Source organism: Oncorhynchus gorbuscha, linkage group LG16 (assembly GCF_021184085.1).
Source record: "Oncorhynchus gorbuscha isolate QuinsamMale2020 ecotype Even-year linkage group LG16, OgorEven_v1.0, whole genome shotgun sequence".
Lineage (NCBI taxonomy): Eukaryota > Metazoa > Chordata > Actinopteri > Salmoniformes > Salmonidae > Oncorhynchus > Oncorhynchus gorbuscha.
In genome coordinates, this window is record NC_060188.1 from 52,385,417 (window position 1) to 52,634,875 (window position 249,459).

Sequence of the window (249,459 nt, forward strand, 5' to 3'; positions counted from 1 at the left end):
ATGCTGAAACATGAGGTGATGGCGGTGGATGAATGGCATGACAATGGGCCTCCGGATCTCGTCACGGTATCTCTGTGCATTCAAATTGCCATCGATAAAATTCAGTTGTGTTCAGTGTCCTTAACTTATGCCTGCCCTTACCATAACCCCACCGCCACCATGGGGCACTCTGTTCACAACGTTGACATCAGCAAACCGCTTTACCACACGACACCATACAGGCTGTCTGCCATCTGCTCCTCATTCATGGAACCGACTACAATTGGACACTCTGATTCTCCACGGGCAATTAAAAATATTGATTGGGGAACTATTTTCTGGGGAATGTGGCTATTTTTCTTAATTTATTTTTTGTACATTTGTTTTTCTACTATTTGATTTTGATTTGATTTTGTCTATCAATTGTATGTACAGGGCTCCCTTGCGAAAGAGACCCTGGTCTCAATGGTGACTCCCTGTTAGAACAGGTAAAATAAACACAAAATATTGCCCAAGCCTAGTACATAGTATACACTTTTTGTCATTCAGGTGATGGAATATGCAGGAGTATGTAATACATGCAGTATTTGTATGACTGGTATTGAGGTAACTCCCTTTGAATTGAATCACTTTTTCACACCATCCCTTTTGATTTAAACAACACTTTCCTAGAAAGTTACTTTCTGGACCTCAATGCCAAAATCCATTTGAAATACCATACCATGAGACATCCATGTCTTCACCACTTGAAAAGGTAAATATTTGAGTTTGATATGATTTCAACCAGGGACAAGCCACTAGATTCAGCCGCAGGACGATTTTTGTTAGTGGGCCGGAACATTATGAACCGCCGGTTGCCGACCCCTGATTTTAAATGCTTACAAACAGGGTTCTCAAACGATTTCATAACTTCTTGAAAAATATGTTATTAAATAAAAATTATGCATTTTTTTCACCTTAATTCCAATTAGCAAAAAAAAAAAACATGTAAACTCAGATTTGATTTCATATTTACATTTGTTGTAGCTTAGGCCCTACTTTACATCATCTGATGTGTTTGTGTTGTGCCCACAATCGGTTGAGACACAACATGCTCTTGAATACAGGGCGGATGTCATTTCAATCATATAAATATAATTCAAAAAATGGACCTATCCATTCAGACCACTGCAATTTAGCTGGTACAACATTGACATTTAAATTGATTTCATTTAAATTCTAATTACTACTACAATGATAGCCACCGGTCCACCGACCATCAAAGGCCAGCTTAAATGCCCACACCAGTAGAAATTCACTTTTTTGAGCTAGAAGATGATGGCCAGAGCTTACCCATGATGTCGCACAAGGATTTAAGTCAATAAGTCATCATTTAAGTCAAACTATGATATATTTGAGCTTGAAGTGATAAGTGCAAATCCGTGTCAAAGCTGTGTCTTTTCCTATGACATGAATGAAATTCTTTGTAGCTATCATTTCAGGGTTGGGTTTTATTTGAATGTTACCTCCCACCAACATGGCATTGTTTATTAATCAGAAACACCTGCAAAGTTGTTCTTCTTCACTAGTCGCGACTGAGCCAAACAGTATGCTAGATAGCTAGCATGCTAGCTAGCTACACTGAAAGCTGGCAGTTCCCTATTTGTTGATGTTTCTTTCGTCAGCAGGATATTATTTTCCACCAACAATTTGTGAATATATAAGTAGCCTGCATCATTATTCGGAGGTGGAACCTATAGAAGTATTTCTGCTCGAGGGCAGGAATTGCATCAAAGTAGGGATGGCATTGCCCCTTTAAGTGGTCATGTTTATTCTATTACCTATATTTCTATGATTTCAATAGGTTTCCTATGGAGTAGTGACAGTATCATTTAAAACAACAGATATTCCCATTCAAGGTACCATTTGAAAGTTGACATTTCTATTTTATTCCCATTTTAGTTCATTTATCAGCCACAACATAACACTCACCCTGTATTCAAGAGCATGTTGTGACTCAACCGATGTTGGGCACAACACAAAAACCTCAGATTATGTAAAATAGTGTATATGCACTGTATATGTGAATATGATACATGGTTTTAGATCATTTACATTTCTTTTCAAGAAATTATTAAATAGTTTGACTACCCTGTCTAAGCCTTTCAATGATATCAATCTAAACCGTTTATCTTTTCTGTTAATGAAGACATGCAAGTCTCATGGTATGGTGGGGTATGAAAAATGGGTGAACTTTGACCACCTTTATCTCTTGAATATTTTGCATTCAGGTCCAAAAAGTCACCATCTGAGCACTTCAATAATGGATCGATATGTATGGGAGGTTTCTTTCAAATCAAAAGGGTTACTGTCAAAAAGAGATTGAATTCAAATGGCTTTACACATTGGTACATTTTTTGCAGTCAAAGCTGGTGGGGATATAGTGTATCCAAACCCCTGCCAAGTCTGATCTGATGAATTATTACACAACCAACCAACACTCCCAGTAAGAAGTAGCACCAAATGATTTATGGTGACAATGTTCAGCTGCAGTTGCAAAGACAAAAGAGAAATTATTCTATTTCCATGCTCATGAGAGATAAAGACCCAATTTTCACATTGTGAAACATTCTCAACATAAATAGGGCAAATAATGAGATAGTGAAGGAGACATCATTCCACACACGCGTGGTGTGAATTGTATAGCGAGTGCCTCGACTAGTGTCTGCATTCTAATTCTATGGTACTTGGGAGAGGAGAGAGCATGCCACTCCAGCCATTTGTGAGAGCTGTCTCATGGGGAATCTAATGTGTTTGGAGAGGATCTCTATTATCTCCAGGGGGGTGGGAGGCTGAAGTGGCCTATAGAGCAGTGCTCTGAATGGGACTACCATCCTCTGTCGCTCCCCCTCTCAGCATTTCCTCGTACATCATTACAGGTGCTCCTTACAAAAGCCTCTCATCCATCCCTGAGTGGAAGCCAACCTGCACACTGAATGGAGATGGCCATTTTAATACATCAAAGCAATTTGGACCTAAATAGTTCCTCATCATCATCCTATGGTACATGTAACTGGAATTGTCCTATACAGTAGTAGGTACTAGCCAGCGGTGGAAAACAACGTTTTAATAAGCAGTACATCATATTAATTAACATTTTTATTGGCTGAAAACAGCTGGGGAAAAAACTATTTCCCTCAGTCAAATCAAGTCAGTTTTATCTGGTGGTGCTTGTTTTGCATTTGAATGACCGTTTGACTGAGGTAGATGTGGAAAATAAATAGGGAGGGCATAGTAATCATGGTGGTTCACCTAAATTCCCCCAGAGGCTGTGCTCAGGTCTGCCACAGCTGGACTGCTACCATCCCTCCAATCTGATGCTCTCTGAAGGTAAAAAAAATCTCTCAATCTCCATTTGTGGGAATGGCAGTGTGTTACACAAGAGTCTTTGCAAAAGGTCAGATAACTAGAATTGCTTGAGGTACACCTGAGCATCCGTGGAGGGATTAGAGATACCTTAGCCTACAGTTTAGTACTGAGAAAAAAGCCTCAAATCATCCAGAGGAATTTATTGAAACACTGACATGAAAATGACATGTAGTGAAAAGGTAATGTTTATTTTATTGCCAGGTAGAGAAACCTTCTCTCCCACTCAGTAATCAATCAGTGAAATGCCATACATGTGTATTGAGTTGAAATAGCAGCTTTAGCTAAATTAAATGCACTTTACCAGTCAATCTATCTATCTATCTATCTATCTATCTATCTATCTATCTATCTATCTATCTATCTATCTATCTATCTATCTATCTATCTGTCTATCTATCTGTCTGTCTGTCTGTCTGTCTGTCTGTCTGTCTGTCTGTCTGTCTGTCTGTCTGTCTGTCTGTCTGTCTGTCTGTCTGTCTGTCTGTCTGTCTGGCTGTCTGGCTGTCTGGCTGTCTGGCTGTCTGTCTGGCTGTGCTGGCTGGCTCTATTCTTACAGAGGCTACCTCACCATTAGTCTGAGTGCCTGAAGGCACATCACAGCTCAGTTGATCCACAGCAAATCCACAGATGTCCTCTACTTTTTCCCACTGGTCTCTCTATTTAGAGCTCTCCTCTCCTCGCAATAACCTGTCTCCCTCCCTTTCCCCTCATGTAGCACACTTTCTCCTTCCTCATATCCCTTCTCATATTCTATCCATCTGTTTCCTATGTCTGGCAGGCTGCCCACCTCCACATCCTCTCCCTCCCAGTTGCACTTCCTGGCACATGCTCTCCTTTTGTCTACCTCCCCATTCCGCCTGTTCTCTACCTGTTGGACTAGCTCCTAACTCCTCCCACCCTCCAAGCAGCTTCAATTAAACCATCAGGAGCCACAGGTCTGACTCACCGCTAGCATCACAGTTATGGTCACAAAGTCACATCGCCACCCTTTCAAATCCCCTTGTTTTCAAGCAGATTAAGGCAGTGAGAGGTCTGCTCAATGTGGATTTGGGGATTAGTTTAAATGGAGTATGTGGATTGCTCCTGCCACGGTGAGCTCACTGACTGTGGCCCATGCCTATTTGTGATGTCCCCTTATTGAACTGTATCTGAAATGATTCTGTTGTTCACGTGCCACTTTTTATGGAAGTGTGAACGAGTTCTCTTTTTCTCTCTCTCTCTCTCCGTAACTTTGTCTTACAAACAAAACACACATATAGTCACACACACATTATGTTTTAAAAGGATGAATGAGTCAATTAGCACCCCTTATCCATATTAATGAACTGTTTTAAGCCCTTATGTTGTTGAAATGAATAATTATGTGCTGGCATGATGTGCAGATATGTTTTTGTAATTGACAGTACACCTGTCTGAGGATCAGATGATGCAGTTTGCTACTGTATAGTTGTGGTAAAAAGAGCTCAAGTAAGTTGTGCAGGTTGAACGCATAGCTCTTTAAATGAGAATCTTTATTTAGTGCTTTTCATCTTGATAATTGCTACAGTACCTGTACTGCACGTACATCTACCTTTGATGTTTTCGTTTGGCTCTAACTACTACTCCTTAATGCTGTTTCATCACTCCATCCACGTCTATCTCTCTAACCCGAGGCTCCACCTCTCTCCTGGCTCTCGATCTGATTATTGACAGTCCAGCATGGATCCTATCATCCTACCAAACACAATCCCATCCCTTCTTACCCATATAAAAAAACAACTATATTTTACTATGGTCTAAATACTGAAGTCTGCAACAACACTACTGTAGTATACAGTGCATTCGGAAAGAATTCAGAACCCTTGACTTTTTCAAAATTTTGTTACATTACAGAATTAAAAAATAATAATCCTCATCAATCTACACACAATACCCCATAATGACAAAGCGAAAACAGGTTTTTAGAAAAGTTTGCAAATGTATATATATATTTTGTTTTTTAAACAGAAACACCTTATTTACATATTATTTACACCTTATTTACATATGCGTGACTAGGGGGTTTTATAGGTTTTATTTTCTATGTTGGAGTGAGTATGGTTCCCAGTTAGGGGCAGCTGATGATCGTTGCCTCTAATTGAGATCATACTTACTGTGTCCCTTTTCCCACCTGCGTCGTGGGATATTGTTTTGTTTAGTGCCTACGTGCACGTTCGTTAATTCTTTGTTGTTTTGAAGTTTCACTGTAATAAATGTGGAACTCTACTCACGCTGCGCCTTGGTCCACGCATTCTTACGACGAACGTGACAACAGCTGTCTGCCCTGCCAAACTGAGCAATCGGGGAAGAAGGGCTCTGGTCAGGGAGGTGACCAAGAACCCGATGGTCACTCTGACAGAGCTCCAGAGTTCCTCTATGGAGATGGGAGAACCTTCCAGAAGGACAACCATCTCTGCAGCACTCCGCCAATCAGGCCTTTATGGTAGAGTGGCCAGACTGAAGCCATTCCTCAGTATAAGGCACATGACAGCCCACTTGGAGTCTGCCAAAAGGCACCTAAAGAACTCTCGGCGCATGAGAAACAAGATTCTCTGGTCTGATGAAACCAAGATTGAACTCTTTGGCCTGAATGCCAAGCATCACATCTGGAGGAAACCTGGCACCATCCCTAGGGTGAAGCATGGTGGTGGCAGCATCGTACTGTGGAGATGTTTTGCGACAGAGATGTCAGCGACAGGGACTGGGAGACTAGTCAGGATTGAGGGAAAGATGAACGGAGCAAAGTACAGAGAGGCACTACAGAGGGTAGTGCGTACAGCCCAGTACATCACTGGGGCTAAGCTGCCTGCCATCCAGGAACTCTACACCAGGCGGTGTCAGAGGAAGGCCCTAAAAATTGTCAAAGACCCCAGCCACCCCAGTCATAGACTGTTCTCTCTACTATCGCATGAAAAGCGGTATCAGAGTGCCAAGTCTAGGACAAAAAGGCTTCTCAACAGTTTTTACCCCCAAGCCATAAGACTCCTGAACAGGTAATCAAATGGCTACTGTTTGCATTGTGTTCCCCCCCCAACCCTTCTTTTTACGCTGCTGCTACTCTCTGTTTATCATATATGCATAGTCACTTTAACTATACATTCATGTACATACTACATCAATTGGGCCGACCAACCAGTGCTTCCGCACATTGGCTAACCGGGCTATCTGCATTGTGTCCCACCCACCACCTGCCAACCCCTCTTTTACACTACTGCTACTCTCTGTTCATCATATATGCATAGTCACTTTAACCATATCTACATGTACATACTACCTCAATCAGCCTGACTAACCGGTGTCTGTATGTAGCCTCACTACTGTATATAGCCTGTCTTTTTACTGTTGTTTTATTTCTTTACTTACCTATTGTTCACCTAATAGCATTTCACTGTTGTATTCAACACACGTGACAAATAAACTTTGATTTGAGATCCTTGATGAAAACCTGCTCCAGAGCACTCAGGACTTCAGGCTGGGGCAAAGTTTCAACGACCCTAAGCACACAGCCAAGACAACGCAGGAGTGGCTTCAGGACAAGTCTCTGAATGTCCCTGAGTGGCCCAGCCAGAGCCAATACTTGAACCTGATCTAACATCTCTGGAGAGACCTGAAAATAGCGTTGCAGTGACGCTCCCCATCCAACCTGACAGAACTTGAGAGGAACTGCAGAGAATAATGGGAGAAACTACCCAAATGCAGGTGTGCCAAGCTTGTGGTATCATACCCAAGAAGACTCAAGGCTGAAATTACTGCCAAAGGTGCTTCAACAAAGTACTGAGTAAAGGGTCTGAATACATATGTAAATGTGTTTCATTGTTTTATTTGTAATAAATTAAAACATTTATTTCTAGAAACCATTTTTTGCTTTGTCATTATGGGGTATTGTGTGTAGATTGACCAAGGGGAAAAAACAGTTTATTTTATTATAAAATGTATTAAATTATGTGGCAAAATGTCGAAAAAGTCAACGGGTCTGAATACTTTCCGAATGCACGATATACTATTATTCTGCCCTTGAATTGCGTTCCCATGCAAAACTAGACAGATAGCTAACAACTAAGTCTTCAATAAAACTCCCAAGGCGTGACTTTTCTTGAATGAATATATTGAAAACCTTTATGTTGTGAAACTGCAAAAATACAGAAAGGAATATGTGAGCCCACACACACACACACACACACACACACACACACACACACACACACACACACACACACACACACACACACACACACACACACACACACACACACACACACACACACACACACACACACACACACACTCTGGGTCACGTTTCACTGGGTGCTCCGTACTGAACGTTGCATATACAAATGCAGTGAATAGATGGGTATACAGGGCAATAGGGCAATATAGATGGGTATATCTCACCTAGCTTTCCCAGAAAATAGACCTAGTTCCCCAAGTGAATTGCACTTGGGGCATAATCCTAACTTTGCTTGTGTCACTCAGACTTTAATGTAAATCACACCCTGATATCAGGTGAGATTTGCATGTAGTGTATCTAGTTAGAATTCGTCCCTTCAGAAGACGGATACATACGTAATCTAGGTTTATGTATACTTTACAGTAAGTATTGTAATCACTCGGTGTGCCTGTGACTGGTCTGTACCAAGGTCCCTCTCTTCCCTTGCCTTCTTTCCCTGCAGGGCAAAAATGCCCCTACTGCAATCGGAGCAGGTACGCTAGTCTCACGTCTGCCACAGCTTTATCATTTATATTACATGTAGGTTCTCCATCTTGTTTGTCCTGATATGCAACTTTGTGCTGTATTCTTCATGCTCCATGCTAAAGCCACTGAGGCATCATTTAGGTGTTCACAAACAGGGCTGTGCTCGCCACGGCAACACGTATACAAAACTGTACGCTTTCCCTGCAAGGGCTCATATTAGAGGTCGACCGATTATGATTTTTCAACGCTGATACCGATTATTGGAGGACAAAAAAAGCCTATGAACACTTTTATTTGAAATATAATAGATATGGGCTTTTAGATGGGTGTTCTTAAGGTGATTCCACAGGTTGGTGGTATTTGTTGATTTAGCCGTTGCTGACCCCATGCTTACATCTTTATCACAAATAAGACACCTTGCTTTTCCTGGTGCCAATTCCATGTAATAGTCCCACACTGGTACTCTGCTTTTCTCTGTCATCTGTAAAACACACACACAGCTCTGAAGTGACAATGATACTGAAGAGTATCAAATCAAATTTTATTTGTCACATACACATGGTTAGCAGATGTTAATGCGAGGGTAGTGAAATGCTTGTGCTTCTAGTTCCGACAATGCAGTCCTGGTCCTGTGTAGCTCAGTTGGTAGAGCATGGCGCTTGTAATGCCAGGGTAGTGGGTTCGATCCCCGGGACCACCCATACGTAGAATGTATGCACGCATGACTGTAAGTCGCTTTGGATAAAAGCGTCTGCTAAATGGCATATATTATTATTATTATTAATATACTTTAGTATTCAATTCACACCGACATACTGTAGCTGTACATTATACATTTGAAGTTGCATAAATACAAAGCACGTGCTAAGGTACCATGCATGTGGCATGATGCCAAACCATATACTGTAGCTAATTGTTACTCATATGGTAATGGGCTAACTCCTTTAATTACGCTAATAATGTACAACCATCTCTGTAGAATAACAAAGCATATTACACTAGAAACAGTAACAAAACTACAGTATTGTATATTTTACATTTAGTTTGCATGACGCACGAGCAAAGTAATACAGCTAATGACATACATGAAAGGCATTGCAATTTGTGTGAGGAAATACAACCAACCAACATTGATATGTAAGCAACTCTATCAATAACAAGATTATCATCACTAGCTAAATGCTTGAATCGAACTTACAAACAAATATTTTCAGAGACTGAAGCGTGACAAGAAATAACTACACTGAAAGACTTCACCGTAGTGTTGTTTTTAGCTGCTTCTTTCTATGCGTGCAGAACTAATTCTCTACTTCCTGTTTGCGTACAGTCTTTCTAAGTACCAGAAATATCCACTAGGGGGCGAATAACACCATGGAACACAATGAAAATCCATCTTAACCATTATTTTATTACAATCTGTTACCTTCCAACAGGATGGCAGCACACTCCCCGCCTGGTAAAAATAAAATCAAATAAAATCAAATTTTATTTGTCACATACACATGGTTAGCAGATGTTAATGCGAGTGTAGCGAAATGCTTGTGCTTCTAGTTCCGACAATGCAGTGATAACCAACAAGTAATCTGACTTACAATTCCAAAACTACTGTCTTATACACAGTGTAAGGGGATAAAGAATATGTACATAAGGATATATGAATGAGTGATGGTACAGAGCAGCATACAGTAGATGGTATCGAGTACAGTATATACATATGAGATGAGTATGTAGACAAAGTAAACAAAGTGGCATAGTTAAAGTGGCTAGTGATACATGTATTACATAAGGATGCAGTCGATGATGTAGAGTACAGTATATACGTATGCATATGAGATTAATAATGTAGGGTAAGTACATTATATAAGGTAGCATTGTTTAAAGTGGCTAGTGATATATTAACATCATTTCCCATCAATTCAAATTATTCAAGTGGCTGGAGTTGGGTCAGTGTCAATGACAGTGTGTTGGCAGCAGCCACTCAATGTTAGTGGTGGCTGTTTAACAGTCTGATGGCTTTGAGATAGAAGCTGTTTTTCAGTCTCTCGGTCCCAGCTTTGATGCACCTGTACTGACCTCGCCTTCTGGATGATAGCGGGGTGAACAGGCAGTGGTTCAGGTGGTTGATGTCCTTGATGATCTTTATGGCCTTCCTGTAACATCGGGTGGTGTAGGTGTCCTGGAGGGCAGGTAGTTTGCCCCCGGTGATGCGTTGTGCAGACCTCACTACCCTCTGGAGAGCCTTACGGTTGAGGGCGGAGCAGTTGCCGTACCAGGCGGTGATACAGCCCGCCAGGATGCTCTCGATTGTGCATCTGTAGAAGTTTGTGAGTGCTTTCTTCAGCCTCCTGAGGTTGAAGAGGCGCTGCTGCGCCTTCTTCACAATGCTGTCTGTGTGGGTGGACCAATTCAGTTTGTCCGTGATGTGTACGCCGAGGAACTTAAAATTTGCTACCCTCTCCACTACTGTTCCATCGATGTGGATAGGGAGGTTTTCCCTCTGCTGTTTCCCGAAGTCCACAATCATCTCCTTAGTTTTGTTGACATTGAGTGTGAGGTTATTTTCCTGACACCACACTCCGAGGGCCCTCACCTCCTCCCTGTAGGCCGTCTCGTCGTTGTTGGTAATCAAGCCTACCACTGTTGTGTCGTCCGCAAACTTGATGATTGAGTTGGAGGCGTGCATGGCCACGCAGTCGTGGGTGAACAGGGAGTACAGGAGAGGGCTCAGAACGCACCCTTGTGGGGCCCCCGTGTTGAGGATCAGCGGGGAGGAGATGTTGTTGCCTACCCTCACCACCTGGCGGCGGCCCTTCAGGAAGTCCAGTACCCAGTTGCACAGGGCGGGGTCGAGACCCAGGGTCTCGAGCTTGATGACGAGTTTGGAGGGTACTATGGTGTTAAATGCTGAGCTGTAGTCGATGAACAGCATTCTCACATAGGTATTCCTCTTGTCCAGGTGGGTTAGGGCAGTGTGCAGTGTGGTTGAGATTGCATCGTCTGTGGACCTATTTGGGCGGTAAGCAAATTGGAGTGGGTCTAGGGTGTCAGGTAGGGTGGAGGTGATATGGTCCTTGACTAGTCTCTCAAAGCACTTCATGATGACGGAAGTGAGTGCTACGGGGCGGTAGTCGTTTAGCTCAGTTACCTTTCTTGGGAACAGGAACAATGGTGGCCCTCTTGAAGCATGTGGGAACAGCAGACTGGTATAGGGATTGATTGAATATGTCCGTAAACACACCGGCCAGCTGGTCTGCGCATGCTCTGAGGGCGCGGCTGGGGATGCCGTCTGGGCCTGCAGCCTTGCGAGGGTTAACACGTTTAAATGTCTTACTCACCTCGGCTGCAGTGAAGGAGAGACCGCATGGTATAATGAAATTGTGCCAGTATGAAATAAAACATTTATCAAGAAACAAATAGTGTCCTTTCTATTTATATCTTTTGTCTCTGGGATGCTTCAGAAAGAAGAACAACAATCTCTGAGATTGGTCTCAGAAACACCTTAGCAGCTCCTTGCTTGACAATTTTTAGTTCTACTTTCCTAACCTTTTTGTCAGTACTGTGAAAGGTTTTGACCACAAGCCGACTAGCCAGACATTTCTGTGTGCCTGACTGACTTTCAATAAGACATCTCCTACTTTTACATTTGGCTTTTCTGCTGTCCATTTTCTTCGTCTCTGCAGCATTGTCAGGTACTCCTGTCTCCACCTTTCCCAAAAGGTGTCAGCGAGACACTGGACTTGCTTCCACTGTTTTCCATGAAGGTCGTTCATGCTGAAGTATCCAGAAGGGGCTGAGGAAGCGCTGGTCTTTTGTGTCAGTAACATTGAGGGTGTGAGAATGGCAGGCATGTCAGGGTCGGTTGACACTGTCCCTAGGGGTCTCGCATTGATTATTGCCATAACTTCAGACATAAGAGTGCTCATGACCTCATGTGTGAGACGAGTGGAACCCGTATGAAACAGCATAGCATCAAGGATATGTCTGACAACCCTATTGAGTCTCTCCCAAGAACCACCCATATGAGACGAGTGTGGATGATTAAATAATATCCAAGTACATCCCTTATCTGAGAGGTATTTAGTCAGTTCTGAGTCATTTGTGTCGATACCCAGTTCCCTGCAGGCACCTATAAAGTTTGTACCTCGACGGATAGCGAAAAAACGCCTCAGCGCGTTGATGAAGCTGGATGTGGACATGGATTCGATGAGCTCGATATGGACTGCTCTAGTAGACATACATGTAAAGAGCACCACCCAGCGCTTGGAGTCTGCACTACCACTTCTAGTGGTTGGTTATGACATTCCATGGTCCAAACACATCAACGCCAACGCTGGTGAATGGTGGTTCAGATGTGAGTCTGTCTGCAAGCAAGTCAGCCATCTTTTGGTCGACTAACCTTCCTCTAACCTTTCGGCAGGTGACACACTTGTGAATGATACCAGAGACCAGACGTTTGCTCCCAATAATCCAGAAGCCTGCTGCTCGTATAGCTCCATCTGAAATATTACGGCCCTGGTGAGCCACTTGCTCGTGATAATGTCTTACCAGCAGAGTGGCGACATGATGTGTCCGTGGGTGTCACGTTCTGACCTTAGTTCTTTTGTTATGTCTTTGTTTTAGTATGATCAGGGCGTGAGTTGGGTGGGTAGTCTATGTTGTATTTTCTATGATTTGGTATTTCTGTGTTTGGCCTGGTATGGTTCTCAATCAGAGGCAGCTGTCAATCGTTGTCCCTGATTGAGAACCATACTTAGGCAGCCTGTTTTCACCCTTGAGTTGTGGGTGATTATACTTTCTGTTTAGTGTGGTTTGCACCTGACGGAGCTGTTTCGGTTGTGCTTTTTTGTTTCTTTGTATGACGTTGGTCAGTTTAAATAAATAACATGAACAAGTACCACGCTGCGCTTCGGTCCTCACCTTCATCCACCGACGACTGTTACAGTGGGATGATGAGAGGATGTTTTTCGTCTTGTGACATGTGGGCAGAGGATAAGCAGCCTCCCACCCTCAGCAACCCATCCTCATCATTCACTGGGTTCAGCTTATTGAGTGTACTTTGTTTTGCGAACTCTTTTCCTTTTTCAAGTCATTTGAATTCCTCTTTGAAGGATTCATGTTGCACGCAGTGAATGATTGCTGTTTTGCTTGTGACAACTCACTTGTACCGCATGGTATATTACAGTCATGCCAGCCTCTGCAGCTGGTGATGTCTGCACCTTCATGGAAGGATCTGGAAACATGAATGGGTCGTGCTGTGACTCAATTGAGAGCTTTCCAGCTTAAGAACCTCTCAAAGCGATGAGAGCCGAGTTGAGCTCCAGAAACCTTAGTGGTGAAGACAGTGACGTCTGGTCGAATCTCTGCATCTGCGTGAGGCTCTACGAGGTCAAAACGTATGTTCTCAGGCTCGCTTGAGTTTGTTTGGGTCAGGAAAGGTGGACCTCAGAACCAACTGGTGTGCTTTAAGAGTGCAGCAAGTATTGGCCTGGTTGCATGGTCTGCTGGATTGCTGTCAGTGTTTACATAACACCACTGATCTGGATGGGTAGACTTCCTGATGCGAGTTACCCTATTGGCAACATACATATAGAATCTTTTGGTGACATTGTGGATGTAACCGAGAACTATCTTACTGTCTGTGTAGAACTTGGCTGCCTTTACGTTAATGTCCATTTCATCTCTGATCAGTTCATACATCTCAACAGCTAGCACAGCCGCACACAGTTCTAGGCGTGGGATGGCCGGACGAGGAGCCAATTTTGTTTTCCACATGACAAATCCATTTGTCATGACCTTCCGAGTCAATAACTCTCAGGTAGGCTACCGCTCCTATGGCTACTGTAGAGGCATCCGAGAAGATGTGTAGCTCTCTTCTTTGAGTGGTAGACAAGGAAACTGGGATGTAGGTTCGCTGAATATACAGATGTTCCAACTCCATCAAAGATTCCTTCCACATTTTCCATTCCTCTTATTTTTCTGTGGGAAGGGGGGCATCCCACTCACTCTGATCAGAAGACAGTTCTCTGATTTAAGGCTTTCCCTTGCATTGTTATTGGAGCCACGAACCCAAGGGGGTCATAAAGACTATTCACTATGGACAGGATGCCTCTCCGCATAAAAGGCTTTTCATTGTGGGACACCTGGAATGAGAAGCTGTCTGTTTCCAGGTTCCAGGAAAGTCTCAGACTCCGTTGAAAGGGGAGAGGATCCACTCCTAGGTCCAGATCTTTTATGTATTTTGCACGGTCCATGGGGAAGGCTTCCATAACTGTTTTGCTATTGGATACAATCTTGTGTAGTTTCATGTTGCACTCCGCTAACATTGCTTGTGTTTTTCTTAGAATGGTAATAGCTTCTTCTGTAGTAGCTACTGATGTCAGGCCATCTTCGACGTAGAAGTTACTCACTACATATTGCTTGGGTTCTGACCCGTGTTCTTTCTCACCCTGTAGAGCTGCTCGTTTCATGCAGTAGATGGCTACGGCTGGTGAGGGGCTGTTCCCAAATACATGGACTTTCATCCTGTACTCAGTTACGTTTCTATCTGGATTGTTGTCTTCATACCAGAGAAACCTTAAGTAATCTCTGTGATCCTCACGTACACCAAAACAGTAAAAAATGAGTTGCACATCTGCCGTTAGCACAATGCAATCCTTGCGGAAACGCACTAGGACACCCAGGAGTGTGTTGTTTAAGTCTGGACCACTGAGCAGAACATTGTTAAGTGACACACCTTGACACTTAGCGCTGGAGTCAAATGCTACTCTTATTTGTTCAGGCTTTTGTGGATGGTAAACACCAAATATGGGCAGATACCAGTGTTCTTTGTCTCCCTCTAGTGGCGGAGAAGGTTCGGCTTGGTCGTTATCCAGCATCTTCTGCATGAAGTCAATAAAATGACGCTTCATGTCAGGCTTTTTGTCTAAAGTCCTGCGAAGTGATGTGAGACGGTTCATGGCCTGCTCCCTGTTATTAGGAAGGCTACTTCTAGTGGGGCGAAAGGGTAGTGGAGCCACCCAGTTGTTTCCATCATCCTGGAAAACCTGTTTGTCCATAATGTCCAAGAAGTCTTTGTCCTCCACTGATGGTGCTGGTTTATCATCGTCTTGTGTTTTGTCGAACACGGAACATCCCAGGCTGTCTGTGTTCACAGTTGTGCTTGAATCTCTTGGGTGCACTGTAGAGGGAGAGATGTGTTTCTGAGCTACACTGTTGTAGTTGTCTTTTACCTGGATGATGTCAGGGCAAGGGCTCAGATAGGATGTGCGGCCATTATGAAGTATGTTTGTCCTGAACACGTTAACATTGGCTGGTCAGTGAGACGTTCACAGACAGACCTCACCCACAATGACCCACCCAAGGTCGAGTCGCTGTGCATAAGGAATGTCGTGGGGCCCATTGATTTGCTCTCGTACCTTGTGTACCCTTAAGATGTCTCGTCCCAAGAGCAGGAGGATGGGAGCGTTTGGTTCCGCAGCTGGAATTTTGTCCGCCACTGGTTGAAGATGGGTATGATGACACGCAATGTCGGGGGAGGGAATCTCCATCCTATCGTCTGGCCTCATGTCACACTCTATCAGAGTAGGGAGAGTGAGCTGCATGTGTCCGTCTATAGACTCCACCATGAAGTTGACGGCTCTCCTGCCTGAAGTCTCTGTTACCCCAGAAAAGGTCTTCATGGTGTATGGAGCAGAGCTGTCATTGATGTTGAAGAGATCTTTGTCCTGGCCAGAGATTTGTTGCTCTGTTCATCAAGCACGATAAGCTTTGACTAGGCATATTTTTGAACATGTTTTTCGATTGACTGCCTCACCACAGATCTCCGTACACTTTGAGGTGACAGATAGAAGAGCATTGTCATCTTGCTCCCTGCCATGCTCTGTCTCTGCTGTAGCGGTGTCTGTATTTGAAGGGGCTGGGCCTGGATGCAGAGCAGCAAGATGTCTGTCGCTCTCGCACTCAGGGCACTTGATTGACACCTTACAGTCTTTAGCTCTATGCTGAGTTGACCCACAACATCGGAAACAAATGCCATTCTCTTTGAGATATGATTTGTGCTCATCTAGAGTTTTGTATCTAAACCCACAACACTTTTTAAGAGGATGAGGCTTGTTATGTATTGGGCAGTGATGGTCAGGGCTTTCAACCCTTGTCTTACTGGGTTTGGTTTGGTGGTCTGAGGGCTCAGATGGCACATCTGTTTTGTATACAGTCACATGTGCCTTGATGCTGGTTAGTTGAGGTGCAGAGGGGGAAACTGGGGTCATTTCTAGTTTTCGCCTGGTTCCTGATAAATCTCGAGAAGAACGAGAATGGTGGGAATGCTACCCGATAGTCCTCCTTGTATTTGGATCCCTGTGCTGTCCATTTTTCTTGTAAACTGAATGGAAGTTTCTATACTGTAGGGTTTACCCCCCCCCCGAGATATGTCCAAATAAGCGAGGTACCCTTCTACTTTAGCACACTCCCGTTCGCGAAGAATGTCACCTAGTTCTCTTAGTTTGTGATTGTCTTTGTTGAAAATCAAAATGTTCTTCAACAGTGGATTCTCGTTCACTTCGGGTGTACCATAGCACTCTTCTAGTCGTTGCCAGACAATGTTAAGCCCTGTTGTTGCGTTGAAAATATGGACAGATCTAATTCTCTTTGCTTGCTCAGACGACTCTGCCCCCAGCGACTTGATAATTAGATCTAACTTCTCTGGCTGATAAATTCAAGTCTCCGGTTGCATTGAGAAAGGAGGCTTTCCATGCCCAATAATGTTCAGGGCGATCATCAAACTTCAGGAGTTCGGAACTCTCCATCTCATTGCGTAGGAGGTACTTGATGAGGTCTGATGCCACTTGTGACTCAGGGAAGTTTTGTGTGTGTGACTGGAAGTGGGCTTGTTTTCCATTTCCACCATGCTGCTGTTCCTTTCTTTTGAACGGAGAGTCTCTGCTCATGCTCTGTTGTTTGCTACTTTCTGGATTATGGCATGTAGCTGGGTCAACACTAAGCTCTTGTTTCTCTACTTCAAATGGATGTTCAGCAAAGTAGGGCCTAGCAGGTTGTTGCACATACTCACAAGTAAGTTGGACTGGACTTAAGGGCTGTGTCCCTGTGTCTAGTTCTTTGCGACGCTCTCTGCGTTCTGATTCTTCAAGGGCTGCAGCTTCAGCCAACGCAGCAGCAGCTGTTCGCTCAAATTGCAAAAAATATAAACTTGCATCGAGGGCAGCTTTTTGCTTCATCACAGAAGCTTCCTTCTCAGCATAGGAGACTTGAGCGTGGTGCTGCGTCCGCCTTGGCACGTGCTTTGATGGCTGCAGAACTCGCCGCTGAGGATCTGTTTGACTGTTTTGATGACCTTGATCTTGTTGACAGACTTGGTCCCAATGTGCTGAAGAGACTCCTCCATCTTTCTGTGTTGAACTCCTGGCTCTGGTTGTTGTACGGTAGACTGCTGGTCTTCCATAGGATCAGAGGCTTTGTTGGCTGATGAACGTAGAAACATATCCACTGTGTGCAGTTATTCCTGTGCTTGAGCCCGGCGTGATGAAGTTTTTTCACTATTCTGCCCTTGAATTGCGTTCCCATGCAAAACTAGACAGATAGCTAACAACTAAGTCTTCAATAAAACTCCCAAGGCATGACTTTCCTTGAATTAATATATTGAAAACGTTTATGTTGTGAAACTGCAAAATACAGAAAATAATATACTTTACTATTCAATTCACACCGACATACTGTAGTTGTACATTATACATTTGAAGTTGCATGAATACAAAGCACAGTAAGGTACCATGCATGTGGCATGATGCCAAACCATATAGCTAATTGTTACTCATATGGTAATTGGCTAACTCCTTTAATTACTCTAATAATGTACAACCATCTCTGTAGAATAACAAAGCATATTACACTAGAAACAGTAACAAAACTACAGTAGTGTATATTTTACGATTTGTTTGCATATCGCACAAGCAAAGTAATACAGCTAACGACATACATGAAAGGCATTGTAATTTGTGTGAGGAAATGCAACCAACCAACATTGATATATGTAAGCAACTCTGTCAATAACAAGATTATCATCACTAGCTAAAGGCTTGAATCAAACTTACAAACAAATATTTTCCGAGGCTGAAGCGTGACAAGAAATAACTAGACTAAAAGCCCTCCGCAACGTTGTTTTTAGCTGCTTTTAGCTGCTATCGTGCAGAACGAATTCTCTACTTCCTGTTTGCGTACAGTCTTTCTAAGTACCAGAAAGCTCCACTAGGGGGCGAATAACACCATGGAACACAATGAAAATACATCTTAACCATTGTAATAAAATAATATGTTACCTTCTAACAGGATGGCAGCACAGCTATAGTACCCTCAAACTCAACTTTGGACCTCGAAGCCAGTTCCACAGCTTTCTTTCATTGTTCCCCTATAATAATAAAAAGTGAAGTGGTTTTGCAGACTGTAGTGTTTTTGCAGACATTACTTCAGTATTTACAATTGTATTCTACAACATTCTATAGTAAGTAAAACACATGATCGGGGGATACTACAGTGTGTAGTTTAGTATTATTGTGTAGTAAACTACAGTTTACTACACAATTAGGACACACTCTCCCACTATAGTAAGTGCTGTAGTATTCTATGGTAAACGGTAGCATTTTTTCATGTGGGTAACCAGTGACCACAAGCAAGGTTGGCCGGGGCCATAGTAGATGAGAGAGATCTACATAAGAGACACTGTCCTGTATGTGTCATCATGACTCACTTCTTGTCTATTGTTGAGTGGGTTAATATTGTCAGTCCAGATGAGTGTCAGCGTTTACCACTTACCATGATGAGGCCTTTGTGTGTGTAAGTACTGCTGGTAATCAATGCCCAGAGTGGAGATTCCTCTTGATATGTAAACACTTCAAATAAAACCTTATTAAAATTATTGATCTGCCCTCAGCTACATGCCCAGTCAGTGGAATTAAAAGTAAATGTTTAAAAGCTTCATATGCAAGCTGTTATCAATCGATTGTTCCTTTGTTTCCTGTAAACATTTTGAAACTACAAAATAGTATACGAGAGAAGCAAAGTGTTCTTTCATATGCTGCTTATCGGTTGTTGAAGTAACAAGGACAAGTGTAACAAGAATCTTTCCACTTTTTATGCCTATGAGGTTATGCCTGTGAGCTTCAAATAGTAGTCATGGTTGTACTATTCTTTTGTGCAGTTCATCTGAACCTGTTGCTGTGTGAACATTGTTAAGATGGATAGCAAAAGTGTTAGTTTTGTTCTAATCAGAGGTCTACTATTCAAAGGGAGATGCATTATACTACCTGCTCTTTGCCGCCATAGTTTCCTGCTTCTCAGCTGCTGATGGTGGTGGTGGTTGTTGTGAGGCCTTGGCTGGGCCTGGCTGGTGTAGCACAGCCTCAGCCTCACAGACAGATGCAGAGTGGGCTGGTGTCACTGAGCGTCTGGACAGAGGCCTCCTCCCTCCAGCAGAGCCTGCTGGCTATGATTCACTGGGGGAGTCAGAACAGAACTAACTCAATAATGAGCCTGAGACACAGTGAAGCTCCCCAGTCCTCATCCCACCTGCAGAGACTGCCTGCTCACTGTGTGAGTGGGAGAGTGTGTCCTGACTGCGTTTTGACAGTGTAGTCAGTCAGGTGTTGATTGTGTTGATGAGTGTATCTCTTTAACCCCAGCAGGAGATTTGGAATGGAACTCCAACAATCCCCATGGGGCTCCCATTCTGTGTTGACTTGATGTCTCCAAAATAGATTTTCACTGTTAAATACTTGTTTGGTATATTTCTTTCCATTTCCACGGAAAGAGCATGACTCTCACAGGCAGTGTAAGGGACTTCATGTCACTGATAGATACTAAAGATAGGTAAGGTACTTAAGACAACACTGTGTGGTGGCCCAATATTTGAACAAGCATAGTTTTCAGTCCAGTTCTTTTTCCTCTGTCTTTGCAGTCCAGTTCAGCGTTCTCTTAGTATTCTAGGAAGTGAACGTGTTACTTTGACGTGTCAGTTTTCATGCATGCTCTGCTCTCTCTCTCTCTCTCTCTCCCTCGCTGTCACCCCTAACAGGTGAGCGCATCAACCTAAGCCAATCCCCTCAGAGCATCTACGCCGGACGCAGTGAAGATGGACACAAAGGAGCGGCGGCACTGCTCCCTGACCCGGGGCCGCTGCAGGAAGGACTTCCACCATGCTATGGCGTCCCGGGAGCCCGAGGAGTGCCGCGTGGCCACCCAGAAGTCCTACAGCTCCAGCGAGACGCTCAAGGCCTACGACCCCGACACGCGCCTGCGCTACGGGGGCTGTGTGGCAGAGCTGGTGCACCACGAACATGAGGAGTACGTCCGTCAAGGTGAGCTCTATGTTCCTGTCTCCACTGACCAGGGATTTATTTCAGTACATTCTCTTCCGTTTTCACAAGATTTCATTTTAGTCCGGTCCGCAGCTTCTTGATAATGTTGTACTCAAGGGAAACTCCCACGGTCTCTGTCACGGTCTCTGTCATCCCTACATACTATATATATATACTAGAGCTGGGCATCCCTACATACTAGAGCTGGGCAAAATGGACAACAATCCATATCACAATAAATTGCCTGAATTAATGCGACCAGGCTAAATAGAACGATAAGTTTATAACATTAATGTGCACCACAGTTTTTCTTATTATGCTTTAAACTATGAGTACTAATTTGATAGTTGATAGTCCTATTAACAATCACCCATATTTGCAAACTAGTATAGGATATCAGTAAAATGCTTGCAATAAGTGATCGGTGTGGTCAGTGTCAATCATTTTTGGTTTATCATACTTCTTACCATTCCTATACCATACCAGGGTATACACTATTACAGGCAGTGCACACAAGAGGTGCTATTTCTTTCCAAACGTTTTTATCCCTACTCACCAAACAGATGTTGTGGCTGTAATTCATTACTATTACCATATTATGCTTAATGATTCTGATGAAAATACCCTCTTTGTCTTTATCAAACTAACGTTTTTGCATATTTTCAGTGTGGAACCCACGTTTAGGGGGGTTATAGCCGAGGCTAACCAATTCTAAATGGCACTAGCAGTTCGCAAAGCAGTTAAGCAGAAATAGACAGGATGCATTTATTCCAAAACTGCAGCTCATTGTTGGAACACATATTTTCCTACTTCAATCAACAAGTCCATTTTACGTTTGTGATAAAACTGTCATCACTTGGCAAGGAATATAGCTTGTGTATCCCATCACTTAGATACGTTTTTCTAGGAATTTATTTATGTAGGCCTAACGGGAGCTTGTGTGTGCACTCAGCATGCGTGTGTGGAGGAAGCGGTCGGAACGCAATTGATTGTATGAGACACGGAGGGAAACGAAAGGAAATTTAGGGTGAAGAACGGTGACGCTTGGCTTGGGGTCTTTTTTGTTGTGCCCCACAAGTGCACATGTACAAATTGAACGCTAGAGTCAAAGCAAATTAACGTTGTCTTCAAGACACATTTTCACTTGCCTGTTTGGGCAGCCACAAAGCATATCCCACCAAATAGTTTTACAGTATTTCAGACAAAAAATATTGCAAAATGGGGCAGTGCTATCTAGATGTATGTTAATTTCCCTTTGCATGCCTGGCTCTTTGAGGTATAGGAATGGGGGGGAGGAGCACTGGGTTTATCACTGATATAATTGGTGCGGGCTTGCTCTCTGTGATTGTCTTACTCTCCCAGCATTGACGGAGGTGGCTTATGGTAGAGAAATGAACATTACATTCTCTGGCAACAGCTTTAGTGGAAATTCCTGCAGTCAGCATGCCAATTGCACACTCCCTCAAAATATGAGACATCTGTGGCATTGTGTTGTGTGACAAAACTGTACATTTCACGGTACCCTTCCTGCAGGCTAATCCTGACATGGCCCTCCAGCATGACAATGCCACCAGCCATACTGCTCGTTCATTCTAACAGGAATGTCGGTGTTCTGCCATGGCCAGTGAAGAACTTGCAGGTGCCTTGGTGGAAGAGTGGGGTAACATCTCGCAGCAAGAACTGGCAAATCTGGTGCAGTCCATGAGGAGGAGATGCACTGCAGTACTAAATGCAGCTGGTGGCCACACCAGATACTGACTGTTACTTTTGATTTTGACCCCCCTTTGTTCAGGGACACATTATTTCATTTATGTTAGTCACATGTCTGTGGAACTTGTTCAGTTGATGTCTCAGTTGTTGAATCTTGTTATGTTCATACAAATATTTACACATGTTAAGTCTGCTGAAAATAAACGCAGTTGACAGTGAGAGGACTTTTTTTTGGAGGGGGTTATATATTTTAAAGATCAAGATTTGACATCCATTCGAGTACTCATGTCCATCCCTACCCCAAATCAATACAGTTTTTTTGGGACCGTCTGTATTTCAAAATACCCTGGTATACAGAATACCACCCAAGCCTATGCGTCTCTCTTTTCAATCACTTGCGCGTCACGCTCTTCAAACCCCAGACTCACCTGGTCATCTGTGGCACTGTAGGATTTCACACTACACAAGGATGTTGCTTTCTATGGAAGAGATTAAGGGGAGTTTCTGGTTATTTTCAGTAAAAAAATGCCAGTCCAAACTCACTTTCCTGGTCCACAGAGTGTGGATTATTCATTCTTCCTTCACGGGGTTGGACAAGCAATGACCCTTAACTTTCTCTCTCTCGGAATATTCAGTAGCTAACTGCGCCCTTTCTAATTCAATTTCACAGGATACTAAACCCATGTGAAAACAATTGCAAAAAAAGCTTTTAACATTCCTGTCAGTTTGTCAATTAAAAACTGGGTGACAGATGTGCTGCTTAGATTGGATCCAGACTAAAGCCCATCAATATTAATGTGAGGATGAAACCGTGATGAGTGACAGGTTGGGCCTGCTCCTACATTGTATTTTGTCTACAAAACGTTATTAGATGCACAATGCTGTAGCTCTCACGTTGATTAATTTGATCAAACACATCTCTGTTGGGCTCATGAAAACACACAGTCAGATGGTGGCCAGGCCTATTAGTGTCTGGGAGGAGAGATAAGCTACACCATACACAGGCTGGGCTGCTCCTGGCCCGGACACTCAGCGGGGAGGAATAGAATGGAATGCTGCTGGCTCCCTGCACCGACAACTTTTACATCTAGAAAGTCATTGAAACATAGCAGAGACCAACCCTGTTGGTCAAAGTCTATCACTCGTTCTCCTCTCTTCCCTAGCGAATCATGGGAATTCATTTCTAAACCTTGCTTAAAGTGAACAAAACGTTTGAATATCGTTCTACTTTATTCAAATGGGTAACAAAAGTAATTCCCCAAACAAAGATAATCAGTTGCATAGCGGTGTCCTAACACTTGTCTGTAATTGTTCAGTATTGTTTGTGGAAATAATCAATTGCATACAGTATATGCCATTTAGCAGGCGCTTTTATCAAAGCGACTTAGTCATGCGTGGACACATTTTACAAATGGTGGTCCGGAGAATCGAACCGACTATCCTGTGGTTTTCAGCCCTCTCTTGACAGACAGACAGACAGACAGACACCGTGGCATACACACTGCTTCCTTTAGATGTATTTTATTATAATGTAAGTAGCACTAATTCAAGTCCAAGCAGAAGGCAGACACTTCCAGATGTTACATAGAACTTCTATCTCACTTTGTTATTCATCTTTAACATGAAAGATGTAGTTCACTACCATTGTATGACCTAGGTTATGCTGTTGCCTTACACCGTACAGTAATTCAATGGGTGCAGGTTTTATTATGACATTTTAATTTGACGTTTTCTCTTTGTAGGTACGGTGACCCATTCTAAGCGGTTGCCTGTGGTTCTCAATATGTGGTTGCTGTGGAATTAACTGCTAAGGCCTCACACAGAACTGCATTACTCTCTCTGTAGCATGGTTCCGTGTTCCCTGGGAGATGAGCTCAGGTAGAGATAAAAGGAAGAACAAAGACAGGTGTCGTGCAGGAAGGAGTCTCTGGGTTGAATATGCAGCTCTGGAGAAACCTACTGAGGATACTAAACAGTCTGCCTACCTCACCCAGAGCCATAGCTCACCTTGTCCTCACCTCACTCTCACTCAAACATCACACAAGCATTTTCCTCCATGGATACACTGTACCATGGAGACCAGGTGCCACCTGATGAATGTGAGAATTGAGGGCAAGAGAGAGAGAGCGGAGACAGAAAATAGACAGTATGCACCAGAACTTTAACACAACTGCTTGACAGACTTCGTGAAGTTTCTGCTGCCATCTGAACCAATTTCATGCAAAAAGGCCTCTTAGGGACACATGCTTGTTCTCACCCTCCACCCTCTGTTCCCTCTATTCACCTATTCCCTGGCAGGTGATGTATCATTTAGTCACCGAGATAAATGAGGACATAAAACTGTCCGCGTCTACAGCTTGAACACTGCAGTCAGGGTTCAGATGTGTGTGTGTGTGTGTGGGCCTGCGTCAGCCACAGCCATATGGTTGGGGATATCAGGTAGAGCAGGAGAGGCTCGTAATGACCCTGGGCTGATGAGAATGCACGCCGTCTCAGCCGCGGAGAGCGGAGCCAATCTCTCCATCAAGAGCAGTTTGGCTCCATGCAACATCTGGTGTCATGCACTTCTGCTCCCCGGTTCAACCATTACCAAACACGGCTCAACCATTACCAAACACGGCTCAACCATTACCAAGCACGGCTCAACCATTACCAAACACTGCTCAACCATTACCAAACACGAATCTACTCAAAACACGGCAATGTCGTTTGTTCTCATTTGCCCGCATTGTTTGTTCTGGCTCTTTGTCTTTGTGCCCTTCGTGTTCCAACGGAATCCTGAACATAATACAGACATTTCACAATAAAGCCTTTATGTTGACACCATAAATACAGGCCTAAATAAACATAACTTTGGTTATGGTAGAGTACAATTCTGAGGGAGGTAGACAACAAAATCTAATCTTGATACCGAAATAGAGCTGGGACAGACTTGAGAGAAAACCGGGCGGAAGATACAGCCATTACCATTGTGTGAATCCATAGTGACGCTTGTGACCACTTGTTAGACGAGTTGTCACAAACAGAGATGATAGATCATTTTCATTGTCGAGGGGAGCGTTTGTCCTTTGGTTTAAGGAGCTGTGTGTGCGAGCTGCACAGACTAAGATTGGGATGTAATATTGATGGGTTTCTGGCTGCTGATGCGCTGTCTCTGTCTGGGAGAGACTGCTGGAATATGAATGAGCCTTTAGGGGGAGGAGGATGGGGTCTGGGGCCAAACAACATGAGTGTGAGGAGATGGCGCGCCAGGACAGGTTTCCCAGAATATCAGATCATGGCCATGCCACTGTGATCTAAAGAAACAGCGGAGTGCAGGAGACATACAGGGCTGTCTATTTGTTCCTGTCTTTCAGTGGGTGTCTCTCCGCCTGTATATCCACCTCAAAGGCTGTTTTGTGCGCATTGTGTAGGTGCAGTAGGCCTAGAATAGGTGGACATAATGAGATTGTCTGCCCACTGATTAATTTCAATACTCATAGTGATAGGAGCATGCCGCAATAGTAGGGGATTGGATGGCGAGATAGTGAGATGACATTTGTAGGTCAGTGCGAGGGCTTAGTGTGCGAGGGCACCGTTTGGTTTTACTACTGAGCCCTCAGAGGCTGTGTGGTGCTATTTTGTTAATTCAATTAGTTTCGTCACAATATACTCTCAGCTCTAGTGCACAGATCGTGATCTTTCACCTTTCTCTCTACATAGAGCGCCAGCTGCATAAGTCACCTCAATAATCAACAACATTTATTCTGTCCTTTCTGCTATTTTTTTGTTGACTATTTCAATACAAATGTGAGAAAGCAACTACTTTTCTGAAACTATTGGATTGGCTGGCTTCAACTAATGGCAGGGCTGTATCTGGCAGGACTGTATTTTTGATATTTTTCTTATGTAACCTTTATTTAACTAGGCAAGTGTCACGTTCTGACCTTAGTTCCTTTGTTTTGTATTAGTATGGCCAGGGCGTGAGTTGGGGTGTGTTGTCTATGTTCTTTTTTCTATAATTTGGGATTTCTGTGTTTGGCCTGGTATGGTTCTCAATCAGAGGCAGCTGTCAATCGTTGTCCCTGATTAAGAACCATACTTAGGTAGCCTGGTTTCACCTTTGAGTTGTGGGTGATTGTTTCCTGTTGTAATGTTTGTTTCATATTTCAGGACTGTTTCGGTTTTCGTTTGTATCATTCACTTTGTTATTTTGTATTCTTTAGTGTTCAGTTTAATAAACTGAAATGGACACTTACCACGCTGCACATTGGTCCGATCTCTCCTACTCCTCCTCAGAGGAGTAAGAAGAAACATGTCACAGAATCACCCACCACCAAAGGACCAAGCAGCATGGTAACGGGCAGCAGCAGCGATCTCAGGACTCCTGGACATGGGAGGAGATCCTGGACGGCAAAGGACCCTGGGCACAGGCTGGGGAATATCGCCGCCCCAAGGCAGAGCTGGAGGCAGCGGTATGAGAGGGCAGCACGGCAGCGCGGCTGGAAGCGCGGCTGTCCCCGGTGCGCGTGCATAGCCTGTTGCGGTACATAGCAGCACCTCGTGTCGGCCGGGCTAGAGTGGGCATCGAGCCAGGTGCCATGAAGCCGGCTTAGCGCATCTGGTCTCCAGTGCGTCTCCTCGGGCCGGGGTACCTGGCACCAGCCTTATGAATGGTGTCCCCGGTTCACCAGCACAGCCCAGTGCGGTCTATTCCACCTCGCCGCACTGGCCTGGCTACGGGGAGCATTCAACCAGGTAAGGTTGGGCAGGCTCGGTGCTCGAGAGCTCCAGTGCGCCTTCACGGTCCGGTCTATCCGGTGCCACCTCCACGCACCAGCCCTCCGGTGGCAGCCCCCCACACCAGGCTGTCTCTCCGTCTCCTCCCTACAGAGTCTCCCGCCTGTGCTGAGCTGCCGGAGTCTCCCGCCTGTCCTGAGCTGCCGGAGTCTCGCGCCTGTCCTGAGCTGCCGGAGTCGCCCTTCACTCCGGAGCTGCAGGAGACTCCCGCCTGTCCAGTGCTGCCGGAATCTCCCGTCCATTCGGGACCCATTGCTAGGGTCCCCAGTCCGAGGTCTGCATCGAGGGTTGCCGCTTTAAAGAGGCCACGGAGGCGGGTTAAAAGGCAGACAAAGACTATGGTGGAGTGGGGTCCACGTCCCGCACCAGAGCCGCCACTGCGGACAGACACCCACCCAGACCCTCCCCTATAGGTTCAGGTTTTGCGGCCGGAGTCTGCACCTTTGTTATTTTGTATTCTTTAGTGTTCAGTTTAATAAACTAAAATGGACACTTAACACGCTGCACATTGGTCCGATCTCTTCTACTCCTCCTCAGAGGAGGAAGAAGAAACCTGTCACAGCAAGTCAGTTAAAAACAAATTCTTATTTACAATGATGGTCTACCGGGGAACAGTGGGTTAACTGCCTTGTTCAGGGACAAAACAACAGATTTTTACATTGTCAGCTCTGGGATTCAGTCCAGCAGTCGTTCGGTTACTGGCCCAACGCTCTAACCACTAGGCTACCTGCCGCCCCCATGGAAAGGCATTTTGAATATAGAAATAGAATGAATAGAGTCCATACAATCACCTATACAATTCCAATCTATCTGACAGTCATATTTGATCTTCACAATACATTTAAATCAAATCAAATGTTATTTGTCACATACACATGGTTAGCAGATGTTAATGCGAGTGTAGCGAAATGCTTGTGCTTCTAGTTCCGACAATGCAGTAATATCCAACGAGTAATCTAGCTAACAATTCCAAAACTACTACCTTATACACATATAAGTGTAAAGGGATAAAGAATATGTACATAAAGATATATGAATGAGTGATGGTACAGAGCGGCATAGGCAAGATGCAGTATATGGTATCGAGCACAGTATATACATATGAGATAAGTATGTAAACAAAGTGGCATAGTTTAAAGTCGCTAGTGATACATGTATTACATAAAGATGCAGTAGATGATATAGAGTACAGTATATACGTATACATATGAGATAAATAATGTAGGGTATGTAAACATTATAATAAGTAGCATTGTTTAAAGTGGCTAGTGATATATTTGACATCAATTCCCATCAATTCCCATTATTATAGTGGCTGGAGTTGAGTCAGTGTGTTGGCAGCAGCCACTCAATTTTAGTGGTGGCTGTTTAACAGTCTGATGGCCTTGAAGCTGTTTTTCAGTCTCTTGGCCCCAGCTTTGATGCACCTGTACTGACCTCGCCTTCTGGACGATAGCGGGGTGAACAGGCAGTGGCTCGGGTGGTTGTTGTCCTTGATGATCTTTATGGCCTTCCTGTGACATCGGGTGGTGTAGGTGTCCTGGAGGGCAGGTAGTTTGCCCCCGGTGATGCGTTGTGCAGACCTCACTACCCTCTGGAGAGCCTTACGGTTGTGGGCGGAGCAGTTGCCGTACCAGGCGGTGATACAGCCCGACAGGATGCTCTCGATTGTGCATCTGTAGAAGTTTGTGAGTGCTTTTGGTGAGAAGCCGAATTTCTTCAGCCTCCTGAGGTTGAAGAGGTGCTTTTGCGCCTTCTTCACGATGCTGTCTGTGTGGGTGGACCAATTCAGTTAGTCTGTGATGTGTACGCTGAGGAACTTAAAACTTACTACCCTCTCCACTACTGTCCCATCGATGTGGATAGGGGGGTGTTCCTTCTGCTGTTTCCTGAAGTCCACAATCATCTCCTTAGTTTTGTTGACGTTGAGTGTGAGGTTATTTTCCTGACACCACGCTCCGAGGGCCCTCACCTCCTCTCTGTAGGCCGTCTCGTCGTTGTTGGTAATCAAGCCTACCACTGTTGTGTCGTCCGCAAACTTGATGATTGAGTTGGAGGCGTGCATGGCCACGCAGTTGTGGGTGAACAGGGAGTACAGGAGAGGGCTCAGAACGCACCCTTGTGGGGCCCCAGTGTTGAGGATCAGCGGGGTGGAGATGTTGTTACCTACCCTCACCACCTGGGGGCGGCCCGTCAGGAAGTCCAGTACCCAGTTGCACAGGGCGGGGTCGAGACCCAGGGTCTCGAGTTTGATGATGAGTTTGGAGGGTACTATGGTGTTAAATGCTGAGCTGTAGTCGATGAACAGCATTCTCACATAGGTATTCCTCTTGTCCAGATGGGTTACGGCAGTGTGCATTGTGGTTGAGATTGCATCGTCTGTGGACCTATTTGGGCGGTAAGCAAATTGGAGTGGGTCTAGGGTGTCAGGTAGGGTGGAGGTGATATGGTCCTTGACTAGTATCTCAAAGCACTTCATGATGACAGAAGTGAGTGCTACGGGGCGGTAGTCGTTTAGCTCAGTTACCTTAGCTTTCTTGGGAACAGGAACAATGGTGGCCCTCTTGAAGCATGTGGGAACAGCAGACTGGGATAGGGATTGATTGAATATGTCGGTAAACACACCAGCCAGCTGGTCTGCGCATGCTCTGAGGGCGCGGCTGGGGATGCCGTCTGGGCCTGCAGCCTTGTGAGGGTTAACACGTTTAAATGTTTTACTCACCTCGGCTGCAGTGAAGGAGAGTCCGCATGTTTTGGTTGCGGGCCGTGTCAGTGGCACTGTATTGTCCTCAAAGCGGGCAAAAAAGTGATTTAGTCTGCCTGGGAGCAAGGCATCCTGGTCCGTGACAGGGCTGGTTTTCTTTTTGTAACCCGTGATTCACTGTAGACCCTGCCACATACCTCTTGTTTCTGAGCCATTGAATTGCGATTCTACTTTGTCTTTATACTGACGCTTAGCTTGTTTGATTGCCTTGCGGAGGGAATAGCTACACTGTTTGTATTCGGTCATGTTTCTGGTCACCTTGCCCTGATTAAAAGCAGTGGTATCTGGACATTTAGTACATTTCCATTCTCCTGAATGGAAATTGTAACAGTGTAACAGTGTTGCTTCTGTCCCTCTCCTCGCCCCAGGGACTCTCTGCACACATCGACAACAGTCACCCTCAAAGCATCGTTACCTATCGCTCCACAAAAACCTCAGCCCTTGCAGAGCAAGGTAAATAACTACTTCAGGGTCTCAGAGCGAGTGATGTCACCAATTTAAACACAATTAGCACGCACCCCGCAAACCATTTCACACCGGTTGCACTCACCACTCTTTTGACCTCCTACTTTTCTGCAGCAACTAGAGATCCGGGTCAACAGCATCAATGAAACAGTTGTGCTTCCGTCCCTCTCCTCGCCCCTACCTGAGCTCGAACCAGGGACCCTTTGCACACATCGACAACAGTCACCCTCAAATAATCATTACCTATCACTCCACAAAAGCCACGGCCTTTGCAGAGCAAGGGAAACCACTACTTCAAGGTCTCAGAGCGATTGACGTCACTGATTGAACCGCTATTAGCGTTGTCATGACATGGCCCTTTCTGTGTCTAGATCGTGGCTTCCCCCTCTCTTTTGCTCTCTCCTTCACTGAGGTTCTGTTATCTCAGGTCGTCTTTCCCCCTGGTCATGCAGTATAGGAAGAGAGAGTTTCACAGCAGAACAAAGGAACTTCTGCTACATCACAGAATTTGAGGACTGAACAATATCCATGTTTTGGAGAATGTGTAAACAGTCGGTGGAGAAGCCAGCTGCGACCCGGTCCGTTTTGTTTCATGTTTGTTACCTCACGAAAGACAATACAGCCATATTACCATAACTCTGTTTATACAGGTGCCACCGTTATGAGGTTTGCATATTGTATAAAATGAATCAGTAAAGATGAAACTATTTGTGAAATGATGTGAGGTTAAACCTTTAATGTGGGAGAATTGTATTCCCTTTCAAGTTTGACAAAGTCATTGGCCCGCCCCCGTGAGCACAGACATAATTCAGCATCATAGAACTGCCTTTTTTATTGTTTCAAATATAAAACCCTCATGAGGAAATCCTCTTTAGAGCACACATACCTCGGTGTAAGCTGAGGTGGCATAGGTTTGAGGACCAAGACTGAGCAAACCCACAGCGTGAGCTGTGATTGTGAATAGTTTAGACTAAGCAAATTCTTAAAAATACCATGTGGAGCATTGGCTACACAGCTGGAAAGGGTTAAACTCTGAGACTATTGATCCCTACAGAATAAGTCTACTAGTCTGCAGCTAGAAATGATGTAAACCTGTGATGCGAATACCGGCAACCGCCGAAGCATTGAGAATATTTCTGAATGGGACTCTGATGTATCAATTCTAACCACAAAAATACTTTTATCTTCAGGGAAAAGAGAGACAGAAAGAGAGAGAGACTTGGATGAACTCTCCAGCAGAAGGACCAGTTTCCAACAGAAAAGATCACGACACATGGGCGTAAATATATGTTGATTGCAATTATTCCCCAATGAGTTAGCGTACATGTGCAAAGGATTAGCATTTCAATTAATATTGTTATCAACTGTGTGTAGTGATCCCTTTTGTCTTTCCCGCTCTTTCTCAGTCCACACCAACTCCCCTTTGTCCACCAAGCCGTCATATTGGCTTGGCCCACTAGGGAATCTTCATTTGTTAGTAACATATATACTGTTTGTTTGTTTATGCATTTCTGTGATTATTTAGTTAGTTAGTAAAGAAATGATTAAGCCAATTGGTGTATGGACGATTCATAGTAAAGGCTGGGTTTGTGCAGATAACCAACAATTTACGACGTTTGGAATGAGACTGATGTGAGGTAAAGAATAATTAATTAATAGAATACTAATTGATCAGATATTAAAATATCTGAAGAGTTATATTCAGGAAAATTATAACATTGTAATCTGAAGTTTTTCTGTGCTTCCCCGACGTTATTTACATTTACATGATTTAGTTTAATCACGTAATAATGATTACAGACAATTGATTTGATAAAATAACAGTCTTCGTTTTTTAATGATGCCAAAGACACAACAGCGCGCACCTCATTAACTAGCTAGCAATTTCACACCGGTTACATACAGATACTTTTGGTCTTTTAGTGTATGTGGACACCTGCTCATCGAACATCTCATTCCAAGATCATGGGTATTAATATGGAGTTGGTCCCCCCTTTGCTGCCATAACAGCCTGCATTCTTCTGGGAAGGTTTTCCACTAGATGTTGGAACTGCGCGGACTTACTTCCATTCATCCATAAGAGCCTTAGTTAGGTTGGGCACAGATGTTGGGTGATTAGGCCTGGCTCACTGTTAGTAATCCAATCCATCCCAAAGGTGTTCGATGGGGTTGAGGTCTGGGCTCTGTGCAGGCCAGTCAAGTTCATCAGCTGCAATCGCAACAAACCATTTCTGTATGGACCTCGCTTTGTGCACAATGTCATTGTCATGCTGAAACATGAAAGGGCCTTCCCCAAACTTCCACAATGTTGGAAGCACAGATTCAATCATCTAGAGCATGGGTGGGCAACTCCAGTCCTCGAGAGCCTGATTGGTGTCACACTTTTTCACCATCCCTAGCAAACACAGATGATTAATCAAATTGTATTCTAAACTGAAGATCATGATTAGGTGATTATTGTAGTCAGGTGTGTTAGCTGGAGCTGGGGAAAAACTTTGACACCAATCAGGCCCTTGAGGACTGGAGTTGCCCACCCCTTGTCTCGAGTGTCATTGTATACTGTAGCGTTAATATTTCTCTTCACTGGAACTAAGGAACCGAACCATGAAAAACAGCCCCAGACCATTATTCCTCCTCCACCAAACTTTACAGTTGGCATTCGGGCAGGTCTCCTAGCATCCGTCAAACTCAGATTCATCCATTGGACTGCCAGATGGTGAAGCATAATTCATCACTCCAGAGAATGCATTTCCACTGCTCTGGAGTCCAATGGCGGAAAGGTTTACACCACTCCAGCATATGCTTGGCATTGTGCATGCTGATTTTAGGCTTGTGTAAGGCTGCTCGGCCATGGAAACCCATTTCATGAAGCTCCCGAGGACCAGTTTTATGCTGCTGTTGCTCCCGGAGGCAACGACAGACAATTTTTACACGCTACGTGCTTCAGCACTCAGCGGTCTCATTCTGTAAGCTTGTGAGACCTACCACTTCGCGACTGAGCCTTTGTTGATCCTAGACATTTCCACTTGCTCCTAGATGTTTCCACTTCACAAGGCAGAATTGTGAGGAAATTACTTGTTGTAAAGGTGGCATTCTATGGAGGTGACATGTTCAAAGTCACTGGGCTCTCCAGTAATGTCATTCTACTGCCAATATTTGTCTATGGAGATTGCATGGCTGTGTGCTCGATTTTATACAAATGTCAGCAGCGGGTGTGGCTGAAATAGCCGAATCCATTCATTTGAAGTGGTGTCCACATACTTTTGTATATATAGTGTAAGTGTAAACAAGTTGACACTCAACTACTGTATGACTCTTTCAACATGCCACTAAAAAGGTTGAAAGCTACAGTTAATTTTATGAAACCTGAAAATACGGCAGAGTGATTCAAAACCAAACAACATGTTGGATGCTTAGCAAAAAGTACTTTGAACCTGTTTCTCCATCTGGTGGTAAGTGTTCTTGTTTCAAACACCCACTATACCATCTTTAAAGGGATAGTTTACTCAGAATACAAGCTAGCATGATTTTCCACCTACCTCAAATAGGCAGTTTTCTAATATTTAGTTTCCTTTCAGCACGTAATAACCATATTTTGTTACTGTTCGCATTCTCAGGAACACTTATCATTAAACTGTTCTTGTGCCTGTAATTTAACTGTAATTACTTTTGGAGCAACATATTACTAACATATATAATACTCTGGTAATTGCAATTTAATTGCATATCAATGAGCTGAGTTATTGTAACTACTGTACACAAGAGGAATAGCACTGTTCCTTTTTTCAAGTATGTAATAACTCCATTATTATGCAATTATAAAGACATTTCCAAAGTCCTATGTCACAATAATGTTGCTATTGTAATAATCACAAAGTTACTACTCATGTAAAATAACTTGATGTCAAGTGTTACTGTATTACATAACGTCGCACTCGGGTTGAATAAAGGGAAGACGATACATTTTTTAAATGTATAATTCTTGTTTATAATTCTTTATATTTATAGATTACACTGAGGTTTTCCTTTCATTATTTTTAGGCTATCTGGCATTAGTGCTTTAGGGTCTAACTTCATCTGCACCAAATAGCTACGTGCCAATCGCCAAACGCTTTTTGGAACATGCAGAAAAAGTTAAGGTCCCGTCCATTAAAGCTAAAAGGACCATGACAGAGTTTTATTCAATAAAATCTGCAGAATGTAGAGATTTAAAGAGAAGGCAGGGCCAGAAAAGTCATGTTTGGGAAAGATTTGGTGAAGTGGTACAGAGGATGATAGCAGTGTCTCTATGTTTTATGTGCTGATTGTGAGGCGTTATAAAATTCAACAGTCACAACACGGGGACTTCAAATAGGCCTATGGCACGTCAAGGGAACTGTAGCCTATTGTTAGGGTTAAATGGAAACTGAAATCTGGACACTGACTGTAGGTCTATAACCTCTCACATAGTGTTAATATTAACTCATGTGGAATGAAGCATTTCTTGCAGTAAAATTATACACCAAATATACATTTTGAAATATGATTTCTTTCTTTCAGCATCTTGAGAGAATGCAAATGCACAGTTAAATAGCAAATAATAACAAATAGCCTACCAGAATGTTGAAAATTCGAAGCAGAACATAAGTCAATTAGGCAAAAAATAATCATGCACCCCCTGTAAAAAGATCTTTCTGCCATCTCTGACTGTAGCCTACAGCTCATTTTCTATAGCGGGTTAGGGTGCAGGTGCACAAACAGTTGGCCCCGCGCACCACTAATTTGAATATCAAAGAAAATAGTTGTCTTTTTGTTATCTCTATATAATCTATATTCGGCTACCTCTAGTATTTGAAAAGTTGGTATTTTAAAATAAATGACAAAATACAAATATGTTCTGCCCGGGTCTGATGTGGGTTGTGATGACTAACAAGGAACTGTGTTCCTGTACCCTGATATTTTTGTCTATGGTCATTTGGACAAATCACAATTTCAGAGTATATTTTCTAACACGAGCATCTGACACAATCACACAAGATTTTAGTTCTGGGTTTCAGATATTATATTTGATAAACTAAATTATTTACACTTGGCATCTTTCTAAACCTTACAAAAATCTGAATTCACTGTATGCAAAGCAGATAATTAAAGGCAGTGCTGGAAACTTCATTGGTGATATGATGACCACATCAGGGCTCCCGAGTGGTGCAACGGTCTAAGGCACTGCATCTCAGTGCTGGAGGTGTCACTACAGACCCTGGTTCAATTCCTTGCTGTATCACAACTGGCTGTGATTAGGAGTCCCATAGGACGGTGCACAATTGGCCCAGTGTTGTCTGGGTTAGAGTTGCCTGACTCACCTAGTTTAATAAAGGTAAAAAATGATATACATTTTTTGAAAATAAGGGAGTAGTTTGGGTATATTGAGGTAAACCTGTGGTAACGGGAATGGAGAATGACCCTCAAGGCTGATGTTATTTAAGCATGAGTAGTCTGGATGACAGTTGCCTAAGTTTCAGAATTAGCATGGCCAGGAGCTCCTAGCCTGCCCTTAGTCATTAGCACACAATTCTTGCTGGGGAACACTATGGTTGACACCATGGGTCTCCGTCGGCGCCCTCCTGAGGAGAGGGCAGGCAGTGCATTTATGTTTCCATGTAGCTTTGGGACTGAGCACGACTGAGCAGGCCAGCCTGTGTCTCAGTATTACTAAGGCCTCTTTCTCTGAGCAACCGTCTCTGGCTGCTTCTGCCTTACATATGGCCATGCTGCAGTGAGATGATTACCTGTTGTAGTAGAGCATTGACAGAGGACTTGGCCTCAGAACACAGCAGCCATGGGCCATTACCTCCTCCCCTTCCTCCCATTCTGGCTCCACTAGCCTTTGTAGTGTGATTTTGTCAACACCATCTAGGATTTAGAACAAAGATTAGAATTGTCCTGTCCTCCTCCAGATCTCTGCTATGAGCTAGCCTCAGTTGTACACCAGTGGTATAGAGGTCTACGATGTGGTGTAGAGGTTTACCGTGTATGTATAGGTCTAGTTGCATTTTGTAAATCTGGGCAATGGTTTGCTTTTTGAGGTTCAGATCTGTCGGTGATGCTTTTAGTGGAGACCTCAGTTTATTGGCAATTAGCTATTGTTAAATCCAAGGGGAGGGAGGCAGTGTAATTCCAGCTACACAGTGTGTTGCAGTTCCTCGCATTTCTAGACACCCTATTAGCTTCCTGGGTCCCAGACAGACCCCACACTAGGGCACTCTTAGCACGTGAGTAGATTATTTTGAATAAGATGAACAATAATGCACTGGAGTGAACCTTGGTTTTTCACCCCCCCTCCAGACCCTAATGGCCTGTAATGTGGAATTGCACGGATGCAGACACTTTGAAAATTTGCCTGGCTTTAAAAATTAGCAAGACGGTGAAAGAGGTAGGATACAGTAGCCCTTAGTGTCTTTGCCAAAACTAAGCCCCCGTTGCTAAGATAATTAGCTTCAAACCAGTAAAGGGTATTACAACAAGTCAAACAGATGTCATTTGGAAATTTTGCACAGAAAATCTTTTCCATTTGTTTTTTTTAATTACAGTTTCTCCGCGGTCCCGAAACGTCTTTGCTCTGCAAAAGAAGCAGAGATGACAGAGAGAACTTTACTGAAGTCAACTAGATTGAAGAATTCATTCAATCATTTATGACATATAGGCTAATGACAGAAGGGAAGCTTAGAGAAGATGACTAATAAATCGCTTACCAGGATGTGGAAAATTATAAGCAGAATCATCTAAATTAGGCAAAAAATTATCATGCACCCCCTGTAAAAAAAAAGAAATTTGTCGATGATCATTTGGAAAAATCACAATTTCGCAGGTGCTTGCGTCTTTCATATTTTGGAAGGGGAGTGGATATTTGAAACATAGACATGCTTGAAACTTGCAGAGAGAGTATATTTTCTATAACAACCCCCCTGAATTTAATCGAGCATCTGATGCAATTACACAAGATTTTAGTTCTGGGTTTCTGACATTATATTTGATAAACTCCATTCTTTACACTTGGTATCTTTCTAAACCTTATCTTTCTCAAATTTGAATTCATTTTATGCAAAGCAAATAATGAAAAGCAGTGCTGGAAACGTCATTGGTGGTATGGTGACCACCTCATTTAGAAAATAAAGGAGTAGTTTGGGTATATTGAGATAAACCTGTGGCAACGGGTATGGATAATGCCCCTGAATGCTGATGTAATTTAAGCATGAGTAGTCTGGATGACAATTGCCTAAGATTCATCATTAGCATGGTCAGGAGAGCTCCTAGCCATCCTAGTCATTAGCACACCATTCCTGCTGGGGAACACTATGGTTGATACCATGGGTCTCCATCTGCACCCTCCCGAGGAGAGGGCAGGCAGTGCATTTCAGTGGCGATTTTTAGCATGTAAATCTTGGTTGTGGTGGTCACATTTTTTTTTAGATGCATGCCTGCAAACCCACTACACAACACTAAACAATACATGAATCGCACTATAATGGTGACAAACGGTACCCACAAACTGTTAGGGCCTATATTAAACTGTCCCAACAGCAGAGCTTTCTTTTCAGCACCATGGAGTGAATCCTTACCAATATTACACCTGGCTATCAGCGGAGCCTTGTCTGGCAGCGAAACAGTTCATTCAGCTTTATTTACTGCCTTTAAAGAAACCTAGCTAATATGGCTGACTTGCTTAAAGAAACATGTGTTCTACTGACAAGTGAGATGTACAAACTATGGCATAAGGGAACGAGGAGCGGATAAGGGGCAATCCGTCATTTCGATTAAGACATTAGTGAACGAGTAGTCAATATAACTATTTGTACACCAAGTCAGAACCGTAGGATAAATAGAGGGGGTATATAAGCAGACAATGAAAGCTCTTACAATATTCAATGATGACATTTCACCAAAACAGGCTATAGGCTACATGTGCACCACCAAGTCAGAACAGTAGGCTAAGTTATGAGGAGGAAGGGACCAAATTATTAGGGTGAGGCACATGGGCTACTAACAGCTTACTACACAAGCTACACTTAGTATTACTTTCTTGGCTACAGTATACATAACTCCCTGACATATTACATTATTTAAACAATACATTTCTGGACTCACCTTGTTGTGCTGTTCTCACATGAACAGGAAGTTGGTGCGGCGGTCGTTCTTGCGGGCAAATTTTGTCATCACATTCTCTGGATTTCATGGTGTTTTCAAGACAACTGGGACCTCGGAGAAAAACATGATGTCAGTTATATTCAGGTCAGAGCTCTAGAAAAAGGGCAGAATTCCTGACTTGGAATTACGATTTGGATGACCGTTTTTCTCCGAGTTCCTAGTTGTTTTCAACTCACTGAAGTCTGAGATTTCCCAGTCCCGAGTTTCCAGTTGCTTTGAATGCGGCAGAAGTAATGCTGGATTGACAGCATGGCCAATGTATTCAACCTTTTCTGACCCATTGTGTTGCATGTGAATGTTTATCCATTTAAGCTTGGAAAAGAGACCCTTAAACCCAAACTTGGACCACACACCCTCTTGCAGTTAGCCAATGATTACTTCCAAACCAATCATTGTTGAATTTGCGATTTCCAACTTGTTGTGTAATGTTTATGTCCAATGGCCGATGAACACCGATATGTTTTATCTATAATTTCTCTTATATGACAGGGATTGAAAATTATTATATATATATATAAAATCTAAAATATATTTTGATTTGTTTAATTCCTTTTTGGTTATTACATGATTCCATATGTGTTATTTTATCGTTTTGTTGTCTTCACTATTATTCTACAATGTAGAGAAAAGTTTTTTTTTTAAATAAAGAAAATCCCTGGAATGAGTAGGTGTGACCAAACGTTTGACTGGTACTATATATATATATATATATATATATATATATATATATATATGTACAGTTAAAGTCAGAAGTTTACATACACCTTAGCCAAATACATTTAAACTCAGCTTTTCACAATTCCTGAAATTTAATGCTAGTAAAAATGCACTGTCTTAGGTCATTTAGGATCACAACTTTATTTTAAGAATGTGAAATGTCAGAATAATAGTAGAGAGAATTACTTATTTAAGCTTTTATTTCTTTCATTACATTCCCAGTGGGTCAGAAGTTTACATACACTCAATTAGTATTTGGTGGCATTGCCTTTAAATTGTTTAACTTGGGTCAAACATTTTGAGTAGCCTTCCACAAGTTTCCCACAATAAATTGGATGAATTTTGGCCCATTCCTCCTGTCAGAGCTGGTATAACTGAGTCAGGTTTGCAGGCCTCCTTGCTCGTACACACTTTTTCAGTTCTGCCCACAAATCTTCTGTAGGTTTGAGGTCAGGGCTTTGTGATAGCCACTCCAATACCTTGACTTTGTTGTCTTTAAGCCATTTGCCCCAACTTTGGAAGTATGCTTGGGGTCATTGTCCATTTGGAATACCCAATTGCGACCAAGCTTTAACTTTCTGACTGATGTCTTGAGATGTTGCTTCAATATATCCATATAATTGTCCTCCCTCGTGATGCAATCTATTTTGTGATGTGCACCAGTCCCTCCTGCAGCAAAGCAGCACCACAACATGATGCTGCCACCCCCGTGCATCACGGTTGGGATGGTGTTCTTTGGCTTGCAAGCCTCCCCCTTTTTCAACCATAGCGATGGTCATTATGGCCAAACAGTTCTATTTTTGTTTCATCAGACCTGAGGACATTTCTCCAAAAAGTACGATCTTTGTCCCCATGTGCAGTTGCAAACCGTAGTCTGGCTTTTTTATGGCGGTTTTGGAGCAGTGGCTTCTTCCTTGCTGAGCTGCCTTTCAGGTTATGTCGATATAGGACTCGTTTTTACTGTGGATATAGATACTTTTGTACCTGTTTCCTCCAGCATCTTCACAAGGTCCTTTGCTGTTGTGCTGAGATTGATTTGCACTTTTTGCACCAAAGTACGTTCATCTGTAGGAGACAGAACGCGTCTCCTTCCTGAGCATTATGATGGCTGCGTAGTCCCATGGTGTTCATAGTTACGTCGTACTATTGTTTGTACAGATGAACGTGGTACCTTCAGGCGTTTGGAAATTGCTCCCAAGGATGAATCAGACTTGTGGAGGTCTACAATTATTTTGCTGAGGTCTTGGCTGATTTCTTTTGATTTTCCTATGATGTCAAGCAAAGAGGGACCGAGTTGCAGGTACACCTTACACCTTACTCAAATGATGTCAATTAGCCTATCAGAAGCTTCTAAAGCCATGACTTAATTTTCTGGAATTTTCAATCTGTTTAAAGGCACAGTCAACTTAGTGTATGTAAACTTCTGACCCCTGGAATTGCGATACAGTGAATTATAAGTGAAATAATCTGTCTGTAAACAATTGTTGGAAAAATGTATTGTGTCATGCACGTAGTAGATGTCCTAACCGACTTGCCAAAACTATAGTTTGTTAACAAGAAATTTGTGGAGTGGAAAAACAAGTTTTAATGACTCCAACCTAAGTGTATGTAATCTTGCGACTTCAACTGTATATATTTGTGTCCATCTCAGTGAACTAATCCATTGCAGTGGCCTAGACTAAAAGCCAATTTATGCTTGACACGAAAATGTGGTCGATGGCTCCATATGGAGGGTGTGATGCAATTACTGAGCCTCGGAGGCATGCAGAGGCCAAATCGAGCTCCGTACCCCATCGCCATGCGCCTCTCAAATGTTGTAGCAATGCGGGGGGCTCGTTTGACGGTAGGTACATCCTGTATAATCATAAACTCACTTCCTTGACAACTTCCTTCACCATAGCTCTGCACTGCTCCACAACGCGTAAGAAGTATGAAAGCCCTGATTTTTGCAGAGGCTATCACCATAAATACTGCGTGGCCAATGCAGATGTCAGATTGACCATACAGCACACAGATGCACAATGCACTTCTCTCTTCAGAATGCGCTCTCTGATGTCAATTTGTGCAAATACATTCTTCATAACTTAATTGTGTGAATTATTTCTGTTTGATTGTTAGTGTATATCACTTCTCCATTACATATATCACCAGTAGTACATTTGCCATTCATTCCTATAATTATTCATCTACAATGTTTGTTTGGTTATGGTAATTTCTGTTAATGCAATAAGTATATTATTATTTGAGTCTTACAGTTGTCATTGTGATCACATTGTTTGCAGAGCGCGCAACCTATGCTACACTTGTGAGAAACAAGTTTTGTAAAATGGCATTCCATTTGACAAGTTTTGTCAATTCAATTTAGTCGTTGTCTTTTGTTTGGAGCGCTCTTGTATATAGGCCTATATGCTACCTGGCCTGTGTGGAAATGTAGGCGTATACATGTGGCCTTTGGGGATCTGATAGTATTTCTGATTGGCTTAACTCATCACCACTAATGAGCTGTTGAACTTCTCAAATTAATGTTTTTTACACCTCAAACAGCAAGCAAACAAATCTGTTGAGAATGACAATAGTTCCTCAACGCACTTGAAAAATCTTTCCAGCTCTCTCCCTTTCGATAACCACTGTGCATTAAAGGGAAAACTGTCATGCTCTGATCCAGTGGAAACATCATAAAATAGGCCTACCTGATTAGTTCTTAACAGTGCTTGACTTGGACTGAAAAAGGTGCAGGAGCGCCACAATACTTTTGAGCTAGGAACAGGAGCTAAAGCAGTAGAACATTTGAGGTGCCAGTATTCCGCTCCGGTGAGCTCCTGCCCAAGTCAAGCACAGCTTCTTATCCCATGCGCAAATACCCTAAAGCTGTGTCTGTCCCGAGCTCATTGGCACTGGAAACTCTGAGGGTCTGAAATATTTTAAGTTCGCTAGCTCGCTAGCTCAAGCTTCCTTTGGCCAGACCCAAGTTAATCGTTGATCCAATATTTCAAGTTCGTTGCAGACCGGCCATGCGTAGCCAATGTGATTTATAGGATATGTTTTTTATCAGGATATTTTCTGACAATGTTTTTATTTGTTGGCTTGATGTTGGATATTTTTACATAGTCGGCAATGACAATATAAGTTACTTTTTAGGTTTGTATCATTTTCATTTAGATTTGGATATAATTTTGATTAACCACATGACAATGATTTTGATATATGACATTATTATTATAAATTATTAAATGAAACTGTTCCACGAAAATGTGTATATATGAAAACCAGCAACTTCAGAAGAGTAATGGCAGAATCTGCGAAAGCCAGCCAGAGCGGGAGGAGAATTGTTGAGTCAGGTTAAGGTTTTGCCTTCTGGTTATCTAGATCTCTGACTCCCACCTGTGTTATTAGTGTCTTATTTAATCAAACAGTAAGATTAAAGCATTAGACAAACTCAATGCATGTAGTTGAATTCATTAAAACACATAAGGTGTGTCTATATATGGCAAAATACACGTTTAAAATGTTGACTAATTGACTTGTCGAAAGACGACTTTCGGGTCAATACGAGATTTATTTTAGTCGTGTACAGCCCTAATATGGTGTGTATATCAATCAAGTTGCATTTCATAAATCTGGGCAAAGGCTTGCTTTTGGATGTTCAGATCTCACTAGTGGTACTTTTAGCGGAGACCTGGGTTGATTGGCAATTAGCTATTGTTAAATCCAAGAGGAGGGAGGCTGTGTAATTCCATCTCCACAGTGTGTTGCAGTTCTTTGCATTTCTATAGGCCCTATTAACTTCCTGGGTCCCAGTCAGACCCCACACCAGGGCACTCTTAGCCCGTAAGTCGTTCCCTCTTTATTTTGCATAAGATTAACAATAATGCACTGGAGTGAACCTTGGTTTTCACCCCCTTCCAAACCAAAATGGCCTGTAATGTGGAATTCCAAGGCTGCAGACAGCTTGAAAATATGCCTGGCTTTGAAAATGAGCCAGCCGGTGAAAGAGGTAGGATACAGTAGCCCTTAATGTCTTCGCCACAACTAAGCCCCCATTGCTAAGATAATTAGCTTCAAGCCAGTAAAGGCTATTACTGGCTTTTTTCTCCCTTAAACCTTTCATATCTTTTCAGTCATTTTAGTTTGTCTGAACTCAATGTACATAATGTAACTACTTCAACTCAACAACAAACAATGTCCATTCTCATGTTTAGATGAAGGCCTTTCAGACCATGTTGATGTTTAAGCCAGAGAGCAATGCATCGTGTTAACCAAGATTTTGAACCCACATGCTATTGTAATCCAATTCATGTGTCCATGAAATACTATACTATGCTCATCCACTTGTGCGCCGAGCAAAGTATAACTACTGTAATAGCTGCTGCCTCATCTGAGAAGATATATAAAGGGAACAGAGCAATATGATAGTGATAGTGGGAGTAGAACCCTGATGCATTGATGGAGGACTCTGAAATATACAAGCAATCCGCAATCAGTCGAGGAGCAGGATAAGACACTCTGAAATGACCCTAATGGGCATTTATAAGGATGGAACTCCAGGACTTGCACATGTCCGTGGCCCACAGTCTGAAAAGCACTGTGCAAAGTGACTGAGGTCAACGAACATGTTAAACGCAGCAATGAGGACACAATGGGGATGATCAATGTCAATGTACGGCGAGAGTTCAGTTGAATAGAGTTCACATACTGTACAGCTGATAGATCAAAGATGTGCCATGCCCATGATCACGGTTTAATAAGAAAGTATTTGCTCTATTTGCCTAGGAAATGCAGCTGCATTTCTCTTCAGATATTGATTAGAACCAGGCATGTCAAGTCTGAATCCTTCTGGATGTTAAGGCATAAATGAAACCCATACATCAGTTATGCCTCCAAACTTCTCTCCCCTTCTGCACCTTCACTTTTATTTTTAAAATGCAGTGAAACGAGAGAGGAACTCTGAAACAGAAAATGAAAGAAACATATTCGATTTCATTACAGTTATGAGCTTTCATTAAGGTCTGTTCTCCTGTGTACCTGAGAACGGGAGTAGTTTCAGAGAAAGCGGCTGGGAGTCCTCTATTTCAGCTCAGCGGGGATTTTTCTTTGGAACAAAATCTCTGGCATCATTATTACTTGTATTAACAGTCCAGACTTGCCTAGGGCTCTCAAGAATTTAGATTTGCACTATGAGGCACAGGTTGGGCTTTGTATCACTCTGAAAAGTAATGGATTTTATCACGGAAATACTTGATGGCTTTTTCAATCAGCGCTACTCAGCTCAGATGTCTTTACTTATAGAAAACCTTTTGGGGAGAAGGGGGAAGGGGGGGGGGGTTGTGCAGAGGAGGGCAAGGATGGGGCGGGAGAGAAAGCTCCAAGACGAATCTGTTTTTCCTCCTGTTTGTCACTGGACACGGCCCGTATCCCTGTAGTTTCAGGCGTGTGCAGGTAGATCTGACAGGCCTGGTCACCTAAGCTACCCACTCATGTTAACTCTTTCAGACCACAAACACTCTGCCAGTCCTGGACATGCAGCTCATTTGGATATGCATAAGACCATCAATCAGGTTGTTTGAGAGGCCTGAAAGAAGACAATTGAAGTGATGTCAGTCTTGAATTGCCACGCCATACCTGCTGGCATGCGAACAATGCTGCGTTGCCATAGAAACAGTTTCCTCGACAAATGACCTTGCCTCCTCCTCTCTCCTATTTCAGCACCTCGTTGAAAAGGGCTTCTGGCTCACAGGGCCTGCGTGTTTGTGGATATGTAAAGTGTGTGGACCAACACTGGGACTTAGGGAAATCCTGAGCCGTGACTAAAATGTGTTTGTTAGGGAAATGACCTTGTCTTTTTCTCCCTCAATCAATGGAAGCTTGATGTTAGAACATCTGGTCTGCATCATCAGTATTGCACGCCTGTCTTTCTATTCTCTTTTGGTTAAACAAAGATCCATAGAGGTTCTCTATTTGAGGGTTTACAAAATAGCTAATCTTTTCAGTTTAGAAACAGAGTTAAAATGTCTTGTTTAAACTGGTGTGATATCATTCACATATATTTATTTTAGTTTAGCGTGTGTGAATAAGAATGACCATACAGTATGTGACCCACTATGTAGCAGCATTTTAAATTGTGTTTCTTACATTGGATATTATTGCAGAGACTCAGAGCTAGGAATGGTATATCATACATTGCAGTTGAGGAACAATAGGAAAGTAATTATGCTTTGAAAGTTGATAAACCTGTAACCCCACTTTGAGAAAATGGCCGTTGAACGTTTTGGTACACCAACTGGGGAGCAACGTTCACACCCTCTTTAAGCCTTAGCCATCTACCAACTCTTTAAGGACTCACATGTGAGGCCATGTGCTAAACAGAGTTAGTAGGGCGGTGTAGTGAACAACCAAAGATTTCAAGACAAAAAGTGGTTAAAGTAGTAGCAAAAGGTAGTAGTAAAAATTTGGTGCAGGTCATGTTTCTCTTCACATTACCTTCTCTGGTAAACACACACTATATCATATACAATCAAAATGTATTTGTCACCTGCACAAGATAGAGAAGGTGTAAACGGTACAATGAAATGTTTAATTGCATAGTGGAGTGTTAGCTAGCAAAATAATTACCCATAATCCCAACCCATACTTCTAGCAATACAAACTAAGTGTCATAGCTAGCCACCATGCATGAATCTGCAGGCAGCTAAAGCTAATAAACGAGGTTCAATGTTAGCTAGCTCGCTAACAGTAGGCTATAACTAGCAATGCAAATGGCTTTCTGAGACACAAATAATATTACTACACAGATCACACAGTATATGTGATGTTAGCTAGCGAGCCAGCAAGCTAACATTAGCTACCTAGCTAACAGTACACTTGAATTTACAATGACATTTGAATTTACCCTTATACATGGTTGAACGCTTATCCCTCTCTGTCATGGATGCCATGTTTTCCCTTAGTTTGAAAATGTAATCCGGAGACAGGTGTTTTATACAACAGCCTTCTGTGTTCTCTTATTGACTCCCTTCGCAATTGCAATCATACTCTGCTTCCATCAGGTATTCCACTGATTTCAAAACTCGGTCAACTTCTTCCATGACAACAAAACTGTTGGTTGCCATTTCTTCCCCATCACTGTCATCTGAAGAGTCTACAATATCTGGTTCAATTAAAATGTTTTTACCTAAATCCGGGATTTCCTCATCGTATGATTCATTTTCAGAGTCTGAGAGAGTAAGCATGACACGATCACCCTCCAGAAAGTAGTCCACCGCAACTTTTTTCCCCCTGATATTTCTTGATAGCCCTGTTAAATTCAGGGCAGCAATGTTGAGAGCAGTAGCAACACTTTTGCAGTTCTCCATGTTATCTTTCAAAAATGACACGGTAGCAAGGATTATCTACACATACTGAGCAGCTCCTGTTATAGACAGAAGCATGCTACATGGCAGACCAATCCAAACTCATCTCTGGGCATGTCCAGCCCATCCATTATCTCAGCCAACCATGACCAGCGGGAAGGTTCCTGTCTTCTTCCGTGACTAAATCAGCTAGGTGTGTAATTTAAAAAATATTTACAGATGGCATACACGTTTGTTATTAAGGCACATTTTGGGGCGGCAGGTAGCCTAGTGGTTAGAGAATTAGGCCAGTAACTGAAAAGTTGTTAGATCGAATCCCCAAGCTGACAAAGTAAAAATCTGTCATTCTGCCCCTGGACAAGGCAGTTAATACTGTTCCTAGGCTGTCATTGTAAATAAGAATTTGTTATTAACTGACTTGCATAGTTAAATATAACAAATAAAAACAAACATGAAAGTTCACATGCTCCAGAAGGAATTTCTGCAAAAAAGTACATTTTGATGGAAAAACCTTTTACGTTCAAATCAAATCAAATGTATTTATACAGCCCTTCTTACATCAGCTGCTATATCTCAAAGTGCTGTACAGAAACCCATCCTAAAACCCCATACAGCAAGCAATGCAGGTGTAGAAGCACTGTGGCTAGGGAAAACTCCCTAGAAAGGCCAAAACCTAGGAAGAAACCTAGAGAGGAACCAGTCCTCTTCTGGCTGTGCCGGGTGGAGATTATAACAGAACATGGCCAAGATGTTCAAATGTTCATAAATGACCAGCATGGTCAAATAATAATAATCACAGTAGTTGTCGAGGGTGCAGTAAGTCAGCACCTCAGGAGTAAATGTCAGGTGGCTTTTCATAGCCGATCATTAGGAGTATCTCTACCGCTCCTGGTTGTCTCTAGAGAGTTGAAAACAGCAGGTCTGGGACAGGTAGCACGTCCAGTGAACAGGTCAGGGTTCCATAGCCGCAGGCAGAACAGTTGATACTGGAGCAGCAGCACGGCCAGGTGGACTGGGGACAACAAGGAGTCATCATGCCAGGTAGTCCTGAGGCATGGTCCTAGGGCTCATGTCCTCTGAGAGAGAGAAAGAATGAGAGAAAGAGAGAATTAGAGAGAGCATACTTAAATTCACACAGGACACCGGATAAGACAGGAGAAGTACTCCAGATATAACAAACTGACCCTAGCCCCCCGACACATAAACTACTGCAGCATAAATACTGGAGGCTGAGACAGGAGGGGTCAGGAGACACTGTGGCCCCATCCAATGATACCCCCGGACAGGGACAAACAGGAAGGATATAACCCCACCCACTTTGCCAAAGCACAGCCCCCACACCACTAGAGGGATATCTTCAACCACCAACTGGCCATCCTGAGACAAGGCTGAGTATAGCCCACAAAGATCTCTGCCACGGCACAACCCAAGGGGGGGCGCCAACCCAGACAGGAAGATCACGTCAGTGACTCAACCCACTCAAGTGACGCACCCCTCCTAGGGACGGCATGAAAGAGCACCAGTAAGCCAGTGACTCAGCCCCTGTAATTGGGTTAGAGGCAGAGATTCCCAGTGGAAAGAGGGGAACTGGCCAGGCAGAGACAGCAAGGGCGGTTCATTGCTCCAGAGCCTTTCCGTTCACCTTCACACTCCTGGGCCAGACTACACTCAATCATATGACCCACTGAAGAGATAAGTCTTCAGTAAAGACTTAAAGGTTGAGACCGAGTCTGTGTCTCTCACATGGGTAGGCAGACCATTCCATAACAATGGAGCTCTATAGGAGAAAGCCCTTCCTCCAGCTGTTTGCTTAGAAATTCTAGGGACAATTAGGAGGCCTGCGTCAAATGCCTCTCCTGTGAAGTAATAACGCCGAGCATCCTGAAATGGATCACATACACATCATGACCAAAAGTATGTGTACACCTGCTCGTCAAACATCTCATTCCAAAATCATGGGAATTAATATGGAGTAAGTCCCCCCTTTGCTGCTATAACAGCCTCCATTATTCTGGGAAGGCTTTCCACTAAATGTTGGAACATTAATGCAGGGACTTGCTTCCATTCAGCCACAAAAGCTTTAGCGAGGTCGGGCACTGATGTTGGGTGATTAGGCCTGGCTCGCAGTCTGCGTTCCATTTAATTCCAATGGTGTTCGATGGGGTTGAGGTCAGGGCTCTGTGCAGCCCAATCAAGTTCTTCCACTCTAATCTCGACAAACTATTTCTGTATGGATGTCGCTTTGTGTAAAGGGGGAATTGTCATGCTGAAATAGAAAAGGGCCTTTCCCAATGTTGAAAGCACAGATTCGATAATCTAGAATGTCATTGTATACCATAGCATTAAGATTTCCCTTCACTTGAACTAAGGGGCCTACCCCAAACCATGAAAAACAGCCACATACCATTATTCCTCCTCCACCAAACTTTACAGTTGGCCCTATGCATTTGGGGAAGGTAGCCTTCTCCTGGCATCCGTCAAACGCTGATTTGTCCATTGGACTGCCAGATGGTGAAGCTTGATTAATAATTTCAGAGAACACATTTCCACTGCTCCGGAGTCCAATGCCAGTGAGCTTTACACCACTCCAGCCGACGCTTGGCATTGCGCATGGTGATCTTAGGCTTGTGTGCAGCTGCTCTGCCATGGAAACCCATTACATGAAGCTCTCGAAAAATAGTTCTTGTGCTGAAGTTGCCTCCTGGGGCAGTTTGAAACTCGGTAGTTAGTATGATAGTTAGTTAGTTAGGACAGATGATTTTTACATGCTAAGCATTTCAGCACCCGGCGGTCACGTTCTGTGAGCTTGTGTTGACTACCACTTTGTTGCTGAGCTGTTGTTGCTCCTAGACATTACAATAACAGCACTTACAGTTGACCGGGGCAGCTCCAGCAGGGCAGGAATGTGGCAAGTTGAAATTTACTGATCTCTTCAGTGTTTGTCTATGAAGATTGCATGGCTGTGTGCTCAATTGTATACACCTGTCAGCAACGGGTGTGGCTGAAATAGCCAAATCCATTAATTTAAATGTGTGCACAAAGTTTTATATACACTGCATTCGGAAAGTATTCAGACTTATTCCACATTTTGTTACGTTACAGCCTTGTTTTAAAATGGATTAAAAAAAAAATAATTATCATCAATCTACACACAATTACAAAGTGAAAACAGGTTTTTAGAAATGTTTGCAATGTACTAAAAATAAAAAACAGTATTCAGACCCTTTGCTATGAGACTGGTGCATCCTGTTTCCATTGATCGTCCTTGACATGTTTCTTCAACTTGATTGAAGTCCATCTGTGGTAAATTCAATTGATAAGGTCCCACAGTTGACAGTGCATGTCAGAGCAAAAACAATGCCATGAGGTTGAAGGATTGAGACAGGATTGTGGCAAGGCAAAGATCTGAGGAAGGGTACCAAAACATTCCTGCAGCATTAAAGGTCCCAAAAAACACTGTGGCCTCCATCATTCTTCAATGGAAGAAGTATGGAACCACCAAAACTCTTCCTAGAGCTGGCTACCCGGCCAAACTGAGCAATCGGAGGAGAAGGGCTTTGGTCAGGGAGGTGACCAAGAACCCGATGGCCACTCTGACAGAGCTCCATAGTTCCTCTGTGGAGATGGGAGAACCTTCCAGAATGACATCCATCTCTATAGCACTCCACCAATCAGGCCTTTATAGTAGAGTGGCCAGACGGAAGCCACTCCTCAGTAAAAAACACATGTCAGCGCGCTTGAAGTCTGCTAAGACCATGAGAAACCAGATTATGTGGTCTGATGACATCAAGATTGAACTATTTGGCCTGAATGCCAAGCGTCATGTCTGGAGGAAATCGTGGCTGCAGCATTATGTTGTTGGAATGTTTTTAGTGGCAGGGACTGGGAGACTAGTCAGGATCGAGGTAAATATGAACGGAGCAAAGTACAGAGAGATCCTTGATGAAAGCCTGCCCCAGAGCGCCCAAGGCCTCAGTCTGGGGCAAAGGTTCACCTTCCAACCCGACAACGGCCCTAGGCACACAGCCAAGTCAATGCAGGGGTAGCTTTGGGACAAGTCTCTGAATTTCCTTGAGTGGCCCAGCCAGAGTCTGGACTTTAACCCAATCTAACATCTCTGTACGAGACCTAAATAATAGCTGTACAGCAATACTCCCCATCCAACCTGACAGCTTGAGAGGATCTGCAGGAAGAATGGGAGAAACTCCACAAATTCAGGTGTGCCAAGCTTGTAGCGCCATACCTAAGAAGACTCAAGGCTGTAATCGCTGCCAAAGATGCTTCAACAAAGTACTCAGTAAAGGTTCTGAATACTTTTGTAAATGTGATATTTCAGTTTTTTATATCTTATAAATCAGCAAAAATGTATAAAAACCTGTTTTTGCTCTGTCATTAAGGTGTATTGTGTGTAAATTGATGAGGGGAAAAAAAGATTTAATCCATTGTAGAATATGGCTATTAGGTAACAAAATGTGGAAAACGTCAAGGGGTCTGAATACTTTCCCACTGTACATGTATAGTGTATTAGAAGAACTTAATCAATAAGCCACAAGAGGCTGTATCATGAACACAGTCACAGGTAAATGGCATTGTTCGGCCCAACGCGATAGTAGAGGGCCAATCAAGCTATTTACCTTTGACTGTATCAAATAACAATAACAAAAAAAAACATCAATTCATACAATTTAATTCCAAATCGGGTTGTTAGTTCTTTTGGTCATGTTGCTACAGATGCGACCCAGTCGTGAATCATTTTTGCATTTTTGCTTTGCAAAAATGACTGGTCACCCGTTCTAAACAAAATAGTTGCTCCGCAGGCTAGACAATGCTCTTGTCATACATTGAATCTGGAATGTCTAGCTGCATTTTTGTTTTTTAAATATTTTTGTCTATTGCCATTTACTTGAACATGTCCATGACAATGACGTTGATGCGTGATTTCGACTGGCTCAGAAAAAGTTGTCTCATCTGGGCACCGTTCACTCGATGCATGGTACTAAAGAGATCAAAAATGAAACATTAACATATATGAATCCCCACTGTACCAAACTAAATGCTAGGCTGGAAGCAAGGTTGAGATACAAGAGATGATTCGGACAGCAACATGAACACGATATTCTTATGGAGGCGCAGTGATCATTTCAGATGGAGCTGTTAGCAGGCATAGGTGTGTCTGTGACGGCCAACATAGCACGGCTTGGAACGCTGCTCGCACAATTAGCATCCAGGCTCCAGACAACCAGTTTTATAAAGTACAGTACAGCACAATACAAAGAATCTTGACTGACGGTAGAGTTGTCCTGTCTTCTTGCCCACCCACTCAGCCTACGTGGAGCTGGCCCCCATCGGCATCAGCTATTTCCTGTCAGGTATGCACTACACAGGTATGCACTACACAGGTATGCACTACACAGGTATGCACTACACAGGTATGTGCCACAGCCATACTGGAACTGTATCCCCTGCACCTGCCTTGGGGCCCTATACAAGTGTATCCTTCCTACTCTACCCCCTCTGTCTTACTCTACCTGTCGTGTACCAGTGAAGATTCCTCCAGTGTCCAGTCCTAAATAACCTAACCAACTCCCCTTACTCCTTCTGTGGGTGGGTTCAGATCATTTTCAAACTGTTTGTTGTTTGCTTATCGATCATTTTAACATTGATGCTTGTGTTCCTGTTTGTGTCATGCCTGTGTTAAACGTTGTAATATTTCATGTGCATCTTACCTCACACCAATATCTAATATTCACAATTATACAGTGTCTTGTGTTGAAATCCCACGGCGTTCAATCTGAGAATATGAGCTGTGCACAGTCATCTCATATTCTGCTTGTCTGTACAGTATTCACAGGTCCACGTGGATCATGATACACTGATCCTTTATGATTGATATTTCCATTGTTATTATTTGATACTGCTAATATCCTCTCATGATATCTTAAAGGCACAGTACAGTACACAAACCATATGCTGTAATTGCTAAACCCTTCCTTTTAATGTTGTTCATTATCAATTCACTGTAGTTATCTAATGAGCTCTTGTTATTAATTGATTTCCTACTTTTCAGCTGATTGCAAGAGATCGCATCCGCAGCGTTGTTTTAATTAGTGCAGCAAAATGTATTGGCTGAGCATGCCTTTTTGCTCAATTTCTTATTCTGGAGCTGAAACCTAATTGGGCCTCTGTTGTTTTATTGACTCACTGTTGTACTTTTAATTTCAGGTAATTGTTTTTGTCCCTACACTATTGTCTACTCTACACAACTTGTGTGGATAACCCATAGGTCTTCCTCTGACTCGCTGTCTCAACCCATAGTTTGAAGAGCCTTATTAAGGGATTGTTGATTAGATGCTATTGTACTCGTTGATTAGCTGCTGCTGTACTTCTACAAGCAGTAGGACTGGGAAAAGTTTTAGTTTTCACATTGACATGCAGCACTGCTGCTGCTATTCTTTCTCCATCCATTACTCAGAACCCCCATCTTTCCCTTCTGCTATGTACACACACACACACACACACACACACAACACACACACACACACTGGTGATGGCTCCTGTGTGATTGTGTCAGATTGTTATTTAGAGCAGAGTTGTATTCCATGTTATTGCTGAAGCATTTCTCTTGCCACAAAGCTTCATATAATGCTACCGCTTTAAAGATACATTTACATTTAAGTCATTTAGCAGACGCTCTTATCCAGAGCGACTTACAAATTGGTGCATTCACCTTATGACATCAAGATGGAATCATTACTAGAAACAATAGCAAAGTGGTCACCTCACCTGTGCTTTCGGGGAAACAAGGGATGGGCCTGGAGAAATGTAACCACTCTCAAATTCAAAGCAAGATCTACAGTGGGGAGAACAAGTATTTGATACACTGCCGAATTAGCAGGTTTTCCTACTTACAAAGCATGTGGAGGTCTGTAATTTTTATCATAGGTACACTTCAACTGTGAGAGACGGAATCTAAAACAAAAATCCAGAAAATCACATTGTATGATTTTTAAGTCATTCATTTGCATTTTATTGCATGACATAAGTATTTGATCACCTACCAACCAGTAAGAATTCCGGCTCTCACAGACCTGTTAGTTTTTCTTTAAGAAGCACTCCTGTTCTCCACTCATTACCTGTATTAACTGCACATGTCTGAACCTGTTACCTGTATAAAAGACACCTGTCCACACACTCATTCAAACAGACTCCAACCTCTCCACAATGGCCAAGACCAGAGAGCTGTGTAAGGACATCAGGGATAAAATTGTAGACCTGCACAAGGCTGGGATGGGCTACTGGACAACAGGCAAGCAGCTTGGTGAGAAGGCAACAACTGTTGGCGCAATTATTAGAAAATGGAAGAAGTTCAAGATGACGGTCAATCACCCTCGGTCTGGGGCTCCATGCAACATCTCACCTTGTGTGCCATCAATGATCTTGAGGAAGGTGAGGGATCAGCCCAGAACTACACGGCAGGACCTGGTCAATGACCTGAAGAGAGCTGGGACCACAGTCTCAAAGAAAACCATTAGTAACACACTACACCGTCATGGATTGAAATCCTGCAGCGCACGCAAGGTCCCCCTGCTCAAGTCAACGCATGTCCAGGCCCATCTGAAGTTTGCCAATGACCATCTGGATGATCCAGAGGAGGAATGGGAGAAGGTCATGTGGTCTAATAAGATAAAAATAGAGCTTTTTGGTCTAAACTCCACTCGCCGTGTTTGGAGGAAGAAGAAGGATGAGTACAACCCCAAGAACACCATGCCAACCATGAAGCATAGAGGTGGAAACATCATTCTTTGGGGATGCTTTCCTGCAAAGGGGGCAGGACGACTGCACCATATTGAGGGGAGGATGGATGGGGCCATGTATCGTGAGATCTTGGCCAACAACCTCCTTCCCTCAGTAAGAGCATTGAAGATGGGTCGTGGCTGGGTCTTCCAGCATGACAACGACCCGAAACACACAGCCAGGGCAACTAAGGAGTGGCTCCGTAAGAAGCATCTCAAGGTCCTGGAGTGGCCTAGCCAGTCTCCAGACCTGAACCCAATAGAAAGTCTTTGGGGGGAGCTGAAAGTCCGTATTGCCCAGCGACAGCCCCGAAACCTGAAGGATCTGGAGAAGGTCTGTATGGAGGAGTGGGCCAAAATCACTGCTGCAGTGTGTGCAAACCTGGCCAAGAACAACAGGAAACATATGATCTCTGTAATTGCAAACGAAGGTTTCTGTACCAAATATTAAGTTCTGCTTTTCTGATGTATCAAATACTTATGTCATGCAATAAAATGCAAAATAATTACTTAAAAATCATACAATGTGATTTTCTGGATTTTTGTTTTAGATTCCATCTTTCACAGTTGAAGTGTACCTATGATAGAAATTACAGACCTCTACATGCTTTGTAAGTAGGAAAACCTGCAAAATCGGCAGTGTATCAAATACTTGTTCTCCCCACTGTATGTATGACTGACCATCAGCTGATATCTCAAAGTGCTGTACAGAAACCCAGCCTAAAACCCCAAACAGCAAGCAATGCAGGTGTAGAAGCACGGTGGCTAGGAAAAACTCCCTGGAAAGGCCAAAACCTAGGAAGAAACCTAGAGAGGAACCAGGCTATGTGGGGTGGCCAGTCCTCTTCTGGCTGTGCCGGGTGGAAATTATAACAGAACATGGCCAAGATGATCAAATGTTCATAAAGACCAGCATGGTCCAATAATAATAAGGCAGAACAGTTGAAACTGGAGTAGGAGCACGGCCAGGTGGACTGGGGACAGCAAGGAGTCATCATGTCAGGTAGTCCTGAGGCATGGTCCTAGGACTCAGGTCCTCCGAGAGAGAGAAAGAAAGAGAGAAAGAGAGAATTAGAGAGAGCACACTTAAACTGACAAACTAACCCTAGCCCCCCGACACATAAACTACTGCAGCATAAATACTGGAGGCTGAGACAGGAGGGGTCAGGAGACACTGTGGCACCCCTGGACAGGGCCAAACAGGAAGGATATAACCCTTTTTGAGGCTATACAGTATTTGTTTACATTTGCATTGTTTAGAAACATTGGAGTAAAACAAGCTAATACTGTATGTTGGGTTCTCGTGGAGTTTGACAGTTGAACTAAGCTCATGAGGCATTTCTAAGTTATATTCTTCAAGAATCGTCATTCATTTAGAAGTCCAGAAATTGATGGATTCTAGCTTTAACATTTTTTTTATTTTTCATTCCTTGTACTCCTCCTCCACACCACGACCTGTCTTCATTCATTCTCATTTTCAATTCATCCTACCCAAGCCACAGGGTCTTTTGGCAATTGTGTCATAATAACCTGGACCATTACTATATCTCTGTTATGTCTCATTTCTCTCTATTACACATTTCTCTGACAATGGAGCAGGAGCATCTACCGGTCAGCCAAACATGTCATCATGAAAATGACATTTCTGGTCTATTTCCCCCCCGTTAATTGAATTGCTTATTTTCAGATCTGCATAGTTGAGCAGTGCTTCCACTGCAGTCATTTGACTGTGGTGCTGCGCCATGGCAAAATCATTGCTGTCATGGCAATAAAATAGGCAAACATGCATTCCGACAAGCAGTCAATGCACAACTATTCTTGCAATTGCTTAGAAAACAGCAGTTGTAATGGCCTTTGTTAAAAAGAAGGGGATCCAAGTTTTCCATTACTACTTTATTTATTTTTCAACTTCGAAATATGCGCAAACTGCACCCTTTTAAACCCAGAGTTTTTAGCAGCGGTTAAGCACCTTACCAATCTGCAATTCACCATGAGTGCATAGGGGAGAGTGGGGCTAAATGTAACATGGGTCAATTGTAGGGTTACTTGGGGTAAAACTTCACCCTTCCTCTAAATGCTTTTTTTGGGAGTGACTTTAAAAAAAATAGTGATGAGACGGATGACATTTTTTTGTTGAGCAAGAGTAGTGGCAACCAGGTGGCTGGTTAACCCAACTTACTCTAACTGGTAGGCCTAGATTATATTCACTGTGTTGATGAATGTTACATACAGTAACATTCATCAACAGGATGCTAACTAGTTAAAAGATCACATTTGCGGTCGAGCTAAAGATTAGACCAATAGGATAAATGCAGATAGGCATCCCTATGCTTCAGCCTATTTATTTATAGCCACTATACTGCATCAGTTGGGATACAGGTGATAATGCTTATTGCTAATAGCATACCTTATAATATGGACCATGCATAGGCTATATGCATGGTCCTATATGTACAAATTATTTGAACAAATCATTTTACCAATATGTTATAGGGCTCATCGGGTGGTGGAAATGATTTTGCCAGCATATTTTATCATTAATTCTGGAGTATCAGGTCCTTTTTTTAAAGTCACCAGAACAGAGCTTCTCAATCCATCTACATAAAACATTTCCTGGAGGACCCCTGGAATTTCTAATACAGCTCTTTGTAGATGTCCACACTGATGTAATGTGGGGAATGAGCTTTCTTATGATGCCCATTATCTGAGATGCTGTTTTTAAAGAAATGCTAACATTTCAGCATTAGCACTAGCACATCTAAATGTCACTTCTCTTTTTACGCCTGCTTCAGCCTGCCTGCCCCACAAAACTCTCAGAATAATATGCATACACATACAGCACCTACCCACCCCTCCTGCCCTGGGTGTAACTGGGTTGTTGCTGTTCTCAGGGAGCTTCACACTGGCGGAGCTGGGAGTGAGTGACCAACAGGCCCAGCACCAGACCCAGCACCAGACCCAGCACCAGCACCAGACCCAGCATCAGCACCAGACCCAGCACCTGCACCAGGCTGCCTACCACTCCTCCCACTCGGAGCTGGGCCTGTTACAGCAGGGCTACTCCCTCAGCACCGGCTCCGACGCAGACTCTGACCCAGAGGGGGTCATGTCGCCGGAGCGTGCCGTTCAGCTGTGGGGGGGTCACGGGATCAAGTCCCGTCGCAGCTCCGGCCTCTCCAGCAGGGAAAACTCAGCCCTCACACTCACCGACTCAGACAACGAACACAAGTCTGACGACGAGTCAGGTAGGACAGACAGAAAGAGAGAGCGAGAGAGAGAGGTGGGGAGGGAGAGATTGGGGCAGTGGAGAAAGAGCGATGGAGAGAGAGGCTGAGAGAGTAAGGGGTAGCTGAGACTGAAACCAACAGAGAAATGTTGTGAGGGTGGGTGTCATGAAAATGAAAAATGTATGGACACAAAAAGACAGAGCTCCTTGGAAGTGCACTTGCAGTTTTTTGATGCATATGTTTTTCTTGACTTATAATGTATGTCTTTGCTACCAAACCAGTCTGGCTGAATGTCACTAAACACAAGTGCTGAGCAATTAAACAAAATGTCTGTTATTTTCTTTGAATAACTACTAAAATAGGGATTTTGCCAGACAACGTAGGCAGCAGCTCTATAGAGATGAGATTATGACTTGGAATGAAATAATAAAGTCATCACTTAGACCTAAAACAAATGTAATATACACAACAACTGAAATATTTTATTAAAGTAAAGTAATGTGAATAAATTAATAAGGGATACATAGTAATGGGCAGTCACTACCATCATGAGACTTGTATTAATTGTTTTATTCTGTGTTGTTACAGCATTCAACCCACATAATGCATAGCGCATTTAATGTAAAAAAATAAATAATCAAAACCGAAATCGAAAAAACCGTGAGAATTTTTTAATAATCGACCCGAAACCAAATTGACCTCAAAAAGCACCAATCGCTCAGCACTAATGAACACAGTCTCAGTAACTAAATTTACCAATTAGAATTGTTTTTGAATGGACCCAGAGCATTAGAGCCACCAACACTGGATCCTGATCAGGACTTTGACCAGATTAAGTCCTGGACACGATTTCTCCCACTGTGTTGAGTCAGTCAGCCATGCTGCTCTGCCTGGCATGGCGCCCTCCTCTGATTGACAGAGTCTCTTAGAGATCAGCTCTTTTGCTTCTTCTCGGTCTCTTCCTCCCTCTATCCCGTTGGCTTCTTCTCCGCTAGCCATCTCTCTGAAACCATCACCACAGACAGAGAGAGCATGCTACTGTAGAGTATACCAGCACCACTCTGGCTCTCATTTCTCACTGTCGTCCTAATAGTATGCATACTAGGATGGCAATGATTTTGGGATTGCTGCCAATGAGAATATACATTTAAGTCAAATTATATTGTTTTCCTCTGGTCCCTTCTCCTGCATCTCTTCCTGTGTTTACTTGGGCATCGGGGGTTTGCGTATGTGAAATGATCTGTCTTTTTCTTGGCCCCTCACCTGTACACTCTGAGCTTGGCAATAATGGCAGGTTTAAGAGGAGAGGTGTTGGAGTTCGATTGTGATTTGTGTTCAACACACGTTTGTCTACCTGATTTATATACCTGGTTGTGTTTGTAATTTCTAGACAATGGAAGGTGATCCCGTTGTTTGATTCTGTTAGAACTCTGTGAGTTTGGGGTCATGAGGACGCATTCTGTGGTCTCCCCCGTAGGTGTCGGGCGTCACTTCACACTAACAATAGTGCCACACGGCTCACGCTGCAAATGACGTGGTGCAGATTTCCACTGGGGAATCATCTGCATTGTTCACAGTACAAATATGCATCAGGGAGCGATCACAGGCCTTTGTGGAGTCTGCTGATGTTTTTTTTTCCATTAAAGGTTTATTTTTCTGTGTGAAAGCCAGAAATTAAATCCCTGCATCCACCAAACACCCTAGCCTAGAAGTTATCTTAGAACAGATCCCCATGCTTATCCTTCAAAAAGGCCACGGCGCTGCATGATCCATTTTAATGTGCCTTTTTTATAGATTGGTTCATAAAGTGTTTGTGTAGATTGAATTAAATGCGCACGCAGCAAGACTCCAGACACTAATGTATTCTCACCATGGGAGCTAATTAATAAGGACAGCGAAGCGAGCGTTCGATTTGATCAAGAGACCACGGGATGAGTAGCGCTAGAGTGCAGGGGACTGTTTGTCCTGTGTGTGAGACGATGCAAGGCGAGGCGAGGGGGGCACTGTCTCTCTCAGTTCTGCTCATTATCACCTTACAGTGTTTCATGGTTGTTCTTGGGTCAAGGGGTCCTCTTGGCGAACACAGCTGAGATTAACTGAACCATAGTGCTGTCGTCACCATGCCCAGCGACTGACTCCAAGTGACTCCCCTTCATCTGGCCTGTCAGAGTGTCACAGACTTCTGTTGGCCCTCTAGCTCCTCCACAGCGCCTGCTGCCTTGCCTCGACTCTCCCCCGCTGCCTTCTGGGAGCTGTGCCTCTGTGCCAGAGACGCAATGAGAGAGGGCCCTGCACGCACTCCACAGTGGAATAAAAACAATTGGCTTATTAGCATCCCGGCCCTCATTAAAACAGCAGGATTTGTCTGTTATTTGTTGTATTGAAAGTCTTTGAAGCTGATATCTGAGTCACAATGCACTGGTGCAGAGGCATTTTCTCCACCGGGTAATGGCAGACTTCATAACACAATAATTGTCAATATAGAATACAACTTGGTAGGAGACAAAGTTTATGAAGAGCTGAAATCATTCTATTAATATAGGAATGCTAATTCACAGCGGGGGAGTATAAGGGGTTGTACAGTGAAACACAACTTACTGCCATGCCTACTGGGATCAGAGAGGAGTGTCAACTACAGTAGCATACAGTTGATGCCGCAAGGTGTATCTTATCAACATACAGTAGACTACAGTTGATGCCACAGGTGTATCTTATCAACATACAGTAGACTACAGTTGATGCCACAGGTGTATCTTATCAACATACAGTAGACTACAGTTGATGCCACAGGTGTATCTTATCAACATACAGTAGACTACAGTTGATGCCACAGGTGTATCTTATCAACATACAGTAGACTACAGTTGATGCCACAGGTATATCTTATCAACATACAGTAGACTACAGTTGATGCCACAGGTATATCTTATCAACATACAGTAGACTACAGTTGATGCCACAGGTGTATCTTATCAACATACAGTAGACTACAGCTTCAGTTGTTGCTTACAGTTTTTGACAATTGCTTCCACATGATTTCTGAAACTATGGCTCCTTTTCTCTAGACTCTACACGCAAAACCCCCAAACACACACACGACATGCAAAACGTCACACATCTCTTGCGAAACAAAACTTAATTCAAATCTATTTGAACTCTTCTGAAAATTGTGTTTTTGCATCAAAACTCTACACACAAACCATCAAATTATTAGCTCTTATACACGTCAACTACACACGGATGTGACAAATGTAGAGCACTACTATCTTGTGTCTTTTGCATGTTCAGTGTGCCGTGGAGTCCACGGCAGTTTATCATAGCACTCACACATGCATGTATGTGCACAAATATATACAGTATGTATGCATATTCAGTATATATTTACACAATAAACAGAAATGCAAGGGGGAAATCATATGTATTTCTTTCTCAAAACATTGTATTTTCATCCAGATTTCGGTAACAGACCAAAGAAATACAGTAGAAGATAAACAAATAGGCTTGTCCTTGGCCTCTTCCTCATTTTCCTCCTTGTCCTTGGCCTCTTCCTCATTTTCCTCCTTGTCCTTGGCCTCTTCCTCATTTTCCTCCTTGTCCTTGTCCTCTTCCTCCTTGTCCTCATCCCCTTCTTACTCTCACTCCTCTTCCTCTAACTCTCTCTCCAAAATTGGCCTCCATTGTTGTCCAAACCAAGAAAGACAACCTGAAGCCTATTTATAGTGCTCAAGCTCTTATTTCTATGTGAAGAAATGCGCTATAAGTGTTTTCACACGTGAGCACTGGGTGTAGGTAATCGGTAAACGAGTGTGGCATTTGGAATGGCAGTGTTTTCCAAACGAAACACAAGACCTGTTAGTTTTGAATGATGTGTCTAACGTCGAGAAGTGTGTTTTTAGTGTTTTTGCAAAAAAGTGTCCTTCACAATTGCAAGCTGAGTGTAAAGCGGATAATGTGCTTGCAGTTTTGCAGACTTGGTCTGAAGATTAGGTACATGAGTTAATGGTTTCACTGAGTGCGCCTCAAGTGCTACTTTTAGTGTGTACGCGATTGTAAAAAAAAAACTGTAATAGAGTCCACGTGTCCGTAGTATTGCATAGATTCCATGGGTTTAGGCACTCAGAAATCACACACGTGTACCTGTATGTTGGTGGATGTAGCCATCATTTCCGATGGAGTGCATGTAGGAGAAGGCTAGTGGGAGACTGACAGGTGGATTCCTATCTATCTAGTTATAACATAATCACACATTTCACTGGCTTCCCACATCTCATTAACAAACATCAATCTAATTATGAAGAGATTTGTTGAATTTAACAACCAGGGCGTGTCTGCCTGTCTCCCTCTTTAAATCTCTACATTGTGTCACTTGGATTGTTAAATGAATGGAAATGAGCATGTCTGTCTGTCAGTAATGGAAAAGGATGGCGCAAGTGGCCAATCATTAGTTCTGAAGTCAAATCTTAGCTATGGTTTCCAGGACAACCATCCTCCTTGAAACAACATTTGGCAGGCCCTTTGGGTCTGGGTGTATTTCAGTGTGTGTGTGTGTGTGTGTGTGTGTCAACATTCATCCTCACTCCTGTGAATGATGTCTCAGGTTGCCATAGGCTTGGTTGTTTTCCAGTGGGATTCCAATAGGAATGAAGGGCTGCTAACAGTAGTACGCTGTTGCTGGACAACCCAGCACGACTGACAAAATAACATTGTGAAAGAGTTGTCATGATGTAGGTTGGCCACACATCCTTTTTTTATAGAATAGTTCTGCCAAATGTCACTAACTTAACAGTCAAAATGTTCTCCATATCACGCGTGTTTCTTTCTGTCTAATTTTGACAAGAGTGGGAGGGTGAGAAGTAAAAGGGGCCCTCATTTCATTTTATTTGTGCTGAAAGTGTTGGGATTGGCAGCCCGCTAGGCTAACGTCAGTGCAGCGCAGCATGACAGGAACAGGGGCCCAGCCAGGCGAGGCATTTCCTGGGCACAGGTGTGACAGGCACTAATGAATCCACTAATGGCAGCCGTTCCCCTCCATGCTTATCTGTCCCACTTCTATCTATACTGTTATTTCACGATTGTTTACAGGCCATTAGCATTTGCTATGTGATAGAATAACACACACTGGGCCTTTACTGCGGTTGCCTGTTGGGAAAATGGTGGTGACAGTGCTGAACGTTTATTTAACGTGTCGACGGCTACAGCAAAGGAGGTAATTGAGAATTGATTTAGCAATAATGACTTTTCATATGTTCCCCTGCACAATGCTGATGCTGTCTGATTAACTTGCGAGACTGCAATTTGCCACTTAATGGGGTCTGCCCTTTCCCTTTGCAAAAGAGGAGCTGACTTTTGGAGTTGTGAAAATTCACTGTTTGAAATAGTCATCGTCTGCTCTGAAAACCGATCCATCTTTGTCTTGTTTTACTTGTTACCATCAAAGACAGCGATAAGAGCTTTGTATTGGCGTCGGATGTGGAACCAGGGATTGGCTTTGTGGTTACCGCAGTCAGACACACTGTCTGTAGTCTCTAGTATCTAAGGGGATGCTGTTATGCAGGGTAGTTAACATAACTTAACCATTTACACACTCCATTTGTAAAAACTTCTCAGATGAAAGATTGCTTGCTGGGGAATGCGCAGCTGTTTGCATTGTTTTGCATTCTTGTGACTATATTATATTTGCACTCATAATGTGCAGGGAGCATTATGATATTCTCAGGCACGTACAGTACACTGATGTGACAAATGATGGCAATGTGGAGCCCGGCAGGAAATGACACATTAGATAACAGTGTGCCACATCTCTTTTACCAAGCACATCTGGTGGCAGATTTAGTCAATGCACTAAAATGTCAAAACCACAATGAGACTCGGGAATAGAGCGAGAAACCCCACTGCTTCTTTCAATTGGATTCCATGTTCGAGCTCGGAAAATGGTCAAGTCTAGGAGTATGTGAGAGCACCCAGTGTATAGATTGTGTGTGTTGAGAGGCATGACTGACAATGTGTTAGTTCTAGATAGGGACCAGACTGCAGATAGAAACTTGGGTTACCAGGATGTTAGTGTTCAATAATAGGGATGTAAAAAATATATATATATATTTTTAAAAAATCTTGTTTGTGTGGGGGGAGGGGGGTCTGTCTACTTGTCTTGTCTTCATATTTACCATTCCTTTGTTCTTATTGTTAAAACGTTTGTGTCTTCCATCTCAAGCATACTTCGATGATGAAGGGGATGATGAGGATGAGGAGGATCTGTACAGTCACCACCGTTTCAGTAAGTGCCAACTCACTTTCACCCCTCTACTGTGTACTGCAGAGGCATCCGTGTTCTTACTACAACGGTGCCTTTTGCAACCTTCATCTGCAGTTGTCACCTTCGATACCACCATCAAACACACTGTTGTGAATTCATCCTTCATGCCATTGTTCCAGTGCTCTGTGGTTGTTTTCATCCTTTTCCGTTGTGTCGGGCCGAGTGTGTTGTTGGGGAAGGCCTTTTGTCAGGGTGTTCAGGCATCCAGGACATCAGGTCCCCTCTGTGAGCGGGAGGAGGATTAGCTGCACTCCTGTGCTGTGGTTGTCAGTCAAGGGAAGAGAACAGGGGACAAACAGGCACGGACACTTAGTGGCAGCAGCCTGTTGTAACTGAACAGTACTGTTTTCCCTGATGAGAAGTTGTCACACAGAGACAGATTGCTTTCTTCATAAACCACTCATTAGGAACTCCATTAATCACAATTCCTTAAACAAACCCAGGGCCAATTAGCTTCTTTCATCTGGAAATACCAGTCATCACTGAATTGCTTTTCAGTCCAGCTATTTCAGGCATTTTACAATTATTTGAGCAATTGCCTCCACAAAGGCAATTCAGTCTGTTTTTTTCCCATTAGTCAAAGCCACAGCCATATGTTGTGCACAGGGTAACTGAGGGATCATCTGTGTTGTTGTATGTTTAAGTAAATTGAAGTATTACAATCATTATTGGAGTTTTAAACATGCTTAATTTAGGCCATCAATGATATCTGTGTCACAGCTTATCTCACAGTTTCTCCTCAGCCACCAGCAACATGTATTTAGCCATTGGGAGGGATAGAAGCAGCGGCCCTATGGTAGGAGTAATGGTGTTATCCAAAGGTAGTAAATACCACTGGTTAGAGTACTGAGTAGTATCCACTGGTGCCATTCATATGGCATGGAGATGAAACTGAATGGGAGTGGATTGTAGGTCGATAACAGCAACCGCTACTTTGTTACCTAATCAATCACCTGTCAAACATTCACGGGTCTCCTTGGTGCTACACCGGCTCATCATGACCCAGTTTGGCTGTACCTACCTCTCCTTCCCCAACCCTGTCCCTCCCTGACCCTGCAGGTTGTGTGTGGGCCTATGTGATTTACTCCCCTCTCCCAGTCTCCTACTGTGTGCTGGGGAGCAGAGTGATGTACAATACAATAGCGCAAACAATCAGAACCTTCATTCTAAGGCACCACAGGAACATGATTTTGCTCCTCAGGGTGACTCAACAAGGGGGTTGAGCCTTTCTTTGTACCTATCATTTTGCTCACAGTGCAGCCAGCTTTCTTCATTTGCAGAATGCTGCCTTTGTCATTTGATATCAGATGCTATCTCACCGTTGTGAGATTGTATATCCTGTTATTTTAACAGGGTATATTGAGTCTCTGCTTCCATTTGTTCAACATGCTAAGTCTACCTTTTTGATTTCTAATGTGTAGTTATTGTGTATGAATCCATATCCAGATTTGGAAACCTTGGTAGATGTATCTAGGTAGGGATCTGCAACAGTTATTTCAAGACCTACAGTACATTGCAATACATTGGACGGATGCATCATTTGATCAGAGCAATTGTGCATGAAAACAGCTACATGATTGGCACATTGTAAACATAGTTACTTACATTATTTCATTAGCACAGTTCTGACAAACACACTGATGCACATCACTGAGCAGCACATTTCTGCTTTCTCACACTGAGCACACTTGTTTGCTTGGGCTAAATTACTATGCTTGGCCCAAACGTTTTCTCCAAGCACATGCATTGAAACTGTGCCAGTATTCCCCTTGAGATCAAAGCTGACTTAGAAAGGACAGTGATCTAAAAGAGTCCAGGAATAATAAATCAAAACTCGTAGGGATTCAGCAGAATAGATATGCAGTAAGGCATGTTGGTTTATTTGTGGCGCCACCTGTGATGGATGGTGAATAGTGATCACTCTAATCAACATCTGTGCCTGGGAAAGAGCGCTCCAAATTGAACATTATCAGTATGTTGAAATCTTTAATCGCACTGTTTCTGGCACCTAATTATCATCACGCTAAACTCATTTGCCCCTCTAGCACAGTCTGACTGTAGGGAAGGATGAACATGTACATATCATTCACACTCATCACTGGATGGATGTTTGCTTTTACACAATAATATTGGTGCAATTGAAACGTTTCTACTACAAACCATCGCTAAAGTTTATTGGGAAGATGTGACATGCTGTAATGCAAGGTCTACTATTGGATTGAATGTTGATTATGAAGACAGACACTACCTACAACCCTTGAATAGAAAGGGATTTTTCCCTTTTAGTTGCTAAGGTACAGTCAATAGAAAATGGATACTTAGAAGAGATTTCCCTTCCCACATCCATGTGTCAGTAATTAACAATCCACGCAAGGAAGCCAAAGCAAAGAATTCCATTCCATGTTTTGAATTCTTGTCTTCAGAGAAGCATATGAATTGCAGCGTATTTTATACCATTGGCATTTGGGATTGAAAAATAACCTGAATAGCTGTTTCAGCCAAGCGGATGTGAACAAGTATTGTTGACTTCCTGGATGTCCCGTTATCCTCTACAGTACAGTAAACACACACACGCACACACACACACACACACACACACACACACACACACACACACACACACACACACACACACACACACACACACACACACACACACACACACACACACACACACACACACACACTGTAACAAGATGTAATGGCAGAGAGGAACTATCCAAGTCAACTGTCCGACACAATCTTGACTGTACATGAATGACGGAAATGCGTGCAAGGCAGGCTATGGATATCCAGTGACTTTCACGCAGTAGCCAGAATCTGTCTGTAACACAATGTGACTGGCTCAGTGATGATTATTTGTTGTTGCATCTGGACAGGGGCCAGCCAGTGTTGTGATGTCATAAAGGTTCTCCAACTGATATCAACATAAACAAGCAGGATATTGACTGGGCTTGCAGGGCCCCCTTGTGTTGAGTTCGTCCCGGATGCATATGGAGATGTATGATATTAAATTCCTGTGCCCCTCAGTATGTTCTTCGGGATCAACAATTCAGTTTTGGGGTATTTCAGGGCCAGTTCCTCATCCTTTTTTTCTCTCTTACTCTTTCTCTCAAGTGCCATGAAAATCTTTTTTTCCAGGTGGATCAACCAAATTACCTAAATATACCTGAAATGTCCACATTTTTCAACCTCTTCTTTGACTCACTTTGTCCCATGCCTCCTGTTTCCCTCTACTTCTAAAAGTGTGAGCCATTTAGTTCCTCAATCACATCAGTGTCTCTAAACATATTTAACACATTCACAAATAGTCAAAAGCTTGAGTTGTCTTAAAAAAAACACAACAACTGTTTTGAAGTGGATGTGCCTGTTACTTAATCATTGATTTACCAGTCAGATCAAAGTTGCTCCAATCCTGCAGGACACTAAGCATTTCATCTGAGAACATATGTCAGCTCTATTCCTCTGTGGCTTCTCTTCAGAGACCGAGGGGAGAAAGATTGTCTGCTCTTTGGGGACCGGATGCTCCTGCTGTTTGATAAGCCAGTAGTCAGCGATGTGGGTGGCTGCCAGCCTTCCTCTGCTTTCTGTTTCTCTCTTTGCTGTCAGATCTTTTGTTCTTGTTTCTTAAAACACCAGTGTCACTGACAGTCTCTCTATTCCTCCCACTTCTTTTCAAATGAAAACAAAACATGAAATGTTTGAAATGAAAGAATTGTCACTTTACCGATGCAGAGAGGAGGCGGATGCTCCTTTCTCGTTGCGCACTCAACGCTGCAAGACCAAAATAAAAGCAGTCGAAAGTCGATTTTCCTGAAACACAAAAAAAAGTATCAGTGAGTTTGTTGATGAAGAGATTGTGTTGTTTTTATGGGAGCCTTGTCTGCGGAGAGGTAGAGCTGAGCCGATGGCTTCACCTGTCACTCGTCGGATTGATCCAATCGGTGTTGGCTATTGATGTGATCTATGCGCCGTTCCATAAGTGAATCCTTTTAGTCCCAGCAGCTCTTTCTCAAACTGCACTTTACATCACTTATTTTCATCAGAAAGCTTTCGTACCTCTGCAGCATGTGACAGAGCCTTCATCTCTCCCCACTGCATGCAGGGAAATGGCACAAACACTTGCCATTCCTGCTGCAACATTGATGCAGTGATTAAACATGTGGATGTCTGAGAGAGAGGGAATGCCGTCCTCAATCTGGGTTTAGGGCCGGCCACAGCACTTTCCTGCTCTGCTGACAACCCTATCATAATACCTCCTCTGTTTGGAAGGGGAATCTAATGAGGGGTTGAAGGAACAAATTGGAAGATTGAGGCCTAATGATCCTGTCTGCAGGGCTGTTTACTGAGCAGGCCATCAGTGGTGGTCCCCAGTGGCAGGCCTAGTGCACAGCACAGCAGCAGCAAAAAGCATCGGTCTCTCTGGATCCATTTCACACATTCACTCTTCCTCTCTGGATCGGCTAACAGGAGCGGTCAACTTTCTCCCCAGACATTAGCATTGTAGAGAACTGGCTCTTGGTAATTGACAGCAATTATTATGGAAATGGAGAGGATTGCGAGAGATTAACCCGCCAAAATTAGTATTGGAATGAGGCTGGCATTGGCAGGCGAGGGGACTTTGTGTGTGCCGCCTGGATAAATTGGAATTTTTGTAGCCCTTTGGTTGTACATTTGCTGGCTGTTCCATCCTCGCCTTGTTCAGCTCTCATTGCCACACACTGTTTATTCCTGGCCATCGCAAAGTGTGGCTCCAATATCATCATCTCCATTTCACCTGATTAATGACTCCTGTACTGGAGCCATGTACATAGCTTACCTTTTTAAAGGTAATATAACCCTCTTCCATTGCAGCTGTCAGATAAGGCTGTAGTGTAGTTTAACCAGGCCTGGCCTATGTGATGCTATTTATTATAGGGAGAGATAAGGGTACTGAGAGGAGCCAAAGAGGAGAGAGGCAGGCGATGCTCAGCAGTCCAGAAAATAGTCAACACACTCCAAGGTGGAGGATCTTATATGGACCCATGCACCATTGATGTGTGTGTGTATTTAACTGTTGTTGTGATATGGGTTTGGTTGAGTGTTACCTCTCGTAAGACACTGACCCACATGCAGGCTGGAAGGAATCATAGTAGTGCAAGTAGTAACGCATTAATGTTATCACACTTGTATTCAAGTGTCTTTAGTACTCCTAGACACAAATTCGGCCATGCATAACATGCATAAAATTGCCTTGTGCAATATCTTTGGAAAGCCCAAGTCTAAATAGGGAGAAATACTGTAGCTTGCCGTTCATTTTTTTCATGCATCATGGCCTCATGAGTTTGAGGGCTGTAACATCAATATTCATCATATTTGTCATACATTTTAGACCCTTATTCAGAATGATGATTTTTGGCCTTGCATCTAGCACATTATCCATTAATCATTATACCAGCTGTAGCACAAAAACAAATGTTAATGTCACTAATTTTCCATGCAGCAGAGGATACAACATCGCCTGTTACCTCCGGTAGCAGTATGCGGGCAACCTGTCTCAAAAAACCCACAGCCACACATCACAACTAAGGTGTGGCTCACACAGGCAGACTATTCAGAAAAGACATTCCCTATTCTTCACACCCAGCATTAGAACCAGCATCCCTCTGGTCAGAAGTCCATTTCCACCAGCCCTCTGTCTCTTAAACTCCCCTGCAGTATCAGGGTATTAAACCCACCACCCTCAGGCCACCTGCGGGTTACAGCTGTACTCCAGTGGCACGTCCAGCCTATACGGTACACATACTGTATAGCTGTGACCTAGCGTTGCCCTGGCAAATCTTCCCTTTAATCAGGTCACAGAGAGAAAAAAATTCACAAAAAAAAAGAGATTGACAAACATTTTTTCCATGATTCTTCGCCCCACTCTGGGGCCGACACAACAGACGACTGGCAGTGTGTACCGTTGAAGATAGAGGGGCTGGCTGAGTTTCAGTGTTGATTACAGCCATTTTCTCTCTCTTTCTGCCTTGCTTTCAATGCCTATGTTCTAACTCCGTTTTGATGTCTGCCTAACACACAACTGTGTCTCTGTCAGAAATCAGAGCGGTTACAGGTGGAAGGGAAGGTCGGAGAGAGAAAGGTATACAACACACAACTGTGTCTCTGTCAGAAATCAGAGCGGTTACAGGTGGAAGGGAAGGTCGGAGAGAGAAAGGTATACAACACACAACTGTGTCTCTGTCAGAAATCAGAGCGGTTACAGGTGGAAGGGAAGGTCGGAGAGAGAAAGGTATACAACACACAACTGTGTCTCTGTCAGAAATCAGAGCGGTTACAGGTGGAAGGGAAGGTCGGAGAGAGAAAGGTATACAACACACAACTGTGTCTCTGTCAGAAATCAGAGCGGTTACAGGTGGAAGGGAAGGTCGGAGAGAGAAAGGTATACAACACACAACTGTGTCTCTGTCAGAAATCAGAGAGGTTACAGGTGGAAGGGAAGGTCGGAGAGAGAAAGGTATACAACACACAACTGTTTCAGCAGCTGTAAGACTCTACCACTGAGCTCAAAGTCAGGCTGAATGAGAGAGGGCAGCAGGCTCGGCAGAAAAGCATTTTTTTCTCCATTCAATCTCATTTTAGCCTTTCTTCTTGCACAAATTGTTGTTGTTTTTCTTTGATGCACAAACTGTCATATTGAATGTAATTTTCCACTGTAGTGTCCTACCACGCCATTACTCATACATCAAAGTATGTATTGAAAATTGTATTGATCTTCAAATGAGCAGTTCCGTCAGAGTAAGTGGCTGAGCCATCGCCTGTTCTCATCGACGTGGTGGAAATATTAGTGTTGTGGTTGATGTGGCTGTCGTTGCTGGCACTCCTGCTGCTTTTGTTAGGCATGAGGATAAACCGGCAGAGGGGTGACTCAATGAGGGCTTGATCTTGTCATTTAATAACAAGAGCTTTAAAGACGCTCCTCCCAAGAGAGGGGAGAGTGCCGAGACAAAAGGTTCTGGCCCAGATGTTGGGCTGTGTGGTCAGCTGTGCGGTCAGAAAGGAAATGTACTCCTGATGGCATTGACATGACTTTCCTTATGTGAACAAACCCCTGATTTGACAGTGACTGCCTAACATGCGTGCCTGCAGCCTGACCCCACATTTGCACCGGAAATTCTCAGGGTATGAGTCAGCTGGTTGCCATGGATACTGGTAAACCAATTTGACTGATTTTTCCCCCGCTGTCTCCCATCCCGGTCCATTGTTAATGTCTGAAGAGCAGAGTGCTAAATATGCCCTCAGCCACAGTTGGGAGAAAATGCTCCCAGCGAACCAGGATGATTTCCAGTCTCATTTTATCACATCACTAAGATTATATATGGGGCCATACATAATGGCAGAAAAACACTTTTCATAGTTTTAACTTCAATATAATTCATGGAACAAACGTACATTTCAAAGAAGTCATAACTTCAAGGGAAATAGTGTGTGTTTCTGTAATTGAGTGCAGTGGACTGACATAAGCACTGTGACAGCCGATCTGCAGGGGAGTTGGAGTGTAGAGGATCTCCGAGCCTCTCCTGCAGACCCATGTGATGGGTCTCAGCACAGGGCCGGGGGGCTCTTAGTGTCATAGACAGAAGACGGCCTGTCACTCATCAGTCTGGGAGAGCAGGCTCACCTCCATGCATCATTAAACACAGAGACGGTTACTACAAACCCAAGCTTTCCCTGACAACCCCCCTGTCTTCTTCCCCTCACCCATCCCTAGCTCCAGCCTCATCCCCAGCCTCATCCCCAGCCTCACACAGCCCCAGCGTCAACCCAATCCTCAGCCTCAGTCTCAGCCCCAGCCTCAGCTAGGCTCTGCCCAGCCTCAGTCTTAGCCCCAGCCCCATCCTCAGCCTCAGCCTCAGCCCCAGCCCCAACCCCAACCACAGCCTCAGCCCACTCTCACCTTGACAAATGGGAGGAAATCAGATCGTCACCTATGCATTATTGATTTTCTGCTCGGTTGGTCTCTATTGGCCATGTTTGTGACTGGCTCCCTTTGGGGTGGGGGGAGTGAAGTTGCTCACTGTAGTCAAAGTCACCGAAGTTCAATGACATGGTTACAGGCACCTGTCACTCAGAGACCAGAGTGAAAGCCAACCGTATAGCACTCATTAATGAGTGAGACGGACAGAAGGACTAGTGGGGGGAATAGTGTGAGATGCTGATTTCCTGCAGATATATTGGAGTTCCTAACTGTTCTCAAGAGAACCTTGAATTTAACCTAAAACAGGATAGAGATGCAATTTATCTCAACTTTCTTTTCATAGGGAGGAAAGAGGGCTTGACTCACAGTGTGTGTCATAATAATCCTCTGAGGAGACAAAAGCATGTGGCCCAGATGTACTGTATGTTTGAAAACTCTGGCCTCAAAACTCAAATACCAAATCCTTACAAAAGAATGCATCAAAGGTTTTACTGTTTGTTCAAATCTATTAACATTATATACAGTGTAGGTCAACTTGGCAGTTAATTAGGGATAGGGGGCAGCATTTTCACTTTGGATGAATTGCGTGCCCATAGTGAGCTGCCTCCTACTCTGTCCCAGATGCTACTATTTGCATATTATTATTAATATTGGATAGAAAACACTCTGTGTTTTCTAAAACTGTTTGAATTATGTCTGTGAGTATAACAGAACTCATAGGGCAGGCAAACTTCCAAACAGGAAGTGGAAATTCTAGGGCTGGTTGATTTTCAACTCATCGCCCATTCACATCCCAATAATATATGGATCTGTTCGCACTTCCTACGCGTTCCACTAGATGTCAATAGTCAGTAGAACGTGGAATGAAGCCTCTAGTGTGATGTGGGACCGGATGGCAGCTATTTGAGTCACTGGTCTGGTAGAATGCCAGTTCCTGGTTATGCGCAGTGTCAATTATATGCCTTGCGTTCTATTACTCTGTAGACAAAAACGAATGCTCTGGTTGGAACGTTATTGGATATATATGATAATAAACTCCTGAAGATTGATTCTCTACTTAGTTTGACCAGTTTATTCAACCTGGAATATAACTTTTTGAAGTTTTCATCCGAGTTCGCCTGGACAAGCGCCAGCTTTTGGACATGTGACCTAAACGTGCTAGCAAAAGTAGCTAATTGGACACTAGTAATGGACATTATTGAACAAAACAACGATTTATTGCGGAACTAGGATTCCTTGCACTGCATTCTTATGAATGATCATCAAAGGTCAGGGAATATTTATGATGTAATTTTGTATTTCTGTTGACTCTGACATGGCGGAGAAATATATTAAATAATATAAGCGCTGTCTCAGAGTATTTCATGGTATGCTTTTTTTGTTTGTTTAAAAAAAAATCTGACACAGCGGTTGCATTAAGAACCAGTGTATCTTTAATTATATGTAAAACATGTATCTTTCGTCAAAGTTTATGATGAGTATTTCTGTTATCTGACGTAGCTCTCTGTAATTACTCCGGATATTTTGGAGGCATTTCTGAATATGGTGCCAATGTAAACTGAGATTTGTGGATATAAATATGCATATTATCGAACAAAACATAAATGTATTATGTAACATGATGTCCTATGAGTGTCATCTGATGAAAGATCATCAAAGGTAAGGGAATATTTATGATGTAATTTCGTATTTCTGTTGTCTCCAACATGGCGGAGAAATATATTTACGTCTGAGAGCCGTCTCAGATTATTGCATGGTATGCTTTTTTCTGAAAGTTTTTAAAAAATCTGACACAGCGGTTGCATTAAGAACCAGTGTGTCTTTAATTATATGTAAAACATGTATCTTTCGTCAAAGTTTATGATGAGTATTTCTGTTATTTGATGTAGCTCTCTGTAATTACTCCGGATATTTTGGAGGCATTTCTGAACATGGCGCCAATGTAAACCGAGATATGTGGATATAAATATGCATATTATCGAACAAAACATAAATGTATTGTGTAACATGATGTCCTATGAATGTCATCTGATGAAGATTATCAAAGGTTAGTCATTCATTTTATCTCTAATTCTGCTTTTGTGACTATCTTTGGCTGGGAAAAATGGCTGTGTGTTTTTTTGGATTTGGTGGTGATCTAACATAAATATATGTTGTGTTTTCATTGTAAAACTTTTTGAAAATCAGACACGATGGGTAGATTAACAAGATGTTTATCTTTCATTTGCTGTATTGGACTTGTTAATGTGTTAAAGTGAAATATTTCAAAACAATATTTTTGAATTTCCCGCGCTGCCTTTTCAGCGGAATGTTCGGGGGGGGGTTCCTAGACAGGTTCACAGTTTATTTGTATCTGATAATATAAATTGTTGTTGGACCGTAAGCACAGTGGCATGTATTCATGAATAACAAGGGAAGCCAGGCTCCCCCGCAAAATTTCTTTTTTTAAATAACATATTAATTAATTTATGTTTAGTCACTTTGTGTTTAATCCTTTTCCTTCAATTCACCAGAGGCTGAATGTATCTCACTGAAGAAGGAATCCGAACAAGCTCCCTCTGTATATGTAGCCCATCTATCTGATGCTGTCTGGTCAAAAACAGTATGATACTATTGCTTTCAATGCAAGGGAAGCCAGTGAGCCCATTATAAAATAATAGCCAATCGGCATTGATCTAAACTGAGTGAGCTCAACTGTGAATGGTCCTAGCACACCCCCAAAAAAGTGTTAAGGGAAGCCAGTTTGAATTTGGCTTCACGCCAATCAAATCACATAAAAAATCAAACGTACATAGGTCGGGGTGCCTTGTAAGGATCCAACGGCGAGTGAGTAATCCCCCTCTACCATCAGTGGTATTAGGCAACGTGCAATCATTGGATAACACAATGGAAGAATTCCAATCAAGACTATCCTACCGACGGGACTTTAAAAACTGTAATATATTATGTTTCACGGAGTCGTGGCTGAACGACGACATGGATAACGTACAGCTGGCTTGGTTTTAGGTCTATCGGCAAGATAGAACAGCTGCCTCATGTAAGACAAGTGCTGGCTGTCTGTGTCTATTTGTAAATAACAGCTGGTGCACGAAACCTAATATTAAGGAAGTCTCGAGGTTTTGCTCACCTAGAGTATCCCATGATAAGCTATAGACAAAACTGTTTACCAAGGGAGTTTTCATCTATATTTGGTGTCTATATACCATCATAAATAGCTGTCTATTTACCATTATAAACCGATGTTGGCACTAAGACGGCACTCAATGAGCTGTATATGGCCATAAGCAAAACATAAATAGTTCATCCAGAGGCGGCGCTCCTAGTGGCCGGGGACTTTAATGCAAGGAAACTTAAATCCGTTTAACCTATCAGCATGTTAAATGTGCAACCAGAGGGGGAAAAAACACTAGACCACCTTAACTCCACACACAGAGACGTGTGCAAAGCTCTCCCTCGCCCTCCATTTAGCAAATCTGACCATAACTCTATCCTCCTGATTCCTGCTTACAAGCAAAACCTAAAGCAGGAAGTACCAGTGACTCGCTCAGTAAGGAAGTTGTCAGATGACGCAGATTCTAAGCTACAGGACTGTTTTGCTAGCACAGACTGGAATATGTTCTGGAATTCTTACGAATGGTATTGAGAAATACACCACAACAGTCACTGGCTTCATCGGTAAATGCATCAATGACGTTGTCCCCACAGTGACCGTACTTACATACCCCAACCAGAAGCCATGGATTACAGGCAACATCGGCACTGAGCAGAAGGGTAGAGTTGCCGCTTTCAAGGACCCGGTCGTTTATAAATTATCCCGCTATGCCCTCCGGCAAACCTTAAAACAGGCAAAGAGTCAATACACGACTAAGATTGAATCGTACTACACCAGCTTCGACACTCATCGGATGTGGCAGGGCTTGCAAACTATTACAGACTACAAAGGGAAGCACAGCCGCAAGCTGCCCAGTGACACGAGCCTACCAGATGAGCAAAATAACTTCTATGCTGGCTTCTAGGTAATTAACACTGAAGAATGTATGAGAGCATCAGCTGCTCTGGACGACTGTGTGATCACGATGTGAGTAAGATCTTTAAACAGGTCAACATTCACAAGGTTGCAGGGCCAGACAGATTACCAGGTACGTGTACTCCGAGCATGAGCTGACCAACTGGCAAGTGTCTTCACTGACATTTTCAACCTGTCCCTGACCAAGTCTGTAATACCAACATGTTTCATGCAGACCACCATAGTCCCTGTTCCCAAGAACACTAAGGTAACCTGCCTAAATGACTACCGACCCGTAGCACTGACGTCCGTAGCCATGAAGGGCTTTGAAGACTGCTCCTGGCTCACATCAACACCATTATCCCAGAAACCCTAGACCCACTCCAATTTGCATACCACCCCAACAGATCCATAGATGATCTATTGCACTCCACACTGCCCTTTCCCACCTGGACAAAAGGAACACCTACGTGAGAATGCTATTCATTGATGACAGCTCAACGTTCAACACCATAGTGCCCTCAAACCTCTTAATTAAGCTAAGGACCCTGGGACTAAACACCTCCCTCTGCAACTGGATCCTGGACTTCCTGACGGGTCGCCACCAGGTGGTAAGGGTAGGTAACAACACATCTGCCACGCTGATCCTTAACACGGAGGCCCCTCAGGGGTGCGTACTCAGTCCCCTCCTGTACTCCCTGTTCACACATGACTGCATGGCCAAGCACAACTCCAACACCATCATTAAGTTTGCCGTGGTATGCCTGATCACCGACAACGATGATACAGCCTATAGGGAGGAGGTCAAAGACCAGGCAGTGTGGTGCCAGGATAACAACCTCTCTCTCAATGTGATCAAGACAAAAGAGATGATTGTGAACTACAGGAAAATGAGGACCGAGCATGCCCCCATTCTCACAAATGGGGCTGTAGTGGAGCAAGTTGAGAGTTTCAAGTTCCATGGTGTCCCAAATCACCAACAAACTATCATGGTCCAAAAACACCAAGACAGTCGTGAAGAGGGCATGACAACGCCTATTCCCCCTCAGGAGATTTGGCATGGGTCCTCAGATCCTCAAAAGGTTCTACAGCTGTACCATTGAGAGCGTTGCATCACTGGTTGCATCACTGCCTGGTATGGCAACTGCTCGGCCTCCAACCGCAAGGCACTACAGAGGGTAGTACATACGGCCCAGTACATTACTGGGGCCAAGCTTCCTGCCATCCAGGACCTCTATACCAGGTGGTGTCAGAGGAAGGCCCAAAAAAACTCCAGCCGCATGTTTACTTTGCTAACGCACGGCAAGCGGTACCGGAGCGCCAAGTCTAGGTCCAAAAGGCTTCTTAACAGCTTTTCTACCCCCAAACCATAAGACTCCTGAACAGCTAGTCAAATGGCTACCTCGACTATTTGCACTGCCCCCCCTCCCCACCCCCATTTTTACTCTGCTGCTACTCTCTTTTTTTACTTTAGTAAATACTTTCTTTACACTTATATTTTAGTATTTCTTCTTCTGTGTATTTTTTCTTATTAACTGTGTTGCTGGTTAAGGGCTTGTAAGTAAGCATTTCACTGTAAGGTGATCCACCTGTTGTATTCAGAGCATGTGACAAATACAATTTGTATTTGATTGGAATAGTGCAGGCAGCTTCTGTTTTATAAACTAAAGAGCAAACAACTCAATTATCACAACACTGTCACGCCTTGGTCATTGTATTATGTGTTTTCGTTATATATTTGTTCAGGCCAGGGTGTGACATGGGTTTATTGTGTTGTCGTATTGGGTTTTTTGTAGGCATTGGGATTGTGGTTGATCAGGGGTGTGTCTAGTATAGGCTTGGCTGCCTGAGGCGGTTCTCAATCAGAGTCAGGTGATTCTCGTTGTCTCTGATTGAGAACCGTATTTAGGTAGCCGGGGTTTCACTGTGTATTTCGTGGGTGATTGTTCCTGTCTCTGTGTAGTGTTCACCAGATAGGCTGTAATTAGGTTTTCACGTTCCGTTTGTTGTTTTGTATTTGTATAAGTTATTTCATGTATCGCGATTCATTCATTAAAGAACATGAGTAACAACCACGCTGCATTTCGGTCCGACTCTCTTTCGACAAACGAAGAACGCCGTCGACAAACGAAGAACGCCGTTACAAACACATACAGTACCGGTCAAAAGTTTTAGAACAGCTACTCATTCAAGGGTGTTTCTTTATTTTTTACTATTTTCTATATTGTAGAATAATAGTGAACAAATCAACACTATGAAATAAAGAAATCATGTAGTAACCAAAAAAAGTGTTAAACAAATTCTTCAAATAGCGACCCTTTGCATTGATGACAGCTTTGCAAACTCTTGGCATTCTCTCAACCAGCTTCATGGGGTAGTCACCTGGAATGCATTTCAACGAACAGGTGTGCCTTCTAAAAAAGTACATTTGTGGAATTTCTTTCCTTAATGCTTTTGATCAGTTGTGTTGTGTTGTGACAAGGTAGGGGGTATACAGAAGTTATTTGGTAATATAACAAGTCCATATTATGGCAAGAGCAGCTAAAATAAGCAAAGATAAATTACTGTCCATCATTATTTTAAGACATGGTCAGTCAATACAGAAAATTTCAAGAACTTTGAAAGTTTGTTCAACTTTTGCCCTGTAGTGTAGGTTTTAATATGGCTATTTTCCCCTGACTTTTCTTCCCCAGTGATTTTACCCACGCACCGCTACTGCGCAAGCAAAACCCGCATGCAACACCTTGTAACTAAGTAACTGTTTCCTTGTAACTAACAAGAAATGTTTTCACTGAATAGCTGTCACTGGAATAGCTGCCACATTCTCAGTGCTGCCATATTCTTAGCTCCTTTCATCAATATGCTTAACAGAGTAACGGAGTCGTCACTGGGAGTGAAATGTGACTTAAAAGCCCGTGTATTGTGTGATTTGATCCTGATCTCAAATGTTACAGCCATATTGCTTTAAACCAGCTGTTTAGCCTTCTGTGGTAGTTGGTCAACAGTCCATTCCTAATGTAGTACACTACCCATTGGAGGAGACACATTTGAATGATGAGATGAATATGATTTGCAGTTCAGTATGGACTTGTGATATGGGCACATGTTCACCATGCTAAATCTCCAGAGTTGGGTGACGAACAGCTTGTCACACTGGCCCTCTTGTTAGGAGTTTGCAGATGGCATGTCATCCATCCTTAGAAGTCCCTTTCCTCTCTCTCTCTCTCTCTCGCACTCCATTCCCTCTAGCCACTTCGCTTTCATTCTGTCTCTCTCTGCCACAGGGCACTTTGACGCTACCATGCACCCATTTTCCTTTGAAGGTGTAGCTAAAGCAATCTGTTCCATGAAGTAAGCTCTTCCATATTCAATGGCTTGCTTTTGATTGCAGTTTGAATAGATGTGAGGGAAGATAATGACGAGTTTGTTTCGTGCTCTTTTTTGCAGGCAGGTAATTCATCTCTTTGTAAAGTATTTACTATTGCATTATTGACACTAACCCTGAAGCGATAATTGCTTTTCAGTGGAATATTACTGGTAGCTAATCAATACCACAGCATTGTCAATGGCTTTGTCAATACCACAGGTAAAGTCTGTCACCGATTGTCTTTGCTACAATTCCAATAAGAGGTTGTACAATGTTGCAATGGGTCCCTATCTGACAGAAATAACCTGAGAATTGGAAATATTGTAATAGGACTATCACGTTTCAGGAGAAGACCCAGATGCAGACATTGTCGAATTTAAAACGTTTATTACTAGACCAGGGGGAAGGCAAAACAAGACAGGTCAAGGGCAGGCAGATGTCAGTAATCCAGGGTGGTGTGACAAGGTACAGAACGGCAGGCAGGTTCAGGGTTAGGGCAGGCAGACTGGTCAAAACTGTGAAAACTAGAAAACAGAAACTAGAAAAAGACAAGAGCAAGGGGAAAAACGCTGGTAGGCTTGCCCAAATAAACAAACTGGCAACAGACAAACAGAGAACACAGGTATAAATACACTGAGGATAATGGGGAAGATGGGCAACACCTGGAGGGGGGTGGAGACAAGGACATTTGTCAATTTGAAATAAAGATAAGACCTTGTGGCCATATTTAAATTAGTGTGAATAATTGTATCTGAGCAAGAATTTAGGGTTAGGGCTACTAAAATGCAATCATATTAATTTCCTGCTTGTTGCAATGTAAAACAAAGAAGAGTCGTCCTATCATTGTCATTCTGTAAGGGGGAGGGGACAGGGTGTACATGCCCCCCTCAATGTCAGAAGCAGGTAAAATGTTGTTGTTCCCTTACCCCCAATAACAAACAAAAAAATACAAAATCTTTGAGAATTACATTTTTTAAAACAAGTCACCTGATTTATTGAGGGACTTATTTTGAAACGTTAGTCACTTCCCCCACTGACTGCTTTGTTCTCACTCTCAGTTGTTACAAGGTGTGTGGCAGTGTGCGAGTGAGGAAAAAGCACTGTGCAGTATCACCGTCATTACTCACCATACTGGGTAAAGTCATTGTTGTTGGCAACAACAAAGTAAGTTTAAGTAAAAAGTGTATGTGAATAAATGTTGATATGTTAGAACCAAGATGGCGTAGCAGTGCAGACGTGGTTTGTTGTCCTCTTGTTTGCTTTCTGTTTTTTTGTATTTTTTGTATATATTCCGATTTATTTTTCTCTTTTTATTTATCTCTTTTTCCATTTTTTAAATTAAATATACCTTCCGGTAACACGCCTCACTCAATGTGACACGGATCTACAATTTTTTTAGACCCTATAGCCAAAACTTTAATCAGAAGGTAGCAGGCTAATTAGCTAAGTTACTACTTTGTCATTGTTAGCCACTGCTAGCAGCCTTTACCCTCTGCTCCGGCACCAGCCGTTTTATTTAGCCTTGATAATACCTGCCAGCCTCTGACTGGTTTTCTCCACTACAACGCCAGATCCCCGCTGTAAACCATAGACAATTGATCATCACAGCAAGCTATCTTCAACTGATTGACCCAGCCCCAAAGCTAGCCCTGAGCCAGGCGCATCTCCCGGCTTGCAAACAAAATTCCCACAACTACAATATCTCTTTCGCCATCTGGCCTGGTCCCTTCGTCGACACAGCACCCCGCCGTACCACCACGACTGGTCCGCAGACATAATTCCATCAGCGGTGCCTTCAACCAGCCTTTGCCGGATGACGGAGCAGACGCTTCTACTTACCCCTGACTGCTAACTTTAAACACTGTGTCTCCCGCGTGCTAGTGTAGTAACGACTACCTAGCAGCTTCCCTGTTTCATCTATTGCTGTACACTGGACCCTATGATTACTTGGCTACATAGCTGATGCCTGCTGGACTGTTAATTTGTCACGGTACTCCACTTTGTTTACTTTTGTTTATCTGTCGGCCCTAGCCCCGAACTCAGGCCCTTTGTGTAGTTAACCGACCCTCTGCCCATTCATTGCCATTTTACCTGTTGTTGTTGACTTAGCTGATTAGCTGTTGTTGTCTAACCCGTTGTTGACTAAGCTAGCTCTCCCAATCAACACCTGTGATTGCATTATGCCTCACTTTATGTCTCTCACGAATGTCAATATTCCTTGTATACTGTGGTTTAGGATAATTATCATTGTTTATCATTGTTTTAGTTTACTGTGGAGACCCTACTCCACATACTCTACTCAGCAAATTGGATGCAGTCTATCACAGTGCCATCCGTTTTGTTACCAAAGCGCCTTATACCACCCACCACCTGTATGCTGTAGTCGGCTGGCCCTCGCTACATATTCGTCGCCAAACCTACTGGCTCCAGGTCATCTACAAGTCTGCCGCCTTATCTCAGCTCACTGGTCACGACAACACCCACCCGTAGCACGCGGTCCAGCAGGTGTATCTCACTGATCATCCCTAAAGCCAATACCTCATTTGGCCGCCTTTCCTTCCAGTTCTCTGCTGCCAGTGACTGGAACGAATTGCAAAAATTGCTGAAGCTGGAGACTTACATTTCCCTCACTAACTTTAAACATCAGCTATCTGAGCAGCTAACCGATCGCTGCAACTGTACATAGTCCATCTGTAAATAGCCCACCCAATCTACCTACCTCATCCCCATATTTTTATTTTATTTACTGTGCTGCTCTTTTGCACACCAGTATCACTACTTACACACCATCATCTGCTCATCATCATCTGCTCATCTATCACTCCAGTGTTAATCTGCTAAATTGTAATTACTTTGCTACTATGGCCTATTTATTGCCATACCTTCTCATGCCATTTGCACACACTGTATATAGACTTTTTTATATTGTGTTATTGACTCTACGCTTGTTTAGTCCAAGTAACTCTTTGTTGTTGTTTCTGTCGCAATGCTTTGCTTTATCTTGGCCAGGTCACAGTTGTAAATGAGAACTTGTTCTCAACTAGCTTACCTGGTTAAATAAAGGTGAAAAAAAATAATTAACATATTTGAGTTGGAGGTGTACCTGTGGATGTATTTCAAAACAATTGTAGGCCTCCACAAGTCTGGTTCATCCTTGGGAGCAATTTCCAAACGCCTGAAGGTACCACGTTCAAACATACAGGTTATATATATATATATATATATATATATATATATATATATATATATATATATATATATATATATATATGGGTTGGGGGAGATTGATCCGAAGGCCTTCAAAAGGGTGAGAGGGGTTAGATTATACAATTTATGCTGTAGATTATACACTTTATGCACTATTACATTCATATATTCCCCAAAACCCCTAAATGAACAGAATGCTGTTCATTGGCTACAGCTCAGCATTCAACGCAATAGTACCCTCCAAGCTCATTATTAAGCTTGAGGCCCTGGGTCTCAACCCACGCCCTGTGCAATTTGGTCCTGGACTTCCTAATGGGCCACACCCAGGTGATGAAGGTAGGAAACAGGCATCTCCACTTCGCTGATCCTCAACACTGGGGCCCCACAAGGGTGTGTGCTCAGCCCCCTCCTGTACTCTCTGCTCACCCATGACTGAGTGGCCATGCATGCCTCCATCTTGATCATCAAGTTTGCAGACGACACAACAGTAGTAGGCTTGATCGCCAACAACACGAGACAGCCTATAGGTAGGAGGTGAGGGCACTCGGAGTGTGGTGTCAGGAAAACAACCTCTCACTCAACGTCAACAAAACAAAGGAGATGACCGTACGGCAACTGCACCGCCCACAACTGCAGGGCTCTCCAGAGGGTGGTGCGGTCTGTACTACGCATTCCCTGGGGCAAACTATCTGCCCTCTGGGACACCTACAGCACTCGATATCACAGGAAGGCCAAAAATGTCATCAAGGACAACAACCACCCGAGCCACTGCCTGTTCACCCTGCTACCATCCAGAATGCGAGGTCAGTACAGGTGGGACCGAGAGACTGAAAAACAGCTTCTATCTCAGGGTCATCAGATTGTTTAACAGTCATCTAACACAGAGAGGCTGCTGCCTACATACAGACTTGAAATCATTGGCTACTCTAACAACTGGATCACTAGTCACTGTTGTTTACATATCTTTCATTACTCATCCTATATGTATATACTGTAATTTATACCATCTATTGCATCTTGCCTATGTCGCTCAGTCATTGCTCATCCATATATTTATATGTACATATTCTTATTCCATCCCTGTACTTAGATGTGTGTGTATTAGGTAGTTGTTGTGGAATTGTTAGATTACTTGTTGACTTTGCTGCACTGTCGGAACTAGAAGAACAAGCATTTCGCTACACTCGCAATAACATCTGCTAACCATGTGTATGTGACCAATAAAATTTGATTTGCTGTCTCATGTTATTTCTGCTACACACCATGTGTTTTGTGTGTATCTGTTTAAGGTTTCTTATATGTACACTTTTTCTGAATAGAAAGGGATAAATGAAAAATAAGACCTCTTGTTCTGTGTTCATGCACTGTATAATGACTTCCCATCACAGAGAAGATGTAGCTAACAGGCTTTGTATCAGAGTTCTGATTTGGGATTTACTGTTCCAGAGCTCCAAATCTTTCGGAGCTGTGACAGCACTTTGGCAGGGTCTGGGCTGGTACAGTCAACCATATCGTCATGCAAATGTTTCCCTTCCTCCCCTCATATGTCAGATGCTAATTAGCAAGTATCTAATTAGTGTTAGAAGATTAATCACTCTTGGGAAAGAGTTGGGGGGGGGGGGGGGGGGGGTTCAGTGGCAGCGTGATGTGACAAAGATGCTGGGAGCTATGCTACTGTGTGAAGGCTGAGGCTCCCCTCAAACAGAAAACATGTGGAAGGAATGGGAAAGCCGATGAGTCACATGGTTCCTGTGTCGCTCTGTGTTAGCCTGAAGCTCATAATGACCATGGTAGCTATTATATAGGGAGCTGTGTGATGACCCCACATTGGTCTGAGGTTGACTGAAGGGCAGGTGCCATATAAAGACATTCAGTGCTATACTGGATGTATGACCGTTCATAACAGAACCTTCTACATTGTGATACAGTCTTATTTGTGGCGGTGAGAGGAATCTAATACTTGTTCAGTGAAAATAGGGTAGGAGAAGTGGTCGGAGGTTAAGCCTCTTAACCTTGGTGTTACTGTTCTTTTTAATGGTCTGCGGTCCCGCACGAGAATCAATTAACATGAAAAGATGAATGATGGATATGAATGGAGTAAATGATAAATGAGGGAATAAATGATGATACCATGAAGTAACACTATTTCGTCTTTACTCAAAGGAGAGTGTTTGATTAAAACCAGTTCCCTTGTTCCCTTCATGGATATAACCATATCTGATTCCACCTATTAGCTCTAGTGCAAAATCAAGGATCTGTTATTATAAAATGAATTCTGCTGCCTTAAATACAATCAAAGTTTGAATTACTATACTAATATATCCTCACATTATGCGTAATTAAACTATGTTTACTGTTGTGGAAAAACAGTATATGGTACATTATTGTTATCTAGAACCTTTTTTTAATTGCACCAGATTATTCAGAACTATGGAGCTGAAAATGTAGTACATCTAACTTAACATTATTCAACTCAATACTACAAACTTTACTTTGGCTTCTCAGAAAGGAATTTAATGTGTGCTCAGAGAGTTAAGAGGGTGGCTTGTGGTGTGGTAGCAGGACATGGCCAAGAGTAGTGATTGTTCATGCAGTTCTACAGACAGCCCGTGGCTACTTAGTAGGCCAAACGGGGGGTGTCTGTTAAGTTTTAAGTTTAATTAGATGAATGCAAAATGAGGCAGCGCTAGGGGCGAGTGAACTGGCATCTAGATGTATGTTAATTTCCATTTGCATGCCTAGCTTTATGAGGTATGGGAGTGGGGGCGGGGGGTGGGAGGGGTGGAGCACTGAGTTTATCACTGATATAATTGGCACAAGCTTGCTCTCGGTGCTCCCGATTTGATTTTTTCTTACTCTCCCAGCATTGACGGAGGTGGCTTATGGTAGAGAAATTAACATTACTTTCTCTGGCAACAGCTCTGGTGGAAATTCCTGCAGTCAGCATGCCAATTGCTCACTCCATCAAAACATGAGACATCTGTGGCATTGTGTTGTGTGATAAAACTGCACATTTTACAGTGGCCTTTTATTGTTCCCAGCACAAGGTGTACCTGTGTACTGATTAAGCTGTATAATCAGCTTCTTGATATGTCACACCTGTCAGGGGGATGGATTATCTTGGCAAAGGAAAAATCCTCACTAACAGGATTTAAACAAATTTCACAATTTGAGAGAAATATTGTGTGTATGGGACATTTCTGGGATCTTTTATTTCAGCTCATGAAACATGGGACCAAAACTTTACATGTTGCATTCATATTTTTGGTCAGTGTATGGCCAGAAGAATGTTGACACCTGTTCGTCGAACATCTCATTCCAAAATCATCAGCATTTATATGGAGTTGGTCCACACTTTACTGCTATAACAGACTCCACTCTTCTGGGGAAGCCTTTCCACTAGATGTTGGAACATTGCTGGGTGGACATTCTTCCATTAAGGCACAAGAGCATTAGTGAGGTCGGGCACTGATGTTGGACGATTAGGCCTGGCTCGCAGTCAGCGTTTCAATTCATCCCAAAGTTGTTTGATGGGGTTGAGGTCAGGGCTCTGTGCAGGCCAGTCATACTCTTCGACACCGATCTCGACAAACCATTTCTGTATGGACCTCGCTTTGTGTCATTGTAAGCTGTAGCGTTAAGATTTCCCTTCACTGGAACTAAGGGGCCTAGTCCAAACAATGAAAAACAGCCCCAGACCATTATTCCTATTCCACCAAACTTTACAGTTGGCACTATGCATTTAGGGAAGGTAGCTTTCTCCTGGCATCAGTTGGACTGCCAGATGATGAAGCGTGATTCATCACTCCACAGAATGCATTTCCACTGCTCCAGAGTCCAATGGCGGCGAGCTTTACACAACTCAAGCCGACATTTGGCATTACGCATGGTGATCTTAGGCTTGTGTGTGGCTGCTGGGCCATGGAAACCCATTTCATGAATCTCCTGACGAACATTTATTGTGCTGACATTACTTCCAGAAGAAATTTAGAACTCAGTAGTGAGTATTGCAACTGAGGACAGACCATTTTTACGCGTTACGTGATTCAGCACTCTCCAGTACTGTTCTGTGAGGTTGTGTGGCCTACCACTTCTCCGCTGAGCCGTTGTTGCTCTTAGACGTTTCCTCTTCACAGTAAAAGCACTTGACTGGGACAAGGCTAGCAGGGCAGAAATTTGACAAACTAACTTATTGGAAAGGTGGCATCCTATGACGGTGCCCAGTTGAAAGTCACTGAGCTTTTCAGGAAGGCCATTCCTTCTACTGCCAATGTTTGTCTATGCAGATTGCATGGCTGTGTGCTTTATTTTATCAGCAATGGGTGTGAATTAAATATACCAATCTACTAATTTGAGGGGGTGTCAGCATACGTTCAGCCATGTAGTGTATATATGGAGTGCATTCAGAAAGTATTCAGACCCCTTGTCTTTTTCCAAATTTTGTTACATTACAACTTTACTCTAAAATGTGTTAAATTGTTCGTTTTTTTCGTCATCAATCTACACACAATTCTCTATGATGACAAAGCAAAAACAGGTTTTGATAAATTTTTGCAAATGTATAAAACTTTATTGAAATAACACATTTACATAAGTATTCAGACTCTTTACTTTGTTGAAGCACCTTTGGCAGCGATTACAGCCTCAAGTCTTCTTGTGTAATACGCTACAAGCTTAGCACACCTGTCAGGTTGGATGGGGAGCGTCACTGGTCAGCTATTTTCAGGTCTCTCCAGAGATGTTCGATCGGGTTCAAGTCCTGGCTCTGGCTGGGCCACTCAAGGACATTCAAAGACTTGTCCCGAAGCCACTCCTGCATTCTATTGGCTGTGTGCTTAGGCACATTGTCCTGTTGGAAGGTAAACTTTCGCCCCAGTCTGAGGTCCTGAGCACTCTGGAGCAGGTTTTCATCAAGGATCTCTCTGTACTTTGCTCTTTTCATTTTGACATTTGATCCTGACTAGTCACCCAGTCCCTGCAGCTGAAAAACATCCCCACAGCCTGATGTTGCCACCACCATACTTCAGCGTGAAGATGTTATTGGCCAGGTGATGAGCAGTGCTTAGTTTTCTCCAAATGTGACACTTGGAATTAAGGCCAAAGAGTTCAATCTAGGTTTCATCAGACCAGCAATTCTTGTCTGTCATGGTCTGAGAGTCCTTTAGGTGCCTTTTGTCAAACTCCGATCTGGCTGTGCCTTTTACTGAGGAGCGGCTTCCGTCCAGCCAGTCTAACATAAAGGCCTGATTGGTGGAGTGCTGCAGAGATGGTAGTCCTTCTGGAAGGTTCCACAGCGGAATTCAGAGGACCTCTGGAGCTGTGTCAGAGTGACCATCGAGTTCTTGGTCACCTCCTTGACCAATGCCCTTCTCCCCCAATTGCTCAGTTTGGCCGGGCGGCCAGCTCTAGGAAGAGTCTTGGTAGTTCCAAAAAATTTCCATTTAAAAATTATGGAGGCCACTGTGTTCTTGAGGACCTTCAATGCTGCAGAAATGTTTTGGTAACCTTCCCCAGAACTGTGCCTCGACACCATCCTGTCTGGGAGCTCTAGAGACAATTCCTATGACCTCATGGCTTGGTTTTAGCTCTGACATGCACTGTGGGACCTTATATAGACAGGTGTGTGCCTTTCCAAATCATCTCCAATCAATTGAATTTACCACAGGCCTTTATGGTAGAATGACCAGACGGAAGCCACTCCTCAGTAAAAGGCACGTGGCAGGGCACTTGGAGTCTCAGAGCTTGAATAATATTATGGACTACAAAGGTAAACACAGCCATGAACTACCAAGTGACGCGAGTTTACCAGATTAGATAAATGCCTTTTATGCTTGCTTTGAGTCAAGCAACACTAAAGCATGCATGAGAGCAACAGCTGTTCCAGGCGACTGTGTGATCACCCTCTCCGTAGCCGATGTGAGCAAGACCTTTAAACAGGTCAACATTCACAAATCCGTGGAGCCAGACCAATTACCAGGATGTATACTCAAAGCATGCGCGGACCAACTGGCAAGTGTCTTCACTGACATTTTCAACCTCTCCCTGATCGAGTCTGTAATACCTACATGTTTCAAACAGACCACCATAGTCCCAGTGCCCAAGAAAGCGAAGGTAACCTGCCTAAATAAATACCGCCCCATAGCACTCAGTAATCATGAAGTGCTTTGAAGGCTGGTCATGGCTCACATCAATAACATCATGCCTGAAACCCTAGACCCACTCTAATTCCATACCGCTCCAACAGATCCACAGATGACGCAATCTGAATCGCACTCCACACTGCCCTTTTCCACCTGGACAAAATGTGATAATGCTGTTCATTGACTACAGCTCAGCGTTCAACACTATAGTGCCCACAATGCTCATCACTAAGCTAAGGACCCTGTGAATTAACACCTCCCTCTGCAACTGGATCCTGAAGTTTCTGACGGGCCGCCCCCAGGTGCTAGGCCGCCCCCACCCCCATTTGTTTTTACACTGCTGCTACTCGCTGTTTATTATTTACGCATAGTCACTTTACAAATGACCTCAACTAACATGTACCCCCGCACATTGACTCTGTACCAGTACCCTTTGTATATAGCCTCATTATTGTTATGTTATTTTTAAAGTATAAAAAAAGTATTAAAACGTATGCACTCACAACTGTAAGTCGCTCTGGACAAGAATGTCTGCTAAATTAATCAAATGTAATTAAGGCATGGGCTCTATTTAGAAATATATATATTTTGTAGAATATTACAGCCGCTATTCAATATGTTCTACATTTGAGCATTTGCGGCTATGCACAGACTAGTAACATAATTCAACTTAAAATATGATATTCTATTATTTTGAAATACAATTCATTCATTTTTTATTCATGTTTGCCTAAATGAAATGATAAATTATGTATTTGTGATGGTGTATAACACTTGAGTTGTTATGTTTTGGGTTTTTCTCATTTTTACATTTAGCCTACACTAACAAACTAATGAAAATATTTTGTTTTTTCGAATTCTAATGGTAGGCCTACCTAAAACCTTCATAAACAACAAATTATACTTTTTTTGCAATAGAATACATATATGAAATGTATTTATTAGACTGTTAGAATGAATTGTCTCAGAAGGGTATTGCTAGATGCTCAGCTTTTCTAGTGTTAATAGTCGGAGTTGAGAAACACCAGGTTTTGTATGACTCCGAGTCAAAATTCTACAAAGATCCAGCAAAAACAAGTACCATATGCATTGCAGTAAACTCAATCAAATCTATCAAATGTATTTATAAAGCCATTTTTTACATCAGCTGATGTCAGAAAGTGCTATTCAGAAACCCAGACTAAAACCCCAAACAGCAAGCAATGCAGATGTAGAAGCACTGTGGCTTGGAAAAACTCCCTAGAAAGGCAGGAACCTAGGAAGAAACCTAGAGAGGAACGAGGCTATGAGGGGTGGCCAGTCCTCTTCTAGCGGTGCTAGGTGTTATAACAGAACATGGCCAAGATGTTCAAATGTTCATAGATGACCAGCCGGGTCAAATAATAATAATCACAGTGGTTGTAGAGGGTGCAACAGGTCAGCACCTCAGGAGTAATCAAACTAACAACCCAATGATCATCTCCCAGTACAAATTAGCTAGCAATAGCAAGCTAGCTAAATGTCCATGAATGTTTAGTGTTTTAACAGGCGCCCAAATGAAAATAGTCGGTTGGTTTTGATATTTTAATCTGTGTGTCATGATCACGTCTGGTGTGGATGGACAAAATCAACATGCGCGCAAGGGCAGACGTGGACACGCATGTGGCTGGTGTAGTCAACATGTTACAAGGAACGGGACAGACATGAATGCATACAAGAAAGCCCGTTACAACCTCAGATGAGGCATCAATCACGGAAAAGGACAATGTGGAATGAAGGTGAATCCTATTACACCAGGTTTCACCATCAATGTAAAGCCCTAGTTATTTTGTTTCTTTGACATATGTAACAGAATAACTTTACGTCCGTCCCCTCGCCCATACCCGGGCGCGAACCAGGGACCCTCTGCACACATCGACAACAGTCACCCTCAAAGCATCGTTACCCATCGCTCCACAAAAGCCACGGCCCTTGCAGAGCAAGGGGAACTACTACTTCAAGGTCTCAGAGCAAGTGACGTAACCGATTGAAACGCTATTTAGCGCACACCGCTAACTAAGCTAGCCGTTTCACATCCGTTACACTCACCCCCCTTTTGACCTTCCTCCTTTTTCCGCAGCAACCAGTAATCCGGGTCAACAAGGGCTCTGCAAGGGCCGCGGCTTTTGTGGAGCGATGGGTAATGTCGATGTGTGCAGAGGGTCCCTGGTTCGCGCCCGGGTATGGGCGAGGGGACGGTTTAAAATTATACTGTTACACATAGTCATTTCTGAAGATTATTATTATTAGACTGTCCCTCATTCTCTCATTTTAATATAGTGAAACTATTGCTTTTTTTTTCAAAAGAAACATTGAACGTCTAATACTCATATCATAGTGTAAAATGCAGATGAGCTAGTTTGACTATTTTTGGCCACTTTCTTGTGTTTTGTGAGGGAAAACTGAGTGGGTTGAGCAAAACACGTCAACCCTGTTACCTATAGATAGACAGCCTAGAAATGTTTTTGCAATTACATTTTTTTGTGATTCAATTGCCCTCCCTATTGCACACAACAAGCTTCCATTCCCCCTGTCAAGAGGGGATTTATGGCAGAGTTTTGAAATGAAATGTTCAACACTGTTACAGTCAACCCTGTTACGGTCAACCCTGTTAGTTTATTTGGCACCCTGTCACTAAGTTAGGTGAAAACACTTTTTCTTTTGGACCAATTTACTCTTCTCAACAGACATCAAATCAGTGTAAGAACCCACATACGTATCTACCTCAAATACCTTGTAAACCGGCACAGCGTTTTTTTTATGACTTCCTCATCTAGGTACCCAACATATACAATTATCCGTAAGGTCAGATTCAACCACAAAGACCAGGGAGGTTTTCCAATGCCTCGCTAAGAAGGGCACCTATTGGTAGATGGGTAAACAGTTAAAAAGCAGACATTGAATATCCCTTTGATCGTGGTGACAGTATCATGTTATGGGTATGCTTGTTATCGGCAAGGACTAGGAAGTTTTTTTTAGAATAAAGCTAAGCACAAGCAAAATGCCAGAAAACCTGGTTCAATCTGCGTTCCAGCAGATACTGGGATATCAATTCACCTTTCATCCGTCTGGTAATACGAGGCTACGAGGCATCCTGACACATACAATGAAGGACAGTAAGTTAAAGCATTTAGATTTGTGTTCACTTTGAGTTAGCAATGAATGTTAACATGGACATTTTGCTCTCCCCTGTGCTCTTTTAATCGCTGTAAAATGCAATTGGAATATTGTGGTGAAGCGGCTATGGTACCTTTGCTCTTATCCATGCAGGGGCACACACGGGATTGCACATTGTGAGGGCTTTTTTTGATGGACAGAAAATGTGTCCCTTACCATATCGTCTTGATAACTCCAGCAGTACATAGTAGGCCTCACTAAATTCAATTTCTCCTCTATTTGAATGTCTTTGGTGCTGAACATCCAGTCACTTTAATCGTTGCCATCCACTGTCAACACAGGAGGGTCTCTGTTAATTCAGATAAATGATACTGTAGCTGAGGCCATTACTTATACAGTATGTGAAACACTACAACATGGGCATGATTATGTTATGATTGGCTTTATAGATATTTGTGAATGTCTGATATTTGTACACTACTGATATTACTTAGTTTTCCACAAACCAATTTTCACAATATACCCAAGATTAGATGATAAACTGCAGTATGGCTCAGATAGGTTGAAGGTATGAAAAACATGCCTGGCTCTCAGATATATTTCCTCCAAATCAACAGTAATAGCAGGCCTACTCTCTGATATATTGTGTGTGTGTATAGTGCAGTATTGTGTAGTGTCCTCAGGGACGGCTGTAAATGAGGACCCAATGGGCCCATGATGAAACAGCTGAGGCCCAACAGAAGTCCATCACACAGTAGAGGAGATGAGCCTTACTGTATTTACCCCTACCAGTCACATTTACTCCTCTTGCTTGGCTTTTATTTCCACCTGTCAGGTGTTTTTTCCCTCCTTGTTCTCTGCCTGTCTATTTTCCTTTTAGTTTCCTGTAAAGGTTAACCAATCTTTGCTTAATCTCTGACAGGAAGACAAACGGCCAGGCTCAATCAGAGCTCAATTCCCCTCTCCCTCCCCTCCTGTTACACGGGCCCTCTGCTTCCATACACACACAGGCATAATTTAACGATGGCGGTTGCCGCAAAATAATGTGAGCCCAAACATTTGAAATAAGCTAAATTGCCATTTCCATAAAATATTGATTCTCATACTTCAGGCATTTGCTTGTGGTGGGTATTTTAGTGTCTGTCTAGTGATTTCCGGTTATGTCTACCTGATCAAAGTTCTGCTGGAGACGGAACTCAGTGGTGGCGTTGGAATAACGCAGTACGAGTATGCATATTTACAGGTCGGGACGAATGAAATTGCAGAGCCTGTGAAGATCAAATTTACACTTGTAACAAACATGTGAATATGAATAACTTGATTCTCTTCCTGTGATATCTTATGTTCTCGCGGCTTAGAATAATATTTGATCTCATTAAAATGACTGGGATATCAAAGCACAGGTGGACAGTTGTCAAGTTGTACTACTTTCTAGATGTGTTACCATAGCGCCAAGCTGACTGATTTTAACTGACGTGGCATAGTAGAAGCCTTGCCTTCACAAGATTGTATGATCCATAGAAAAATGACATACCACTAGTTTACCAGCTCTCTTTAAAATATATGAATCAGGTATCATAAGCATTCCATGTGACCTAAAATAGGCCAACTCACCATGCTGTTAGAAGATGACTAATCCATCCAGACCAGTATTATAAATATAGAAAGCAGGTTGACGTTTATTGTCATGAATATTGCCCTGGGGGCAAAACTGAGCGATTCCCACTAGGTGGGCCAGCTGCAAAGTCAAAATGGACTATGTCATACAAATTCCTGAAAACAAAAATAAGCTTTTTTGTCTTCATTTAAGGTAAGGTGAGACATTATGTTAGCAATGTGGTTAGGGTTAGTTTTAAAACCAGCTAGTGTGCCAGCTAGTGACCACTCTGCAGAGCTGCCTCCAGGGCAAGATTCATGACCATAAATGCCAACCTGCATATAGAACAGAGTTTGGTTGACTCTGTGCTGTTGTGTCCAACACTCCAGATTGGGCATTTAAATTTAGACTAAAGACAACAGGAGTTTTTTCTCACACTCCTACTCAACCAGAACTGCAGCTATGGATCAGTATCCTTTGATCTTTGAGCAGCCTGGGTCCCAGCTCTGCAGCCCTGTTGAACCAGGAAGTCACCCAGGTGGAAGACGATGGAGGGCACGAAGCCAGCATGTCCTCCTGGAACCCAGTTCTCCACTGAGTTTTGGAACGGGTGGCAGCATGAAACTTCACAGGAGCATCGGCTGTTGACAGGACACAGCTTGCTCCAGCACTGGCTACTGTCATAGCTGAGGTGATGAGACCTTGGCCTAGGCTACTCTTCAGGCATAGCCTGCTCAAAGCATAGAATAGTGATGTTAGGATAGTAACGTTTCAGATACAATAGTGTGGTGACCCCACATTGACATTTGTATTAAGCATACTCTGTTATTTCAATGACACATTCATTTGTGGGAATAAATACCACTGGGATTCCTGATTGAAAATTAATGTAGCCTATTTACAATCATTACAATCTCCTCTACGTTGTTTATAATACATTTTCTGACTCACAATCTTCAAAATCAAATTGTCCTCTCTCTCCTGCTTCCTCTCTTCCCCACTCCCTCTCACTCTCCACATCTCCTTATTCCTAGAGAACATGCTTTACCACATTCCACCCCCCTCTGTTCTCTGCTGGTAGCTTCTTCTTTGTGCAGAACAGCGATGAGGCAGCAAGCTCCATGCTCCCTCACTTCAGAGCAGCTCTTTCTTTGAAAAGCGCCCAGCCCTTTTCCCCGTTCTATTCCTCTCACTCCCAGATATATTTTTCTCCACTCATTTACTTCGCAAACTCGTACTACATGTTGTGTAAGGGTGAGTGAGATGCAACACAATATTCCAATAAACTTTACCACAAACTGAAATTGTCCGCGCCTAGTGCCAACACCTTTTGATTTAGAAGTATTATTGAACATTGCGGACCCGCGTTGCTTTGAGACTTTGCTGCAGAATTGAGTTCAAAGCGCGGAGAGAGTGTCCGCGTTTGTGCGGAGATATGCGGGGAGCGACGCACCAGTCTGGCATGCACAGAACGAAAGGGCTGTTACAAGACCCAGGTAAGGATACCCTTTTAACTTGCACGCTTTCTTTCATAGGCAGGAAGTGCGTGCGGTCACTGCGTGAGTGTACCTGTTAGATTGACAACAGACAACAGAACTGTTAAACTTGTAAGGGTTGTTATTTGAGTCAAACCATAGACCGTAGTCTCAATAGAGATGGAGTAATTGAGAAATTAGAAATTAACCTGGACAATAACTTGCTATAACATGCATCAAAATCTCTCTGTATGTTTGCTACAGAACCGTTAATCTCATTAGTCTATTATGAGTCGCCTTTCCGCCTATTTTTAGCTGTCTGAAATATCAACGGAGATGTGCATCATCTTCACATAATCGAATGACAGACGGAACGCTTGAGGAAGACCTATGCCTCTTCATGTGTTGTGATTAGTTGCACCCATGCCGAATGCATATATTAAGAAATATCTTATTCTGTTGATGGTAAACTCATTTTAATACATTATTTGTAAGCCTGTGATTATAATTCCTATATAAAGCAGTAGGCCTATGACTACATGTTGAAGTGTTTTGGCATCATTGTATTGGTTTTTGAGATACCATTAATGGTTGTAATATGTGTATTGTCGTGTTATTAAATGTATAATTCACCAAAGTTACACATATATATTTTTTAATTGGGGAAAATAGCCTACTCTACCTCGAGATTTAGCAACCCAAGATTGAGCTGATTGTTTACATAGCAACATTATTGCATTAGCATTATGAGAGCAAAACAATGTGAGTGACAGGACCCCTGTTAGCATCCTCCAAATAGCATGCCTGAAAATCCTCAAAGTAACTTCAAATGTTGTAACATAATTTCTTGGGGAGGTTGAATATAATATCAAATGTCAGATATTAACTTTGAATAAACACTTTAAAAAATAGTCTACTACACTGTTATAGGCCTATGTGGTATTCACCATAATACTGAGATTTAATTAGATTTATTACAGTACAATTATTAATTTCTCGCTGGTGATTTTTGGTCTGTTTTATAATTGGTTGAAAGGGAGAGATGCAATTTAGATATATAATAAAACTGACTTGAATGGAGCATCACCAATTCATAGCACACACACACACCTCACACACTCCCACTCCTACACATACAGTGCCTTCAGAAATTATTCGTACTCCTTAACTTATTACTGGTTACATGTGGTCTGGTTACACGTGGTGTAAGGCCGGTTGGGCATACTGCCACATTATCTAAAATTACATTAGAGGTGGCTTTTGGTAGAGAAATTAATATTAAATTCTCTGGCAACAGCTCTGGTGGACATTCCTGCAGTCAGCATGCCAATAGCATGCTCCCTCAAAACTTGAGACATCTGTGGCATTGTGTTGTCTGACAAAACTGTACATTCTTATTGCCGGGACAAAAAATGTCCCCGGCACAAGGTGCATCTGTGTAATGATCATGCCGTTTAATCAGCTTCTTGATATGCCACATCTGTCAGGTGGATGGATTATCTTGGCAAATGAGAAATGCTCATCAATAGAGAGAAAATTTGTGCACAAGATTTTAGAGAAATAAACTTTTTGTGCGTGTGGAAAATATAAACATTTTTTTTGTTTCAGCTCATGAAACATGGGACCAACACTTTACATATTGCAGTTATATTTTTGTTCAGTGTAGTATGTACAGTCTTTTCACTTTGACATTAAGGTATATTGAAAACAAAATCTCTATTTAATTAATTTTAAATTCAGGCTGTAACACACCAAAATGTGGAAAAATACTTTCTGAAGGCACTTTACATATGAACCGAACAGTTGTAAACAAACAAGACCATGCAGTGGCATCGCGCAGTTTCACAGGCCGAAAAACTGAGAGGCTATGTCATTAACCTTCAAAGTTCCAGAATGGAGTGAAAATGGCATCCATATTGGTCAGGGAAAAATCCAAACCAGTCTAATTGGAATTAATGGCAGTAGAGGCATAATCCAGGTTTTTCTTATGCAGGAATGAAAAAGTAAGGCATGTGATATATCAGAAATTGTATAATCGAATAAATACAAATATAAATACAGTTTATACGGGTTTTATACAAATGTTGTTTATAAATAGCCTGTAAATATATGTAAACAGACCATAAATGTCTTCATTTTCTTTGAAAGCTGTGATATGATACTATATCAGTACTTGTTGCATTGCAAGTCCTATCATCAACTGATTTCGGCCAATGTATGGCTGTAGATTGACTGCATTGTTTGAATGGAATATTGGCATTTAGAAAAATGTATGGAATTATTCATCTAAAACTATCTGGCTAGCTAGCTAACAAACATAGTAGGCCTATAGTGCAGATAAATTCTTACAAAGCATTATTTTACGCTATCTTATCACAACACTGGCAAACTGTGGTTTGCAAACTCCCTGACCAAAATGGCTGACATTTAGGCCATCAAAACGCGGCTCATGTCCATTCTATTATTCTAATTCTTAAATCTGTAGTTTTATAGCTACTCTCATGCTATTTTACACATTTTTGCCATGAGGCAAAGAGAAAATGTTGCAGTTTTAAAGCTAATTTCCTGTAATATACATATTATTACATTTATGACATGTTCATATGCTATCTGGGGGGGCCCAACCTCTTGGGAGAACCCCAACCATGATTTCAGGAAAATAGTTATATATCTCATCAATATTCTAATTATTCTAAAAATGTGTTTTGTGTTTATTCCTTCTCCACATCATTGTGGGATTAGTATTGGTTGTCTGCAAGACATACCTTTGCTTCATTTGACATTTGAAGCAGTGGGACAGATTTCCATTTCATTCTCTATATCTGAAATTAGAGGAAGTCTTGGCTCTCTCAGCATCAAATTCTCCTGCTGAAAACATGGGCACGGTTAAGAGGACAGGAGAAGAGAGGGAGAGGACATGAAAGAGGGAGAGGAGACGAAAATAAAACCATTTTCTGCCCAGTCAAGGTGTGTGTGGGTGTTTTGTGGAGGTTTCACCTTTACATATGTCACATCTGTGCAGCGTGGGGTGCAGAGGAGGCTGGGGGTGACTGAGGCACGTCCAGGTTTTTACGAGGCTCTTCAAATTTGACCGGCAAGAAGCAATTTACCTCAGCCTAGGACCCATAAACCTTATGAAAGACAGCGGGAGAGGGCGTGTGATTGAAAAGCTTCCCAGACTCCGGTACAGCATGCATTATGAGGACCAGCAGAGAGGCATCTTTTAGCAGCTTGTCCATATCAATCCTGACTGCTCTTGGTTCAGGAGGGGGGATTATGCACACCAATCCTCACCTCTGTCCGTCTCGATGTACCACACTGGTATGTGAACAGTGTTTGTAGAAGGCGCAATTTATCATCCACCCTGATCACACGCCACTGTGAAACAAGAGCGAAATTTCATGCTGTTTTTCTGCAGCTTGGAGAGGGAGAGAGGGATAGGATAAATGATAGTGGAATACAGGTCTGTTTCCATTGGTCCAGCAAGCTCCTTTGTTACAGTACAGACTAATTACACCCACTTGTGCATCTTTTCTGGCAAAAAAAGGGAAGGAAGGTTTAAATTGAAAATATGGATTCCATTAACCTTGCAGGCAAAGGGCCACTCCAGCATCACATTAGCAGTGAGGGGAATTGGGGAACGCATACAATTCTATTATTGTTTTATAAGCTGACAATTTGTTAATTTGCTGTGTCTGAAGTGTAAACGGACTGTTTCATCAAGAGCATCTTAATGGGATGTGCGTGATGGAAGCGGCTTAGAGGTGTGGAGGGCCCTGATAAACAGGAGACTGTTGGGATACACACACATGCTCGTGCACACACACACACACATGCATAGAGGCCCACAAAAATATTATGCATACTCAAATACTGACACATGAACACATCAACGTACTGTTGTAATGGTTGGCAGGTCTGAAACTTCTTGATAGATAATGCCATTCTCTTGCTCAAGGCCAGCTTGGACCTGCTGTTGATCTTTGTTGGTGTCAATGGCAACAACAGAGTAATGGTGTCTTCTTCCGTGTGTAGTGTAGTGTAGTGTAGTGTAGTGTAGTGTAGTGTAGTGTAGTGTAGTGTAGTGTAGTGTAGTGTAGTGTAGTGTAGTGTAGTGTAGTGTAGTGTAGTGTAGTAGCGTGCACGTGGCAGTAGCCCCGCTTGATGGTCTCTACTGGTACTCAGCCACAAGGGCTTCTGTTGCATTGAGATTGCTGGGAGGTCAAACTCAGATTAACCTTGAGTTTAAGCACAATTTCAGGGTGGTGTCACAAAACCTACTGTATATACAAACGTATGAATAGCTTCAACAATGTAGTTGAAATACAATCATAAACATAACATATTGACTTCCGGCGCCAACAGAGACCACCTCGCTTCGCGTTCCTAGGAAACTATGCATTATTTAGATTTTTTACGTGTTATTTCTTACATTGGTACCCCAGGTAATCTTAGGTTTCATAACATACAGTCGGGAGGAACTACTGAATATAAGAGCAACGTCAACTCACCATCATTACGACCAGGAACATGACTTTCCCGAAGCAGATACGGTGTTCTGCCTTCCACCCAGGACAATGGATCGGATCCCAGCCGGCGACCCAAAACAACGATGCCGTAAAAGAGGCAGACAAAGCGGTCTTCTGGTCAGGCTCCGGAGACTGGCACATCGCGCACCGCTCCCGAGCATACTACTCGCCAATGTCCAGTCTCTTGACAACAAGGTAGATGAAATCCGAGCAAGGGTAGCATTCCAGAGAGACATCAGAGACTGTAACGTTCTTTGCTTCACGGAAACATGGCTCACTTGAGAGACGCTATCGGAGTCGGTGCAGCCAGTTGGTTTCTTCACGCATCGCGCCGACAGAAACAACCATCTTTCTGGTAAGAAGAGGGGCGGGGGTATGCCTTATGATTAACGAGACGTGGTGTGATCATAACAACATACAGGAACTCAAGTCCTTTGTTCACCTGACTTAGAATTCCTCACAATCAAATGTCGACCGCATTATCTACCAATGGAATTCTCTTTGATTATAATCACAGCCGTATATATTGACCCCCAAGCAGACACATCGATGGACCTGAACAAACTTTATTTGACTCTATGCAAACTGGAAACCACATATCCGGAGGCTGCATTCATTGTAGCTGGGGATTTTAACAAGGCTAATCTGAAAACAAGACTCCCTAAATTGTATCAGCATATCGAATGCGCAACCAGGGCTGGTAAAACCCTGGATCATTGTTATTCTAACTTCCGCGACGCATATAAGGCCCTCCCCCGCCCTCCTTTCGGAAAAGCTGACCACAAATCTCCATTTTGTTGCTCCCAGCCTACAGACAGAAACTAAAAGAAGAAGCTCCCGTGCTCAGGTCTGTTCAACGCTGGTCCGACCAATCTGATTCCACGCTTCAAGACTGCTTCGATCACGTGGATTGGGATATGTTCCGCATTGCGTCCAACAACAACATTGACGAATACGCTGATTCGGTGAGCGAGTTCATTAGAAAGTGCATTGATGATGTCTTACCCATAGCAACGATTAAAACATTCCCAAACCAGAAACTGTGGATTGATGGCAGCATTCGCGTGAAACTGAAAGCGCGAACCACTGATTTTAACCAGGGCAAGGTGACCGGAAACATGACCGAATACAAACAGTGTAGCTATTCCCTCCGCAAGGCAATCAAACAAGCTAAGCGTCAGTATAGAGACAAACAAGAGTCGCAATTCAACGGATCAGACACAAGAGGTATGTGTCAGGGTCTACAGTCAATCACAGATTTTAAAAAGAAACCAGCTCCGTCGCGGACCAGGATGTCTTGCTCCCAGACAGACTTAATAACTTTTTTGCCCACTTTGAGGACAATACAGTGCCACTGACACGGCCCACAACCAAAACCTGCGGACTCTCCTTCACTGCAGCCGACGTGAGTAAAACATTTAAACGTGTTCACAAGGCTGCAGGCCCAGACGGCATCCCCAGCCACGTCCTCAGAGCATGCTCAGACCAGCTGGCTGGTGTGTTTATGGACATATTCAATCATACCTTATCCCAGTCTGCTGTTCCCACGTGCTTCAAGAGGGCCACCATTGTCCCTGTTCCCAAGCAAGCTAAGGTAACTGAGCTATACGACTACCGCCCCATAGCACTCACGCAATTGCAACCACACTGCACACTGCCCTAACCCATCTGAACAAGAGGAATACCTATGTGAGAATGCTGTTCATCGACTACAGCTCAGCATTTAACGCCATAGTACCCTCCAGACTCGTCATCAAGCTCGAGACCCTGGTTCTCGACCCCGCCCTGTGCAACTGGGTTCTGGACTTCCTGACGTGCCGCCCCCAGGTGGTGAGGGTAGGTAACAACATCTCCACCCCGCTGATCCTCAACACTGGGGCCCCACAAGGGTGCGTTCTGAGCCCTCTCCTGTACTCCCTGTTCACCCATGACTGCGTGGCCATGCAAGCCTCCAACTCGATCATCAAGTTTGCGGACGACACTACAGTGATAGGCTTGATTACCAACACCGATGAGATGGCCTACAGGGAGGAGGTGAGGGCCCTCTGAGTGTGGTGTCAGGAAAATAACCTCACACTCAACGTCAACAAAACAAAGGAGATGATTGTAGACTTCAGGAAACAGCAGACGGGACAGTAGTGGAGAGGGTAGTAAGTTTTAAGTTCCTCGGCGTACACATCACGGACAAACTGAATTGGTCCACCCACACAGACAGCGTCGTAAAGAAGGCGCAGCAGCGCCTCTTCAACCTCAGGAGGCTGAAGAAATTCAGCTTGTCACCAAAAGCACTCACAAACTTCTACAGATGCTCAATCGAGAGCATCCTGTCGGGCTGTATCACCGCCTGGTACGGCAACTGCTCCGCCGACAACCGTAAGGCTCTCCAGAGGGTAGTGAGGTCTGCACAATGCATCACCGGGGGCAAACTACCTGCCCTCCAGGACACCTACACCACCCGATGTCACAGGTAGGCCATAAAGATCATCAAGGACAACAACCACCCGAGCCACTGCCTGTTCACCCCGCTATCATCCAGAAGGCGAGGTCAGTACAGGTGAGACTGAAAAACAGCTTCTATCTCAAGGCTATCAACCTGTTAAACAGACACCAGTAACATTGAGTGGCTGATGCCAACAAGCGGACTCAACTCCAGTCACCTTAATAATGGAAATTGATGTAAAAATATATCATTAGCCACTTTAAACAATACTACTTCATATAATGTTTACATACCCTACATTACTCATCTCATATGTATATGTATACCGGGAGACTCATGGGGCAGCGCACAATCGGCCCAGTGTCGTCCGGGTTAGGGGAGGGTTTAGCCGGCAGGGATGTTCTTGTCCCATTGCACTCAAGCAACTCCTGTGACGGGCCAGGTGCAATGCACGCTGACACGGTCGCAGCAATGAGAGAAGACTGTAACTACCAATTGGATACCACAAAATTAGGGAGAAAAAGGGGTTAAAGTGTTATAAAAAAACATTTAAAAATGAAATAGAGCTAAGCACAGGCAAAATCTTAGAGGAAAACCTGGTTTAGTCTATTTTCCACCAGACACTGGGACATGAATTCACCTTTCAGCAGGACAATAACCTAAAACACAATGTCATTGGAGTTGCTTACCAAGGAGACAGTGAATGTTTCTGAGTGATCGAATTACAGTTTTGACTTAAATCTACTTAAAAATCTACTGCAACGTCTGAAAATGGTTGTCTATCAATAATAAACAACCAATTTGACAGAGTTTGAAGAATGATAATGTTTCACATCTAGGTGTGGAAAGCTCTTAGAGACTTACCTAGGAAGACTCACAGCTGTAATCGCTGCCGAAGGTGGTTCTACAAAGTATTGACTCAGTGGTGGGAATAGGCCTACTTACGTAAATGAGATATTTCTCCATTTTACTTTCAATACATTTGCACACTTGTAAAAAAACATGTTTTCACTTTGTCATTATGCGGTATTGTGTGTAGATGGGTGAGAGAAAAATATATATTTAATACATTTTGAATTCGGCCTGTAACACAACTAAATGTGGAAAAGGTCAAAGTGTATGAATACTTTCTGAAGGTACTGTAATACTACACTGAACAAAAAGATTAATGCAATATGTAAAGTGTTGGTCTCATGTTTCATAAGCTGAAATAAAAAAATAAAAAAGCTTATTTCTCTCAAATTTTGTGCACAAATGTGTTTATATCCTTATGGATGAGCATTATTCCTTAGCCAAGATAATCCATCCACCTGACAGGTGTGGCATATGAAGAAACTGATTAAACAGCATGATCATTACACAGGGGCACCTTGTGCTGGGGACAATAAAAGGCCACTTTAAATGTGCAGCTTTGTTACACAACACAATGCCACAGTGTACAATTGGCATGCTGATTGCAGGAATGTCCACCAGAGCTGTTGCCAGATAATTTAATATTAATTTCTCTACCATAAGGTTCCGACGTCGTGTTAGAGAATTTCCCAGTATGTCCAACCGGCATCACAACCGCAGACCACGTGTAGCCACGTCAGCCCTAGACCTCCACATCTGGGCTTCTTCGCCTGCAGGATTGTCTGAGGGGGGTGCTGAGGGGTATTTCTGTCTGTAATAGAGCCCTTCCTGGGGAAAAACACATTCTGATTGGCTGGGCCTGGCTCTTCAGTAGGTGGGTCTGGCTGCCAAGTGGGTGGACCTATGCCCTCCCAGACCCACCTATTGCTGCACCCCTGTCCAGTCATGTGAAATCCATAAATGATGGCCTAATGAATTTATTTCAATTGACTGATTTCCTTACAGTACCAGGCAAACGCTTGGGCACACCTAGTCATGCAAGGGTTTTTCTTTATCTGTACTATCTTCTACATTGTAGAATATTAATGAAGACATCAAAATCCATGAAATAACACATATGAAATAATGTAGTAACCAAACGAGTGTTAAACAAATCAAAATATTTTTATATTTTAGATTCTTCAAAGTACACACCCTTTCCCTTGATGACAGCTTTGCACACTCTTGGCATTCTCTCAACCAGCTTCATGAGGTAGTCACCTGGAATGCATTTCAATTAACAGGTGTGCCTTGTTAAAAGTTAATTTGTGGAATTTATTTCCTTGATGCGTTTGAAACAATCAGTTGTGTTGTGACAAGGTTGGGTTGGTATACAGAAGATAGCCCTATTTGGTAAAAGATCAAGTCCATATTATGGCAAGAACAGCTCAAAAAAGCAAAGAGAAACGACAGTCCATTATTACTTTAAGACATGAAGATCAGTCAATTCGGAAAATGTAAATAACTTTGAAAGTTTCAGTCGCATAAACCATCAATCTCTCATGAGGACCGCAACAGGAAAGGAAGACCCAGAGTTACCTCTGCTAAAGAGGAATAGTTCATTAGAGTTACCAACCTCAGAAATTATAGCCCCAAACAAATGCTTCACAGAGTTCAAGTAACAGACACATCTCAATATCAACTGTTCAGAGGAGAATGCGTGAATCAGGCCTTCATGGTCGAATTGCTGCAAAGAAATCAAAATGTAGAGATTTTGGTTCCAACCACTGTGTCTTTGTGAGACACAGATTAGGTTAACGGATGATCTCCATGGAGGGCAAGGTGTGATGGTGTGGGGGTGCTTTGCTGGTCCGTGATTTATTTAGAATTGAAGACACACTTTAACCAGCATGGCTACCACAGCATTCTGCAGCGATACGCCATCCCATCTGGCTTGTGCTTAGTGGGACTATCATTTGTTTTTCAACAGGACAATGACCCAACACACCTCCAGGCTGTGTAAGGGCTATTTGACCAAGAAGGAGAATGATGGAGGGATCCATCAGATGACCTGGCCTCCACAATCACCCAACTTCAACCCAATTGAGATGGTTTGGGATGAGTTGGACTGCAGAGTGAAGGAAAAGCAGCCAACAAGTGCTCAGCATATGTGGAAACTCCTTCAAGACCGTTGGAAAAGAACATTTCAGGTGAAGATGGTTGAGAGAATGCCAAGAGTGTGCAAATCTGTCATCAAGGCAAAGGGTGGCTACTTTGAAGAATCTCAAATCTAATTTGTTTCACACTTTTTTGGGTTGTTACATGACTCCATGTGTGTTATTTCATAGTTTTGATGTCTTCACTATTATTCTACAATGCAGAAAATAGTCAAGATAAAGACAGACCCTTGAATGAGTAGCTGTGTCCAAACGTTAGACTGGTGCTGTCACTGTAACTCAGTAAATCTTAGAAAGGTTTGCATGTTGCTTTTATATTTTACTTCAGCATGTTTAGAACGTACTGTTTAGTAAAACTGAATAAAGTAAGCAACAAATATCAGCATGCTCGGCTCATCCGACTGAGAATGGATCATCCAATGAGAAATTGCATTGATTCCCTCCATTCGTTCATTTTGGTAGAGCGCGTCACCTCAGCTGATTATCAGCTGTGGTCAGACACACTTGGGTCTCGAAAGACGATTATTTTCCTCAATAGTGTGCAGCAAATTTGACTAATGACTATGCTATGCTTCTACAAAGTATTGAATCAGGGGTGTGAATAGGCCTACATACAGTATGTAAATGAGATATTTCTGTATTTAATTTACAATACATTTGTAAAAATGTCTAAAAATGTGTTTCCCTTTTGTCATTATGGGTTATTGTGTGTAGATGGGTGAGAAACAAAAAACATTTAATATCTTTTCAATTCGGGCTGTAACATAACAAAATGTGGAATAAGTCAAGGGGTATGAATACTGTACATACTATTTAGAAAGTACTGTTTAGTAAAAATGAAAACAGTAAGCCACAAATATCAGCATGCTAGGCTCATCCTACTGAGAATGGATCAGTAGGATGAGAATGGATCATCTAATGCTCAATTGCATTGATTCCCTTCATTCGTTCATTTTGGTAGAGCGTGTGCGTCCCCTCAGCTGATTATCAGCTGTTGTCAGACACACTTGTGTCTTGAAAGACGATTATTTTCCTCAATAGTGTGCAGCGAATTCTATTAATGAGTATGAGTATTAAAGCATACTAGATGTTCAAAATTTCAAATGCGATAAAACATTATCTTTTCAGCAAACGCAAAATGCCTACAATTTAGAACGCAAGTATGGGTATTCAGACACGGACATTGATACATACTACGGTATGAATCCTGTTGGTTATTATTTCATATAGAGTCTTATCTAAGATTATGCTCTCTGTCACCTCAGCAGCATCCCATGTCCTAGCCAGTGGAGAATGATACAAGTTGATTCTGCTTTGGCTATCACTGATATGAGGTTAAACAAAATGTAAAAAATATCAAAAAGAAACATCTTCTCATAACGCTGTGTCGGCCTTGGGCGATTTGTTTTGATTGAGTGGCCCCCAAGAGGGAGCAGTGAGACAGAGATTCGATCAGCTTGTGTCTCCTGTTGCTGTCTGTTGCTGTAAACCAAACAGAAATTGTCATGCACGTATAGCACAGAATCCGCTTTGACATTTGAATCGTAGATATGGTAGAAAAAGAGAACGAGAGATGGAAAAGGAGAACAGAGTAGTTGGCCTAAAAGAGCTATTTAGTCTGTTTTCCCTGCATACTATCAAACTGCCTAACTGCTGGCCTGCATGCTAACAAACTAACTACATTGTTTAAGAGCAAATGTCCAGAGCAGATGCCACAGGTCCCTTTGCTCCCTATCCTTAAATGTGAGACCTTGGAGGTCAGTCTTCCCAAGATGGAGAAAGAGAGGGAGAGGGAGGTGGTTTTGTTCCTGCTCTGATCATAGAGAATGATAGAGTACATTATTGTATCAGTTGTATTATGGCATCTGTGAGCACACGGTCAGCTTCCTTAACCCATAAGAAGTCTCACTCAGTTGAATACTTTAAAATGGTGGAAACCCTCAATGGCACTGTCCATGCCAAAATAGGTTATATCCATCTAGAGTCCCCTATCTAACTCTATGGCTGTGATGGCTTGTATGTGTGTTGTTTTCTCTCTCCTCTCCTTGGCTGTACCTCCTCTGCTCCTGGGAGGCTGCCTGGCTGTATGTGGGCTCAGATGGAGGTGCAGGGGACTTTGACACGGCTACTGCTCTTTAGGGACTATCCAGCTCAAGGTCACAGCTGCAAAGTTCCAGGCTACCCCTCATGATCCTTTCCCACAGTTACATTATTCTGTGTGTTTGTGTGTGAGTCATTGTAACAAACTATTATGCTATAACCTCCATATATATTGACAAACGCAAGATAAAGCCCACTGAAATGTCAGCTGACGTGTGTGTGTGTGTGTGTGTGTGTGTGTGTGTGTGTGTGTGTGTGTGTGTGTGTGTGTGTGTGTGTGTGTGTGTGTGTGTGTGTGTGTGTGTGTGTGTGTGTGTGTGTGTGTGTGTGTGTGTGTGTGTGTGTGCGTGCGTGCGTGCGTGTGTGTGTGTGTGTGCGTGTGTGTGTGTGTGTGTGTGCGCATGGGTGCTTGTGTATGTACAGGTAACTGCCAAAATAAAGGAAACACATAAGTAAATGAGGGATACAAAATATATTGAAAGCAGGTGCTTCAACACAGGTGTGCTTCCTGAGTTAATTAAGCAATTAACATCCACATAATACTTAGGGTCATGGCTAGAAGAGATCTCAGTGACTTTTAAAGGGGGGTCTCAAAGGAGCATAGAGGTTTTATATGGTCTGTGTGTTTGTGTCAATCACCAGAGGCCAGGGGAGGTGTTCATTTTGGAAGTGGCTGCTCAATTGACGAATACATGGAGCAGGCCTTTGCTGAGAAGCTGCTTAAGTACCAGCCACTCGTGGCACGCTTGGACAGCCTCGGGTGTAGGTGCAAGCTGGTGGCGATGATATTCGACAGTCTCAGCCATGTACACAGGCTTGCAAGTGCATGGCCTCCAGATTGCGGGCCTGACAAAAATGAGGGCAAAGCAATTGGCTTTCCTTCACTCTGCAGTCCAACTCATCCCATACTGCTCTGTTTCAGCTGTTGTGGGCAGCCTATCTACTGTGCCTTGAGAAAGTATTCGGCTCCCTTGAACTTTGCGACCTTTTGCCACATTTCAGGCTTCAAACTTAAAGATATAAAACTGTATTTTTTGTGAAGAATCAACAACAAGTGGGACACAATCATGAAGTGGAACGACATTTCAATCAAAAATGGAAAAATTGGGCGTGCAAAATTATTCAGCCCTTTACTTTCAGTGCAGCAAACTCTCTCCAGAAGTTCAGTGAGGATCTCTGAATGATCCAATATTGACCTAAATGACTAATGATGATAAATACAATCCACCTGTGTGTAATCAAGTCTCGGTATAAATGCACCTGCACTGTGATAGTCTCAGAGGTCCATTAAAAGCACAGAGAGCATCATGAAGAACAAGGAACACACCAGGCAGGTCCGAGATACTGTTGTGAAGAAGTTTAAAGACTGATTTGGATACAAAAATATTCAATAAATAAAGTATTTAAAAAGTGTGTGTGTGTGTGTGTGTGTGTGTGTGTGTGTGTGTGTGTGTGTGTGTGTGTGTGTGTGTGTGTGTGTGTGTGTGTGTGTGTGTGTGTGTGTGTGTGTGTGTGTGTGTGTGTGTGTGTGTGTGTGTGTGTGTGTGTGTCACCAGATCTCAACCCAATTGAATGCTTACGGGAGAGAGACCCAGCATTTTCCACCACCATAAAAACAAAACACCAAATGATGGAATTCCTCGTGTCACATCCCTCCAGTAGAGTTCCAGACACCTGTAGAATCTATGCCAAGCTGTTTTGAAGCTGTTCTATTAAGACATGTTATGTTGAGCATTTCCTTTATTTTGGAAGTTGCCTGTAGATGTAACTGTATGGGTGGCTGGCCAGGGTTCCTGGGTGTCTCAGTGGTCAGTTGGAGACTGGCAGTGGCAGGCTCTCATCCAGGCCTACGTTTGCGGCTCACTTCACCCAGTGCTCTTTCTAGCGACTCATTTGCATGTGGCATTTCCATGTGCTCTCCGTCTCCCTCATCAGAAACCCTCTGATCCATTACCCCACCACTCTCTATCTTCCTCCCTCTACTATTTCCCCCTCTCTCCATCCATCCCTCCCTCCCTACCTCCTTCCCTTCCTCATGGTCTCTCTCTCTCGGTTTCTCTCCTGAATTTCTATCTTTCTTTCTTTTTTCCCTCTTTCTCTCTCTCTCTATCTTTTCCTTTCTTTTCTCAGGTAAGAACCCAGGTGTAAATGATTTCATGATAAACATAACCTGTGTTTATTCGAAGTGGGTGGGTTGTTTGTTTCCGCTGATTGAACTGGATGAAATTGTGTCAAATCAAATCAAAATGTATTTGTCACATGCGCCGAATACAACAAGGGTAGCCCTTACAGTGAAATGCTTACGTACAAGCCCGTAACCCTTGACCAACAATGCAGTTTTAAGAAAAATACCTAAAGAAAATAAGAAATAAAAGTAACAAATAATTAAAGAGCAGCAGTAAAATAACTATAGCGAGGCTATACACAGGGGGTACCGGTACAGAGTCAATGTGTGGGGGCACTGATTAATCGAGGTAATTGTGGTAATATATACATGTGGGTAGAGTTACTAAAGTGACTTATGCATAGATAATAACAGAGAGTAGCAGCAGCGTAAAATAGGGTGGGGGGGACAATACAAATAGTCTGAGTAGCCATTTGATTAGATGTTCAGTAGTCTTATGGCTTGGGGGTAGAAGCTATTTAGAAGCCTCTTGGACCTAGACTTTGCGCTCCGGTAAGGCTTGCCATGCGGTAGCAGTGAGAACGGTCTATGACAAGGGTGACTGGAGTCTTTGACAATTGTTAGGACCTTTTAGGATCGCCTGTTGCACTACCATACCCTTAGTGGCTTGCGGTCGGATGCCAAGCAATTGCCATACCAGGCAGGGATGCTCTTGATGGTGCAGATGTAGAACCTTTTGCCAAATATTTTCAGTCTCCTGAGGGGAATAGGTTTTTTCGTGCCCTAATCACAACTGTCTTGGTGTGCTCGGACCATGTTACTTTGTTGGTGATGTGGACACCAAGGAACTTGAAGCTCTCAACCTGCTCCGTCAATGAGAATGGGGACGTGCTCGGTCCTCCTTTTCTTGTAGGACACAATCAACTCCTTAGTCTTGATCACGTTGAGGGAGAGGTTGTTGTCCAGGTACCACACTGCCAGGCCTATGACCTCCCTATACGCTGTCTCGTTGTTGTTGGTCATCAGGCCTACAACTGTTGTGTCATCGGCACAACTTAATGATGGTGTTTGAGTCGTGCCTGGCCGTGCAGTGAACAGGGAGTACAGGAGGGGACTGGGCAGGCATCCTGTTGAGGATCAGAGTGGCGGATGTGTTGTTACCTACCCTTACGACCTGGGAGTGGCCTGTCAGGAAGTCCAGGATCCAGTTTCAGAGGGAGGTGTTTAGACCCAGGGTCCTTAGCTTAGTGATGACGGCACTATGGTGTTGAACCCTGAACTGTAGTCAATGAATAGCATTCTCACATACAGTGCCTTGCAAAAGTGTTCATCCCCCTTTGGATTTTTCCTATTTTGTTGCAATACAACCTGTAATTTATATAGATTTTTATTTGGATTTTATGTAATGGACATACACAAAATAGTCCAAATTGGTGAAGTGAAATGAAAAAAATAACAAATAACAAAAAAAAACGGAAAAGTGGTGCAGAAAAATGAAGCCCCTAAATAAGATCTGGTGCAAACAATTACCTTCAGAAGTCACATAATTATTTAAATAAAGTCCACCTGTGCGCAATCTAAGTGTCACATCATCTCAGTATATATACACCTGTTCTGAAAGGCCCCAGAGTCTGCAACACCACTAAACAAGGGGCACCACCAAGCAAGTGGCACCATGAAGACCAAGGAGCTCTCCAAAGTTGTGGAGAAGTACAGTTTAGGGTTGGGTTATAAAAAGATATCAGAAACTTTGAACATCCCACTGAGCACCATTAAATCCATTATTTAAAAATGGAAATAATATGGCACCACAACAAACCTGCCAAGAGAGGGCCGCCCACCAAAGCTCATGGACCAAGGAGGAGGGCATTAATCAGAGAGGCAACAAAGAGCTGCAAAGCTCCACAGCGGAGATTGGAATATCTGTCCATAGCTGTACACTCCACAGAGCAGGGTTTATGGAAGTTGCCAGAAAAAAGCCAATGCTTAAAGAAAAAGATAAGCAAACACATTTGGTGTTTGCCAAAAGGCGTATTGGAAACTCACCAAACATATGGAAGAAGGTACTCTGGTCAGATGAGACTAAAACTGGGCTTTTTGGCCATCAAGGAAAACACTATGTCTGGCTCAAACCAAACACCTCTCAACACCCTGATAACACCATCCCCACAGTGAAGCATCGTGGTGGCAGCATCATGCTGTGGGGATGTTTTTCAACGGCAGGGACTGGGAAACTGGTCAGAATTGAAGGAATGTTGGATGGCGCTAAATACAGGGAAATTCTTGAGGGAATCCTGTTTCAGTCTTCCAGAGAATTGAGACTGGGATGGAGGTTCACCTTCCAGCAGGACAATGACCCTAAGCATACTGCTAAAGAAACACTTGAGTGGAAACATTTAAATGTCTTGGAATGGCCTAGTCAAAGCCAAGACCTCAATCCAATTGAGAATCTGTGGCATGACTTGAAGATTGCTGTACATCAGCGGAACCCATCCAACTTAAAGAAACTGGAGCAGTTTTGCCTTGAATGGGCAAAAATACCAGTGGCTAGATGTGCCAAGCTTATAGAGACAAACCCCAAGAGACTTGCAGCTGTAATTGCTGCAAAAGGTGGCTCTACAAAGTATTGACTTTGCGGGGGTAAATAGTTATGCACTCTTAAGTTTTCTGTTTTTTTTTGTCTTATTTCTTGTTTGTTTCAGAAGAAAAAAATTGTGTTGTGTAAATCAAATGACACAAATGACACAACCCCCCAAAAAAATCCATTTTAATTCCAGGTTGTAAGGCAACAAAATAGGAAAAATGCCAAGGGGGGGTGTGGTAACCCATGGGGTGTTGGGTTGAGCGTGCAGGGATTAACACAGAGACTGGGACACAAAGACCATTTTAGTCAGCAAACATGACTTTACTAGGCCATAAAATAAACATAACAAAGAAAAATCACGTAGGTTTGGCTTGGTCCTTCTTCTCAGCTTTGACTCTGTGTTGGTCTCACCCGGTTCTCTCCCGCGGTGTGCCACAGTGCTCCTTTCATGTGTCCTCCAGGGCTAGTTGGCACTTTCCCCTAATTACCTCCACTTGGAGCCATCCGTGTTGGGGTGCCCAGCTCGTGTACTCCCAGCATAGGGAGCCAACATCGCAGCACGAACGTCGCAGCACGTACCTCCCCTCTATTACCACCCCCCTGGTGCACAGGGGGTAAATACTTTCGCAAGCCACTGTAGGTGTTCCTTTTTGTCCAGGTGTGAAAGGGCAGTGTGGAGGGCAATAGAGATCTGTGGAGATCTGTGGATCTGTTGTGGCGGTATGCAAATCGTAGTGGGTCTAGGGTTTCTGGAATAATGGTGTTGATGTGAGCCATGACCAGCCGGTGTAATACGATTCGATCTTAGTCCTGTATTGACGCTTTGCCTGTTTGATGGTTTGTTGGCGAGCATAGCAGGATTTATTATAACCTTCTGGGTTAGAGTCCAGCTCCTTGAAAGCAGCAGCTCTACCCTTTAGGTCAGTGCGGATGTTGCCTGTAATCCATGGCTTCTGGTTGGGGTATGTCACTGTGGGGACGACGTCATCGATGCACTTATTGATGAAGCCATGGATTGTATTCCAGTCTGTGCTAGCAAAACAGTCCTGTAGCTTAGCATCTGCTTCATCTGACCACTTTTTCATTGACCGAGTCACTGGTGCTTCCTGCTTGCATTTTTTGCTTGTAAACAGGAATAAGGAGGATATGATTATGGTCAGATTTGCCAAATGGAGGGCGAGGGAGACTTTGTATATGTCTCTGTATGTGGAGTAAAGGTGGTCCAGAGGTTTTTTTCCTTCTGGTTGCACATTTAACACACTGGTTTAGAGGAGGTAAAACCGATTTAAGTTTCCCTGCACGGACATTAGGAGCGCCGCCTCTGGATGAGCGTTTTCCTGTTTGCTTATGGCGGAATACAGCTCACTGAGTGCGGTCTTAGTGCCAGCATTGGTCTGTGGTGGTATGTAGGCAACTACGAAAAATACAAGTGAAAACTCTCTAGGTAGAGAATGTAGTCTACAGTTTATCATCATACAGTTTGTGCACCCTGTTGTCACAACCTTTACTTGTGTTTTCATAAATAGCACTAGAATTGTGTCCTTGGTGTGGGACTGCAGGGGTTGTATCAAATCCTTTTCGATGAAACTGCAATGCTTTTTTAGAAGGTGAGACATAGTAAATGTGAATGCGGCTGAAAGCAAAGCCCAGATCACTGCTGCTTTCTGACATTTGCCTTTGAGTCATCCTGGCTGAATATAGCCCAAACACACCGCTCCACGCACATAAGAGGTGCAAGAAGTGAGGCAGTGGCTGGATGAGGAGGAGGTTGCTGTATCACCTTGTTTTGGAGACAGTGATGTAGTGGGAGCCAGCCTCCTTGTGAGAGGATCATTGCGGTGACAGACGTGACAAATAACCAGCGGTAAACTGGGGGGGGGCATCGCCATCCATCAATAGGGCTCAGCGTCTGGCAGCCCACAGAGGCCATTCCTCAGCACACAGACACACACCGTACTGCCTGCCTGCCAGGCTGGAGCGAGATGCTAAGCGTCTGTCACCTCGCCCTGCTCGCCTTGCCCCCCTAGCCTCACTGCTGGCCACTGGTAATCTGTTACTCACTCTCAAATACCACCGGTGGAGTTGTGACCTTCAAACTGCAAGCTAATAGAATGCTTACATTTAGTCCTGTGCGTCTTTTCAGCTTTCAAATTCCACAAGAGAATATCAGCTTTCAAATTCCAGAAGTGGCTGAGATTTAAAATGTCCGTGCTGATACAAATGTGTGCTGTGTTTTTTTTTGCATCGATATAGAGAATAAAGTCTCCAACCCCATTTCACGTTCTACATCAGGGGAACTGTTTGATTAGCGTGCGTCGGAGAACAGCTCTTGGCAACAAACCACCATCAATATCCACAATGTGCCTGGAAAGGGAATCAATGGATGGAGAATCAGCTGGCCCCTTTCCTTCTACTATCAATACATACAGCTCTCGACACACTCCAAAATGAAGCCATTAGTTAGCTCATCCAGGTCCCCACCTAGCTTAGAGAGGGATGGAGGGGCTCTGACTGTTTGTTATCCTGGGACTTGTCCTCACTAGACCGTGTACCTGTGTCATCCCAGCGACCACACCCCCTCTGCTTTATGGTGTAAGTCAGGGCTTTATGGCTGGTTTACAGACCCACCAAGGAGCCCCACAGTGGGGGAGTGGAAGGTGGAACAACAAGGTTAAAGGGAGGTGTATTCATTGTTCTGTATTTAGGTGTGCTTTTCCCCTTACAAATAGGTGTTAAGGCTGACCGCTGGCCTGGAGTTGGGAGTTGGTTCATCAGACAGGGTTCGGTTTAAAACAGATCAATGGAGAGAGAGAAGAGCTGTGAGGATCTGATGGTCCCTCCAATTAGGTGTGCATGTTAGCTATCGCAACCAGCTCTCACAGTCTCACATCAGAATTAGACGTTCATGTTTCTCAAACATAACATTTCGAAGTTGCTCCAAATGTCAAATTTTGACGTGTTTAAGGTTAAGTTTAGGCATCAACTCCAATTTCTTAAGGTTAGGACAATAATTCTGAATGGTTAAGGGTTATGGTTTGGGATAGGGTTAAAACCAAAATATGAAAACAACTTTCTATCACTGGATTTGAAATTGCAACCTTTGGAATCAGAGGCAGATGCTTACACCCATCCACATCCGGATTGTTGTACCGAAACCGAAACCTGTTTGAAGTTAACAGTGCTCTCTGGTGCCCCTAGTGGCCGGTTGTCCCGATTTCCTCAGACATGAATGGACGACAAATACTGGCTTGTATCACGGGTAACCTGGCTGAGCTATTGTCCCATGTCCCACTGTCACTTTTCTGTCTGTCAGTTTTCCTCTCTGGACAACAGCAAGGGCAGGCGGAAGGCATAACATGAACTAACTCAAAGTACCCATCGTCCATGACTATTTTTAAATGTATCTGTATCTTTGTTAAAAAGAGAAAATATCCACAGAACAGAATAATGTATCAAAGAAAAAAATCTGGTATGCTCTGGTATGCTCTGGTATGCTCTGGTATGCTCCCATTAACCAGACGCACAAAAAAGACAACGTTTTCGATCAGAGTTGGATCTTCATCAGGTCACACACCACTGTGAAACACACCTATTTAAAAACCTCTAGAGGCCTGTACATCCAGTCAATTGAATACATATAATATGTTAACATCACAATAATTATTACACAGTAGAAATATATGTAAAAACATGAATACATTTAGGTTTGTTGATCCATGTCAAGTAATACACAGTAGGTGTGCGATAGATAAAAACGGGTGAGACAAAAGTGACAATCATTTTGTATACAATATTATATAGGGGAAATGGCAAAAAGCAACCCCCTGTGAGTTGAACACATTATAGAAACGGTTTTATATCTAGTTCCCCGTCTAGACCTCTTGTAAATAGAGTGTTGAGGAAATGTATCGCCCTCTCCACATGGCATTTTCACATGTTCAATTCCCAAGTAGCAGAGAGAGGACAAGTTGTGCTTTGCCTGGGAAAAGTGCACAGCAAGGGGACATTTGATATCATTATTTCTTATGCAACTCCTGTGTTCTGTGATTCTTGTTTTAAGCGCTATGTGTGTCTTTCCCACATATGCTCATCCGCATGGACCCTTGATTAAATAAATGACATTGGTGTTGCAGGATATTTTGCATTTAATCTGGATCTCTTTGCCAGTCTCTGTGTGATTTTAATAAAAAACATGCCATTTGTGAGTAAATGCCCACAAACATAATTCTCACCTGGAATATCACGAAGAAAGTGTCTCGCTGGGGGCGGGGTGGGGAGGCCCGCTTTCAATAACATGTCTCTGAAATTGTGGCCTCTTAAACAATGCCTAAACTTCATCTTCATTATCCCCCGAGTTTGTCTGTCAGACTTCTAGAGAAATGGAGCATTGCAGCAGGTTCCTCCAGTTGTCCATTGATCAGCTTGTAAACAGTGTGAATGAGTCACTACTGCCCACCTTATTGTGCTCCAGTGCAGTTATCAATGTTTTGGTAGCTGTCACCTACTACACTCTTTTTTTTTTTTTTTTTTTGTAGCTTTCTAAACTGATACAGGGTTCCTGACATAAAACACACATCTTCATTAGCTCTATCTGTATGACTGTGTGAGTAGTGTAATGGAGGCCCCTAATAACAGTGTTTGTGTGCTGCTGTGGGATGCCTCTGATAAGGCAGCGCTGCTTCTCCACTGCCCATTATTCAGAGTGATGCTTTCATATCGGCCCGGTGATGTATGGCTTGATTTGTCTGCCAATTTCCGTCTGGTGGGGGGGGGCAGCACATGCTGTTATGTTTCCATGCCAATGGGCCTCCAGCTCCCATTAACCAAGATGTTATGGGCTTGTTTTAATTACAATTGAACTCTCGTCTCAGATCGGCTCCCTATATATATTTTTTTACACGTGTGTGTGCCTGTGCTTCCTGTGTGTGAGGTGTTAGCATGGATGGAGAGATTTATGTGCAGTAGAGAACGTTGGTCCGCAGGCCATGGGTTGCAAGGGTCTTGACGTGTTAGGTCTCAAGGGTAATTCACACACAGAGCGAGAACTGGATATTTTATAAGCATTAGACATGCTGTGTTCTTTAAGCCCAGTGGCTGGGCCTTTTAGAGACTCTTTCCTAGGGAACCCTGCAGCTGCCAAAACACAGCCAATCCTGCCCCCTGCCCAGGGTCCGTGCTCCTCTTTCTTCTGCTTCTGAAGTGCAGTTAAAGCTTCTATCCCTGGAGGGCTGGATGACACAATTGCCATAATCTACATTTTACATGAAGGCAAGGGTGTGTTTCATTTCCCACACAGACACTAATTGTCTGGGTTCTTTCCCGGGTGGAGCACCGCCCTGTCAGTGGTGGGCCCCTTCTGCTTTGTGCAAAAGGCTAGAGGAGTGTTTTTTAAATATATTGTTTTTTCATATTTTTATGCTCTCCTCTCTGGCCTCACTTAGCAGATAACAGTTGGACTTTGGACTCTGTGGAGAGAAGGGAGAAGGGAGAGATAAAGAAAGAGAGGAAGGGAGAGATGAGAGCTAGAGAGAGAGAGCTAGAAAGGAAGGGAGAGATGGAGAGAGAGAGTAAGGGAGAGAGAAGGTATTGATCCTCCATGGCAACATGAATGGGGTTTAATTACCTGAACCTCATCGTGCACTGCTCTGCTCCTAACCACTCTGAAAAGAGTGTGTGTGTCCGCGTGCATGTGCGTGCATGTGTGGAGGGGATACTAATTGCTTGCATCTGGTACATTCTTAGAAAAAAGGGTTACAAAAAGGTTATTCGGCTGTCCCGATAGGAGAACCCTTTTTGGTTCCAGGTAGAACCCTTTTTGGTTCCAGGTAGAACCTTTTGGGGTTCCAGGTAGAACCCTTTCCTCTGTGGAAAGGGTTCTATCTGGAATATAAAAGGGTTCTACCTGGAACCAAAAAGGGTTCTTCAAAGGGTTCTCCTATGGGGACAGCTGAAGAACCCTTTTAGGTTCTAGATAGCACCTTTTTTTTCTTAAGAGTGTGTGTTATGGACTGGATAGGCCTGAGTGGATGGTTTAACTGTATTTCTGTCTAACTCCATGCTTAGCGCTGCATGGATGTAGCTCTCCCCTTCCACCAGCACCCAACATGGCAGTTTCCCTCTGATCAGGATCGAACCTGCTTAGCTTCAGCATCGGACAGCAGAGTGAAGCAGGCAGGGTGGTATAGCTGCAGGCTATATCAGCATCACTTGGCTACTTGTGGGACTGGGAGTATCAGAACAGCAGGTTTACCACACCTGAGGTAGCTGAAACTATTACATTATTTCTGTCATCCATTTCACATCAACCGTGGTTCATGAGGAATGTTTCTTTCTTCTCATTAGAGCATGGATTAAAGTTGTTGATGGCATGCTAGTAGAATTGGATAAATCGATAGGCAATTACAGGCAATGTGCTATTTTCATATTCATTGATAATGTGTAGCAGGCATACAGTACGTTCTCCTGAATAAAGCACCATTCTCTACAGCTAAATGGTTGCTGCTAATTGCTGTATTAGATGATCTAATGAAAAACCGTGCTCAGCTCTTAACTGGAAGTCGTAGCCTGCACATTCTGAACTCACTGCAAGATCAGTGGGTTTTTTTCTGTTTTACTTCATAGCAGGAGTATCTAGCCCGTTCACTCGATAACGTGGAGCCCTGAGTGACATTTATAGCAGGCATGAGTGACACTCCAGTGTGCAGTGCCTTATCATCATTCCTGGGTCTCCATTACTGTCAGGCCCAAAGATCATCTCTCACAGCTACCTGTGAGGCTGCAAAGCAATGTGATCCCTCTCTGATTATAATGATCATAGGTGGTGGGGAGCATTCTCCAGTCTTTTCCCCATTTAAAAGTATATCTGGTGAACATCTAGCCCGGTTTATTGTTGTTCTGCGTTCGACTCTGTTGATCAGGTGCGATAAAGAAGCGAAGTGCGGCAGCAGGTATTTTGATGAGAGAGACTATTAGTTTCCATTGAGCCATGGGGAGCCATATTGTTTCAGCCACACCCAATTAGCTCCCAGTTTGAGTGGCGGAGGGTCGTTTCACAGTCTGACGCCCTTGCCTCAGCACTCGGCACGCAGGCAGAAATCTCACAGACAGCCATGCATGACAATGAGACAGGGGGTGGAGCAGCTCCATTCACAGACCAATTATGTGCCAGGAATCCCTCCGCTGCTGACACTTCCAGGAGGACATCCGTCTGGGCCCCGAGCACCATTGGCAGGTCCACGCCGAGCTGTGATAGGTCAGAAGCATGGCTATAGACTAGAACTGTTGTTGTTGTAAATCTTCACACTGTTATAGTCAGGATGAACACATCAACATCAGCTGCTAGCCGAGATGAAATGTTGAAATGTCTCGAGTGCTGTTGAAATGGGATTTCAGTTGGCAGGATGAGTAAAACACACAGTGAAATTACACAAGGACAGGTAGAATAGAGGAAGTATTAGAGTAGGCTATGCATTCTGGCAGAATGCCGTTAGTTGAAGTGGTCTGCAGAGGCCTTGGGTCTGAACTAGGAACAGTGTTTTCTAGTTCAAATCTAGTTCAAATCATTGGTCACGTACATAGATTTGCAGATGTCATCACAGGTGCAGCGAAATACTTATGTTTCTAGCCTTAACAGTGCGGTAATATCTAACAATAAAAATAACAATGCGCATACAAAAATCTAAAATCCCCCCAAAATATCAGAATTAGCAATGTCAGAGTCTGTAATAAATATAAAATGCTAAGACAGTATGGTCCTTCTGTAGCTCAGTTGGTAGAGCATGGCGCTTGTAACGCCAGTGTAGTGGGTTCGATTTCCGGGACCACCCATACGTAGAATGTATGCACACATGACTGTAAGTCGCTTTGGATAAAAGCGTCTGCTAAATGGCATATATTATTATATTATTAAAAACTGATCAGTGACCAGTATTCAATGTGGCCAATATCTCAACCTGATGAGCATTTCATTGATGAGTTGCTCCTCAACTATCTGTCTCCCTTCCCATTTGAATCAGTAACTTAATTTAACATCTCCCTGTTAATTAAAGCTCTTGTTGTTTTTTTCTTGCTGGTAAACACAGCCTCATCACAAACAGAGGTGTGTGTGTGGCTGCCTGCGTGAAGGCCTGGCAGGGAGAAGGCAGACAGGTGTAATTGGAATTCTGGTGTGAAGCGGGAGCAGGAAATGAATGTGACAGGATCAGAGGGATCAGGTCCTCTGCAGGAATCTCAATTAGAGCACCGGGCCCAGGGGAGGGAAGGAAACTCTTCCAAACTAACTCCACAATTTTCCACAAAAGTTTCAACCTAATGACGCCAGCATAGACAGAGCCTTTCCCTGTCTTTGTGTCTGTATGAATCTGTAAAGGGAGAATATGGAATGACTCAGAATGCTTCTGTTGTGTTTGTGTGAAATGCAAAATACCCACCTCGTAGCCAAGGTGATGGTTTGAAATATGAAAATATGAAAGGCGATAGTGTCATTTGGAAGTGTTTACTTTAACCCTCTCTCCACCTGGGTGGAATCACAGATGAGGCACAAATTATTTTTCAGAAAGGCCAGAGCCCAGTCAGTCAATCAGAATGGAACCTGCCTCTCGTTTTCCTGTTGTTTTATCCTTCCAACAGTTCAAGCTCATTTTCAGTCAGATTTATTTTGGTGAGTTAAACATGCCTTAGTTAAATGGTTTACTTTACACATGACATGGAGGTGTGCAGGGTTGGAATAAGGTTGTGTGCTTGTGTTTGGTTCAGGGAGCACGCATACAGAATGCATAAAGAGTGCATACAGAGTGGGGCAAATGGGTTTGTTTAGAGTGGAGGCGCTGCTAATGTGCTTGTTTGTCGGCTCATTGACCTTCTGGATTTGCATGCTAAGTTTTGCATGGTAACTGCTGCCAACGACAGGTTGTTTTGCATGTGTTAAGCCAGGCTACAATGCTTGCCCGCCCGCCACAGCGCTAATACTCCTCAATTAGAGCACTTTGAAAAGGTTTGATTTAATAAACAAGGAGGAATTTCAATCTTTTACTGCTCCTGGCCTCATTTGCTTTTCTTGACTCAGAATAAGTGACACCCATTTTCTCTGTAATAATGTTAATCCTAATGAGCTCGAGCCGTAAGCGGTTCCATCATGAGGCCTTAATGATGCGTGTGTTGCCTGGCCTGTCTGATGTATTAAGTAAGGCCCTCAAATGAATGCTATCTGGGGACAGAGAGAGAGAGAGCTAGCTTCAGCAGTGGGCCCCGGGCCCGTAGCCCAGGCCTGCAGTCTTCCTCCGGCTGCACATTCCCACCATCTACTTCCCCTTTGAAGAAAGCTGTTTTGTCAGATAACGCAAGTGGGCCTCTAGATACACTACGGAATTCATGTATTGCAGCCTCCTGACGCGTGAAGCAGAGAGGAGAATGGGTAATGTCAAAGGGATGCTCCCTGGCGAGATCTCTAGCCAGCTCTACCCGCAGCCAGACACCCACCGCACCCACTGAGAGAGAGAGAGAGAGAGAGAGAGAGAGAGAGAGAGAGAGAGAGAGAGAGAGAGAGAGAGAGAGAGAGAGAGAGAGAGAGAGAGAGAGAGAGAGAGAGCCTACTACATTTCCATTAAAAAAGACAAGATCGTACTTGTATCATTTGAAAGGTATTGGCCCACTAGGCCTGATATCTACTACATCTACAGCATTTCACCCACACAGCTGCTTTACATTCAAACATATCAGCCTCATAATCATGTCCGATGGTAACAAAATGGGCTTCATTAAAACATGAAAGACAAAATGTATGTTTGAAATGTGAATTTTTGCTTGCAAAGATCTGCTGCTATCTGCATACGAAGTTAAAATACCGTATCACTGAAGCCAGTGGCTGTCGGTGACGTTTAAGATGAGGGAGGATTTTTTGTGGCCTTATTTCTATTACAGCATATTGGAAGACTGTCATTCATATTCCATTCACCCAGCTCAATGTAACATTGATAGGTTTAGACTACTTCATGATACTCAAATTTTCCCTGTACCCATCATGAGGTTGCTACAACCTAGCCTATGAATGAAAGTTTACAATGTAGGTGGAAAGGTAGAGAGAATTTTGAGTAATCATTCACATTCAATACCACCTTGCAAACTCTTGCCTGCATCTAGCTGATCTAGCTAGGGTGTAATCATTAATCCAACAGTTGCAAACGACAGTTTCCACTGGAGGAATTCAGGTATGTTTATCCCTGTCTTGTTCTGTTTGCTTCAGTTTAAGAAATGTTTTTCAACAGAATCGGCAGAATGAATACACCCCTGATCGCACGCTGAACACAATTAACTTTCATAGCAGCCATATTAAAACCCCATGATCACTTTGCTCATTGTATACATCATTCCTTCTCGCAACTGCTACCCGCTCTCCTTCTCTCACCTTTTCCCTTCAGTGCACAGCACATCAGCTATCTATGACCAAGCGAAAAAACCATTCTGAGCCAAAACATATCATGACTGCTAACTGCTACGCACAGCCTACACTGTTGTCACCTCATAGTCAACATTGAGACTGGAACTAACGTGTTAGCAAATCCGCTACAATCATGCAGTACAGTGTACAGTCAGAACTCAGTTTAGCATTTACACCGGCAGGCCCCGGTGGCAATAAATTAATAAAACCAAAAGCTTACCTTAACTTGGAAGAGTTCCAGTGTTGGATAGCCATAGCCAGCTAGATAACATAGCATCCCTCTCTGTTTGAGCCGGGTGTTTGAGTAGGCTGAACTAGCTAGCTGCATTAAGTTTTAAAAAATACAACCAAATCTCTCTCTTTCTTGCTTCTCCTTAATTCTGGAAGAAATTAATTTGTTCAAAACTGTTTAACTATTATCTTTCTCTCTCTTTGAGCGAACTACTCACCGCATTTTATGCACTGAAGTCCTAGCTAGCTGTAGCTTATGCTTTCAGTACTATATTCTCTGATCCTTTGATTGGGTGGACAACATGTCAGTTCATACTGCAAGAGCTCTGATAGGTTGGAGGACGTCCTCCGGAAGTTGTCAAAATTACTGTGTAAGTCTAAGGAAGAGGGTGAGAACCAAGAGCCTCCTAGGTTTTGTATTGAAGTCAGTGTACGCAGAGGAGGACAGAATCTAGCCGTCCTCAGGCTACCCTACAGAGTGCTGCTGAGGCTACTGTTGACCCTCATTGCAAAACTGTGTGTTTTAATAAATTATTTGGTGACGTGAAAATATTTGGAATAGTTTTTTCTAAAAAGTATAACCTTTTAAATGCTTCAATATTTTTATTTTTATAAAAATCCCTGAGGAGGTTGGTCCTCCCCTTCCTCCTCTAAGGAGCTTCCATTGGCTGAAGCACATTGTTCATCCAGCATTCCGATCAACAGGCTTGGCTGGCATAGGCTGCCAGTTGGGGAAGAGACGGACACAAGCTTTATCACTATCACACCTTATCAACAGCCCCATCAAACAAACAGATGTCCATTCTGAATGTTTTCCTTATCAATAGTCACACCACAGTGTGTGTACATTTTTCCCATACATTTATTTCCAGGGAAGATAATTAGTGTGCATTAAAATAAAATCTCACAGGAAAACTATCAATACATTTTCCAGTCTGAATTCCCTGGGGCTTCAACCCTACATATTTTGTAGAGAAAAAGGTGAGGTGATTATATGTTAGCCTCTCTTTTTCTGAGCTGTGTGTCTTTGTGTGCAGGGGCGTCACGCATTCATTATTTTAGAGGGGGCATGGAGTACATGAGAATTTAGCATTTTTGAAACACCTGAAACTGCTTGTTCCTGCAATCTAGAGCCATAATCATTACACCTAATTCTATGTAAAAAATAAAAATAATAAAAATGTTTAAAAAATGAAGGGTACCGTAACACTTTTCCGTAGGTTGGGTTTATTTTAATCCTACCCACATGCCCACAGCTGGCAGTACCCAAGTAATCATCAATTAGGAGCACAGTTGCAAGGGACCCAATCATAATGGTCATGGTCAATTTGGTTTGACATTTGATATCCCTATGGGGCTAGTTAGGGACCATAAGTAAGTTACACAATGTACATGGGACAATATTTTTAAATGTCAATAGCTCCAAATGTCAATGACTTAAAAACCTCAAACCAACTAGAAATTGTAGAAATTCAAATACAAATATTGAAAGAATTTAATGAGGCAACTAAAATATATGCGACATTACTATAAATATTAATAGCTATTTATAGAAAATAAGATAAACATAATTTTTAATATATATATATATATATATATACTGTATATTTTTTAATGGCTATATATAATACAAATCGAGATGAGGGCAATGGAAATGCATTTGGCAGTTGATCTGCTTCTGTTCTGTGGGTGGCACTGTGTGCTCTTTTCAAAGGATGGGTCCCGGTCTCTCCAGGGCCATGGAATCCGGGGGGTCGAGGGTGGTCTGCCGGGCATTGGGATGACAACTCGGGATGAGGAGGGGTTTTAGCGGGTGGAATAGTGGGGACCAATTGGAGGTTTACTTAGTAGCAATGCAAATATCATGGTACAGCTACAGTATATATACACTCAATCATCATGTTACTTTTTAATGGTATGTTTACTTTTTCTTGCCACTGTATGTTTGTATGTGAACCCGTTGGAAGTACCTGGATTTCTGCATAAATTGGTCATAAAATTTGATCTGATCTTCATCTAAGTCACAACAATAGACAAACACAGTCTGCTTAAACTAATAACACACAAACAATGATATGTTTTCATGTCTTTATTGAACACACTGTGTAAACATTCACAGTGCAGGGTGGGAAAAAATATGTGAAGCCTTGGATTTAATAACTGGTTGACCCTCCTTTGGCAGCAATAAGCTCAACCAAATGTTTTCTGTAGTTGTGGATCAGACCTGCACAACGGTCAGGAGGAATTTTGGACTATTCATCTTTACAAAACTGTTTCAGTTCAGCAATATTCTTAGGATGTCTGATGTGAACCGCTCTCGAGGTCATGCCACATTTTAAATCGGGTTGAGGTCAGGACTCTGACTGGGCTACTCCAGAAGGCGTATTTTCTTCTTTTGCTTCTGTGTTTTGGATCGTTGTCCTGTTGCATCACCCAACTTCTGTTGAGCTTCAATTGGTGGACAGATCGCCTTACATTATCCTGCAAAATGTCTTGATAAACTTGGGAATTCATTTTTCCGTTGATGATAGCAAGCTGTCCAGGCCCTGAGGCAGCCCCAAACCATGATGCTCCCGTCACCATACTTTACAGTTGAGATGAGGTTTTGATGTTGGTGTGCTGTGCTGTGTGTTCCTTCCAAACATCTCAACTTTAGTTTAATCTTCCACAGAATATTTTGCCAGAAGCGCTGTGGAACATCCAGGTCCTCTTTTGTGAACTTCAAACGTGCAGCAATGTTTTTTTGGACTGCCGTGACTTCTTCCGTGGTGTCCTCCCATGAACACCATTCTTGTTTAGTGTTTTAAGTATTGTGGACTCATCAACAGAGATGTTAGCATGTTCCAGAGATTTCTGTAAGTCTTTAGCTGACACTCTAGGATTCTTATTAACCTCATTGAGCATACTGCACTGTGCTCTTGCAGTCATCTTTGCAGGATGGCCACTCCTAGGGAGAGTAGCAACAGTGCTGAACTTTCTCCATTTATAGACAATTTGTCTTACCGTGGACTGATGAACATCAAGGCTTTTAGAGATACTTTTTAAAAACTCTTTCCAGCTTTATGCAAGTCAGCAATTCTTAATCTTAGGTCTTCTGAGATCTCTTTTGTTCGAGGCATGGCTCACATCAGGCAATGCTTCTTGTGAATAGCAAACTCAAATTTTGTGAGTGTTTTTTATAGGGCAGGGCAGCTCTAACCAACATCTCCAATCTCATCTCAATGATTGAACTCCAGGTTAGCTGACTCCTGACTCCAATTAGCCTTTGGAACAGTCTTTAGCCTCGTCGTTCACATACTTTGTCCAACCTACAGTACTCTGTGAGTGTTTAAATGGTGTATTCAATATGGACAAAAAAATACAATAATGTGTGTGTCATTAGTTTAAGCACACCGTGTTTGTCTATTGTTGTGACTAAGATGAAGATCAGATCAAATTTTAAATGACCAATTTATGCAGAAATCCAGGAATTTGGAATTCCAAAGGGTTCACATACTTTTTCTTGCTACTGTATATTATGATAAATATAATTGAAACTTGTGTCTCATTATGGTAAGTGGTGAAATAAGTATAGCCAGTTATAATTGTAATGGTTTAGCAGATAAGAAAAGACAATCAGTATTTACCTATCTAAAAGAGAGATATATATATATATATTATATATTGTTTACATGAAACTCATTCAACAACTTTAGATGAAGTTTTGTGGAAAAAGGACTGGGGGGACAAAATATATTTCTCCCATGGGAAAGAAATTCAAAAGGGGTGAGGATTTTAATTAACAGTCATTTAGATCCAAATGTGCAAATTGTCCAAACAGATCCTCAAGGTATATGGATTATTGTAAATATGTCATTGAACCATAAACAGATATGGGTTATTAACCTATATGGTCCAAATAATGATGACCAAGCTTCTTTGAAAATATATATAAGAATTTATTAACTCTACAAGCAACAGTATTATTATAGTGGGATATTTGAATGCGGTTTTAAACACCTCTATGGACCGTAAAAGAAATCACACTATCACCCTCAGGCACTTAAGGAAATCATGAAAGTCATGGATATATTGGAATTAGTGGATATATGGAGGCTTAAAAACCCTGACCAAGTGAGATATACAGTTGAAGTCTGAAGTATACATACACCTTAGCCAAATACATTTAAACTCAGTTTTTCAAAATTTCTGACATTTAAGCCTCGTAAAAATTCCCTGTCTTAGGTCAGTTAGGATCACCACTTTATTTTATGAATGTGAAATGTCAGAATAATTAGCGGAGAGAATGATTTATTTCAGATTTGATTTCTTTCATCACATTCCCAGTGGGTCATAAGTTTACATACACTCAATTAGTCATTGGTAGCATTGCCTTTAAATTGTTTAACTTTGGTCAAATATTTCAGGTAGCCTTCCACAAGCTTCCCATAATAAGTTGTTTCCCTCTGCTGGTCTTATTAGGTGAATTTCTGTCTTCCCATTCCTCCTGACAGAGCTGGGGTAATGCTGAGTCAGGTTTGTAGGCCTTCCTTGCTGTTCACCTGCTGTTCAAGATCGACACTTTTTCAGTTCTGCCCACAAATTGTCTATAAGATTGAGGTTAGGGCTTTGTGATGGCCACTCCAATACCTTGACTTTGTTGTCCTTAAGCCATTTTGCCACAACTTTGGAAGTATGCTTGGGGTCATTGTCCATTTGGAAGACCCATTTGTGACCAAGCTTTAACTTCCTGACTGATGTCTTGATATGTTGCTTCAATATATCCACATAAATTTCCTACCTCATGATGCCATTGATTTTGTGAAGTGCACCAGTCCCTTCTGCAGCAAAGCACCCCCACAACATGATGCTGCCACCCCCGTTCTTCACAGGTAGGATGGTGTTCTTCGGCTTGCAAGCCTCACCCTTTTTCCTCCAATGATAATGATGGTCATTATGGCCAACAGTTCTATTTGGTTTCATCAGAACAGAGGACATTTCTCCAAAAAGTACGATCTTTGTCCCCATGTGCAGTTTCAAACCGTAGTCTGGCTTTTTTATGGTGGTTTTGGAGCAGTGGCATCTTCCTTGCTGGGCGGCCTTTCAGGTTATGTCGATATCGGACTTGTTTTACTGTGTATATAGATAGTTTTGTACCTGTTTCCTCCAGCATCTTCACAAGGTCCTTTGCTGTTGTTCTGGGATTGTTTTGCACTTTTCGCACCAAAGTACGTTCATCTCTAGGAGGTAGAACGCCTCTCCTTACTTTTCTTTAATGATTTTCCCACTATAAGGTCAAATTAACACTGAAATTATGACAATTATGATAATGCCCTCTTTGTGTAAGAGCTGTTTAAAACAAATGTCAGACACAATTTCTTTCAGGAGTTCAATGGCGAATTGAGTTATTGCACACGTGCACTTCACCGAGTAGGCACTCCCTAATGGAAATATGCAAAAAATGCTAGAACGTGCCAATTGGATCTCACTAAATCGTGCTCGGCTCTGCCCAACTCCTTGCTTGTTCTCCCCACTATGATTCATTTGCTCCCATCGGAAACGACAGGCTCTGGCCTATCTTGGGTTAGTTCTAAAAAAAGAATGTTAGCTAGATTGCTAGGTACCAAAGTCTGTGAGCTAACTATTACTAGCTAGCTTAGGTGGCCTGTTGACTGTGGTTCAAGCTGCAGTCAGTCAGTCACCCAAAACAGACCAAGGTAGCCTACTTGGTTTAGCTCGTGTCTTGTCTTTTTGATGCTAATGTTTTTCCTTCATGACTGTCCAAAATAAAATACAATTTCAAGATTATTTGTCGTTAGGTATTAGAGCTTAAATGAACTGTTTTTTTGATTAGATTAGTAGACTTGCCAGCCAGCCAGAAGAAAAAGAGAGGGTATATTATGATTAGCTAGCTACATATCTCATGTTTATCTATGATATGATTGCGCAAAAAATGTGTACGCCTTCTGGCTTTTGAATGAAAGAATGAATGTATAACCCTTATGATAGATCGCTCAAACTCAACTCTGGACCTCGAAGGCAGTTCCACTGCATTTTTCCGTTGTTCCCCTCTAATCAGGGACTGATTTAGACCTGGGACACCAGGTGGGTGCAGTTAATTATCAGGTAGAACAGAAAACCAACAGGCTCCAGACCTCATAGAGCAAGAGTTGAATAACCCTGTGATAGATCATATGATTTAGGAAAGTTCACTAAAACAGGTGTTTCTTATTTTGTAAGGGTCCGAATAGAAATACCTTTTACTGTGAGTTATACCTTCCAAAGCTTGAGTTGGAAAACATTAACTTGGAAACATACTTACATGCTTTGATTTGGACATTCATTATAACACTGGTTACGATGAATAATGACAACAACCTTTAATTGCAGTCTGATTTCTTTATTTACAGAAAACAGAAAACATTCCAAAATGTGTAATTCAAGAGTGTTTACTTTGTAATTTATCTATTTTCAAAGGATAAAGCTAAGAACGTTAACAACTTCATAGTTAATAACAGTATAACAGTATATAAGAAAATGAAACGGATTCTACAAGAACCAATATCACTCCCAAAAAACATAACCCTATGGAACAATTGCTGGATAGCTTTTCAGAATGCACTGATAAATTGGTCCACATGGCACACTAAAGGCATAGAAACGGTAAATGACTTGGTAATAGGAAGTACATGTATTTCCATGACAGAATTCAAAAAGCAATTTTGGACTGAGCAATGTAGTTATTTTTAAATGCATGCAACTTAAAAGTTTCATCACGGAATGTTTATTTGAAATCTTTTGGACAACAGTACAATCTTGAGGGATAAGTGTTTGAGTCAGAAAATGATACTTGTATGATAGGTAAGATATACAAAACCTTGCAGAGAGCCTGTCCAGCTTACAACCTCTCAGAAACAAATATGAACTATTGGAACCAAGACATAAAAATAACTGATATTGGCACAAGGTGGAAGGAATGTTGGAACATAACTAATGAAATTACAGGTAACGAAAATGTAAGCTTAATCCAGTATAAACTAATGTACAGTGCATTCGGAAAGTATTCTGACTCCTTCCTTTTTTCCACATTTTGTTACTTTACAGCCTTATTCTAAAATTGATCAAATAATATTTTTTCCTCATTAATCTACATGCAATACCCCCTCATGACAAAGCATTGTTTGCAAATGTATTAAAAAATATACTTATTTACATAAGTATATACTTATTTACATAAGTATTCAGACCCTTTGCTATGCGACTACAAATTGAGCTCAGGTGCATCCTGTTTGCACTAATTATCCCTGAGAAGTTACTGCAACTTGATTGGAGTCTACCTGTGGTAAATTCGATCGATTGGACATGATTTGAAAAGGCACATCTGTCTATTTTTTAACCTTTATTTAACTAGGCAAGTCAGTTATGAACAAATACTTGTTTTCAATGATGGCCTAGGAAGAGTGGGTTAGCTGCCTTGTTCAGGGGCAGAATGGCAGATTAGAACCTTGTCAGCTTGGGAACACAGTGGCCTCCGTCATTCTGAAATGGAAGAAGTTTGGAACCACCAAGACTTGTCCTCGACCTGGCCGCCCGGCCAAACTGAGCAATCGGGGGAGAAGGGCCTTGGTCGTGGAGGTGACCAAGAACCCAATGGTCACTCTGACAAAGCTCCAGAGTTCCTCCAGAAGGACAACCCTATCTGCAGCACTCAACCAATCAGGCCTTTATGGTACAGTGGCCAGATGGAAGCCACTCCTCAGTAAAAAGCAAATTTATAGCCCGCTTGGAGTTTGCCAAAAGACACCTAAAAGATTCTCAGACCATGAGAAACAAGATTCTCTGGTCTGATGAAACCAAGATTGAACTCTTTGGCCTGAATGTCAAGCATCACATCTGGAGGAAGCCTGGCACCATACCTACGATGAAGCATGGTGGTGGCAGCATCATGTGGTCCAGATGTTTTTAAGCAGCAGGGACTGGGAGACTAGTCAGGATACCAAGAAGACTCGATGCTGTAATCGCTGCCAAAGGTGCTTTCCTTTCAACAAAGTACTCAGTAAAGGGTCTGAATACTGATGTGAATATGATATTTAAGTTTTTCATTTGTAATAATCTGCAAAAATGTCAGAAAGGGCTGATTCTACAGCACAACGACAGAGTCATGTCTTAAGTGTAAAACTCACAATAACTCAATAATCCATACCTTCTGGGAATGCTATAAAGTCCAAAGGTTATGGGCGGAGTTTGAAAGTTGGCTGTCAGACGTATTACAATGTAAATGTACTTTTAATCCATCTGTCTGCATATTTCAAGTAATGTCATATGAGGGGGCAGTGAGATACTTGATGGGTTGGACTCGATGAGTTCTTCTCGTCAATTATCTTGAAAAAACATATACTGTACTTAACTGTAAATCCTCCATTGTAAAGACAATGGAAAAATCATGTGCTTCATTATCATTATCTTTTTTTATTGAAAGAGTTTGGGGCGACAGAGAGGAACAAAATGGTGCAATTTGAGGCGTAGAGTAGTGTAGGCACTGGAGATAGGAGGGAGAACAGGTGGGTCTGGGTAGGAGTGACGTTGTTGTCTTTTGTATGTTTATGTTTTGTATTGTTTGAAAAATATATAAATAAAATCTTTAAAAGGAAGATAAGAAAAAATAATAAATTATCTCCAGTATAATCACAAAGTATAATTTGCACAATGATGAAATGTACTTTGTGATGTTACTCAAGATGATATCATACTAAGTATTAGTGTCTTTATGCGTTTCACAGGCCTAACACAGCAAGTAATACTGCGTTACTGTGTTTGGCCTCTCATACACAGAGGACGGTCCACCATGCAAACAGGCTTTTCTGGTCCTGCATCTTCTGGTGACCTACACAGTCGGACTGAGCATTTCAGTGGTCCAAAGAGGCTCAGGGAAATAAAATAGAAAAATGATATTTTGTAGTTACATAAAAAATATTTAAAACAACGCACACAGTGATTTATTAGATAAATGTATTTAAAAATATAATTATGGTGGCTTTAATGAACTAAATCTAAAACGAACCAAATATAAAACGAGGCTAAATAAGAAGAAGAAGTCCAGTCACCCTTTAAGAACTTTTATGCCTTAGGAGTTTAGTACAACTGCCACACTGGTGTATAGTATCATAACCCAAGAATCAAAGCAATTTCTGCATTTTATGAAGTCTAGCAATCTTGCCAGCAGGCATGCCACCTAAGATAGTTAGACAAGCTAGCTACTCTAACTGGATTGATAGCCTGAAATGGCTTGGTAGCTAGTTATGTGGTTGGGAGATTATCTATCTGGATAGCTAAAAATGTTTTAAAATAATAGTTTAATTGTCACATACACCAGAATAAAATTGCTAGGTGGGTCGAATTACAGAGAAACAACAGCATTTTTGTTGTATTTATTAATCAAGAAGGAATCAATAGGCTACATAGCGTGATCAAATTAATTTACAAACATACCTCCTGGGAGTCCTGCCCATCAGGACTCCCATCACCGGCAGCTAAAATCAAATCAAACTCTGTGCGTGTCACTCGACACTCTATCTCCTCCTCCACTGACGATGCTATTGGCACGCACTAGAGCAGGGGTATTCAACTCTTACCCTACGAGGTCTGGAGCCTGCTGGTTTTCTGTTCTACCTGATAATTAATTGCACCCACCTGGTGTCCCAGGTCTAAATCAGTCCCTGATTAGAGGAGAACAATGAAAAAATGCAGTGGAACTGCCTTCGAGGTCCAGAGTTGAGTTTGAGGGCACTTAGAGTATCTAGTGTCCTGCCTAGCATATTTTTGCTCTGTATTGCACTTTGGAAGGAATCACTTACTAGGGAGAATAGGGAGAATTGCCTGGACCATTCAGTGTGCCCCCTCTGCAAAATACAGCTGACAGATCTTTTTATAAATAATGAAGATACAACTTGGGCTTAAAAATTAAGTTGAATAATCAATTAAATGAATTTAAAAGAGGAAAATGTGTGTGTGGGCATAGTGTGAGAACAGAAGCTGCTGTTGTTAAGGAAGCCCTAATGAGCCTGCTGTACCTGTCTGGCATCCAGGTCCAGCTCTTTCTCTCCTCCATCGCTCTTTATCCCTCCTCTCTCTCTCCACCTCCTTTCTCTTTCTCTCTTTCTCTCTTTCTCTCTTTCATCTCTTTCCCTCTCTCTTTCTCCTCTCTTTTTTTACATGTATTTATCTTTCTCTCATTCTCTCATTCTCTCGTTCTCTCTCTCTCTCTCTCTCTCTCTCTCTCTCTCTCTCTCTCTCTCTCTCTCTCTCTCTCTTTAAGAGAAGAGAACACAACACAGGTCCTGGAGGGGCTATCTGATGTGAAGAGCCCTGCTAGCCTCTCTCTGTCTTTCCCTCCAGTCTGGAGCTGCCTGCCATGCTGCCTGTTAGAGCCCACAAAGTCAAGGGCAGAGAGAGAGAGAGAGTCAGTCCTGGGTGACCCATGTGTGGGGAATGCCTCCTTGCAGATATCCTTGGTGTGCAGGGGTGGAAACGAAGGGAGAGTGTTGCTCACAAATCTCATTAAGGCAGCAGGTGCCAGGAAGGCTTTAATTGCAAGGCACGTCTTCTAAATCGCCCCTCTGATGGCCGATGGGGAGGGCAAAGCAATTGGCTGATGATTTTGTCAGAGCGTAGTGCACCTGATAGAGACGGTTTTAGCTGTCAGGACTGGAGGAGCTACCAGGGCCACAGTGAACAGGGACCACAGGAGGGTCCTTCTTTTTCTGTCCCCCATTAGTTAAATAAAGGTTAAATAAAAATTAAAAATATATATATTAAAGTTCAGTCCAAGCTAACTTTATTTCTGCTAATTAAGGCAACTTTCATCACCCCTGTCAGGCAGCTCAAATATTGGGAATTAGAGTTCATCTCCACAGCTTCCTTCCGGCCCTGACTTAAGTCTGACGAAGGGAGGAGAGTGTAATGAACCAGGGCCTGAGATGAGTTCTGTCTTGTGTGGTTCACCACAGGTAGGCTAAGACAGAGGATGGCTACCTTTTCAATAATGAAGCCAGCTGAGTATTTTTAGCCCTTGGTTTTCTCCCATATAATTTGTCATCCCCTGGGACTTCAGCCATTCTGCATCGGAGGGTTTCTCTGAAGAAAAAATGTAAAATTAAAAGAAATTAAGAAAAAAAGTATTTTAAACAAACATAGGATTGAGACAGACAGTGGTTACATGATGTCCATTATGGATTTTGTTTGGCTCGGTGGTGCAACAAGTCAGCAACTAGATGATCTGCGATGCCCATAAACAACACCATGTCATGTGTTCCAGTTTCTAAATTAAGACTTATGTTTATCTGATGCAGGATTCTATGCCTGGAGATGTACTCAGTAATTTATGCCTCTCTTTGCATAATTTATTCACTGTAATGTTGTTTGACTGCAGAATTTTGCCATCACTCACTCCTCTTTTCAGAGGAGCGGAGTAGGAAAGCGAGATAGAGCGAGAGAGATGGGGGAGGGGGGGGGGGGCAGTGTCGGAGTTATATTTATTTCTCTCTAGATCCTCCCAGGTGAAGTTTCCCCCCCCGTCCATTTTGTTGCCGTTAATGTTGCGTTTCATAATTGATCTGCTTTTAAAAAGCAAAAGCCAATCAATTCACTGGAGGCCCAGAGCTGTCCAATCAAACAGTCGAGCGATATCCCTCTCTATACCTCCTTGGAAGCAGGGAAAGTGGGTTGCTGTTGATGTGCAGTTTGATGTGCCTGCTACTGTTTTCGCTGAGCTGTTTACCCTCACACAGCACACCCCACCCAAATAAGGTAATTGGATTCTCTCCCCCCAGCACAGTGCTCATATTGACAGTCCATAAATCGTGGGGCAGAAATAGCTCTGCTGTGTTGTGTGTGTGTGTGTGTCACCTGGCCTACTGTTCTCTCGTTGTGTATGTGACGCCGCAGGAGTTCCATCTGGGTGGCCAGGTAACATCCCTGAACTTCACTGGGTGCGTTTACACAGGCAGCCCAATTATTGGCAGACGATCTGATTGTTCAAAAGACCAATTAGGGCGGGGGGGAGTGGCTTACATGTGATGGTCTACGGTGGTCCAAAGACTGTGTGATCCTCACGAATGATGCTCCTTTTGCACTATAAATACTGTACATACAGTATACATGCACCAACCCCCCCTTACTCCACGCCGGTCCAGAACGCAATCTTTCAGATACGATAATGGGGGAATTCAGTGAGAAAACACAAAGTATTAGTTGTGAGCTTTAGTGGGATCTGCTACGTTCAGTGTGGAGTGAATGCTGTGCTCATTTATTATTAGGATGTGTTCAAAAAGAGACTGAAAGGAGATGGCGAGGTTGAGAGAGAGCGGATTGCCACAATCACCCTCCATGAAAGAATAGAGAAGGACGTTTTGAATCGCAGTCTGTAAACATGCATATGACCAACAGGCTATCAGAGGCACCCAAGTGACTTGTCCAGCATAACTAAATGGATTCATTGTCCACCTGAAATGTACTGTTTACATCTGTCAAAACAATGACAGTTGTGGTCTTTGAACAGTAGCCAATGACATTCAGTCGTAGAAAGCAGTTGTAATTATAGTGACGACAAGTGTGGTTAATCATTGGTTGACTGATATCTTCTCGCCTCTACACTAGATGGTCCCAGGTCCTTGTCATTGTCGCTGGTGTCCCAGTGAGTGGTGGGCGTTTGCCAACAATGAGTCGTCAATGTCGGGGTCGCTTATCCGCACCTGGCAACGGTGGTTAAAAACGGACAGGGTTGAAAGGAGCGAGGGAAGCATTACAGACGGATATTGTCAGATAATAAATCACTTTCCCTTTTTGTGAGGCTATTCCTGATTCGGCTCATTTGGACGGCATTGGGCCTTTGCTGTTGTTCTACAGTAACCCCCCCCTCCTTCTATCCTCCTCTAGCTCTTCTCTCGCAAAACCCCTATCGTGCAGCCAGCTCCACTCCACCATGCCTTCCACCCACTTCTCCCTCCACATGATCGATAGGTCACCTCTCTTATTAGACCCTCAAATTCTTCCTTTTCCGTTCTCCTCTCACTCCCACTCTCGCCTTCATATCTCTCTCTCTCTCTCGGTCTCTCTCTCTCTCTCACCTGTCTCCCTCATCCCCCACTTTCTCTCACCCTCTATCCTCCATTCTGGCCTCAGGGTCAGTGCGTCACTAGATAGATCTTGCCTATTCTTGTACCCTTTAGATTCTGTCCTATTTTCTCTCCTCAGTCTGTCTCTTGTAATCCTGCCCTTTGCCCTGTCATTTCTTTCTCTGTCTCTCTCTCTTCCTCTCTTCCTCTGTCTCTCTCTCTCCATCACTCCCTCAGCTGGAAGAATGTGTTAGGACTGTAATATGACAAGATGACTGTTACATGTTGGAACAGGTTGTTGATGGATAGATTTTTCTCACTAACACTTCCCGAGAGCAGTGTCCTGTTTCCCAGGTACACATATAGTACATAGGTGTACAGTATACTCAAAGGTAAATAGCAGTTGTATCTGTCACGTCTTTGATTTCACAAACTAGTCTCAACACCAGTCTTTGGATCTTGATTCTCTTTCCTGAGAATCAGCTAACGCTTGCATGGGTACAGACAGACCACTTTGAATCCGTGTGTGACAGGACTACCCGTCAAGAAGCCTATCTATCTCTGTCTCCAAAGGTGTGGGAGACTGTATTCTCCCTGTTTTTGGTCCGCGGGGTGACATCAGTGCCATGGCTCGTTAGCCACTAACAAGCCCCATCACAGGCCCTTATTAACATCCTGCACTTTCTCTGACGTCACAATGTCGCTAACAACCTAGCAGCCCAGCCCCACTACGCTCCCTTTCTAATTTACCTATTTGTTTTGGAGTGTCCTCCTCTCTCTCCCTTCATCTGTCTCTCTCTGGCATGCTGTCTTGCTCTCCCTCTCCCCTTTTCTGTCTGTCTCTCTCATCTCCCTCTGTCTGTCTGTCCCCCCCAGTCTCTCTTTGTCTCACCGCCCCTCGCTCTCTTCTCTCTCTCTCTCTCTCTCTGTCTCTCCCTTTCTCTCCGTGTGTGGTGGTGTGACTCCAGGTTTTAATTAAACTCTCACAGCTGGCAAGGGCACATCATATCCTATCTCATCAGCCCTGCCGCCTGGCTCCCCTCAGTGTCACTCTCTCAACCAACCCGGCTGTGTTACAGCCCCCTCACTCCATCGACCCCCCCCGCTATCCACCCCTCCCTCTCTCCCCTTCTCCTATCGACGCCTAGGGCAAGCCACTTTGTATCCTGACACTCCACTCCTTTCCATCCAGTCGAGATTTATTACAAATCATGCGCCACTGAAAATATGTGTAGGAAACTGTAGGGTTTTTAGACATGTTGATCTGTTGTGCTGTGTAGGCCATTAAACCTGGAATGCTTTCACATATTTATTATGTTATTTGTAGTAGAGTTTGCATTGTTGTGTATTGCATCGCTTGTATATGCATGTGTTGATAGAAAGCAACAAGATCTATGTAAACGTCCATTAGGAAGATAATGTGACAGTGAATGGAAGTCCTCGCTGTGGAGAAACCACACAGTTTACAAATGTGAGCAGGGAACCACAAAAAGTCTTTCACATTCAGGAGGCTAAATGTTTGATGGATGGCGTTTGCCATGAGGAACTGGGCATTTTATCTCTCCAAAGGTTTTGTAATTGCTGCAGAAAGAGGATCCAGTACTCAGACATATTGCTGTAATGGGATAAAACAGGGGCAGGACTCTGGCAGAGCAGTGCCAGTAATCTGATTCTCCACAGTGTGTCTCGCTGCTTCTCCTGATCCTGTCTCAGATCTTCGGGTTCACTTCCCCTCCCTGGGTGGATGGGGCAGCATGGGAACTTAGGACACGGTCCTGCAACGTTTCAAAGCTGCCGGCTAGACCTAGATGGCAGCAGCTCTGGTGCTCTGGCAGTCTTTGCAGGAAACAGGAGGCATTTCCAAATAAATATTGAAGGAGTAAACACATTACTTTAATTGTATTGTGATAATGTGTATTGCATTATTTGAAAAGCCTTTAAGGTGATTTAATGTCTTCTTAACAGGGTGTGGAGACATATGTGTGGGTTTAGCTCTGATTTGTTTGACATTTGCCTGTTGATGTGGAGCAGTGGCTCACACGGTATGTGCATATATTTTTTACATAACACAGAGGTATTTCCATATGCTGTTTGTATCGGCCTACAGTTCTTAAGCCTTTGTTGCAGGGGAAGTGGCTGAGATGAGAAAAACTGTTGAAGCGTTTGTCGGGCCGAACATCCAATGCCAGAGAGCATGTGTGTCCAGACTGACCATGTGGGTATCAGCCTACCCTGGCATATTCCTTCCCTGGCTCCAGTCACTGATCCTGCACCCAAAATGGCAGCATGGACATGACTGCTCTTCTAAGAAGAGTAGTCAATAAAATCTATCTGTCTTGCTCCAGATATTGAGCTTTAGACCAGAGGTGGACATTAGTTGTCCTGGAGGAACCGGGCTTACTCGTGCTTTGTGTCCCCTGATTAAATGACTTCATTAGTGGGAAGGTAATCCAATAAGCACTTTATTAACAGCTGGCAGCAGGAGTGTAGCGCAGGTGAGCTTGGTGGCTCACTCCTTTTAATGACACTGGGATGGGTGGGAGGATGTGTGTGTGTACCATGTGTGTACCATGTGTGTACCGTGCACACAGGCTCATTGGACAACAGCGGGGTTAATCACACACACACACCTCTCTGTCCGGACTGGCTAGAATAGCTCAATTCAATTAATCTGATATATTGCACTGTGCAAGCTGTCAATGACTTAACTTTCTTCTGACTTTAAAGTTGCACGGTCAAAATGAATTGCGGAGCTTTTACACAACGGATACAATGCCGCTGTACACTGACTATGCTTTTGGGTTCGGAAAACTGAGTGGAACCCTAGGTTCAAGGACAGCATACAGTGGAAATGGAATATCATTTATGTGAAAAAGAATCCTCGAGAAAACAAAATAAACATTTTTAACAGTTCCATCACAAAGAACGTTCAACACTTTGCCCCGTTGATTTCTCTCTCATTCTCTCATTTGCATAGCCATCTCTTTACATCATAGCTGGAAAAATGACACCTACGCCTGAGCTTGCCTCCGGCAGCATAAGTCGTCCCGTTACCTCTGCAACGACCTCCTGGCTGCACTGCTACCTCCATACGGCACTTGGCAGCAAGAACTCACACATTCACAGTGGTTAATTCAGTGTAGCACACACACACACCCTTCCTCCCTGTGCCCTTCCCTGTCCCTGGAGCTTTCTGTCAGCCTGCACCTCCATTTCTCCATTCAGCCTCCCTCCCTTTTCCTCTCCCTAATAAGCTCAGGGACTGGCCATCCGCCTGAGTGACTGGGGGAACCCTCCCGCTGCTTCGCTTTTCTCGCCAATTCCAGATAGAGGGCCATGATTCAGTGGCTCCACCTCTGATGGTCCTTAGCTGCTAAGTGAAATTTAATGAACAGGGACAGATACTTTGAGGGAGAAATCGGGGCTCTCTGAGCATGAATACGAGGATATTGGGAAAGCAAGCAAGTAAAACCGTGCATTGGCTTACTGCTGCCTTGCCTCTCCTCCTGCTACCGACCCTCCCTCCTTCCACCTCAGATGTCTATAGGACAAGTATTGGCAATGACATAGAATAGGAATATACAACTCCACTCCTGTAGGACTGCAATGTCTGCTGGTTTTTGTTTAGCCTCAGCACATAATTGATCAGTGCCAGGCATTGATTGGATGGTAATCAAACCTGGTTTCCCATGCCATCATTTTGCTGATTGAAATGTGAAACGATGAAAGCAGCAGACCTTTTATTTGTATGTATTTTCTTCACCTTTATTTAACCAGGTCGGCTAGTTGAGAACACCTTTATTTAACCAGGTAGGCCAGTTGAGAACACCTTTATTTAACCAGGTAGGCCAGTTGAGAACACCTTTATTTAACCAGGTAGGCTAGTTGAGAACAAGTTCTCATTTACAACTGTGACCTGGCCAAGATAAAGCATAGCAGTGTGAACAGATAACAACACAGTGTTACACATGGAGTAAACAATTAACAAGTCAATAACACAGTAGAAAAAAAGTATATATACATTGTGTGCAAAAGGTGTGAGGAGGTTGGCGAATAATTACAATTTAGCAGATGAACACTGGAGTGATAAATGAGCAGATGGTCATGTGCAGGTAGAGATACTGGTGTGCAAAAGAGCAGAAAAGGGATGAGGATGGGGATGAGGTAGGTGAATTGGGTGGGCTATTTACCGATGGACTATGTACAGCTGCAGCGATCGGTTAGCTGCTCAGATAGCAGATGTTTAAAGTTGGTGAGGGAGATAAAAGTCTCCAACTTCAGCAATTTTTGCAATTCGTTCCAGTCACAGGCAGCAGAGAACTAGAAGGAAAGGCGTCCAAATGAGGTGTTGGCTTTAGGGATGATCAGTGAGATACACCTGCTGGAGCGCGTGCTGCGGGTGGGTGTTGCCATCGTGACCAGTGAACTGAGATAAGGCGGAGCTTTACCTAGCATAGACTTGTAGACTGCAGGACTGGAGCCGTACTCCCCTGGTACAGGGGAACTCATAGTACTGAGTAAAGTCATAAACTGCATAAATTGTCCTTCTCTATTCCTCACAAGCTTGAACTATTGGGCGGCAACAATATTAGGTATTCAGTGGTGGTCTGGTCTCCGTGGCCTGTGGATGCAAGTTACGTAATTCAGTTCTGTATGACAACAGCTAATTCAGCCTGAATGCTTGCAAATGTCCATGTTTTTACTTGACTGTTGTGTGCTATCAGACCGTTGCTGCTGTTTACTGAAACATTGCTGATAACTGCATTTAGACTTCATTGGGGGCGACCAGCTAGAAACCAAATTAGGTCAGGTTATCTGATGTAAATATTCCATTTAAAAGAAAGCGAGAAAGAGGGGGAGTCATTCCTGTGACATTTGATTGGGGAGCAGTTCACAGCAAGGACATTTTGCATGGTAAGGGGCTTGAAAAGAGGAATTACTCCACACACGTGAAATGTAAACAAACCAATCCCACCAAAAGTCAATGTTACGGCGCCACATAGAACAAAAGGAAGAGCGAGGCAGATAACGAGAATTTAAACACAGACTGACACACCTGTGGGGTTTTGGGGGAAATGCGAACAATCCGCTTGCTGACACTGCACCAACGTTCTTCCGTCTCCTCCACTTCCTACTGAGAGAAGTAATAGGGAGGATGGATCTGGTGCACTTTCAAAGGCTCTCTCTGTGGATAATACCCAGCGGTGCTGTTTTGACAGACACACATCCTAGAATGAGAGTGTGTTGCAGAGTTAGGGGCATAAAAGAGAATGCAGAGCATGACCGAGAGCCCACCTGTATTAAAAAAAAACAGACTCCGGCAAAGAGAGCAAGATGCTGTAGAGGACAGATAGACGCAACTGTTATGTTTCATATCTCTGAAATTGACATTACATTACAGATATGTGTTTTTTTGGAATCAACATTGCCAGCTTTCCAATGGCTTTGTGAAAAAAATCTACAGTGAACAATTAAAATCACAGGTCAGGATCCATTGCCCTTGAAATATTATTTTTAGGATTAAAATGTAATCCCCTTCTTAATTTGTTATAGCAATTAAGCAGGAGTAGTTGTGGCATTGTAACAGTGTAACATTCATTTCCAACGGGTTGAGTCCATATGCAGCAAAGGTACGTGATGGTTTCATGTGTACGTGTGTGTGTATTCTGGAGTGACAAGGACAGATAGAGGAGAGTCCAGAACCAGCACTACAGCTGTCTGTACAGGAGGGTGTTGTCCATTCCTTTTCGAATTGGACATGAAACGTGTTCATTGGAATGCATAGCTTTCTGAACTGACTGGATTTACAGGGCCATAGTGTAACTGCACTGCTTTTGCTCAAATGTTCCTGCTGTGTTGATTTCCCATCCTTCCCCTTCCCATCCCTGGATCCTGTGAACACCTGAGAGGTTCATTAGTGTGGATAATGTTCTGGTTCCAGTCACTGCTCCTCCGCAAACAGCCCACTCCCCCTGGGGGCACAAACTCACGTCAAGAAATTCATTTTGACATAATGTGGGACTAACTTTCTCCCATTGAAATGCTGAGCACCCCTAAGTCGAATTTGGAAGCGACACAGGGCTTTGTTCCACTCTGATTGAAACAAATGCGGGTCTTTTGTCTTTATTTCCAGTTTATACATGATGGTGATCGAGACCTATCTGCCAGCCCACCTGATTAAAAGTGCTCATGATTAAACATCCCTACGAGAGGAGAAAATAACTCATTTGAATATGTTTCGGGGAAAAATGCCTAATTGCTTTCTGAAATCGTTTGCATCAACAAATTGGAAAACGTCTGTTATTGTTTGTGGTGCAAATCAATTCTCAGCTTTGGGTGAAGCAGCGAATAGTTTTCTGCATTTTTAAACTATTGATATGTGTGTTAAGGTGGCCATAGAGGATAGTTAAAATATTATATTATCTGTTCAGACACGATTTGGAGTATCTACTATACTGAACAATATATATAAATGCAATCATTTCAAAGATTATACTCAGCTACAGTTCATAAAAAGAAATCAGTCAACTGAAATAAATTCATTAGGCCCTAAATCTATGGATTTCACATGACTGGGAATACAGATATGCATATGTTGGTCACAGATACAGTACCTTAAAGAAAAGGTAGGTGTGTGGGTCAGAAAACCGGTCAGTATCTGGTGTGACCACCATATGTCTCATGCAGCGCAACACATCTCCTTCACATAGACTTTATCAGGCTGTTGATTGTGGACTGTGGAATGTTGTCCCACTCTTCAATGGCTGTGCGAAGTGGCTGGGTGAAACATGGGACCAACACTTTACATGTTGCATTTATATTTTTGTTCGGTGTATTTGGGGGGAAGGATGAAAACAGAGTGGAGGCATGGAGAGGTTCATGCTGGCAATAGGTGGAGTCAGAAGGGATTGCTGGGTGAAATAATACTGGTGTGTATATACAGTATCATACTGCAGCAGATTCTAATAGAATTGAAATGGATTTTATGTCATTTTTTGATAAATAGCCCTCTTGGGTGTATGTGTTTCTGTGTGTGTCTGTGCGTATGCTTGCCTGTGTGTGTGTGTGTGTGTGTGTGTGTGTGTGTGTGTGTGTGTGTGTGTGTGTGTGTGTGTGTGTGTGTGTGTGTGTGTGTGTGTGTGTGTGTGTGTGTGTGTGTGTGTGTGTGTGTGTGTGTGTGTGTGTGTGTGCGTGTGTGTGTGCGTGCGTGCGCATGCGTGCACGTGCGTGTGTTCGTGCATGCATGTATGTGTGTGAGCTGTGTTTTTGCCCTGTTATTTTTAGGCTAAGGTTAAACTGTTTGTTGATGTGTTCATGGAGCGAGCCTTGATAGCTTAGTGTGAAGAAACCCCATAGAGTTGGGCTGTGCTCTTTCATTTTCTCTCATTTAAGTATGCTGTGAAAGGGGAAAGGCCAGCTCTCACCTCTAAGGGGCACCGGGGAGAATTGCGAGTGACAGCATGTTTTAGCAGGGCTACACAATCTCAGGAGGGAGCCCAGAGTGTCTTAGGTGTCACTGTGTGTACGTTTTTGTGTGTGTGCTTGTGTGTAGTATGTGCACATGTGTGCGTTTTGCCTTTGTTATTGGGTGACGTACTGTACAATCTGCATGCCTGCAGCTTTGAATGCTGTGAGCTAAACAAAGGTCTGCCTCCATTGTTTTAGCTCTGTAAGGCTGTGGAGTGTGAGTGTGAGTGCAGTTGGGTCCAGGGTTTGGGGCCTCTGGGATACAGATGCATTTTCATCAATTTTCCTCCCCAATTTCCATGTGTTTTTTCCTGTCAGGGAAACAACAAAGGGCAGAACACAGCCTCCACATCTTCTCTCTCTCTCTCTCTCTCTCTCTCTCTCTCTCTCTCTCTCTCTCTCTCTCTCTCTCTCTCCCTCTATTTCTCCCTCCCTCTCTATTTCCCCCTATCTCCTTCTCTCTCTCCCTCTCCCCCCTCTCCTCTCTATTTCCCCCTATCTCCTCTCTCTCTCTCTCTTTCTCTCTCTCTCTCTCTCTCTCTCTCCCTCTATTTCTCCCTCTATTTCCCCTATCTCCTTCTCTCTCTATTTCTCCCTCTCTCCCTCTATCTCCTTCTCTCTCTTTCTCTCTGCCTCTACTATTGTTCTGTTTCAACCCCAACTCTCCAGTGCCGGCGTGTTTCTGTGGCACAGCCGAGTTTCTACGCCATGGCGCTCTTTGTGAGCTCTGGCAGTCGAGAACTGCCGTGGTTAATGAGGATGGATGCCCATGCGTGGGAAGCGCTGGCGCTTTGTAGTGTCGCTATACAAAAGGGAGGCTCCTGGAAGCAGTCAAAGTATTGCCACACAGTAAACAGAGCTGCCCAGAAATGCGGGTTTTAGCAAAGACAGTTTCTGAATTAGCACTAATTAGATTACTACTTATTCTCACTTAACTGTGGGTTGATGCTCTATGCTTAGTGTCACAACAAAAAATATTAAAAGGGAGGAAAGTGTAGTTGACAATGATATTTCCTCACCTCATAGCATAAAGCTGTTGAAAACGAAGCAAAGCGGCACTGTGCTTGTAAGTGGGTCCTTGGTGTAAATTTGCTTTTTGTTAATCTCTTGTGGTCTAAAGATAGAACAATGGACATTGTACAGATTATATCATCTCAATCTCACTTTAGAAACACACACACACACAGACACACACACACACACACACACAGACACACACACACACACACACACACACACACACACACACACACACACACACACACACACACACACACACACACACACACACACACACACACACACACACACACACACACACACACACACACACTGAATGAACAACAGATAGGCTATTATATGTTTCCAGAACTACACTTGAATCTGGTTTTATAGCATACATCAAGAACTACAATTTTATCAAATGCACTGATTAGCCTTAGAATACGGTGTTTCTGGACTACAGAGACAGTGGTTTGGAAATGGTTTAACAGACACAGATGAATCTACTTCTGGACTATTGATCCATTTGGTTTCATGGACATGGTTTGTAATATTCAGCAACATATTGTACATGAATATATAAGTAAACACACAGGCAAGAAGGTTGTAATATAAAATGTAAAGGAATCGGGAGATGATAGCCTATCTGTGATGGCAATCTATATGAGTGGCACCCCCAGACTCTCAACATGAAAACCACCCTTTTCCCCAGTCTGTCTAGGCAACTGCAGCATGCCATGGAGAATTCACCCATACTAGAGGGACACTGCCATGTCAGCTGTACAATACCGCACACTAGAGGGTATTCTAAAGGCTCATAATCGTGTGTGTGTAGACTGTAGGAGTGGAGAGCTGGAGACGGATCCGTAAAAGCCCTATGGTGCATGGCGATCTAAACACAATTTGACTGACCCCATAGCGAGAGCATAATGGCACAAAATGTATACCTGAGACACTTGCTGCAAAGGCAGCATAACAAAGAGAGAGATAGGAGTTGCCTAGTTGACCATACAGGAGGTACAGACAAATCCACACCCTATAATGACACCATGAGCTCACCTTTACGCACCAGCCCGCCCCTCTGCAACATTTGTACTGGACACTAACTGCATGGCTCTTTGTCAGTTTGCCTGCGCGTAATTCATGGTAACGTTAGTGCACTGTAGCGCTGAAGATTTAAGTTGGATGTCTGTCTGTTCGTTTCGATGCAAACACATCAGCAACCAGACAAAGCTACTGCCGCGGATGCTAACAACCTCAGTTTCGCGCCTTTCACTGTCTTCTCTTGGTGCAAGTCTGTGTAGCCGACACGGAACACGGCGCTCTTTGCTGATGCTGGAAAAATGTATACCTCCCTTGCATGAGTAGAGAAGAAACCGAGTTCGCAGCATGGTGAAAAGCAAAGGTAAGCCGAATAAATCGACCTATCTTTCTTGCTGTGAATGGCTCATTCAACTATGCCTGGATGCTGTTAAAATAATATTAGGCGGTTTGTGTGTTCCCTCTGAATGTGGTTTTAAAGTTGGTTGACATATGGGGGTGCATCTGTCGTGAGATCTCCTATTTCACCCCGTTGAGTATTTTGGAACGGATTTTTGGTTCTGAATTCTGACTCCCATCTCATGATAATGTCAGCGTCTTTTGGAATAAATCATGCCAACATCTGCTTTTTAGGATGTCGTGTAGGATTCGAGCTGTAGGCAATCTATTCTGTATTAGGGCTTCATCTAGCAACACCTGGTTGCATTTCCTATACTTGTTTTATTTTACATCTCATAAACAATGTATCCCCCTTTTATCATAATTTAAGCGTTTTATGTAATCTATATACAATTAATGAACTTCATTTTGATATGTGTTCGAAATTGTGCATCATCTACACTCTTAAGGGCATTTTAAATGTGTGTGTGTGCATTTAACTAGGTTGATGAACGTTGTTTGATTTTGTTGTTAGAATAATCGTGACGTTTTAATGGAGTCTAGGGACACTCCCAGAACAACTGATTGCAATCAAAGTAAGGGGGAGTGGTTGGCAGCTTAAAATGCTAAGTTATTCTACATTCTTCCTCAAACAATCAGCATTTTTCCGATATAGTCCACCTGTTATTAAATATTTGTGTTTTAGCATTCTTCGGGTAATTGTCAGTCTCAGGAAAATGTATATGTAACCATATATTCATCTCCCACTGAGAATCTGATTTACTAATCATCAACATGTATTGCACCATCTTCTATATCTATTTTAGGACATGCCCTGTGATGGGTTTTGAATTTGAAGATATATACTTTTTATATGTTCTGGATTTTGGCTGCTAATGTTTTTTTTTTTTACAGTGGATTTCCACAGCTCTTGTTTGGCCTTCATAAAGTGTTTACATAAATGCTTTCAGGGAGCTTGATATATATGAAAAGTATACTTTTAGACACACACTCATTAGCGTATTCCATCTTTACAGGGCTGCAACAGTCGTGCCTCTTTTTCTCATAACTACTATCTACGTAGTAGTGTATTCATCACTGTCTGTGTTTCGTGTCAGAGCTGCCTGTTTCTTCTTTAGCAGAGCTGACTGTTTCCTTCTGTGCCTCTTTTCAGGTCAACTCAGTGCCCATGTCTCAAAGGCTGATAATGCTATTACTAATTGACATGTTGGACGGTCCAATTCATAGTGCATTACTCTAATATATTTTAGTTATTGGGGGGGGGGGATTGATAGAGTTATATATCACAATATTTGTTTTGGATAATATTATATCAATATTTGACTCCCAAGTATCAATTTGTACAAATTGATACTCCAAAAAACTTGATTTGTCATCCTATAGCTTGTTCTCCGTCTTCTTTTTAAATAGTGAACCAACATGTTTTCATCTCTTTTATTTTCATGGCCGATCAAAATAAACATCTCAATATCGAATCGCAATACATATAGAATTGTGAGAATTGCAATACATATTGTATTGGCACTGGCACCTAAGTATCATGATATCATGTCGTGAGGTCCCTGGCAATTCCCAGCCCTGATGTATGATGTGCCCTCACCACACGGAGGCATCCCTTCTCAAAGCATCTGCCAAGTTCTAGCTGGAGAGAGAGGTAGTGAGAGAGAGAGAGCTGCTTGGAGAGTCAAGGTTATACATAAGGCTAGCTTATTGTTGGAAATGCAGGGTACTATGTGGGCGCCAAACTATAAATCTCTCAGAGGTGTAAATATGGTTAACTTGGTGATTATAATACTCTAAAGCTATATTCTTAGACAGCCTATATGTGGGGCATAGGCATTTGAACCATTTCTCACTTAATAAGTCCAAATGAGCAATACCCTACCAAGACATTCACTGTTATCAGTGTATGGATTAGCCGAAAGGGGAATAGTTAGTGCTGGGTTGATGACACTTGTAATACATGTATTAGCAATGTAGGAAAAACACTAATGATTTAAACACCAAGGATCTCGTTTACAACTAGAAAAGAAAACATAGTTCATAAGTGAAGAAAAATGAATGACTTCCTTTGGTTGGAGAGACTCGATTATACCTGCTCTTCGTGAATACTGGAGTGTGTGTATCACTGACTATCCTTGAACTGTCCAAGGAAGGAGCACACTTCGGTTTTTCAAGGCAGTGTTTTTTCTTCTGTGTTAAGTGAAGTGAGTACATGCTCATGTCTGATTTGGGCATTACGTACAGTACAGCCAAGTAAATGTGTATCATACGTATGTGCGTGGGGGGTGTATGAGAGGGAAAGACCGACAATGCCTAGCACATGCATGTTTATTTGTGGTTTGCGTCAGTGCTGCAGGGTATTGCCGCATCCACTGTGGGGCTCTGTAGGGGGAGCTGTGCAGAACAACATCAGCCAACCTGCTCCTCGGGGTCAGATGATGCAAAGAGGAGCAGCGTTTGCCTCAGTGTGCTGTGTGTGCTGATCCCAGAGCCTGGAGTAGTGGGGCTGGTCCTACTACTGGCTGGCCTAGCGCTGCATGTCACAGCGATGGCCCTGTCACCTTGCAGCCTGGTGCAGTCACAGTGCCCAGTGGGCTGCTGGTCACTAATGACCTGTGTCCTGCTGCTGTCCCCAGGACCAGACTTCGGGTCCCCTGGACACTTATGTTACCAGTTGTCAGATGGCTAATATGTGACTGGCATTTGCCTCTGGGATTCAGCTAAAACATTCTGACATTTATTTTATAAGGCACTATAAAGGTTTAGGAGGGGTGTGTGTGTGTGTGTGTGTGTGTGTGTGTGTGTGTGTGTGTGTGTGTGTGTGTGTGTGTGTGTGTGTGTGTGTGTGTGTGTGTGTGTGTGTGTGTGTGTGTGTGTGTGTGTGTGTGTGTGTGTGTGTGTGTGTGTGTGTGTGTGTGTGTGTGTGTGTGCGCGTGTGAGTAATTTGTGCGAGCTCTAGGCTTGGGCGATATACTGTTTTATACCGAATACTGGGGTATTCTGAAATACCTACAGTATGATTTTCAATACTGACCACTGTATTACATGTATAACTATAAGAAATCTAAGATGTGTCAAATAAATGATGTTGTTTGCTGTCTTGCTAGCTAGCTAAGTGGCTAGATGTCAAGACTAAACTTCTTGGTTACAGCAGAGACATTCCAGTCTGCTTTAGCTAACAACTCCTTGCCACTCCTTGTCATTGCCAAAGAGCCTGACCTTTCTGCCATATTCAAACATGAACATTCTATCATTAATGAACTAAAGGAGAACAGAGGAGTTGATCCTGATTCGATAACCCTCACAGCGATCATCCAATAACAACAATTACCCAAATATTGGCATTCAATCACTTTTTCTCTCTCCACAGAACACTTTGGTATCCATTTTTTGGTTTATCCAGACTAAACCAGTCTGTCAAAAGATTCTAGCTCTAAATTCTCTAAATACATACTGCAAACCACATAACCTATTTGCTTTGATTTTAAGCCTCAAAATACAACAACTTGTCTAGCTAACAGCTGCTTGTTTTTGACATAATAATTATATTTTAGAGGCTCAACATGTTGTCATGGAAAATATTAATGTTATTTTCAACAACCAACTTTGCCTTAAATCCAATTGCATATTGAATGTTGAGATTGCCGAAAGACCAGTCTCTTTGCAATGACATGGTGTAGCGAGGACTGGAATGTTAGCTAAAAGACTGGTACCCAGACTAGAGATATTCAGTTTCCTCCTGGATGAAGATCCCCCGTTGCCTAAATATTTTTGTGCGTAAAAATAATACATTGAAATTTTCCCCCTTGTGTGCATTTCCGATAATACCGTATACCCTGGGATGGAACAGAAACTTTGATGGTAGGAAAATTTGGATACCACCCAAGCATGCATGCCTACATAGCTGGCCTCAGAGCATTTTGTATTATTCTGTACGTAAATCCATGACACTCAATTTAGTATGATATGTTATGTTTGTTATAGTTACATAAGACGGATAGTCACTTAAGGAAAAAACGAAATGAGGGTGGTTGGATCGGGGTGGTTTGTCACGGCTGTTGGAAGGAGCGGACCAAGGTGCAGCGTGGTGAGCGTACATTTCCTTTATTAATCCAAATGACGTCAAACAAAACAATAAGCACTACAAAAACAAACCGTGAAGCTCACCATCAAAGTGCTCTAAACAAAGCCAGCCTCCCACAAACACAGGTGGGAAAAAGGGTACCTAAGTATGGTTCCCAATCAGAGACAACGATAGACAGCTGTCCCTGATTGAGAACCATACCCGGCCAACTACAAAGAAATAGAAAACATAGAAACCAAAATAGAGACATAAAAAGGATCTCTAAGGTCAGGGCGTGACATGGTTGCCAAAGATTGCGAGTTTGAATCATCACGCACAATTTTAGTATTTTAGCTAATTAGCAACTTTTGAACTACTTGCTACTTAGCAAGTTAGCTAACCCGTCCCCTAACCTTAACCCTTTAACCTAACTCTGAAACTTAACCATAACCCCGAACCCCTAGCCTAGCTAACGTTAGCAAGGTAGCTAACGTTAGCCACCTAGCTAGAATTTTTAACATATCATATGCTTTATATATTGGTAACATATTGTACGTTTTGCTATTTCGTAAATTGAAATTGAATTGAAATTCGTAACGTATTCAAAATGGGTGAATGACATCCACAAATGAATACATACCATAAGAAATGTAACATCATATTAAATGGAGTGTCTAGGATTTCTGTTCAGAATAATACGAAATGCTCTGAGACCGGGTAGGTCTGTTAACAAGCCTTTTAGTTGTCTTTCATTTGGTTCAAATTACATGTTTACAGTGCAATATGTTGATTTGAGTAAATTAATGAAGATGGTGGTGTCTTTGTGATAAAAGTGCATCCTCTGAGGCCAGTGACTCAAACTCATTACCATTGAGATCTACTTCAAATAAAACTCAAAGCAATATGGTGTGTCTTTGACAAAATCTCTCTCCCCACTTCAAAGGCATCAGTTCATTTGAGTAATTACCTTATTTTGGGATTATGAGTGCTTTCGGGTTGGTGGCATAGGAAAAATACTCTCTCCAAGTGAACGATCACAAGACACCTAAAATCAGAGAGAGAGAGTGAGAAAGTGGCAGAGAGAGAGAAGAATTGAAGCTTGCAGATTTGCAGGTTCTAGGAAAACAAACAAACAAAAAAGCTGTGATTTTATGCGGAACATGTTGTTAGGGGGGGAGAGGCTGCTCTCATTGGTTTGGAATGGAATCTAATTTCTCACTGCTTTGATCCTGTGTGAGGGCAAAGAGTTCTTAGGACTACAGATTGGGGGGGGTGTAACAGTATGGGGAGGGGGAGGCTCGAGGATGAGTCGGCGTTATAGAAAAGTAAGTCCTTTTTTTTTTGTTACTTTTGCGACACCGGATAAAAATAGTGCCAGAATGGAAGCATCCTACTTCAAAGGCAGCGATGTAATAAGTAATTTATACCGTACATATATTAAAAGGCTACAGCTGATGGCAGAAGTGGATCTTTAAGTGGAGCTTTGTTCTGTGTGATGGAGAGCCGAGTCAGCACATCTTAACCCGTTTCCCAGCTGTCTTTGTAATGAAACATACAAGGATAGAAAGGGAGATGATAGTGATATTATTGCTCAAGTCTGGTTTTCCGATGTGCTTTGCAGCTGAGCCTAAGTCTTGGTTCTTGCCTCCCTCCTGCTGTTCCACATTGCCATGTTCTGGGCTAATCTGTACATCAGCAGCGAGACACACACACAGGACAGTAGGAGGGATGTGGGTTTGCTGCTGAGGTGGCTGCTGTGTTGTTTGTGCTGCAGGATTTAGCAAACACTCCAAAACCATCTGTGTTTCTGTTGGGTTGAGGAGGGGTAGCTAGGTTAATGAGGGAGGGTGGAGGTTGACGGGTGAGGTTAACTTGTTGTGACGCCGGTGTGATGTCATCTCGTATATCGTAGCACACATATATCACCATATCACATTGTGGTGGATCATTTCACCCATTTGCTCGACTGAAATTGAACAACTGAGCCGACATTGAAATCACACAATAGAGTTGTCTCCATGGCTGATGAGAACAAAGTTGGATTTCCATTTCAATTTGGACATGGAGATACCACTACTGCCTGTTGTTAAGGGACCACATGCTCCTGAGTGTTTGTGAAACTGTTTGTGGTTGTTAGATCACAGGGACAGGCAGTATGAAGGGACTGGCCGGTGCTGGGACTGGCCGGTGCAGTGTGTATAATAGTGGCCTGGTGGTGCCTGTGGTGATGACTGGCCGGTGCAGTGTGTATAATAGTGGCCTGGTGGTGCCTGTGATGATGACTGGCCGGTGCATTGTGTATAATAGTGGCCTGTTGGTGCCTGTGGAGGAAACAATAGGATCAAATCAACAGCAATCCGAGGCCATGTTGGTTTAGACAGTTATAGAGAAGAGCCACACAGAGATTAATAAGTGCATGAGATGTGGGAAGTTGTGGGACAAAAATAATTTGGTGGTTGGGGGCCATTTATCTTCCAACATTTTACCTTGTAAATGGTGCAGAATCCCACCTTGAGTGTGTTGAAAATAATTTGAGAAATAAAGTGTGGTTTCATGTGAACAATGGTGCCTGGGCATGGGGCTACTGGGGCCGTGAATGTGCTGAGGATGCAGCACGAAGCCATCCCAGTCACGGGGAGTGATGACACAATGAGGCCCGTGACAAAATGGAGTCAGGTCGATTGGAGACAGTTATTTTCAGACCACGCTGAATGTTGTTGCTTGAAAAGGCCTTGGCCCAGGAGAGAGAGGGGGGTGGGGCAGTGAGGGATAGAAAGGAGCTTTTATGGAGCCCCCATATCTGGATGCTATACCTAACAGGGGCTTCGAGTGGCACATAGGTCTAAGGTACTGCATGTCAGTGCAAGAGGCATCACTACAGTCCCTGGTTCGATTCCAGGCTGTATCACATCCAGCCATGATTGGAGTCCCATAGTGCGGTGTACAATTGTTCTTAACTGACTTGCCTAGTTAAATAAAGGTTAAATAAAAAATGTAAACATATCAGGTAATAGAAAGTACTGTACTACTTGGTACAAAAATACTTAGCATTAATTTACATTTGAGGTGCATATTAAACTATTTATGGTGCACATCAAAGCCCTCAGCAATCAAAATAGCAACATAATCAGATGCTCATAATGTAATGCCAGGCGCGTTAGTGTGATGTCTCTTCAAGTGACATTTTGTGAAGTAATCTTTGTCGACTTGTCACATTAGAGCTGGCTTGTGCTCACTTTCTCTCTCTCTCTATCTCTCTTTCTTGCCCCTTGATGTCAGCGTTTGGAGCCGTGTTAAACGTGACAAAAGAGGACAGAGGCGAGGAGCTCTGGTTTCTTTTGGTCCTCTAGTTTTGTTTTGCTGTGTGATGTAGGAGGACACTGATATGATACATCTCTGCAAATGTCACAGCTAGACCTGCTGTGTGTAGACAGCCTCAGCAGGAGTCAGCGAGGAGGAGTGTGGGCGGGGGGAGGGGGGGGGGCAGCGGCCCTGTGTGTTTGCTTCCCAACACATTATGTGACTCAGAGGACAGGGACGCTAACAGCAGAGGATAAGGCTTGAAACGGCGATAACAGCTCCAAATGAGCCACAATGAAGGCCTGTGCCAAACATCCACACTGGAATAGGAAATGAGGGCTGTTCTGATACTCTGTGGCAGGAACCGATGTCATCCTCCAATCTTCCATTCAGAAAACCTTTCTATTTTATGTTGATGTTCTGAATGCCTGTTGTCGACAGGAGAGGAGGATGAATCCTCATCATTAGAGAGAGATTTGCCCTCTATCGCCGTCCAGCCACTCTACTCTCTGGCTTCTCAGTACTGTACTATATATCCTCGTCCCCTCCACTGCCTATTCCAATGTTCTGCTAGCCTATTTGCTTTGAAGAGTGCTGTGTGGCAGCAAGCTAGTGATGCAATGGTTATCTTCCACTCCGGGACTTTGAAGCAGGCATATATTATTCAGCAAAAGCAGGCCACTTTTTAAAAATATATTTTTTATTTTTTTAACTACGCATGACAAGAACTGACATGAAGTCAAAATCACCCGGCCTCTATACAAGGACACGTTTGCCAAAGTAGCCGTGGATGTTGGATCTGCCGACTTGCTCAGAGGCAAAGTGGGTGGTGGTGCTCGTGTTATTAGTGAGAGTATTCACACGAGCTGGGAGTGCTTTGCCTTGTACTGACAGTTGCAGGGCCTTGGTGACACCATTCCATCACACCACAACAAGGTGTAGGGTTGATATATGTGTCTGTGATCTTGATGAGCTGCATCAAAACATGCTAATCTAAAAGGACACCATGGATGTGTGGGAGGGAATCAGTCTTCATTTCTCCATTGCTGTGTTGGACATAAGTAGGAAAACAGAATATATTAAATATGTTAAATAAAATGCTGTAATTGAGTGAAATCAGAAAATGGAGCAATAATTGTTTTGAGAAATGATAGCCTTGAATAAATGTACTTTGCTTACAAATTGTCATTATTGAAGAATGAGTATTTTCTGGAATTTCTAGGCCACAATTGATCATATATTTTTGATCATTCTCAAAACACATTTATTAATATAATCTCCTTTGTTATCTCCTTGAAATGTCCTAATAAGCATGTTTATGGCCCATTTCACAAGTTAAAAACCTGTGGTTCATGGACATAGTTCCTTTTACAAACCAAGTATTTGATGGCCTAAAATAGGTGGTGAGAAAAGGGTTTAGGATGAAAAAATAAATAAACATAAGGCAATCCCGTGGATTTTCTGTTGGGGTCAACCATTCCGCTTTAACCAAATGTTGAACTCTAGTGTTACTGCAGGCTTAATCATGCAAATCAATGTTATTTTCTCAGTGTTATTTTCTCAGTGCATCTGGTTTGGTTGCAAAATAGATAAAAAGGAGGTAGATGCCCCATGACTATGGCAAAATAAAGACAATTCTGTACAATCGATGGCACAAATAATCCTAATGAAAACTCATAGGATTTCACTATTTATTTCTCAAGGTCAAAGTCAAGAGTTCTTATTTCAAGGCAAATAAAATACCATACATGATGGTTCATTTAAAAGCCTGTATAGGACATCAAAGTTGACCTCCTTTCAGTGTGCTGCTATTAAAGAGCAAGGTTATCAGAGCGATTGAAGGAATTGAAAGCCCTGCAATACTTCTCCATTTTCTATATCTCTTTCTTTCTCAATTGTTTCTCTCGTCTTTCATTATCGTTATTTTATGCTCAGCTGTCAATGGATTTGACAGTCTCCACTTGAACATATGAATACGGGTAGCGATTGACAATACTGGTAGAGATTGACAATACTGGTAGAGATTGACAATACTGGTAGAGATTGACAATACTGGTAGAGATTGACAGTGTGTCTAAAAGAGCATTGTATTGACATGGAGACGAGGTTGTGTAATTTCTAGCACTTCTTCATGTTCAAAGAGGACGCCACCTATTGTCCTCCTGTAATTTACAATACCAGTGTGCATAGTAACACGTGCCCTCCATCTTCTCTGTGTGTGTGTGTTTGTGTGTGCTCCCCAGGTCGTCCCCTACCTCCCACACCTTCGTCCAGCCTGCTACCCCCTGCCCCACCTCCACCCACTGGCCCTTCCCATCCTGCCCCCCCAGCCATCAGGGAGTGCCAAGTGCCCCTGCTGGACAGCGGCTCCCCCCACGTCATGCTGGACCCCCCTCCTGACGATGAATTCTCCCCCAATTCTTACCTACTCCGGGCCTGCGCACCTCCACCCCAGCCCCCAACTGCGGGTAAGACCATCCCCAGCCAATGTAAAGTATCATTTAATATGCCACCTACCATGGCATATCTCTCTGTCTTTATTCACTGTGGTTCAAGGATAGATACAAATCTCTGAATAGTTTAGATTTAGTTTTAAAACCCAAAAGTAAGCGCATAGTAAAGGATTCTGTCATATCGTTGAAGGTGAAGGACATTCTACAACGAGCATTTGTAATGTTAAAATCATAATGAACCTCAGTCCTTTTTTAAGAAATGACTCACTCGCTTCAGGTAGAAAATCAAATGTATATGCTAAGATTGAATTCATTGATATACTGCAATTCCGAATATTTTTCACACAGCAAAGAAAGTAGTCATTATGAATTTACAATTATTTGCTCTTATGCCACCCAAAGTCCTAAAAATAGGAAAGAGTTTTGAAAGCAGCTCCTTTGAATCAGAGCATATTATTTCCATATTAATAACTACCATTCCATAGTAAATGATGTATCCCTTATCATTCACTCAGTTTCTACCTGTGCTTGTGAGACTGGTTGCATATGCAATTAGGAACACACTTAGGGTTTATATTTCCACTCTTCTCTGTGGTTTATTGGATAAAATGAGGAAAGTTTGTTGGTGTACATTAGTATTTAAAGACAATACATACATTTTATTTGGCTAAGAATATATTTTTTATAAAATGGAAGTTATGTGTTAATTGTCAGTTCAAAAAAAGCAAACTGGTGAATTTATCAATGCTTTGGTAATGGATAAAATCACAATGGATAAATTGTGGTTTAATAAAGTATTATTCAATTGAAGTAGTATTACATAGAATTATTGAATTGAGTCTGAAATGCAAAAATATGCTTGAAAGATGTTGAATTGAGGGAATTTGTGGAGTTTAAATTCATTTCAATGAGTTCAATCTGTGAAACTATCCCCCCCACTGTGAATGTCTATCAAAAAAACAATATTAAAAAGCATTAGTCATTAGGAATGGTGTAGAAATAGGCCCACTTAATTCATTTTTGTATTTTCTGCCCTTAATTGCTTTGCCTTTTTCTGCGCTAGCATGAACAAGCAAGAAAATTGTGCGTCTTTGAGTGTGCTTTTGTTCCAAACACCGTGAATGCAGCTGTTACTTTCTAATCACGTCAGTATTCAGAATGAGAGTTCCTAGGTGACTGAATTCTTCTCAGTGGGTGAGAATGGTGGAAGGAAAGGATTTGAGACGATTACTGCGATGTCAAACAGAGACTCTGCTTGTAGCCGGAGATACAGAGGGGGCTTTGTCTGGGTTTCCGATGGTTTCTCTCATTCTTTTATGTTTTTTTGACTGTACGTTCGACACTAAAGATCTAATACGTGTATATTTAATGTCTTCTAAAATGTGGCTAGGAAGCACAGCTTTTGGCTTTTGTGGTTTCATGTTGAATAGTTCTGTATTACATTTTCCCTTGATGAAATTGTGTACTGTAGGCTATGTATTTTTCTTGCCAGTGCACTTGTTTGTAGTTAATGAATGGTCCAAAAATAGCACATTTTTACATGGTATTGTTTATATTTTTAGGGTTGCAAAACTGCTCGGCCTACACGGAAATATGACATTTTTGAAATGCACTCAGTGTGACGTTGTAGCCTACGTTTGAATTTCAGCACAGATCCTAAAAAGAATACGCATCATATAGCTCATTGGTCACGTTGGCTTTACATATATATTTCAAACCCATTTCGTCTGTGTACCACAAAGTAATAGTACATTATGGTCTAATACACGTAAGAATATTACATTAACCAAATTATCCTGTTTATGGTGCCGATTAGTAAGTAATAGATCACTTTTGTGTCCAAAGTTCATACTCACTATAGCGACAGGCTATATATAGACCTTCTCCTTGAAATGGGTCTGTCCTTTTCCTAAGTTGTCTTCTGATCCACATCATCCCATTGCCTTTGAGTTGAAAGGCCACTGACTCCCATTGTTGGGGTCATGTTGGGGTCATGTGTTTTCTGCTGTGAATAGACTGAGGTGACACCTCACTAACACAGAGAGAGAAAAAAAATATTCTCTGTGCTTTGTCATTCTGGCTCTTTCTGAACCCCCAATGCTCCACGTGAAGTCCATTCCCTCTGAGGAGGCAATCAGGAAAGCTACTCTGAGCAATACCTGCCAATAACCCAAATAATCATAGAATCAAGTCAACATACTGATACATGATGGGAAATAGGGGAATAAATCTGTAAAAGAGACCTCCTTCCCCTTCTATGGATCTAAATCAGTAAGTGTTATATCAATATCATAAACGAAAATCGGATTTTGCAAAATCAGTTGGAACCATTTTTTTGCTGGAACAAGGTCTAGTCTTAATTCGATTAGTCTGTCCTTTAATCAGCCATAAATCTTTATTAAAACCACGGGGGGGGGGGTTCAGAATTCGAGAGTAACGTGATTATAGCCAATTTCAATCAACTTTGCATCAGGGCTGAAATTGGTTTACTTTTCAAAGGAGCCACATCAATCATGGCGAAGCGCCCATATCAAATAGGTTAGTGAAAAGTTTAGTCCATCTTAAGACAGATATGGTTCTTATTGATTGGGGAATCCACAATTGGATTTTCATTATGGTAGCTTATAGGTCTTGTTTTCAACAGATACTACTATGTCTATGCTCTTCCAGAGGCTGTGTTTCTGGAGATTTGAGTCTTAGTGTAACATTTCTCCATGCTGCGTTTGAGTTAGGCCTAAATGTGGAAAATAATCAGCACAGAAAGACAGAGTAGTTTAGTAAACTGTAAAATGCAGCAGCTAGAGGTTGCTAGCAATTTGGTGAAAATACTGTATGTGCCATTTTCCAGTGCTCATGCTGCTGAAGTGCCGACATGTTGCTCTGGCAGTATTCTAGTGCAACATGTGTGCGTTACTCTTAAAATGTGCCGTACTGCATATTACCGAGTATTGCATCGCTCAATGTTCACCTATCATGTACCACATCAACAGGGAGTAACTAAGAATACTTTGAAAAAGAAAACAGTCACCCTATGGACTAGGATTTAAACCTTTTTGTTTTTACACAATACTTGTTATGATGAATTTTTCAATTTGATTTTCAACTATTTTAATTTTAATTCATTTAGAAAAGTGCATCATTACTGTATTTGGTGTACATACCGTAATCAATATTCTTTGCATTATAAAAACAATGACTACAAAACTAGACATAGTTAAGGAAGGACACGTTATTTCATAGAAGTAGTCACGAATGTTATGTATTATGTTTTAAAGTTCAAATATGTGTTTAGAGATCAAATAATGCAAAAGTTTCTGTATTTGATTGATTTGACCATGGCACTTTAAAGGGGCAGTCCGCAGTTACATCATTCATATTCAGACTTAGAAATGAATGATATATACCCAGTGATTCATCATGAATATAACATATATAAATGCCTCATGAGCTTAGTTAAACTGTTGTACCCCATCGGATCCCAAAATATAAGCTTGCTTTACTCGGTTGTTTATAAACAACAAATGTAAACAAACATTGTATAAAACCTCAAAACATGGTTAAAACTATTATTTGGATATCATGGATGGTCAGTCCTTGTATCCATAGGTTTGTTTGTGAATTTTAGTGGTTCCATTTCTCCAGCCCCGTCCCTCAGCTTTTTTTACCAAAACAAACAGTGGTTCCATTTCTCCAGCCCCGTCCCTCAGCTTTTTACCAAAACAAACAGTGGTTCCATTTCCAAAAAAACAAACAGTGGTTCCATTTCTCCAGGTGTGGGTTCCATTTCTCCAGCCTTTGTTATTGTTTCAGCTGTCGATTGGCCCTTTAACATCCAAAGTGCATATGCAAAAAGATAAACTATCTCCTGTTATTGATTTTATAATACGTGAATCAATATGTTTCTGACCTAAACAAGTGATATATATATATATATGCACATTGTTAGGAAAATATGTCATACCATCTTTTACTCATCACGTGCATGCAGTTAATGAACCATCTTTTACTCATCACGTGCATGCAGTTAATGAACCATCTTTTACTCATCACGTGCATGCAGTTAATGAACCATCTTTTACTCATCACGTGCATGCAGTTAATGAACCATCTTTTACTCATCACAGTTAATGCATGCAGTTAATGAACCATCTTTTACTCATCACGTGCATGCAGTTAATGAACCATCTTTTACTCATCACGTGCATGCAGTTAATGAACCATCTTTTACTCATCACGTGCATGCAGTTAATGAACCATCTTTTACTCATCACGTGCATGCAGTTAATGAACCATCTTTTACTCATCACGTGCATGCAGTTAATGAACCATCTTTGCAAGAAATCAAATCTATCAAAGTCAGTCAGGCGGTTAAAAGACCCATAGAATGATTTTTTCCACGGAAGTGTCAATACTTGTAGGTATGACGAAGTGGTATGTCTACGACATGAAATAGCATATCAGCAGCATCTCATCCTTATGGAAGTTGATGGCCTGGTGCTGCTGTATAAAATGCTTTGATATGACTCTCTGCTTCTCACCTCGTCCTGTTTGGAGTCAGAAGTGATATTTTTTGGGGGACTAAACACAATTAACCCAGATTGTTAGACAGGTAGGCACATGTATCAACACTGTCGGCATTGTGCCCTCATGTTCTCCATGGAAGGAACGTAGGAGTATTTTTAGCTCTAAGAGGTATCACAGATCTAAAGAGCTTTTTAGATTTCCTCGTCATCTCCTTTGTCAAGTGTGCTTTTCCTTTTTTTCCCCCTCCATTGTTTAGGTAGCTGGATAGAATAAGTAATATTTTAATTGCCTGTTGTTTTCCACTCTGGCATCTCTTTCCCTGTTTCTGATAATGAATCCTGATTTTTGATTGAGGTTCCTGCATGTGGATCACACACAGTTCACATAGTGTATTCTGTAATCGCATACCATGGTTCTCTACAAAGCATTCGGATGCGCTGTTTTGTAACGCCTGCACACCTCGTCGTTTCATGCTCATCTGTACTTTTCTAGTACAATCACCTCTCAAAGGGAAAACATTTTCACCAACAACCACCAAGAAGCTGAATGATGAAACAGATAATGAACCCTTTTTTCCCCCTTCATATTGCAATGCTTTGTATTCTCCAAGGTTACATTTCAGTTGGCTTTCCTGCCCGTGTGCCTTATTATTACGACAACTCGGTCATCAGTCCCCTCTACTCCTCTAGCCTCATTGGGATAACAAAATATGCAGTTTAAATCACTGTGTGTTGAAGTTGGCTGACTGTTGATTTTTGCGTTTCCTGCTCCTAAATTCTACATTGTATTATTGTAACGGCTTTTTCATTCCCATGATCATATTTGTATGCATAATATGCCTTCCATATTGTGGCAGCGTTGCATCTCTCCAAACAAATGCTAAACATTGCCTTCAAACGTATAGTCTGTCCCTGAAGCCTCCACTCTCAGCCTTGCTTGTGGCGTATCCCTAGTGCCGGCTGTGCGTAATTGGTATGCGTTGTTAGTCTCCTGCTAATTTTTGCTCTAACCCATGCTACAGCATTAGCACTCTGTGTACGCTCCATCTCCCTTCCTGAGGCCGTCACATTCTCAGGTGTCATGGGGGAGAAGTGAGGTGTCGATGGCATCAGCACTGTAAGTCTGCCTGCTGGGGCCTGTCTCTCCACACACTCTCTGGGAAGGTTTAGCCAGAACTGGATGTGAGCAGTGGCAGACGCAGTAGCTACTCCTGGAACGACCCAGGCTCTTAGCACACTAATGCTACCAATGCATTATTCATCTGTTGTTTTTTTCGCCCCCCTCTTGTGGTGTATTTCCGGTGTCTATGCGTTTTTGGAAGTAGAAAAACATTCCAGCAGGGATATCACTCGAGGTTTGTGTGGTGTTTTGAATGTTTGATCACTCCATTCTCTATATGCCACTTTGTTACCAAAGGAAAGTTCATTTGTCCGGTCTTAAATTTTGTGTTAATTTTGTGTTAATAAATTGTATGCCACAGATCTCTCTGGTGATGCATGTAATTTCATAGCATTGGGTTATTTGATTTGGAGGGGTTTCAAGTTGAACGTGCAGTAGTCTCTTCTCCTTGTCTGTTGCTGCTGGACAGTTATTATTGTCTAATTAGTGGAGATGAGTGACTGAGGCAGAGAAATGGTGTGCTCTGAATATTTCAAAACAACCTCCGTCTCGTCTCCCCCCTCTTCTCTCCATCAGTATGTCTCTGTATTTCATTTGCACTAACGCTTTTTAATTAAATCCCCAAGAAAGAAAACGATCAAGGGGACAGGGCTAAGTAGTGCACTCCGAGACCGAGCTGTCCTTCGGCAGTTCCAGATCCTCAGCTCTTTAGAAGAGTAGGGGTATGATCCACGGCTTCTCAAGCACGGCCGCTCACTGATCTGCCTCGGTGTGGTGTTGCTGCGGTTCCGTTTTGCCACCCGTCCCATCGCCCTGGAAACGCCCAACAGAAGTGTTAACATCAAGTTTATTCACTGAACGGAAGTCCCTGGGGAAAAAAAAAAAAAAACCGAATTCAACTGCTTCTGCTAATCCTGCCATTCTCTATTATGATATGATGTACTATCAGTGAAAGAAAAATGAAGTCTGGACACCCTCAGCTGAATTCCTGGGTCTTGCATATCCATAACACCGTTCTTACCCATTTGCAGCCGAAGCTGCCCATTCAGCTTGGCAGGCGTCCACCACTCGTTGAGGTGTTGAGAGCTGTCATGAGTACACTGACCTTTGGGCCTGTTTCAATGAAGACATTTGCACCTGTCTTTGGTTTGTGCGACGAGATAGATAGGTGGAAGTAGCAACAGAGTGGAAGACAGACAAATGCCCCCTTTCCAATCATGCCACCTCATTAATTTTTAAGCAGGCTGAGTCACAGTAAAAATCACAATTTCTATTACCTTGCGCTGTCTTGAGGCTTCTCCTGCCCTGTTTAGATTGTGTCTTTTATCATTCCAAATTGACATTTTATGCTTTTACTCGTATTGTTTTTCCCAAGGTTCCCACCGCTCATGTTGGGCAATTTATTTTAATCCTTGTCATTCTAGCCCGTAGCCTGCGAATCTGAGCTGCAGTAATTTCAACATCGCCATGCACCACCAACAACAACAAGCGGACCCGGGAAGCTGTTGTGCTGTGCTTTGCCTCTGAACTGTAATTGCTTTTAGATTTTTTTTTGATTTTTTTTATTCCCTCTCAGCTTTCTGTCTATTTTCTCTACATGAGTCTTCGATAGCTGAGGTGGCTATAAAACACATTCTACACCTGGGTCATTATCTACAGCAATTGTTATTTTGCCTGGACTCCGAAACATTGGAGGAACAAATAGGCATGTAAGACCATGTGTTTGTGTGTGTTCCTCTTTTCCCATACGGTTTTTTTCTTTAAAAGAGAGTTGGAGCAGATTTTCAAGTTCAAACAGAGATTTTTTTCTAGTTTAAACTGAGTTTTGTAGCAAATTGGATTGAGCTGTCATCCAGTTTGTTGTTGTTGTTGTTGTTGTTGTTTGGGAATGATTCCAAAACGACAACCATCGTATAGTAGCTTATTGGACCTGGGCTCTCGTCCCTGTGTTTCTGTTGAGTTGTCTTTTGCGTACTGTAGGTTTTCACAGTAGATTAGAACTCAATTGTGAATCAACTCTCTTAAATGACGAAGGGGAGAAGAAAAAAAAACATTTAGAAAAACAAAAGGATGTAGAAGATAGAGGGGAAAATGAATGTCATTTTATGGGTGGAACTACAGCTCAGTGCTGTTTCCCCACAGTTTTTACATTATAGGAGCTTATGATGCAGGATGAGATCTAAAGCTACAGAACAAATTTTAGTCATGCTCATATGGATGTTGCTGCAGCTTGGCTGATACCAATTTTATAATATAATAATAATAATAATTTTACTTGGATAAATCTTGCCATAAATCATGGTTTTTAATGATAACGTTTATTTTTATTTTTTATAATTTAGCATTTTTTGTTGTTCTTGTTGTGTAATACATATTTTTTTCTGGGTGGGTAAAAGAACAGACACGCTCTCAATTTCCATTTCTGTCACTCTGTAGCGAGGAGCTGCCTTGCTGACAGAAAAGCAATTAACCTTTTTTTGAAGTTTGTTCATTCTATATCCATGGAGTGGGTAATTACCAACATGGCTGCCTGTTATTAAGTTTGTATCCTCATTTGCTAATTTCTAGTTTGCGCCTCTCTTGCTCCTCATAGGACTTTGTTTGGAATTGGAATGATTGTCTTCCAGGCAGAAAGAGAAAAGGCATAATTCTCTGGGGATAGGTTGTGTGAGTGCACTTGTTCTGCCTGGCTGATGATGTTGCTTTCTGTTCATGTGTATGTATGTGTGTGTGTGATCATGTGTGTGCTGTGTTAGGCACCCCTCCACTCTGCTGTGACCGAAACGTGCTGCATCTCTTTATTGTGCAGGGTTAAGTCACCATGTCATCCATTCTGAAAAAGCCGCTGCCCCCCAACTACTAAAACAGCAGTGCAGATAAAAAATGTTTTTTTTTTTTATAGTGGGTTAACTGCCTTTTTCAAGGGCAAAACGACAGACTTTTACCTTGTCAGTTAGGACATCCACTTTGTGCATGACAGAAGTATTTTTTTCCAACAATTGTTTACAGACAGATTATTTCACTTATAATTCACTGTATCCCAATTCCAGTGGGTCAGAAGCTTACATACACTAAGTTGACTGTGCTTTTAAACTGCTTGGAAAATTCCAGAAAATGATGTCATGGCTTTAGAAGCTTCTGATAGGCTAACAGACATAATTTGAGTCAATTGGAGGTGTACCTGTGGATGTATTTCAAAGCCTACCTTCAAACTCAGTGCCTCTTTGCTTGACATCATGGGAAAATCAAAAGAAATCAGCCAAGACCTCAGAAAAAAAGATTGTAGACCTCCACAAGTCTGGTTCATCCTTGGGAAAATTTCCAAATGCCTGAAGGTACCACGTTCGTCTGTACAAACAATAGTATATAAAGACCATGGGACCAGGCAACTGTCATACCGCTCAGGAAGGAGACGCGTTCTGTCTCCTAGAGATGAACGTACTTTGGTGCGAAAAGTGCACATCAATCCCAGAACAACAGCAAAGGACCGTGTGAAGTTTCTGGAGGAAACCGGCACAAAGTATCTATATCAACATAACCTGAAAGGCCGCTCAGCAAGGAAGAAGCCACTGCTCCAAAATTGCCATAAAAAAAGCCAGACTACGGCTTGCAACTGCACATGGGGACTGATGAAACAAAAATAGAACTGTTTGCCATAATGACCACTTATGTTTGGAGGAAAAAGGGGGAGGCTTGCAAGCCGAAGAACACCATCCCAACCGTGCACGGGTGTGGCAGGATCACGTTGTGGTGGTGCTTTGCTGCAGGAGGGACTGGTGCACTTCACAAAATAGATTGCATCATGAGGCAGGAAAATGATGTGGATATATTGAAGCGACATCAGTCAGGTAGTTAAAGCTTGGTCGGAAATGGGTCTTCCAAATGGACAATGACCCCAAGCATACTTCCAAAGTTGTGGAAAACAGCTTAAAGACAACAAAGTCAAGGTATTTGAGTGGCCATCACCTGACCTCAATCCTATAGAAAATTTGTGGGCAGAACTGAAAAAGCGTGTGTGCAAGGAGTCCTACAAACCTGACTCAGTTACCCCAGCTCTGTCAGGAAGAATGGGCCAAAATTACTTATTGTGGGAAGCTTGTGGAAGCCTACCTGAAACGTTTGACCCAAGTTAAACAATTTAAAGGCAATACTGTCAAATACTAATTGAGTGTATGTAAACTTCTGACCCACTGGGAATGTGATGAAAGAAATACAAGCTTAAGTAAATCATTCTCTCTACTATTATTCTGACATTTCACATTCTTAAAATAAAGTGGTGATCCTAACTTACCTAAGACAGGGAATTTCTACTAGGAATAAATTTGTGAAAAACTGAGTTTAATTGTATTTGGCCAAGGTGTATGTAAACTTCTGACTTCAACTGTAGGTGCCCTGCCATTCCTCTACTGTGCAGCATAACTGTCTTTTTACGATGGCATGTGTTGTTTAAGTAGGTATGAAGATGGTAGTACTGAGCAACAGTGGAAAGGCTGATCCTCTGTGGAAAGACTGGCTGTGACAGGTAACCGGCAGGTTACTGGAGGGTTGCCGGTTCAAATCCAGGGTCAGAGCGGGAAGTGAGCTGGCATCCGGAGGGTTGCTGGTATCAAATCCCAGCTCCCCAGACTCTCAGTGTGGCAGCCCCCTGCACCTCTCCAAACCTTGATGTGTGTATTTCGGAAGGGTTGAGCTAAAAGCGGAAGTCAAATTGTGCTATCGACCAATAAAGTGATCTTAATCTTAATTAAAAATAGATATATTTAACTTGGCAAATAAATAAAGAACAAATTATTTTAAATGACGGCCTTCCTGGGAACAGTGGCTTAATTGCCTTGTTCTGGGAAAGAAAGACACATTTTTACCTTGTCAGCTCGGGGATTCGATCCAGCAACCTTTTGGTTACTGTCCCAACGCTCTAACCACTAGGCTGCATGCCACCCCAAGGCGGATGAAAGGACATTCATTCCGTCTTAAAAGCCATTGTATTAGAGCTATTAAACACACAATACAGTAGACTAATAAAGGCCAGCATGCTGCAGAATGCTGTAATCTGCGTATTACAGAAGGGACTTTGACAACCCCCCTGCTCAGATCTCCACTGTGATCTCGGCAGTATGTTTAAACAGATGAGGAGCCGGCCATTGTGTTTGTGGGATTCCACTGTTTCACACAGGGATGTCGTTACTGAAGGTTAGAAACTGAGGCCTCTGACTGTGTATCCTTTTGTGTGCCCACAGACCTGTTGAGGGTTGGCAAACAACCTCCATGGCTGTCAGCTCGATTTTGAGTTTGAACGGCAGTTTGCAGGGGGAAACAGTGGAAGAAGCATTAGATCAGAGCCCGACCAAGGTTATCAGAGCACATTAAAGGGCTAGTACCAGAATACCATTGTGTTTAGCCAGGGCTGTTGTGTGGAGTGGTGCTTTGATGGACACGTCACACTTTATAATCCACTGCTCTCAGCCCTATTGTGCTGCTCAGATTGTTCCCTGCGTCCCTGCAGTCCAAACGCAGCTTTTGTGAACTGTGGGTTTTGTAGCACTGGGTCTTTTCTCCAGTTCTTACACAGTGTGGTGTGGGAGATTACACACACCCTGGCCCTCCAAACCATGACTGATCTCAGCTCGGCCCAATCCCTTTTTCATTTCTCCTCTTTTCACAAGACGTTTTGTGTAAAGGGCCTCTCCCTTTCTTAGCTCATGTCTTAGGTCTTGGTGTGACTCTCATTCTTTCAGTTATCAGTGCTGTGTACGTAATCAGGTAGGCCCACTGTTTTTTAACGATGTTGACATTACATACTGTATGGGTAACTGATATTTCTATGTTACTCCTGAAAGGTTCAATAGCTGAAATGAATTGTACAAGGAAAGGGAGGAGAAACCCGTTGGAGAATACACACGGAGCATACAAAGCATCAGGGAACACCTTCCTAATCTTGAGTTGTACCCCCTTTTGCCCTCAATTCATCGGGGCATAGACTATACAAGGTGTCGAAGGTGTTGCACAGGGATGCTGTCCCATGTTGACTAATGCTTCCCACAGTTGTGTCAAGCTGGATGGATGTCCTTTTGGTGACGGACCATTCTTGATACACACAGGAAACTGTTGAGTGTGAAAAACCCAGCAGCGTTGCAGTTGTTGACACACTTAAACCGGTGTGCCTGGCACCTACTACCATACCACTTTTAAAGGCACTTAAATATTTTGTCTTGCCCATTCACCCTCTGAGTGGCACACACACACAATCCATGTCTCAAGGCTTGAAATTCCTCCTTTAACCTGTCTCCTCACCCTTCATCTACACTGATTTTGAAGTGGATTTAACAAGTGACATCAATAAGGGATCATTATTTCACCTGGAGTCACCAGGTCTGTCTATGCCATTTTGTACACTCAGTGTATGTGTTTTTTTTATACAGTAGGCGTTGCCTTTTAGTCAATAAGACTGTTTTATTGCATCATGGAAGATGTATATAATTGTCTTTTTCCTTTGACCCTTTTTGAGGAATATGTTGATTCGTTGATGTCTTGCCATTGTCCGATCAGTCCGTCACACAGGCTTTGTAAAGAATGTGTGGAGGTGGAAGCACTAAGATTTTATTCATGTTGCTACACAATTTGTTCTCTGTAATATATAGTATCTGTAGATAGAAATTACAATCGTTCAAATATTTCTCTTTAGACTTGAGTAATTAGTGATATTTTCTAACACCTTAATTTAAAGATTTAGATCTCATTTGCCAAAATCAGAAGTAATGATTCATTGGAATGATTTAGGGCTGCTACAATAATGCATACAAGTATTTGCATCATATTATTTGATTAAAGGTTTAAAAGTGAAGAACACTTGATTCCAATATTTTGGATAGTTTTAATCATAATTAACATTTTAAACTTTCACAAAGTTATTTTCATAAATGTTTCCTTTTTTTAGTGATGGAATGGATAAGGTGAATTGGTCACTCTACAGGAGGTTGGATTTAGTCTGTAAAATATTATACTTGTACAATTTTAGTTATTTCTTCAGAGGTGTTTTTGTATTTCGATCTGACGTGTTCTCATAAAGCAATTTGTAACACATGAAATGAAAAATGTTCTATATGAAACTAAAGCATCCAAACATGCATCACTGTCAATGGATAATGCTTTCATTAAATCAGTCAATTCAGGCTGAAGTAGTACACATTTATAAAGCCCTCGCCAAGGCTATAACAACAGAAATATACACTATGCGCTAGAACACCATTCCTGTCAAACAATGAGCCCTAATTTGTTCCTGTGTTCTCCTTCAGGTCCTCCCAACAACCACCACAGTCAGTCTCTGCGGCCGCCACTCCCTCCTCCTCACAACCACCACCAGTCATCGGCCAACTCCCTGAACCGCAACACCCTGGCCAGCCGCCGCGGCCAAACCCATGCCCCCTCGGCGGCCCCCGGGGAGGGCCCCTCCACACCAGAGTCAGTCCAGCTCCAGGAAAGCTGGGCGCTGAACAGCAGCGTGCCCCTGGAGACCAGGTCAGTATCCCTGTCTCCCTGCTTGCTATCCATTCATGTTTGGACACCCTCCCTATTCAGAGGGACAGGAACACTTTATGCTTCCTATCAGCTCCTGGTACTGTACAGCTGGCTGTATTTATCCAAGTGACAAAGGTCTTTACCTTAAACCTAAAGGCTATGTTCAGGTTTGTGGGTGCCCTCTGCCCAGCTGCTAGAGCTCTGAACTCAACATCCCCTTCTGCCGGTGCCTATCTTCACACACAGCCACACTGGCACACAGGCAGAGGCCCTGCCTGCTGCTCTCTCTCTGGTGTTCTGGTAGATGGAAGCTGGTGTCCTCCTCTCCCCCTCTGTTCTGCCTTTTGTTTGGTGTGTGATTGCCATGCTCCTGCTGGGTTGTGAGTCGCTCCTCTATGTTCCCAGATCACACTCCAAACACGCCGCATGCACAATTCATGTTACCGGGACTACAGGGCGTGTCTCTCAGATGTTTTATTTGCCAGGAGCTCCTGCTACTCCTGCTACCGCCGGGTGCCTTTACCTGCCTGTTCCCTCCTTTTCAAAATGGAGCCTGGCGCCTGAGTCACAGCCAGCATGCCTCCTACTGAGTGAGGAAATCAGTTTTTACTGTAGGAACTCCGTTTTTTTTTTCAATTCCATCATGTTAGCTGGGATACGCAGGAATAACGAGACAGTGTTCAGGATGTTAGGGTTGTATTTGCTGATCTGGTGTCCTAGCAGCATGAGTTGTGTTCTGCTGCTTTTCCCAAAAGTATCCAGTATGGTGGTTTGTTAGCAGTGGTGGAAAAAGTACCCAATTGTCATACTTGAGTAAAAGTAAAGATACCTTGATAGAAAATGACTAAAAGTGAAAGTCGCCCAGTAAATTACTACTTGAGTAAAAGTCTAAAACAATTTGGTTTTAAATATACTTAAGTATCAAGAGTAGAAGTATGAATAATAGAAAATTCCTTATTAAGCAAACCAGGCAGCACAATTTTTATTTTTATTTTTTATTTATGGATAGCCAGGGGCACACTCCAACAGTCAGACATATTTGACAAATTATGCATTTGTGCTTAGTGAGTCCACCAGATCAGAGGCTTTAGGAATGACCAGGGAGGTTCTGTTGAGAAGTGTGTGAATTTGACCATTTTCTGTCCTGCTAAGCATTCAAAATGTAACTTTTGGGTGTCAGGGGATTTTTTTTTTTTTAAGTACATTATTTTCTTTAGGGATGTAGTGAAGTAAAAGGTGTCAAAAATATAAATAGTAAAGTTTAAAAAACGACTTAAGTAGTACTTCAAAGTATTTTTACTTAAGTACTTTACACCACTGTTTGTTAGTTAGTTTATTAGGTTTTATGACTTCCCTTTCTACTGTGGACAGCAATCCAATTTTCTCTTCCTAATCCTACACTTTACATTGACAGCTATATACACTTACACAAATGCAAACTACACACAAAACAAAACAGTACAAGAACCCTGCGTCTATTCGCTCACTATCAATTCCCCCTAGTGCTCCTTGCCCTTTTCTCCTCTCCCCCCTTCCGTCTCTCCTCTTCCCTCTCTCCCTGCCCCCTCAGTGCCTGTTCTCAGCAGGCAGATTAATATAGCTTCTGTCGGGGCATATGGGCCTGACCTCACACACTTCAGTTCATAATTCTTTGTCTTTCAGATGCCCCTGTCTGGGGCATCTTGCAGCGCTAGCACTTTTACTTAGTTTCACCCATTAATACTGCTTGGTCTTTACAGAGTCTCCCTCATAGGCATAAAACAACATTTCATCTGGGGCCTGACCCTTTACCCTATGACCTGGAACCACCCGACATGCTGTCCATCATACCACTGCTGGAGATAATATAACTCATACAGTACATTCACACACACTAGCACACACATGCTCTCTCTCTCTCACACACACACACACACACACACACACACACACACACACATTTTCAGGGAGGCAGTGAAAAGCCATTTTTTTGCAATGGAACAAATGCACTGTAAGGTTACCATATTGCAAATGACTACGGTAGAAAGACGCATACCAACATTTTCTTTAATACATTTTCGCTACCTAGCTACAACAGAAGGCCATTGTGGATAACTTTTTTTCTGTCTCTGCGTCCAGTATGAAATAAGTTAGAGGTAGTTTCACGAGCCTATGCTAACTAGCGTTAGCGCAATGACTGGCTGTCTTCAGGAACAGTTACCGTGCTATCTGTTCCTGTTCATCCAACTCTGGGGAAGTAGATAAATGGCTTCATTGCCAAAATCTCAAACCATCCCTTTAATATGGAGGAAATTATAGTCATTGGAGCTAATTACAGGGGGTTTTCTGTATAGAAAATTCTTAGGCGGGCTGTCTTAAGTGGTAATTTTCGGGATGGACAAACGGTTTCATTGTCAACTAAAACGACCAAAATCAGATAAAAAGCATGCAGAAAAGATTATATTGAACTATATATAATTTTTCATAATACAATGTTTGAGAACTAACAATCGAATAGAAATTAGACAGTCAGGGCACATGCCCATTGATTTTGTTTGCTCAGAGGAATACAGCATTAGCCATTGCAAAATGCATATAATTGCAGGAAATGTGCTTTTAAAGCTGCAAAATTATCCCTCAACTCCATGCCAAACTGTATAGAATTGCTGGAAATTAATTTCAAATCTTCAAAATGTTCTTTCAGCTCAATGAAAAAATCTGAAGAATTGCAGAAACTGACCTTTAAAACAGTTAAAATGTTCTCTCTGGCGCCAAGATACCTTTACTTTTTCAGCTTATAGGCTATGTTAGAGTTGACACTTCCTCTTCCAATTAATTGTGGGGATGTCAAGAAAATGAAGCTATCAACCAAATCTAGTCATTAAAATAAAGTATTTATTTTACTTGCCATTATCGTTCACCTTTTTGCTAACATATGCTGGGTCGCTAGTTTGCCTGGGCAAGAAAAGTTTGAAAACCACTTTCATAGTGCACTATTTTATATAATTCCCTCACAAAATGCTTGCCCTGGTCTTTATGCGCCAAGGAACTACAGTGCATAAATGAGCTACCAAATTATTCAGCGACGACATCAATGTTATCTATAAAGAATCCTCCTTCTTTAGTGAAACAATGTGGGAGTCAAATTGATTTAATTGTAAAAAAAATTGTCAGCAATGTACACAAAATACTCTAATGTCAAAGTGGAAGAAAAATGTAATAACTAAAATATAGTTGTTGCATAAGTCAATACATGTTAGAAACACCTTTGGCAGTGATTACAGCTGTGAGTCTTTCTGGGTAAAATCTCTAAGAGCTTTCCACACCTGGATTGTGCAATATTTACCCATTTTATGATTTTCAAAATGATTCAAGCTCTGTCAAGATGTTTGGGGATCGTGGCTCACAGTCATTTTTCAAGTCTTGCCATAAATGTTCAAGCAGATTTAAGTCCAAACTTGAACTTGGTTACTAAGGAACATTCACTGTCTTCTTGGTAAGCAAATCCGGTGTAGATTTATTGTAGGTTATTGTCCTGCTGAAAGTTGAATTCCTCTCCCAGTCTCTGGTTTAAAAGCAGGTTTTCCTTTAGGATTTTGCCTGTGCTTAGCTCCATCCTGTTTCTTTTTATCCTGAAAAACTCCCCAGTATTTGTTGATGTCAAGCATACTCATACCATGATGCAGCCACAATCATGCTTGAAAATAAGGAGATAGTTGCTCAGTGACGGTTTGAGTTGGATTTGCCCAAACATAAGGCTTTGCATTTATGCAAAAACTGTAGTTCTTTGCTGTGTTTTAGTGACTTGTTGCATGTTTTGGAATATATATTCTTTCTGTGTATTTGTATTCTTCTTTTCACTCTGTCATTTAGGTCCCTACAATGTTTTTTAATCCATCCTCAGTTTTCTCCCATCACAATCATTAAACTGTAGCTGTTATAAAATCACCAATGGCCTCAACAGCTCAGTTCAGAAGAACAACTGTATATTTTGAGGTGTCTGGGTGGTTTAATGCATAATTATTTACTTGACTATGCTTAAGAGATAATCAATGTCTGATTTGTTATTGTTACCCATCTACCAATCACTGAACATCTTTAAGAGGCTTTCGAAAAGCTCCGTTCTCTTTGTAGTTGAATGTGTGCTTGAAATTCAATACTTGACTGAGGGACCTTACAGAGGTTGTGTGTATGGGGGACAGAGGAAGGTTTAGTCATTCAAAAATCACGTCAACCCCTATTATTTCACACAGTGTCCATGTAATTTAGTCTGTGATTTGTTAAGCCACATTTAACTCATTTAGGCTTGCCATAACAAAAGGTCTGAATATTTATGCAGTGACTGTATTTTAGTTATGAATGTTTTTTATACATCTTAACAATATATACATATGATCACTTTGACATTACAGAGTGTTTTGTGTACATTGTTGACATTCTTTTTTTTTTGAATCCCGCTTTGTAGCACAGTAAAATGTGAAGAAATCCAAGGGGTCTGAATAATTCTGCAAGGCACTGTAACACTGTCATACTCTAGGGTCCAGTCTCATCACATTCCAGAAATGGTGAATTGAAATGAAATAATACAAAAATCCATTATCCCGAGAGGTGAGCTGAGTCGCTGCCCGGTCCGCTCTCTCCCTGTATCCCCATGGGCTTGTTTGAGAATGCTGAACCATTCCTCTCTCTCTCTCTCACTCCCTTCCTCTCTCTCTCTCTATCTGCAGATTGAATGTCCTCCTCCAGCAGTCGATTTCTGCTGAGGAGCCCTGAAATTAAACGGGGTTGGGGGAGATAAAAATCACAAAGTGTAGCGAGTAGTGGCCACCTGTGCAATGGTGCTTTTGGCCTGTAGGTGTTCCTCCTCTCAACAACAGAATGCATAGCCTTTATTTAGCCAATTTGCATGTATGAGCCCTATTACAGTATATATTAGCACTACTACTGTATGCTCACAACGTAGCGTGAAAGCCCATATTGTATGGCTCCTGTAACATGAAGACCAAGCCGCTGATTATTATGGTACACACTGATGCTGTATTTGCATGTTGATGGCATGTTTATTGGAATTAATTATGCACTATTAATGGCAGCCATGTTAAATGGTAGTGTTTGTAGCTTGTTCAATTTCCAAATGCCTTTTTTCTCTGTTTCAACCCTACTGAGTCCGTTTAAAAAAAAATTTTTATGTGAGCTCTGTCTAGGAGAGACATCCTCTGAGAATGGGTTACTTATATAACATGTTTTTCTCTGAGTTCAACTGCGTCATTGTGGTTGCTGTCCTGTCAGATTTAGTTTTTTTGTCGTGGAAGTCTTCAAAGGCTGGTTGATTGGTTTTGATTTGACAGTTTAAAAAATGACATATACACACAGTACATACGTTTTTAAGAACACAATAAAGTCAATGACTTTGGTCCCTTAAAAAAGCCAGGGTGCTAGGGGGGGTTCAACTCCCGAGCCTTTTGATGTTGCTTTTTATTAGATTAGTTTGACTGACTCCGGCACCGTCGGTATGGTTCATTGTGTTAGCGCCCAGCTCAATGTGTTGCCGTGGTTGCATCTTGCAGACAGACCTGGCCCTGCCTGCCTGATATTTTGGAGGTATTGGTATTGAGAGAGAAACAGCCAGAACCTCCAACAGTTCAGCCCTCCGTGACTTGAATCCCAAACAGGGTTCATTACATAAATTCTTATGCTAAATTTCTGTTGCCCTTGATAGCTTTACCATTATGTACATTTACATTACATTTAAGTCATTTAGCAGACGCTCTTATCCAGAGCGACTTACAAATTGGTGCATTCACCTTATGACATCCAGTGGGACAGTAATATGTCCTGGCATGTCTGGTAGAATACTAATAGATCTACACTCCAGTTGAATTCCTGTTCATTATCTGTAAAATCTCCATTTACTCGTTAATTGCACTGGCTTTACACGCCCTCCCTCAGGATGAGAGAAGTGTTTACTGTGAAAGAGAGACTATGAACACAGTTTTGTCTTGCTGTTTTGTTTTGTTCTGTTTGGCTTGGTTTTGTATTCATCTGTGGTTTTGTTAAACTGTCTGTGTGGGATAAACCCCTCTGAGTGGCATGTTGTGGCCAATTTACACACCGGAGCAGGAAGGAAAGAAAAGACTATCACCATAAGTGCTATTTAAAATGATGATAGGCAAACATCTGGATAAAATAAATAAACAAAAAGACAGAAAGGCTCACCTGAAAGAAGAAAAAAAACGTTGTTATTTTTGTGTCCTTATTCAAATGCAGCTTTGATGCTGGCTCTCCTCTTTGAAAATATGCAACTCGAGCGTGGATTTGATATGATATGTGTAACTAAAGCAATTAATGTATGAAGGCCTTTATATTATATGCTCATTTTGTCCTATAATCACATTGAAATAGATTTCATTTTTTTTTGTTTAAAGTCAGCGTACGCTTGTGAACTGAATGTCATTGTAAGCTAGAGTGGCATTTTTAATAACTGCTGAATAGCATGTACATTTATTTTCACTATTGACCGATTTGGATACAAAACAGAGTTCTTTGTCGTGTCAGGAGAGAGAATGTTACATTCTCTACAGTGTGTTGTGTTGTTTAAGTCAGGTGGTAATACCCACACATAATCAACTGTGATATCATCCATCTCATCTGTTGTGTGCTTGCCAAAGCCATTATACTGTCTCTGTTTTGCTTTGCAAAGCTGTCTCTGACGACGGCTATATGACTCATGCCCTGGTGGATAAAATATGATTGATTTATGGATTCATTTACCTGCTGCCTGCTATGGTGCAATTAACACGCATCTAGTTGAGAGGATATTCTCTCCACTAACACGGTGTGATGTGATGGCCGTGGCCAGCCGCCTGCGTGCCTGTCACCAAGGAACAGGTCATTAATCAGGCAGCGTCAGAGGGCAGGCCAAAGTAAGGGGCAGGGCGCTAACCTCAGCCATGTTTTCATTAGTGCACGTACACAGCCGCCAGGAGGGGCTGCTTGGGGGTGGGTTCACTCCTCTCCAAGTGTAACACCTTCTCAGGTCGCCGCGGTGACACCTCTTTCCACTGTCTTCATCCCTTTGATTATATACTGAGGAGGAGGTGCAGAGGATGATACTCTGATGAACCATAATGGCCAGCTGGCTGAAGGCATATTTAACACAACCATTTGTGATTGCCGATAGACAGTACAGTATATGCAATATACTATGTTGGGACAAACCATTCCTCGAGGTGTTTATTTCACTCCACACGAGGTCGTTCGAGTGAATTGAATGAGGATTATTAGGTCGCGTGTTGCAGACCCTGGGATTAGTTGATGTCATCAGCCAGCCATCGTTTGATATTGACTGGTAATAGGGTAGACCGGCAAGTCAGCCCACTTTTACCATCGCTATTCCAGGGTGAGGAATGCCGACGCACCATCATCACGGCTATGAAAATCGGCCTGTTGCCTTGAGCAGGTTTCACATTTGACCTTGCCTGCACGTGAAGCCCAAATGTAAAGACTGACGGAGACGCATCGAGGTAAGGCCTTGAGTTATGTGCGCACAGCCTCCTACAGCTTGTTTGTGCGTCCGACCTGTTTTCTCTCTCTCTCTCTCTCTCTCTCTCTCTCTCTCTCTCTCTCTCTCTCTCTCTCTCTTATATCTAAGTCATTCTGTTCCTTTCTCGCCCCATGAAATGATTATTTCTGAGCTGACGCTCTCATTTGGACACAGACCACCAAACCGGTGAATTGAGAATTGACGTGAGGATTGACGGTCAATCCACTTGTTACTCTCTCTGCTGCTTCCCCCTACCTACTTCATATAAGAGTTCCTTCCCTCTACAGCACATATAGTCGATTTAACAGACATCTCTGACAGATTTCCTACTTATTTCTAACTGTAATTCCCAGACCTTTTGTTACAAGTCATCCTTGGTGTTCTCCAGCGATTCTTCGGGTTGGTTGAGAGATGGGCAGTGGAGAGCCTGTTAGTGTTGATCTCAGTGTTCTACTGCTAGGATTGATCAGACACCAGCTCAGGAGTTGAGATGCGTAATTGGTAGATGTGCACCATTGATCTAGTCACTGCTTCTCCAATTGAGGAGAGGAGAAGGAACTGTCCTCTTGTTGTGTGTGAGTGAATAGAAGGGAAATTTCATTTTTTAAGGCGAGAGAGGAGGACACCATGAGGTTTGATGCTGGGGGGTTTTGGACTTCCTTCCCCGTCCGGGCTGGAGCTGTGGAACGAGATCTGAGAGGAGAATGTTTTTGGGTTCAGTGTGGGGCAGCAGCTTGTGAGAGCTTCCGACCAGCATCAAAGCGGCACGGTCAACTGTCTTCCACTTTCATCCCCATCCCATCTGCCTCCTCGTAGACCTCCCCGCAGGGTCTGCCGCCCACCTGGCACAGGCCAGCATTGCACTGGGGTCTGCCTGTAGCCAAGCTGGGCACCGGACGCAAAGGAGGTGCTAGGGGAGAGACACTGTCGAAGCAGACTAACTTAGCTACAGTATTTACAATCTTCACATTGGGTAGAAATTAGACTGCTGATGACGAAGAAGCAGTTGATTTTTATTCTTAGCCTAAGCGCTAACGATGATAATGAGCATAATAATCAAATGCCGGTCTACGAGTCTGGAAGGCGATAATCTGTATATTCTGTATGCTTTTAGCTGTATAATTCAGAGTCCTTAGACCGCTTTGAGGAGCGTGAATAAGAAAATCAATGCATGTAAATGACCAGTGAATAATTGCTGGTAGAATATAGAGGGGCACTTCATTGCTCCAGATGTCTCATTATATTCTGAAAGCTACTGTTCACTCCAACACAATTTGCACATTCTATTGGTAATAGAGACCATGTAGCAGCTGACTCTAACTCTCCGTGTCCGCCTCTTGTCTCTCTCTCTCCTTTTCTCTCCTTCGCTGTAGGCACTTCCTGTTTAAAACCCCGTCCGGGACCACTCCCCTGTTCAGCAGCTCGTCTCCAGGGTACCCCCTGACGTCTGGGACCGTCTACTCCCCCCCACCGCGGCTGCTACCCAGAAACGCCTTCTCCAGGAGCTCCTTCAAGCTGAATAAACCCTCCAAGTACTGCAGCTGGAAATGTGCTGCCGTGTCGGCCATCGCTGCTGCCGTCCTGCTGGCCGTGCTGCTCTCCTACTTCATAGGTAGGCTACAGTACAATACAGTACAATACAGTACAGTACAATACAGTACAGTACAATACAGTACAGTACAATACAGTACAGTACAGTACAATACAGTACAATACAATACAATACAGTACAATACAGTACAATACAGTACAGTACAATACAGTACAGTACAGTACAATACAGTACAGTACAATACAGTACAGTACAATACAGTACAATACAATACAATACAGTACAGTACAATACAGTACAGTACAGTACAGTACAATACAGTACAGTACAATACAGTACAATACAGTACAGTACAATACAGTACAATACAGTACAATACAGTACAATACAATACAATACAGTACAATACAATACAATACAATACAATACAGTACTGTACTGCCCCCTTGTTATATTGATATGCCATCTGCTGTCAGATTGGCTTGGCTCATTTAACCTGTTTGGGAATGAACTGGAAAATATTCCAACTGAAAATCTTCTTGTCAAGGGCATGGTTGGATGAAATACCATAGGCCTATCGCACTAATGGTATTAAAATTCACCGACACTTGACATGGAAAAGCAATTTCTAGAACCTTGCTTATATATCATAATTAGCTTGACATTTGACATGCAATGAATCCATGTGTGCCTGTTAGCATATTATGTTGGTTATCATAAAATGGAATGTGTATTCATGCTCATGACAAATGCATGACTGAGGATGAAGCACATAGAAAGAAAACGCCGTGTGAACACTTAGCCTACTCTAGCCGTACTCCATGGTCGGTTTCATCCCACAATATTTACTATTAGCATTTTGTTTTGTGAGGTAACGATTTATAGTCAGCATTGAGGTCTCTCCGGCAGTGTTCAGATCTGACATGGTGATTGTGAGTCATCGCAGCACTGCGGGGTGCAGTGAGCTGTGCTGTTAGCTGTGCTGTGCTGTCCACACACAAGGCTGAGAGAGGGAGCCTGCCGCTCCCCAAGCCGTGCTCCTCAGAGGACTGTGGACACAGTCGATACTGAGGCGTAAGAGCGCTCGAGTGAGAGGGGGAGCAGAGCCCACTGCAGGAGGGGTGGAAAATGAGAGTAAACACATCAAAGGGCTTTGATGAGCCGATCAAGAGCCTCACTGTGGTCACATAATAACAGCTAAGGCCAATCACTTGGGGGGGGGGGGGGGGGTGTATTGTGAGTTGCCTGAATGTGTTGTATTACGGGCTCTATGTGGGGTAGAAACCGATACATTAGTAGTGGTGGCCAAGCCTATGCGGTATTGTGGTTTTAAGTCAACTTCACCCGGCTTTCAGGGCTTCACTGTTTGGAATTGCAATGTTTGTGGATATATTTATTCACTGTGAGATTGCGTTGACACGCTTGTCCTATTCAAATCTGGAGAGACACACACAGAGAGGGAGAAAAAAAGAGCGAGTGGGAGAGAGAGAGCTGGCTCATTGTCTCTGGGCAGCCATGGGTGGAAGCTGGCTGTGTGTGTGCACTGGTGTGTGATGCGTGGTGAAACTCCCCCATTACCTGTGGGATTATGTTTCGCATGGCGTGGCACTCAGGCACACCGAGGGAGGGAGGCAAGGCCACAGCTCAGCAAGCAGAGCGCCCTGTACCCCAGCGCCAGGATGGGGGTCGAGGCTTTATGGGCTGAGCGGTTCCGATCCAGCACCCTCGGGCCAGGCCAATACTCAGCGGTCCCCGGGACTTCTGAGCAGAACCGAACCCTGTGCGTGCATGCAAACTGCATAAATAAATGTGACTGTGGCTTTTTTAAATTTTTACAAGCGATCAAACCTGGACGGCTACAGCTGAGCTCTCCACCACAGACACAGCCATAGCCCAGACTCTGCCTACGTTCCAGGGAGATCTGCACTAATGCATCTGGAAACGTAGCAGTCAGACAAATATGAGCTATTTCTGTTTCCCTCTTTCATAAGTGTCAAAATAAAGATGCTGTCTATCCTTTTCTTGAACTCCAGAATTAGTGTCTGAAGAGAACTTCTCTCAGAGACTCAAGACAAAGAATATGCTCCGAAAGAGTTGAACGCTAGACTCCTTTTTGAGTCTGCATAGCATGCCTCTTAACCCAATACACTCGTGGGATAGGGATAAATTGAAATGTTTCTTACAGAAGAAGTATGGAAAGCATGTATGCATAACCATGGTAACAATCAAAAGGGAACAGATTGGAGATGATGTGAAAATGATTAAATGTGAGGACAAAATGTGAAGACAAAACAGTTAATCTGACACAAGACTTAATCCAAACATTATATTATTGATTTGATGTATATTTTACATTTACTGTACTATTTGCCACATTTGTTGATAACTAAATCTGTAAATACTCTGGATAAATTCAGTAACATGACTAGATTATTCCTGGAAAATGTGGGGTAGGTGCAACATAAGACAAAAATGACACGGCTTTGAGTGAGAGGTTTAACTTGTATCTACAAGTGGCCACACACAGCTCCTACGTAATTTGAATGCACTTTTATGTCTCAAAGAAGAGTCTTCAACTATAAGGTGCTATTTTGAGCTCTCCTAGCTGAGGAACTAGAGCAAGTAGACTTGTAGTTGTTTTCTTTGGAACACAGCCCTGCATCCGTGTCCATTAGTGTTGTTGTTTACACATTCCAAAAACAGTCCATTATAAATCGCAATCTGGTCAGATGGGCATTATTTGAAAGTGTGTTCTATTGGCAACATGGCGAGCTAGCTAAATTACTCAATAGGATCTTACAGTGTTAGGCTTTCACAAAGCAGTTCAGAGAATCAGGTCCTCATTTTGGTGTATTCAGATGCGTGTTCCCCGCCAAATGTCTTTCGAACTGTACATAGCATGGTGATCATAGACGTTGACACTACTGTATATGACATGCGTTTTATGATATGGAAATGTGAACTGCACATTTGGACTAACGGGTGTTTGTCCAATGTCTCGTCTTGTCAAAAGACATCGATTTCCCCAATTAGCATTGGGGATCGGGGCGACGTCTTGTCACGCCCGGTGTTCAAGTTCAGAACAGCTGTCAGTCAAAACCAATACTGCACAGTGAAGATGAGTCCTGGAGCTCTGACGTCATGAGTAGCGTGTTATTGCACAGCCACTGCGTGTCCAAATCTGCTATTTTGAAACAGTGTACACGTGTGAAGAGCTACTGGGCCAATCACAGGGACGTTGTTACATCATGAAAGACACCCACCAGTTGTCCTTGTATCTCTCCGCTCGTCCATTCCTCTAAGGACACTCGTTTGCCACAAAGGTCTTTTTATATTCCTTGTGGTTTGTTGTGAAACGCACTCGCTCACAGACCTACCGCATCCAAGGGGCTGAGAGGTTTACTGTTGCTAGGACACAGGTGAGGTGAGCAGGCCTGATGCAAGCCGAGCAGGTCTAGCATCATCATGCTAGGTGGGGAATGGCGATGGAGAGCCCTGCTCCTGCGTTTCTCTCTCGCCCCCCCCCTTAAAGGACAGCAGGTCTAATTTACACTAATTGGTGAATGATGATGAAAGGGAGAGATAAATGACAAGTATGTCTAGGCTTAGCTATCCACCTCCCAAACCCCCTTTTGATATTGGTTCTACTTTTATCCCCTTAGTTATGGTGCATTCAGAAAGTATTCAGACCCCTTTTTCCACATTTTTATTTACGTTAGAGCCTTATTCTATTTTTTTTAAATCACTCATCAATCTACACACTACCCAATAATGACAAAACAAAAACGTTTTATTTTTATTTTGTGCAAATGTATCCAAAATAAAAAACGGAAATATCACATTTACATAAGTATTCAAACCCTTTACTCAGTACTTTGTTGAAGCACCTTTGGCAGCGATTACAGCCTTGAGTCTTCTTGGGTATGATGCTACGAGCTTGGTACACCTGTATTTGGGGATTTTCTCCCATTCTTCTCTGCAGATCCTCACAAGCTCTGTCAGGTTGGATGGGGAGCATTGCTGCACAGCTATTTTCAGGTCTCTCCAGAGTTGTTTGATCGGGTTCAAGTCCAGGCTCTGGCTGGACCACTCAAAGACATTCAGAGAATTGTCCCCAAGCTACTCCTGCGTTGTCTTGGCTGGGTGCTTAGGGTGGTTGTCCTGTTGGAAGGTGAACCTTTGCGCCAGTCTGAGGGCATGATCCTCTGGAGAAGGTTTTCATCAAGGATCTCTCTGTATGTTGCTTCGTTCATCTTTTCCTCGATCCTGACTAGTCTCACAGTCCCTGCCACTGAAAACATCCTCACAGCATGATGCTGCCACCACCATGCTTCACCGTAGGGATGGTATTGGCCAGGTGATGAGCGGTGCCTGGTTTCCTCCAGACGTGACGCTTGGCATGGTCAGGTGCCTTTTGGCAAACTCCAAGTGGGCTGTCAAGTGCCTTTTACTGAGGAGTGGCTTCCGTCTGGCCACTCTACCATAAAGGCCTATTTTTTGCTCTAACATGCATTGTCAACTGTGAAACCTTAAATAGACAGGTGTATACCTTTTCCAAATCATGTCCAATCAAATTAATTTATCACAGGTGGAGTTCATTCAAGTTGTAGAAACATCTCAAGGATGATCAATGGAAGCAGGATGCACCTGAGCTGAATTTCTTAGTTTCTGAATACTTTTGTAAATAAGTTATTTCAGTTTGTATTTTTAATACATTTGCAAAAATGTCTAAACTTGTTTTCACTTTATTATGTGGTATTGTGTGTAGGTTAATGAGGGAAAACATACATGTAATCGATTTTAGGATAAGGCTGTAGCGTAACAAAATGTGGGAAAATTGAAGGGGTCTGAACTTTCCGAGTGCACTGCATGTTACCTGAACTGATGCTGGAGCTGCTGCTCTGGCTATAAACAGGGGCTTTCATTAGGCATGATATGAAACCAAAAAAGATGGGTCATTGACACTGAAATCAACCTAATGACTCATAAAACAGGATTAGAATGGGCATACAGTGGGGCCAAAAAGTATTTAGTCAGCCACCAATTGTGCAAGTTCTCCCACTTAAAAATATGAGAGGCCTGTAATTTTCATCATAGGTGCACTTCAACTATGACAGACAAAATGAGGGGGAAAAAATCCAGAAAATCACATTGTAGGGTTTTTAATGAATTTATTTGCAAATTATGCTGGAAAATAAGTATTTGGTCAATAACAAAAGTTTATCTCAATACTTTGTTATATACCCTTTGTTGGCAATGACAGAGGTCAAACGTTTTCTGTAAGTCTTCACAAGGTTTTCACACACTGTTGCTGGTATTTTGGCCCATTCCTCCATGCAGATCTCCTCTAGAGCAGTGATGTTTTGGGGCTGTTTCTGGGTAACACGGACTTTCAACTCCCTCCAAAGATGTTCTATGGGGTTGAGATCTGGAGACTGGCTAGGCCACTCCAGGACCTTGAAATGCTTCTTACGAAGCCACTCCTTCGATGCCCGGGCAGTGTGTTTGGGATCATTGTCATGCTGAAAGACCCATCCACGTTTCATCTTCAATGCCCTTGCTGATGGAAGGAGGTTTTCACTCAAAATCTCACGATACATGGCCCCATTCATTTTTTTCCTTTACACAGATCAGTCGTCCTGGTCCCTTTACAGAAAAACAGCCCCAAAGCATGATGTTTCCACCGCCATGCTTCACAGTAGGTATGGTGTTCTTTGGATGCAACTCCGCATTCTTTGTCCTCCAAACACGACGAGTTGAGTTTTTACCAAAAAGTTATATTTTGGTTTCATCTGACCATATGACATTCTCCCAATCTTCTTCTGGATCATCCAAATCCTCTCTAGCAAACTTCAGATGGGCCTGAACATGTACTGGCTTAAGCAGGGGGACACGTCTGGCACTGCAGGATTTGAGTCCCTGGCGGCGTAGTGTGTTACTGATAGTAGGCTTTGTTACTTTGGTCCCAGCTCTCTGCAGGTCATTTACTAGGTCCCCCCCGTGTGGTTCTGGGATCTTTTGCTCACCGTTCTTGTGATCATTTTGACCCCACGGGGTGAGATCTTGCGTGGAGCCCCAGATCGAGGGAGATTATCAGTGGTCTTGTATGTCTTCCATTTCCTAATAATTGCTCGCACAGTTGATTTCTTCAAACCAAGCTGCTTACCTATTGCAGATTCATTCTTCCCAGCCTGGTGCAGGTCTACAATTTTGTTTGTGGTGTCCTTTGACAGCTCTTTGGTCTTGGCCATAGTGGAGTTTGGAGTGTGACTGTTTGAGGTTGTGGACAGGTGTCTTTTATACTGATAACAAGTTCAAACAGGTGCCATTAATACAGGTAACGAGTGGAGGACAGAGGAGCCTCTTAAAGAAGAAGTTACAGGTCTGTGAGAGCCAGAAATGTTGCTTGTTTGTAGGTGACCAAATACTTATTTTCCACCATGATTTGCAAATAAATTCATTAAAAATCCTACAATGTGATTTTCTGGATATTTTTCTTCTCATTTTGTCTGTCATAGTTGAAGTGTACCTATGATGAAAATTACAGGCCTCTCTCATCTTTTTAAGTGGGAGAACTTGCACAATTGGTGGCTGACTAAATACCCCCCCCCACTGTATTTAGAATAACACACCACCTGACAGGCACAGGCACACACAGACACATATTCACTCATATTATTCCCCTTCTCCCTTCGGTATCAGTGATGGAGCAGGGTTGGCGGTTGTCACTTTTATGTGTGGGTTCTGATTGTAGTCATCTGTCCATCATTAGTGACAGGCCGTGTGGTAAAACATGTGAGACAGGTGGTAGACGTCCTCAGCCCTGCGTGGCTCTCCTCTCTCCGGGTGAAACCAGTGCTCCATCAATACGCCTAGTCTGTCACAGTTTTTTTATTTTTTAAATATCTGCCTCATCAGACTGACTCTGCCCTGGAAAACACGACCCCCAATGTTCCCAAGCCTTTGGAGACTTTGACCTTCATGCTGGCAAAACTTAATGTGCAGAATGAATCCGGTGTACACTGGAGAGAGCCTAACCTGAAATTCCTTCCCTTCCTACTTTGGAGATGAGGCTTTGAGTGAAACGTATCCTCATGCCGCATGTCATGGATGTGTTAGATATTCTATACAATGCACGCGCTTTAAACTGGAGAAAAAACTATCCACAACCCTGAGTCCTCGTCTCTTCATTCTACTCTAAATTCTGCTTCTGGCATACAGAAATGACAATCAAAATTCAACTTTATTTCCATTCCACTCAATTTAGTATTTTTACCTCTCGCTATAAACAAATGCCAGCCTGCATAGTAATAGTAAATTCAGGTCTATTTCGGATTCAAAGCAGCAGAGAGCAGAGCACCTTGGCAATATTGCTGGAATGGCCAGCCACCATTGGTGAACTTGGCCGGGTACGGTTAGACGCATATAGTTTGAGCTGTACAAGAGCTGCAGCTGTAGAGAGGGAGGCTGAGCATGTGGCCTGACTCCAGATAAAATAATAATAATAATAATAATCAATAATTGATTGGATTTATATAGCGCTTTTCTACCAACTGAGGAACTCAAGGCGTTTTCTATAGTAGGGGGAAACTCACCTCATCCACCATCAATGTGTACTGTAGCACCCACCTGGGTGATGCACAGCAACCATTTTTGTGCCATTTTCACCACACATCAGCTATCGGGTGAGTGATGTATGCCAATTAGGAATGAGGGGGATAAGTAGGTGGCCATGATGGAATGGGGCCAGGTTGGACATTTTGACATGACACCGGGGTTAACACCCCTACTCTTACGCTAAGTGTCATGGGACTTTTAATAACCATAGAGAGTCAGGATACCTGTTTTAACATTCCCTCCACAAGAAGGCACCCTACGCAGGGCAATGTCCCCTTCATTGCCCTGAAATGGGGATCTCCTTAGACCAGAGGGATAAGTGCCCCCTACTGGCCCTCCAAAACCACTGTAATCCTGTCCTAGGTTTCTTCCGAGATACCTGCCTTTCTATGGAGTTTTTCCTAGCCACCGTGCTTCTACATCTGCATTGCTGTATACATTTTGATTGATTTGACTTCCAGCAGCATCTGATCCCCCATCCAGGGACCGACAGAACCGACCCTGCTTAGCTTCAGGGGCAAGCCAGCAGTGGGGTGCAGGGTGGTGCAGGGTGGTATGCTGCTGGCATATGTGTGGATGTTCTCCCTGGCTCTCCTTCATGAGACCGATAGGGGTATATAACGCTGTCACACAAATTGTCTCCTCAGCACTTGCACATGGGCAGGATGGTGACATGGTCCATTTGGAGTCGGTGAAAGAGTAAGAGAGAGAAACTCATAACACGAAGGTTGTAATTATAGAAGAAAGAAAAGGTGTCTGGGGGACCAATGGTTGGGCTCGGGGATTTTGACAAGCGGAGTGGAATAGATTGGATCCATCTCGTCACGCTGCTCTTCACACCCACATCTCGCCCTCGCAGAGGGGGGTCGCGGGGGTTGCTGGTGGGGTGGTAATCCTTTTTAGATTCCATGGGTCTGCAGAAAGGGTGATGATCAGACAACAAAATGGCTCCGCAGCACAGTCATGTCGCATCATCTCTCAGAGGTCCCTCAGTGGTCAAGGATAGAGCAGCGGATAAGATACACACTGTGGAGGGATTGGAGAGAATGCTGCAGTGGGGATGGATAGACCCCAGAAAGGGCTGCTGTTATTGGCTTGGCTTTTCATTGTTAGGAGAGACACTGTCGATTTCTCGTAGTCACACATTTGTATTCACAACAGTGTTGCTAGAAGCTGTGAACGACAAATCAAACAGACTTCAAAGATGGAAACACGCCGGGAGATCAGTGGGAATAAAAGCTTTTTATTTCACAGTGCTCTTTTTTGTGTGTGTTTGTGTGTGGCAGAGTGTTGGTGATTTGAGTTTGTGTTGATAAGTGTGTGACTTATATGGTATGTGTGTGTGTGTATGTGTGTGTGTGTGAAAGTTGGAGCCTAACGTCTGTGTTTACACACCTATAATTTGAGTTGTCTCTCGGGGATGGGGGATGGGTGTTGGTGGTGCTGCACAGACTGCACACCTGCTTTTAACTTCCTGTAATCCTGTCCTCAGATTGCTGTGAACTGCCACTTAGTTGCATCAGTCAGAGGAGGTGTGGCACCCAGGGAGCAAGGCCCACGGCTGTTTTCATTACCGGTTCATCAGAGGCTGGTCCTGCCAGGGGACCAACCGAGCAGACCTGAGCTCTACGCTCCTCCATCACATCACATCACGGCCCAACCTCATCCCCAGCACGGCCTGCTTTCCTTTCCTCAGCCGGCCCGGCAAACTCCCTCCCCTGGCCCCTGGGTCTGCTCCACTTTGTAGTTGAACTTCAAAGCCTTTAGACTTAGCTGTGTTTGCGTTTGCAGGAGAAATCCCCTGGAGGGAGCAGCTCACATGGGGGTATTACAAGAATAAAGGCTTAATATTCGGGAATCATTTTTGTTGTTGTTGCCACACCCAGTCTCGGTCCTCAAACTGAGGACTCTTCACCTGTTAGATTCATAGAATTCACCAGACTCCCCAGACCAATGTATTACAACTTGATCTTTTTGTGGATCGTCACATTGAGTTTTGATACATAACCACTGAAGTGAGTGGTAGCCAATCATGAATAATTATACTGCATTAGTCCACCGGGGGGTATCTCTCTGTGCTGTTCCTTGATGATGGATGTGACCTGAAGTTGGAGCGTCTTGCTCCTGCAGCAGAGACGGGGAACTCACAGTGCCTTCCCGGGAGAGTTGAGGTCATCTCTCAGATTAGTACTTCTCTAGGTAATGTTATACATCACTTTGAGGAGGTGAATTATAGATAAAGATTACATAAATTGTTATGCACCATCTCATGAATTTCTCATCTAACACATTTTCTGTTAATTATTCATGTTTATTGCAGGGCCGAAAATGAGTTTGTGGAAGATTTCCCCCAGATGTGATTAAGCAGTCTTAAGTGCATTGAAGCGACAGAGAGTATTTAACACTTGCCATGCTGGTTCATTGACAGACTGATGAACCACTGATTACCTTGCTTACATTGCTTTACGCGTATATGTGTATCTTTAGAGAGGCCTGCAGAAGACCGTGTGTTGTACCGAAAGAAGCTGGAGAGGGAGGAGGAACCCGAAGGCGAGGATTTATTCATGCCTCGGCAGAACTTGGGTTCTTGTTCAGAATTAACCGAGGATGACCAACAGCTTGAGGGGCCCGCCTGTCATTTAGGTTTATTTTTACTGTCTCTTCGCCTCATTGACAAGCTTTTTATTCAATCAGCTAATGATTATCTAGGTAAACCTTGGGAGTTGTACAGGCAGCATGCCGACCGCAGTAAGCAGTGCAGTGCTGCAGCTCTCGTCTTTGAGCTAATGTATGCAAAGTGCCTGTTTCTCTGATCCTTTTTCTACACTCATCCCCATGGGCACATTTATAGTGTGCATAACTATAGCTGCACAGCCAGCCTGATTGTTGTTTCTTGTGTTTAAATGTAGGGTGACTGTGTGCACGCCGTGAGGAGATGGTTTGAAAATAGTCATGGAGAAGTGCTATTTTTAGAATGGCATCATTTGATTGTTGTTAAATGATCTAATACAATTAGCAATTGATTGTATGTGGCTCTTGGCACCATCCTGAATTGAGGAAGGTGGCGCCATTGCTGTATAGAGGTGTGTCTCGCTGCAAGACAGAGTCGATATGCAGTTTGGCTCCCCATGCATAGACCTTATCAAAAATTCCCCTTTGAACTCTGCAATGGTTTATAGCAAGGGTGCCCTCTACAGGCTGAGTAGAAAGACATGGGTTTCTTGCCAGCATCGACAGAAATGCAGTGAATTGTGTCCCATTAGACAAAGCTTTCGGAGAGAGCTTATTATTGATAACGTTCCTCGACTTCTTTGTCCCTGATCTGTGCCAGGATCAGCAGCAGCAGCAGCCCAATGTCTGGATAGCAAAGTGTATCTGGGACAGAGGCCTAGTGACTGCTGTGGGAGAAAAGAAAGGCTGCAGAGAGAGATGAATGAAGGAGACGTGGAGATGGAAGTAGATTGAAGGAGAGAGATTGTGGCAGATAAGCAGATAGAGGAGAGAAGAGCGAGAGTAAATGGAGATAGTGAAGAAAGGCTGCTCCCATCTCTGTGACGATAGAGAGGTTGACAGTGGAGTGGCACAGGAGCATAGCCTGCCTGCCCACAAGTCAAGCTGAACAGCTCAGACAGGAGCTATACTGAGGGGCCCATCCTGCTCCATTCATTCTCCTCAGCCTACTGTCTGCCTCAGCCCTGAGGGGGGGAGGGGGTAGCTGGGATAGTAGGGCACAGATGAAGGTGAGTCATTAACACTGATACTGCATACGTCTGCATCTTCGCGCGTGTGTGTGCATGCGTGTATATGTTTGCGTGCGTATGCTTGTTTGCATACTGCTGTGCCTGTACATTCCAATGTCAGTGTGTGTGCTGGTGTGCATCCATGTGGACTAGGGTAAGAGGGACTGGGTAGAATGTTAAGACCCCCTCAGCCTCTCCCCACGTAGCCGTTTGTAGAGTAGATTTCATTTCTACCCCTGTCATGAACAGCCATTGGACCACTCTGCATGTTGTCATGTAGATGACCTTAGGACCTCTGACTGACAAAACTACTGTTCCTTATATTATCATAGAGAGCGGCAGGTAGCCTAGTGGTTAGAGCATTGGGCCAATAACAGACAAGTTGCTGGCTCGAATCCCCGAGCTGACAAGGTAAAAATCTGTCGTTCTGGCCCTGAACGAGGCAGATAAGCCACTGTTCCCCGGTAGGCGGTCATTGTAAATAAGAATTTGTTCTTAACTGACTTGCCTCGTTAAATAAAGGTACAATTAAAACAATTATAAAATAAGAGTGTTGATCTGTCTTGTTATAGTGAGGTTGACGTGTGCTTCAAGCAGATGCCATCCCTGTCCCAATCTAATAGCTACATTTTTGTGAATTTTGATATACCTGAATGTTCTATGTTCTCTGGGTTTCGCTCTGTGCAAAAGGTCATTGGCAGCAGTAATTGGAGTTCTGGGGAGTAGATGAAAAACTGCTGAGATATTAATCCAAGGTCTTTTCCTAGCGATGGAATGTACGAGCTGATTAACTCAAGAAGAAGAGTTATCTTTGTCACTAAATTCAAAGCATTTTATTTATATTTTTGTTTTATTATTATTCAGATTCAGCCTATTTGTCTTTTTTTAATCAAGATTTAGGATGTCCCAGCATTTAATCCAATATACAGGAAGGTATGAGACAAAGCCAACTCTATCATGGCTGTTTAAAGAGTTTTCTCTTGAGTATTGGGATGAAGTGATTTACCTAAAGGCCATTGTGATTAAGTAGTGAAGTGAGAGGCTTATTAAACTGTTCTCCTGGGCTGTAGGCTTCCAGTCCACCTGTGTGGGCAAGCTGCCTGGCCATTGTGTCCAGCCCAACCCAGCACAGCTCAACAGCCCAGCTCTGTGTATTAGTGGTATATACACTACAATATTCACACTATGGTATTGTGCTCTCTATCGCTTTCTCTCTCTTTCTCTCTCTGTGTCTCGATCAGTTCTGAATCTGCTGGGGCTCAACTGGCAGCTGAAACCGGCCGATGGTCACCTGATCAACAACGGACTGAGCACTGGCCTGCCGGGCAGGAGCGACGTGGCAACAGTGCCCTCCGGAGGCAGAGGTAAGAACAGCCAGAGTCCACACAGCTACCGCCCCTGGCCATGGTGCTGAAACCCTCCACTACACTACACTGAGGCAGCATGGATAACTGGAGACTGTACTGGGGGTTCTAACAGCTAGTGAGGCTCTGGCTGTTCTGGTAGCTCTGGGCTAGAGGTCTGGTAGCTCTGGGCTAGATTTGTTTATGAATGGAGGGAAGGATGTAGTGGAAATCGACAACCTGCTAATGTGCAAGAACGAAGAACAAGAAGTCCCTGGCTTTCATTTGTTAATGAACAAATTATAACGAGTTCTCCCTTTTCTGCTGTCTGGAGTGTTTGAATTATAGTGAAGCTTACCCCGTCTGGTGCAAAACTCCTAATAGAATACTAATCACATCAACAGAGCTTACACAGGTTCTATTAAAGGAGCGTTGCCAATTGCATTAGAACTCAGGTTATTTACCTTGCGCTTTGAAGTTTCCTGTCGGAGCGCAATCAAAGGATGGCACAAGGCTGACCATCCGTCCGCCATAGTGCATGTAATGCCTCATTTCCCTTGTGAATTAGTAACACATTAGAAAGGAAGCCTTCAGCCCTCAGATAAATATTTAGTAATTCCTCACACATACCAATGCACATTTGTTTGATTGCTGTTAAAACACCATATCACTCCCTTCGGTCTGTAGAATTTGCTGGCCGCGTCAGAGGCATGTCTTAATTTAGGAGGACTGTAACGACACATTCCATCTAATCCAACTAGAGGAGGCGTAGTGTGGGCGGAAGGAGCTGTGAAATCGCTCTCGGAGACTCGAGCTGTGAACTCGTCCTCTGAAGTGTTTTTCCAACAGCGTGACGTTGGCTTTGATGGAGGGCCTCTGGAGTGGCTCTGAGGAGCCGCCAAGCATGGGCTGTCTGATGAGCTGACACACCCGCACACACACACACACACACACACACACACACACACACACATGAACGCACACACACACACACACACACTGCATGTCTGGGCCAAGCTAGTTTGTTTAAGCCAGACGCTGAAATTGAGCGTTTGAATTTGCTGGGCTTCATGTAATTAGAGAAGGTTGTGGAAAGGACAAGATATGAGTGAGAGCACATCTGTCATCTGTTGGGAATGGCATCAAACGGCTCTCTACTGAGAGATGCGTTGGGTTCTCCGGGGTTTGGCAGGACTGGGAATAGTTTTTCATAAGACTGTGTTGTGAGGCAGACCTCCAGACTAAACGGTTGATGCCTCCCTAACCTCCAGGGCTTGGATCCTGGTGTCTAGATGAGTTGAGGTCACTCTGCAGTAAAGACATAGAGAGGGAGCTGTGAGACTGTGCTGGAGGCGAGCCAGAGCATTGTGGTTAGTGTGACTCTCTCGCTGTGTGTCTGTGATCCTCACTGTCAGGAGGACATTTGCAGATCTGCCTGATGTGTTCAGGAGGAATAACACCCCTGCTTTAATACTGTGGGAGGAACAGATCGCTACCTAGGACCTCATCTCTTTCTCTCTGTATCTCCCTTCACTCTCTCTCTCTCTCTCTCTCTCTCTCTCTCTCTCTCTCTCTCTCTCTCTCTCTCTCTCTCTCTCTCTCTCTCTCTCTCTCTCTCTCTCTCTCTCTCTCTCTCTCTCTCTCTCTCTCTCTCTCTCTCTCTCTCTCTCTCTCTCTCTCTCTCTCTCTCTCTCTCTCTCTCTCTCTCTCTCTCTCTCTCTCTCTCTCTCTCTCATCCAATATTAATACAGCCAGAGGTTTCTCAGCTAGGAAAATAAACTATTTGGGGTTAACTGCTCAAAACCAGAGAGGGATAGCAACCTTTGCATTTATAGTTAATACTAGGAACTTCCTGTTCCTGCATCAATTTCTCAAGCGTTTTTTGTTTTTAAGGGGAGATGCAGTATGTTGCACCACAGATGATGGTGGACTACGATGATTTAGCAAAGTCCTCACTATTGTCGACCCCCTCAGTCCCATGAGAGCTGCATGATAAACAGGTCTGGGAGTACGGTAATCCCCCTCGGAGGGAGGAGGAGAATGGTAGCAGACCTTTAGTTCCTCACCAGTCCCCATAGGGAAAAGGAGCTACAGGAACTGTGTGATGCCGCATCCTACAGCACAACAATGTAAACATGTAGTGTACATCCCCTCCCAAAACCCTTTTACAGTGTGAGACGATTAATAGTGTTGTAAAATGCACACCTTAGTAAAACAGCATCTGTATGTTGTTTTTTTCCCCCGCAATGAAACGCAAATATTTGCATTGCCTCTCCATGAGCTGGAGACATTGACTTTCCTCTGGGTTTTATCACAGCAGAGGGGTTATTTCGACAGAGATCTGAGGTAAACTCACAGGGGCCTTTACCTTGGATTTGGTATGTCTAGCCTACTCTTTCTCTCTTCTCTCTTTCACTCACACCCTCTCTTTCTCTCTCTCTCTCTCCCATCCCCATTCCCTCCTCTGTCTCTCTTTCAGGACCATGGGTGTACAGGAACAGTAGTATAAGTACAGGTGAGCTGGAGGTAGGTCGGCGGGTGAGCCAGGACATCCCCCCAGGAGTTTTTTGGCGCTCCTTACTACACCTCCGCCAGCCCCTGTTCCTCAAGTTCAACATCTCCCTGGGCAAAGATGCACTCTTTGGGGTGTACATCCGCAAGGGTCTGCCCCCCTCCCATGCACAGGTACCCAGCAATGGCCGTCTATATTGTTTTAGACCTAGATAGGTCATGTTTTAGACCTGGATATAGCTATCATAGAATTATATTACATATGTCACAGATATGTTATAGCCCTTGACATTAATTCCACCTGAATTTAATAAACCGGCTTTATTAAGCAGAATTGACTACTTCCTGCCGTGCCCCTTCCTTCCTGACTAACCCTGTTCTCTCTGTTCAGTATGACTACATGGAGCGTCTGGACGGGAAGGAGAAGTGGAGTGTGGTGGAGTCTCCTCGGGAGCGCCGCAGCATCCACACGGTGGTTCTGAACGAGGCCATCTTTGTTCAATACCTGGATCCTGGCACCTGGCATCTGGCCTTCTACAACGACGGCAAGGACAAGGAGTCTGTCTCCTTCAGCACCGTGGCTCTAGGTGGGTGCTGTTATTGTGTTTCCCTGCTCTATATCTCTGTTTTCTCTTCGTAAAGGCAGGGAAACCATTTTTGGATTCTGGTAGCGAGTAACACCTCTGAGTGAGTTCTACAAATGCACCATTCCAGGTTTGCAGCCCTGTTAGCCAGTTCGGGTTAGACTGATATTAGTAGTGAACTCTGAATGTGTTGCCAAGGTTGAGTGGGAGAGATTGAGTTGTAAAAGATGTATGCCTGTGGAGTCCTCTCCGTCTGTAAGCTGCATTTAAAAAATCTATAATCAAGTCAGTCAAGAACAAATTCTTATTTACAATGACGGCCTACCAAGGAACAGTGGGTTAACTGCCTTGTTCAGGGGGAGAATGACACATTTCTACCATGTCAGCTCGGGGATTCGATCCAGCAACCTTTCGGTTACTGGCCCAACGCTCTAACCACTAAGCTACCTGTCGCCACTGTCACACAGTTCACCATCGCGTAACAGTAAACAAGAGTGCAACAGCTGAGAACAAAACAAGAAAAGAAACACATACATTTTTGCACTTGCTTTGGTTTTGAAGTTTTCATGACTGTCAGGAGCTCCCCCGAAGAAAAACACTATCTCTACAAAGCACACAGGCAGGCTCTGCTGCAGTAAAGGCATGAAACAACATCTTTTGATTTAGAGATGAGTTGAAATGATAACCGGTCTGAAGGATGATGCTACTGAAAGGAGAACAAAGGGCAACAGAACAGGGCGTGGGCTTAAACTTGACTAAAAGGGAGTGGAACGGGAGCTGAGTCGAATGGGTTGGCTTGGCTACTGGCTACATTGATATGCACAAGGTCAAAGTGGAGCTTTTGTCTTCAACAGTAGACTCTCTTAGTACATAAATACACATCTGCTCATTATTCATTTGCCTTATATGCTTCCATGAACCTCTAATCCTCCGTGGGGAGGCACACAGGACATGCAACAGTGGCAGCAACATACAGTGGTGGAGTAGCCTCTGCCACTGGCGTACTGCCGTAGGGACACTGAGTGATTGAGGCAATTATATTACAGTAATTGTACTTAACTGAGCAGTGGGGATGAGTAATGTTGTAATGGGGGAGGTTTTCACTTGTGGCAGGGGTGTGTGTGTGTGTGTGGGGGGGGGGGGGTTGTTTGAGGACATTTGGGGTGTGCTAAGAAAGAGTTTTGGTAAGCTGAATCGTTTGAATAATGTGTTGAGGCGTTTTTGAATGAACTGCTAATGGATAATTACAGAGAATTGTTTTAATAAAAAAGCTCTTCACCTGTCCTCTTAATACTGAGCTGTGGTCTTTGCATGAAGCTGTACAGTATATGTTGACATGCCCCCAGGAGCAGCCCCCCTTTTTCGAGTAATGCCAATGTGTTCACACCATTCTAGTGCTTCATTGTATTCTTCCATCAAATACTTGACGTTCTGCATTCAACTCTTATTGGCACAGACTATTATATTAGCTATAGAAAGAGTCGCAGGTTCAGCCGCCAGTGGAACGTTAATGACGGTTAATTATTCAGACGCATCTAATTATGAACGGTAAGGAGGGAAGAGGTGATGAGGGAGGAGCCTCATCAAAACAGGAGAGGGATCAAACAGAGGGAGGTGAGAGGAGTGGGAACAATCGCATCCTGTATCATATCTCATATTTTGGTTGTAATTACTTGTCTGTTTTCAATGATTTCTGTTCGATCATAGATTCAGTGCAAGAATGCCCGCAGAATTGCCATGGAAACGGAGAGTGCATGTCGGGCGTGTGCCACTGCTTTCCAGGATTCCATGGCATGGATTGTGCCAAAGGTATGTACTTTGGTATCACTGCGCTCGGCTGGCAAGTTGTGTATTCTGTAGGTATATTTCACCCCTATCTTGAAAATCGTCATCGTTTTGAGACATGTCCAATAGGATCGTCTCAACGTAAGTGACTCAATACTGATATATTAAAATGAAGCATCACTCAAATGTATATTGTGGAATATTTTACCCCTACCTTGATCCTCGTAACAAGAGCCACCATGACTTGTTTGAGTCCAATCTCAACATAAGTGATTATCTACAACAAATAAAATGGAGCATGACTCAAATAGGACCTAAAGCCCATGTCTTTCACCTTGTCTCCCTTGCTGTATCTCATTCCTCCCACGTTGTCTAGCTGCCTGCCCGGTCTTGTGCAGTGGCAATGGCCAGTATGACAAGGGCTCGTGTATCTGCTACAGCGGATGGAAGGGTTCAGAGTGTGACGTCCCAGTGGGCCAGTGTATTGACCCAGTTTGCAACGGCCGTGGCACCTGCTCCGAGGGCTCCTGCACGTGCTCTGCAGGTTACCGCGGCGACACCTGCGAGGAAGGTAAGGTGTACAGCGCTGTAGATCACGCGCACACTTGTTCACGCGCACACTTGTTCACGCCCACTCTCAGACAAACGCACGCACACACACACACCTGCCTTCAGGGAGATTCACAATGTAGTGCCATATTACGTTTCAAAAAGTATGAGACTGCAGTGATATACACTGAGTGGACAAAACATTAGGAACACTTGCTCATTCCGTGACATAGACTGACCAGGAGAATCCAGGTGAAAGATGTGATCCCTTAATGATGTCACTTGTTAAATCCACTTCAATCCGTGTAGATGTAGGGGAGGAGACAGGTTAAAGAAGGATTTGTAAGCTTTGAGACAATTGGGGTGGCAGGGTAGTCTAGTGGTTAGAGCGGTGCAACCGGAAGGTTGCAAGTTTAAATCCCTGAGCTGACAAGTTACAAATCTGTCGTTCTGCCCCTGAACAGGCAGTTAACCCACTGTTCCTAGGCCGTCATTGAAAATAAGAATTTGTTCGTAACTGACTTGCCTAGTTAAATAAAGGTCAAATAAAAAATTGAGACATGGATTGTGTATGTGTGCCATTCAGAGGGTGAATAGACCAGACTAAATATTGAAGTGCCTTTGAACGGGGGCATCACTGGGTTCCTGGCGCACCGGTTTGAGCGTGTCAAGAACGACAACACTGCTGGGTCTTTCACGCTCAACAGTTTCCTGTGTGTATCAATAATCGTCCACCGTCCAAAGGACATCCAGCCAACTTGACCCAACTGTGGGAAGCATTTGTGTCAAAAAATGGGCCAGCATCCTTGTGGAACACTTTTGACACCTTGTAGAGTACACGCTCTGACAAATTGAGGCTGTTCTGAGGGCAAAGGGGGATGCAACTCAAGATTGGGAAGGTGTTCCTAATGTTTTGTGCACTCCGTGTACACAGTGGGGTCTGAAATGATTGACACCCTTGATAATGATGAGCAAGTATTGTCTGTATAAAATAAATAGTTCAAATACAATACAATAGCTTTTTGTAACGTGTCGTCAGGTCAAAGGTCCAGTTCCAATCCAAGAGGTCTTTGGCCATGCATACCAGGGTGGGTTTGGCGTCAAAATGAGAACGCATGATCAGAAAATGATATTTGATGATATGGGGCTATTTTGCTGCTGCTGGTCTTTGGGGGTCAACGGCATCATAAACTTCATGTACCAGGATATTTTAGCCAAAAACCTTCAAAAAGGAAATGGTTAATTGGCGGACTTGAAACCCATTAAAAACCTGCTGTTTTGAATTGAACAGGGCAGTTCGAAGGATATCGGTGATCTAGAAGGATTCTGTATGGAGGAACGGTCAAGGGTCCCTCCCGGTGCGTTCTCAAATCTCATAAAACATTTTAGAAAAAGAGTCTTTTATCCTCACCACCTGAAGTGTTGAAAACAGGGGTGTCAATCATTTTGACCCCCTACCTTTTTGAGAATTGTTTTTAAATGGGTTGTTCAACAAAAAACCTCTTTCTCTGAGCAGTTCTGTTCGTATAAAAAAACAATATAATATCCTTTGCATACAATATAGCTCAGTATTTAAATGATTTATTTTACACAGTCATTTTTGCTCAACTTTGTCACGGTCGTCAATCATTTCAGACCCCCACTGTGCATCAGAAAGGTTATTACGGGAATGGAATCTCTTCTATTGATCCCGCTTTTAAATAATTGCCCTGGAGCCGATTCATTCACTTATGTTCTGATGGGTTTTCTGCTCATCTGGGATGAAGTGGAGTTGGAGCCAAAAGTAGGGTAAGTAGAGAAGCGAGATGTGTGATGGCAGAGTAGAGAGAGTTCTAGTTATATACGAAGGGACTGAGAATACATCAGAAATGGTCATTTTGCCTCCTTTCTTTCAGAATATTCCCTACTTTAAGTATATTCACTATTCACTACTACCGCTACTACGTTTTTGTTAGGTGCATTGACGTCATGCCTCTGTTTCTCTCTATCTGTGTATCAGTTGACTGTCTTGACCCAGGCTGCTCTGACCATGGTACCTGTGTGAGTGGGCAGTGCCACTGTAAGCCAGGCTGGGCCGGCCCGCTCTGTGAGCATCCCAGGGCCCAGTGCCCAGACCAGTGCCACGGACACGGTGCCTTCATACCCGACACAGGCATCTGTAGCTGCGACCCAAACTGGATGGGACCAGACTGCTCCATGGGTAGGTAATACCACACACACCTTCCCCTCTGTAAGCTCAGTTGGTAGCGCATGGTGCTTGCAATGCCAAGATGGTGGGTTCAATACCCGGGACCACGCATGCATGTCTGTTGCTTTGGATAGAACGTCTGCTAAATGGCATATATTATTCTACTTCTCTCACTCGTCTCTACAACTCAGAAAGACACTCAACACACACCATGGCCACATCTCTTTGTGACTACCTCCTTTGTAAAACCCATCCATTTCCCTGTGTCAGTCTACTGTACTGCTTCCCTCTCCTGTTACTGTACTCATGTGCCTACATGTGTGTTTCTCCACAGAGGTGTGCTCGTCGGACTGTGGCGCCCACGGCCTGTGTGTTGGCGGTGTGTGTCGCTGTGAGGAGGGCTGGACAGGCACCGGGTGTGACCAGCGTGTCTGCAACCCGCTGTGTGTGAAGCACGGGACATGCCGGGATGGGAAGTGTCAGTGCCAACAGGGCTGGAACGGAGAGCACTGCACCATCGGTATGCTTCCGGCCAGCCAGCCAGCCAATCAGCCAACACCCTGGCACGCTAACACACACAGCGGTATCATGCTTCTATCTTCCCACCATACTAACTCTCAGCCAAAGAGTTGGAACTGTCACTACCCCCACATGTTTAAAAGATGCATCCTTTATGCTGCATCCTTTATGCTGCATCCTTTATGCTGCATCCTTTATGCTGCATCCTTTATGCTGCATCCTTTATGCTGCATCCTTTATGCTGCATCCTTTATGCTGCATCCTTTATGCTGCATCCTTTATGCTGCATCCTTTATGCTGTCTTAACCATATACCTTGGTTGGATTATGTGGAGGTACCGGCAGTCCATAGCCGCAGGAAATAAAAACATATATATATATATAGTAAACACGGCCTTTATTAATTCTGTATGAGCGGGGAAAAATACTTGTCAGCAGAGCGGAGAAAAATACTCCTCAGCACCAAACCCTACCCCCTCGACAGCACCCCGAACACAAAAGATCTTCCCGTAGCCATGTCCAATGTGTCTCTTTCTATGATTATAGGAAGAGCATTCTAAACTGGGTGGTTCGAGCCCTGAATCCTACGTTGTTTCGTGCTTGAGAACAGCCCTTAGCGGTGGTATATTGGCCGTATACCACACCCCCCTCTGGCCTTATTGCTGAAGTATAGCACTCAGCAGCAGATATTTCCACCAATGCTGATGAGTGCCCTCCTTTCCTGCTCTGCTCCTTCATGCCATTAAGAAGCTCTCCCATTCATTTGGAATGGTTTCTCCACTACAGTGCAAATGTTTCATCCATGACCGAAGTACTCAGCCACATCTATTTGCAGCCTCGCCCCTCCAGCCTAGTCACCCACTCTCCGGTGGAGAAGGCTGGGCAGCAGGCCTCTTGGTGCTCCCTTAAGGCGTCTGCATGCTTTCCATCCAAAACAGTTCGGAACAGATTGTGCATTTTTGTGACATTTTTGTTCTTTTTGGTCTTCGTCGAGGGTTTTTTCTGCTTGGTGCGCACTTCTTTTTTGGGCTCAAGGCAAGCCCAATTCTGGTAGCTGAAGTCTACGCCCCCTCGTTGGTCATTGGTCAACAGTAGGGAATCTTCAATGAAGGGTTTATTGTTATTCTATTATTCTTTTTCATGCACATTTTTTCACTTGAGAAATACTGCACCAGACATCTTAGTTAGATGTTAAATGCCGGGACTAAGCTCAGTTGGTAGCGCATGGTGCTTGCAATGCCTAGTGGTTAGAGCGTTGGACTAGTAACCGGAAGGTTGTGAGTTCAAACCCCCGAGCTGACAAGGTACAAATCTGTCGTTCTGCCCCTGAACAGGCAGTTAACCCACTGTTCCCAGGCCGTCATTGAAAATAAGAATATGTTCTTAACTGACTTGCCTGGTTAAATAAAGGTTTAAAAAAAAAAGAGTTAATCAACAAGAACATCAAAATGAATGACAGATTTCATGAGTTATCTTAGATTCATTCGGACTATTTTGAGGACGTGTATACTGGCTACGGCTTCTCAAGATGGACAAACAGTACTATTGCAGCTTTTTTCTTGTTTTTCGAGCGAACGTCTTTTAAGGGAGTATGCCAGCACACTCATTTGCTTTGCCTAGCCTAGTTTGGCTAGGTGCCAGCCGAACCGAAGCATGTGGAAGCCTTAAGACCCACTCAGCCTCCCTGGGAGCCAACAGAGAGGGACAGCCACTCTGCCCCCTCATTCTCCCCCAGAGTGCTCTTGAGTGCCAGAGGGCTTTATTTTCCTATTTTCCTCTCTTTATCTTCCTCCCATCTGATGAGAAAAACACCTCCCTGGGGCTCCACTGTGGGCTGTGTTGTTAGAGCTGTGCTAGCTCCCATTCTCTGTTCATTATGTGTCTCTCTCTTAGTGTTGGACAGTTGAGTTTGAAGGAGATTTATCTCTCCTATTTACCTGTGATGAACCACGTCATGTTAAGAATCCCACTTTGTCCTCCACACACGAGTAACGTATCAAACCTGCCTATTTTGGTTTCTTGCAGACTTTTGGGAAAGCTTGGAACAAGGTATTGTATTTGGACAAGAGGTGATCTGATGTGTGCAGTTAGTTCCCCACGCCTCAAACAGACCACTCTCTTGTGTAGAAGAGGGATGTAAGAGGGTTCATTTAGTATTGTGAAGTTTTGAGTAGTGTTTGTACTCAATGTCTTAGTGGTAGCTGGTGTTTTAGAGTTCCAGTAGAGTGATGCAAACTCCCATTTGCTAGTATCCCCAATCCCTATTGGTCCCTCATATTGGGATACTCAGCTAGTGCACCCTTTCTACCACTTCCTAATATTGGTTAACCCAGATGGTCAGATGGTGCCATTTACATGTTTAACTAGGCTCATCCACGACAGATGAACCAAAACCTCATAGACTTAACATTTGGATCCATTGCCTTGATTTCTCTCTTGTGCTTTGTTAAGCACAGGACTATTGTGTGTCAGTTTGTTCCTCCCGTGTTCGTTTGCGACTGTCGGCCTGTCAGTCCATCTATCTGTCTATCAACGTCTTGTCGTAGACACACAGTTAGCTGGAGGTGTACGTTAGCGTTGCTACTCCATGTTAAGTGGGCTCAATGGAGACCGATCGGCAGCTATTTCTGCTGCAGCAGTCTGCTCCCTCCATGGGAATATTAATGGCCTTGGCCTTCTAGCTGCATCTGCCCAGCAGTAGGTAGAATACTAATAGATGAGTTGGACCAGTGAAGCTGCATGCTCATCCCTGCTGGGAGAATACTAATGACTGTACTGCTCCACATCGGGACAGGACGGCGGACATGTTGTTAGGAGGCTGGCTTAAGTGAAAGGTTAATACGGTTTAATGAGATTTTAGTCTGTTCGGGGGGGGGGGGGGGGGAGTCTTAATGTTAATCTTGACGTTTCCTAATTTGACGAAAGTGTCTGATTTTCTAAATGCAGTTTATGGATTAATATTTATCACTTCTTCATATATATTTTTTTCAGTGAGGTTTGCTCTTTTGACCTTTTGGTGATGGTAATTCGTGGGTACACCATCGGCGAGTTTACAGTCCAATACCTCCGACTGCCTGGTCCCTTACGTCTGGTCTCCTGTACAGACTGTACTACACCACTGAGACAGATGTCCCAGCAGCATTCATCATGTCCTCTTCATTAACCTAGCCTGGGAGAATATTACATCTGCTGAGGGGGACTGCAGTCATCAGTGATGTGTAGCATCTCTCCTGTTCTCCCTCCCTGTTTTCAAAGTCTAGGTGGCTTGTAATCTCATCAGTTTTGCCTAATCAAATTCTCTCATGAGGCAGCATTACAACCCAGCCAGCCTCCAGAGGCAAATCAACCACTGCAAATGAATTGGCTGTGAACTTGTGTACTTTCTTTTATTGAATACTTTTAGCTATGAATGGATATTGAACAAAACAATTCACCGCATGCCAAAACCCTCCCTTTTGCCTCTAGGGTATATATTGTAGCAGTATGAAATCCACATCCACAACAAGAGAATTGTTGTGATGAGATGCAATCCCCTTGCCATGTAATCAATCAATCAATTTTATATTTTTATGCCCTTGTTGTGTGATGCAATGGTAGACAGAGACTAAATATATGAAATTGGTGTGCTGCTCTCCCTTAGCTGGCACAAGTTACTATGTCACTATTACTGATCGGTCCTCTCCTCTGGTCCCTGTCCACTCCTCCTCTATTTCCCCCCTCCCTCTCTCTCAGACGGGTGCCCGGGCCTCTGTAACGGGAATGGCCAATGCACCCTGGGACAGAACAACTGGCACTGTGAATGCCACACTGGCTGGAGAGGACCTGGCTGCAGCGTTGCCATGGAGATCTCCTGTGCTGACAACAAGGACAACGAAGGAGGTGAGTGTGTTGAAGAGGTGAAGGATCGCAGCAAAGGAAGGCAGGCTGAGATTTGTAGATTTGCCTATGAAAAATTATACCCTGATTTTGAACCAGCTGTGACGGAGTTACAGTATTTGTGCAACTGTACTGTTGATTTGGTCTAGATTTTGAGTCAGTTTATTTCCTAATAATAGCAGTGTCTCTCAGGTGTGACAATTACTTGATTCTCCCTGATGAGCAGCAGTCAGCCAGACAGCCAGACGCCTGCCCAGGTTTCTCTGAGAGGTTTCCTCCCAGTGAGTGTTTTTAGCGGATCAAAGAGGTGTGATTGCGGGGCTAGTGCTATCAGGTCTGAATGGCCCCATTATGGCATCCTTCTGTCGGTGTGAGCTAGCACTGAGAGGGCTGGGGAGAGAGGAGAGGCTGGTTGAATCAATGCCTCCTCCTCCTCCTAAGAGCATGTGGGGATCAGTGATCTAGAGTTTGCTGAGATGGATGCCCATATTATTTCCTCTCCCTCCCTCCCTCCCTGGTGGGAGATGGAGTGACCCCTCCTGTGACCATTTGTGAGAGGATCAAAGAGGCCTCGGCAATAGATGCTTTTCACAGGGCAAGCAGCAGCTCTGAGCAGTCAGCCAGTCAGCATGTCAGGGCAGGGTTATCTAACATGAAAATGATACCCAGGTGTATTTTTCCTTGATTAACGGCTAAGTAGTTTGCAGAGGCCAGAGCTGTGTCAATTTTAAAGAGCGCTTTTTCTGTGGCATGTCATGCAATTGAGGATGCCTGTCGCCAAGGAAACGGGTGGTGATTGAACAGGTGTCTTAATGCAGCCCCTGGAAGCCTTTAATCTTTCATCTCCCCCGTCTGCGTCTGAGCAATAAGGTCATGGGCTCCGAGGACAATGGGTTTTTAAACATGGCTCACTTGAACAGCCCTCCATTACCAGACTGGCTCAGTGCATGTTTCAATGTGTGACTGGCTGGCTGCCTGGCTGCCTAATTGGCTGGCTGATATGGTTAATCCAATCGTCTTCCTTCTTCCATGGAGATGTTGTGTTATACTTCCAAGTCGCGTCCTTAATCCGTAACACTCTCGCTGTGTATGTATGTCTGTCTGTGTGTTTATCAGTCTCCCTCCCTCTCTATTTGTCTCTGTCTGGGTTTTATTTCACCAAATAATACCTGAAAGATCAAACGGAAAATGTGTACAAAGTCTCTGAAAGTAGTTGGCAGTGTTTGTTTTGGCAGGTCTGAAGCGGATGGGAGGTGTAAGGGAGGGAAGGAAAATAGAGGCGGGTGAGTGCACGCGCGTGCTTGTGTCGGGCGCGTAAAGAGAGATGAAAAAGAGGAGACACCCCCCCCTCCCCACAGGGTTGTGCGTTATGTCCCGTTTGACTTTGATGCCAGTGTTATTGGGTTTGATTAAAAGGAGGACATGCAGGCACTGTGCCGGGGAGCAGGCTGCAGAGCACCACTTCTAAAGGAGAGCCTGGAGAAAATACAACAGCACACACCCGTCCTAATGAAAATAGAGCGTTAGTTGAAGAGCTCAATTATAACTGTCTCATGAAACAATCAGGAGAAGAATGGAAAGGGATTATACATGTTGAATCATGCACACGTTGTGGTTCACATGGACACAGTGTAGAGGGCAACCCCCGAATGCTAAACATGCGTGCCATGTCTTTGAATATTAAATTGCATTTCGACTGTCGTTTCTTCGTGGCACTGTTTTCTCAGCTCTGCTCCTGCGTGAGCAATCATCCTGTTCTGTTCTGCCCAACTACAAGAGGAACAATTTGACATGAAGAATGCTGTTGAATCCTTATTTAGCTGCGGCGCTGTCTGTCTGTCCAGATGATATCTCTGTGTGTTTCCCCGTGCAGACGGACTGACAGACTGCATGGATCCCGACTGCTGCACTCAGAGTCTGTGCCTGACCAATCCACTGTGTCTGGGAGCAAGGGATCCACTGCAGATCATCCAGCAAAGTCAATCACCATCCCTGAAAGTCCGGTCATTCTATGACAGGGTCAAGCTACTGGTGGGGAGGGATGGCACCCACATCATCCCTGGAAACAACCCCTTCAACTCAAGGTAGTGTACCCATCTGTCTATTTCACTTCCTTGGATAGAATCAACTAGCTACGCAATAGATATCAGCATTTGTAAACTGGGTGGTTCGAGCCCTGAATTCTAATTGGCTGACAGCCGTAGTATATCAGACCGTGTACCACGGGTATGACGAAACATTTATTTTAACTGATCTAATTACGTTCTTAACCAGTTTATAATTGCAATAAGGCACCTTGGGGTTTTGTGGTATATGGCCAATATACCACCCCCCCCCCCCCCCCCCCCCCGGGTATTATTGCTTAAATATATATGACAGTTTCAAATATATCCAAAAGTGTATTTTTCTGTCACTAAGTAATTACCACTGACTTTGACAGCAATTCATTGAGATTTTAGGATCACTTGCTGTTACATTATCTTCATGCCTTGGCAGTCAGTTAGGAAGCAACTGTCTTCTTTCACCTCCCCTTGCAGCCTGGCATCGTTGATCAGAGGCCAGGTCCTGACCACGGACGGGACTCCCCTGGTAGGGGTCAACGTGACATTTGTCAAGTACCCTCACTATGGTTACACCCTGACTCGACAGGACGGCACGTGAGTAACCGTTTGGGTTTTGAATATGACAATGACTACCATTTTTGTTCTTTTTGTTGTTGTTGTATTAATGTATTTACTGTATGTCCCTTAGTTCCCCCATGAATTACAAACACCTTAGAGTGAAAGGAGGACCGTGTGGATCAATGTCTTTATAACACCCTGTCTTTGTTTCTCTGTAGATTTGACCTGGTGGCCAATGGGGGTGCGTCTCTGACCCTGCACTTCGAGCGAGCGCCGTTCTTGAGCCAAGAGCGCACGGTGTGGCTGCCCTGGAACCGGTTCTATGCCATGGACACACTGGTACTGAAGACTGAGGAGAACACCATCCCAGCCTGTGACCTCAGTGGCTACGTCCACCCTGACCCCGTGGTGGTGGCCTCACCCCTCTCCTCCTTCTTCAGCTCCCATCCTGCAGAGAGGCACATCATCCCTGAGACTCAGGTACTTACTGTACAGACATTCAGTAGCTCTCCCTCTAGCTGTCTCTGTCTGTTACTTTCTTCTCTCTCTCTCTCTCTGTCTCTCTCTCTCTCTCTCTGCTTACAACTTTCCACCTGAGAACAGGGATCAATCCCTGCTTCCAACCTTGCCACTGTTTCTAGCATTTTCCTGTCTCCCTATCTCATGTCATTACTGTCTGAATAAAGTATCAAACCACAATTTTAAAAAAATATATATATATTAGCATACTCTCTCCCTCTCTCTCTCTCCCTCCCTCTAGCTGTCTTTGTCTGTTACTTTCTTCTCTCTCTCTTCCACTAACTCCCTCTCTCCCTCCTCCTCCTAGGTGGTTCATGAGCAGCTAGAGATCCCAGGTACAGGTCTGAAGCTGTGCTACCTGAGCTCTCGTGCTTCGGGGTACCACGCCCTGCTGAAGGTGACCATGACTCAGACCCTGGTGCCCCTCTCCCTGGTCAAGGTGCACCTGATGGTGGCCGTGGAGGGGCACCTCTTCCAGAAGTGGTTCCACGCCTCTCCTAACCTGGCCTACTCCTACATCTGGGACAAGACGGACGCCTACGGGCAGAGGGTCTATGGGCTGACCCAGGCTGCTGGTGAGTGGCAGTGTGGGATTCTGTAGTGTTTGGATTATGTTTTGTCGGTTATGTTAGATGCAACTGTGTATCTCTATCTGTCAAGACACAGGACCGTGCCATCTATTACCGCAACAGGCTGGCAGAACTTCTGTCGTGGCTTCCTGACAAAAGAAAGCCACAACCACAAGCGTTTAATTAAGTTGACACCTACACAGTAAGATACTGTGGTGGTGCTGTGTAGGTGTGAACCATGCATTGACAGAAACACTATGTGATCACACTGCATACGTTTCTCCCTACGCACACGTCTCATTAAATCTCACTCGCTTGATTAACATTCTTGCGGAAGCAGGCTAAACCTGATGCGTTCGTCCACACGTATGTGTGTTGCATTTGATTCCTGTGGTCATTGAGAGTACATTTAATGCATCCAATGACTGTGCGCGCTATGTAGTGTGATGACGCCCTGTGTTACTTTGAGGTGGTGCTAAAAGTGTGGATGGGGAGGAAAAGTTCTATTCTCTATTTTTCTACAGTGTCAGTGGGGTTTGAGTATGAGACGTGTCCCAGTCTGATCCTATGGGAGAAGAGGACAGCGGTGCTGCAGGGTTACGAGCTGCTACCGTCCAACCTGGGGGGCTGGTCCCTGGACAAACACCACACCCTCAACATTGCCAGTGGTACGACCTACGGCCTTTTAAAGCGCACTTAGAACATTTTAGAACGAACCTCACTCACAGCAGGACAGATCATTTACACGTGTGTGTTATGTTTTGTTAGTGTTGAGAAATGTTTTTTTGTGTTTTATTTTTATTTAAATGGTGTAACTACATTAAATGGTCACTGAAACCAGATGACGTCTTGGAAAGCATGAATGAATGTTCAACATCCAAGTAGTCGTGCCTCTTTCTTGTCTCGCATCTTTATATCGATGCAGTGCCACTGAGGATCTCCTAAAACAGTGTTCTTTCGCCTCCATGTTTGACAGCACCCTGTTTCCACTGAAAACCAATGGAATAGTCCTGTGCCCAGGTAGTGACAGACAGGGCACAAGCAGGGAGTCAATAAGATGAAAAGCACTAATAGTATACCTCTCTGACTCTCACACCTTCACACTCACTCAGTTTCTATAGCAACAGTTTGAACAGTATTATTGGATTACTTTATTGTTTTATTTTTAGATACACAGGGAATTGAAAGTCTAAAATGATAAGTAAGTCAATATTAAGATAGAGGCTGATTAAAAAGTGACACTGGGTCTTTGTTCCCTAGCTCTCTTCACGGCGTAGATGTAAAGTTTAGGATCTAAAAGGATATTGTTTTGAATCGGAATGCATCTACTGTTTCAGGGATCCTGCATAAGGGCAGTGGGGAGAACGTGTTTGTATCAGAGCAGCAGCCTCCAGTCATCAACAGCATCATGGGGAACGGGCGCAGGCGCAGTATCTCTTGCCCCAGCTGCAGTGGTTTGGCTGAAGGCAACAAGCTGCTGGCCCCCATGGCGCTGGCCTGTGGGGGGGACGGCAGCCTGTATGTGGGAGACCTCAACTTCGTCCGCCGGGTCTACCCCACTCTGAACACCACAGCCGTGCTGGAGCTCAGGTAGGTTGGCAGACATGACGGATTGACAGAGGGGATGAGTAACATGATAGGTGGAAACTAACAAGGTTGTTTTCTTTTGTTTTTGTTTTTCTCCAGAAATAAAGACTTGAGGCATGGGTAAGTTATGTTCGTGTGTCCTCTCGGGCTGACCCCATTTAGTCGACTGGTCGATTGTTTGGTCGATAGGCTGTTGGTCAACCGAGATTTCTTTCGTCGAACAGCAGCAAACAAAAATTAAAAAATGATGACGTACAAGACACCTGTCTGAGTGGACTAATCTATTGTGGAGGCCGCGGGGATGACACAGTCCATCACTCTAAGACATGTGCTGCTGAAAATATATATGGTTGTATTAAGTAAGAACAATGGTGCAACACTGATATCAATGATATTATTTTATAACAATTCTCCGGCTTGTGTAGCGGTCGCTGTCCGCGGTTCTGAAATAAATCACTGCGCTGTTGAATTGGTGCCTTTTCCTAGACCATGTTGCTATGTGAACAATAGCAAAGTTAACCAGCATATTTGTGTTGAGAACAATGGGCGGAGACAGGGGACTTAGGAGAGGAGAAAACAGCCCTTGCCTTTGTTGTCTAAGGCGAGAGGAAACCCCAACTTAATTACGTCTATAATCAATAGCGTAACTGTTAAATGTGCCTGGCTTTATAAATCATCAATCTATTGTACATTTTTACAGTGAATTCGGTAAGTATTCAGACCCCTTGACCTTTTCCACATTTAGTTACGTTATAGCCTTTATTCTAGAATTGGTTGAAGAAACACATTTCCTCATCAGTCTACACCCCCCCCCCAAAAACAAATTGAGCTCAGGTGCATCCTGTTTCAATTGATTAACCTTGAGATGTTTCTACAACCTGATTGGAGTCCACCTGTGGGAAATTCAATTGACTGGACATGATTTGGAAATGTGATGCATGTCAGGGCAAAAACCAAGCCATGAGGTCGACGGAATTGTCCTTAGACCTCAGAGAAAAGATTGTAGATGCACAGAACTGGGGAAGGCTACCAACAAATTTCTGCAACATTGAAGGTCCCCAAAAATATAGTGGCCTCCATCATTCTTAAATGGAAGAAGTTAGGAACCACCAAGACTCTCCCTAGAGCTGGCTGCTTGGCCAAACTGAGCAATTGGGATTGAAGGGCCTTGGTCAGGGAGGTGACCAATTTACTTATGTAAATGTGATATTTAATTTTTTAATTTTTAACATTTCTCAACCTGTTTTTGCTTCGTCATTATGGGGCATTGTGTGTAGATTGATGAGTGAAAAAAAAAAACGATTTAATCCATTTTAGAATAAGGCAGCATTTTTTGCAAAGTAAAAAAAAATGTTTTTCAACAAAAGTTGACACCTACTCCAGGGTTCCGGGGTTTTTCTATATTTTTACTATTTTCTACAATGTAGAATAATAGTGAAGACATCAAAAAAATGAAATAACACAAGGAATCATGTGTTAAACAAATCAAAATATATTTTATATTTGAGATTCTTCAAAGTAGCCGCCCTTTGCTTTGATGACAGCTTTGCACACTCTTTGCATACTCTCAACTATCTTCATGAGGTAGTCACCTGGAATGCATTTCAATTAACAGGTGTGCCTTGTTAAAAGTTATTTTGTGGAATTTCTTTCCTTCTTGATGCTTTTGAGCCAATCAGTTGTGTTGTGACAAGGTAGGGGTGGTATACAGAAGATAGCCCTATTTGGTCAAAGTCCATATTATGGAAAGAACAGCTCAAATAAGCAAAGAGAAACGACAGTCCATCATTACTTTAAGACATGAAGGTCAGTCAATCCGGACAATTTCAACATTTCAAGAACTTTAAAAGTGTCCACTCGGGAGCCGCAGACGTCGTCTGCAGAGTGAAGAAAAAGACGCCAACAAGTGCTCAGCATAATATGCTGAGCACTTGTTGGTTGCTCTGTTCCACTTGTTAGCTGCTTTTTCTTCACTCTGCGGTCCAACTCATCCCAAACCATCTCAACTGGGTTGAGGTCGGGTGTGTGCCTTATGTGTGTCACCAGCAAAGCACCCCCACACCATCACATGTGGGAACTTTTTCAAGACTGTTGGAAATGCATTCCAGGTGACTACCTCATGAAGCTGGTTGAGAGAATGCCAAGAATGTGCAAAGCTGTCATCAAGGCAAAGGGTGGCTACTTTGAAGAATCTATAATATATTTTTATTTGTTTAACACTTTTTTTGGTTACTACATGATTCCATATGTGTTAATCCATAGTGTTGATGTCTTCACTATTATTCTACAATGTAGAAAATAGTAAAAATAAAGACAAACCCTTGAATGAGTAACCTGGTACTGTAAGTACTCAGACCCTTTACTCAGTACTTTGTTGAAGCACTTTTGGTATCCGCTAGCTTGGTAACATTGCCTGACATACAGCTTTAGCAAAAGTGATGGTTACCTGTATGTCATCTCTCTTGTATTCCTATAGTCTCAGTCCTTTGAGGGATTATCTATCTAGAATATTCTCTAATTTCCTACCTACCTAGGAACAACCCAACACACAAGTACTATCTAGCGGTGGACCCGCTGTCTGGGTCGGTCTTTCTCTCGGACACCAACTCTCGACAAATCTACCGCGTGCGCTCACTGACCGGCGGGCGGCAGTTGTTGGACAATGCCCAGGTGGTGGCTGGGACCGGCGAGCAGTGTGTCCCCTTCGACGAGGCCCGCTGTGGGGACGGGGGCAAGGCCGCGGAGGCCACACTCATGAGCCCTAGGGGTGAGTTCCAGGGGCATAGTGTATCAACTCTTACTGTGGAGGTGACCGTGACTGAAGCCTTTCCTTATTTTAGGGATGCTCTGCTCCTCAGATCCACACATCTAATTTCCATCAGGATTATGTAGTTATATCTGACTGTTATTTACAGTCTGTCACTTATACCCCCTTGTAGGAAACACTCATATTGTGTGATTTTATACATGTTCACCTATTCTTTTCGGGTCTTTAGCTGTCACTCAGTATCAATCTAGTGGTGTCCTCAGGAGAGAGGGTGTATGTAAACGAGTGATTTGCAATCTGTTTGTTCAGAGCAGTGACCTGGAACAGAAACAGCGGGTCTTCTTGACGCCAAACTGCCAAGCAGAGTGTTAACACTGTCACTTGGTGTCACAGCAGAGGTGACACTCTAACACAGAGACATTCTGATGTCAGGATGAGGTTACAACCCTGCAGAATGCCTGATGAGCCCAACTTTGACAGTGTTTTGACTGTTTGTGTTAGCAGCCCCAGATGTAAAGTAGAACTAGTTTCGATATGTCAGAATGTTGTGATTTCTAACTCTGTCTCCATCTTTCTGTCTGTCAGGGATCGCGGTGGATAAGAACGGCCTAATGTACTTTGTTGACGCCACCATGATCCGTAGGGTGGACCAAAACGGCATCATCTCTACCGTGATCAAGACCAATGACCTCACAGCGGTCCGTCCACTCAGCTGTGACTCCAGCATGGACGTCAGTCAGGTGGGGAGAGAAACTGCGGGACAGGAAACCTGTATAGTGCTGAGGCTATATGTTTTTCTTAATAGCCAGGTGGGAAGAGAGTCTGCAGTCTAAATGATATCCCCATCTGTCCTATTTTTTCCCCCTCTGCCTTATGGCCAAATACACTAAGCATGTACCCCAACAGAGACTTTTCTTTAGAGGGATATCTACTACTGTCCAACATACGAAGGCTGCCTCTTTGCTGTCATCAATTGACAGTATTTATACCCACATATCCAAGCTATCCTAGCTGTGCTCTCTTCTGAATAGTGTGTGAGAGAGAGGAATTTGAGTAAAAACTTGGAGATCTAAAGAGCACTGGGGAGTTCCAGTGGATTTGTGATTACTCATGTGTTGTGTAACTGTTCATCCAGGTGCGTCTGGAGTGGCCCACAGACCTGGCTGTGAACCCCACAGACAACTCCCTGTACGTGCTAGAGAACAACGTGATCCTCCGCATCACAGAGAACCACCAGGTCAGCATCGTCGCTGGGAGGCCCATGCACTGCCAGGTCCCGGGCATCGACTACTCCCTGAGCAAGCTGGCCATCCACTCTGCCCTGGAGAGCGCCACGGCCATCGCCATCTCCCACACCGGTGTGCTCTACATCGCCGAGACGGACGAGAAGAAGATCAACCGCGTGCGGCAGGTCAGCGCCTCCGGAGAGACCTCTCTGCTGGCCGGCGCCACCTCCGAGTGCGACTGCAAGAACGACGTCAACTGCCAGTGCTTCTCTGGCGACGAGGGCTACGCCACAGACGCCGGGCTCAACGCCCCCACCTCGCTTGCTGTGTCTCCCGACGGCACGCTGTTCATCGCTGACCTCAACAACATCCGTGTGCGGGCAGTGCGGCGCGACAGGCCCGTGGCCACGCCAGTGGGGCTATATGAGGTGGGGTCACCCCGGGAGCAGGAGCTGTATGTGTTCAGTAGAGATGGGCTCCACAGACAGACAGTCAGTCTGATCACCGGGGAACCTCTCTATAACTTCACCTACGGGCCGGACATGGAGCTGGCTGCTGTTGCTGATAACTGTAACAACACCCTGAGGGTGAGGAGGGACGGATCTGGCCAGCTGAGGCTGGTGCTGTTGCCTGAGAACCAGGTGGTCACCCTGGGGTTGGACCCTGCCGGTGGCCTGCGCTCCGTATCTGCCCTCAACCAGGAGGTGGCGGTGATGAGCTATGCTGCGAACACGGGCCTGCTGGCCTCCAAGGCTGATGAGACTGGATGGACCAACTTTTATGAGTATGTGGGAATTAACTAGTGTATGTGTGACTGTAAATTAGCCTAACGTATTCAGTGGTATAGCTCACAGTGCAGTGTATTAATATTAGGTGAAGAAGAGGAGCAATAGCCATTTATTGGTGTGGAAGTAATGCATTAGTCAGAGAGAAAAAGAAGTCTGGATTCCGTTAGGCCACTCGGAGTCAAATCAACAGTATGTGTCATGTCACATTGTCACCATCTGGTGTCTGACCCTGGTACTGCTCTGAGTGCTAGACGACATCTGTTGGTCTCACGTTTGACAAACATTCCAGCACATGTAGGGTTTCTCCTCCATGGCCCCTCGACTCAGCTCCATCCTACTCTTCCCATGCAGGTATGACAGTGAGGGGCGTCTGACTAACGTCACCTACCCCACGGGAGTGGTGACCAGCCTGCACCGGGAGATAGACCAGTCAATCAACATCGACATGGAGAGCTCCAACAGGGATGATGATGTCACCGTCATCACCAACCTGTCCTCTGCGGAGGCGTCCTACACTGTGGTGCAAGGTAGCAAACATGTCACCTAAAAGGATCCTTCTCATATTTAAACTACAGTACTATAATCCCCTACCCAGCTCGCTCTCTCTGTCTCCCCAACTCCAACACCCTAGGGTACGTGACACTTGTTACAGTCCTATGACAAATGAGATTAAGGAGAAATTCATTACCTAGGACACAGTAAATCTTCATCTGTGTCTGTGGGCGCCATAGGAGGTGGCTGCTGCCCAACAAGAAGGCCCCTGATCCCAGAGCTTATTTCAGCTGTTTAACAGTGTGGAGGAAAGAGCAGGATAGAGTATAGATTTCCCTACTGAGCCATGGGGGTGTGACAGAAAATAAATGCAATCTCATCTGTACGTCTGGAAACTACTGGAGCCGCGAGAATAAGAATTGAAGAGATTTATATGAAAGTGTGCCCTGCGGGGCTCATAAAAGAGGGAAAGTGACTTGGCTACCTTAAACTGCACACTTTATTTCAATCTAATGCGGGAGTTCTGACTGAAATGGACTCTACAAAGTAAATCTGTCTATAAATGCTTCCAAAGTTTGCTTCTACTGTTTCAGGGAGATAAATTGAGTTTGAAAGCCGTTAAAAGCTGGTTTTGAGTACTCTCGTCTGGTTAGACGTGTTCGGGAAGTTTCCTTCGCATTAAGCTCCATGGATTATTTTGCTTCCAGGTACCTTTCCTCCTCAAATGTAGTACATGATCTCATTACTGCATGTAAATGGAATAAAAAGCTTGTGTTCTGCATTTTGCTGAAAGACTAAAAACCCTCTTATCTTTGGTCATGTCATTATGAGAGAGGATACTTGTTATTGTCTGGTGGAAAGGTACACAGATCCAGCCCCAGAGACTGCATTTCCCCTAATGCAGAGCATTCAATCAGATCAAATGTAATGTCTTCTCTGTAATAAAATGTGCCCTCAGTTTCTCACTTCTAATGCAACCTGTGTGTGTGTGTGTGTGTGTGTGTGTGTGTGTGTGTGTGTGTGTGTGTGTGTGTGTGTGTGTGTGTGTGTGTGTGTGTGTGTGTGTGTGTGTGTGTGTGTGTGTGTGTGTGTGTGTGTGTGTGTGTGCCTGTGTGTGTGCCTGTGTGTGTGCCTGTGTGTGCCTGTGTGTGCCTGTGTCTGCTGCTCCCCCTGCAGACCAAGTCCGGAACAACTACCAGTTCTGTTACAATGGTACTCTAAGAGTATCGTATGCCAATGGCATGGGCCTCAGCTTCCACACAGAGCCCCATATTCTAGCCGGCTCAGTCAGCCCTACCATTGGTCAGCGCAACATCAGTCTGCCCACTGACAGCGGGCTGAACTCTATCGAGTGGAGGATGAGGAAGGAACTCATCAAGAGCAAAGTGACCGTCTATGGCAGGAAGCTGAGAGTAAGCTGGACACAATGCACTTAAAGTGCTCAGTCTCTAATGTCAATCCATTTCTGGAGGTTTTTTAATCAATGCAGCTTGCTCTCTGTCAAACTGAAGTCCCTCTCTATCACTGAGAAGGACAATATAGCTACAATATAGGATTTGTAGAGTAATGTTGCGTTTAACTATATATGATACACAGCCAGCTCTGAGCAAAAGAGAGAAAATGTAATTTTTGACCCATAAAAACATTTGATTTTATCAGAATGCAGATGATTATACAGGCTTAGGATGTCTTCCTGTCATGTTTCATGTACAGTCAGGTGTCAATAATTTTTGACCTGGCTATACCTATGACTAAAGAAATGTCCTCCCTCACACTCTGCACAGGCCCATGGCAGGAACCTCCTCTCCATTGATTTTGACCGCAACACTCGCACAGAGAAGATCTATGACGACCACCGTAAGTTCACGCTGAGGATCATGTATGACCAGCAGGGCCGTCCAGCCACCTGGCTTCCCAGCAGCAGCCTGGCTGTGGTCAACGTGTCCTACTCCCCCACTGGACGCCTAGTGGGCCTGCAGAGAGGCAGCATGAGCCAGAGGAGCGAGTTTGACACCTTCGGACGCATCCTCTCACGCACCTTTGTGGACGGCAAGGTGTGGAGCTTCAGCTATCTGGACAGGGTGAGGCATTCTGATACACTACTGGATGTGACTGCCTGTCTGTCTGCCTGCCTGTCTGTCTGTCTGCCTGGCGTGTCGTGCTGTAAGCTGCAAGGGAACAGTGTTTTTACTTTTGCCTGTCCCTGAGTTTTTTTGTTTGAAGTTTTTCAAGGTCTCTGTTATTGTGGATGTACAGTAGAGAATACAAATGAATGTACCTTTTTTTGTTTTCTCTATCTTCCTCCCCAGTCCATGGTGCTGCACCTCCAGCAGAGTCAGAGGCAGTATGTGTTTGAGTTTGACACCTCGGGGCGTATCATCTCTGTCACCATGCCCAGCATGGCCAGACACACCATGTCCACCCACGTGTCCATCGGCTACATCCGCAACATCTACAACCCTCCCGAGAGCAACGCCACAGTCATCCACGACTTCAGCGAAGACGGGCGACCCCGCGCCACCTTTTACCTAGGCACGGGTCGACGCGTCATCTATAAGTATGGCAAGCTGGCCAAGCTGTCTGAGGTTCTGTACGACGGCACAGCTGTGACGTTCGGCTACGACGAGACAGCCGGAGTGTTGAAGATGGTTAACCTGCAGAGTGGGGGATTCTCCTGCACCATCCGCTACCGTAAAGTTGGCCCCCTAGTGGACAAACAGATGTACCGCTTCTCTGAGGAGGGCATGGTTAACGCCCGTTTTGATTACACCTACCATGACAACAGCTTCCGTGTGGCCAGCATCAAGCCTGTGATCGGCGAGACGCCCCTGCCCGTGGACCTCTACCGCTACGATGAGATCTCAGGCAAGGTGGAGCACTTTGGCAAGTTTGGCATTATCTACTATGACGTCAACCAGATAATCACAACGGCAGTGATGACCCTCAGCAAGCACTTTGACGCCCACGGCCGCATCAAAGAGGTGCAGTACGAGATCTTCCGCTCGCTCATGTACTGGATGACGGTACAGTATGACAGCATGGGCCGGGTCATCAAGAGAGAGCTGAAGATCGGGCCATATGCTAACACGACACAGTACCGCTATGAATATGACGGTGACGGCCAGCTTGTCGGGGTCAAAGTCAACGACTGGTCCACCTGGCGTTACAGCTACGACCTGAACGGCAACTTGCACCTGCTGAACCCTGGGAACAGCGCGCGCCTGCTACCGCTGCGCTACGACCTGCGTGACCGCATCACCCGCCTGGGCGACATGCAGTACCGCGTGGATGAGGACGGCGTCCTGAGCCAGCGCGGCGCTGACGTCTTCCTCTACAACTCCAACGGGCTGCTGGAGCAGGCGTACAGCCGTACACCCAGGAAGTGGAACGTACGTTACCGCTATGATGGCCTGGGCCGCCGTATCTCCAGGAAGACCAATGAGGGAGAGCACCTGCAGTTCTTCTACGCAGATCTCAACTACCCCGGCAGGATAACCCACGTGTACAACCACTCTGGAGGGGAGATCACCTCTTTCTACTACGACCTGCAGGGCCATCTGTTTGCCATGGAGGTGACCGGCGGGGAGGAGTATTACATCGCCTCGGACAACACGGGCACGCCGCTCGCCGTGTTCAGCAGCAACGGACAGATGGTCAAGCAGCTCCAGTACACTGCCTACGGGGAGGTGTACCACGACTCCAACCCTGACTTCAACATGGCGGTGGGCTTCCACGGAGGGCTCTACGACCCCCTCACTAAGCTGGTGCACTTTGGCCAGAGAGACTACGATGTGCTGGCAGGCAGATGGACTGCTCCAGACCATAAACTCCTACCTAAGATTGGCAAGGAGCCATCCCCGTTCAATCTGTACATGTTCAAGAACAACAACCCACTCAGTGACATGATAGACGTCAAGAGCTATGTGACAGGTGAGGATGATTTGAGTTTGCTTTTTCTTATGGAAAAAAAGATCCATCAAGTGAGCTAAGTATGTTGTTATGACATATTGACATGTTTTAATTCATTAATACTCTTGCCCTATTTTGTAGATGTGAAGAGCTGGCTGGTGATGTTCGGTTTCCAGCTCAGTAACATCATACCAGGCTTCCCCAGACACCCCATGTATTTTGTTGAGCCGCCTTATGAACTACTAGCAAGCCAGGACTGTGAGACTGCTCAGGTGAGTTATGTATCAAATACATATTTGAGCTACTGATTACTGAGACTACACAGGCAAATCTCCATGTTTTTTATGTTTATTAATTTAAACAAAATAATCAAGTGACTGGCCGACCCTCTGCTCTGTCTCCAGCTGATCACAGGGGTGCAGCATGCAGCGGAGCGCTATAACCAGGCCTTCATGGCCCTGGAGGGGAGGTTGCTCAACAAGGAGCACCGGACCAACCGGGACAAGCCTGGGTACTGGTTCGGCACCAAGATCCCCATCGTGGGCCGGGGCATGATGCTAGCCATCAAGGAGGGCCATGTGGTGACGGGAGTGTCCGGCCTGGCCAGCGAGGACAGCCGTAAGGTTGCCCAAGTCCTGAACAACGCCATCTATCTGGAGGGAACCCACTACACCGTAGACGGGAAGGACTGCCACTTCTTTGTGAAGCTGGGCCTGGCTGACAGTGACCTGCTGTCTCTAGGACTGAGCAGCGGGAGGAAAGCCCTGGAGAATGGCGTCAACGTGACCGTAAGCGGCCGCTCTCGTCGGGGCGTCACCGTGGAGATCCACACGGTAGCGTTGTCCCTGAGTGTACGTTACGGCCTGGCGGCTGACGTGCTGGAGAAGGAACGGGGTCGCCTGCTGGAGCAGGCCCACCAGAGGGCCCTGTCGGGGGCCTGGATGAGGGAGCAGCAGTGTCTGAGAGAAAGCAGAGAGGGTGGGAGGCTGTGGGCAGAGGGAGAGAGGCAGCAGCTCCTAGCAGCAGGGAAGGTGCCAGGTTACGATGGGTACTATGTGCTGCCTGTGGAGCAGTACCCAGAACTGGCAGACAGCAGCAGCAACATCCAGTTCCTCAGACAGAAGGAGATGGGCAAGAGGTAACAGAGTACAATACAACACAGCCCCTCTGACACTTCATCTCCTAGGGAGAGTAAACATGGGGTTTCCCTGGCAGTGCTGCAGGGGCATCTGAGAGGACACAATCTCACAAAACGGATGTCTTGCTGAAGGCAAAAACAACCCCTGAATGAGTTCAGACTATGAATTAAAAAAGCACCCTTAACTACTGATGTTATGAACTGTACAGACTTTTTTTATGTGGAAAAAAAATGAAAATATTTTTCACTCTTTTTTGAGGGATTGGTATTGATGCCAGTGAGGTTAACTGCTGTTCCAACAGCTTATCAGACGTATCCGACCCAACGCAGACGATGACAACACAGTCGAGGCTTTTATTTCTAATGGCTAAACAACTCTTGAACTGTCTCAGGCCACCATCTGAAGAACATAGAGCCATCACTTGCCAACATCATCATAACCATGAGCAATGTTTAAGGACGCTCAATTGTTCTTCATTCGGAGTACATCGTAAACTATGGTTTAATTTAACAACAACAGAGATTGAGGATATGACATGTATGTAGATTTGTATGTTCCTGTGCTGTAGACTTTGAAACAAGACATTCACTTGGGCACTCCTGTTGACTTATCCAAGATAAGTCAGGATGACTCTCACAATTTCAAGAAAAATACAAATGGAATCAAAGGATAGTTGTTTTTTTTCTTGCTCTTTTTGTTTGCACTATATGACAATCATGAAGAATTTGTATTGAGGATGAAATACATGTCTTTTAAAATATATATTAAAGTTTTCTCAATACATATTTGAATTTGCAGCCCAAGACATGCTACAGATCAAATATGGTAACACTTGATAGCCAGCATCATAACACGTTATTACACGGTCAGAACCATGTCATAATATGTCATAACATCTGACATAACGTGTCATAACCTGTTTTATAATATGGTCATAACACTGTCATGACATATATTTAGACCTGTTGTGAAATAAGGTGCATTATTTTATGGCTGGTTATGACACCTACATAAGTGTCAAAACCCACCAAACCTACCACACAAGGAAAAACATTCCATTACACCATAGCCTATGTGTCAACAGTATGCTTGTTTATATAAAAATAAATAATTGACCATATTAAATTACCATTGTAATTGCGCACACGTTGATGCCAGACATGCACCTACGCTAGTGCTCTGTTGCTGATGACTGGGATGAATGCAGGAGCAGGACAAGACACATGGCAGTGTTATGACCATGTTATGACCGTGTCAATGTGTTATGACACTGGGGGTCAAGTAAAGGTCTACCTAAATGATGGTGTATGTTGTGTTTTTATATTGTTTACTTTTTTTGTCTTTACAACTGTGAAACATGTTTCCCTATACATTACCAAGTTAAATGTGTACATTCACATTCATTCAGCAACAGAGATCCATGTCCTGAAAGCTGTCTAATTTGTAAATTTCTCAAGTGGTTTGACTATAGTTCTGTGAAGATCCATAGAAAAGGGGTTTACATACTGATCTTTGACTGATTTGATTGCCAAAACTCAAACATCCCCTTTAAACTGGAGATTTTAATTCATTTTTTACCTAGTGGTTTCTCTGTAACCAACCATATCTGTAAAAAGTATCTTTTCACTGTGAAGAACCACAGTACGGATGTCAATATGTACATGAATAGGTATCATGAAACTGTCTTTACACTAGGACGAGGATTATGTGGAAGGTTTATCAGAATAAACGTGTTTTTTCATGTTGCATGAAGTTCTTTTTCCACTTTCAGCAAGTAGCTGTGGATCGACGTGCTTTCATGAGGGTCATTTGGGAGACTATTAACTACCTACCCTCAACTTCCATTGAGCACTTACAGTATTTTTGTCATTAGCGTAAAATTAGCAAATTGTGAATAAATCAAAGCAATTTAATCTGTCAAATACTGATTGACAGGTCAAATTGGCTTCCTTTGTACTACTGAGGTAAATGTATATTAAAGGCAGGTATTGTATCATTCAAATTGAGATCATTGGAGGCAAACCTCTTCCTGTCAGCTGCAGTGGGTTCTCATGGCTCCCAGGTTATTTTTACCATTTTAATTAGCACCTGCCAGAAGCATCTTTGACCCCCGGCACTAACGTATATGAAAGACTGGAGTACTGCAGTGAAGTGTGAGGTTGGGACTCCAAGCTAACAAGCAGATTAATCATTAACATCTCCATTGACATACAGTAGGACTGAGCCCCCTCCATGACCGTAGAATCATCTACCTTTATAGAACAGTGGTAAGCAGAGATACTCAGCAGTCAGGACTGTTCTGAACGAGTTGCAGCTATTTTCACACATGCAGATCAAACTCACTGCACCCTGTCCAAAGCCCTGTTTATACCCTGGTGCGATGTGTCCTGATCTTGTTCACATTCTGATTGGGCCCACATTTTTAGACAGGTGTAGATGATTAAAATAACTGATGGTGATCAGAATGTGGACGAGATCCGTACACATGTTAGCACCAGGTATAAACAGGGCTTAAATCTTGACCTTTCAGAAATAGAATCAGAGACCTCCCTGGCCCCACACTCAATCCACATGAGAGCTTTAAGCCAGAGGGGTGAGAAGCACTGCCCAAAATAAGTTGTGCAAATATAGTCATCTGACTAAGACACACAGCTAAAATACGCATATTTAAATGTGAATAGCTCTAGCTGTAAACCATTGGAGGCTGCTGATGGGAGGACGGCTCTTAATAATGTCTGGAACGGAATAAATGGAATGGTATGAAACACTTGGAAACCAATTTCAACAATTTTAATGAGTTACAGTTCAAATAAGGAAATCAGTCAATTGAAATAAATTCATTAGGCCTTAATCTATGGATTTCACATGACACATGACCAATCAGAATGAGTTTTTCCCCACAAAAGTGCTTTATTACAGACAGACATACTCAGTTTCATCAGCTGTCTGGGTGGCTGGTCTCAGATGATCCTGCAGGTAAAGAAACCAGATGTGGAGGTCCTGGGCTGCAGTGATTACACGTGGTCTATGGTTGTGAGGCCAGTCGGACATACTGCCAAATTCTCTAAAACAATGTTGGGAGGCGGTTTACGGTAGAGAAATTAATCAGTTTTCTGGCAACAGCTCTAGTTGACAAAACTTTAGACATCTGGCATTGTGTTGTGTGACAAAACTACATTTTAGAGTGGCCTTTTATTTTCCCCAGCACAAGGTGTAGCTGTGTAATGATCAGGCTGTTTAATCATCTTCTTGATATGCCACAACTGTCAGGTGGATGGATTATCTTGGCCAGGATATAAACAAATTTGTGGACAAAATTTGAGAAATAAGATTTTTGTGTGTATGGAAAATTTCTGGGATATTTTATTTCAGCTCATGAAACATGGGACCAAAACTTTACATGTTGCGTTTAGATTTTTGTTCAGTCTAGTTTTCTTTACCATGAAAAGCAAATATTTAAAGGTGGGGATGAAAGATAAAAGTACGTTTCCAACGTCTCCAATATGAAAAAAAATATATATATATAATTAAATATAAACTGTTAATTATTAAGACCGATTATTCAACATTGATTTATATATTTTTCTTCGGCGAAGATGTGTCAATATTTATATATTTTTTTAAAGTTAGCTTTAGTACTTTGAGTGTTCAGGCTAGGTTTTTAGTTGCCGTATGATGTACAAAGTCACGTGTGCAACAATTTAGCGAGCATAATAAAGTTACAACAAATAAGACAAAGAGACAGGAAGTAAAAGATCAGTTAACTTCCTGACGGTTTTACACCGTGGTAGATTTCTCTGGGGAGGACATGGTGAGGTAACAGTGAGGTCTCCTCTCGCCAGGTTCAGTGATCAGGTCATCATGTCCCACAAACAGCAGCAGCAAAGGGCCGTCCAACAGGCTGTGAGACAGGCGTGCTCCCCTCCGCCTCCGCCATCTCGACTCCTGTCCTCCACCACATACACTGATAGAGACGAAGACAAAGATAAGTTATTCAATGCTGTATTCCCAGTCCCTCTTATCTACACACATCACGGGAGGTTGGTGGCACCTTAATTGGGGAGGACGGGCTCGTGGTAATGACAGGAGCGGAATCGGTGGAATGGTATTAAATACATCAAACCCATTCCATTAATTCCATTCCAGCCATTATTATGAGCAGCCTCCACTGACACACATGCATGTTCATAATATTGGAAAAACAAAAAGCTTGTATCCATTATTTAGACACATATACTAGTAATTGGCCAAAGCTAGGCCACTCCATGTTACGACACTCGTTAGCTATCAGGCATTAATTCACGTTACTAGTAATGTCAATGTGTGCTAAGGGAATGAGGGCAGCTTCACAAAACCTCACTTCCGGCAAGAGCAAGATGGGTTTAGACTGGGAGCTGGAATTGGATGCCCCTGGGGTCTGATCAGACTCTCACTGAGTGGAACTCCATTGATTAGGGGTGACCACTGTCAGAAGCAGGGACCGAAGGAAAGTCAAGCCAGCAGTTCTGCCATTAGTGTCATGTCTCTTCAATGGGTAGCGAGGTTAAGTTGAATTTCATTCCTATGAGCGTTCAAATCCATTTAATCACTTTGGCCTCGTCACAGAGCCAGTGATTGCCTGGCCCAGACTGTCTCCATTCTGGGAAAATTATATATTAGTGTTCATTGAGTTGTACTGGCCTACTCTACAAATATCACTGACAATTCTGCACCTCAACTAGTCATCAAGAATCCTTTCTATAAAAAGGTAAAATAGTTGATTTATGCATATACTGTATGTACAGGCAGTGGTTAAGTTGTGCCTCAGCTTCACAGAACCTGGCTCCTGCACCTTGGGTCAAAGACAGGGTTTTTCTGCATGGGAAAGTATTGGGCAGGCTGCCACCAAAATCCAAACATTTAAAAAAAGACTAGAAATTAGTTCATATTTTTCAGGATGGAAAAACTTTTCAGTGTAAACTTAAACTAAAATAAAAATATACCTGGAGTATACCAAACATTAGGAACACCTTCCTAATATTGAGATGCACCCCCTTTTTCCCTCAGAACAGGCTCAATTCGTCGGGGCATGGACTCTACAAGGTGTCGAAAGCATGTTGACTCCAATGCTTCCAACAGTTGTGTCAAATTGGCTGGATGTCCTTTGGGTGGTGAACCATTCTTGATACACAGGGGAAACTGTTGAGAGTGAAAAACCCAGCAGCGTTGCAGTTCTTGGCACAAACCAGTGCGTCTGGCACCTACTACCATACCATGTTGAAAGGCACTTACAATTCATCCTTTGAAAAGTAAAATTGTGTGCAAAAGTTGAGAATGACACAAATATTAATTTTCACAAAGTTTGCTGCTTCAGTGTCTTTAGATATTTTTGTCAGACTTTGGAATACTGAAGTATAATTACAAGCATTTCATAAGTGTCAAAGGCTTTTATTGACAATTACATGAAGTTGATGCAAAGAGTCAATATTTGCAGTGTTGACCCTTCTTTTTCAAGACTTCTGCAATCCGCCCTGGCATGCTGTCAATTCACTTCTGGGCCACATCCTGACTGATGGCTGCCCATTCCTGCATAATCAATGCTTGGAGTTTGTCAGAATTTGTTGGTTTTTGTTTGGCCACCCGCCTCTTGAGGATTGACCACAAGTTCTCAAAATATCGATGTTTTGTTCCCCGAGCCACTTAGTTATCCCTTTTGCCTTATGGCAAGGTGCTCCATCATGCTGGAAAATGCATTGTTCCGTCACCAAACTGTTCCTGGATGGTTGGGAGAAGTTGCTCCCGGAGGATGTGAAGGTACCATTCTTTATTCATGGCTGCGTTCTTCGGCAAAATTGTGAGTGAGCCCACTCCCTTGGCTGAGAAGCAACCCCACACATGAATGGTCTCAGGATGCTTTACTGTTGGCATGATACAGGACTTATGGTAGCGCTCACCTTGTCTTCTCCGGACAAGCTTTTTCCGGATGCCCCAAACAATCGGAACAATTCATCCGAGAAAATTACTTTACCCCAGTCCTCAGCAGTCCAATCCCTATACCTTTTGCAGAATATCAGTCTGTCCCTGATGTTTTTCCTGGAGAGAAGTGGCTTATTTGTTGCCCTTCTTGACACCAGGCCATCCTCCGAAAGTATTCACCTCACTGTGCGTGCAGATGCACTCACATCTGCCTGCTGCCATTCCTGAGCAAGCTCTGTACTGGTGGTGCCCTGATCCCGCAGCTGAATCAACTTTAGGAGACGGTCCTGGCGCTTGCTGGACTTTCTTGGGCGCCCTGAAGCCTTCTTCACAACAATTGAACCGCTCTCCTTGAAGTTCTTGATGATCCGATAAATGGTTGATTTAGGAGCAATCTTAATGGCAGCAATATCCTTGCCTGTGAAGCTCTTTTTGTGCAAAGCAATGATGACGGCACATGTTTCCTTGGTAACATGGTTGACAGAGGAAGAACAATGATTCCAAGCACCACCCTCATTTTGAAGCTTCCAGTCTGTTATTCAAACTCAATCTGCATGACAGAGTGATCTCCAGCCTTCCTCACACCTGTGTTAACGAGAGAATCACTGACATGATGTCAGCTGGTCCTTTTGTGGCAGGGCTTAAATGCAGTGGAAATGTTTTTGGGGGATTCAGTTCATTTGCATGGCAAGGAAGGACTTTGTAATTAATTGCAATTCATCTGTTCACTCTTCATAACATTCTGGAGTATATGCAAATTGCCATCATACAAACTGAGGCCGCAGACTTTGTGAAACATTCTCAAAACTTTTGGCCATGACTGTATACACACACAATCCATGTCTCGATTGTCTTTTAAGGCTTAAAAATCATTCTTTAATCTGGCTCCTCCCCTTCATCTACTCTGATTGAAGTGGATACTACACTGATTAACATGTGACATCAATAAGGGAGCATAGATTTCACCTGAATTCACCTGGTCTGTCTCTGTCATGGAAAGACCAGGTGTTCCTAATGTTTTGTACACTCAGTGTAAAGTATGTAGAGAAGATTATGAGCCTATATACTTTTTTATGACCAAAATCACCAAATTTACTAACAATCACCAAAATCAAAGCTACAGTCTAACATTTCCAAACATTATGCATTCAGGATAATTTTTGTCATGGTATGGGCCCCGGGAGCTGATGACTTGGACATCGATTAAGTCAGCTCCCACACCAATCTGATTCAGAGTTGGGTTAAATGCGGAAGAAAAATTTGGTTGAATGCATTCAGTTGTGCAATTGATGAGGTATCCCCTTTCCCTTTATTGATTTTGTTATCATGTTTGAGTCACTCAGATAGCATAAATCATGGCAAAATGTGTCAAATGTAAGGAAAGTACACTACATGACCAAATGTATGTGGACACCTGCTCGTCGAACATCTCATTCCAGAATCATGGGCATTAACATAGAGTTGGTCCCCCCCATTGATGCTACAACAGCCTCCACTCTTCTGGGAAGGCTTTCCACTAGATATTGGAACATTGCTGAAGGGACTTGCTTCCATTCAGCCACAAGAGAATTAGTGAGGTCGGGCACTGATGTTGAGCGATTAAGCTTAGCTCGCAGTCAGCGTTTTCCTGGCATCCCAAAGGTGTTCGATGGAGTTGAGGTCAGGTCTCTTTGCAGCCAAGTCAAGTTCTTCCACACTGTTCTCAACAAACCATTTCTGTATGGACCTCGCTTTGTGCATGGGGGCATTGTCTTGCTGAAACAGGAAAGAGCCTTCCCCAAACTGTTGCCACAAAGTTGAAAGCACAGAATTGTCTAGAATGTCATTGTATGCTGTAGTGATTAAGATTTGCCTTCACTTGAACTAAGGAGCCCGAACCATGAAAAACAGCCCCAGACCATTGTTACTCCTCCACTACAATTTACATTTGGCACTATGCATTCGGACAGATAGCGTTTTCCTGGCATCCGTCAAACCCAGATTTGTTTGTCGGACTGCCAGATGATGAAGCGTGATTCACCACTCCAGAGAACTGCTCCAGAGTCCAATGGTGACGACCTTTACACCACTCCAGCCGACGCTTGGCATTGCACATGGCGATCTTAGGCTTGTGTGTAGCTGCTCGGCCATGGAAACCCATTTCATGAAGCTCCTGACGAACAGTTCTTGTGCTGACGTTGCTTCCAGAGGCAGTTTGGATCTCGGTAGTGAATGTTGCAACCAAGGACAGACAATTTTTACGCGCTTCAGCACTTGCCAGTCCCGTTCTGTGAACTTGTGTGGCCTACCACTTCGCAGATGAGTCATTGTTGCTCACTTCCCAATAACAGTTTACCGGGGCAGCTCTAGCAGGGAAGAAATTTGACAAACTGATTTGTTGGAAAGGTGGCATCCTATGACGGTGTCACATTGAAAGTCACTGAGCTCTTCAGTAAGGCCATTCTACTACCAATGTTTGTCTATGGAGATTGCATGGCTGTGTGCTCAATTTTATACACCGGTCAGCAACGGGTGTGGCTGAAATAGCTGAATCCACTAATTTGAAGGGGTGTCCACATACCTTTGTAAATATAATGTTGGTTTTAAACTTCAAATGTTCTCTCAGCCACATGGCAAGCTGTGTGGAATTACAGGAAATTAGCTTTAAAACTGTATTTAAAAAAAAATCTCAGACCCCATTGTAAAATGTATAGAATTACAGGAAATTAGCTTTACAACAGCAATATTTTGTCACTGTGGCCAACAAGAGGGCCTCAAACATGTTTGGTTGGCGATGACGCCATTGGCCACGCCCACTATCACACCCACCACCATTTTGATTCAGAAAAAAGCTCCAGCACCCTACGGGTCCAAAGAGAAATGTAGAATAAAATATATTTATTTAAAGGTTAGGGTTAAACTAACCCTTGTATCCACCACAGGATGCAACAGAATATAATTACCCAACAGGATAAGAGATCATTTCAACTGTGATATAAAACTGTATACACAAGCAAGCTGAAAGCTAGAACTTACAACATGAGGCTTCAATTGGGTGCAACAGCTCCAAGAGTGGAAGGCCTCTGTTTCGAACAATCCATCTCACTGATGGTTGATAGGTATATACAAGGTTCACGGTATGCTTACTGTATCTGGGTTGAGAGAGTGTTTCCCCATAACACACAAAAAGCTGTTCTGTTTGACTAACAGTTCTTGTTGCAGCAAGATAGGCACTCAATGCCCTAACTGGGCAAAGTGTATGCAACTCACGACTCTCCTGTGAGGAGTAGGGAGGCAGGTGAAATGCTGCTATGATTTACATTTACATTTAAGTCATTTAGCAGACGCTCTTATCCAGAGCGACTTACAAATTGGTGCATTCACCTTATGACATCCAGTGGAACAACCACTTTACAATAGTGCATCTAAATATTTTAAGGGGGGAGGGGGTGAGAAGGATTACTTTATCCTATCCTAGGTATTCCTTAAAGAGGTGGGGTTTCAGGTGTCTCCGGAAGGTGGTGATTGACTCCGCTGTCCTGGCGTCGTGAGGGAGTTTGTTCCACCATTGGGGAGCCAGAGCAGCGAACAGTTTTGACTGAGCTGAGCGGGAACTGTACTTCCTCAGTGGTAGGGAGGCGAGCAGGCCAGAGGTGGATGAACGCAGTGCCCTTATTTGGGTGTAGGGCCTGATCAGAGCCTGGAGGTACTGAGGTGCCGTTCCCCTCACAGCTCCGTAGGCAAGCACCATGGTCTTGTAGCGGATGCGAGCTTCAACTGGAAGCCAGTGGAGAGAGCGGAGGAGCGGGGTGACGTGAGAGAACTTGGGAAGGTTGAACACTAGACGGGCTGCGGCGTTCTGGATGAGTTGTAGGGTTTAATGGCACAGGCAGGGAGCCCAGCCAACAGCGAGTTGCAGTAATCCAGACGGGAGATGACAAGTGCCTGGATTAGGACCTGCGCCGCTTCCTGTGTGAGGCAAGGTCGTACTCTGCGGATGTTGTAGAGCATGAACCTACAGGAACGGGCCACCGCCTTGATGTTAGTTGAGAACGACAGTTTGTTGTCCAGGATCACGCCAAGGTTCTTAGCGCTCTGGGAGGAGGACACAATGGAGTTGTCAACCGTGATGGCGAGATCATGGAACGGGCAGTCCTTCCCCGGAGGAAGAGCAGCTCCGTCTTGCCGAAGTTCAGCTTGAGGTGGTGATCCGTCATCCACACTGATATGTCTGCCAGACATGCAGAGATGCGATTCGCCACCTGGTCATCAGAAGGGGGAAAGGAGAAGATTAATTGTGTGTCGTCTGCATAGCAATGATAGGAGAGACCATGTGAGGTTATGACAGAGCCAAGTGACTTGGTGTATAGCGAGAATAGGAGAGGGCCTAGAACAGAGCCCTGGGGGACACCAGTGGTGAGAGCGCGTGGTGAGGAGACAGATTCTCGCCACGCCACCTGGTAGGAGCGACCTGTCAGGTAGGACGCAATCCAAGCGTGGGCCGCGCCGGAGATGCCCAACTCGGAGAGGGTGGAGAGGAGGATCTGATGGTTCACAGTATCGAAGGCAGCCGATAGGTCTAGAAGGATGAGAGCAGAGGAGAGAGAGTTAGCTTTAGCGGTGCGGAGCGCCTCCGTGATACAGAGAAGAGCAGTCTCAGTTGAATGACTAGTCTTGAAACCTGACTGATTTGGATCAAGAAGGTCATTCTGAGAGAGATAGCGGGAGAGCTGACCAAGGACGGCACGTTCAAGAGTTTTGGAGAGAAAAGAAAGAAGGGATACTGGTCTGTAGTTGTTGACATCGGAGGGATCGAGTGTAGGTTTTTTCAGAAGGGGTGCAACTCTCGCTCTCTTGAAGACGGAAGGGACGTAGCCAGCGGTCAGGGATAAGTTGATGAGCGAGGTGAGGTAAGGGAGAAGGTCTCCGGAAATGGTCTGGAGAAGAGAGGAGGGGATAGGGTCGAGCGGGCAGGTTGTTGGGCGGCCGGCCGTCACAAGACGCGAGATTTCATCTGGAGAGAGAGGGGAGAAAGAGGTCAGAGCACAGGGTAGGGCAGTGTGAGCAGAACCAGCGGTGTTGTTTGACTTAGCAAACGAGGATCGGATGTCGTCGATCTTCTTTTCAAAATGGTTGACGAAGTCATCTGCAGAGAGGGAGGAGGGGGGGGGGGAGGAGGATTCAGGAGGGAGGAGAATGTGGCAAAGAGCTTCCTAGGGTTAGAGGCAGATGCTTGGAATTTAGAGTGGTAGAAAGTGGCTTTAGCAGCAGAGACAGAGGAGGAAAATGTAGAGAGGAGGGAGTGAAAGGATGCCAGGTCCGCAGGGAGGCGAGTTTTCCTCCATTTCCGCTCGGCCTTCCGGAGCCCTGTTCTGTGAGCTCGCATTGAGTCGTCAAGCCACGGAGCGGGAGGGGAGGACCGAGCCGGCCTGGAAGATAGGGGACATAGAGAGTCAAAGGATGCAGAAAGGGAGGAGAGGAGGGTTGAGGAGGCAGAATCAGGAGATAGGTTGGAGAAGGTTTGAGCAGAGGGAAGAGATGATAGGATGGAAGAGGAGAGAGTAGCGGGGGAGAGAGAGCGAAGGTTGGGACGGCGCGATACCATCCGAGTAGGGGCAGTGTGGGAAGTGTTGGATGAGAGCGAGAGGGAAAAGGATACAAGGTAGTGGTCGGAGACTTGGAGGGGAGTTGCAATGAGGTTAGTGGAAGAACAGCATCTAGTAAAGATGAGGTTGAGCGTATTGCCTGCCTTGTGAGTAGGGGGAAGGTGAGAGGGTGAGGTCAAAAGAGGAGAGGAGTGGAAAGAAGGAGGCAGAGAGGAATGAGTCAAAGGTAGACGTGGGGAGGTTAAAGTCGCCCAGAACTGTGAGAGGTGAGCCGTCCTCAGGAAAGGAGCTTATCAAGGCATCAAGCTCATTGATGAACTCTCCGAGGGGACCTGGAGGGCGATAAATGATAAGGATGTTAAGCTTGAAAGGGCTGGTAACTGTGACAGCATGAAATTCAAAGGAGGCGATAGACAGATGGGTAAGGGAGAAAGAGAGAATGACCACATGGGAGAGATAAGGATCCCTATGCCACCACCCCGCTGACCAGAAGCTCTCGGGTGTGCGAGAACATGTGGGCGGACGAAGAGAGAGCAGTAGGAGTAGCAGTGTTATCTGTGGTGATCCATGTTTCTGTCAGTGCCAAGAAGTCGAGGGACTGGAGGGAGGCATAGGCTGAGATGAACTCTGCCTTGTTGGCTGCAGATCGGCAGTTCCAGAGGCTACCGGAGAGCTGGAACTCCACGTGGGTCGTGCGCGCTGGGACCACCAGATTAGGGTGGCAGCGGCCACGCGGTGTGGAGCGTTTGTATGGTCTGTGCAGAGAGGAGAGAACAGGGATAGACAGACACATAGTTGACAGGCTACAGAAGAGGCTACGCTAATGCAAGGAGATTGGAATGACAAGTGGACTACACGTCTCGAATGTTCAGAAAGTTAAGCTTACGTAGCAAGAATCTTATTGACTCAAATTATTAAAAATGATACAGTACTGCTGAAGTAGGCTAGCTGGCAGTGGCTGCGTTGTTGACTTTGTAGGCTAGCTGACAGTGGCTGCGTTGTTGACACTACACTAATCAAGTCGTTCCGTTGAGTGTAGTAGTTTCTACAGTGCTGCTATTCGGGGGCTAGCTGGCTAGCTAGCACTGTTGATTATGTTATGTTGCGTTAAAAGAACGACAATAGCTGGCTAGCTAACCTAGAAAATCGCTCTAGACTACACAATTATCTTTGATACACAGACGGCTATGTAGCTAGCTATGTAGCTAGCTACGATCAAACAAATCAAACCGTTGTGCTGTAATGAAATGAAATGAAAAATGTGATACTACTATGATTAAGGGCTGGTTAACATGTGATGATGAAAGGACCTTAGGTAAGAATGTTGAATTTGGCCAAAGCACTGCCTTAGATCCATCTTCAGCTAAAATGAGGCATGAAGGTTGGGTAGAAAGCGCATGTACTGTAATTCTCTAACACGCTTGGCTGAAACCATAGCCAATAGAACGGCAGTCTTGACTGAGAGCTCCCATAGCTCAAGTGAAGACAGGGGCTCAAATGGTGGAGTCATAAATGATCGTAGGACAACATCTAAATCCCATGAGGGTACTGAAGGAGCCTTGGGTGGCCGTAGTCTGAGGGCATGAATTGTGATACTAGAGGGTGTGCCCGTAGTAATGCATCCACAATCTAGTCATGACCCATAGAGATGGCTGCCATACACACTTTCAATGTAGATGGAACTTCCCTGCAACCATAAGCTCCTAGAGGAAAGCTAATCAAATGGCTACCCAGACTATTTGCATTGACACCCCCCTTTTTTACACTGCTGCTACTCGCTGTTTATTTTCTATGCATAGTCACTTTACCCCTACCTACATGTACATATTACCTCAATTGCCTCGACTAACCTGGACCCCCGCACATTGACTCGGTACTGGTACCCCCTGTATATAGATCCTCGTTATTGTTATTTTATTTGTTGCTCCTTTATTTTTTTACTTTCGTTTATTTGGTTAATATTTTCTTAACGCTTATTTTTCTTCAAACTGCATTGCTGGTTAAGGGCTTGTCAAGCATTTCATGGTAAGTACCTGTTGTACAATACCTGTTGTATTGTACATGTGACAAATAAAATGTTATTTGATTTGACTAGATTAACATCAACTACTCACAGCACCTCCGAATTGTTGAAGAATTGTAATTCCGTAAGGAAGTAATCCGGAGGGGATTAATAGCAATCTTGTAATGTAAAACACAAACGTGAGTGAAGAAAGACAGAATGTCACACCGCACTGCCTTTTATAGTGACAGGTCACGTGGGTACAGTAAGGGTGTGGCGTGACTGCAAACATCTTTGATATTAAGTATCTCAACCCCATCGCGTGAAGGGGAAGGAGTTCTCAGAGGTCATTTGGCAATCCATAACGAAGACTAAAAAGAACCCTAACACCAATTTTGGCCTATTATCTATCTCTAACCCTTAGTCTTAAAGTCAACCCTGGCTTAACCTAACCCGGCCAAAATAGGGCTCCTCCACCTCTGAATTCCACATTTAACCCCTGTATACAATCATCTATTCAGATACACAGCCAGACAAAAGTGGGTCAGTGGGTTATTCTATTTATTAATTTCCATAACTGCTTCATAATTCCAAGATCTCACCTGTGTTCTTAGGGGCTTCTCCATACATTTGTGCACCAGGGGGTGTATCCTGCCATCCTAACTGTGGCTGAGGCGGAATCTGGTAACCCTGGTAACCTGGCTGCCCTTGGTATAAACCTGGGGGTCCTGGGGGGAAGTTAGAGCAGGATGGATATGTGGGTGGATAACCCGGAGCAGGGTATTCCTGGGCTGGGTATCCCTGATCTGGGAACCCTTGGGGTTGGTACACAGGGGCCATGGGGGTTGGATACCCAGGTGCTGTAGGGGCAGCGTATCCTGGGGCAGAGGGGCCAGGGCCCCCATAAGGAGGCGGCTGATCAAAATTCATCTGTGGACAGCAAGACGAATCCGCCTAGGAATGTGGGAAATCACAAAACAACAAAAGCATAAATATGGCATGTGACAATAATGTCTCTGACCAAATGTCAGAAACAGAATGAGAAAGCCACAACAATTGACTGTCAGAATCCCTTGTCTTGTAATTGGAGTGGAGAATGTGCATGTTGCTTAAGTTTAACTGAAAACAGTCCAACCTAGTGAATGAGAGCTTTGTTGCCCTGCTGCTGCATCGAGTGGGGTGATGTCAGCCCTGTGACTGACTGTGAAAGACTGACTCAGTCTGAGAGGTGACATTCCACTCTGAAGGCACAACTATTTTAACAGTATAATGATAATGAGTGAACAAGGCCAGGGTCTGAATTTAATTATAGGCAATACTTTCCACTTCCACAGACACAGTTAATCAGAAGAAGTATGTGGATCATATGGCCAAGAGCCCATTCAGTGGCTGGCTATTCCAATCCATAAAATACTATTCTAGGGTAATTTGTTCACAGTTATTGACGTTTAAGAAAAGTTCAACTATAGTGTAGGCAGCTTCAGCACCAAAGTTATATTCAAACTTTCCTTAGTTTACTTAGACAGATTCTAGACATTCAAGAATAAATCAATCATGCAGACCATTTCTACTCGTCCCTTGTTAAAACGACCTATAGTATGTCTGAGTGAATAATGTCAGTATTACCTCGGGTTGAATGAACTGTAATCTGTAATGTGCTTTCTTTCTCTCTTCTTGGTTCGGATTGGCATCAACACAGCCTTTTTCTTGATTTACGTTGTATAATCCATTGAGTGTTGCTTGCTGGCGCGCTCCTCCGTTTTCACTGGCAGCAACGGAAAACTAGCTGATGGGTGCGTTGATGTCTTAGAGACAGCTGAGCCGGTCGGCCGATTTTGACCTACTATCATCTGACTTGGTTATCCCCCCCACCTCTTATAACCTTACGTCACAACCATAAGTAATTTCACTCTGTTGATCACACTCACATTTGAACTTTACATTGGTGGCATTTCATTGTAATACTCCTAGGGTAGTAGGGGGTAACTAGCCCCCTGGGGTAACTACCCCCTCCCCCTTGTAATTACATATAAAGACCACAAGATGTCAATAAATTATTTTTCCAACACTTTTTCTAGCTGCATTTGCTCTGCTCAACAAAACATGTCCAATGTGTCATCAGAACGTTTGGAGATATTTCAACAAAATTATTTTGTGGTAGGTTATAGATATATTCCAATAAAGTTAGATCTATATATTTTTTTTAAATATACAAGTAAATAATCCACTTGTTTAGAGAGAAAAATGTAGATACTTTTTTTGTAAAGTAGTATAGTTAGCTAACGCTCTTTTGTACATTGCGCTGTAACGTACAATTGAACTTATTTTAGCACCCAAAAAACGTAATACTCCCAGGTCAACTGTAATATGAACACCATTGTAAAGCACAATTTCTCCCCTTTCCAGCAAAATCAATGACAAGGCCTTCATGCTGCCCGTCTCTGCATAATTGAAGAAGGCAATGATCTCCGTCGGGTCTTTTTTTAAATGGCAGGTGGGGAAGCGAAACCTACTGCGTGATAGGGAAAGTGCGGGGAAACTGCTTTTTTCACTCGATCTGTCTAATTTATCACCTCTAAAATATAAATAAAACACTATAAAGAGTTTATATAATATGTCATTACATACCTATTTGAAGGTTTGTGTCGAATTTGAATCGGGTTTTTAGGGCGGCGCTAAAGTCATCTTCAGAAGTAAACAGCGGCTGTAACGGATTTTGAGAGTCAATGAGAGTCATGCATTCAGTTTTACAATTGACTAGGTATCCCCCTTTGCCCTGTCCCTTCCTTGTTTTTAATCTGTGAGAGAAGTGCAACACCTGACACAGAATGAGTTGCATTATGTGTGCTGTACGTTCCGTCATGACACATCACAATTTAACATACAGTTTCAAAGGGGTCAGTTTTTAAAAACTTTTCTCCAATACTATTGGGCCATTACCATGTGCCAACGCTTGAATAGAAAAGTAGTTCACACGTGCCAACATTGTCGCTACAGTCCCATTTGTTTTCATTGCAGCCTCGTTTGAATGTCGCGGTTGCGCAAATTTGTACGGAATGGGGTTAGTCAACAGTAATATGTTGGATGAGTGTGTTGGGGGCAACTTCCCCCACACTAAGGGGTAGCTGGCCCCTGGGGGCTAAGTTACCCCTTTGTTGTTATGTGTTTCTACCTATCATTTAGACAATGACTAGCCCAGTTAGCGCTAGTTTATGCTAACTTGCTAGCTAGCAACTTCACTAGCAGTAAATGCTTGCCGGCTAGCATAAGCTGCTAGCAACCTTACTACCAGATCATCTGAGGTAAAACACATTAAAATGGTAACTTAATTGTTTCCACTAGTGACTGAAATTTTTACAGTTAATGTCACTTTATAGCCTTTTAGCTATTTTACATAGCATTTTATGTTATATTGCTGGATAGATAGCTACGTTTCTAAGGGATAACTTTTCAATTGGCATCTCTCCTCATATTTTTAGTCACAGGTGTGGTGTGAGCGGTGCAGGAGGTGGGCTCATAAATTGTGCTCCAATTTTACTGGGGATAGCTTTATTTGTGACCTGTGTACAAATTAGAATTGTGCAATAGCAGAGCATAAGAGAGCTGCCATATCAAGTTAATTAGTTAAGTTATTGTTATTAAATGTTATATTCCTATGTTTTTTAGTGTTATTAGATGTACAATGCTTTCAGAAAGAATTTAGACCCGTTGACTTTTTCCACATTTTGTTACGTTACAGCCTTATTCTAAAATTTATTAAATGGTTTTTTCCCCCTCATCAAATCTACACACAATACACCATAAAACAAGGTAAAAACAGTTTTTTTTATTATTGCTTAATGTTTTTAAAAAACGGAAATATCACATTTAGATTAGTATTCAGCCTCTTTACTCAGTACTTTGTTGAAGCACCTTTGGCAGCGATTACAACCTTGAGTCTTCTTGGGTATGATGCTGCAAGCTTGGCACACCTGTACTTGGGGAGTTTCTCCCATTCTCCTCTGCAGATCCTCTCAAGCTCTGTCAGGTTGCATGGGCAGTGTCGCTGAACAGCTATTTTCAGGTCTCTCCAGAGATTTTAGATCGGGTTCAAGTCCGGGCTCTCTGGCTGTGCCACTCAAGGACATTCAGATACTTGTACCGAAGCCACTCCAGCGTTGTCTTTGCTGGGTGTTTAGGGTCATTGTCCTGTTGGAAGGTGAACCTTCATCCCAGTCTGAGGTCCTGAGAGCTCTGGAGCAGGTTTTCATCAAGGATCTCTCTGTATGTTGTTCCGTTCATCTTTCCCTAGATCCTGACTAGTCTCCGTGTCCCTGCCGCTGAAAAACATCCCCACAGCATGATGCTGCCACCACCATACTTCACCGTAGGGATGGTGCCAGGTTTCCTCCAGACGTGATGCTTGGCATTCAGGCCAAAGAGTTCAATCTTGATTGCAGCAGACCAGAGAATCTTGTTTTTCATGGGCTGAGAGTTCTTTAGGTGGCATTTGGCAAATTCCAAGTGGACACTCATGGGCCTTTTACTGAAGAGTGGCTTCCGTCTGACCACTCTACCATAAAGGCCTGATTTGTGGAGTGCTGCAGAGATGGTTGTCCTTCTGGAAGGTTCTCCCATCTCCACCACTGAACTTTTGAACTCTGTCAGAGTGACCAACAGGTTCTTGGTCACCTCCCTGACCAAGGCCCTTCTGCCCCGATTGCTCAGTTTGGCCGGACGGCCAGCTCTAGGAAGAGTCTTGGTGGTTCCAAACTTCTTCCATTTAAGAATGGAGGCCACTGTGTTCTTGGGGACCTTCAATGCTGCAGACATTTTTTTTGTACCCTTCTTCAAATCTGTGCCTCAACACAATCCGGTCTCAGAACTCTAAGGACAATTCCTTCGACCTCATGGCTTGGTTTTTGCTCTGACATGCACTGTCAACTGTGGGACCTTATATAGACAGGTTTGTGCCTTTCCAAATCATTTACCACAGGTGGACTCCAATCAAGTAGACACATCTCAAGGATGATCAATGGAAACAGGATGCACCTGAGCTCAATTTCAGGTCTGAATACCTTGTGTAAACAAGGTATTTCTGTTTTTTATTCCTACAAAACCTGTTTTCGCTTTGTCATTATGGGGTATTGTGTATAGATTGATGAGGGGAACAATGTATTGAATCAATTTTAGAATGAGGCTGTAACGTAACAAAATGTGGAAAAAGGAAAGGGTCTGAAAACTTTAAAATGCACTTTATTCCATTCAAATATTATATTCTAATTAATATTTTTTTAGTTACATTAAAAAAACACCCCTTTTCTAAAAACAACATTTCATGAAATAACAAAAAAAAGTGTCAACTGTGGCCATTTATTTCCCTTTATAGTTTATTCACTTAAGCATGACCTTCATCCACATACCATTTTTGTTCCCAGACATTGCTTTTTTGTGTCAGTAATTAGACATTGTTACCCCCTAGTAACCTACTATGTGTAGGTCTGTAATATTACAGTACAGTTGTGGTCAAATTTTGGCAGCCTTGCACTTTACATTGGAGTTAAATGGAGTAGAATGCTCTGTTTTCTCTTTTCAAAACTGGTTGAATGGCTATTTATGCAACCTGGACTCAGGGCCCTTACAAAAATGTACCATGGTGCACTTTTACTACAGTTTCAAAACTGCAATGTTTGTGCAACTAAAAATGATCATGTGGTACCATCTTTATTAATTGTGAGTTACCATAGTGCAATGGCAGTATAATGCAGTATAATGCCAGGTCAAAAGAGGTTGGTTGGCATTATATTGATAGTTATAGCTTCTGATAAATTCAGAGGCAGGCTACTATTGTTGGTCCTAGTTTGTCTGTCACAAAACCGTTGCTGTGAAAAAGGGTAATACCTTCTGTATTAATAGTACCGTTTTTTTGCTCATGTTTGGGTTTCCTGTGTTGCCAACCTTAAATGTGAGAGAATGTGAGATATGGTAGCCTAATCTTTGGCATGTTGTAATCATTAAAACAGGGGTTCTTAAACTTTTTCACCCTGGGACCCAAATTAGAAATTCTGTGTTTTCCTGGGACCCAAGCTCATGAAAACATGCAACTATATGTACATATCAGCACATTTCATTGCCCTTATACCTAAAACAAATGCAATATAGACAAATAACAATTCAATTAAATACCCATATAAATAGCTATTCATGTTTATTTTTCCCCATTAAAATCCCTCTTACATATCTGTCTAGGTTGGAATAGTTGCTGTTAAAATACAATAAATCATTTGAATTCGGAACTGGAATAAACTGATTAAAGCAAGATGCTTTTTGAGGCATCACACAAAACACACACACACAGTCCTAATGAGAGGTGTGTGACTGACTGGTTGAAGTTTTCAACAAGCAGGTCTATTCTGGGCTCGGTTTTGACAGTGCAACCCTGAGGTCATGCTCAGCATGGAGTCTGTTTCTGTACTTGTTGAGAACCCTAACTCACATAGGTACACTAGCGGTCAAAAGTTTGGACACACCTACTCATTCAGGGGTTTTTCTTTATTTTTTACTATTTTCTACATTGTAGAAGACATCCAAACTATGAAATATAGAATCATGTAGTAACCAAAAAAGTGTTGAACAAATCTAAATATATTTTATATTTGAGATTCTTTAAATAGCCACCCTTTGCCTTTTTATTTTTTATTTTAATTCACCTTTATTTAACCAGGTAGGCTAGTTGAGAACAAGTTCTCATTTGCAACCTGGCCAAGATAAAGCATAGCAGTGTGAACAGACAACAGAGTTACACATGGAGTAAACAATTAACAAGTCAAATAACACAGTAGAAAAAAAGGGGAGTCTATATACATTGTGTGCAAAAGGCATGAGGAGGTAGGTGAATAATTACAATTTTGTAGATTTTGCCTTAATGACAGCTTTGAACACTCTTGGCATTCTCTTAACCAGCTTCACCTAGAATACTTTTCCAACAGTCTTGAAAGAGTTCCCACATTTTTCTGAGCACTTGTTGACTGCTTTTCCTTCACTCTGCGGTCCAACTCATCCCAAACCATTTCAACTTGGTTGAGGTCAGGGGATTGTGGAGGCCAGGTAATCTGATGCAGCACTCCATCACTCTCCTTCTTGGTCAAATAGCCCTTACACAACCTGGAGGTGTGTTGGGTCATTGTCCTGTTGAAAAACAAATGATAGTCCCACTAAGCCTAACAGAGATAGGATGGCGTATCGATGCAGAATGTTGTGGTAGCCATGCTGGTTAAGTGTGCCTTGAATTTTAAATAAATCAGACATTGTCACCAGCAAAGCACCCCCACACCTCCTCCTCCATGCTTTACGGTGGGTAATACACATGCGGTAATCATCCGTTCACCTACACCACGTCTCACAAAGACACAGCGGTTGGAAGCTGGTTGAGAGAATGCCAAGAGTGTGCAAAGCTGTCATCAAGGCAAAGGGTGGCTATTTGAAGAATCTCAAATATAAACTATATTTTGATTTGTTAAAAACTTTTTGGGTTACTACATGATTCCATATGTCTCCGCTATTATTCTACATCATAGAACATAGTACAAATAAAGAAAACCCCTTGAATAAGTAGCTGTTCTAAAACTTTTGACTAGTGGTGTATGTTGTGACAAACTGGATCAGGACATCTAGTGCTTTCTCAGGCAGGCAGGAGACTGCTTCCTGCTGTAGATAAGAAACCCATAACTTTGTGTTTGCATCTTGCTTCGGTTTATTCCAGTTCAGAATAAAAAACATTACTTGTATTTTAACAGCAACAGTTCCAACCTAGACTCCAACCTCATTTCTACAGTAAGATGTACAGTAGGCCTGATCATGTTTCAACTTCATATGTACTGTTACTTATGCCTGTTGCACTATCAGTAGCTAGCTAGCTTGCTTTGGCTAACGTTAACTAGCTAGCTATTAGATGTGTACATGGGGATTGTTTGAAAGAGAAGCACACCGACTACTACGAGAGAAAGTTTATTATGTTTTATTATTTCACCTTTATTTAACCAGGTAGGCTAGTTGAGAACAAGTTCTCATTTGCAACTGCGACCTGGCCAAGATAAAGCATAGCAGTGTGAGGAGACAACACAGAGTTACACATGGAGTAAACAATTAACAAGTCAATAACACAATAGGAAGAAAGAAAAGTGGAGTCTATATACATTGTGTGCAAAAGGCACGAGGTAGGCGAATAATTACAATTTTGCAGATTAACACTGGAGTGATAAATGATCAGATGGTCATGTACAGGTAGAGATATTGGTGTGCAAAAGAGCAGAAAAGTAAATAAATAAAAACAGTATGGGGATGAGGTAGGTAAAAATGGGTGGGCTATTTGCCGATAGACTATGTACAGCTGCAGCGATCGGTTAGCTGCTCAGATAGCAGATGTTTGAAGTTGGTGAGGGAGATAAAAGTCTCCAACTTCAGCGATTTTTTGCAATTCGTTCCAGTCACAGGCCTTCAGAGAACTGGAACGAAAGGCGGCCAAATGAGGTGTTGGCTTTAGGGATGATCAGTGAGATACACCTGCTGGAGCGCGTCCTACGGATGGGTGTTGCCATCGTGACCAGTGAACTGAGATAAGGCGGAGATTTACCTAGCATGGACTTGTAGATGACCTGAAGCCAATGGGTCTGGCGAATATGTAGCGAGGGCCAGCCAACTAGAGCGTACAAGTCGCAGTGGTGGGTGGTATAAGGTGCTTTAGTGACAAAACGGATGGCACAGTGATAAACTGCATCCAGTTTGCTGAGTAGAGTGTTGGAAGCAATTTTGTAGATGACATCGCCGAAGTCGAGGATCGGTAGGATAGTCAGTTTTACTAGGGTAAGTTTGGCGGCGTGAGTGAAGGAGGCTTTGTTGCGGAATAGAAAGCCGACTCTTGATTTGATTTTCGATTGGAGATGTTTGATATGAGTCTGGAAGGAGAGTTTACAGTCTAGCCAGACACCTAGGTACTTATAGATGTCCACATATTCAAGGTTGGAACCATCCAGGGTGGTGATGCTGGTCAGGCGTGCGGGTGCAGGCAGCGAACGGCTGAAAAGCATGCATTTGGTTTTACTAGCGTTTAAGAGCAGTTGGGGGCCACGGAAGGAGTGTTGTATGGCATTGAAGCTCGTTTGGAGGTTAGATAGCACAGTGTCCAAGGACGGGCCGGAAGTATATAGAATGGTGTCGTCTGCGTAGAGGTGGCTCAGGGAATCGCCCGCAGCAAGAGCAACATCATTGATATATACAGAAAAAAGAGTCGGCCCGAGGAATGAACTCTGTGGCACCCCCATAGAGACTTCCAGAGGACCGGACAGCATGCCCTCCGATTTGACACACTGAACTCTGTCTGCAAAGTAATTGGTGAACCAGGCAAGGCAGTCATCTGAAAAACGTTACTCCATTATTTATGCTTATCATCACCTGTTATAAAATGACAACAATGTCTTGCTAGCAGACTCACTCTTCCACTGTCGAAGCACTGTTTCCTGAAGCATTCTAACGCTGTTCTGAAATAACTGACTGGGTTTCCCATCATGCTGTGGATGTTTTGTCAGGACGTGTCGTTCTAATTTGTACCGTGAGAGACTCATTAAGCACTAACCCACACAAAACACATTGTGGGCGTTCCTCGTCATTGCTCTCAGTGTTTATTAAACCAAGACAGAGCAACCCATCGCTGTTTTTGCGTTTCATGATAACTGGGCTCGACAATTGAGCTCAACAACATAACTTGTTGCTAGCTTCAGTCCATTCGGTGACAGCGGTGAGTGATGGCGAGTGGGAATGACACGTTAGTTGCCTCGTTAAAAAAACTGGGAACTCGGAAATCTCCCACTTACGGATTCAGTATGTTCAAAATACCTGGGAACTCTACAAGAAAACGTGCTCAGACTGCGTAAAATATATTTGAACTCTCTTCCGACTCGGACTCTTTCTATAGCTCCGACTTTCCGGTCCCTGAAGTCATGATTAGATCTCGTATTTTTCCGAGTTCCCAGTTGTCATGAACGCGGCAATTGGCTCACCGCGCAACATCATCCAGCAGCTTGTGGGTCGCGGAGTGATCAGTGATGCCAATTTTGCAATTTTGTTGCTAGATTTAGCAACTTTTCATAGTACCCTGGCAACCTTTTTTTCAAACAGCACCTAGCAACAAATTTAGCTACTTTTAAAAATGTATTTGGAACTTTTAGCAACTTTTGAAAAGTGACTCAAACGTTAAAATGCACGCATTTTCACTCTAAATTACACAAAAACTTGTTTCTCGGTCACACTCAGCTCGTGCACAGGCAGCAGCAGGCCAGCCAAACCCAATGAATATAGTTGGTCACGAATGTTTGATCTTGAACAAAACGTACAACATCAATCAACATGACTCAATCAAAAGTGTACAGCCAGAAGTACAGAAAAGAGTGGGAGTCTGTACCTGAACAAATGTCAAATTATATTTTTTGCAGAGATGGCCAGTCAATGTGAGTAACGTTATTGTGTATTATACATAATGACGCAGTTTTACGTTATCACGCAATAACATCACAACGTCATTTAGCAACAAATCAACCTGCCTTTAGCTATTTACCCTGAAAATTAGTTGGCAACACTGGGAATGATCTTCAAGAAAATATCAGGTAAACCTCGAAGCACACAGGCATCTTCCACCCACTCGCGCAGCTGACAAACTGTAAAGTACTTAAGTAAAAATACTTTAAATTACTACTTCAGTCGTTTTGGGGGGTATCTATGCTTTACTATTTATATTTTTTGACTACTTTTACATTCCTCAAGAAAATAATGTACTTTTTACTCCATATATTTTCTGAAACATTTCTCCATACATTTTGAATGCTTATCAGGACAGATAAATGGTCCAATTTATGCACTTATCAAGATGACATCCCTACTGCTTCTGATCTGGGAGACTCACTAAACACTTGCTTCATTTGCAAATGATGTCTGAGTGTGGTAGTTTGCCCCTGGCTATCTGTACATTTTAAAAACTAGAAAACGGAGCTGTCTAGTTTGCTTAATTTAAGGAACTTGAAATGATTCATGCTTATACTTTTACTTTTGATAGTTAATAATATTTTAGCTGGGTGACTTTCACCTTTACTTGAGTCATTTTTTATTAAGGTATCTTTACTCTTACTCAAGTAAGACAATCAGTGGCGACCTGTCATTCGGGGCAGGTGGTCTCTTTTTGGTGGTCTCTTTTTTTGGTTTTCTTTAGTGAGGCAGCTCCAAAATGCAGGTGTTTCAGCCTAAATCAGTGCTTTCTCTGGTGGTGGGGCGAGCCAGCAGAAAATAGGAACATTGCGCCATGATCAAATCAAATTGTATTAGTCACATGCGTCGAATACAACAGGTGTAGTAGACCTTACAGTGAAATGCTTACTTATGAGCCCCTACCAACAATGCAGTTTAATAAAAAATATATAATACGAATAAGAAAAAAAGTTGCAAATAATTCAAGAGCAGCAGTAAAATAACAATAGCGAGACTATATACATGGGGTTACCGGCACAGAGTCAATGTGTGGGGCACCGGTTAGTTGGGGTAATTGAGGTAATATGTACGTGTAGGTAGAGTTATTAACGTGATAACAACAGCGGTGTAAAAGGGGGGAGGGGCAATGCAAATAGTCTGGGTAGCCATTTGATTAGATCTTCAGGAGTCTTATGGCTTGGGGTAGAAGCTGTATGCCTCTTGGACCTAGACTTGGGGCTCCAGTACCGCTTGCTGTGCGGTAGCAGAGAGAACGGTCTATGACTAGGGTGGCTGGAGTCTTTGACAATTTTTAGGGTCTTCCTCTGACCCCGCCTGTGATAGAGGTCCTGGATGGCAGGAAGCTTTGCCCCAGTGATGTACTGGGCCATATCCCACTACCCTCCATAGTGCCTTGCGGTTGGAGGCCGAACAGTTGCCATACCAGGCAGTGATGCAAACAGTCAGGATGGTCTCAATGGTGCAGCTGTAGAACCTTTTGAGGATCCATACCAAATCTTTCCAGTCTCCTGAGGGGGGAATAGGTTTTGTCGTGCCCTCTTCTCGACTGTCTTAGTGTGCTTGGACCATGTTACTTTGTTGGTGATGTGGACACCAAGAAACTTGAAGCTCTCAACCTGCTCCACTATAGGTCTGTCGATGAGAATGGGGATGTGCTCGGTCCTCTTTTTCCTGTAGTCCACAATCATCTCCTTTGTCTTGATCACATTGAGGTAGAGGTTGTTGTCCTGGCACCACGCAGCCAGGTCTCTGACCTCCTCCCTATATGCTGTCTCGTCATTGTCGGTGATCAGGCCTACCACTGCTGTGTCATCGACAAACTTAATGATTGTGCTGGAGTCATGCCTGGCCTTGAACAGGGAATACCCCCCTTACCACCTAGGAGTGGACCGTCAGTAAGTCTAGGATCCAGTTGCCGAGCGAGGTGTTTAGTCCCAGGGTCCTTAGCTTATTAATGAGCTTTGTATGCGTATCTGTGAGTGGTGTGATTGGCTCAGTGTTCTGTCACTCATGGGGACACTACATCATCGCCAAGTTTAGGTCCTAAGTAAGGTTTAGACATCCAATATTTCAGCCCTTAGAGTTATATTGCAAGTGCCTTTCCAAGAAGGCTCAAGGTCATTAGCCACAGATAAAATGACTTCAAATCATGTTATATGTACAGCTTTGATTGGACTGTTCATGTCAACATCTTCAAAGTCTAGCTAGCAGTCATCATCATGAATGAAGTCGACAATCTACAGGGAAATAATTTTTAATCCGTGTCATATGAAGAGAAATAATGAAGAGACATTATAGATAAAACATATCGGTGCTCATCTGCCATTGGACATAAAGATTACACAACAAGTTGGAAATTGCAAATTCAACAATGGTGGTTTGGAATCAGTGGCTAACTGCAAACGTTGCAAAGCATCCTCTAGCTTGCTATTCAATGGAATGGCTGTGTGTTTTTTTCTGAGTTCCCCACCATAAATCCAGAGAATGCCAGACTTTGATGACAAAATTTGCCCACAAAGGACCACCTTCACAAGGTGAGTCCAAAAATGTATTGTATGCTGCTGCATAAATGATGTATTATGCAAGGGAGATATTTATACTGTAGCTAAGAAAGTAATACTAAATGTATGTTGTGTAGTAAGCTGTTCGTAGACATGTGCCTCACCTTAAAATTGGATCTATTTTCACCATTGTGTTATTGTAAACACATCGTTCGTGGCCAGTGTGTGCTTGTTTGCAAACTATTTGTACAGCTTTGACAGTGCTACTGATGGTAGTGGTGGTGCTTGGCTTGCACTTGCAAATTCAGCGCACACAACATTCTATAATAGAATTGTGTTATTTGACATGTAAAATTAATAGCTTACATGTATCTTTTTTGACATGTAAAATCCCAAGCGCGTTCAATGTACCTCATCGTAATGATTCTGTTTATTTTCACCTCTTAATTTCACCTACTGTTTTAAATTGGTGGTGAACATGTAGCCTATAACCGGTTTTATAGAAATGTAATCATCGAATACTGTAAGAGCTTTCATTGTTTGTTTATATGCCCCCTTTATTTATCCAACGGTTCTGACTTGGTGTACAGGGAGCACACTGTATGAACGGCCTGTGTTCTGAATTCTGTCGCTGTACATTTCAAAAGTTCTGAACAAATAGTTATATTGACTACGTCCGTCGTCGATCGCTCATTAATGTCTTAATCAAAATTACGGATTGCCTCTTATCAGCTTGTCGTCCTCTTATGTCAGTTTGTACATCTCAATTATCAGGAGAAACCACATTTTGTTTAAGCAAGTCATCCATATCAGCTATGTTTTTTAAAAGGCAGTATGAACTGTTTCGCTGCCAGACAAGGCTCCGCTGATAGCCAGGTGTATTAGTGGTAAGGATTCACTCCATGGTGCTGAAAAAAAGCTCTGCTGTTGGGACAGTTTTATATGGCCCTAACAGTTTATGGGCACCGTTTGTCACCGTTATTGTGCAAGTCATGCATTGTTTAATGTTGTGAAGTGGCTTTGTGGCATGCATCTAAAAAAAAAAATGTTAGTTTGCCCCACCAAGATTTACATGCGAAAATCGCCACTGCATTACACAAAAATTATACAAAACAATATACAAATATCACACATGACAAACTATCTCCAAAAATATAATAAATAAATCCAGAGTGACACAAAGTTACATTCAAAATACTGTAGACACTTCTGATAATTTAAGGATGTTATATAATATTGTAAATCAAGTAGAAAAATATTGAATTTCTTTTTTTTACCCATGTATTTCATTTTATGGATGAAACATTTACCCAATAAAATGAACAAATTCACAATGTATTGTCAGTTACTGTGTGTGCATGTAAAATATCTAAATAATATTAAATGCAGTAATGCTTATAGGTTTACCCATCTTATCACTAATATATATTTTCATACCTGTCCAAAATATTTAGCTAAGCAAACAATCACAAAATAAATTCTCTAGTCTCATTTTCCAATTCACAAAATCTACATTCATTTTCTACATTAATATTTAGAAATACGACTATTACAAGGATAACATCTGTGAAGGATCTTCTAAGAAAATAGTTTTACTTTATTAGTTCTCAAATATTTATGTGGATTAGTCCACGCACTCTGCCATTTCACATCAAATGAAGATTGAAAAATTGCAGCAGGGTTAAAATTCCTGTTAATTTCTCTGACACAATTTCTTATCTAATATATTGATGCCATTAATTTCGACACTAATCACCACTATTATAACCCTAACTACTGTAGTTGGGATAGCAAGCAAGCAGTAGCCCTACAGTACGCTCTGCATTTATAGGGCTAGCTAGCAGGTGCATTCACACATTTGTAGCAAAACTAACCTAGTTAAAATCTGGCTAAAATTTTTGCACTAGTTAGCTAGCTTCCGTCATTAGATAGCTAACGTAAAGCAATGGCATAGGCTAGCTTGTTAAATCGTCCCACCTCACTATGTTGTCTATCGTCACGTAAACCCTTTGCCTCATAATCACTGTATTTATATCCCAGCATTTCCCCCCACAAAAACTACAACTCAATCAATTACCACAAATTTTAAACATCGGGATTGGAAACAGAAATTCATAAAGGGGAAGTTTTGTATTGGCTATTTACGCCTAGCAACCCATAGCTACCACCAAATGGCAGTTCTATATCACATTATGATTTCACTGGTCAATAATGATGTCATGATAGCCAACAGTACTAATTCAGCATTATGATACAAGACAAACTATTTGCATTTTTGGTATAGGCTAAAAGTGGGCTTTCTGGTTTTACTATCCATTTTAGCATGAGTCTCATATTTAGGAGAGTCAGAGTGGTGGGGGTGTCACAATCCTTCGAGCAGGCTTCCCCAATTGGCGGCCTGTGGCCGAATTTGGCCCGTGGGTGATTTTCTTTGGCCCCTAAGTTTGAGCAAAAATTATTATTATTTTAATATTTTTTCTCTGTACTTGACTGTCAAAACACCAGCTAATCAGGTCCAAGTTATTTTAATTTTGGAAATATGTTCCAAAGTATTCTTACGCATAGAGATATTGGATCGTATGCTAATGTAAGCAAGGTGTGATTTGATTTAGCCCAAGATGTACTCTTAAGGAGCTTAACGTTACCGTTACTCCTCAAGGAGCTTATGTTATTTTCAGCCAAAGCAAAACAGCCAATTACTCCATCTAAATATGTATTGATTCTGAATTGCGATACGGTTCTTGAAACGTAAAGTTCTTTACTTTCAAATGAAAATAATTTCACAAATACAAATTGCACACTTTGCCAGCAGCATTCCACCCTGCATACCACTGCTGGCTTGCTTCTGAAGCTAAGCAGGGTTGGTCCTGGTCAGTCCCTGGATGGGAGACCAGATGCTGCTGGAAGTGTTGTTGGAGGGCCAGTAGGAGGCACTCTTTCCTCTGGTCTAAAAAAAAATATCCCAATGCCCCAGGGCAGTGATTGGGAACATTGCCCTGTGTAGGGTGCCGTCTTTCGGGTGGGACGTTAAACGGGTGTCCTGACTCTAAGGTCATTAAAGATCCCATGGCACTTATCGTAAGAGTAGGGGTGTTAACCCCGGTGTCCTGGCTAAATTCCCAATCTGACCCTCAAACCGTAACGGTCACCTAATAATCCCCAGTTTACAATTGGCTCATTCATCCCCCTCCTCTCCCCTGTAACTATTCCCCAGGTCGTTTCTGCACTTACCTGGTAAAATAACAGATAAATGAATAAAAATAACACTTTACTGTATACTGTTTTAACCAGCTTTATCACAGTTGCTGCCAACAATTCTTCTCAGTAACAACACGTTTCTGCCGGCCTTCTTCCATTACACACAGGTGTTCAGTGCAGCCTATATAGCTAATTAGCACAGGTGGTTCCTCTGTCTTCCGTTAAAACTCCTTCTGTGGCCTCCAACTGCTCTTAAATGCTAGTAAAACGAAATAAATGCTTTTCAGCCGTTCGCTGCCTGCACCCGCCCGCCCGACTATCATCACCACCCTGAATGGTTCCGACCTCACTCACGCCACCAAACTTACCCTAGTAAAACTGACTATCTTACCGATCTTCGACTTCGGCGATGTCATCTACAAAATAGCTTCCAATACTCTTCTCAGCAAACTGGATGCAGTTTATCACAGTGCCATCCGTTTTGTTACTAAAGCACCTTATACCACCCACCACTGCGACCTGTATGCTCTAGTCGGCTGGCCCTCGCTACATATTCGTCGCCAGACCCACTGGCTCCAGGTCATCTACAAGTCCATGCTAGGTAAAGCTCCACCTTATCTCAGTTCACTGGTCACGATGGAAACACCCACCCGTAGGACGCGCTCCAGCAGGTGTATCTCACTGATCATCCCTAAAGCCAACACCTCATTTGGCCGCCTTTCCTTCCAGTTCTCTGCTGCCTGTGACTGGAACGAATTGCAAAAATCGCTGAAGTTGGAGACTTATCTCCCTCACCAACTTCAAACATCTGCTATCTGAGCAGCTAACCGATCGCTGCAGCTGTACATAGTCCATCGGTAAATAGCCCACCCAATTTACCTACCTCATCCCCGTACTGTTTATATTTATTTACTTTTCTGCTCTTTTGCACACCAGTATCTCTACCTGCACATGACCATCTGATAATTTATCGCTCCAGTGTTAATCTACAAAATTGTAACTATCCGCCTACCTCCTCATGCCTTTTGCACACAATGTATATAGACTCCTTATTTCTTTCTACTGTGTTATTGACTTGTTTATTGTTTACTCCATGTGTAACTGTGTTGTTGTCTGTTCACACTGCTATGCTTCATCTTGGCCAGGTCGCAGTTGTAAATAAGAACCTGTTCTCAACTAGCCTACCTGGTTAAATAAAGGTGGGGGGAAAAAGTGGGGGAAAAACAAGCTGTAACATGGAGATATGGCCGTGTGGGAACAAACCCTAACCCTATTAAAGGTTTGTATCAATTTGTTTTGCTTTTTAAAAATTGTTGAAGATAAGGTCCTTATGCTTCCAAAACGGTAATGCAAGCGATGTGTGTTAATGTTCAGACCAAGTGCCAAGGCTCTTAAGCTACAGAAGACGCCTTTGTCCGATAATTCATGTAATGGAATGGAATAATTCAATTATTATATTTTAGTCATATTATATCTGTTTGGGCTTCTTGCGATCAATTTGCAGTCTACAAACTATTTGTAATTTTGTTCCGGCCTGACCATTTGCTCAAGAATAAAATCTTCCCGCGGCTGAATCAAGTTGATAATCTCTGCCTTAGAGTGACATCCTGACACATTTGAGTCTGTTGCGCACACTTGGAATGGTCACTTCAAAGATGCACTTTGATCTGTTCTCGCAATAACAGAGATGCATGGGCAATTCTTCTTTACTTGTACTTCAAATATTCTGATTGATCTTTTAAACAATCTCTTTGTTATCTAGAATAACGTCAAACTGATGACAAAGTGGACAAGGCACATGAGTTATTGACACTTGTGGTGGTGGAGAAGGGTGGCAGATAAAGTAACAGGTGATCCTTCCCATAACCCGTTTTGGACAAATTTTGGGCAATGCACAGTTTTGTACACAGCCAGTATCGCATGGAGCTCCCTTCCATCTTCAATTACTCAAGGAAACAACAATATTACCTTTAAAAAATGAATGGAATGGCAGGGACACACAAACACACACTAACATACACATTATTTGAAATTGTATTGTTTGTATTTTTTATTTTTTGTATTGTTGGTATTTCGGTGTATTTGAAATTTGTGGGAATGTCCTTGTGTATCTGTGTTTTGTTACTGGACCCCAAGGAGAGTGTCTGCTGCTTCTGCAAAAGCTAATGGGGATCCAAATAAACAATAATTAGAATGTCAATACCTCCTCCCCCCTGTATGGTATAGCTCCCAC

At 43.3% G+C, this 249,459-nt stretch overlaps 2 protein-coding genes across 4 annotated transcripts; one reads left to right on the forward strand and one right to left on the reverse strand.

Moving 5' to 3' along the window:
- The first annotated feature begins 57,131 nt into the window (after window positions 1-57,131).
- Window positions 57,132-219,219, forward strand: LOC123999479 (teneurin-2-like). 3 transcript variants are annotated; one of them, XM_046305321.1, is made up of 29 exons: window positions 57,132-57,463; window positions 63,657-63,719; window positions 154,704-154,928; window positions 167,849-168,071; window positions 176,967-177,205; window positions 189,744-189,866; window positions 192,325-192,530; window positions 192,748-192,943; window positions 194,648-194,749; window positions 195,102-195,296; window positions 197,274-197,474; window positions 197,797-197,982; window positions 201,713-201,859; window positions 203,730-203,940; window positions 204,394-204,513; window positions 204,696-204,957; window positions 205,304-205,571; window positions 206,090-206,233; window positions 206,903-207,155; window positions 207,252-207,272; window positions 209,687-209,919; window positions 210,505-210,659; window positions 211,055-211,929; window positions 212,285-212,460; window positions 213,602-213,837; window positions 214,210-214,506; window positions 214,735-216,355; window positions 216,476-216,606; window positions 216,739-219,219. In XM_046305321.1, exons 1-29 carry the CDS (start codon window positions 57,325-57,327, stop codon window positions 217,474-217,476), a joined length of 7,986 nt encoding a protein of 2,661 aa, XP_046161277.1. In that variant the 5' UTR covers window positions 57,132-57,324; the 3' UTR covers window positions 217,477-219,219. The 3 variants fall into 3 exon arrangements, with proteins under 3 accessions (XP_046161277.1, XP_046161278.1, XP_046161279.1); XM_046305322.1 differs by lacking the exons at window positions 57,132-57,463; window positions 63,657-63,719 and adding an exon at window positions 94,518-94,663; XM_046305323.1 differs by lacking the exons at window positions 57,132-57,463; window positions 63,657-63,719 and adding an exon at window positions 144,745-145,059.
- Window positions 219,220-220,823: 1,604 nt separating this feature from the next.
- On the reverse strand, window positions 220,824-232,969 carry LOC123999480 (cysteine-rich and transmembrane domain-containing protein 1-like). The gene is made up of 3 exons (XM_046305324.1): window positions 232,642-232,969; window positions 231,618-231,969; window positions 220,824-221,437 (listed from the first exon to the last, which is right to left on the reverse strand). Exons 2-3 carry the CDS (start codon window positions 231,943-231,945, stop codon window positions 221,325-221,327), a joined length of 441 nt encoding a protein of 146 aa, XP_046161280.1. The 5' UTR covers window positions 231,946-231,969; window positions 232,642-232,969; the 3' UTR covers window positions 220,824-221,324.
- Window positions 232,970-249,459: the final 16,490 nt, after the last annotated feature.

Excerpts from the sequence above, each read along its gene's own strand:
- LOC123999479 (XM_046305321.1), top strand. The coding sequence starts at position 57,325 with ATGTCGCCGGAGCGTGCCGTTCAGCTGTGGGGGGGTCACGGGATCAAG. Across the intron at positions 204,958-205,303 it reads ACATCATCCCTGAGACTCAG|GTGGTTCATGAGCAGCTAGA; the intron begins GTACTTACTGTA and ends TCCTCCTCCTAG. Across the intron at positions 211,930-212,284 it reads GGATGGACCAACTTTTATGA|GTATGACAGTGAGGGGCGTC; the intron begins GTATGTGGGAAT and ends CTTCCCATGCAG.
- LOC123999480 (XM_046305324.1), bottom strand. The coding sequence starts at position 231,945 with ATGAATTTTGATCAGCCGCCTCCTTATGGGGGCCCTGGCCCCTCTGCC. Across the intron at positions 221,438-231,617 it reads AGAAGCCCCTAAGAACACAG|TGTATGTGGTGGAGGACAGG; the intron begins GTGAGATCTTGG and ends CGTCTCTATCAG.